Source organism: Pleurodeles waltl, chromosome 11 (assembly GCF_031143425.1).
Source record: "Pleurodeles waltl isolate 20211129_DDA chromosome 11, aPleWal1.hap1.20221129, whole genome shotgun sequence".
In the NCBI taxonomy this organism is placed as follows: Eukaryota; Metazoa; Chordata; class Amphibia; order Caudata; family Salamandridae; genus Pleurodeles; species Pleurodeles waltl.
Window position 1 is genome coordinate 538,376,674 of NC_090450.1, and position 243,793 is coordinate 538,620,466.

At 45.0% G+C, this 243,793-nt stretch overlaps 1 protein-coding gene and 1 pseudogene across 1 annotated transcript; both read left to right on the forward strand.

The window, feature by feature from the left end:
• Nucleotides 1-95,498: 95,498 nt before the first annotated feature.
• LOC138265856 (outer mitochondrial transmembrane helix translocase-like) lies at nucleotides 95,499-209,507 on the forward strand. Its single transcript, XM_069213953.1, has 10 exons — nucleotides 95,499-95,668; nucleotides 135,831-136,041; nucleotides 148,364-148,462; nucleotides 148,863-148,983; nucleotides 157,153-157,353; nucleotides 169,607-169,713; nucleotides 187,732-187,821; nucleotides 189,560-189,610; nucleotides 208,132-208,307; nucleotides 208,912-209,507. Exons 2-10 carry the CDS (start codon nucleotides 135,868-135,870, stop codon nucleotides 209,027-209,029), a joined length of 1,137 nt encoding a protein of 378 aa, XP_069070054.1. The 5' UTR covers nucleotides 95,499-95,668; nucleotides 135,831-135,867; the 3' UTR covers nucleotides 209,030-209,507.
• Nucleotides 209,508-233,397: 23,890 nt separating this feature from the next.
• LOC138265117 (profilin-1 pseudogene) lies at nucleotides 233,398-233,823 on the forward strand (annotated as a pseudogene).
• The last annotated feature ends 9,970 nt before the right edge of the window (nucleotides 233,824-243,793 follow it).

The window sequence follows — 243,793 nt, forward strand, 5'->3', positions numbered from 1 at the left end:
TAAAATCGTAAAGAAAAGCTGGGTGTGGGCTAAGCCTCCTGCAGCAGAATTGTGTTAAACTGTTGAACAAACAAAATCCATACTGTTGACCACTTTACAGGATGATCTGGCAGTTTTCATTGACAAAATCTCAACTCCCTGGTACAAATTGCGTCCTTAGGATCAGACGGACTATCTTTAGCAAGAGTCAGTCTACTTGCAAGAATGCATAATTGTATAGGAAAGAGAATTAGCACAAAGCTTTAAATCATTGTTATCCAGCGAATTCAAATTGCAAATTTGTTTGAAGTAGAGTTTGAAGATACGTTAGTACGAGCCGTTGGAAGTTTCATGAAAGGCCAAGTTGGATTTGGAAAGCAACCAAAAGTGTGGTTTGTTAAAAAAAAAAAAAAAAAAAGACTTTGGGCCGGGGCAACTCAGGAAACATGCCTAACCATGATGAATGTCATTTTAAACCAGACATTGCCCTTCCCCCACCTGAATGCAGTATTAGGGCCTGATTATGATCTTGGCGGATGGAATATTCCTGTCCGCTGTATTACGATTTCAATAAGATATAATGGAATCGTAACACAGAGGATGAGATATCCGTCATGTTTGTGACTGAGTAACCCTGTCCGCCAAGATCATAATCAGGCCCTTAATTTTTAACTGAACATCATATTCCTTTTTATAAGAATCTAACAGTGGTATGTCTTCTAAGACCAATACAAAAGGTGTAGACTCCGGAGGTAAGAGGAGGTAACAAAGTAACTGGATGTAAGAAAGATCCATATTTACGATCATAAACTTGAGCAATAGAGTTATCATAAGTGGGCTTTAAAAAGGCAAAGCCTGACAGAGCAGTAACAGGTGAAACTTTAGTGGATGCTGTTTTACCATTACATTGGACAATGCAGAAAGACAGAAAGAGTGACAAATGCTTGGAGTAGCTAATGTCTTAATGAAAAGTCTTGGTAGAAGTTCCTCAAATAACTAAAAACTGCTTAGGTTCCTTAGGTTGATAGAGGGTTCTCGAAATAGTGGCTTCTAATGCTGTGAATCTTGAAAGAATTTTATTAGCACCGGAATTAACATGGATTCAGAGCTGGCAAAAGATTTCCATCAAGGGCTAGTGAAGAGGTAGTTTTGAAATTTTAGAAGTTTTAGTACAACAGTTAGAATTTGTATTAGTTTATAATTGTTCATTAACTTTAGACAAGTTTCTCTTTACCTTGCCAGGTGGTGGGTGCCCCATAATCAAGCGATCAAAAGGCATCTGCTCTAGTGTGAACAGCAGCTTCATCTGATAATAGTTTAAGAAGAACAGGAGGGTTATTAACAGCCTTCGTGTTCGGAGAACCATTGATAATGACAGGGGTAGGGCCGCACTTGCTTTCCATGGGCGTCAATGATCCTTGAAAAGCACCTGAGTGTTTCTTACTTGAAGCAATTTCATCATTAATGGTGCCCAAACAGCTTGATAAGAAGCTAACAATGGAGGTGGAGGAAGGTCATTCCTTATCAGAGGTGATTGAAGCTGGTGTCGTTCTTTTGCCCATGTCAGGTTGAAATCAAGGATCCAAGAGGTGGGCCATGCCTCTTTCAGCTGGTGGTCCGCCATTGGGCAAGGAGAGGCCTGCCCATGTCCACCCAGCAAGTACGGCTGGCCAGTGCCTCTAATTTGTTTCCTCTGTGTGCAAAAGTGCAAGATTTATGTGTGCTGCAGACAAGGCTCTGTGCATCAAGGAACTGATCATGCACATGAGCGCTGTGCTCATTTATATAAATGTTGGCAATCACCACTCCAAACTTTTGCTTGTCCAGCGAACGCAGGTGCATTTCACACATAGAGCTACATTTAATAGGGGGTTGAGACAGGTTTGCAATGTAGATATACTCCAGCATTAAAAAAGGACACGATTCAGAAGGTTGGGCCATAATAGGATTTTATTGAAGGTAAAGTGGTGTCCTGGTGACAGTGACTTGAAAGGATCAGATGTGGTTAATGCAGCCTGTATGGTCGTGGAAGAGGGGGATGGGGAGGGGGTAGATTGTATTAGCTTCTACAGCATGCCATAAGAAACTATCCCTCAAAGTGATCCTAATGGCTAACAAGTCATAAGGCACGAATGAAGAGGCTGGTGGTAATCTTACCTGGAAGACCGTGAGCCTTTTTCCCGTGGAGTTATGGATCATCAGGGTGATCATGGCCAGGCAGGAGTACAGGGTCCTGCCATGGCATTTGTTTTTTTCTTCTGCTTTACTTTCTCCTTTTGTCCTTGGCCCCCACAAGCTTCGTCCCCTTCGGCTCCTGAGACCCCTCTTCCAGGCTATCCTCGTTCATGGAATCCAGGACCTTCATGGGTGCTAGGTCTGTGGATCTTGAACTCCACATTATCTACATTCCTGTTAAAGCTGTCCAGAAACACCACCAGTGCCCCCTCACACCTGGACACACGTGCTATACCACTCTCCTCCGTGACGTTGCTATCTGCTGATCCGCCATGAAGCTGAGACCGCAGGGGAAAGTATATTTCTCATCACACATTTGAGTCCCAAATAAGGCAAACTGTGTCTATGATTGCTGAGCAATGTTTTCTAACAAGTATGATTTCTCCTTTCGGTGACAGGACGCTTGAGACATCATAAAATAGACTGATGAGCAGACACTCTCTACCAAGAAAGGGGAGGGAGCACAAATTAACTACTGAAAGACTACAGCAAAGTGGAGAGTGAGTAAAGGTGATAATGGAGAGCTGAGCCACGGGTCGGTTCTGGTTCTAACAGTCCATTTATGAGCTGAGCGCTGAAAATATTTGACATCTAAATCGTGCAATAAAATATAATGTTAAATACGAGAAGTTTTTTTTTTATTTTTTTTTATGAACGGAGAAACATTCCTGCCTGGTCTTATTGACAATGCTATGAGTAAAGAAAGAGGCACGTCATTTATCATGCCTATAGAATATGTGACCTAGATTTTTTATTGTAGATAGAGCTACTTTATAAGCTATGAAATAAAATACAAGAGAAGTGTTTTGTACAGTGTACATCCTGCACTCAAGTATTTGAAAGTGCTCTCATATTTGATAATGAACAAAAAGGAAGCTCGGTGAAATAATGTATTTGCCTAGAATGACACAATTTGGCAATCAGAGACTGATAACAGATTTTCAAGTTTCACTCTGTACAATTCAGCCCCTAGATTGGTGTCTGTTTCTGCCATCAAGTGCTAATGCCTGGGCTAAACCTCTTAAAGGATGTGATTAGATTTAGATAACAGGAAGAATCCACATAATATTTTGCGCAATTTTACATGGATAGAAATTTGGGCAGTTTTATCCAGCGCTTTACAACAGATAACATATATTTAGTTTTATCGGTGCCACAGCCAACAATACGTACATTTCCTGAATCATCTCCCCGATGCTTCTGCTGCTGCTGAATCATGGCAGGACCCCCACCCAATACTAATAGAGCAAGCAGCATAAGTAACATTGAGACAAAACGTGCAGACAAGAGGAAGACTCTGCCTTTCACATTCATTCTGCTCCTCCACCCAGCCTGGTAAACTCACTGCCACTGAACTTCACCTCCAAGAAAGTTTACGCTTACGAATGATCTCATGGTCTTGCATGGAACAGTGAAGTGCGCGCTTTGTGAGAATGTATGCGTGCTGGGGAAGGCTGTGTATGTGTCTACGTGCATGCTCCAGGGAACAATGATTGGCTCCATATGTAACTGTAGCCCTTGGACAGTTACACAGCACCTGTAACTACGGATGTTGGCATTACTCTTGCATCGCCATACAGCAACAGCTCCCCACTGCAGCCCAGTCAGTATTTTCTACTCAGCTGAAAGGACTGGCTTCACTTGCAGCTGTGGTCCTTGAGAGGGGCTGTTAGAAATTGGGTCTCTAGGTGGCAGAGGTATGCACGCTGTCTAGTATGAACCACAATCCTAGTCAGGGTAAGTCACCACACACCCTAAATTACCCTGTGCTCTCGCTCTGGTAGCTTGGCACTGAGCAGTCAGGCTTAACCTAAGAAGCAATGTGTAAAGTATTTGTGCAACAAAGAAGCAATAACACAGTGAATACACCACAAAAACACTCCACACTAGGTTAGAAAATTGAAGTATATTTTTAGGAACATAACAAGACCAAAATAACAAAAATCCAATAAGTAGAAGTCGAGATATGAATTTTTAAAGAATAACTGAAACTGTAGTGCTTAGAAGCAGCAGAAAACGCCAACTGGGGTTATCTGGTTGTACTAGACTGCGTAAAAGTCAAATGTCAGGCCAACCAAGATGGAGCGTAGGCAGACTACAAGACCCACGCATTGCCAGCTGAGCAAAAGTACGTTGGTCCTTGAGATGCGTGTGTTACGATCGATCAGTCTGCGCAACAGTGTTGATGTGTCGGTTCTGGGTCCATGCTGAAGAAAGCAGTGAAACATTGGGTTGAGATTGATACGCAGAATGAAGGCGATGCATCGATTCTGGAACACACAGAGGGGGGCGATGCAACTTGCAGTCTGCGATGCGGTGCTCCAAGTCTCGCAGCTGCAGCACTCTGTCGTCAACAGCAATGCAGTTTCCTTGATCGTCGCAGCAGCTGCGATGCGGTAGTGAAGCGTCGACGGTGAAAGTGATGCATTGGTTCTGATTGGCACAAAGAGGTTGATGTGTGGTGCTTGGCAGGAGCAACCAGGCAAACCCACTTCGAAAGCACTACTTCACAGGGCAGGACTCACAGTTGGCAGAGTCCACAGGCTGTAGCAGGATTGTTGGAAGTGTTTTGTGGCCCTGAGACTTCAAAAAACAGGAGGCAAGCCAGCAAACTTTTGGAGACACTCTGGGGTCAATTAATGCAGGTCTAGTCCTTCTTGCCCAGGTAGGGGAACACGAGGCAGCAGGGCAGCTTAGCAAGGCAAGAGCACAGCAAGGCAGAGTTCAGCAAAGCAGCAGTCCGGCAGAGCAGCAATTCTTTCAGGGCAGAGTCGTCACATGCCCAGATGTGAACTGATTTTGTGGGGTCAGAGACCCAGTACTTGTACCTAATTGTCCCTTTGAAGTGAAGGAGACCTTAAAGAATGGTCTTTGAAGTGCAGAGAGGCCCTCCCTCCCTTCCCTGACTCCAGACTCACTCCAGGAGGGTATACAGCTTTGTGTGCGGACAGTCTCAGCCCTTTCAGGTGCAAGTGTCAGTTCCTCCCTCCCATCAGCCTGGTGATGTGCCATCAGGAAGTGAATGGCCAACCATGCACACCTAAGCTTCTTTTCTGTGTGGCTGTCTGGAGAGAATGCACAAAGCCCAGTTGTCACCCACCCCTAACATGTATTGGAAACAGGCAGAAGGCCCAGATGATTTAGGTAAGGAAAATGCCCAAGTTCTAAAAGTGGCATTTTCAGAACTGCAACTTAAAATTCAACTTCACCATAAGTTATGATTTTAAATTGTAAGTTCAGAGACACCAAACCCGACAAACTTATCTCATCCAGATTTCGAATTACACTTATAAGATGTAATAAGATAATTCTAATGTTATCCTATGGGAGATATAAGACTTGCAGTAGTGAAAAGTGAATTTGGGAGTTTTTCAAGCAGGGCATGTAACATTTAGAAGTGCATGTCTTGCCTTATAAATACATCGCACCCTGCCCTGTGGGTCATATAGGGCATACCTTAGGGGTGGCGTATATGTATAAAAAGGGGGGGTTTTGGCCTAGCAAGAGGCTTATCTTTTCAGGTCGACATGGAAGTGCAGGACCACACACACAGGCTCTGCAATGGCAGTCCTGGGACATGGTTACAGAGCTACTTAGGTGGGTGGCACAATCAGTGCTGCAGGTCCACAAGTAGCATTTAATTTACGGGCCTGGGTACAGGTAGTGCACTTTACTAGGGATTTAGTAGTAAATTAAATATGCCAGTTGTGGTTAAGCCAGTGTTCCGATGATTTAGGGGAGAAAGCACAAGCACCTTAGCACCGGTTAGCAGTGGTAAAGTGCACAACATCCTAAAACCAGCAAAAACAAGGTCAGAAAATGGAGGGGGCAGGCAAAAAGTTGGGGGAAGACCACCCTAAGGCTGTCAAGTCTAACGGGGCCCATGCCACACCAGGGACTGTGTATGGTGGAGTGCTCCTGGGACCAGCTACTGCATCCCAGTGCAAGAAGAATCAACACATCCACTCATTTTGTCTCCACATAATGCACTACATAGATCATACATGTTGTTAAGCACAGCCCTACTTCACACTCCTCATGTCTCTTTTTCAAACTCATAAGTTAGCCTGGACAATCAGTTGTCAGATTCTTCCCACCAGGAACGCATTCTACATTATAATTGTACTCCAACAGCTTGCAGGAAAACCATGCTAATCTTGGTGTCAATCTAGTAATCTCTCAGGCGTGTAAAGTTCCATAGCACAGGGCCCATGGCATATTATTTGCAGCCAAGGACATCAAAGGTTTCATGTTTATTTTGTCTACTGAAGAAGTAGGCAAAACCCTCTGCAGCATAAATCATTTTAATGCCAGGTACAGTACTATATTATGGATCTTTGTAAGCGGCTTGTTTGCCACTAGGGCAAGATTGTATCCTTATGTATGTTGTTCAAACTTTTATGTATGATTCATGAATCCAAAGCTTTTACTACTAGGGTGGTAATTGAAAGTAAATGCAGTGGGCTTTGATCTCGGCTTGCATCACTGACAGCAGGTCCATTATGCATCTATTTTGAAGTAGCAACTCAGGGCTATTTATAATGCTTCCAGAAAGCTCCATGATTGTATGCAAAGACATGTGGAAGCATGAAAGAAAGATTGGTGTTTGTTTTTGCTTTCAAAATAAAATGTCTACAAACAATCTACAACTTAAACTAGAGTATACTGCTCTGTTCTACCTATCCAGGTTAGATACTAGAGACCTGGTAGAGGTCCCTGAGAGCATCTGCTCTTAGAAGCAAGTGCCCTCACCCACCCAAAGGTGGCATGCTTAATCATCGGGCCTCCATGCAGTTTATAGACACAATGGGGGTCATTACGACCCCGGCGGTAGGAGTAATAGTGGCGACAGTACCACCAACAGACTGTAGGTACATACCGCCACTATTATGACATTGGCAGTTTGGCCAAAGCCAAACCGCCAAGTTAACACACCGACACCACAGCGGTAACAACTGCTGGGCTGGAGACTACAGTCTCCAGCCCGGCGGCCGTCACTAGGCATTTTGACCCCTCCCACTGCCATGCTTTCCATGGTTTCTGTACCGCCACGAAAACCATGGCGGTAGGCACAATCAGAATTCCTTCCCTGACACTGATAGGGGTCTCCCCCGCCCCCCTCCCCAGAGTCCTCCCCCTCCCTCCCCCTCCCAACCCCCACGACATACACACACATACAGGCACACACATACACACCCATACACAGACGCAATCACACACGCATGCATACATTCATACACACAGCAACACTCACTAACATACATCTAGGCACACACGACAACATGCACGTACACACGCACCCATTCATGCACACACGCATGCACACATTCAAACACAGTCATCCCCCCCCCACAAATGCACACAAACCCTCCACCCCCCTCTCCTGTCGGAGAACCTGACTTACCTGCTTGCAGGGGGTCCTCCGGCAGGAGATGAGTCGCGGCACTGCTGCAAGCAGCAGCGTCCACCAGCAAAACACTGCCAGACCGTATCATGGCTCGTGATACGGTCAGCGGCATTCAACTGGCGTGGCGCTGCTGCTGGCAGGAGCACCACCTTACCGCCATCCGCCACCATGACCGTAGCGGGAATTCTGCCAGCCTTCTGGCGGAATTCTGGCTATGGTCATAATTCTGTGGACGGTCGGTATGTTGACGGTATGTTGGCGGTAGGTGGCATTTGCCGCCAATCTTATAATGAGGGCCTATGTGTCTATCAACTGTATAAATAAACAACTTACACTCCTGTGTGTATGTTCAGTATATCAGTGGCCTAAATGTTAAACAAGAAGCATAAGACAAACATTTAAGGAATAACAAAACATCACATCATACAAATGTTGAGCTTTAAAACAGCATATTGACAGAACTGTGATCAGTGGTAAACTGCACTGCAAACCATGGACCACTCAATTCTATGTCAAGACCGAAGGCTCCGATAATAATTCTCTTTCCATGCTTTAATTTTTTAGCAGCCAGTAGAAAGACAAAAACAAAGGCATCATTTCCTGTGACAGAGACCACATGAGCACCATAGAGTCCAGCCCTACATAAACCCCCTCAGTCAAACACGCCTGCTCTTTCTTTGCTGCTTCACAGCCAGTTAAGTGCCATTGTTTATTTCTCTTGAATGTTATTTACGATTGCAGAGCGCACACAGCGGTATGGGCGTATTTAAATCTATTGGCCGTGTGCTCTGCGCGCTCCACTGATTCTATTGCTGATTACTTTTATTGTGCGCTTCATTTTGGGGGCGTTATACTCCCTAAAAGGATTTTTTCTAGACCCTCACATTTCGATTCGTGGAGTGGGAGTCTGGAGAGCGAGGACAGCACGTTATGTCTAACGTGCTGTCATCTTTCTATTTTTGGTGTTTTTTCCTCGCACGCTTGCACGTCTCAGTTGACTCAGTTCAGCCTTTTTCCCCACGGGCTCAGAACACGTGTGAGACGCGTGTTCTTGTCTCAGAAGGATTTGCACCTACTCTCCGTTATACACCCACTCATTTATTCTGTTTGGGCTGTAATAATTACAACTGGATAGATTTATTTCCTGTGTTTGTCCTGTAATATTAGCAGGCATCCCTCCACACTTTAATCCTGGCTTTCGGGGTTTTCCCTGAGCACTGAGCCTGCTTTAAGGACTGTCAGCATTTCCTCCCCACTTCTTTGGAAATCGTTATTGGCAGATTGTCTGCCTCTTTATATTCTCACTTGTGAGACCTGATATTGTTCATTATGGCTGGCTATAGAGGAGACTCTGGGTAAGGCACCTTTTATGATGATCCTGATGGGTCCCTTGAGCAAGACCTTGTCTATGCCCTCGATGCTGGTATTAGACACACTGTTAATGTGGTCTTGGCCCAGGCCATTCAGCCAATTAATCATCACTTATTGGGTTTGCAGGGCTGGGTGCCCCGTTCTCGCAGCCAGGAAGAGCTGCCCTTTTCACAAGATCCCAATTCAGCCTCCGATGCAAATCCTCATCAAGCTGACTGTGAGCAACTTTTGCAAAACTCTGTCTACGGATCACGATTATTGTTCGTCATCATCCGTTCATCCAAGAGATGTGAGTAAGGAGGATTCTGATTCCTGGCTTCTTCACAGGCTTCGGAAAAGGACCCTGATTCTCCTCCACGTAAACGTAATCCTGGTGCCTTCTTAACCCCTGAAAGCCCTGAAATATCATCCATCCTAGATCTTCCTCCTGGACTCCTGCTTCTGAGATGGCTGAAAACGTTCAGGCATATATTCGCCATAGCTTTGCCAGAAATGTCCGATCTCATCTGAGGTCAGAATATCCCAGACCAGGTCACTGAGACACTGAAGATTGACCCCACCTTGGCGAGATTGCCAGGATAAACACCAGGATGTCTCTGGCCCTCTTACCAAAATCCTGGAATTGGGTTTTCAGGTGAAAGAATCTGGATCCGGTTAACCCTGAAGTTCTGGTTGGTTGGGCCCAGAGGGCCTTATGTTTTTTGGTGAACGCAAACTGCGCCATCTCTTGTGAGAGGCGGTGCTCTATTTTATTCAAGATGGATCCAAAGCTGACGGATCTAGCCTCGTCTGAATCAGGCCTATTGGCTCAGGGTCTGATTTTTAGATCTCCTTTCCTCAAGGAACTTTCAAAGTTCGCATCCACAGATGCCCACCTGGACAAGTCACAGGGATCCATAAAAAAGGGTCTTCGCCCCTTTTTAACAGGGCTGGACGCTACAGAGGGCAAGCCTTTGGCCGCAGTTACTATTGAGGCCCTTCACGTGGTTCCTACCAACATCCCAGAGGAAGCTACAGGACTCCACCTCCACTTTCTACCCCACAAGCTCCCGTTGAGGTTGCAGTCGATTCCAGAGAGGGAAATCTAAGGGAACCTACACCTCCTATCACGAGTCCAACCCTTCAGGTGAGACTTATTTCGATTTCAGAGGTGGTTCCGGGGGGCAGGACAGCTTTATTTGTTCACAATTGGCAAAAGGTCACCCAGGACCCCTGGGTCCTAGATGCTATCCAGGGCTTCAACTGGAATTTTACGATTCCCCAGTTCAGTGGGTTCCTCCTCTGGAAATGTTTTTTTTCCCTACAAGATCGGGAGTTAATCTCCTTGGAAGTCACAGCCCTCCTGGCCAAAGGGGCCATAGTAGAATTCTCCCCTCACCCTCACAGTTTCCTCAGCCCCATTGTTCTGGTAGAAAAGAAGGGTGGCAGTTCCCGGCTGGTTCTAAATCCAAAGGATTTCAATGGCTGGATTATTTACTGCCATTTCAAGATGAGGTCGTTAATTTGCTAAGAGACATCTTAAGAGAATACAATTGGATGGTCTGCATAGATTTAAAGGACGCTTATCTGACCATTCCTATTTTTCCTCCTCAACAGAAATTTCTTCACTGTCTATGGCAGGGCCATTGTTTCCAATACAAGGTCCTTCCTTTCGGTCTGTCCTCAGCGCCTTGGGGCTTCATGAAGGTGATGTCTGATCATATATCTCGATGACCTTATCATCATGTCTCAGTGCCCTCTTCTCGTATTGACCCATCTGGAATAGGTGATATTTCTCCTTCAGGACTTGGGTTTCATCATCAACAGTCAGAAGTCCTTCCTGGTTCCTTCCCAGAGGTTGGAGTTTCTGGACTTTCATGTGGACTCTGTCCTAGCACAATTGATTTTTCCTCCTGCCAAGGTACGCATTATAAAGAAGGAGTTACGGGTGCTGTTGTCCAAACAGATGGTATCTTTGAGATGCCTAGCACGAATGGTGGGTCTTCTCTCATCGACCAATCAGGAAATATTTCCAGGCCCTCTCAATTACCGAGCCCTTTAGCATCTGAAGATTTCTCATCTTCAAAAGGGTCTCAGTTATTCTGCCCTGGTTCCCCTCTCATCCAAGGCTAGGACCGAGATCCAGTGGTGGCTCAGTCATATGGATGCTTGGAGTGGGAGAGCGATCTTTGGCTCGTCTCCGGAGATCGTGATCGAATCCGATGCCAGCCGCTGGGCCTGGGGAGCCCGTTTTGGCTCGGTGGTCACAGGGGAAGTTAGTCATGGGCGGAGCTAGTTCTTCATATCAATTGCTTGGAACTCTTGGTGGGTTCTTTTGCGATTCGTAATTTCTCTCCAGAGAGGTCAAATTGTTGCATCCTTCTCCGGATGGACAACATTTCGGCAGTCCGTTACGTCAACAGGCTGGGTGGGATGAGATCTTGCCTCTTGGTGGAAATTGCCAAGGACTTTTGGCACTTTTGCCTTCAACATCGGATTTCAGTGGTAGCAGAGTATCTCCCGGGTCAGAGCAATACAGTAGCCAATTGGCAGTCTTGTTATCTTCCCGACTTCAGCGATTGGAGACTTCATCCGAGAATGTTTCACTCTCTCCAACACCTGTGGGGCCTTTTCTGGATAGACCTCTTTGCATCTCGCCTCTTCTGGCATTTGGATGGGTTTTACAGTTGGCGCCTGTATCCAGAAGCCCAGGGGACCGATACATTCCTGCAGGACTGGTCTCAGTGCCTGGGATATGGTTTTTCTCCCTTCATGATGATTCCCAGAGTACTGACTCAAGCGCGTCATCAAAGGGCGGAACTGGTGCTTGTGACCCCCCCTCTGGAGGGCTCAAGCCTGTTTTCCTGTAGTTCTAGAGATGTCTTGCGCTCCGCTGGTCATTCATCCACATCGTTGGAACTGGTTACTAGACCCGATGAGCCTTTCTCATCCTCTAGTGCAATCGCATTCCCTAACCCTGGTGGCCTGGAGAATTTCCGGGAACAGTGGTCTCTCCCAGCTCCCAGGACTTTCGTGCAAATCTCAGGATTTCATCTTAAAATCCTGGGCACCTAACACCCACAAGTGTTATGCTTCCACTTGGAAATGTTGGTGCTCTTGGTGCGGTGTGCTGATCCATTCTCATCGGATTATTCCATGATTCTAAATCTTTTGTCCCATTTGGCAGCTTCATGTATGACCTACAGGTCTGTTGATAATTACAGCAGGTCATTTTCCCATCTAGGGTAAACCTATTGGTGAACTTCCGATTGTGTGTAAAGTTCTTCGGGGAATTAGGTTTTCGAACCCTCCTCAACCATGTTATTCTACCCTTTGGTATGTAAATATTGTCCTACGTTTTCTAGATTCCTGGCTGGCTAATAGGTACCTTTCTAGAAAGCAACTCTCTGCTAAACTTACTATGCTTCTGTGTTTGGTATCTTGTAAATGGGATTCTGATATAAAGGCATTAGATCTCTCGGGTAAAGTTTTTTCTCCTGAAGGAGTATCCTTTACTATTTCTTGCCGTACCAAGTGTAATACTAAATCTGTTTTTTACCCTAGTTTCCTGGATAATTTTAAGTTATGTGTTGTACAATGTTTGAAAGCTTATGAGGTGAGTACAGCCGAATTTCGCTCTGACATGGGTGTCCAATTGTTAATTTCCTTAATGAACCCTTTCGGCCCACTGTCTTCAGCCACTTTGGCTAGATGGATGCGGTGGCTTATGAGCGAGGCGGGCATTGATACCACTCAGTTTGGGGCTCACTCTGCACAAGGCTCCATGGCATCTAAAGCTTTTTCTTTGAGTTCTTGCCTAGAGCACATTTTGAGAGCGGCTGACTGGTCGTCTGAATCTACCTTTAAGGCTTTTTACTACAAGCCCATTTTAGATGTTGCAACGATTGCTCTAGATCAGCTTTAAACTAGCATAATCAGAGTCTCCGGTCCTGACATAGAATAGAACAATTTCTAGCTTTCGCGTCAAGAGTTTTTCAGTTCTATTAAGGGCATGGAGGCAAGGATTATCCTTCTCAGTCTCGGCCTGTTGGCCCCTTCGCTGGTTGGATTCAGTAGTTCTGTTGAAGCTCCTGTATGGTTCGTTTTTTTCCTCCGTTTGGGATTTGTTCTTGAGACTTTTACTGTTATTTGGACTCACGCAAAGAAAGAGGAGGCGAGTTTGAATGAGGGGGTTTATGTAGGGCTGGACTCTATGGTGGTCATGTGGTCCCTGTCACAGGAAGTGATGTCTTTGCTTTTGCCTTTCTATTGGCTGCTAAAAAATTAAAGCATTGAAATATTTCTAAGTATTCCTTAATAGAATTGGAAAAAAATCTTGACACGAAAGCTAGAATATGTTTTAGTGTCTGCAAAACTGTTGCAAAAGGTGATAGGAGGAAACTATCTCAGGGAGGCACCCACATGACAGTAGGAACACGAAAATATATTTCTCACCCTCCTACTAGTGGCGTAACAAGGGCCCCGCAGCCCCTGCAGGGTGGGGGTGAGCACCAGGGGGCCCCCTTAGCACAGTACACTGTGCAGCGGTGCCGGCCCCTGACTGGGTCCAGGGGAAGTGGGGCCATTCCAGGTAGTTTGTGGGGGGGGATGGTGTTTCAAGTTTCGTTTTGCCTCTTACACTTTGGAATGGGCCCCTTGGACATCGAGGGCGTACTTTGATCAATGGCCCTAAAATATGTTAAATAATATGAAAAAAACAAACGAAGGCAAATGCTCCCATCCAACTGAAAAGTCGTGAGTTTTGAAAGAGTGCTGGATGTAGTCACCCGACAAGCCACTTACTTGTGCAGAGTGTATTGATGGTTAATTCACTCACCTAACCTATTCCCCCTCCCCCTCCGTACTCGATTCTGGAAGTGGAACCCCTTTCATGAGCCCGGTTTTTAAAGATTGTGTCAAGGGGGTGAGTGGCTCTCAGAGTGCAGGGGTTACTGATGATTCGGAAGAACCCATTTTACTTGCCCGTCAAGAGAGACCACCCCAATTAGCCCTCAGGCATACTTTAAAGCCATTGAGCGAGTCACATGCTCGCTGTCCAAGGAGCCCATCCAAAGTGTAGGAGGGTGAGAAATATATTTACATGTTCCAACCAGGGGCGTAGCTTGGAGGAAGGGGGGAGTTGTGTGGTTACACCTCCCTAATAAAGGTATTTTCTGTTCAGTAGTTGGGTATAGCTGCTCTTAGTCGGTCTACTGAGGTGTCTGGTTTCACAAGCCATTTTTCCATACACACAGACAAACACACATACACAATCACTCCCTCTCTCTGATTTGAAAGTCTTTAAAAATTTTGGTAATTTTACCAAATATTGTATTTTCTCTCACTTAGTCCCCACACCAGTCCGTATTTTTCTCCCTTTCCACTGCCTCTAAAGCCCCTCTCATGCACTCTGCTTGTCTATAATGTATGTTAACAAAACATCCCAAAGTGATTGAAATCCAAAGCTCACTCCCCCAGTCTTAGTAACCAAGCTATGCCCCTAGTTCCTACTAGGATGTGGGTGTCTGCCTGAGATAGTTTCCTCCTATCACCATTTGCAGTACTTTCGCAGATACCTGAGTGCTCCATGGTTTGCAGTGCGGTTTACCACTGATTACAGGTCTGCGAATATGCTGTTTTAAAGCTCAACATTTATGGGATGTGATTTTTTATTATTTTTATATGTTTGTCTTATGTTTCTTGTTTAAAACCTAGGATGATATATTGAGCATACACACAGGAGGGTAAGTTGTTTACTAATACAGTAGGTAGACACATTGGCCACAAAGGTGGGGATACACATGCATACAGAAGCCTCCCTCCCCCTTTTTGGCAGAATATTAGGTATATATAGTTAAAGGTCCTGAAGAAAAGCCACTTAATCATTTTTGGACATACCAGGCGTGAAACATGTTGACGGAAAACCAGCTTAACACTTAATTCCATTAAACTCCATACCTGGATCTCTATTAAAACTAAAGTTATTCAAAATCTTTAGTCAATTTTAATTCAAATTTTTTTACGTTCCCGCCTCCTGGCTGGGACAAACCAGCTTTTCCAGCCAACTCAAGGTGATCTTTAAAATAGATCTCTGGCAAAGTGCCCCCTCGTGAGACCCGTTGGGCATTGCAGCGCCAGCCTAACAAGGAGCAGGCTCAGTGAGTAAGCATACCACCTTTGGGTGGGTGAGGGCACTTGCTTCTATGAGCAGATGCTCTCAGTGACCCCTACCTGGTCTCTTGTAGGTAACCTCGATTGGTATAACAGAACAGGATACTTCAGTTTATTTTGTATAAAGATAGAGGAGACTGTATACCGGACCGTAAATCTCCTCGCCTTTTTACGTTTACAACAATGTGCATCTTGAAATAATGTTTTGTTCAATTTTAAATATAATTTTTCACATGCATCATTTTGTAAAATGTGTTTGAACTATTCCATTATTCAAAATGGAATGGAAATTCAGAGTAAACCATTGTAGGTAACATGAAAATAAATCAGGGGTGTGATTATTAAAGCCTGAAAATTGCACCTTCTGGTCCTTGTAGTTTAGTAGATTTATGACTTTCAGGAATTCACAAGAGGTTACAGACTGAGGCGTGGAAACCACACAAACAATTTTGAATTTCATTTTCATATGAGCAAATATACGTGCATATATCTGTGAAGCAAAAATCCACAGAGCAGTTGCAAATTAACTTCCCCTATAATCTCTTTTTCCACACCCTGAAAAATGTTTTGCTCTTTCCTCTTTTGAGGAGTAAATGTTCAATCTTCTCCAGTGCTGTAGAGATTGGAGAGGAGTTGGTGAATACTCATGGACATGTAGGCTTGTGTGTGTGTAATTACTCGGAAACCATCTCAACACTAGAACTAATGCTTCCCACCTACTTCCAGTTATATATGTAGATTTGTGTAAAAGTGGCACAATGGATAGGTAGAATCTTGTTAGAATCCAGGCGGTTATATAAGATGAACCTTGCCATAATCATAAGAGTTTATTATCAGAGCTCTGGTATATTGGGAATGCTACTGTATAGTTTTCACCTCACTTCATTGCAACAAAAATGACAAGTGTTTTTTACAGGATGAAGAGGTTTCTAAAGCATCCCATTTTCTGGATAAGTAGATACTGTATAAAATTCCACAGTGCTCTAATTCCTGCCCATAATGTGTCCAAGGGGTTTGTGAATAATCTTATCAAAATAAATAGACAGCCCCAAAAATACTTTTAGAACTGCATTACATCCTCCATCGACTCCTTTTTGGTAACTAAAGATCTTTCTGTGTCTTTCAGTGAGCAAGAGGCAAACCCAGTGGTAAATTGATACCCACTCTCCCTTTGTGTGAGGACTGCCACAAGATATTATACACTGGCGTGAAGTGTTAATATATTTTCTGTGGTAGAGAAAAACAATTGTAGCACAAGTGCTTTCCCCAGTTGAGTTTTTATATTTTTAGATTATTGTTGACACTTCTCAGTGATACTTTTCATTGAAGGTCTAAACACTCGCACCATTTTCTGTGCACCAAGAATTACATGTGCACAATTACAAACTTGGCGATAATAGCTGTTCCTTGAATACCTGCCATTAAATTCAGTTTGGACCTAACCCCTTTACTTAAAGCAATATACCAGTGGCGTAACAAGGCTCAAGGGGGCCCCCTGCAAAATACCTGTAGGGGCCCCCTTCCCCCTGGACCCTGTCACTGGCCTGCCACCCGTGCACTGTGTACTGTGCTGAGGGGGGCCACCTGTAGTTCTAGGCCCCCTCCCACACCGCGAGGGCTGTGGTGGCCGCTGCAATATACCCCAAGTACTTGAAATCCTCACCAAAAACATACATCTTTCCTTAAAGTCTTTCCAGCCTCAATTATTTTCTAATTAGTCTAATTATTTTCTAATTATTCCACCATATTCATCCTTCCCCACACAAGAATGTCATTTTGAAATATCACCTTGAAATGCCATAACATAACTGAGTCCCCTGGATAAATGGGTCCATTACATGCCGAAACGTCGATACTGCAGAGGTATGACCAAGCAGCCTCCTCTTAAATTCAAATATACCATCATGTGTGTAGGAAGTTGGCTCTGTATATACTATTTCAAAGTAAGAAATAGTGTGCACAGAGTCCAAGGGTTCCCCTTAGAGGTAAGATAGTGGCAAAAAGAGATAATTCTAATGCTCTATTTTGTGGTAGTGTGGTTGAGCAGTAGGCTTATCAAAGGGTAGTGTTAAGCATTTGTTGTACACACACAGGCAATAAATGAGGAACACACCCTCAAAGACTTATTTCAGGCCAAAAGGTTTTTATATTTTAGTTTATTTTAAGAACCACAGGTTCAAGATTTACAAGTAATACTTCAAATGAAAGGTATTTCACTTAGGTACTTTAGGAACTTTGAATAATCACAATAGCATGTACAGTTTTGGCAAAAATGGCAATAAGCTATTTTAAAAGTGGACACTGCAAAAATCAACAGTTCCTGGGGGAGGTAAGTAATTGTTAAGTTCACAGGTAAGTAAAACACTTACAGGGTTCAAAGTTGGGTCCAAGGTAGCCCACCGTTGGGGGTTCAAGGCAACCCCAAAGTTACCACACCAGCAGCTCAGGGCCAGTCAGGTGCAGAGGTCAAAGAGGTGCCCAAAACACATAGGCTTCAATGGAGAACAGGGGTGCCCCGGTTCCAGTCTGCCAGCAGATAAGTACACGCGTCCTCGGGGGCAGACCAGGGGGGTTTTGTAGGGCACTGGGGGGGACACAAGCAGGCACAGAAAGTACACCCTCAGTGGCACAGGGGCGGCCGGGTGCAGAGTTCAAACAGGAGTCGGGTTCTGTATAGAAAGCAATGGGGAGACCCGGGGGTCTCTTCAACGAACAGGGGGGGCTCCTCGGGGTAGCCACCACCTGGGCTAGGCAGAGGGTCGCATGGGGGTCGCTCCTGCACTGGAGTTCAGTTCCTTCAGGTCCTGGGGGCTGCGGGTGCAGTGTTGGTTCCAGGCGTCGGGTCCCTTGTTACAGGCAGTCGCGGTCAGGGGGAGCCCCTGGATTTCCTCTGCAGGCGTCGCTGTGGGGACTCAGGGGGGTCGTCTCTGGCTACTCACAGGCTTGCAGTCGCCGTGGAGTCCTCCCTGTAGTGTTGGTTTTCCGCAGGTCGAGCTGGGGGTGTCTGGTGCAGAGTGCTAAGTCTCAAGCTTCCGGCGGGGAATGTGAAGTCCTTGTTGTTGTTTGTATGTTGCAAGAAAGTCGCAGATTGTTGAACAGGGCCGCTGTTCACTGGAGACTCTTGGTCCTTGGTTGCAGGGCAGTCCTCTAAGGCTTCAGAGGTCGCTGGTCCCTGTTGGATGCGTCGCTGTTGCAGTTTTCTTCGAAGTTGGGAGACAGGCCGGTAGGGCTGAGGCCAAAGCAGTTGTCGTCTCCGTCTTCACTGCAGGGCTTCAGGTCAGCAGTCCTTCTTCTTGTTGAGGTTGCAGGAATCTAGTTTCCTAGGTTCTGGGGCCCCTAAATACTGAATTTAGGGGGGTGTTTAGGTCTGGGAGGGCAGTAGCCAATGGCTACTGTCCTTGAGGGTGGCTACACCCTCTTTGTGCCTCCTCCCTGTGGGGAGGGGGGCACATCCCTAATCCTTTTGGGGGAATCCTCCATCCACAAGATGGAGGATTTCTAAAAGTAAGGGTCACCTCAGCTCAGGACACCTTAGGGGCTGTCCTGACTGGTGGGTGACTCCTCCTTGTTTTCCTAATTATCTCCTCCAGCCTTGCCGCCAAAAGTGGTGGCAGTGGCCGGAGGGGTGGACATCTCCACTAGCTTGGGATGCCCTGTGGTGTTGTAACAAAGGGGGTGAGCCTTTGAGGCTCACCGCCAGGTGTTACAGTTCCTGCAGGGGAAGGTGAGAAGCACCTCCACCCAGTACAGGCTTTGTTCCTGGCCACAGAGTGACAAAGGCACTCTCCCCATGTGGCCAGCAACATGTCTGGTGTGTGGCAGGCTGGCAAAAACTAGTCAGCCTACACTGGAAGTCGGGTATTTTTTCAGGGGGCATCTGTAAGATGCCCTCTGGGTGTGTTTTACAATAAATTGCACACTGGCATCAGTGTGCATTTATTGTGCTGAGAAGTTTGATACCAAACTTCCCAGTTTTCAGTGTAGCCATTATGGAACTGTGGAGTTCGTGTTTGACAAACTCCCAGACCATATACTCTTATGGCTACCCTGTACTTACAATGTCTAAGGTTTTGCTTAGACACTGTAGGGGCATAATGCTCATGCACATATGCCCTCACCTGTGGTATAGTGCACCCTGCCTTAGGGCTGTAAGGCCTGCTAGAGGGGTGACTTACCTATGCCACAGGCAGTGTGAGGTTGGCATGGCACTCTGAGGGGAGTGCCATGTCGACTTAGTCATTTTCTCCCCACCAGCACACACAAGCGGTGAAGCAGTGTGCATGTGCTGAGTGAGGGGTCTCTAGGGTGGCATAAGACATGCTGCAGCATTTAGAGACCTTCCCTGGCATCAGGGCCCTTGGTACCAGGGGTACCAGTTACAAAGGACTTACCTGGGTGCCAGGGTTGTGCCAATTGTGGAGACAAAGGTTCAGTTTAGGGAAAGAACACTGGTGCTGGGGCCTGGTTAGCAGGGTCCCAGGACACTTTCAAATCATAACTTAGCATCAGCAAAGGCAAAAAGTCAGGGGGTAACCATGCCAAGGAGGCATGGCCTTACACAACCCACCCAAACGAAAGAGGATGAGACTAACCTTTCCCAAGAGAGTCTTCATTTTCCAAGTGTAAGAACCTGGAAAGGCCATCACCATTGGCATGGGCAGTCCCAGGTCTGTGTTCCACTATAAAGTCCATTCCCTGTAGGGATATGGACCACCTCAACAGTTTAGGATTTTCTCCTTTCATTTGCATGAGCCATCTGAGAGGTCTGTGGTCAGTCTGAATTACAAAATGAGTACCAAAGAGGTATGGTCTCAACTTCTTCAGGGACCAGACCACAACAAAGGCCTCCCTCTCAATGGCACTCCAACGGTATGATTGTACCTAGCTCTTCCTACACACTTTATGGTTTGTTAGTCAGTCTTTGTTCTGTAGGTGTTACTACCTCCTTCAGTTTTATTCTACATTCCACAACTTTTATCTCACCTAACCCTTCCTCGAAAAGTCTTTTATACCCCCAAACCCATTTATCTATATCTCACTTAATTGATGGCACTGCGTCTTTTTTCTGGATATAATGATCATTTTAAACTCTGCTTGTTGTATTAATCCCAGAATATTCATTCCCTTTTTGGCTACCTATACCTTCCCTTCTATCAGTCTGTAGGAAACTGGACATCTTTGCGGATGACCTCCCTCCCAACACACACACTTTCTGCCCCATTTTAGAGCTACTAAATTCAGATTTGTTACTCTGACAGTGCACTGAAGCCTGCTAAACAGACCTCAGTGCCAATGCTCTTTCCTTAAAGCAAAGTATGTCTGATTTTTCCAGAATTGACACAGGACTTTAGCATCCCTGTATGTCCCTAGGAAATGGTACCCCTGGTACCTAGGGCATTGGTACTAAAGAGGGGCCCTAAAGTATCCTGTGCTACCCTAAGGAACCCACACACAAATTGCGCATAGTCTGCCATCACAGGCTGCGTGTCAAGGTGCAAGCCATGAGTGAAAACATGATATGGCACATGTATTGTATGCCTGTGATGCTATTAATGGTGTTTGACCAATGACTTTGTGTTTCACCACTGCGCATATTAGTTGCTCAATGTTCACCAGTAGCACATTATATGTTTTGTTCAGTTTAGCCGCCTATTGGCTTTGACATGGCATTAGCCATTACTTTCTGTATTCAGTTTAGCCGCCTATTGGCTTTGACATTGCATTAGCCATTACATTCTGTATTCTGCCTATTGGCTTTGACATGCTGTATTCAGCTTAGCTGCCTATTGGCTTTGACATGATATTATACATTGCATTTTGTATTCAGCTCAGCTGTCTATTGGCTTTGACATGATATTAGACCTTACATTTTGTATTCAGTTCAACTGCCTATTGGCTTTGACATGACATTAGACAGTACATTTGATATGTAGGTTAGCTGCCTATTGCCTTTAACGTGGAGTTAGACATTGCAGTTGAGAATCCAAGCTGTATTTTTCCAAGCTATGTTTTTCCACAAGATGAACCAAGATGTTTTCTTCACACCAGACTATTCCTGATAAGAGAGAGTACATTTGGTGTTTTCCTTTCTGCTCAGGCTTGGGAAGAGGAGAAGTCTAGGAGATCTGGCCAGTCTCCAAAGGCTTGCGTAGTTTTCCCGAGTCTGAGAGGAGGGGGCACGCTTTTGTAAGGATGACTCGGGGCTTCAGAGATTTAGATTCAAATCTGCTTGACTTCGGGCTGGAACTTGGTGCCAATTGCCAGTCTCCCGTGTGGGTAGATAATCTCTTTATCGCAGTTGACCGGAGTCATCAACTTGCAGACCCCAGAAAGATGAAGCTGTAAATAGTTTCTCACACGGTGAAGTATTTGTTTTGCTTTGCATTATATATATAACCTGCTGTGTACATTGCAACTGAGAAGTACTGTGATATATTTTGTTTTCATTGCTGCAATACTTTTACTCATTTGAATGTGTGCTTGAAATCTATTAATTCGTCTCTCACGAACTTGTGGGTGGGGAAGAATTAACAACAATAAAGGTCTTCTTTGAACTCAGAAGTGCATTCCAGATATGTTCTGTAAGCTCTGATACGAGATAAGTAGGAAAGCAGAACAATGCCATACCAAAGTCACTGCAGGTATTATATGTAAGTCACCCCTACAGCAGCCTTAAGAGCCCCAAGGCAGGGTGCATTATATTACATGTGAGGACATATCTCCATGAGCAGATAGGCCCCTGTGAGTCTAGTTCAAGTCCTAGATATTGCAAGTGACTGGGCGGCCATCTTAGAGCATGTACCGGACACTGGTTATCATGAGCGACCCAGCTACATGATGGGTGCACGGTAAATAGTGGTGCTTAGAATCAAACACCTCATCTTAATAAATCCATACTGATACCAGTATTAGATTTATTATGATATGCAACCAGAGGGCACCTCCGAGGTCTCCCCGAAACCCAATAGTCCTCTAGTGTGCTGGCTGACTTATATCCACCAGCCTGCCACCACAGACAGACCCTAGAGGTGAGAGCCCCTGCTCTCCGAAGACAGAAACAATACCTGCTCTGGCAGAAGGTGTTATCACCTCCACCAACAGGATGGCTAGTAAATCTGCATTCCAATGCCAGGGACTTCAAATTCCCTGGCACCTTTGATATGCGACCCCAGTTTCCTGGCTTACTGGCTCTGTATTTAAAATAAATGCTTAACACGATTCTCTGATAAACCTAACTGCGTGCCCACACTGCCACAAAAGAGAGCTTTAAGGGTTATTATTTTAACCCAAATCAGCCAACAAGGGTCGCTCTGGACTATCTGCATAGTGTCCTCTTATATTGGAACACTACATAGACAGGCAGCTTCCTACACTATTTATTAAATTACCCACAAAACATCCCATTAACTCGATAGTACCCCGTCCATATCCAAATATTGTGATATCAGGTGGCTGTAAAAACTTTCTTCCCCATAATGTCTCCATAAAGTCTTCAGAGAGGATAATTACTCTGGTCTCCGAATCTACCATTAAGTTAATAATTTTTCCGTACATAATAAACTTCACATACATATCTTTCACTGGTCTGTCTCAACCTTGCTCTCTCAACCAACACAATGTTTAGTTTTTACCAACAAAACCAGATTGTCTACTCTCATCTCCACATTGCTTTCACTTTTCTCCTTAGTATAATCTTTCACCTGTCTCCCCATGGTCTTCTCCCTCCACTACGTCTCACTGAACTCACCCAGTCTTCTGCGTTTTTTTACAAACCTTTTCAATGATAGGCAATCCTTCCATACATAAATATCACACCACAGCCCACACTTGATACATGTAGAATGTTAATTTCATTTATATAGCGGTTAGTACCCCTTATGAATCATTAAAGTGCTTTATAGTGAGCAGCAAACTACTCCGTAGCCCAAAGTTAGTAATTAATAAAGTGATTATTAATTATTATAGTAGATTAGTTGGTTATTTGTTTAGTGTTGTGCTCTACGGAATAATTTCTCCATTTTCAAGTGGTGATGTGTTACATTAATAGAAGTTAGGTGTAATAACTAGAGTGAGTTAATGTGACCGGATATGTGGTTTGAGGGAATTAAATGAGGGTGATTAAATTTTGTGAAAGAGGAAGTAGATGTTAAACAGAATGAAACATTGTGAATTATGGACTCGGGATGAGTATGTAAATTAAATAGGTTTTGGTGTTGCAGGAACGTTTTTTCTGAAGGTAATGTTATGCTTTGTAAGGAGGGGCGTGGTCATTGTACCCAAAATTAGCGGAGAGTAAGGTGGCAGGCATCTGAAAGCGGAGGGTAAACTCAGAGGCACTAAGGCATGCGTAATATCGAGTGTAAGGAGAGGATCATTTAAATAAGAAGGCACGAGAGAATAATCCCTAACTATAAAATGGGTTATTTTCATGTAGATGGTTGAGATAGGAAGCAACCCGAGGAAGTGTTAGCAGCTGAAAGAAAGGCTGACTGTTGAATACCAATGGGCAGTTGATATACATTATTCCATTTTCCTTTGCTCCATCGGAACCCCAGGTACACTGAGACTGCAATTTCTCCTCCACATAGCTATTGAACATCTCTGACTGTGTGCTTTTTATATTAGGCATGTCTGAATAGTGGGTTGTTGGGATAGTCTTTTGAGATTCGGAGGCGTGAGCAATCAGTAGGGTTTGCATTGATCCTACTGTTTTGTATGAGAAAGATGCATGGGTTTTAAGTATCTAGGTAATGTGGTTCTCCCTGATATCAGTGGTTGTTTGTTAAAGGACTATTCTAGTTTAGCACTTCTTTTGTCTTAAAGGGTTCTGGGGGTATCTGTCTGTGAGCAGAAAATGGGAATGTGTTGATTCTTTCTTGGATTACATTGGAAATAAGCAGGTCTGAACTACCCTTCTGAATTCTAAGTTATTCTCCGTGGCTCTAATCTTTGCAGGTATGGAATTCCAATGTTTTGATGCTTGCAAAGAGAAAGTAGTGCCACAAAAGGTTTTCTTCCTTTAAGTAGGCATTATTAAGCTCAGTGCCAGCCTGGAACATAAGTTCCTGGCTTGAGAATATTTTGTGATTTTTGCTGGAATGAATTTAGTTTATTCGCATTAATTGTAAGGATTTTGCCCTTACCTCTCACCACTCAGTCTGAAGTCAGCAACATAGGCTTTCCCATGGGTTCCTTTCTTGTGCCTTAGTTAGATGCAGGCTATGAGGACTCTATAGTGCTTTTGTTAAGATGGCGGCTCCTGCCATGTCTCTCCAATTCTCTGCTATAGGACCCAGCGGTGGCAGCGTCCTCCAGGAGCTATATTATTTGCATTTGCACGTCTTTCGCTGGCATTCTGGGGTGATTTTCCTTCTGCATGCAGACATGTCAGAATGCCTTATACAGGAGGACTTTAGAACTATTACAACTGCTCTAAACATAGCTTAGCCATCACTACCTTACTACTTCATGGATTCACCGCCTTCTTCAGTTACTGCTTGTTATTGCTTGCTATTTTCCTTACTGCATGGCCTAGTCTCCTGGAAGATTTTTCTTGCTCCATTTTGTTTCTTCCAGGTGGATATTATTTTCTTCAACAATAGTAGACACCAATTACCAGTCTTGCCTCTCGAGATAGTAGACCATTCCTATGTACGAAGAAGACACTCCAAGTATCGTCAAGAAGACCTGCTCTTGACATTTATATCTCTCTGAATGATGCACACCAGTTTGAAAGAGGATCCTCTTGCTGTTGGGAGCCAGTGTAGCGTTTTCAGGAACAGAGAAATGGGGTTTCATATGTATGCATTTAGAAGTAGTATTGCTACTAAGTTTTGGATTCTTTGCAGCTTTCTGATAGTTGAGAGATGTGTCTGTTTGGCTTGGGGGTCCTAGTTGGGCTTCTTTAGTAATGGGCATATGTATGCCTTCTTTAATATCGCTGGGAAAGTTTCTGTTTTTAAGAAGTTGACTGAATGATCTTCTTGAAAATGTGTGGAGAGTATGGGTTTGGAAGGCAGCTAGTTGGTCTGCTAATTTTTTGTAGGTCTTCAAATTCTGAAGTTGTAATTTCTTGGAAAGGTAACAAAGACAGAGGATGAGTATCTTCTGTCCTTCTTGTTGGCTGTATATGATAGTAGTAGTTTCTTTTGGTTGTTAAATAAGAATCCAGTGTGCCTGCTTTGCTTAGATGATGCATTGCTAGTTTATTGCACAAGTCTTGTCAAAATGGGGTGGAGGTATGACAGCTCTTTGGATTGCAAACATCTAATCAAATTATATGGAGTTCCTTGGCTGTGCAATTGGCATTGTCAATCCTGCTTGACTAGTGTTTTTTAGCTTTGATGTATTATGTGTACATTCTCTGGTGTTGGTATAGCGTCTTATTGGCTTGTGGACTTCAGTCATCTGCGTGTGTTTTTTCATTTTTTCAGCTCTTCATTCACCCAACAGGCTGTCTTCTTCCTTTTGCCTTGCTTTGATGTTATCTTTGGGATTAATATGTCAAATGCTGTGGACATACATTGATATAGCTTTCCACTAAGTTGATTGTTTCCAGGTTGAGTACTTATTGTTAAAGTTGATTCAAACTCCTGAATGTTTAGTTTGTTCTACCATCCATAGGTTATGTATGTGGTTGGTGGGCTTTAGCTGATATTTTATTTGGGATCCTGAATGCAAAGATGATTATGTGATGATCCGTCTAAGTAACAGGTGAGCTTTGTTGAATAGTATTTATTTCCATAACCTGGGAGGAGAGACACAGGGGTAGTAGGGGTGAAAGGCGCCGCACTTCTAGGCAGTAAACAAATGATTTCTTATTAAGTACAAAGGTACAAAGCAAAGTCTGGTGCAAACTGACCCACTGCCTTACTACCCGATAGGCACCAAACGGGTACTAGGAGTACCCCAGGACAAAATTGGGACAAGAAGGCCACAGCACACAGAATGTAATGTCCAACAGTATAGCAAGAATACGTATTCCTGGTGTCGTATTGCAGGTAACAGGAAATATGAAGTTGAAGAGAGTCTCAAGTCTTTTTTGCAGATGATGTCTTTATTAGTAGGTGTTTAGAGATGATTGTGTCATCATGGAGATACAGCCAACACGTGTTTCGTCACACAGGTGACTTCATCAAGGCTGCAAAACAGTAATGAAATCTAAATTGGGCATATCTGTGTGTATGGAATCTAGTGTGCGCTAGTCAGGTGACCGTGTGAGGAAGATTCCAAATCCAGACACCAGTGACCAGTAGTAAGAACTCGTGTGAGTGAGCATGGAGTGAACACGGCATACAAGATAGGTGTAAAGTGATCGGGACCCAAACTATAAAACATGAAGGTAACCAGTGAAGCACCGTGGTCATGTAATTTATACTGCGAACAGAAAACTCAGAAAGATTGAGTATAGAGTACTGTGTAGCTAGAGACCGCGTTGTCTCACGCCTTGTATATAGAGAAGGTGAAGTGAAATAGGCTGGATGAGAGAGTAGTGCAGGACTGAGAGAGGCCAGGGAGAGAAAGTGAGTAGCAAATATAGAAACAAGTGAGAGAGGACGGACTAGAGCAAAATTGTGAGACTAAAGTAGACTGTGAAGGCAGAAGTAGATCGATTAGTACATACCTATTAGAAAGTAGTAAATCTGCAAGTAGTATGGCTGCCCAAGCAGCTGCAGGTGCGTGTAGTAAGAGAGTAAGTCTAGTAAAACCGGTATAGCGGGCCCTGATAAGCCCGTAGTCGTATCCTAAGAGGGTATTAGATAAAATGGGGTAAGAGAAGTGTGTTCGAAATGGACGAGAAGAACAGAAAAGCAGTAAAAGATATTTTTTGGGTGATGAGGAAAACCCCAGTTACGGGTGGTATGGTGAAGTTAATGTGATAAAGGCCAAAGTTAAGTAATACTGTGAGGTGGTGTTAGGCAGTAAAATCGAGGCAAGTCAAAGGTGCAAAGGTATCGAAGCGTATGGCAATTACATAATATATGCGTGGCTTCCAAAAGTAGCGATCAATAAGGTTAGAAACATCAAACCGCACAAGCGTATTGCAGTTTGTAGGAAAGTGCAGTGAACAAGGTATATGGGAAGATGATATGGACAGTTATAAAAAAAGGCGCGGTCGGAAAACGAGTGTAGCAATAACCATGCCGGTCGTGTAATGAGCGCTGGCTATGAGGTGCTGTAACTAAAATAAATCCGAGATAGGTCTAAAAAATGAAAATGAAAAAGATTCGAGGCGCATGGCAGTTGCAAAATACGATCGCGGTTTGCTACAGATAGCGTGCGTCATAGGGCAGTGGAAAGAGAGTAAAGAGAGCTACAACAACAAGGTGGCAATATCGGCAAAGTAGAAGCTAAAGCGTGAGTAGAGTAGGCGAGTCGGTGACATACCTGGAGATAGGAGCAGCGTCGGGCTTCCTGTGATCTCAAGAGCGTATAACGGTCTGTGGAGACCTGCGCTCTCTCGTTGAAATAGAGGGTGGGAGTGTAACAGAAAGAGAAGAGGGACTTGAAACAGTGGTATAGTAGCTAAAACGGCGGCCATCTTAGGTGTACAAAGGAAAGAGCGGAAAAGCTATTCAATGGTAGATACGAACAAAGACTAATCAAGTGCTGGTTAGGAAGTGGCCATATTTGGATAGATGCTAGGCAGAGGATAAGTGCCTAAAGTAAGGTAAAAGCAAAAACACACATAGAGGAACCCAGTCCAGTTATCGAGCAGTGGAGAATGTGAGATGAACCATGGATGAGTGTGAAATGGGGTGAGCATTGAGGTATTGTGAATAGCTAAGGGACAACAACAGTTATGTGAGTTGTACAAAGAGTGTGAAGAAACATCGTTGTGTCATGGACGCCAGTAGACAATAACTGGAACATGTGAGCCAAAGCCATGAAGTGCAATACTTGGGTGCAACAGTCTGAACGTTAAATAGATGTATAGGTACAATAGTGGAATACACAGTAGGCCACAACATTGTGAGAATCAGGATAGCGTGTTGTGTACAATGTAGAGCTAAGGCATAGTTATGTACATGAATATTCAACAAAAAGGATGCAAAATGGGAAATACAGACATAAGGCAAAGGAACAATACAATCATGTAAGAAAAAAATGTAGTTCACTATCTGTGTTCAGGCCTAATTCAACTGCGCGGAGTTTTATGATCCATTTGGACTCGCATCTACACAGGTCCCTGGTTCTGTCTCCCCATCTCGGTGAGTTGGAGATCTGAGTGGTGCCATGGAATCTAATGTCCAAGAGGTCTTTTTCCCGGTGTACGGTGTTGAAATGAACAGCAAGAGGACAGTTAGTGTTGACATTTCTGATGGCTCTGACATGTTCCTGAATACGTTCTTTCATTGGGCGTATGGAACTTCCAACGTAAATCAGACCACATACACAAATCAGGCAATAGACAGTATACTTGGTGTTGCAATTCATAAAGGTCTTGATGTGGTGCGTGGTCGCGGTATTGTAAGAAAAGGAAGTAGTTTTGTTGAGGGCTAGTTGGCTGGATATGCAGCAGCCACATTTGTAAAAACCATTCGGTCTCTCTGGCATCCACCCTGAGGGTCGTGACTGAAGGGAGGGACAGAGAAAACTGGGACACAGAATGTTCCTAAGGGTTTGACCTCTGCTGTGTACAATAGGGGGTGACCCGCCCAGTGAGTCTTTGAGACAAGTGTCCAACATTAACAGGTGCCAGTGTTTCTTGAGAATGTGTAGCACAGCGTTGCTTTTCGGGCTGTATTGTGTAATGAAAGAGACCGGTCTTCTGTTAGAGGGACCCTTGGCAACAGGTTTTTTGGAGCTCTTGATCAATAAGTCGTGTTGGTCTTTGTTCAGGATGCGTTTGCTAGCCGCCGAGATGAGTTTGTTGGCATAGCCCCTAGCTCGGAAGCGATGAGTCAGGTTCTTAAGTTCCTGTTTGAACACCTGAGTATCAGTGCAGTTGCGTCGAATTCTGACCATTTCTCCGTATGGGATGGCCCTAATCTGTGAGAAGGGGTGAGCGCTGCGCGCATGCAGAACAGCATTGCAGGCAGTAGGTTTCCTGTACAGTCTTGACATGATCTTGTTGTTAGTGATGTACAAGAGTAAGTCCAGGAACTCAATACGATTAGTGTCCACCTTGTGAATGAACACTAAGTTGAACTCACTAGTGTTGAGGTATTCAATAAGTATATTGAGATCCGAGATATTGCCAGTCCAAATAGCAAGAATATCATCAATATACGTCCCCCAATACAAGATATGTTCGGTGAGATGTGTCGGGCAGTTGGACCACAAGAGTATTTTCTCAAATTGGCCCATGTAAAGATTGGCATATGAAGGAGAGAACTTAGCTCCCATGGCTACACCCTGACACTGTCGAAACCACCTGCCGTCATGTAGGAATACATTGTTCTCCAGTACTAGTCGTGTGAAGTCAAGAAGCATCTGTGTGTGTTCATACAGTGTGGCATCACGGGCACTGAGCGTGAGTTGGAGCATTTCAAGACCCCTTTCCAGGGGAATAGCCGTGTAGAGAGGTTGTGTGTTTGTCTGTCTCGACGTGAGCTCTCTCTACACGGCTATTCCCCTGGAAAGGGGTCTTGAAATGCTACATGTACATCACTAACAACAAGATCATGTCAAGACTGTACAGGAAACCTACTGCCTGCAATGCTGTTCTGCATGCGTGCAGCGCTCACCCCTTCTCACAGATTAGGGCCATCCCATACGGAGAAATGGTCAGAATTCGACGCAACTGCACTGATACTCAGGTGTTCAAACAGGAACTTAAGAACCTGACTCATCGCTTCCGAGCTAGGGGCTATACCAACAAACTCATCTCGGCGGCTAGCAAACGCATCCTGAACAAAGACCAACACGACTTATTGATCAAGAGCTCCAAAAAACCTGTTGCCAAGGGTCCCTCTAACAGAAGACCGGTCTCTTTCATTACACAATACAGCCCTGCAAGCAACGCTGTGCTACACATTCTCAAGAAACACTGGCACCTGTTAATGTTGGACACTTGTCTCAAAGACTCACTGGGCGGGTCACCCTCTATTGTACACAGCAGAGGTCGGACCCTTAGGAACATTCTGTGTCCCAGTTTTCTCTGTCCCTCCCTTCAGTCACGACCCTCAGGGTGGATGCCAGAGAGACCGAATGGTTTTTACAAATGTGGCTGCTGCATATCCAGCCAACTAGCCCTCAACAAAACTACTTCCTTTTCTTACAATACCGCGACCACGTACCACATCAAGACCTTTATGAATTGCAACACCAAGTATACTGTCTATTGCCTGATTTGTGTATGTGGTCTGATTTACGTTGGAAGTTCCATACGCCCAATGAAAGAACGTATTCAGGAACATGTCAGAGCCATCAGAAATGTCAACACTAACTATCCTCTTGCTGTTCATTTCAACACCGTACACCGGGAAAAAGACCTCTTGGGCATTAGATTCCATGGCATCACTCAGATCTCCAACTCACCGAGATGGGGAGACAGAACCAGGGACCTGTGTAGATGCGAGTCCAAATGGATCATAAAACTCCGCGCAGTTGAATTAGGCCTGAACACGGATAGTGAACTACATTTTTTTCTTACATGATTGTATTGTTCCTTTGCCTTATGTCTGTATTTCCCATGTTGCATCCTTTTTGTTGAATATTCATGTACATAACTATGCCTTAGCTCTACATTGTACACAACACGCTATCCTGATTCTCACAATGTTGTGGCCTACTGTGTATTCCACTATTGTACCTATACATCTATTTAACGTTCAGACTGTTGCACCCAAGTATTGCACTTCATGGCTTTGGCTCACATGTTCCAGTTATTGTCTACTGGCGTCCATGACACAACGATGTTTCTTCACACTCTTTGTACAACTCACATAACTGTTGTTGTCCCTTAGCTATTCACAATACCTCAATGCTCACCCCATTTCACACTCATCCATGGTTCATCTCACATTCTCCACTGCTCGATAACTGGACTGGGTTCCTCTATGTGTGTTTTTGCTTTTACCTTACTTTAGGCACTTATCCTCTGCCTAGCATCTATCCAAATATGGCCACTTCCTAACCAGCACTTGATTAGTCTTTGTTCGTATCTACCATTGAATAGCTTTTCCGCTCTTTCCTTTGTACACCTAAGATGGCTGCCGTTTTAGCTACTATACCACTGTTTCAAGTCCCTCTTCTCTTTCTGTTACACTCCCACCCTCTATTTCAACGAGAGAGCGCAGGTCTCCACAGACCGTTATACGCTCTTGAGATCACAGGAAGCCCGACGCTGCTCCTATCTCCAGGTATGTCACTGACTCGCCTACTCTACTCACGCTTTAGCTTCTACTTTGCCGATATTGCCACCTTGTTGTTGTAGCTCTCTTTACTCTCTTTCCACTGCCCTATGACGCACGCTATCTGTAGCAAACCGCGATCGTATTTTGCAACTGCCATGCGCCTCGACTCTTTTTCATTTTCATTTTTTAGACCTATCACGGATTTATTTTAGTTACAGCACCTCATAGCCAGCGCTCATTACACGACCGGCATGGTTATTGCTACACTAGTTTTCCGACCGCGCCTTTTTTTATAACTGTCCATATCTTCTTCCCATATACCTTGTTCACTGCACTTTCCTACAAACTGCACCACGCTTGTGCGGTTTGATGTTTCTAACCTTATTGATCGCTACTTTTGGAAGCCACGCATATATTATGTAATTGCCATACGCTTCGATACCTTTGCACCTTTGACTTGCCTCGATTTTACTGCCTAACACCACCTCACAGTATTACTTAACTTTGGCCTTTATCACATTAACTTCACTATACCACCCGTAACTGGGGTTTGCCCCATCACCCAAAAAATATCTTTTACTGCTTTTCTGTTCTTCTCGTCCATTTCGAACACACTTCTCTTACCCCATTTTATCTAATACCCTCTTAGGATACGACTACGGGCTTATCAGGGCCCGCTATACCGGTTTTACTAGACTTACTCTCTTACTACACGCACCTGCAGCTGCTTGTGCAGCCATACTACTTGCAGATTTACTACTTTCTAATAGGTATGTACTAATCGATCTACTTCTGCCTTCACAGTCTACTTTAGTCTCACAATTTTGCTCTAGTCCGTCCTCTCTCACTTGTTTCTATATTTGCTACTCACTTTCTCTCCCTGGCCTCTCTCAGTCCTGCACTACTCTCTCATCCAGCCTATTTCACTTCACCTTCTCTATATACCAGGCGTGAGTCAACGCGGTCTCTAGCTACACAGTACTCTATACTCAATCTTTCTGAGTTTTCTGTTCGCAGTATAAATTACATGACCACGGTGCTTCACTGGTTACCTTCATGTTTTATAGTTTGGGTCCCGATCACTTTACACCTATCTTGTATGCCGTGTTCACTCCATGCTCACTCACACGAGTTCTTACTACTGGTCACTGGTCTCTGGATTTGGAAACTTCCTCACACGGTCACCTGACTAGCGCACACTAGATTCCATACGCACAGATATGCCCAATTTTGCTTTCATTACTGTTTTGCAGCCTTGATGAAGTCACCTGTGTGACGAAACACGTGTTGGCTCTATCTCCATGAGGACACAATCATCTCTAAACACCTACTAATAAAGACATCATCTGCAAAAAAGACTTGAGACTCTCTTCAACTTCATATTTCCTGTTACCTGCAATACGACACCAGGAATACGTATTCTTGCTATACTGTTGGACATTACATTCTGTGTGCTGTGGCCTTCTTGTCCCAGTATTTATTTCCAGCTTGACAAAAATTACATCCAATATATGACCTACTTCTTGGGTGGGTCCAGAGATGATTTGTTGTAAGATGTATGCATTTACACCTGAGATGATAACATTTGGTTGAAGCATATTTGGTTTATCAAAATCAAACTAGATGTTTAGGTATAGATGTAGAGGATAGTTTTGTTGATAGCTCCAAGACTGTGTCCAAGAAAGCATCAGTAAACTCTCCATTCTTGGGTGAAAGTTTGTAGGGCAAGAGGAAGCGGCAGGTGAATGTGAGGCTGGGGTGGTAGCTGGCAAGAAGGGCTTCACAACCTTATATAGTTACTTCTTCCAACTTGGTGATGGTGTCCTTGAAGAGAATCGCTAGTCTGTCTCCTCTGTTTTCATTCACAATTATGTGTAATGGCTTTGGTACACCGGGCGAATATGTTCATGCAGTACTGGGGCCATGCTTTTCCCATACCAGTTTCAATGATGACTGGTTCTGTATCTGTCAATAGGGCAAAGATGTTGTATTTATTTTTGCTCACTCAACGAGCATCATAAGCAAACAATTTTGATGGGATTTTGTTTTGCGGAAGAGAGGGTATACGTTTTGGTTATTGTTAATCGTATGCCTTCTGCTGTTTGTGGATATGTGGTTACTATTGGTTATGTGATGTTTTGTGTGTATGGGAAGGTGAGGATGTAGGAAATTCTACTAGAGTGGTGGTATAGGGATTGTGCCATTCCTTACCCTTGCTTTCTTGCTCAAGGAGGCTTTTTCAAGATTTAATTGGTGCTTTATAGGAGGGTGTAGGATTTTGTTTTGGTGATGTTGAGTTTCGTTGTGTATAATATGGGTGATGCAAAGTCTGTGGGATTGGTGGTGTTCTTTTTAGTTTGCTGAAAGTGGATGTGGTATGAATAAGGGGCTGTGGTGGGGAGTTTTGGTCTAGTTTAGTGCTCTAAAATCAGCAGTTCATGGCAGTCATTGATGGATGGATAGGATATTTGAGAATCTGTTGGTGTGTCCAGTTGAGTAGTGCTGAATGGTGCTATGTGATTAAGCTGTAAGATGAAGAGGTTAGTTATGAGGGTGGGGTTGTGAGAGGTGGGGATGGGGAGGTCTGGGATCTTTTCTGATGGTAAAGTTGGCTATGCTATTATATGAGGTTTGTTGGTGCATGGCAGTACATGTGAAATGTGCCAGAATGGGAGACTGTATGGAGTGAGGAGATGTTAAGAGTTGAGGTAGTATTGGATATCCGATTTGTTATAGTAGGTTTTAGTGTTAAGTGGGGGAGGGGTTAAATGAGTTAGGATAGGGAGTTGTGAGATGAAGTATGTAAAGACAGGAAAGATAGATCTGGGTCAAGTGTGGGTGTCATCGGGAGGGATTGGCAGGCTGTTTTGGGATTAAGCTGGTGGACTGAGGTAGATAGAAGGGATTGGGGTATAATGTGGTTGCTTTATTGGGAGGATGAAAAGGAGAGGCAGTGATGTATCAGTTGTTGAAATGCAGTTTAGGGGTGTAAAAAGTGAGTGAGGTCCATAGTGGTTACAGTAGTTAGTATTAGTTGCAGTTTGAGAGGACGTAGTGCATGGATATGAAGTTGTGAATGAAGGAGAAAGTGTAAAGATAGAAAGAGCATGTAGATAGAATGTGAGTATGGATTCATACCTGTTTGAAATGTGGTGATATGTGATATGTTGAAAGGTATGTAGTGGTTATGAGAGTGGAACAGGGAGTGGGATTCACTGTAGGAGTAGTTTGAGTTTATTTAATGATTTGGTACTCCTAGGAGGTCCACATAAAGCACAACAAAGTATATCAAAACAGCAAAGGCTTCTGTGAGAAACTGGGGCTGATTGCAGAGGCCCCCTAACTTTTTGCCCCCATTTTCCACTTTATGCTGGTGTTTTCCTGACTCTGATGGTGCCCTGGGTACTGCTAACCAGTCCCAGGGCCTGTGCTCTGTGTAAAATGGATATGCAAATTAGGCTAATTATAATTGGCTAAGTTAACCTACCTATAAGTCCCTAGTATATGGTAGGGCATGTAGGTTTAGGGACCACAGCATAGGTGGTGCACACCTAGGTGCATTGCTGAGGTGCCCAGTGTCATTTTAAAAGCAAGCCTGCCTTGCTGGCTGCTTTTAAATTAAAGTTATATGCAAATTCGACTTTGGAATTAAAGGTACTTCCAAAGTCTTAAACTACCTTATTTTTACATATAAGTCACCCCTAAGGTGTGCCCTATGTGCCCCTAGGGCTGGGTGCCATGTAACTATAAGCAGGGACTTTATAAAAATAGATTTATAAGCCCTGGTGAGGTAAAAACAGCCAAATTCGTTTTTCCCTCATTGAAGTAAATGGCCTTCATAGGCTAGAATGGGCAGACTTTATTTTAAATTTTAAAGTCTCCTTAAATGTTACATACCAAGAATTTGGTATCAAATTGATTGTTATAATAAATCCCACAACTTCCAGTTGTTGGATTTAATATAACTAGTGCAGGTAAAAAGTTTAGACTTTACCTAAAAAGTTGCCAATTTCAGCTCTGCATTGTTTTTGCTGCTGTGCTCTGATTGGCCAGCCTGCAGCAGCTTCTGCCAGGCTACTTTAATGAGGTGTGAAGTGGCCTGACTTCACACAAAGGAATGTGCTTGGGGGAGAGAATCTCCCCTCAGCAGATGGGGAAGCAGGAAGGGGGAGGGCTGCCAAACTGGTCTTCAAAGGCAGAGAAGGACATCTGGAGCACCCAGCAACACCCCCACATCCTGCAACCCCAGACAGCTAGGTGCCCCCTTGATTAGATTAGGAGAGGGCAGGAGAGGGGTGTGTTTATGATTTTTAGCCACACCAGTGGGTGGGTTCAGCCAGATCTCTCCTCCAAAAATCAGATTCATCCATTTTGGATTTTTAGAGACTATTGCCTTCTGGGATGGATTTTTGCCACACTTCCCAGGAAGTGGTCATCACAGGGGGACGACCCTGTCCCTGATTGGAGGACCAGGGCCCCCCTGCTTTTCACCCAGGAGCAAGGATAAAACTGGCAGACCTGCACCCACGCCTCAGATCCCCACCAAATTTCAAGAAGAAGGAACTACAAGGAGAAGAAGGACTGCCCTGCTGGACCCCTGGCCTGCACCTGGACCCTGCACTCAGAAAGACTGCACCAGCTGCACACTTGGGCTTCACCACAAGAAGGACTTTGCCTGGCTTCCACTGGTTCAAGGAGGGACTCCCTGTTTGCTACAGGTGAAAAATTGCTAACCAGAGTCCCCTGCACCAACTCCTGAAAAAGTGACCAGCTGACCACTGCCCAGTGGCCAAAAAGGAGTTTGCGCCAGGTGCACTCTGGGAGTTGAAGTCCGCACTTCCCAGGGACCATCACAGAACTTCTGGACCCTTGGGGTGAGCTGTGGACCCCAAAAGAACCTTAAAAGAACATCTGGGTGAAGCCCCAGAAGTTTGGAAAAGATTGGAGAAATTTTAGAAAAAAGCTCCATAAAGTGACCGACTCGACGCGGAAATTCTAGCCGGCTTGCCTCAACCGCGACCCGGCCTGACTTCGTGGTTCGTCCCGGTCAAGAAAAACATCAGAAAAAAAGACTAAGTCCGAACGTAAAAAGTTGACCGGGACCTTCCAGCCATCGTATCCGAGAAGGGCTCCACGGACGTCGGATCAAGATCCAGGTTTACCCCGGTCGAAGGATTTTCATCTCGAAAAAACGACTAAGTCCGAAGGTAGAAATCACCACCGAGGAAACCGACTTCGCGTATCCGGACAAGGGCTCCAGGAGGTCGGATCCAACTGGCAGGTTCGTCCCGGTGAAGAAAAACTTCAAAATAAAGACTAAGTCAGAAGGTAACTTTTTAACCGAGGCTTCCCGCGACCTGTAGCCGAGCAGGGCTCCATCGCGGTCGGCCTGAAAGTTTGACTTTGTCCCGGTCCTGGTGCAACCAGATGACCCGATTGGCGCTTTTTGTTTCTATGCGCTAGAAAATAATAATACTTTAAAAATTCATATCTCCGGTTCCCCTGTACCGATTTTAATCGTTTTTGTGTCATTTTAAAGATAAAAATATAAGCTATTTTTATAAATTGGTTTTGGATTTTTAAACTGTTTCCTGTGTTTTATTTAATTACTGTTTTGTGATATTTGAATGCTTTACACTTTCTCTCCTAAGTTAAGCCTTGACGCTCGATGCTAAGCTACCAAGGGTAGAGCTGGGATTAATTTACTGAGACCTAACTGTACTTTTGTGGAGGTTTGTGGCTTGTTGCTAGGTGTAGGTACCTACCTGCCCTATCAATAACCCATTTTCCAACAGCTTCAAAAACATAGTGCTAAAATTTCAATAATACAAGTAAAGTGCATCAATATACAATGTATCAGACTAATTTGATTATGAATAAAGTGTGTCGCACCCTCTTACTTTATAAACCATAAATATAAAATTAAAAATGCCTTAAACAATGTAAAAATCTGAAACTAAAAGATTTCATTTGTGGGATTAAACAATAAATCAAGAGCTTCTTTTGATGAACGTACCACAAGTTTCATAAAAATGGGTGTGAAAAAATGGGTGTGAACCATTTTTTCCTCAGTGCCAGCAAACTGGGACAAGCAATTAAAACATACTATAGACCTCACACATCAGTTTGACACCAGTCACAAACCTTTGACGTGCAATATCATTTGTGAGTTAGATCCTTTAACAGCAGTATGCCCAATCTTAATAAAATACACAAGCGCCTCACCCCATGGGGTAGATTCCAAGTTAAATAAGGTTGTGGTTTTCTTAAAGTAACAGAATTTATTAAAATATCAAATCTCCTCTTTCGGCTGCAAAGCTCTAAATCTAACTAATAACTTTACACCATGTAATATCCTTTAAACACATTTCCAACTGTAGGGGTGATAGAGCATAAATTTTGAAAAATTTCTCTATCTTTAAATCAAATGACTGCATTTACCATGATGCATAGGGGCTATTTTATGCTGGAGTGTGAGGCAGTGTGCTCCCTTTTTTTGTGTGTCTAATTGACGGCTCCCGTGAGCCTACGAGCTGACGAGCTCTGGTGATGCACCTGTTCGCCTACTGAGTGGTACAAAAACCTGTGAAGACATTCGGCGGCACTTCAAGCAACCCCTTCAGATATATTTTCTCTCTGCTGATGACGGCCGAAAGCCAGAAACACGTGTCCAGAGATACAGCACTTGCTGCACCTACTTAAGGTGAAAGACTTTTTGAAAAATTTCTCTATCTTTAAATCAAATGACTGCATTTACCATGATGCATAGGGGCTATTTTATGCTGGAGTGTGAGGCAGTGTGCTCCCTTTTTTTGTGTGTCTAATTGACGGCTCCCGTGAGCCTACGAGCTGACGAGCTCTGGTGATGCACCTGTTCGCCTACTGAGTGGTACAAAAACCTGTGAAGACATTCGGCGGCACTTCAAGCAACCCCTTCAGATATATTTTCTCTCTGCTGATGACGGCCGAAAGCCAGAAACACGTGTCCAGAGATACAGCACTTGCTGCACCTACTTAAGGTGAAAGACTTTTTGAAAAAATTCTCTATCTTTAAATCAAATGACTGCATTTACCATGATGCATAGGGGCTATTTTATGCTGGAGTGTGAGGCAGTGTGCTCCCTTTTTTTGTGTGTCTAATTGACGGCTCCCGTGAGCCTACGAGCTGACGAGCTCTGGTGATGCACCTGTTCGCCTACTGAGTGGTACAAAAACCTGTGAAGACATTCGGCGGCACTTCAAGCAACCCCTTCAGATATATTTTCTCTCTGCTGATGACGGCCGAAAGCCAGAAACACATGTCCAGAGATACAGCACTTGCTGCACCTACTTAAGGTGAAAGACTTTTTGAAAAATTTCTCTATCTTTAAATCAAATGACTGCATTTACCATGATGCATAGGGGCTATTTTATGCTGGAGTGTGAGGCAGTGTGCTCCCTTTTTTTGTGTGTCTAATTGACGGCTCCCGTGAGCCTACGAGCTGACGAGCTCTGGTGATGCACCTGTTCGCCTACTGAGTGGTACAAAAACCTGTGAAGACATTCGGCGGCACTTCAAGCAACCCCTTCAGATATATTTTCTCTCTGCTGATGACGGCCGAAAGCCAGAAACACGTGTCCAGAGATACAGCACTTGCTGCACCTACTTAAGGTGAAAGACTTTTTGAAAAATGTCTCTATCTTTAAATCAAATGACTGCATTTACCATGATGCATAGGGGCTATTTTATGCTGGAGTGTGAGGCAGTGTGCTCCCTTTTTTTGTGTGTCTAATTGACGGCTCCCGTGAGCCTACGAGCTGACGAGCTCTGGTGATGCACCTGTTCGCCTACTGAGTGGTACAAAAACCTGTGAAGACATTCGGCGGCACTTCAAGCAACCCCTTCAGATATATTTTCTCTCTGCTGATGACGGCCGAAAGCCAGAAACACGTGTCCAGAGATACAGCACTTGCTGCACCTACTTAAGGTGAAAGACTTTTTGAAAAATTTCTCTATCTTTAAATCAAATGACTGCATTTACCATGATGCATAGGGGCTATTTTATGCTGGAGTGTGAGGCAGTGTGCTCCCTTTTTTTGTGTGTCTAATTGACGGCTCCCGTGAGCCTACGAGCTGACGAGCTCTGGTGATGCACCTGTTCGCCTACTGAGTGGTACAAAAACCTGTGAAGACATTCGGCGGCACTTCAAGCAACCCCTTCAGATATATTTTGTCTCTGCTGATGACGGGCGAAAGCCAGAAACACGTGTCCAGAGATACAGCACTTGCTGCACCTACTTAAGGTGAAAGACTTTTTGAAAAATTTCTCTATCTTTAAATCAAATGACTGCATTTACCATGATGCATAGGTGCTATTTTATGCTGGAGTGTGAGGCAGTGTGCTCCCTTTTTTTGTGTGTCTAATTGACGGCTCCCGTGAGCCTACGAGCTGACGAGCTCTGGTGATGCACCTGTTCGCCTACTGAGTGGTACAAAAACCTGTGAAGACATTCGGCGGCACTTCAAGCAACCCCTTCAGATATATTTTGTCTCTGCTGATGACGGCCGAAAGCCAGAAACACGTGTCCAGAGATACAGCACTTGCTGCACCTACTTAAGGTGAAAGACTTTTTGAAAAATTTCTCTATCTTTAAATCAAATGACTGCATTTACCATGATGCATAGGGGCTATTTTATGCTGGAGTGTGAGGCAGTGTGCTCCCTTTTTTTGTGTGTCTAATTGACGGCTCCCGTGAGCCTACGAGCTGACGAGCTCTGGTGATGCACCTGTTCGCCTACTGAGTGGTACAAAAACCTGTGAAGACATTCGGCGGCACTTCAAGCAACCCCTTCAGATATATTTTCTCTCTGCTGATGACGGCCGAAAGCCAGAAACACATGTCCAGAGATACAGCACTTGCTGCACCTACTTAAGGTGAAAGACTTTTTGAAAAATGTCTCTATCTTTAAATCAAATGACTGCATTTACCATGATGCATAGGGGCTATTTTATGCTGGAGTGTGAGGCAGTGTGCTCCCTTTTTTTGTGTGTCTAATTGACGGCTCCCGTGAGCCTACGAGCTGACGAGCTCTGGTGATGCACCTGTTCGCCTACTGAGTGGTACAAAAACCTGTGAAGACATTCGGCGGCACTTCAAGCAACCCCTTCAGATATATTTTCTCTCTGCTGATGACGGCCGAAAGCCAGAAACACGTGTCCAGAGATACAGCACTTGCTGCACCTACTTAAGGTGAAAGACTTTTTGAAAAATGTCTCTATCTTTAAATCAAATGACTGCATTTACCATGATGCATAGGGGCTATTTTATGCTGGAGTGTGAGGCAGCGTGCTCCCTTTTTTTGTGTGTCTAATTGACGGCTCCCGTGAGCCTACGAGCTGACGAGCTCTGGTGATGCACCTGTTCGCCTACTGAGTGGTACAAAAACCTGTGAAGACATTCGGCGGCACTTCAAGCAACCCCTTCAGATATATTTTCTCTCTGCTGATGACGGCCGAAAGCCAGAAACACGTGTCCAGAGATACAGCACTTGCTGCACCTACTTAAGGTGAAAGACTTTTTGAAAAATTTCTCTATCTTTAAATCAAATGACTGCATTTACCATGATGCATAGGGGCTATTTTATGCTGGAGTGTGAGGCAGTGTGCTCCCTTTTTTTGTGTGTCTAATTGACGGCTCCCGTGAGCCTACGAGCTGACGAGCTCTGGTGATGCACCTGTTCGCCTACTGAGTGGTACAAAAACCTGTGAAGACATTCGGCGGCACTTCAAGCAACCCCTTCAGATATATTTTCTCTCTGCTGATGACGGCCGAAAGCCAGAAACACGTGTCCAGAGATACAGCACTTGCTGCACCTACTTAAGGTGAAAGACTTTTTGAAAAATGTCTCTATCTTTAAATCAAATGACTGCATTTACCATGATGCATAGGGGCTATTTTATGCTGGAGTGTGAGGCAGTGTGCTCCCTTTTTTTGTGTGTCTAATTGACGGCTCCCGTGAGCCTACGAGCTGACGAGCTCTGGTGATGCACCTGTTCGCCTACTGAGTGGTACAAAAACCTGTGAAGACATTCGGCGGCACTTCAAGCAACCCCTTCAGATATATTTTCTCTCTGCTGATGACGGCCGAAAGCCAGAAACACGTGTCCAGAGATACAGCACTTGCTGCACCTACTTAAGGTGAAAGACTTTTTGAAAAATTTCTCTATCTTTAAATCAAATGACTGCATTTACCATGATGCATAGGGGCTATTTTATGCTGGAGTGTTAGGCAGTGTGCTCCCTTTTTTTGTGTGTCTAATTGACGGCTCCCGTGAGCCTACGAGCTGACGAGCTCTGGTGATGCACCTGTTCGCCTACTGAGTGGTACAAAAACCTGTGAAGACATTCGGCGGCACTTCAAGCAACCCCTTCAGATATATTTTGTCTCTGCTGATGACGGGCGAAAGCCAGAAACACGTGTCCAGAGATACAGCACTTGCTGCACCTACTTAAGGTGAAAGACTTTTTGAAAAATTTCTCTATCTTTAAATCAAATGACTGCATTTACCATGATGCATAGGTGCTATTTTATGCTGGAGTGTGAGGCAGTGTGCTCCCTTTTTTTGTGTGTCTAATTGACGGCTCCCGTGAGCCTACGAGCTGACGAGCTCTGGTGATGCACCTGTTCGCCTACTGAGTGGTACAAAAACCTGTGAAGACATTCGGCGGCACTTCAAGCAACCCCTTCAGATATATTTTGTCTCTGCTGATGACGGCCGAAAGCCAGAAACACGTGTCCAGAGATACAGCACTTGCTGCACCTACTTAAGGTGAAAGACTTTTTGAAAAATTTCTCTATCTTTAAATCAAATGACTGCATTTACCATGATGCATAGGGGCTATTTTATGCTGGAGTGTGAGGCAGTGTGCTCCCTTTTTTTGTGTGTCTAATTGACGGCTCCCGTGAGCCTACGAGCTGACGAGCTCTGGTGATGCACCTGTTCGCCTACTGAGTGGTACAAAAACCTGTGAAGACATTCGGCGGCACTTCAAGCAACCCCTTCAGATATATTTTCTCTCTGCTGATGACGGCCGAAAGCCAGAAACACATGTCCAGAGATACAGCACTTGCTGCACCTACTTAAGGTGAAAGACTTTTTGAAAAATGTCTCTATCTTTAAATCAAATGACTGCATTTACCATGATGCATAGGGGCTATTTTATGCTGGAGTGTGAGGCAGTGTGCTCCCTTTTTTTGTGTGTCTAATTGACGGCTCCCGTGAGCCTACGAGCTGACGAGCTCTGGTGATGCACCTGTTCGCCTACTGAGTGGTACAAAAACCTGTGAAGACATTCGGCGGCACTTCAAGCAACCCCTTCAGATATATTTTCTCTCTGCTGATGACGGCCGAAAGCCAGAAACACGTGTCCAGAGATACAGCACTTGCTGCACCTACTTAAGGTGAAAGACTTTTTGAAAAATGTCTCTATCTTTAAATCAAATGACTGCATTTACCATGATGCATAGGGGCTATTTTATGCTGGAGTGTGAGGCAGCGTGCTCCCTTTTTTTGTGTGTCTAATTGACGGCTCCCGTGAGCCTACGAGCTGACGAGCTCTGGTGATGCACCTGTTCGCCTACTGAGTGGTACAAAAACCTGTGAAGACATTCGGCGGCACTTCAAGCAACCCCTTCAGATATATTTTCTCTCTGCTGATGACGGCCGAAAGCCAGAAACACGTGTCCAGAGATACAGCACTTGCTGCACCTACTTAAGGTGAAAGACTTTTTGAAAAATGTCTCTATCTTTAAATCAAATGACTGCATTTACCATGATGCATAGGGGCTATTTTATGCTGGAGTGTGAGGCAGTGTGCTCCCTTTTTTTGTGTGTCTAATTGACGGCTCCCGTGAGCCTACGAGCTGACGAGCTCTGGTGATGCACCTGTTCGCCTACTGAGTGGTACAAAAACCTGTGAAGACATTCGGCGGCACTTCAAGCAACCCCTTCAGATATATTTTCTCTCTGCTGATGACGGCCGAAAGCCAGAAACACGTGTCCAGAGATACAGCACTTGCTGCACCTACTTAAGGTGAAAGACTTTTTGAAAAATGTCTCTATCTTTAAATCAAATGACTGCATTTACCATGATGCATAGGGTCTATTTTATGCTGGAGTGTGAGGCAGTGTGCTCCCTTTTTTTGTGTGTCTAATTGACGGCTCCCGTGAGCCTACGAGCTGACGAGCTCTGGTGATGCACCTGTTCGCGTACTGAGTGGTACAAAAACCTGTGAAGACATTAGGCGGCACTTCAAGCAACCCGCTTCAGATATATTTTCTCTCTGCTGATGACGGCCGAAAGCCAGAAACACGTGTCCAGAGATACAGCACTTGCTGCACCTACTTAAGGTGAAAGACTTTTTGAAAAATTTCTCTATCTTTAAATCAAATGACTGCATTTACCATGATGCATAGGGGCTATTTTATGCTGGAGTGTGAGGCAGTGTGCTCCCTTTTTTGTGTGTCTAATTGACGGCTCCCGTGAGCCTACGAGCTGACGAGCTCTGGTGATGCACCTGTTCGCCTACTGAGTGGTACAAAAACCTGTGAAGACATTCGGCGGCACTTCAAGCAACCCCTTCAGATATATTTTCTCTCTGCTGATGACGGCCGAAAGCCAGAAACACGTGTCCAGAGATACAGCACTTGCTGCACCTACTTAAGGTTAAAGACTTTTTGAAAAATGTCTCTATCTTTAAATCAAAAGACTGCATTTACCATGATGCATAGGGGCTATTTTATGCTGGAGTGTGAGGCAGTGTGCTCCCTTTTTTTGTGTGTCTAATTGACGGCTCCCGTGAGCCTACGAGCTGACGAGCTCTGGTGATGCACCTGTTCGCCTACTGAGTGGTACAAAAACCTGTGAAGACATTCGGCGGCACTTCAAGCAACCCCTTCAGATATATTTTCTCTCTGCTGATGACGGCCGAAAGCCAGAAACACGTGTCCAGAGATACAGCACTTGCTGCACCTACTTAAGGTGAAAGACTTTTTGAAAAATTTCTCTATCTTTAAATCAAATGACTGCATTTACCATGATGCATAGGGGCTATTTTATGCTGGAATGTGAGGCAGTGTGCTCCCTTTTTTTGTGTGTCTAATTGACGTCTCCCGTGAGCCTACGAGCTGACGGGCTCTGGTGATGCACCTGTTCGCCTACTGAGTGGTACAAAAACCTGTGAAGACATTCGGCGGCACTTCAAGCAACCCCTTCAGATATATTTTCTCTCTGCTGGTGACGGCCGAAAGCCAGAAACACGTGTCCAGAGATACAGCACTTGCTGCACCTACTTAAGGTGAAAGACTTTTTGAAAAATGTCTCTATCTTTAAATCAAATGACTGCATTTACCATGATGCATAGGGGCTATTTTATGCTGGAGTGTGAGGCAGTGTGCTCCCTTTTTTTGTGTGTATAATTGACGGCTCCCGTGAGCCTACGAGCTGACGAGCTCTGGTGATGCACCTGTTCGCCTACTGAGTGGTACAAAAACCTGTGAAGACATTCGGCGGCACTTCAAGCAACCCCTTCAGATATATTTTCTCTCTGCTGATGACGGCCGAAAGCCAGAAACACGTGTCCAGAGATACAGCACTTGCTGCACCTACTTAAGGTGAAAGACTTTTTGAAAAATGTCTCTATCTTTAAATCAAATGACTGCATTTACCATGATGCATAGGGGCTATTTTATGCTGGAGTGTGAGGCAGTGTGCTCCCTTTTTTTGTGTGTCTAATTGACGGCTCCCGTGAGCCTACGAGCTGAAGAGCTCTGGTGATGCACCTGTTCGCCTACTGAGTGGTACAAAAGCCTGTGAAGACATTCGGCGGCACTTCAAGCAACCCCTTCAGATATATTTTCTCTCTGCTGATGACGGCCGAAAGCCAGAAACACGTGTCCAGAGATACAGCACTTGCTGCACCTACTTAAGGTGAAAGACTTTTTGAAAAATTTCTCTATCTTTAAATCAAATGACTGCAGTTACCATGATGCATAGGGGCTATTTTATGCTGGAGTGTGAGGCAGTGTGCTCCCTTTTTTTGTGTGTCTAATTGACGGCTCCCGTGAGCCTACGAGCTGACGAGCTCTGGTGATGCACCTGTTCGCCTACTGAGTGGTACAAAAACCTGTGAAGACATTCGGCGGCACTTCAAGCAACCCCTTCAGATATATTTTGTCTCTGCTGATGACGGCCGAAAGCCAGAAACACGTGTCCAGAGATACAGCACTTGCTGCACCTACTTAAGGTGAAAGACTTTTTGAAAAATGTCTCTTTCTTTAAATCAAATGACTGCATTTACCATGATGCATAGGGGCTATTTTATGCTGGAGTGTGAGGCAGTGTGCTCCCTTTTTTTGTATGGATTCATACCTGTTTATAATATGGTGATATGTGATATGTTGAAAGGTATGTAGTGGTTATGAGAGTGGAACAGGGAGTGGGATTCACTGTAGGAGTAGTTTGAGTTTATTTAATGATTTGGTACTCCTAGGAGGTCCACATAAAGCACAACAAAGTATATCAAAACAGCAAAAGCTTCAAAAACATAGTGCTAAAATTTCAATAATACAAGTAAAGTGCATCAATATACAATGTATCAGACTAATTTGATTATGAATAAAGTGTGTCGTACCCTCTTACTTTATAAACCATAAATATAAAATTAAAAATGCCTTAAACAATGTAAAAATCTGAAACTAAAAGATTTCATTTGTGGGATTAAACAATAAATCAAGAGCTTCTTTTGATGAACGTACCACAAGTTTCATAAAAATGGGTGTGAACCATTTTTTCCTCAGTGCCAGCAAACTGGGACAAGCAATTAAAACATACTATAGACCTCGCACATCAGTTTGACACCAGTCACAAACCTTTGATGTGCAATATCATTTGTGAGTTAGATCCTTTAACAGCAGTATGCCCAATCTTAATAAAATACACAAGCGCCTCACCCCATGGGGTAGATTCCAAGTTAAATAAGGTTGTGGTTTTCTTAAAGGAACAGAATTTATTAAAATATCAAATCTCCTCTTTCGGCTGCAAAGCTCTAAATCTAACTAATAACTTTACACCATGTAATATCCTTTAAACACATTTCCAACTGTAGGGGTGCTAGAGCAAAAATGTTTGCAACAATTCTAAAGCATATTCCTTTCCTTTGAAAACATGATAAACTGTAACCTTGTCAATCTGTTAATTTCCTTATTCGGGGGCAACACTGAGGGACACATCTTCTTATGAGGTGGCCTGGGGTGTTCTAACTGATCTCCCTTTGATAGCTTACCCATAACCTCAGAAAAACAATAAAGAATGTCCCTACTCCAATCGTCGAGAAACAGAAAAGCCAATTCAAGACATGTTTTTTTATGTATCATTTTTGATGGAAACCAACAAGTTCTTTCTCTTTACTTGTTAAAGTTAGTTTATTGGCCGACAAAGTTCAGGTCTCTGCAGCCGACAAACTCAGCTTTAGTGAACGGGCCAGGAACTTATGATCACTGAACGATGAGTTGAACATTATCAAATCCTCAATAGACTGTGCTATAGCATAAGAAGCAACAAAGTAGTCAATGACAGAGCCACCCCTCCATGATGTATGAGTAAATTGGGCTGGTAAATCCAAATTGAATCTCCCATTTAGAATCAAGTACTTCATATTCTCCCTCATTCTTCTCAGTTAATGAGATGCAATTAAACACCTCAGTCAAAATGTTATTATAACTCTTGTCCGGGGGATATATAAATTCACCACTAATGAAGGAATTCTTCTGCCATCTTCTAAATTGGGATTAATGTTCGGTATCTGAAAAATGGGGCCTTTAGATTTGTATATTCCCATTGTAACAAATTACTCAAAAGAATGGCAATTCCCCCTTTTGTGTGTCCTTTCTTAGAGGGCTGCACATTGCAGCATAAGACAGTATAACCCTGGCACAAAAAATCAACTGTACACCAGGTCTCCTGGATGCAGATTAAATCAGCATGTAAAGTTCTAAAAAAATCTAACTTTTCAGTTGAGTTCACAATTCCTGCTGACTTCCAAGAAACCCCTGTAAACTTATTACTAGTGACCACAGTGTGGGGCATGCCCTGATGCCCAAGTACCATTTAGTGAACCTGCTAACCAGCTCAATTTTTCCCCATTCATCTTCCATCGGGAGGGCGAAGAGAGCTATATCATTTGGCCCCACGTAATTTACTAACCTCTCACTGTTTGAAATAGAAATATTCCAGTTTTTGAGATTAGAGGAAGATAGCTCATAGATAGGGCTCAACCGACCCTCCCATGTTGGCTAAACTGGAATGGCCACTGGGGGAAGAATTTACATTCCATGCAGTAATTAAATCTATGCCTCTATATTGCAGCTGATCACAGCTTTGTAGAATTAAATTCACAACAATTTTAGAATGAAACCAAACTGTTGTTTTTAATACTCCTGGGCCATGTGCTAAATGTACAAGAGAAATGTCTTTACTTTGAATCAGTTTTACAGTATCAATATCTGTGAAACAAGATATTAGAAATTAGTGGTTCATAATTAAATTAGAGTCAAATAATGCAATAAAATCAAGTCAGTTAGTGTCCACAGGAGCAAGAATGAAGCCAACAGCCCCGGAGGAAGGCTTCCCATTCTGCTGGATACATAAATGTAGGTTAGATGACTCAACATTTGACTTAGCAATAATAGGGGCAGAAACAAAAGCATCCATACTAGGATTCAATAGTGAAGTTATCACCCTCTGTAACAGGAGGCTTATCCCGGGGGGGGGACGTGACTCACTTTTTCCTCATGTTGAGGTCTGTTCACTCATCCCTTTTGGTGGCGAAGTTTCTGAGGTTCCTAGTTCCTGGAACCTGATTTTCCTTGGCTTCTTTTTCAATATCCTCCTCTTATTTTTTGCACACAGTTTTGTACCCTTTTTGTTCCCATATTACCATTATTTCCATCATTGCTATTATTAACCAGAACAGCAGAGCCTGATGTTTGCTGGGCTGTTGGTCTGAAAATAGATAAGGATACCACCTCAGGGTCCACATCTTTCAATGGAATATCAACTACAGTAGGGGAAGGAGGGGTTGTAAAAAGACTTTTTAAAGAGTAAACAGAACTGTCTTGGCAAGAAAGATTCATATTTTGAACAGCCATGTGGAATACTTGAGGTTTACCAGCCTGAGTTCCCTGTTCACAAGATTAGGATTGTTTTGGAGAAACTTCAACTGGATTTCTTTCTGTAGCCACAAATGTTGGACTAATAACTGAACTGCCCAGTTTCCTGCAGGCCTCATGTGTAGCAAATAAAATATTCTTGCCCAAGGCTAACTCCTTTTCCCTTGAGTCCAACAAAACTTTCAATATTACTAATAAAATATTTAGCATGTGGTCAGAATTGTTCTCTGATTTTTCTAATAAAGACCTAAAGAGGATAAAACTCTCCCCAAGCATTTGAAAGAATTGGAAAGTACCACATATTGACTGGGAAGATCACAAGACACATTCTCAGGAATTTCAAAATCGGGGGTAGCAGATGTCTGTAGAACTGAGGGTACTCGATCCGAAGGAGTGCTACTAAAATGCCTTAGCCCAGAAGTCTGTGTCAAGCCAGCCGAAGTCTTAGCTGCACTACAATTGGGAGAGCTCCTTAAACTTGTGACCACGTTGACATCAAAGTTCGGCAGAGTAAAGTCCTCTAAAATAGGATCACCTGCGGCCTTACAACTGATGAATGAGCTATTCTTCTTTATATTTTCCTTTAAAACGCCCAAAGATGAGAACTTGACACCTGGTGAGACTGAAGACACACAATTTCTACCTTGTTCAATGACCCTATGTGGGTCAAGGGATCAAAGCAGCTCCTTCTGCCATTAAAGTGCAATCAACTTGCTTTTCTTTCTGTATAGGGAAGGATAGCATTTTTTACCTGAAGCCTATTTACCCCCTTATTTATCAGTGGGCTTGATTTTGTTTGTTTTTTACATGCTCTCGTAGGAACTACCCTCCCCAAGCGTAAACGTCGGGCAGTCATACCAGTACCAACAAACTACCTTGAGGTCTTCAAGCGTTTTGGCAACACTTTCTGGCAGTGATTTAAAGACAGGATTATAAGGGGTTTAAAAGCTCAGCCAAAGAGTAACAACTGAAGAGTAACAGCCACTTAATGTTTATAACTTGTCTGCTGCACTTTTCCGCTTGCCTCACTATCACAGGGCCTTTCACGCTGGTGCACAAAACACTTACTGCTCACACACCGCACAAATCAACACAAATGTAGAATTGGTGGCTGATGGTAATCCTGAATCCTGAAAAAATCAAGTCCTTGGGCCAAAGACCACAGTGCCCTGCTTGGTACAGTGCTGTAAGACAGCACTTTACACGCCATTCACAGAGTTCTCCACACGGCCCTCGCCGCCCCTCACGACCTCACAGCCTGACCAACTCACCTTCACTTCACTCCAACTTCCGTACCCTTCCATTTTAAGTCTCAAGCATCCACTGCTCCACAACCGCAATCTTAAGACTCGGCATGGAGCAAGTCCTCTGAAGTGGCGGGGCAGTGGCTTGCCAGGTCACGTTTTGGAGGCCTGCCACGTGGGTAAAACCTGTGATACACGACGTCCAGATGGGGGAGGTTGCTTTAGGGGCTTCCACAGGAACCAAATTGCCTAAGGGGGGAGGGCGCAAGCGATCAATGCAACCGCACCCCTGCAGCTCCTAGAACCCCAACCCTTAGAACCTCCTTACCGGGTTGTGGTCTCTCCTCCATGTGCCTGGCACGACTCCAACTCCGACTCTAAAATCCCAATGTGGGACCCCCCTCTCCTCACTGGAGGGCCACAAACACTCCAACAGCACTCTGACAGCACAAAGGCTCCCCCAATTGCCCAACTCTCGTCACTGGTTCGCATCACTACTTGCGGCGTCCCGACCTGCGGCCCGTGGACCTGCGGCACCTCTTCCTCTCACATTGTACAACATAGCAGCAGGAGTAAGTGAATATCTTATATTGTGTGTGGAAGAGATGAATCTGCTTATCTGTTGTGGATGGGTTTTTGGGTTAAGTTTCTGGCCCTAGGTGCTATCCATGTCCTTACAGGTCCAAATAGATAACACCCTTTGCTTGGCTGCCCATGCTAGATACCCTAAGCCCTCGATTTAAAAAACCCTAGAAATCAGGTGACCTGGACCAATGGAAACGCTAGCCCTAGGACAAAGTATGAGGCCAAGCCCAAGCCTTAAAAACAATGGAACTCAAAGCCCTGAGGACCAATAGGAGGCCAAGCCCTAAACCATACAACCAAAGGAAACTGTAACTCTGTAGATCAGGTGACCTTAAACTTAAAGGCCTGTGCAAGGCAGGACAGGACAAAAGAGGCCTGTTCAGATGACTCTGATCCCAGCCCAATAGCTTAGCCAGCAGCTGGTGTGCTGAGGGGGAAAGGAGATGCTGCTCTGCTCACAGACCCATTATTGGCACTATGGCCCAAATACACATACATTTGGTTTAAGTAAGGCTTCAGATATAAAGCAACTTGAGACTGCTATTGCATACTTTAAATTCCTTCACTAACCATACAGACATGGTAAGCAGACTTTCAGACACAATTGGACACAAACAAAACAGATTAAATAGCCTTTAAACACGTATACGTGGATTTGGAAAAAGTTGGATTGATATGTAATACCTGGGTTTGACATCTTCTAAGCAATTGGTATTGCTCTAGACACCGATAGACCATTCTGTCCCTATCCATCTCTTCTCCCTTTCACACTTGCTTCTACCCTCGAACGTTCTCACACTGTTAGCTCCCTTAATCCCTCTTGAGATTATGCCACATTATTTGCTCTTTAAATCACTTCCTCCAAAGTAGGATTCTTACAAGCTAGTGATCATTCATGGTCTTTTTATAATTGACCCTTGTCACTAACTGATCCTTATTTTTAAGACTGTCAAATTTACAGTCACTGACTAAGTCCTTCATTGTGTACCTCTACAATAAATAATAAATAATTAAAATCCTTTTTCTTTCTGAATTGAATTAATTCCTTCAATTGTTCCTAAAGAGGCATTAAAAGCTGTTAACCATATTGCCCACTTCATTGATGGAGTCCTAGGGACCTAAAAGAATAAAGGTGGTGGTGTCATGTCCTGTCCTATATACTGAATCTTAAGTGTTCACAAGAAAATGAATGCAGATGAACACCTAGTCTTTTACTCACATTTCCTATGGTGTGGGTATCACTGTCAAATGCTTAAATGAAAGTGTTTGTCTAATACTCCTTGATTACATTTGCATTCTTAAACATCAGGTGTGTGTATAACATGATTTAGTGCAGGAAATAGACCCAGAACACCATTTTATTGTTCTTGAGGCCAGGTTGGATGGCATGCTCCCACTCCTGAGCAAAGTCTTTTGGCCCATTCAGCCTGCTGGGCCAACTTACAATGGGTCTTGGGAGCGATTTCAACTGTGTCCTGAACCCATCCTTGGAGATCGATCTCATTCTCTGCTTCCATCGTCCCTTGTTATGACCACTGCTGTGACTATGGCCACCTGGCTCCCCCATTGGTCACTATGTGATGCTTGGCATCATCTCAATCCAGGCATTCAACTTTATTCATATTATTCTCTGGTTCATGGTCTTTACATCTGCCTGGACTGCATTGTATGTTCAAACTCCATTGGCTCTTTGGTAACATCCCTGGACAATCTGGGTAGAAACATATCAGACCAAAACCCCTTATTGATGGGTTTGCGATGGGGGAACCCCCTCCCCAGTCTCCACATGGAAATTACAACCCTTAGCCCTCGAAGACCCAATCGTCAAAACCACAATCTCAGATCAGAAAATAGAATAGTTTGACCAAAATGAAGAATCAACCACCTCCTTGGCCACAGAGTGGGAAGCATTTGAAGTTGTTCTTGGAGGCGCCTGCATTTGTACTGCCTGTAGTAAGCGCTGCACCTTAATGAAAACTTTGGACCAGGTGGAGCAGGTGTATATAACCACAGAGTAATTGATTGTCAGTGGCCTGGAGCGCTGCCGGAAACGAGTGACCCAGCTATTTGAACATTTAGGACGCCTAGGTTACCAAGCATATGTTGCCAAATCCCACTCTGAAGGAGACAGGTTGGGCTCATTACTAGTCTGGCTGGTCAGAAAGGAGTCACAACAGTCCCCAATACCACATGATGGTGCAAACCTCTACTCCCAGGGAGACCTCCATGAGGCATTTGTCTCTATCTATGCCTCGCTATACTCTCCACTTCAAAGGCTCTCGAAGTGGTGGGCCGGTGATTACTGATTGTGCCCCCCGTCCCACCAGTCCTTTCTGGGACTGTAAAGCTAGAACTCAATACACCTATAGCGTTGGCGGAGGTTCGGGTGGTGAAGACCCCTAGACTTGTCCCCCTACTGCCCCATCACCATCTTAAACACTGACTATAAAATCCTAACGAAAATCTTGGCCTCCATAATCCAACAGATTTTGCCACATCTAGTTCTTAGCAATTAGAGTGGCTTTGTCCCGGATAGCAATACAGTACTTAAAATAATAAAATTCTTTCATGTTCAGGAGGCGGATGACATGGCTGCCCTAGGGTGGCCGCCCTGATTTTTAATCTCAAGAAGGCCTTTGACTCGCTGGAATGGGATTATTTATTCACAGTGCTGCACTGATTTGGGTTTGGGGACTGAACCCTTAAGTTTATCTGGTTGCTAAATAAGGCGCCAACAGTCTGGATCTGTACAGAAGGCCTTATATCTCCGGCCATCCCAGTAAGGAGGGGCATCCGTAAGTAGTGCCCCATATCTCCACAGCTGTTCTCCCTCTCTGTGGAGCCATTGGCTGCATATGCCCACTGTATTGTGAATGCATGGGGTATTCCCTTGCCGGATCGTACCCATATTCTTTTCTACATCAAAGACCTTACTATGGACCTCTTTATTTTAGCTGGCCTCTTGTCCACCTTCAGGGCTCCGTGTGAGCTGGGAGAAATATTGTGTCTACCCCCTAACACCTGAGACACCCTACATTCCATTGATTCTGGCTAAAATGCCCCAACGATGGGAGGACCGCTCCTTCAGATATTTAGATGTCAACTTTTACCATACTGATCCTAACTTGCTGGATGGTAGTCTGACCAGGACAGTGTCCTCCCTTTGGACCCATTTTGCCTCTTGGAAAGCTCTCCCGCTCCTTGTAGCCTGGCATATTGTCCTGGCAAAAATGGTGATGCTTCCTCACCTACTCTACCACTTCACCACTCTCCCAGTATTTCCACTCCAACCACTATTCCAAGGCTTACGCCAATTTTTAGGTGATCTTATTTGGCATTGTAGAAGACACAGGGTAGCCATTGCTAAGTTACAACTCCTGAGGGAGGCGGAAGGCCTTGGAGCCCCTAATTGTGAATATTTCCTAGCTGCCCAGCTACAGTGACTGGTGGGCCATGGCATGCCAGATACAGGTGCTGCACACGCTCTATGACCATGGGACAACTCCTCGCCCTTTCGGTCCGCAGGGTACAGCCTCCCCGAGCCCTCCTGTGTTTGGTATGAGTGGTGCTCTCTCGAGAAGTTACTAGCTCACACACAGGACATCCCCCTTTGCCCCCTCTACCCCATTGCTTGGAACTCCCTGGGGCAGTGGCGCTGTCATTAACAGGGAACTGGCTTGTCAGTGTTTGGCCACTTATTTGCGAGTGGTAAATATCTCTTGTTTGAGGGGTTGGTTGAGCAATACAGACTCTACCAGGGAAAATTCCTGACATATAGCCTTCTTCATACTCTCCTGAGAGAGTAGCGGCAGGTGGAATACTCAGACCCATCCACCAACAGTCTAATGGATAACTGGTCAACACTGGAAAATGGATGATGGTTGGTGGCCTGGGTTACACTATGTGATATATAGGAAACTGAATTTAGTCGGACTCCGCATGACAAGGAGTGGCAGAGAACATTGGCACATCCACATAAGATCTCCTGCAATGCCAGGCTGAAAATAATTCAATTTTATATCCTACACAGAGCATATCTCTCCTCACACTTGGGAGGTGAACACACTGGGCATCTACAAATGGCAGAAAAAATATAAAATGGAGGCTCATTTCGCCAACTTAGTTCTCATCCTGGTGAAGCGCACTGTGACAATGTGGTGGAATGATGTGACCCCTTTCCCTAGTAGTGGGACGTGGAGAGTGGTGGTGGTGCACTGGGTGGAGAATAAGGCAACAGTGCTGCTTAGAGAAGAGTCCAGGGACCTATGTTGTTGCTCTGTTGCCTTGCTGTGAGACCAGTTTCTGTCACACTTTGTGGATAGTGATTGCAAGACTCCCTCTGTTCCCCCTCCGTGGTGAGCCTCCTCCCTCTGGTGCACCTATCCTGGAGGACAATTATAAAAAAGAAAAAAAACACTAGACTTCATTTTTTAACCCGTTATCAGACAAAACACTATACCCATATGTAATTAGGGCCCCTACTCCACCCCCCTATTGATGCCATATACCCAGGGTCTGGACCCAACCTTCCCGCAAGATTTCTACCACTGAGCCCTTCTCTCCTCCCCATGCGTTAAGACGAAAACTAGTAGGATTTTGATCCTTGTTGTCTGTCAAGGCACAATCCGGCTTACTTTGCTGTTGGTACATACGGAGTGTCACTAGATTGATTTAAGCAATGTCATTTAATTGACAGCATGAGTCTTATTAATTTGGCAGCCATGCTGGACCCTTAACACAGTGATGTACTTTGTTCAATACCATTGCAAGACAGCTAGCTAGTGGTATGTTTCACTTTATTTTGCATATGTTCTTCACTTTGTGTGTGTGTGTGTGTGTTTTATTCTGGTTGTGTTAGTGGTGAATACAACAATGATTCACCAGATAGATGAATGGATGCATGAATGTGAGGATGAGTAACAGTGTATTTGTGATGACGTAATGTGTGCTTGAACTCATCACTAATTAAAGGGTCACTTTCATTGGTCAGTCATAAACCGTGCCTTTTGGCAGATATTAGTGTTCTTTGATTGGCCCTGGGTACTTATCTGACATATTAGGAACAGTGATTGCAAACTCAAGGTCTTATTAGCTACACGATCTTCACCCATTGGAAGGATGGGAGAATGTGAATGGATGTTTTCTAGTCATCCATGTGGTAGGTGCTTGGGAGCATAGGTTTGCAAGGATTGGTTTTGCTTAAGTATAAATAAGGTTGGGGATGATATGACTGGTGATGCTTGATCTTTTCACTTGGTACCAGTCAGGTAATTTTGGTTGTTGGAAGGAAGAGAGGTGTTTGGGTTATTCTAACAGGGAATCTAAGTGCTTATATGTTTTTTTGTTTAGATTATAACTGGGTAAGTTACTATTTCTCCTATGTATTATATTGCAGGGAATCTATCTGACAGGAAGAATACAAGCATTCTAAATATATGATACACTGAGTAAGTATAATATGGCTGTAGTCCAAGTTGGTTCATAATTTTGGTACTCAGTGTAACTATGAAGAATATATTAGGACAGAAATACTGCAACACAATTGTTTTTGATTCTCTTTTTGGATAAATAAATTGGGTTGAATAATTACCACTTTAATTTTTATATAATTCATTAATTAAATGATGCAAATTTATGCTTCTGGCACCAGATGCTAAATGAGTTGGGGTTGTTATGGGTGATATATAGGGGAGCCATGTTTTTAAGGGATAGTATGTATATATGTATATAATGGTGTGTATGTAATGTATGAAAACTGTTATTTCATATATTTTATTGTGTACGATTTTGATGTCTGTTTTTAAATTTACTCCCCTGATGAAGTCCTTCTTTGGATGAAACGCTTTGGCTGGGCTGATGTATGTTACAAAGAGAATTTAATAAAATGTGAGTGTGACATTACAACATGGATCCTCGCTGACACTTGGCTGATGAATTTGATGAACTGGATAAGAAGAAATGTTCCTTATGTAAGTGGATTTTCTTTCTCGATTTGTAATACCTCTACCCATTGGGGAAGCATTTCTGTGTAATTGAGCACTTCTCTTCAACTCGTCGTTTTATGTCTAGGACTGGTGATTCTTAAGCAGTGGATCTTCAGGGGTTAAGCGCTGAGGATCTGACTTGGATTTAATTTACACCTTTGAGAGCAAAATTGACCCACATTGCTTTGGTATTGGTTGTATTACCATTGGCCTAGTCCAGCGCTGCTCTGATTTACGTGCTTCTGATTGGCCAGAACGCTGTCTGCAAGTCGTCCTGCTTCACTTCTTGTTGTCTTCTTTGGCATTCTTGACATCGGGTTGCCTCTGGACCAAGTACTCCTTCTGGTCACTTCCCATTGGACACTGGCTAGTGTCATTCCTCTCTGGGTACAACGCTGAAGGTACTTCTTTTTTCTTTCTGCATGCTGTCTTCTTTCTTCTCTGACATCTTTCTTCTGCCAGTCTTCTTTCTTCATCGAAAGTGTGCGTGTGCTTCTGTAATAAACAACGTGTCTGCATGTGTAATACACATAATAAACTCTATTATCATGCATATGTTTACGCTCATATGCTTGTGTGATAAAAAACAATATTGCAGAATGTTACAGGATCATGAATATGTCTGTAACATACACAAATTTACAATATCACACTGTTGCAGCAGTCCGGAATCTACAGGTGTAACTACTAAGCAGTATCACTGTTTCCTACATGTATGTTTTATAAAAAATATAAAAAAAAGAACCCTACTTCAGGCCCCTCTATATATTTAATGCATCCATATACCGAGCGGTGCTACCGACCTTTTGAAGCATTTAGCAATATTAACAATGCTGACGACATTGAAGGCTGCGCCAGGTGTGTGATATTTAAAAACGTCCACAGTGACCTATACGTCTGAGATTAGGCGAACAATGAATGAATATCATAGCATTCTATATGAGCGATCGATAAACTAACAGTATGGCAGCCCCTGCATAGTCTCCTTCAAAAACATTGCTCTGAGATGGTTCTCTTTGTCACAGCACAGGCTCAAACTTTAGAGACCTTCGAGCATAGCTTTCAAAACACACGAGTAATAAATGCAGACACAACGGGCAGCTTGGGAGTGGATACATTAATCCCATTAATAAAGTCTGCATTGCAGGGCAATAAATAAAAAACAAATATGTGAAAAAAATCCTGTTGTTGGGAATTAACCTGCCCATCACCACATCACTGCCCACTTCTGTTCTGCCCAGCTGTTTTATTTTTTTATTTTTATAAATCAAAGAATGCTGATTAAATCAATGGTTTAGCTCAGCCTTTGTGCAAGTCATCTGTCCAAGTTTTTTTAAACAGCGTAAATAAACATAGACATTTTCATAGTAGGAAATAGAAACAGAATTGATCGTATTGGAAAGCCTGCATTTGTATAACTGTTAGCTTCCCCTCAGAGAACTTCAAGTGAAAATCTCCACAATCACACTTGAACTTGACCAGTTTAAAACAAGCATTGGCAAAGGAAATAGGGTTCGCCTTTTTGTTTTTTTACATTCATTCTTACTATCTAACAGGGTCATAAATATCAGAACATTTTTATAATAATGTTTTTTGAAATTCGATAAACCTCTACCCCCTCATAACTTTTTGTCCACATAAGCTATCTAAGCCAAATTTGTATCCTTTTTTTCCAACATCCTAGGGATTCTAAAGTTACCTAGAGTTTGTGGGTTCCCCTGGAGGTGACCAAGAAATTAGCCAAAATTCAGCAAAAAAATAGTTTGGGTTTGTTCCCTGAAAATGGCATCAGCAAAGGGTTGCAGTGCTAAAATTACCATCTTCCCAGCTTTCAGGAACAGGCAGGCTTAAATCAAACCCCATTTTTACTATTTTTTGTGCTTTCAGCCTCCTTCCAGTTAGTTGGGTGTGAAACCAATGCTGGATCCCAGAAAGCTAAACATTTCTGAAGAGTAGACAAAATTCCGAATTCAGCAAGGGGCCATTTGTGTAGATCCTACAAGGTTTTCCTGCAGAAAATAACAGCTGTAATAATAACAAATATTAAAATATTGGGTCCCTTGCTCACTGTGCCACTGGATTCAAGCTAGCCTGGCTGATGAAGGGTGAAACCCTGAAACCGGTCGCAGGATGCTTGTTTCCAGTCGAGGGAGGACCTGGCTTGGCAGTTCGGGCTGGACTGTTCCCAGGAGGAACAGGGTCAAGACTGATTTGCATATGGCTGGGTCCAAACTGGGGTGGCATGGTGAGCAAAAGAACGATGGCTTAAACCCAGATCTGTGACTGGGGGTGAGTGTTTGCATTGTTCAGCACTCCGTCCATCATCCTTTTGTGTTGCTAAAGTTGTCTTACAAAAGCAGGCAGTTTTGTGGTAGGTAATTTTAATGTCTCCACAATCCGTTTTGGGCATTTCCCTGTTGCAGTCACTTGCCCACCCACACAAGTGAGGCAACATTTTTCTCTGGAGACTTAGTGGAACACTGGGTGGTAGAAAATGTGTGGCTGCCTGCAGATTCCAGGACTTTCTCTCACTGAAATGCAAGGCAAATGTGTTTTTTAAGCAACGTTTGTGATTTCAAGCGGATTCTGGGCAAAGGAAAACTTGTGAGAGCCACGCAAATCCTGGACCTTTGGACTCCCCTGGTACTAATATGTTAAAGTTAATCCACCACTGACACTGGCTGGTTTTAGGACCTCCAGAAATTATGGTTTCAAAGCATGAATACTTATCAAAGTATCTGAATATTGAAATTAAGCCTTCTGAATGTGAGCCATAAAGCCACTTCAAGGCACCAACTGCTTTATGGTCCATTCACATGGTGTTCACGCACAACACACAACACTTTCATACCGCTGGCCACGGGCCCAAACCAACCAATAACTGCACTCACATCAACTTACAGCTGCATGACAAGGGCCCATCACATTCATACACCACAGGACAGAATAAGTTTGACTACATTTTACCACCTGTCAAGTAACCGTCTCCTTATTCCAGAAGGCATGCGTAGGAACCTTAACTAATGGCTCCTATGACAGCCACATGTCAGGAAGAAATGTTTTTCATGCCCCATTAGCACACTCATTGTGCTAAATCCAATTCCTTCCAGTTTGTGGATGCAAGTTGAGGGTATCCGACTATGCCTCAGGAGGCCTATTCCTCAAACTGAGTGAAACTAAGGGAGATATGTTGGGGAATTTTTGCGAAGTTCCCTAAAGAGAATGCCATAAACTCTAAAGAAGGGTTGTGTTTGGCACACAGGGTAGTCCGTGAGAACGAAGTACATGTCCCAGCCATGATTATGTGCAGTGCTGTGACTGTAATGCACTTATCATTCAGCAAATTGAAGTCTACTAAGTTCTGATGGAGGATGAACATGGCAAGCAGGTCAAACACTAACCCATACATGCCATTGTCCTTCAGTGCCAGGGTGGCACCAGTGGGTTTGAATCCATAGGTGTAGATGATGTGCATCTTTACTACCTTTAATATCTACCTTCTACCTGTGCAATATCCCTGTGAAAGCTCACCTACCATAAGCTTTTCTTACCTGTTCATGTTGCTGTCCTCATCAGAGTCATGACTAATCCTGTATATTTGCCAAGTGAACCTATACTAATGCCTTCTGCCATTAGCTACTTAAAGCTCAAGAAAACCTGTCTTTCATGCACCATCAGTGCACTTACTGTGCTAAATCTAACTCCTTCCAGTTTGTGGATGCAAGTTGGGAGTGGTTGAGTATACCTTGAGAGGCCTATTCCTCAAACTGAGTCAGCATATCTACCATTGAAACTAAGGCAGACTTGATGGTGAATACATCCTAAGGTCTCTAAAGTAAAAAGTCAAATATCCTGTGGGACTCTTTCACTAACACTTCTTTTGCTTTCAAAGTGAAGCTACAAATTGAGTTTGCACACTTTCAAACAAGTAGAAATGTTGGTGAATATGTCCCACAGGCCATTTGTTTGACTTATTACACTTACTCTGATTCTCGTTGGCAATTATGGTGGTCCTTGTGTAGCATACATAAGTTCCCTAACAAGCACTTCAAAATTCAGTCATACCTTTATCGTTTTGCCATACAGGGTACTCTGTGACAATGCTGCATATATACTGTCCAATAGTATGTGCAGTATGGGGACTATAAGGCACATTAATCGAATTGAACACCTACCACGTTCTGAAGGTGGCTAAAGGTGTTGAGCAGGCCATAAGGAAGTCCATGATTTCCTGAAATAGATAAAGTTAAATTCTATGGCTGCTTGCCTAACGAAGCAGTGCCCAATGAGCATTCAGTATCTATGCACAGTCACTGAAAGGTTTACCAAATGGCAGCTCCACCTCAGTCGATTTCCCTGAACTTTGCTTTAGTATGATACAGCGTAAAGCAAGTAGGGAGACAGGCACTGAGGACAATAGTAATGATTCTCCTGCCGCTTTCCATGCTTCAAGCACACTTTACAGCAACAACATGGAAATCCTTTTTGGGTGTTTTAGGAATGCGATCAGCAAAGTGTCAGTCCTGCAGCCTGGCCACATCCTCCAGAACATATGAATTGGAGGCTGATGCTTCTATAACTGCAGTGAGGCTTTCATTCACAGACAACTGGAAGTCAAGGAATGACGTGAGTCTTCCTGTGGTTGTCTGACGATAAGCAACATACGCATTGTATGTTGCCATGTGGATCAGGTGGGCAAACCGTTTCTTGTACCAAGTTTGAGTTTTTCAACACGCATTGTATGGTTGAAGAACCTGGTCATTCTTGTCCACGCCGCCCATGTACTTTTTGTAATCAAGTATACAGGTGGGCTTGCGGACCTCAGCCATCTGACACCAAACCGTGATGAGGAAGTGCTCTCATCATGAATTGTAGTGAGCACATATACATCACGCCTATTCAAGAACTTGACTACAAGCAGTTCGCTGGAACGCAACGCAGTACTCTGGGATTTTTGGAGCTTCTTGCAAACAAGCTCCTACAGGAATCCTTTGTGGTTACAACGAACTGTACCGCCGGCCATAGAGCCAGCTTTGTAGAGCTCACTGAACAGCTCTACTCCTGTATAGAAATTGTCTAGAGAGGAGTGGCTGGACAAGCTCTCATACAATCTTTCTTGTGACCCCTAACGTGGGAGGGCAACCTACAGGGTTTAGGGTGGAGTCCTTCCCTGTATACACTTTCAAGCTGTAAACATAGCCTGAAAATCTCTCACACAGCATGTACAGATTGATGCCGTAGCGAGCTCTTTTGCTTGCAATGCACCGGCTGAACAGCAACCGCCATTTGTACAGGATTAAGGCCTCATTGACTGCTATATTCTTTCCAGGAGTATATATCTCTGGAAACCTGGCAGATAGATGTTCCATGACAGGCCAAATTTTGAACAACCTGTCATGGTCTGCATGGTCCCGGAGACAATGCAGCAGAATTGTCATTTAATTGCAGAATGTTCTGCATTAGCAAAAAGACTGCAAGGTGGCTTTCTGCACTAACCCCATTTTGAGCATAAGGCCCAAATATATCTTCAGCTCTGCCAGCGAAGTGGGAGTCTACTTGTGTGCGCTAGAACGGGGTCCTAGAATGCCTCTATGCTCCCTCAGAAATTGTTTTGCACACATATTTGTTTGCTGCACAGTTTGCTGAAGGAAATCAACATCCAAAAAGAGATGGACGTAGTTGACTGGCAAAAAGTTGGCCATATCGACTTTACATCCAGCATAACCAGTAAAAGGTGGAATTTGGGGCTGTACTAAATTGGGAAGCTGCTAAGAGAGCACCCTCTCTGTGCTTGCCACCGCAAGGACCTGCTCTCTGGGTTGGGCTAACCCGCTGTTGTCCTGCTGCACAGACTGTGCTTGCGAAGGGACAGCACGATTGTCCTCTTCATCTCCCTCAGAATCACTGGGAGAGATGTTGTTTGATGGGACTCCGCCGACTGAAAAATGACTCCCATATTCTGCCCCATTGTCCTCTCCCTCAGATGCTGTCTCAGTATCTGCAATCTCAGTCTCTGATTGTCTTCAGAGCAGTCCGCCATAACCCAGGTTATGGCTTCAGCAGCAGTCATTTCACAAGACGCCATCTGTGCTACTGGCTAAACTGTCCCTCTAAAGCACTAGCCTATGTAGAAGGCAGATAGGGTCACAGAATTGCTTGTGGGTGGGTGTGTGCAACAGTAAATGTGAGTCAACTTACCTTCGCTTCTTCTCCAAATCAGTAAATTCTCTAACGACACTGAAAAAATTAAAAAAAGACACACTATTACTTCACCCTACCACATACCCATCATCACAGCCTTTAGCGCTGGTGGCACCCAATGCGACAATCATTTTTGGTGCTCCCCCTCCCATGACCACCTCAGGGATTTCCCTCACTACCACCCAGCACAAGTGGCCCTAATCTCTCCATAGCCCCAGTCGCACATACATTTAATTTGTTTTAAAGCATAGGTAACGCCTGGCTTTGCTTATCCACTCAGCTAAATTCATATCTATTCTTTGTAACAGGCATATAAACCATCTGCACTACTTTATGACGTCAAAACTGCCACTAAACAAAAGTCAAATCTCTTTCTATATAGAGAGAATCTATTTATAGAAAAATATATATATATGTATCTTTGTATCACTTTTATTTTTTATATATGTGTGGTTTCCCTGAGGGCTGATCGTGGCTCCCCGAAAACAACACACACACACATAGTGCCTCTCTCTATATCACTTTTTATATTTTTATACATGTGTGCTTTCCCTGGGGCCGATCGCGACCTTAAGGCAAACCACACATGTATAAAAAAAAAAAAAAATGCCCCTTAGGGTATCGGCCAGTGTCAGGAGGGGCGACTCCAACATTTTCAATTTTTTACAACATTTATTAAATATCCCCCGGGGGGCGACTGCCACCCCCCAGGGTAAACCATTCTTTGTTTAATGAAATTATGCCCCCCTAGGGTGTGGCCCATGTCAGGAGAGCCAACCCACCCTTTTCATTTTTTTTGGGGTATACAAAAATATATTTTTAATATAGTTTTATTCCCGGGGGGCCGCGATTGATCCCCAGGGGAAGACCAGTCTTTTTTTTTAAATAAATAATGGCTCCCCAGGGGGATGGCCCACTTACACTGGGGCTACTCCCCCCCAAACAAGCTCCCTGGTGCCTAGGGTCGTTTGTTGCCCACAGATTGCAGCTGTGCTGCGGTCAATGGCCAGGAAATCGTGCCAGGAAGGCATCGATGGAAGGGGGGAGACTCACCCCTTTCCGTAGATGCCTCCCTGGCATCTGGGGAGGCTGTTTTGACCTTTTTTCCCCCGCCAGAGAAGGGAGAGGACACTTCCCTCATACGCTCCAGTGCTCCGGTGGAGAAAGTGTGATATCAGCGTGCCCCGTGGCGCGCTGAGGTCACAGATGAGCAGGAGGGGACACAATGGGGAGAAGAAGTTCTTCTGCGTCTCCCAAGGGGATAAAAAAAAATCCCTCCCTGGTGTCGGCCAGTGATCTTGGTCCGCACCACGGAGAGTGTGCGTGTGTTGGCCATTGGCTGACACACGCACTGATAGGTTAATTCAATATACATCACAACAACTATTAACAGTTTATCAAATTTAAAACAAACATTATTATTACATTTTTCTAATATTTATAATCCAATTAAATAGTAGGATATAATGCAATAGGAAAAACAAAGGCAAAACCTACTGGCTTTGCCAGTGCTTTTTTCACATAGCAAACACTGGTGCATGCTGAGCAGCTCCAGTTGGCCAAGGGTGCTCCATGGTTTGTGCCGGCACCACTGCACTCAAATCACCTTTCCTCTCTCCAACATCTCTGGAAAGATCATGGCACTCCAAACGTAGCTTCAACCTTTTAATGTACAAAGTAGTGCAGAGGTAGAGGTTCACAGTGTCAATGTGTTTTGGTACGAGTTGCCTTGCTCACGACATTGACTGCCATGTTGTGATTCAATGAATACGAAATGCTCAGTTTGGAAACATAACCAACACTTGCCCTTGCATGGCATAAACATAGCCATCTTAAAAATTGCAAAGTCTTAATAAGAATGCATGGATTATAATTCTAATCAGATTGCAAACATTTCTTAAATTACCCCACGGAATTCCATCTCTAAAATTACATCGAATTATCACCTTGATCAATATATCATATGATACATTTATAATTTAGGGGAACAAAACAAATTTAATGTGATAGCTTTTTTTTTTTTCATAAAATCAGAATCCATTGTTCAGACGTTTGGATACGTTAGTCAATACTAAAGCAATTACTTTCTCTTTCATAGATCATAATCTCACATAGAACTTTAAACCAAAGATGTTATACCATTATCCATTCGTGAAATCAACAGTAAGCCCCAGTGGGACCTTACTCGCATAAAAAAATCACCATGTTATCTCATATTGCCTCATTGTGATGTCAATTCTGTGCAATATTATTATTATCAAACTCATCAGACATCAATTTGAAAATGTTTAGTCCAAGTACTTAAATCCTAGTTTGTCATAAATCCATCTTGCTATCCGCCTAGGCCGCAGTTCTGAAAGACACATAATTCTTTTTTTTTTTAAACACAGCAGTCCAAATACTAAAACCAGCTACTGACAAAAAGCAGTCGTATAAACATATGGAGCATTCTTCATCAGTATTCAGTAGCAGACATGCTGTTTACAGAAGGAGGCTTGGGGAGTTAGATAAACAAAGAAGGAGGTGTTGGCAATGGTAAGGGGCTGGACAACAATATGCAATCATTACTGTGAAAATTGGAACATTTATCAAAATTGGTGACAAATGATATCCCTTAAGAAATATATAGAGGTAGGTAGGATACCCAGAGGATTAAAGACTATGATTACGCCCAGTTACAAGAATCAACATCCTGATCTACTTAAAGAACGGATGGCTGTGAATGCACAAAGCTCATTTTATATGATGAGGGTTTTGTTAAAATATGCAGAAATTGAGAGAGGGTTGATTTTGAGGAGATCAGTGTGAATTAGCTTATGGATAAGGAAGAAAACAAGGAATGAGTGGGCCAAAGCAAGCTAGAAATGGAGTATAGACTCAATAAACATGAAAAAGCAATTAATGGCCTGATTTAGATTTTGGGAGAATGATTACTCTGTCACAAACTTGACCGATATCTTGTCTGCCATATTATGATGGCCATAAGCTATAATGGAATCGTAATACGGCAGAAAGGATATCTGTCATGTTTGTGACAGAGTAACCCCATCTACCAACTCTAAATCAGGCCCTAAGTCTAAAAAGGCACAGAAGTTTTACCAAAATAAACTGGATTATAAAAGAGGTCAAATCTACACTTTTGTGAAACAGTTCGACATTCTAAGGTGGCAAAGAATGGTAGAGTTGAATAAATTGAAGCAGGATGTTTCAGTAAGTGATCCAAGTGCAGAAAATGGATCTAATATGTAAGTAGGGTACAGAAGCAACAACTCGTTGGAAGCAACACATCCAACGGTAACAGTAGACTTATTTTTTTCACACCTAGACAAGCAGACCAATCACAGGCCAAGAAGGGACCAAAGAAAGCAAAAAGGAGTAGTAGACCAAGGAGAGGGGGGCAAGGCAAAAGGAGAAAGAGAGGAACGTCAGGGCAGATTGACACAAAATGGCAAGAAATATTAATAGAAAAAGAACATGTTAATTAAATTGACTATTGAAATATTAACTGAGGAGGAGACTGAGATTTTGCACTTAGGTTTGTCATTTTGCCCAGAGGCAAACTTTGATTATGCACAATCTAGAACCAACCTTTTTAAATTTGTGAGTAAATTGAAATTAATGATATTCTTTAAGGACAAGTTTCTCTTAGTTGGATATGAGAATGAGAATGGGACACAGCCCCAGAGTAATCTCCTGGTATCTGATGTTGATTTTATGAAGAAAATTATGGCATTAGAAATGGGAGTTTATTTAGGACACATAATAAGAGCATGGGCAAAGATAAAGAATGTAGACGCATAACCTCTTATCATAATCACCATCCAGATGCAGGATGCATTATCAATAACCACTGGTACTTTGTTAAGAATGATCCCGTTATAGGGAAAGAGAGGAAAATGAGCCCCTTGTTTTCCTTTAGAAGGGTAGGGTCCATGACAGATGAGCTAGTAAAAGTGAGGTAACTGTTAAGAACCAGTAATGGCTAAACCCTAAGGAATGTTTTAAGAAATGTTACAAATGTAAAGCCAGCTTGAATGGAGATAATATTACTGAGATAGTTCCTATTTTTAATACGAAAATTAGAACGAAAACTGCCTTGAATTGCAGAACTGAGTATGCAGTATATGTGCTTCATTGTCCTTGCCCCAAAGCGTACATAGGCAGCACTGTTATGCCAGCACATAAGCAAGTATTCCAGCACCTTAGAGTGACCAACAACCAGGATACTAATTATCCAGTTGCTCAACATTTCCTGAGATTCCATGAAGAAAATGCTAAATTGTTAAAGTACAGTGTGATTGATTGTGTACCAAGAAGTATGAGGGGGAAGGACATAGGAAAGAATTGAGGAAGTTGGAATCCAGATATATTCTTGAAATTAATGTGAAGGAACCCTAAGGGTTAAATATTGATGAAGTGATCTCCATACATGTATAAGACTGTCTTTTGTCTGTAGCTGGTTTGATTATTTGGACTGCTGTGGTTTTATTTGTTTCTTTCAGAATTACAGCCTAGGTGAATAGGAAAATGGATTCATGCCAATATAGAATTTAAGAACTTGGACTAAATATTTTAAAATTGATTTATGAGGAGTTTGATAATAATATTGCACGGAATCCACATCATGGTGAGGTGATATGAGATAACATGGTGTCTTTTTTATTATAGGAGTAAGGGCCTTCTGAGGCTTAATGTTGATTTTGTGAGTAGATAATGGTACTGTAACTATGGGGTAGTGAAACGTTTAACTGAGATTATGATCTATATGAGAGAAAGTAATTGTTTCTGTCCAGTCTAACGTATCCAAATGTTTTTAAACAATGGATTGTGATTTCCTAAAAAGAAAAACTGTTATGTTAACTTTATCTTGTTCCCCTAATCTATGAAAGTATTATATGACATATTGATCAAGGTGATCATTTGATGTCTTTATAGAGATGAGATTATATGGGGTAGCTTAAGAAATGCTCAGTTTGTTTAGTATTATAATCCATGCATTTTTTGTAACATTTTTCACTTTCCAAGATGGCAATGTCTATGCCTAGACAGGGTGAGTGCGTTGTTTATATTTTCATACTGAGCAGTTTGTATTTATTGAACCACAATATGGCGGTTGGCATGTGAGCAAGGCGATTCTTGCCAAAACACGTTGACACTGTGATTCTGTACCTCTACACTACTTTGTACATTAAAAGATTTAAGTTACGTTTGGCGTGCTGTGCTCTTTTTAGAGTTGTTGGGAAGAGGCCATTTTTTTACATATATATCTATTTGCGAGCAACATGCCTTACATCCATTCAAAGGGCGTCCAGAAAGTAGAAGTGCTTGATCTGGTGACCTCTGGAGAAAGGAAGTGCAATATATAAGACTCTTACAATAGACAATAACTCAACAACCTGAAAGCACTTTAGACTTGCAAGAGGAGTGGAAAGCACTTTATAAATAGCCATACCATAGAACATCCCTAAAAGTCAAAGCCTAAAATAGAGGTTCTTGGCAATCCAGTGAGATCTCCATGATGTCTAGTTCATATGACTTCAGGGAAAATGGCATCACTTGGCACAAGGGTTATCTAGTCCCATAGGCTGTGGAGGACTGACCTCACACAAGACATGGCAATAACGTATGTCATCCAAGTGTACATAGTGTGCAATACATTGAAAGTTGTGACACTACCTGAATATACATGGTATGTGTTACGCTCCTGGGATCCACATTACTTGAACATAGATGATACCAGTTACATAGCAAAGATCAAGTCACCATAATTCACAGGATGTCCACTGCATGCCAAGACTGATTTCAGTCCTGCTGTTATAATTTAGCTGTGATTAGATTAAGCATTAGCAGAAGACATCTTGTATTTAGTAACTATTGTGAACATTTTGCGGAATCCATTTTGTATTCATGGCAGCCATTTTCTCTGCTACATGCTGCCATGTGCTCCCCATGTGCTCTGTCCTACCTTTCTGTTAACTGCTCTTGAAATCTGCCTAGTGACAAGTTATATTTAGCATCTCTTACTTTTGCACATGCTCAGTAAGGTCTGCAGCTGTTAGTCCTTGGAAACTGTTGGCTCCTCCTACCTGTCGACTGTGCATTTTCCACATGACCTTACATGTATACAAGTCTTGTTTCCATAATTGTACCATCTCCTTTTAGCCCCTGTGTGGGTATAAAAGGACCATGCTCTCTCAGTTCAGTGTGCTACTTCAGACATTACCCTAGGGTGCTGTTTGAACTGTAGTACCACCTCATGAGGTTAATAAACTTTTGTCTTTTATTCCAGTTTCTGTGCCAACTTCTTCCTACATGGTCTGAGGACTTTGTGCAGAGAAAGGTGAACCCCTTGCACTAGTAGGCCTTGCTGAGGCTTACTTCAACAAATTGGCGCCCGAACAGGGACTCATCGGCGACTCGGATGCCCAACGGATTGGTCGCGACGAAGGATTGGAATCTTGCTGCGGACGATCAATGCCTGAGGAGACCCGAGTCTTGGCAACCACGGCGTTTTTCCCTTCTTTCTGATTTGACCATCCAGGTGGCGCCGGTCCTCTACTGAGATCCTTTTTGTTCATTCGTCATGCAGTGACCATTTGGTCGATTTTAGAACTTGGCAGTTGGAACCTGGACACCCTGTGATTAGTAAGAGCCGTTTTACGGCACTTGCTGTGGGTTTTGATGCCTGTGTTTGGTAATGTAGTTTAGCACTACTTACTGTGGCTCTCGTGATTTGGGTGACTAGTCAATTTGTATTCTTTGGATTTGATATATAAATTGCAATTTATATAGGCAGGTAATGAGGAGAATTTTCTCCAATTTAATTTTGATTTGAACGGCATCTTAAGTGCTACTTTGATTATAATATTGCATATTCTGCACTATTTTTGGCATGCCTGTTTTTAGCGCACTTCGTAGGATGTGTTGCTTTTGTAATGGTACCAATTTGAGATTGGAAGAATCGCAACCGGCACCCCCAGAGGGGACGCCAAATAGAGATATGTATGTTAAACATGGTCTTTCTTCTATAATGTACAGCACATTATGGAATAAATACACCCGTGCGGATCCTGAGTTACGTTGGCCTATGCATGGGTCATTTGATTTGCGAAAGATTGAGTATGTGGAACAATGTATGTGTAAGCGAAAGTCTAGGCAAGATATGTTTGACTGTGTACGAATGTGGGAGAAAGAAGCGCATGGACAAGTGAAGCGTGAGCAAGCCTTGCTTGAGAAAGAGCAGCGGAAGAATGTATATGTGAAAGCATTGGAAATGAGAAAGAAAGAAATAAATGACTTAAAGGAGCTAGAAGAGAAAGAACGTAAGCTACAGGTAACTGGCCAATACACTGTTAGGCAACCTCTCTATCCTATCCTTAATAAACCACATGATGATTTATTCTTACTAGATCGCCCTCCACCTCCGTATGTCGTCCCTTCTGCCCCTCATGAGTTACCTAAAGTCTCCAGTTCGGAGCAACAGAAGATGCGGGACAGTCGCTCTATGCTGCCTGCTGACCGTGCGTCTGAGCTTAGATCTATTGCTCGTAAAACAATTCGTAGCGTTGTTTCTGCTTCTGAACTTTTAGACAACATGAAAGGGTGGACGGAAAAGGAGCAGCTCATATTTTACCGAGGCATTTGGCTCAGAAGTTATTGAACTATATCGGAAATATTCTGATGAGTTAGAGCCCGATGATGTAGCAGCTGATCATAAGCAAATGCGTGATGGTCTATTTGTTTTCTCCCAGGTGGCTGATGCAATCAGGTGTTTAATGAAATTACGTATTGTGGCAGTCCGTTTGCAAGAAGAGAAAAGGGCTGCGGACGCAGTTGCATGAGCATCTCAGACCGAAGGGGCGCAAGCTTCCATCTTTGAAACAGATAAGACTATGATAGTTCACTCAAAACCAATGCGGGAGGCCGCGCCTTTGTATGTTCCTCCTAAAGGATTGGGTACAAATGATGGTAAAACTTCTGTTGATGCTAAGGGTTATTTTATTTATAATTGGGTGTATACTCCTTGGAATAGGGCAGATGTAATGGCACTTAAAACAGCATTACCTGACCCGCGGAAAAATCCAGCCGCCTTTTATGAGGAAGTTGAGGGAGCAATTAGTTCTTGTACTATGACTTTGGCTGACATTGATTTATTTTTCGGATTGATATTACCGCCAGATATGTGGAGAACTGTTCGTAAAATTGATGATCGTACAGTTTTTGGGGCACCATGAAAGAAATAGAACAGATGGACAGGGATAGGGAACCTGCGAAAAAGCCATATCAGTTGATTCTAGATCTTCCTGCAGCCATATTAGTTAAGTTGAAAACGATTATTCCCCCTAAAAAGATAGATTGGACTGTTTTAGCGTCTTGTAAACAAAAGGCAGATGAATCGGTCTCTGATTTCTTCACACGCTTTGAAGAAGCATTTCATGATTTTAGCGGTCAGTCATTGTCAGATGATACGGGCAGACATTTGTTCGTCGATAAATATGTTGCAAATCTGTTACCAGGAATAGCTAGTCGTCTAAAAGCTAGTGAAAGTTCATGGACTACCTCTACTCCGGTTTCTCTTTTGACTATGGCTCAGTATTATGAACGACAGGAATTAGAAGCAAAAGGTAGCGAGGAGAAAAAGATTAAAGATTTAAAGACGAAGGTTATGTTGGCTCAAGCTTATGGTCCGCCTTTTAGAGGTAGTGATAGAGGTGGACGTGGATCTTAGGGTTCTTCTTACACTCGTTCGAATTTGTCTGATGATCAGTGTGCGTATTGTAAGAAATTTGGGCACTGGGCTGCCGATTGTCCAGCACTACGTGTTCAGCAGTGTTCACGTGGTCGGGGACAAATGAGAAATTGCTCAGGATATTCAGGACCTAGAAGAAGCACAAATGATCATGCTAGGGTTGATGCTAATACACGAGGGCAGGATGGGTTTAACACTTTTGATAGACGGAACCAATACCAGATGTCTGATCATGTGCAGCCTGATTTCCAAGATTCTGCTTATGCATAGGATTGCCTAGGATGGGGTCAGGAATCAGTTGAAGTTCCAGTAGATCAGAGGGGTCCCTATGTTACAGCACATGTTTTGGGTCTTACTGATCAGTTTCTGGTTGATACAGGAGCTATTCGTAGCGCCTTGACTAAACAATTGATTCCAAGGGCTCCCCTGTCTGGCTTAACCATTACATCGATAGGTTTCGATGGAACACCTTCCCCTAGCCCATTGTCACAACCACTTGCATTCCATGTTGATAAATTTACTGCTCCATGTCCATTTTTGCTTTCTCCAAATACACCAGACAATATTGTGGGTCTTGATATGCTCAAGTATTTCAGGGCTACAATACGATGCTCTCCTGAAGGGGTGCGTGTTATTTTAAATGATAATCATCCTGTGATGGAAAGAGTTTGTCTTGTTAAAGAGGATGTTGCATTAGCTTCACTCCCTAGTACTTTGTGGGCTACTTCAGATACTGATGTGGGACAAATGATTATTCCACCGGTACATATTAGTGTCAAGGAGGGAGCTGTATTGCCACGTTTGCCTCAATACAAAATTTCACAGGAGGGCGAAGAAGCACTCACACGAATTGTGCATGATCTTATTGCAGTTGGAGTTGTCGAGGAAGTTCTGTATAATGTTTGTAACAGTCCGATTCTTCCTATTCTGAAAAAGGATACTGATACTAGGATTTACCGATTCATTATTGATTTACGAGAAGTCAATAAGATTGTGATACCACAATATCCTGTGGTATCTGACATCACGACACTCCTTACTTTGGTTCCCCCGACAGCAACTACGTTTTCTGTGATAGACTTGAAGAATGCTTTCTTTTCGATCCCTATTCATCCTGACAGCCGATATTTGTTTGGTTTTACTTTGAATAAACGATCATATAGATTTTGCAGAGTTCCTCAAGGCTATACGGAGTCCAAGTATTTATAGTCAGGCATTAAAACGACAACTTGATTCTTTTGTTTTGCCTGAAGGTGTGGCTCTCATACAATATGTTGATGATATTTTGTTGGCAGCTGATACCCCGGAGCAATGTGAAAAGTGCACTTTGTCCTTACTTTCTTTTCTTGCTTCACACCATCATAAAGTGTCACGAAAGAAATTGCAATATTGTAGACCAAAGGTAACCTATTTAGGTCACCTTTTGTCTAAGGAGGGCCGTGCACTTACATCAGATCGTATTCAAGCAATTTTAGACACACCAGTACCCAATACTCAGAAAGATGTTCGTGCATTCCTTGGTCTTACTTCTTTTTGTAGGCAATGGATATTAGGGTTTTCACACATTGCCAAACCTTTGCTAGCACTTTTGACTAAAGATACTCCAATGCCCCTCCCATGGACAGATGAATGTGAGACTGCTTTCCGGCAGCTGCGACAAGCCCTTTGTTCTGCACCAGTGTTAGGTACTCCAGATTACATGAAGCCTTTTGCACTTTACGTACACGAGAAAGATGGATGTGCATTGTCAGTTTTAGTACAGACACATGGCGATAAGCAGCGTCCCTGTGCATATTTTTCAGCAGTACTTGATCCTGTCGCTCGAGCGTTGCCCGGGTGTTTTCGTTCAGTTGCCGCAACAGCTGTCTCAATACGTCAGAGTGAAGGGATAGTTTTGTCACATAAGCTGTTGGTGCTAGTACCCCATGTGGTTGATGCTCTTTTAAATCAAACAAAGACACAACATTTAACTACGACAGGTTATGAGTTGACATTGTTGGCTCCTCACATTACACTGAAGAGATGTGCGACACTAAATCCAGCTACTTTGTTGCCATATCCGGTGACTCAGCCTCAGTCACAAGAAACACATGATTGTATATTCCTTACCGAAGAACAGACAAAGGGTCGGGTTGATTTACAAGATACGCCTCTTTTAGATGTAGACGGGGAACTGTGGGTTGATGGGTCTTGTTTGAAGTTGCCAGATGGTACGACCTCAGCTGCATATGCAATCACCACAATACACACGGTAGTGGAGACAGCTCGTATATCACAGAAGTCAGCTCAAGCAGCTGAACTAATAGCTTTGACACGAGCATGTGAGCTTAGTACTGATTTAAGTGTGAACATTTACACAGACAGCCGCTATGCTTTTGGAGTGGCTCATGATTTTGGTTTGCTTTGGAAGGAAAGAGGTTTTCTCACATCCCACGGGATGCAGATAATGCACAGAGAATTAGTGCATAACCTCTTGACTGCATTGACATATCCAAATAAACTAGCTATTGTGAAATGTAGTGCACATAAGAAAGTGACCGATAAGATAGGGCAAGGTAATGCTCTTGCAGACCGTGTAGCACGTGAGACTGCGATGCAGCGAAGTACTACTTCTATGTATGTAGTGAAGTCACAAGCTGAACGTTGGCATAATGCTAGACAAGACGTATTAGATATACAGAAATCTGCTTCTGTGAAAGAACGTGATCAATGGTCTAAAGATGGAGAATTGGATGATGAGAGCTGTTGGCGGAATAAGCAGATGGATAAATGGAAATTGCCTATAGCTTTTGTACAACCTATGGTTCAGATGGCACATGGGCTGGCACATGTTGGAGCTTCAACAATAACGAAGTTGCTTACGCAAGTTTGGGAGCATCCAGAAATTTCCAGTACAGCTAAGAGAGTAGTACAGTCTTGTTTGATCTGCTTACAATACAATCCTGGAAAAGGGACACGTACTCCTGCAGGAGGGTTTGCTACACCAACTGCACCTTTTGAAGTTCTACAAATGGATTATATTCAGTTTGAACGCTGCAACAATTTAAAGTATGTCTTGGTGGTGGTTTGTGCCTTCAGTAAATGGATAGAGGCGTACCCCACAAAGGATAATACTGCCATTACCACAGCGAAGGTGCTTTTGAAATAATTTTTCCCTAGGTTTGGTGTTTGCAGACTTTTATGGAGTGATAACGGACCTCATTTTGTTGGGGAAGTTATTAAGTATGTCCTGAAAGGATTAGGGATCAAACAGAAGTTCCATGCAGTTTTCCACCCACAATCAGCAGGGTTGGTGGAAAGGTATAATGCTACATTAAAGCTGAAATTAGCAAAGATACAGGCTTCCATATCCTTAACTTGGCCGGATGCATTACCATTGGCATTATTGTCTATTAGGTCAGTGCCACACTCCCGACTTGGCCTTAGCCCCTATGAAGTAGTATTTGGGAGACCAATGAATATTTGGGGAGTTCCTAAACCAAAATCTGTAGATGATGTACCTTGTGTTCTGATGAATGATTATTTGGCACAGTTAACTGACAATTTGGTTTCTATTCATCAACAGGTTCGAGAAGCACTTCCTGACAGATCTACAGGTGAAGGCCATGAACTCTGACCAGGTGATGATTAAGTCTTTTGAAAGATCAAGCAGCTTGGAACCAAGGTGGTGAGGCCCAGAACAGGTGCTCCTTGCGACAAGGACAGCAGTTCGAGTGACGAACCGAAAGAATTGGGTCCATAGTACTCACTGCAAGAGAGTGCTACCTACCTTGGTGGAACCTGCTGTGCTGACCGATCATCGAGAGATTTTGACTACGGAGAAAGGCCGTGCTATATCACCTGACGAATCTGCAGAGGTCTTCCCGGACCATACGACTTCTGGAGTGTCGCGATATAATTTGAGACCAAGGAAAGAATCTGAAAATTATTTTGAAAAGACTGGTTGAGCTACCGCCCTGGGTTAGTGAAACGGAGAGCCAATGTGGCAAGGGGGGTGGATCAGCCGTGCTTAGAGTAGTGACACCTGTCTTGGCCCGTGGTGAAGAAATCAGCGGCTGCCCAGGGATAAGAGCTCCAACGATTGTTTTTAATTAATTTCTGAAAGGGTCGATTATCACTGTTGCTAAAATGAATAACAAATTGATCATTAGTATTATGGGGTTTGTTGTTGTTTTGGTGGTTACAGCAACAATCACCTGGTTTATTGAAAAGAAGTCTCCTGCTCGTGAGTTTTTTGTTGCCACTACTCCAGTACCAGAGGATCACTATTACTTTACGCTTCCCTATCAGGAGCAGAAGCACCGTCAATCGTACTTCAATAATACTTTCATTCAGATGTTGCATCATACTCATAATGCTACAAATACTACTAACTGTTGGGTATGTGGAATGATACCTGCGCATCAAAAGAAAGGAGGAACACCTTTCATTCCTCTTCCTTTTTCACACAATGGTTCTTGTCAAGCTTGGTACATGCTTTTGTTTGCATCTGGAAAACGTACAGAGGGTGGACTTCTTTTTCGCCTTAATAAAGTGTGCTACCAAGACAAAGATGGGTATCCCTAAGCTAAAGGAACCAAATGGGAATCGGAAGAGTATCAACCAGACAATGTTTCAATACCATATGTCTTCACAAATATACAAGACTCGGACAAGAAAGAACAATTTGTGAAACTAAAACTAAAGCAGATTTATGTATACGAAGCATTGGACGAATTCCAGTAGGGATAAGCGATTGTACCTTGATTTTAACTATTGAGGGTGTAAATAATAGTAGTTTTACAGCTTCACATAATACATATTTTGTTTGTGGTAACTATGGATATTACCAACTACCTGTTGGGTGGTCAGGTGTGTGTTATGTATCTTTTCCATTACCTCCTGTGTTTTTGGCTCCTGCATCATATCACCGAGATTTAAAATTGTTCAATGACATCATTAACAATAGATATAAAAGGGAAATAAGTACAAATGAGGTAGACCAAACGGATACTAGCCTGCAACAATATGTTGATTTTAATTTAGAATTGTTCCCCTTTGTAGGTGCTGCGTTAAACAGTAGGAAAGTGAGACAATTGACTAGGGTTGTGGAAGCTGTTACCAATCAGGCAGCTCTGGCACTTGGGAATATTACTGAGGAGCTCCAAGTTGCGAGGACTGTAGCGCTCCAAAATCGTATGGTACTAGATGTGATATTAGCTGATCGAGGTGGTGCATGTCGAATCATCGGTAGTAGTTGTTGTGTTTTTATCCCAGATCACTCACCTTCAGTATATGATGCAATATCTAAATTGCATAAAATTGCTGCAGAAATCCATACAGAGACTGGTACTTGGACTTTTTCTGGATGGTTTTGGGCTCTTGTTTCCGCCTGGGGATGGAAACTACTGACTATCCTGTGTGTAATAATTGCAATATTTTTTACATGCTGTATCTGTATTCAGTGTGGTCCAATGTTCTGCTCCATGTGTATTACTGCTTGTATGCCTACCAAAAGAAATATTACAGAAATGAAGGCACAACATATGTTAGATAAGGAAATAGCTGAAATGATGAGCATAAATATACAAGATGAATATTTAGATTATCCCAGAAAGACGAATGTCTTCAGCTAATGCTGAAAGGGTCGTCTGTTGTAATTTAGCAGTGATTAGATTAAGCATTAGCAGAAGACATCTTGTATTTAGTAACTATTGTGAACATTTTGCGGAATCCATTTTGTATTCATGGCAGCCATTTTCTCTGCTACATGCTGCCATGTGCTCACCATGTGCTCTGTCCTACCTTTCTGTTAACTGCTCTTGAAACCTGCCTAGTGACAAGTTATATTTAGCATCTCTTACTTTCGCACATGCTCAGTAAGGTCTGCAGCTGTTAGTCCTTGGAAACTGTTAGCTCCTCCTACCTGTCGACTGTGCATTTTCCACATGACCTTACATGTATACATGTCTTGTTTCCATAATTGTACCATCTCCTTTTAGCCCCTGTGTGGGTATAAAAGGACCATGCTCTCTCAGTTCAGTGTGCTACTTCAGACATTACCCTAGGGTGCTATTTGAACTGTAGTACCACCTCATGAGGTTAATAAACTTTTGTCTTTTATTCCAGTTTCTGTGCCAACTTCTTCCTACATGGTCTGAGGACTTTGTGCAGAGAAAGGTGAACCCCTTGCACTAGTAGGCCTTGCTGAGGCTTACTTCAACACTGCATATACTTTCCCTGTTACATTCCATGAATCAACATCCATCGCAACATGCATACTACAGACAACAAGCATTGGCAAAGCAAATAGGTCTCCTCTTTGTGAGTGCTATTGGTTTTGCCAGTGGCTTTTAGGCATGTTGTGCAGCAGCATTCAGCATGGTTAAAAGTTGGAGGCATGGCGCAGATTAGAGTGTAGTGGTTTACAGTGGAGTGGCATAGAGTAGAGTAGCTTAAAGTGAAGTGAAGTGGCATAGAATCGTGTAGAGTGGAGTGGCATAGAGTAGACTGGTATAGAGTGGAGTGGCATAACGAAGAGTAGCATAGAGTGGAGTGGCTTGGAGTGAAATGGTATAGAGTGGCATTGTGTGAAGTGGTGGAGAGGAGAGGTGTAAAGCAGAAAGGCATAGAGTGGAGTATCATAGACGAGAGTGGCATAGAGTAGATTGGTGTAGGATGGAGTGGGGCCACATATAGTGCAACAGAGTACAGTGGCTTAGAGGGGAATTGTGTGGAATGGTGTGGCGTGGAGTGGTGTAGAATAGATTGGCATAGATTGAGGTGGAAAAGAGTGGGTAGAGTGATATGAAGTAGAGTGGTCTGGAGTGGCATAGAATGGAGTGGTGTAAAATAGAGTGGGTGGAGGTGTTGAGTGGCATAGAGTAGAATGGCATGGAGTGAAGTGGCATAGAGTGGAGTGACAGAGTAGAGTGGCGTAAAGTAGAATGGTGTCCAGTACAGTGATGTAGAATGGCATGGCGTTGCGTACAGCAGTGTGGCGTGGTGCAGAGTGGCATTGTGTGGAATGGAGTAGAGTGGCGTAAAGTGGAGTGGAATAGAAAGTGGGCTAGAGTAGAGTGGCATAGAGTGGCGTGACATACAGTAGAGTTTTGCAGAGTGGAGTGGTGTAGAGTGGCATAGAGGGGAGTGAAGTGGCATAGAGTGGAATAGAGTTGAGTGTTGTAGAGTAGTACATTTGTGGGTGTTAGTAATGGAGGTGCAAATAGAAACATCAAATAGGGTGAAAGCAACTTAAATAAGAAGCCTGATGCCTTTGTTTAAAATAGAAAAGCACAGGGCATGTCCAGTAATAATAATAAAATGCTTACAAATTTAAAAACAAAGTAGTGTGTTACAAAAATACTAAGAAGTACAACGACAAGAAACAATACTTGTACTGGGTCCATGCTCCAGGGAGGAGCTAACAGAAGAAAGGAAGGCAAGCCTAGCGCAGCTAAGCAATTGAAAGATTGCAAATGAGATTGATAAAAACAACTAATGCTATGCTGGGAGTGGATTGTAAGCAAACTGAATTGTAAACAATATGTCTCGCAGCACAGCACATATGGTGTGTAAGGAAGATCTAAAAAAGAAAAACGTCAGCTAAACATAAGAGATATGCATTAAACAGCAAGGAATAATGTAAACTAACCAGACATGATAGCCACTATATGCAAAAAACTGCCTCACTTGGTGATACATTACACAATAAAGAGTCACTCTCTTTAACATACAATGTGTGAATTTGGGTGTACTATATGATATGGCTGAGAGGCTTTATAGTGCAGAACACTCACAAATACCACCTTGGGTCCAGTCAGGTATGTTCAATTAACATTAGGTTCAACCCTGGGTAGCTGTGGTTGCAAGCAGTAAGGCTTAGCAAATGAACAATGTGAAAAGCAGTTAACAGTACCAAATTATAGAATAAGAAAGTCACAGGACACGAAAGAAATGAGACACCAATTTATAAAAATGGATTTTATTTGTATGTATTTTTAGAGACCTTAAGCATCAAAATCCACCAGAGGGTTACGGAGATACAGATTTTAGAAGCAATAAAAAACTTTTCAACCACAAACAACCATTGGCCAACAAAAAGTTTGGAAACTTTTGAAACGTTTGTAAAAGTTAGTTCGGCAACTCCGGACCGAGTTGGGTGACCAAGTCTGACAGGACAGAGGCCTCGGGCAGAAAGGAACTCCGGACAGTTACCTGGCCACTAGAGCATTTTAAGGCAAGATCCAAACTTTACAGGATGACTGTCAAAGACATTAATGGAGTGGTCCTGATGCTAAGGGATGCAGATAAAAGGATGCTCAAAGGATGCTCCGGTTGTGGTGCAGTTGGAGGGTGCATTTGTGGGTGTTTCTCAGTCCATGGGTGAATTGGGGTGAACTTGGCCACAGAGGTCAGGGTCCCGCAAAGGACTCTACATTTCAGTCACAGGCCATCCGATGCTGGGCTACTGGTCCTTGTCAGCCTGCACCACAGTTTGGGCAAAATCCGTTGGTGGGGGCTAGTGTCCCTTAGGTACAACAAATTCACTCCTGGATAGTATTCCCAGGTTCAGCAGACACTGGTGCAGGTTTTGGCCTTCTTGGATTTGTCCTCTTGGGTTTCTGGCCTGCTGGTCCCAGGAGAGCAGCTAACTGATCTTTGGGGTCACTGCTTTTGTTGGATGTCAGGAATCAACTTTTCCCCAAGCCAGGAGCTGTAGGCACAGTCCAGACTTTTCTAGCGCAAATTGTATTAGGGGAAGTCCTTCTGAGTGTGCTGTCCAAGCGTGGCTGGGCAGTCCTCCTTTGGTCCACTGTCTGATTCCAGCATGATCTGAGGATCAAGGTGCCAGGGGTGCTATACCAGGAAAATGCCCTCAGTGGACCACACAATCACTGGTTAATGGGCTACCTGGTCCCCACCTACCTAGTGACAAAGTTCCTGTGATGTGTGGCATCTGGCTACCCCAGAATGCCACATTCTTGCTACTTTCAATATGCCACGACCCCCTCTCTGTCATCAGGAGCTTGGTAGCCCACCGTAAAGGTGTGACTACCTGAGGGCTACATGCCCATGGTAAAACTGGTTTGGGGGGAGGGGGGAGTTTCCCCTCTCTGGTTCTGTCTCCATGCTGTCTACAGAAACAAAAGGCATCCTGCTCAGGGGTGTTGGGCTAAGTGGCCCATCAATGGTGGCTTACCTTTTGAAGCTTGCCTCTGGGCTAACCCCCGAGTGGGCTTCCTGGCAGAGGAGGTGGCACCTCGCAGCTTTGGCTTTGGCTTTGTTCCTGAGCCTAGGAGTCATTCACACATCTCCCCAGGAGGTCAGAAGGCTGTATGCGTGTGTGTCTCTTTGTGAGGCTACTGGAAAAGCAGAGCACAGAGAGGGAACTTTGTAAGCCTGTCTACCTTTAATAGTGATGTTAATTTTGAACGGGCCATCATGTTGCATTTAATGCCATGATTAATTTGATACCTTTCATGACCCAGTTTGGTAGTCCCAATCAAAAGGTTAGCCAGGGTGGTATGCCAGTTAGTAGCTCTGTGTTAGCCAGTGAAGCTACCAACTTTACCCACAGCAAAATTTCAATTGGCAAGTGTTGCTGTTAAGACATATCGAAAAACATATGTCTTAACAGAATACTCCTCTCTGCCATAGGACTTCATAGGCCTTCCTTAGGGGAAACTTAAATATAATGTTAAGGGATAGGGTGGCTTTGTCATTGGTTTACATGCCAAAGTCGAACTGGCAGTGAACACTCTGTCCTTCCAGTCTGCAGTGGCAGGCTGGAAGCCATTTTGTACCTTGTTACCCGAAGGATGGCCAAAGCAGTGCTGCAGCCTTGAGTGGACTCTCTGTTTTATATGCGCTGGATACCATATACTATGGACTTTTTTGAGTAAATCATTGTTTGCCAATTGGATGTATCCATTTCGCACTGTAATTTGTATGAGGTGATAACAGTGGCACTGAGGTCTGGTCAGCAGCCCTCAGTGCACTCTCAGAGGTGAAAAACCAGCAGCATCAGTCCAGAAATGTATGAGTGAACATGCGAAGGAGCTGCAGCTGTTAAACTCTCTGGATTGAAGGGCGGAGATAGTCATAGTGCAGCAGGTGAAGTGACACTAGGGAATAGATATCCAAGGGGCTCACTGGAACCCAATTATAGTTTTATCACTTCCAAACTAGGGAATTGTGCCATTTTCCAATGTTGCATTAGGGTCCACAGCTGTTGTGCAACATGTAAAATACATTGACCAAGAAATTGGATTTTGCATAGGCAGAACCTATCGGCTTTGCAAATGCTTGTTGTTACATGCCAGGGATGAAGATTACCTGAATATATGTGATACCTATTACTTGTTTTTTTTTATTTGGATCATCGTTAGTTGATCATGCATGACAGCATGTAAAACAGTGACTATCATCCTGTACGTTTCTTGTTTAATACTTGTATTGTAATTGCATTTACATAGCGCTTACTACCCCTGATAAGACATTCAAGCGCTTTACGCCAGGCAGCATGCTGCACCGGAACCCAAGTTTAGTGGTCAGTCTGGTGTGATTGGTTGTTGGTATTAGTCTTGTGCACTCAAGCAAACTTGTCCATATATTCATGCCAATTTTCTTTTTGGTAGAATGAGGGCTCCCGGGGGTGGCATCCCTCGGGTGTCCACCCCCAAGCAGCTTCGTGTGAGTGGTGAAGCCCAGGCCCGTGTGGTAATTTGATTGGTTGTTCGCAACAGTGTGGCGGGTGCATGGTAACGGTTGATTTAACCGTTAATAACGAAGTGCGTGATTCCGACGCTGTGCCCAAGGAGCATAGGGAGAGTAAAAATGTTGGCCTTCTTATTTAATTAATTTGTTATGACTGAAAAGGCAGCAGCGGTTGGGGAAGCTCTCAGGGTGATATGTGAGGCAGGAAGGGATGACCTTATCCAACAAGGCGTATTATCTCAAGCCTGGGTTGGATTAGAATGCCTTAGACGTGCTGCGGCTGGTGTTGTGGTGGTGGCTGATCTTGCCTGCTCGCTGCGGCAACAACTTGTAAGTAAAATCGTGAATGCTCGTTGTCTAGGAGGACAAAAACGCAAAATGAAGAAGAAAACAACACTGTGTTGGGAAGCATTCGCAGTGAAGCCTCGCTTGATGTTGAACCATCGCGAGGCTGCGCGTGCACACCATATCTGTCAGAGGTGAGGTCAGCAAATGAGGGGCGGGCCTCAGAGGAGCACCTGGCTGAAAGAGCCGGCGATTCCTGGCGTGTTGTGGCAGCCCCGCCCGCTGACATAGAATGGATTGAAGTCAGACACGGAAGTGTGCCTGATAAAGAACGGTTGCTCGGCAACATGTCAAAACATTCAACGCAAGGAAAAATACCTATTTTTAGGAGTTTATTTCAACGCTCGGATTAAATGAAGGCTGATGCATGTTTGGAAAGGGAGCTGCTTCCTATGAGGCCTGTATGGGGGGAAGGCGAGCTGCAAAAAAGTAAAAGAGTTGCAGTTGAAGTAAAAGAGGGGGAACTTGAGGGGGGGCAATTAAAAGTGGGTATCCCAAAACAGAGAAAAAGACGGACATGATTTCAGAGATTTTAAAAGAGGGGCTAGATGAAAGCCCTAAGGTAGCTACCTCACAGTCTGTTGGGGTAAGCAGCTTTGGGTGCCTGTGTGTAGAGATGGGTGTAAGGAGAGCTTAGAGCTAGGCAAAACAAAGGCCACAGTTCCTGTAGGTTGTAAAAACTTACAGGGCGTCGGAGGGAGAATGCTGCATAACGAAAGCAGATGTAGCAAGGAACAGCCGGCCAAGCTTGGGGTGACTTGGGAGAACTGGCAGGAAGTGAGGGAGAGGTTCAAAGCAACCGTCCTGACAGCGAGGGAGCATCAAATGCCTTAATCTGCGGTAAAAAAGTATTTTGATGGGGGACTGGGGGATGGGGAATGTCCAGGAACGAGTTTTGTGGGGCATGATGATGTTGAGGTGTGTGAATTGGACTATGACGAAGAAAGTGAGGATTTGGAAGAAGGGGAGATACCAAATTGCCATAAAGATGGGGAGAGAAGAGAATTTTTGAATAAAAAGGGGTGTGGGGGGATACTAAATCGTCCAAAGGTTATCTTTTACAGGTTACTAATAAGGCTGAACAATCAGAAAAGAGTCGGGGTGTTTAGAGAGTACGAGGGATGAATGAAGGGCGCAGTTTGGTGATGGACACAAGAACTGAATTGAATAAAGGTGGTGCAGTTGGGGGGAGAGTGAATTACGGGATGAGGTTGGGGGTCGGCATAAAAACAGTTCCAAGCGTTCTATAGATAAGAGTGCTGGAACCGAACTGGGAGTCGAAGTGGAAACAACGGGCACGCAGGTGTCAGATATAGAAACTAAAGAAGTATCCAAAGGTAAAAGTGGGGAGAAGACTGGGGATCAAGATGGAGAGCATAAGAAAGAAAAAAACCGAGGAAGAAGGAACAAAGCAGAACAGAAGGTTTGAAAAGGTTACCGTACATGGGGCTGTCCATGCTTTTGGGAGCACATTTGAATGTACAAAAGAAAAGATTTGGAAAGGCGATTTTATGGATGTCTACAAACTTTTGCATTGAGAAATACAATCGAAAGAGGGATCTAGGGAAGAGGCTTGGGAGTTAGCAAGGAGACCTAGAGTTCCAACTACAATTGACACATAGACGTCAGCATTTTTTATATTTGCAAGTGTTTACTGCGAAAAATTTCCTGAGAGGGCGGTAGCTTTATTTAATTACATTGACATGATCAGGAAAGCTAGCATAGAGTTTGGAGGTTTTGCATGGATGCATTATGATGAGGAGTTTAGAGCGAGAATGGTCCTATTACTTAAAAAACCATGGGGAGAAGTTGATAACGAACTATGGGTTCAGTGGATGTATCCACAGAGGCCACCACCTATGATGCATACTGCTAGTGGGCTGGCTGTGCAGTCTCTGCCTTTTCTCAGGAAACACACCTGGGAGGGGTGGTTGCATGGGGACGTAGCCAGAATGTCAATTTAGCAGCATGCTGGGGTTTTAATAGGGGATACTGTCCAAGAAATCCAAGCAGATACAAACATGAATGCTGAAAGTGCAGTGAGAAACATGCAGTTTTGCAATGTTTTTGGGAGCAAGGAGGTTTTTTTATGCAGGTTGGCAAGGCAGAGGGAGGGCAGGTTCCGTTCAAGGGCTTTCACTCCTATTAAATTGGACATTTTGAGCTACTGGTTAAAATTTTACCCCAACAGAGAAGACGCAGTGAAGCTGGAATGGGGGTTTAGAGAGGGTTTTCGGTTAGGTTACCAGGGCCCAAGAACTAGGAGGTTTGCGGATAACTTGAAATCAGCAAAAGAGCAGTATTACATCATAAAAGAAAAACTGAGCAAGGAAGTCACGGAGGACAGAATTGCACGTCCTTTTCCTTATTGGCCTTTAATGAATTTGATTAGATCTCCTTTAGGTGTTCTACCAAAAAAGAACAAGGGTGAATTCAGGATGATTCATCATCTTTCCTGGCCAGAAGGTTCATCTATTTATGATTATATAGCGAGGGAAGATGCTGCTGTTCAATTCACATCAGTAGACGTGGCCATGGCACTTGTGCAAACAGTAGGCCCTGGGGCTGAGTTGGTGTTAAATTGCTTTTTGTTTACTGCCAGTACATCATTTGATTTTCGATTGTTGGGGATTCAGTTTGAGAATCAGATTTATGTGGATAAAGTGCTACCAATGAGTTGTGCTATTTCTTGTAGTCTTTGAATCTTTCAGTACTTTTTTACAGTAGTGTTTTACTTATTTGACTGAAAGAGAGCTGATTACACACTATTTGGATGATTTTTTGTTGGTTGGCGCAAGTGGGGAGTGTGCAATAGCATTGAAACAATTTCAAGACATGGCAGGAGAATTTGGAGTTCCTTTAGCTCAAGAGAAAACTGAAGGCCCGAGTACTTGTTTGGTTTACCTTGGGATTGAATTGGATACAGTAAGAATGGAAGCAAGGCTTCCGCGTGGCAAGGTTCAGGAGATTATGGAGGTTTTGGAAGAAGTAGTCTAGGCTAACAAGTTGCACTTGCATCAAATACAACTTTTGCTAGGTCTACTTAATTTTGTCTGTAAAGTGGTAAGAGCGGGTAGGTCTTTCTGCAGAAGGTTGGGCTTTTCGATGCCAGGAGTTACCACATCACAGAATAAGAATCACCGCCGGCTTAAGAGCAGACTTTGGTGTATGGTTAACCTTTTTGAGAGGTTTTAATGGAAGAACCATGTGGTTGCCTGATACAGACTTTGTGTGGGCAGTCCCAATTTTTTCAGACGCAGCAGCTGCTAAAGGCTTTGGGGTGTTTTGGGACGGAAGATGGTGTGGGGAGGAGTGGCCCGAAACATGGTTAAAAGAAAAAAGAAGCATTGCTTTCTTTAAGTTTTTCCCTTTGTTGGTAGCTTTAGCAGTGTGGTGGAAGGATCTAGAGAATAAGACAGTTACTTTCAATGTAGATAAGACAGTTGTAGATTTGGTTAATGGTCAGAAGGTCAAGGATAGGATACTCTTAAAAATGCTGCAAAGATTTATGCTGGTTTGTTTGATGTTTAAGATTGTATTCAGAGCTAAACATGTGCCACGTGTGAACAATAATATAGTAGATGCATTATCTTGTTCACAGTAGCTGAGATTCCGTGGTTTGTCGCCCGGAGCAGATTTAATGAAAACACAGGTTCCAAAGGAGGTATGGGATCTTGCAAAATGAGGATGCTAAGATTGGTTGAGAAGTCACTAGCTGAAAACACTAAAAGGGCTTATAGGAGAGCATGGGAGGAGTTCTTGAGATCAGGTGCAGCGTTTGGGCCTAATAATAAGCAAGGCTGGCTAGAAAGAAGAGATGATGTGCTTTCCTTCAGAATGAGTAATATTGACAAACATATTACGGCCACAACTATTGCTGGAAAATTGGCCAGTTTGAGTTTTTATGGCAAGTTTTTTCTGGGGATATGAGCCTTCTGCTGGGGAAATGGGTAGGAGATTACTGCATGGATGGGCAAAAGAGAAGCAGACTACTTGCACAAGCTGGGATCCTATATCCATGGAGGTGTTAGTAAGTTTGTTAAGAATTTGGTGGCGGGTATGTTTTTTCAGAATATCTGAGCTGTTGGGGAAGAATCGGGAGGCTGGGCTGAGGGAGGAACATGCCACAGTGTCAGGTGAGTATGTACGACTATTTCTTGAACAGTTTAAAACAGATCAAGAGAAGAAAGGTGCAACTGTGTCATTGAAGAGGATTGGATGTATAGTATGCCCAGTAGATAGTTGGCTACGTTTTAAGGCACTTAGGAGTAGTGAGTTTGTATTTAGTCATCAAGACGGTACGAGGCTAACAGCTGTGCAAGTTTTGGGGGTCTTGAGGAAAGCGCTTTGCCATGCAGGTTTGGACCCTTTGCGTTTTGGCATGCAGTCTTTCCGTATAGGCGCAGTATCTGAAACGGCAAGATTGGGGTTTTCAATCAGAGATTTGAAGAAACTGGGTAGATGGTCATCTGATTGCTGTCTTCGCTATATTAGGGATCTTGAGGAGGCTTAGTTTGTCCAGTATGTCTAACAATTTTTTCTCATTTCAGGTTGTGTGGCCGGCCCGGCTATTACATCCATGTCAATTTGGATAGTGGGACATTCATTCATCAAATGGGCGGCTAAGCAAGCGGACATCAGACCGCTCGGAAGGAATCTAGGTTTCAGAAGTGATGAAGTAAAAATTGAATGGTGAGGTAGAGGAGGCATGATATAGGGAAAGTTGCTTCCTTACCTATCAAATTTGATATCTGTTAGAGTTTGTCCTGATGTTCTTCTTTTACATTTAGGTGAAAATGATTCAGTGCAATTGTCTGGTTTAGGCTTGATCAAAGAGATGAAAAAGGATCTGGACATCATTGAGAGGTCTTGGCTGGGGCATAAGTGGTAGTAACGGCGCTAGTGCCCAGGAGGGTCTGGAGAGGGGCAATGAAATACACAGCGGTGGAGAGGGCAAGAGGAAAGTGAACAGAGAAATGTCACACTTTTGTAAAGGAAGGGGGTTGGGTTGGTTGGTGCACAATGACATTAAAAAAGATTTTCAGTTTTATAGACAAGATAAGGTGCATCTTTCATTTATGGGGACGGAATTATATCTTCTTGAAATGAGAGAAAAATTGGCATCCACATTGGGTATTCAAAGATAGTATGGGTAAAAGAAAGGTTGATTCTGTTTATTAATTTTGAAGTACCAGCAAGGCATTTTGGCGATGCTTCAGCTGCTCTCTCTGCAGTCTTTTTTTCCTTTTTCAAATTGATGGGGGGGGTCAGGAAATAACTCCTTGTCAGGGTTTTTCCTGGTAGCTAAGTAAAAAGGAAGGATTGGGGTCATTACAGAGTACGGATTGGCAAAGGGGACACCGGGGAGTGATGGGAGATTCACGGGGAAGGTCAGGGGAAGAAAGAAAAGGAATGGGAAGATTGAAGCCTGGAAGACGACTCTGAAGTTTTGGGTTGTTTGGGGGGGAAGGTTTAAGGGTGGGGTGTTAGTATTATTTGTGTATTGGTAAGGCCATGGTTTATAATTTGTAAAATGTGTTAAAGGTTTTCTGAACTGCTTGCCTGTCCAATAAAGTGGCCTTTTACTCTTTTGGATTGCAGTCTGGTTAATTTACCAACTTGCCCGGTGAGGGCTCCCGGGGTGGCATCCCTTGGGTGTCCACCCCTGGGCAGCTTCGGGCGAGTGGTGAAGCCCAGGCCTGTGGGACAATTTGATTGGTTTCTCGCAACAGGGTGGCGGGTGCATGGTAATGGTTGATTTAACTGTTAATAACAAAGTGCGCCATTCCGATGCTGTGGCCAAGAAGTGTAGGGAGGGTAAAAATGTTGTCCCCGCCCTCCCTCGCTAGCAATTTTTTGTTCTTTGGCTTGTTTTGTGGTTCAGGTCTGCAGTTCGGAAGCACTAGTTTGTCGCTGGACAGGTGGCAGTCAAGAGGTGTGCGGTAAACAGGAAGGATTGGGGTCATTACAGAGTAGGGGTTGGCAGAGGGGACACCGGGGAGCGATGGGGGAGTCACGGGGAAGGTCAGGGGAAGATAGAAAAGGAAAGGGAAGATTGAAGCCTGGAAGACTGCTCTGAAGTTTTGGGTTGTTTTGGGGGGGGAGGTTTAAGGGTGGGGTTTTGGTATTGTTTATGTATAAGTGAGGCCATGGTTTATAATTTGTCAAATGTGTTAAAGGTTTTCTGAACTGCTTGCCTGTCCAATAAAGCGGCCTTTTAGTCTCTTGGATTTCAGTCTGGTTAATTTACCATCTCGCCCGATAAATGTATATAGTTCACTATGTGATTAGTGCTCAGAATAGACACACATTCTGGAACATGCTGCCCTCCAGTGGCAGGATACAGGACCATCATGTGATAAATTACATCTTAAAGAGTGCTGCGCCACGTATCTACATCCTATGTAGTGCACGTCTGTATGCTGTGTCTGCTATTAAAACAGACTATACGATGCTATTGTGTTTTTTTCTGTTTTTCTAGGCTGAGAGTCCATTGCTTTTTCAGGGTACTGTAATTGCGGGAGTGTTCACTTTCCGTGCCATGTACTTTCCTGATGTTTATTTAGCCTTGGATTCGCGTATACTGCTTCAGTCTTGATTCTAAAGTTGCTGTACTAACAAGCATTATATTTTTCTCTGTAACAGATCGCTACGAGTGATCTGTTGCTTATGTATGTGTGTTCATTCTCGCAGCGCCTTTCGTGTACTTTAACGTGTTGCCTGTCAACATATGTTCATTCGCGATGGGCTATGCGAAGTTTAACGTGTTGTCTGTGTTTTTATGTTAATTCTCGCTGCACCTCTTTAGAAGGTTGGCGGGTTGCCTCTGCATGTGTGTTCATTCTTGCTACATTTGTTGTGAGGCTTAACATGTTGATGTGTACAGTGGCGTAACGAAACTGGAGAGGGTCCCCCTGCGAAGAACATGAAAGGGGGCCTCCGGACTCACTCAGGTCAGGTTATGTGCTGAGGTATCCCCCCTCCCATAACCCCCCCCCCCCCCCCCCCCAACACACACACACACACCCCCCACAGGGGCTTCGGGTGCCTTTGTTACGCCAGTGCCTGTGTATTTGTTCATGCTTGCTGCACTTCTCATGAAGTATGCTGTGTTGCGTGTTCATGTATGGTCATTCTTAATGCTAGAGATGGGCGAGCCACTGAAAGCTGGAGCCTGAAGCCTGGCTCTGGTTCAGCTTGATCCTCGAGCTCACAACGAGCCACGCTTTCAAGTGGCTTGTGCCTGCTTCCTGTATCCTGGATGTGGCCGTGGGGCCAGAGCTATCGACTTTTGTATAGGGGAACCAGGTTCGAGTGGTGTCTTGGGCTCCCGTGATTCGGGGCAAATCATGTAATCTCCCAGGGCCTACAGACAATGAACAGTGTTGTTTTGTAATGTATCTGATGCTTTGCGTCCAATTTGTGCTATATATAAACTGCCGAAAAATGTACAAACAGGTTAAAAAAAAAGGCCTTACATGAGTGTGGCCACTGGAATTATGCGATTCCGTAGCCACCGCTTTTTTCTCAGCATTAGCCACATAACTCATTTGCTGCATAATCTATAGATTTTAACAAAAAATGTTTCTAACACATGCAGATTAAACCTAAGCAGCGTTTTCACACACTGGAAGACCTTCCACAAAGGTTAACTGGTCATGTTTCAGTTTCCTATTTCTGTATATGGAGTGTTAAACTGGTACAAATGATGAGAAATCTTTGCCCAGGCAGTATTATCATGTGTGGAAACTATAAAATAGCAAAGTAATACTATCAAAAAATGTGCTGCAGTGTTCCTCATAACTTGACTACTGTATTCTCACGCAGAGTTTAGTCATCCAGCACATAATTTAGTGCTCAGCTGCTGCATAATTCCAGTGGTCCTGAACCTAAGGAAAGACAAATAAATACCTATTTAGTGGCTCATTTGTACTAAGTGCAACCAGAAAAACTTGGATAAACAACGACTTCCCCATCTTAAACTATGGGATCTTAAGCAAATATTTTCTTTCATCAAAACTCTTTTTTTCTTCATTATTAAGTGATTTTTTGTATTTTGAAAAAAATATCATATTTTAGGTGATGTTTGCTGTATAATTTACATGGGAAACTTTTTCAGGGCTTGGCTTGTGCACAGGACATGGATCCGAGACATACTCTTGGCTATCCCTGTTAATTTGTTGGCTCGCCCGCCTCTACTGTGTTGCCTGTTTATGTATGCTCCTTCTTGCCGCACTTCTCGTGAAGTTTAATGTGTTGCCTGCGCATGTATGGTCCATCTCACTGGACCTCTCCTGAAGTGTGTGAGTTGCCTGTGCTTATTCTCGCTGCACCTCTTCTGAAGTTTGATGTGTTGCATGCGTATAAATGTTCATGTTCCCTGCACCGAATGCTACGTTTTACCGTGTTGCCTGTTTATGCATGTTTAATCTTGCTGCACCGCTTGTGAAGTGTAATGTGTTGTCTGTGTATGTATGTTCTTTCTCGTTGCACCTCTTGAAAAGTGTAATGTATTGCTTGTGAATGTGTGTTTTATTCTTGCTGCCCTCTCCGGACATATGCAGGGTGTATCCTTCATTTATACTAAACTCAGTAGCAAGAAAAAGAAAGGTAATTCTTTTGACCCCGCTAAGTTATTATCATAAAAGTTCTCCTTCAAAAGCAAAAATTCAAAGGTTAAAAAACAATGAAAAAAAATGTAGAAATGCTAGATGGTGTTCTCTGCATTTGCAAGAAAAGACGTGTGTACCTTTTGAAATATGATTGATGGGGTGATCAAGAACCCTCAGATGTTAGCTCTATCCAGTAAAGTGCTTTTAAACACGTGGGACTTCTATGTCTAGTGAGTTAATCCCTCCAAAATGTGGGAAATCAACGATCATCTTTTTTGACTCCCCTGCACAAATTGTAATTCTAAACAATACATGAAAAGTCATAAACGTTTTGTGCTGCCTTGCTTGCACCAATTGGAAGCAGCTTTGAATGGCACTTTTGAGTAAGTTTACTACTTTGCGGTATTTGCACAATGTACGTTTGTAGTAACTTACACTTTTGTAGTAAGTCCAGCACTACACATGGCCAACTATTAATATTGCAACTTCCATCATTTTTTTACAGGAAGGTGTTGCAGGAAAAATGGTTGGCCATGTGTAGTGCTGGACTTACTACTATTTTTCTTGTACACTGTTGAAATCTAAAACTTGCCCTGTGCGCTACACATTGATACCCCTAGCAAAAGCATTAGCAACAGAGTCCATTTGCCCATATGTGGTGGAAGTTTGGCCTTTGTTCTTATCTAGAAGTGGCAAAGCCAAGAGAAGGGGGTGTAAAATCAAATCCGTACTGTGCAAGGCAGCTGGAGATCAAGATCTTTGCCAGGAATTTCCACTAATGTGTTTACGATATTTGCTGTTTCATTTTTTATGTGTACATAGGCTGGAGTTCAAAGTGCCAAAGATGAATCTTTAGTATTTATTCAGAATTAGTAAATCACAGAGACACATGTCCTAAACATGTGATCATCAGAATGTTTTGCAAAGGTCACCTATTTTGTTTTAAGGTGTATCATGTGCATGCTGTGAGTGTATCTGAGAACAAGTTGCACATGTTAATGAAGTACAACGATTTCCAAGTACGTTATCTAAAAAATGTACATTACCCAGGATGTATATTAAAATGTATATGGATCTCGAAAAAAACACATCCCTTGTGCAGGTGGGCGCCCAACTTTCATAGATCTCACCTGGAACTTACCAAAATGGCAAAGATTTGGCCATTACATTGTTTTAAAATGCTCTTTCGGGTAAACATATTTTTTAGGGACAAATGGCACATTGTTGAATACAAAAGCCATTTATAAACATTTTTCGTTGATTGCACCTCACAAAAGACAGAGGCAGTTATGGATAGAAGAGAAATTGTGGTTAATCACCGTTATCATGTGCAAATGAGAACATCCCCACTTGATACTGGACCCCATGTGGTTGTACATCTCGACTGATCTGTCTCTGATCAATTCTTGAAAACTAGTATAAAGAAATTGTGATTTTCATGTTCCACCTACTCACTTTCTTGCGGCCACTCTTGGCATATGTTAGAAATTTGTGCTGTGATTTTCTGCAAGCACACTTTACTGGTAGTTTAATATGTGAAGAATGTGCATTTTATGTTAGTAAATGCACGGAAATGCTCAAATCATAATTGATATAGAGCTTAAAGAGACATATGCGAAATGTCAATCACAAACAAAGTAATTGATTAGGAGACCATTATTTCCAGTGGTGGTCATCTTCCTTTCACCTTGCCCCAACCCCTGTCACTGCTGCCACCTGGGAGATTGCATTATTATAATGACATTTCAGTGAAAAGCACTCACTTTTGATAATTTGTACATTATGGGATAGCTAGATAGGTCAAATAACAGAATGCTGGCAAAGTTGACTTAACTTTTCATCCATCAGAGGTCGATATAATAGGCACAAATAACAAAGCTGATTAGCTACTTTAGTTTTCTGGTGAATATATCACAGTTACATGGACAGTTGCAGGTATTTCTACCCCACATATTTAAAGGTCCACCAACTACCAATGGGCAATGGCAGTACAATGGTTAATTTCTGGGTGGTAACTGAACTATATTTTATCCGTTTCCGAACATTCTTTTGATAATCTTCCACTTATTGCATTTTGTTTTTAAGATGTCAGTATTTCACTTCCTCTGATGGCTTAAGAGCTAATGGTCTTGTGACATCACTTTGTGAAAGTCATCATGAGACGTCACTAACTCTGTTGTCATCTGGATTATATTGTGTGTTGTCACTTCTGCTACCCCTGTGATTTTGGTGAAATTATGTCAACAGCACTATCCCCAAAAAGTATTTTCCAGAATAGCACTCTGCTGGTTAACTTTTTCCTCCAGGTCATGGCTTGCTGCTTCACCCTGCCTTGAAGTCATGAGACTCTTCTGACCAATGGTAGGATGCAAAGGCTTCTGGCCAGAAGGACAAAAAGCTAGGCCCAGGTGAGCTTCTTACGAGTTGACTCGAGCAAGCGAGCTGCTGGAAAGACATGAGCACCTTCCAGCTCTGCTGACTTCTGCGGTAGAAGCATCTGCGTGACCAAGGGTCAAGGACATGCAGAGAAGCATTTCTGTATTGTGAGTGTGATCATCCAGCAATGCCCTTCTCTGACATTACAGATCATTTTAAACTGATGTTGGAATGGGTAAGCCTGAAAAGTCCGGGACAAAACTGAGGCAGAGTTGAAAAGCAGACGATTGATTGGCTTGCCTCCAGGAGACGAGTCAAGTTAGTGACGCAAGACAGTTTAAACAGCTAAAAGAATCTTCAAATATGAAAGAAATGCAACCTGTAAATCAAGGATAACATTGTTTTATTATTTTATTTTAGAAAATATTTTGGATGCACATATCTTTTTGAATTACATTCAGACATTAGGACGCGTGATAGGCACTCTCTTGCTTGCATAAAATCTTTTGAGGGGGCAACCAAAGCTACTGCCCTGCGCTCCCTAAAAGGGATAAAACAGAACAGTGCTATGATGGTGAAGATATGGCACTTATATGGTGCTTTTTTTTCTCTCCCTTTGCTGGCTGCCAAAATGCACAGGTGTGTCGATCAAGTCAAACAAGTTTTATACTGAAAGGGTACTCTTCTAGTGCAAAATACTGTGCTTTGACATAGTTTAACATGTATATAGCGTTGTATATGTGCTATACAGTACATTTCTCTAACGTTATACCTGCCTTGAGGAAGTATATATTTTGGTGCAAAGCCCCATCCAAATATGTCGTAAATAGGAATTTGTGCCCATATGACTGGTTGCTTACAAATCCTGAAATGTAAATATAAAAGTGTAAGTACTCTATGATACAGAGTATTTATATGCTATCGAGTAGTACCAGTAATCTCCCATTACAAGTAGTGCACCAGTGCTGGGAAGTGCAGGTACTCTCCCTTTCAAATTTTAGATGTGCGGGCACTCAGTACCAGACAGCACCTGCCCATTTAAAGCACTGGTTGCATAGAAATGCCCATGCCCCCTTGAGGCAAAGTAGCGCAAAGAGCAAGTTGTTCTTAACACTGTCTCCAAAAGAATATTCCGGATTACAAACTGTAGAAAACAAATGAAGATGCATCTGGTTTTGTAACAGAAAATAATAAGGGTGTGTAACTCTCTCCTTTTTACTGCTTTGCAGGCAGGAGACACTTCAATGGAATTAGGAACGTTTTAACGTCTTAAAAGTTAACATAATGGCGAGTGGAAGAGAGAAGCACAAAGTGTGATTCGTGCTGGCCCTCTCAATCTCGAGAAGCGTTAGCTATTGGAATTGCATCATGAAAGAGGCAGCTCTGAAAATCCTAAAGTACTGGTAGCTGCCAGGAGCTCTTTGGAAATGATCATGTAATGCCAACTGCTGATAAAATGTCTGGAATGTATTTCAAAATCAAGGAGGCCAGGAGGTGTTGTATTCCATCATTACTACCCACTTGACCTCACGATTCCAGGACACGGTGCTAACATTATTTACATTGTGTTACCCTCTGCAGGAGTGATCAAATTCATAAAGGGTACTTTTCAGGAATTTTCTGGTAAATCAAGTAGAAGACGGAAATGACCTCCCATTTGAATGATAAATACATTAAAAAAAAAAAATGCATTCAATCATAATTTAGTCTCGGTTATATACTAGTATATACATTTGCAGATTGATACATAAACTAAACCACACTTGGGGCTTTCATTCCCTCATCAAATTACTCGTTTTTACAGTATCTGCCTCCCGAGTTAGGCATTAATACCAAATCACATGCTGCACAGATTAAATGTTCTGGACTCATTTTTCCCATTGAGCAGTCGGCATGAAACATTGCCTCTGCCCATATTTAGATTTACGTGTAACCCTTTTCAGCAAAGCGCTAGGCAGAAACATCTTTCGGCCTCCTCTTTTGATGTTTTAATATCGTGACATAATCAGCCGTCCCCGTCTCACGGAGGTGCCGTGTGACGAGAAGGCGCTGCGCACGCCTGCTGTCCTCCCCTCTAGAAGCTGCGTTAGGGGTCGCAGGGATGGTGAGAGTGTCAGAGCGCAGCGACGCAGAGTGCTCAGGTGACGGTCGCATTGTTCGGGTGCTCGAGGCGAGTCCGGGGATAGAGAGCGAGATCCCGCCCTGTCAGGCTCCAATACAGGTAAGGATGTCACTGAGAGATCGCGGGGTGTACTGAGGCTCCTCAAATGCAGCAGCCACCCTAAAGATGCAGCGCTACCCCGCAGCTCCCACCCCCTCTCCCGTGCAGCTCATAGAAAGCATCAGTGCTCTCGCAGCATCTTAATCACTCGCAAGTTGCAGGTGCAGCCCCCGGACCCTGAATACAAGCCCCCGCCACCTCCCACCTTTTTAGCGACCTGGATGCAGAACCCAGCCTTCGCTTCCGGTTCTACAGCTTTCCAGTGTAGACGGCTATCTTTCCCGTCCCTATTCAGCCCCCCATACCCATACTGGCGTCATTGCTGAATCGAGGAGCGAGCCCCTCCTCCAAACCGTGTGACAAAGCTGCATTATTAGCAGGTGCGCGGTCGCACCATACCCGTAGATATGCGCCATCTCTGGGCGCTGCACCCCAGCACACGGCGGGGAGAGGAGGGGAGCTGCATCAGGCACAGCGCGGGGCCCACCGGAGGGAGGGGACAGCCTGCATCAAGGGGCGGGAGAGAAAGATCAAAGTAGGCAGTCTGCCCATCTGTGAGAACGAATAGGTCTGCCCTATGGACAGGGGCGTCGTGAACCCCCTGCTTTAGCAGCTGCAGCCGGGATGTGTTTCTTTATGGGGCTCCTTTGGCTGCAACTCCAGACAAAGCTGGAAATTAATGCAACGTCAAAAGAAGGGCAAGCAGGAACAAGAAAGAACCTAAGATGGGTAGATAGAGAAGTAACAAAAGGAAGGAATATTGAATGGAAAGATTGATGTATAAGTGGGTGGATGATCAAGTGGGTCAATGAATGAGTGGGTGAAAGGATCAGTGAATGGATACGTGGATGGACAGGTGAACAGATTGCAGAGTAATAATGGAAGGCTGCATGGATGAATGAGCGAATGAATGGATGAGTGGCTGGGCTGATGAAAAGATTGCAGAGTAAAGGGGTGGCTGGATAGGGGGTGGACAGGTGCATGGATGGTAGAGTTAAGGGATGGATAGATGGATTAGTGGGTGACAGGATGAGTGGATGGATGGCAGACTGGATGGATGGATAGTGGACGGATGACAGATTGGCTGGATAGATGGATGAGTGGATGGAAGGGTGAGTGAATGAATGGAAGAGTGGATGGATGATGGATGATTGGCAGGGTGGATGCATGGGTGGCAGAGTGCACAAAGGATGGATGAGAGAGTAGATGGATGGTTATTTGGATGGATGAGTAGATGAATGGATGGCATAGACACATTGTGAATGTTGAATGAAAGAATGAATAGATTACAGAATGTAAAGGTGAAATAGATATCTGCAGGCGAATGGAACGGTGAAAGGATTAATCGATAGATGCTTGGATGGTAGAAACATTGGAGATCTTCTGGGAAAGGTAGGGCTCACTTGTCTCGCTTGTTTGCTGACATCAGAGCTTTAGTTCAAAGAGGGGGTATTTTAACTTTCTGGCTACTCCCTTTCCTAGGGAGACCAGGAAACCTGCCGGGTAAGGAGAGAGGAGAGTCGAGCCTGGATAAGAGAATGAAGGAAGATGGGAAGGGAGAAATGATGGCCCGGTTACTGATCAGTAATCTCCATTACTCATAGTTCTTGTTCCTCATCACATTCTTTACTTACTGAGAAGTTTATCCAAATTAAACACAAACGTTTCCATCCTGAAGATGGCTTCCATTTCCTGCCCCTCCCCTGATTATCCCCAAAGCGTGGAATACCTAGTTTCCTGCTTCCTGTTGTTCCAAACCTTTCACCAGTTTTGAAGCCAAAGTCGAATTCCACAACCCAAAGGATAGGTGGGGCGGGAAGCGTGGCCTTGACAAGGAAGAAACCGGACCATTATTGGGCTGTTACCTCCTCGTCCGTCTTCCTTGTCCTAGTCCCTATTTACTAGGCTTATACCCAAGCCAGGATCTCGGCTTCAACCCAGTTGATAACATATTCGTCTGATCTGATTGTGAACCATACTGAAGTTTATTTACTCCATTTCCCCTCCACAATGTTGCCCAGCACCATGGAACCAAAATACGCTGACAGATTTAACCCCTTCTGCAGCCTTTAATGTTTCATTAAGGTGTAGGGATAGCTGAAGAGGTTGCATTGTATATGTCCATCATTAAAGCTCATCTGAAGGCCGCCCAGGAAGCTGAAATTGCCCTTGTTGATTTCCACTGAACCTGTGCTGAAAGGTGTTCCCCTTGTTTCTTATGCACCAGAATAAGGGCTTGATTCAGCCACCACCCTAGCACCGCTTTGGTAGGCCTAAGGCCCTGATCAGAAGAACCATATGTCACAAGCCAAAAATCCACCTTCCTAAAGGGGTTTGTTCTTAACAAATACATTTCCAGCGCCCTATGGATGCTAAATGTTTGGAACAATTCCGTTTTCCTGGGAGAAAGGAACCTGATAACACGCTAGCAACTCTAAATCAGAAGCCCAATGAAAAACTGAAGAGAGTTTTGGCACAAAATCAGGGTTCGGTCGTAACACCATCTTGTCTGGTTAGAATGTCAAAAAGACCCTGAACTCAAAAGTGATCCTAGCTCCTGTCCTCCCGCCTGAGTATATTGCAACAAAAAAACTTCAAATGTAAAGGCTCAGTAAAGCTTTCTGAAGTGTTTGAAGCACTATCAGCAGATTCCATGTTGGGACTGGGCAGTGGATCACTGCCCTCTTTAGAATAAAGCGCCTTGTCACAAAGGAAACTAATGACTAATTGTGGGCTTCTAAACGACTTAACAGCTGCCCACTGGGCCCACAGAGTAGACACTGATAGTTCCAGCAGGAAACCATCCTTTAGAAAATCAAGCACAGTCAAATCATCAGCCAAAGCAGGGTCCACATTTTTAGCTTTGTATCAGCTTTCAAACCTCTTCCAATGGCTGGAGTACTCCATCAACATCAAACGAACAACTGCTGTATGAAAATTGCCACTTCCCCAGAACAGCCCATCGCCTGCGTGTTCACCCTTTGAAAATCCGTACCTTAATTGCTGGTGAACAAGCAAACCCTAAGAAAAGTGGGGGCGGGGGTATGGAAACAGTAGCAAGGTCCATTGATCCTTCAATGCCAGCTGGAAGTGAAGAGGAAACCATGGGTATTGCCAAGTTAGGACTACCAAACTCACAGGTGTGCGATCCTCCTGGATCTTTTGCAAGACACTCAGAATTAGTGGGGTTGGAGGAAAAGGATACATCAACCCCTACGGCCATTGAAAGGAAACATAATCCACTCTCCAGGCCTCTGTGCAGAGGTTACAACAACAAAACAGAGAAAGAATAGTACTCTGCCCGGATGCAAACAAGTCAACCTCTGGCATCCCACATACCTGAGTCTTCTGTAAAAACCCTCCTGATTATGTGCCAGCGCCAGCGATTCCAGAAAGGGGACGATCCTACTCAGGTGGCAGGCCCATTCTTTCTTGCCTACTACTCTAATCTATGAGAGTCCATGTTGGATGAAGCACTACATATAGAGACGGACGATTGTCCTCCATTCTGTGCCCACATCAAATCTCTTTGGCCAGCAAGAACCAGTCAGTAACCTTGATTGTCCTTAATGGTTTATATAGGCAAGTGCCATTCCATTATGCACTCCTAGCTGAACATTGTGACACTTTGTAGCTGGAGCAAAATGCAAGAAAATACAAATTGCAAGTGCAAAAAAGTCATGCCATGTGCACCGCCTTCTCCCCACTTTCAGCTCCCATTCCATCCCACTTGCATCTGTTATGATAAAAGAAGGTGGTTAATCAATGGATACAGATGCGGTCTGGCCCAAGGATGGATCACCACAGTCGAAGTCACAAACTCCTGCACTCTCATCCACTTACATGTCATTGGCACCTCAAAGGTTGGGAGAGTTGAGGAGAGATTAGAGTAGCTTCTCTTTTCTTGTTTTCCACAGAAAGGTCCCGAAGTGTGTCTCTCTCAATATCAAAGCTTGTGATAGCACCAACTATGACTTCTCGTGGTTTATCACAAATCTGTGCTCTCCCAGCAGCTCATATACTTCTTTTACATGCTGGCCAGCCTTAAAATAAGAGGAGCAAGAAATCAGCCAGCGCATCCAAATAAGCAAAGTCTTGAAAACACCTTGCATGAATTACCCCTGCCAAAGGTGGCAATATCCTGTTGAAAACTCTAAGCAAGATAGTCAATCCAAAGGGGAGAACTTGGGACTAGTAGTGTTTGTCCGCAAAGTAGAATCTCAGGAACCTCTGAAAAGTTCTGTGAATTGTGACACACAAATATGCATCTACGGGCTACCACAGTGCACAAAAATCTCCAGCCTTTATGTATTGTAAAATTATCTGCACGGACGTCATCTTGAATGTCATATTCAGGATGTGTGCGTTCACTTCTTTTAGGTCTAACACTATTCTGTATACATCCAACAACATCTGCATCAGTAATAAAATAAAACAGAAACCTTTTCTTCTCTGGTACGTCTGGGCCTATGTATCCCTTCCAACAATTCCTAGCCTCCTGAGGGTCTGTGGAAAGAGGGGTAGAGCGGAAAGAGTAACCTGGAATTATTTGAAATTCTATGCAGTAACCTTGACAAACAAACTCCACCATCCGCTGGTCTCCAGGAACTAGATCAATCTTACTCCCACTGGTAAGAGATGCTGCTGCTCAACATAGTCATGCCTTTGGAAGATCCGAAACCGGATTGGAAATTTTGCAGACTGAGACCGGCGCTTCCCTTTTGAAGGTACTCCCTGACCTTGTCCTCTCCCATGAAATGACTGGTTCTCAAGTCTCGGTTGAAAAAATGAACCAAAAGCCCTTCAACCTGAAAATTACCTCCCTCTGGACAGGTGTCTAAATGGAGCCATCAGCTTGTGCCTTCGTATGATTTTTTCACCAGTCTCATCTGAAATCCAGAAAGGCTCAAAACTTTGAATGGGTGGTGCATAGGTAAAGTTTTTGGGAAGTGTCTGCCTCCCAGCCTTTCATCCAAATCTGCCTTCTGGCGGCTATCACTGACCCTGCTCCGCGGCCCCAGTGAGTAGAACAATATGTCCAACAAAATTCAGACTGGTTGCTCCATCACTGAGAGTGCAGCAGTAAAGTCTAACCCTTGATCAGTTTGGTCTACCAACTTCTGAAAATCCTTTAATTGGAATTGAATAATATTACTGTAGGTCAGTGCCTGCCCTGGCGAAAGACCTTTTGAAAGCCAAATTCACCCGCTTTTGCAGTAAGTCCATTGCTGCATCCTTCTCTGAAATTATTTTACCATATCATGAGAATCCAGTCATAAAGTAGTCAACCTTCACCACCAGTGGAAATTCCTCTGTGAATTCCTAGAGCAGATATCTTTTTGCCAGAAAACAAAGAAATGTGTTTAACCCCCTCCTTGCATACATTAGACAGAATTTTTCCTGGCAGCCCCATGCAAAAGCAAAGTCTCCTGCTCCCTCCTCTGATATTGGAGAAATAAATCCTCCTCCACCTCCACAGAAACTCCTCAAAAACAAGTTCTATCTGAGGTGCTGCAGGACGTCTTTTAGTTCACTCCCCAGCACAAGTCTGTCCTTGACCTCTTCGTCTTCCAGACCCTTGTTTAAGTCAAGAGAATGTGCTCTAGGATGCTTGGGTGACAAGGAACCTCTACCCCTCATCCCATTCTGCATGGGAGCCCCACATCATTTTGCCATACGCAACTGCAGGGAGAATAACATGGATCTTGCAGTGTTGAGAGCAGGAGGGCTGTAGTAGCGAGAGGATGGAGCATCCACGCTCTGAAGCAGTCCCTACATGTCAGGCAACCTGCACAAGAGAGAGGAAGTAGTCTGCGCCGAGGAGAACCTGAAACAGCCTGTCTACAACAGAAACAGATAGTGAGGCATCCAGAGAGGGTGGAATTACTCTGCGCCGGGGAGATCATTGAGCTTGTTAGACCCATCAGAAAAGGAGACCAGAGAGGCTACTAATATCCTGGTCCTGCGCTTTTGGGTGTCAAATGGTATTGCTGCAACATTTTTTTTACAGTTTTTTAAGCAAATCTGCCCTGTTTATTACAACTCAGCTGGCAGGGCTAATGGCACTAAGTGGCAGCAGATGCTTTCTCTGCTGTGTTTCTCTTTCCAGGTAGGACAATTGCTGGGCCTGACTGGATTTACTTTATGTGTTCAATAGAAAACAGCATTCAAAGGCTCTGCTCAGAGAGGGGCTTTGACTCTTCACGTTGGTTTCCTTGAGTTCAAATAATACATTTGTTTAAACATAAGTTGTGTGCTTTCGCTGAAAAACAGTACACGTATTACACTTTTTGGAAGCTTATGCCTAATACAGCAGCACTGAAATGTTTGATGCCAATTCAGTGATCAAACATATGGGCCGAATCAGTTTATTATTTACATTTACAAAAAAGCAGTAGGCCTGGGGTATTTATTGTGAAAAACATGTTATAGCCAATAGGCATTTTGGGTGGATTTTCTTCACACTGTATAACAGTATGTTACATGGACTTTCATAGATTATCGTAGTAGGCAAAGAGTTGGGTATTCCTTACTCAGATAACCCTCAGGGTACAGAATTTAAACTATGAGAACCCTTTTAGGACCTTTTAGGGGGATTGTATTTTTTTCAACTGTAATTTAGTAAATATATGTGTATTTTATGACTGATGGTTGTCTTTTTGGAAAGGTTTTGGTCCGTATAGAAGGCCTAAGTTGGTTATGGTGACCAACCAGTGATAAAGGCCATTGGCCCGATTGGTTCCCTGGCAAAAGGTACGTCCAGTGTCATAGGTACAATCAGTTTATTGTGAAATGTTATGACAAGGGCTGTATGCCTTAAATATTTATTTTAAAAAGCATTTAACGTCAGTATGCTTTTAAGGGTGGGTTATTACTCTGTATCAAAGCCAGTAAAGAGGTATGTTTCCTATTGAGTCTCACAGATTAGCAAGACAGGCAGGTGTTTTGGTGTTGGTCATTCACGTGAACAAGCCCTGGGAGTAGAAGATTTGCAGTTTGATCACCCTTGTTAGGGAATCTTTGGAGAGTAGTATTTTGTTTTGCGAACCTTATTTTCTATATAGTTGTAATTGTATGACTGCCTGATAGTTGCCTTGTGGTAGAGCTAATGTTCAATACAGTAGGTCTAAGGTGGGTATGTTGACAAGTCTTTTACAAGCCTATGATAGACTATAGGCCTTATTGGTTAAGTAGGAAAGTTATGTGTCTGATCCGTGTATTGAGAAAAGTTATGACAGAAGCGCTAGGCCTGGCATATTCCTTTTGAAAAGCATTTGTTAAAACCAATAGATCTGTTGGAGTGGATGATTATTACATTATGTTAAATGGTGTAGACAGGTATTTTGGTACTTGGAATCTCACAGATGAACAAGTGTTTTGATGTTAGCAACCCACTTCTGAAAAACGCTAGGGATAGATGATTTGCACTGTGATAATCCTTGTTGATCACTTTTAGGAGGAGTTGTACTTTGGTTTGTCCACTGTAATTATATATACTTCTAATTTTATAATTGTATGCCTTATTGCTGCCTTGAGGGAAAGCTTATGGTCAATACATTGGGCCTAAGCTGTTTATGACAAGTCAATGCTACAGGCAGTACACCTCATTGCTTCACTGTGAAACGTTATCTTAGATTCTGTAGACTGATCTGTGTATTATGGAAAGTTATAAAAATGTGGTAGTCCTGGTTCATTTGTTGTGAAAAGTATTTGTTTATTTGTTTATTTGTTACATTGTTACTTTAAGTGGTATTTATCATCGCACCGTGTTAAAGGCTGTAGATTGGTATTCTGATACATGCAAAGTGACATATTGCCATAGTAGGTAAGTGTTTTGGTGTTGGCAACCCCCACTGACAAGCCTTGAAGATACGTGATCTTCACTATAATTCTGTTAACCTCCTCAGGAAGGGTTTTACTTTGTTTTGTCAACTGCAATTTTGTATATTTGTAATTTTGTGACTCTTTGCCTGACGGGTGCCTTTTCTTAAAGTTTTTGCTCAATACAGCGGGCCAAAGTTGTTTATGGCAACAAGCCAGTTTCAAAAGATATATGGATGATTGGTTTATTGGGGAAAGTTAGGTAAGATGCCGTAGGTCGATCTGTTATGAAACAGTAAAACAAAAGCAGTAAGCTTGACTTATTTATTATGAAAAGCATATGTTAAAGCCAATACGACCTAGCAGAGGATTCTTACTCGACCTTGTTAAAACCTGTGGAAAGGTATTTTGTTACATGGAATCTTACTAATAACCCTGTTCAGCAAGGGTTTTGGTGTAGAAGATTTGCACTGCAATAAATATTGCTAGACCCTCTTGGGAGAACCTACAAGGTTTAGTTGTCTGCCTGTCTCGTGTAATACAAACAAATCAATAAAAAATACCGACTTAGATATAAACACGTGGGTATATGTACATATGGGTCTTCTCCAATAGCCAAGGTATCACACCAGCCTTTGTACTTGAGGTCTGCTATACGATGCCTGAGGTATTGAATTCGTTGGTACAACCCTCAGTTGTGGAAGGGTGTGAGGTAACTGCATTAATCTTCTGAATAATTTTATTCCAAATATGTGTGCACATCTTCACACTTTTTTTTTGCAAAAAGATGACCCATGAGTCTGAGTTCTTCCTTAATTCATCCTGAGCAAATACCTGTAGTTCACGCTCATTAAATTTGCATTTTCTAAGTATATCATTAGTCCTGCTGTCCAATAACACTGATAGTTTTTCTAGATGGCCGCTAGTTGGTGAGGATAGCAGTAGATTGTGTTTCACAAAATTACTGCCATAAAAAAAACATTTTCTGTTAAAGAAAGTACCAAACATGCTAAAAGTGTTGACATGGGGAATAATGTCAGATTAGATGTTTATCGACAAATGCCCAGGCCATATTTATATGCATTGATCAAAATTGAGTTATTTCCTACTAATATAAATGGTATTTTTGCTTGTATTTAGAACATGTGCAATATCAAACAGTAATACTACACCCAGATATACTCTGAGTCAATACCGCACATGTACAAAGAAGCATTTCTACAGGAGTTGAAATAAAATCAGAAAATTTGTAATTTTTGAATGAAAGCTCAATATCGGTGCTAAGAACAAAACATCGGAAACCCACCAGGGTATTTATAACAATTTTCACATCTTTAATATCCTGATTGGATGAAATCTGACTATTGAAGAATAACCAGTGAATGCTGTCTTGGATATCGCAGTCTATTTCAGTCCTCAGACCATGACAACCATACCGCACACCTAACCAACACCATTTGATAGTATGCCCTCTAAACACATGAGGAAGGGGAAGTTCAGTGACTGTGAACTTAAGGTGCTTTCTGAAGAGCTAGTGAAAGAGAAGCCTTGGGCTAATGGGATACCTCAGACAGAAAGCAAGTGGAAATATCATACTACAGCTCTGGCATGGTATAACATTTAGGGGTAGATTTATGAAAAGCGCCACTTTTCTAGTGCCCCCTTACGCCACCATATGTGCGCCATATCTAAGATAATTTGTGTTGCGAGTTCGGAGCTTTGCAGGATTAGCACCTAAAATTAGGCCCATTGTAGACAATGGTGTGTCACCTTTTAACGCCTGCTCTGAGCAAGCGTTCAAAGTGCTGAAAAAAATGACACAAAGAAATCTCTTAAATTTCTTTGGCCTATTTTTTCATTCCCCCCTAACTGGGGAACGTCCCCTTTGCATACATTATGCCTGGACTAGGCATAATGTAACTGCGAGGGTTACAGAATGGCGCAATGCACCACTTTGTAAATCTGGCACAGCGTTTTTGGCTAATGATGCTAATGTGGCGCAAGGATGTGCAAGGGGCTTTTAAATCTGCCCCGTAGTCTGTCCAGTTTCTTCTCAACTTTGTAGCAGTATAATGCCGCCCTAGTATTTCTAATGGAAAGTGGACTGATAGAACGGTTTTATGTGCCTTAAAGGCACAAGCTGTTCCATCACTCCTATATACTAATTTCAGTGATATGCACAGCAACAAGTTTGTTCATGATTTAGCAATGAGACCATTGTTTGAAATATGAAAGTCTAATCAAAAGAGAGGGCCCCCTCACACCAAGGGGTCAATACACCACTATGCAGTAAATTCAGCAATATTCCCCTTACGATAAACACTGAAGTTCCACACGATACTTAAAACTTGTCACACATACATGCTGCATACCAAACCACTTACTATAAACGGGGACCACAAGGAATGCAAGAGATACATATGACTTTAATAATACATAAATGAACAGTTATAAAAATATATATATATCTTCCATTGTGCTCTACTCCCAAAAATTTCACAAATAAACATATGCCCCACAATAAATAATAATGATGCAATAATCCAAATCATAAAACATAAACCCCCTTCTTTTAAAAAACAAAACAATAACTCACAGGAGAACAATTAAGACACGTCAGCTAGTCTATTGGAAATCTGCAAATCTGCTGTTGGTATCAGCTGAGAGCCATGATCCTGTCAATCAGTTTCTCATGTAGGGTCTCCCAGTCTACAGCAGATTATGTATATATGTGTATTATTATATATATATATATATATAATAATATATGTACGTCAACGTGTTTAGTTGGAAATGTTAAAAACCACCTTCTTTAGGACAACACAAATGGTTTTATGTCCCACAGATTAAAAAAAACATCTATGAGAGTACAATGACACCATGTTAACAACATAAAATAACATATATAATACACAACACATATCATTAAAAAAAAAACAATAAACACCTTATTAAAACTACATGCACCACCCAACCACTGTGGCACTCCTATACACTCACAGTAAAACTGAACATTTCATCCGTCAGATCCATATCCGACATTCACCATTTTACAGTTAAGCGCCCTAAATGGTTAAACAGGTGAATTGATCTCAATTGGACAGTAACTCAAACGTATGAACTCACCCAATGGTGATATCTCCAGGGCAATAGAGCTCTTATTGCTCTATTTTTTCGAAACAATTAGGCAGTTCTTGTCACAATGCAAATGAACACAAGGAGCATGCAATACATTCATACCCTGTAGGGAGCGGAGAACCCAGTCAAACAAACCCTTTCTAACCACCCTAGACCTATGTGGACCTATATATTAAGAGAGGCTTCACCTGATTAAAACATCGCTAAATCTGTTTGTTTATTAAAATCCTTTATTTTAAGATCAGAACTGCCCCCAACGCAGGCTCTCAAATTCTTATTTAGCTCAGGAGTCCTTTCCGACGAGTCTTGCTAGTTACAAATTAATCATACATCATATTAATACCACTACCCCATTTTTTAAAATAACTTTCAATCAAACCGAAACCCTCCATGTGTCTTTCTCATAGATCTTACCTATATGTCCCCCATTTGATTTTCTGGGTTTTGAAGGTCGAAATATTCCCAAACAACCAAATCGCCACTGCTTACAATATAAGGATTTGCTTTAAGCATCTCAGAGTCAGCCTTCAATTGTAAAACCAAAGCGATCCAATCTGCCTAAATTCAGTCCATAAACCAATCTGCGAGCAGCAAATCCCCTCAAGTCGTATCTCACCTTCACTCAAATAATATCATTTCTTAACTAAAAATGAAAAGTTAAATACGTCCCCCCCAAAAAAAACAATAATAAACCAGAAGCCATGTAGATGGATCGATGATTAAAGTATGGCCCCCAGCATGTCCCTCCCCAAAACAACACATGGCCTCCTCTAGAGTTTTGTTTTTGAAAATAATGAGGTTTATGTTTTTGATTATTGCATCAATATTATTTATTTTTGGGTATGTGTTTTTAATATATCTATGATATTTGGACGCAGAGCACAAAAGAAGATACATATTTTCATAATTTTTCATACATATATTATTAAAATCATATGTATTTTCCTTAATCCTTGTGGTACCCATTTATGATGAACAAGTGGTTTAGTGTGTAACTTGTATGTGTGGCAAGCTTTGAGTATTGTGTGACACGTTGGTGTTTATCCTAAGGGGAATTTTGATAAATTTACTGAAATATGAAGGCCCACGTTAGTGTTACTGTTAAAATATTTATTGAAGTTGAGCACCATCCCATAACTCATGAAGACACCACCTGCTCCTCAACTAACTCCAGGAACAAACATCTATTTTGGTAAGCAACTAGGCCCTCTTTAGGGTCGAGCGCAAAGCGCTCTGTCTCTGGTGTCATCTCTCTATGGGCTTTAACCACGCCCATCAGTTTGGTTGGTTTGTGGGCTTGCCTTTTAAAATTTGCTTCATTTCATTAGTGAAAGGCATGCATACGTCATGCCTTTTCCGGTGTTTAGCCCTCCTCGAGTGCATTGGCCAACTACTGAAAAAATACGAGGCTCCATGGTTTCTGGACTACTTTTTCTCTTTATTTCGCAGGCAGCGCAATTTCTCTGGGCAGTAGTCGAACGCTTTGCATGACATCGACCCTGTTACATGGCTAATTGCACTTTTGCCGGTTACAAGGATAATTGCACTTTTGCCGATGCGTTTCACTGCGAGCGAGCTTCTGTTTCCTTTTGTGTGTTTCCTTCACACTTCTTTGTGGCCGTGGGCTTGCTTATGTGAAACTGTTTTACTTTTCAGTTTATGTGGTAAGAAAGGTCCAGTTAGGAGTTTAAAACGCAAATAGCTCTAACTCGAGCAAACGCAAGACCCGTTGCATTGTAAATGCTTGTTATTACATCCTGCCACTACCCACTCCTAAACTAACCTCTATCTGTTAGCAGTGAACCCCACAACACCCTGCACATTGTTTAAGAGTGTTTTTGAATGGCTTTGGTTTGCATTTGTTTGCTGTCCAGGACGTTTCAATCTCCGATAAGGTCTGATAAGGGTGACTTGCAACAGGAGTGTAATGTGGAGGAAATGAAAGCTGGTATTAGTGCTACCTGCGGGCACCCAGAAACCAGTTTGTTGCAATTTTACCAGCACTAAGTAATTGTCTGAACTTCCATCGTCAACATCATTGCAATCTAGATCTGTGCCACATGCCTGGTGAAGTTAGTGATAGCATGGGTGAGGTGCCAAATGACTCCATTTTCCCCAAACCACGACATAATGCCTTTCAGACACAATGCAGAGGGCTACTGGGCCATGCCATAGTGTTTTGGGCTGTTTCCCTCTGGTGTCCCGACGTCTGTCTCACTGTGGCTCTGCAAAATGGGCCATGTATGCCTAACTGCGCTTTACTCTCAGGGTTGCCAGGGCAAGCATTTAAAAGGCTTTTCAGGGTAATGTTGTGGAGAGCAGAGGTCAGATGTCAACAATCAACCAATAGACACACTATAATATTTTGTCCTGCCCAGTGATTATCTTTTACTTTAAAATAAAGTACTTTAATCTCACAGCAAAGGGAAATGCCACACACATTAATGGGGTTACAATGTTTCAATCTCCCCTGTAGGTTTTAGTGAATATTGGGGTGAATTAGTAGGTCCTGCCTTCCGCTACTGTGTCTCGCCCCACACTAGGAAGTGCATTCATGTCTGTCGTAACTTACACAAAGGTTCTGGTATGGACCTTGATTAGGTACAGGTGAGGATCACCAGAGATTATCTCATTGAATAGTTCGTAGATAGGGCGTCCGGTTATCGGTTTCTGATTTCAGACGTTAGAAACCCTCTGAGTTGACATCTTCCTTACTCGGATTAAACTGTAAGCCACTGATTTCCACACTAGATGGCAGCATTGCCATATCTATATTTCAAGTGCTTTCTCTGTGAGATTATAACCATTATTTATTAAGGTTTTTCCCATGGTCTCAGGCTAGTTGTCTCTGGAGGGCATGGTAGTACATTGGCTACTGACTACATTTAGCTACTGTAGTGTAACATGCTGGTTTAGGGCCTTTGGCCATTGGCATCTCTGAAGGTGTGCCCCCAAAAGCTACATTTAGCAACATATTTGCTCTGCTACACCTGCTCGTTTCAATCTGTCTGATTATAATCAACATGATCCACTATATACATCAAAGCATGTTCTCCCAATTGTGTTTTGCTGTTCCATCCACCGGGGCACTTGCTTGGTTGGTGCCACTCTTTGTCGATTGTGGCCTCTGGGCCTGGTGCAGACAGGTGCTCATCTTCAGCAGTTGCATCTTCGGGCCAGGTGCAGATGGTGCTCGTCACCTGCATTTGCAGCTTTAGGACGTTTGGAGATCGATGCTCATCTTCGACAGTGGTGATGGCTCTGCACGGTGGTATGCCATGGGCTACGGCAGCTACGGTTCTTCCGGGGTGCTGTCGTGGTGTCAGACAGCATCATGACATTCTGGCTAATAGCTTCTTTTATGCAGTTGATTACAGGAACTTCACTGCGAGATGTGGGGCAACTTCTCTCTCTCTCTCTCTGGTAGTCCACTATATCAGGGCGTTCCACATGCCAGGAACACTCTGGGCGTCTCCTCCTGGACACGTGTCTCCTGCAGTGCTCAATAGTCTTCTACCCTCTCTGAGCAGGTAGGTGGGTTTATTGGCTCTAACGACCCGCCCCTTCTCATGCAAATTGTGCATACTTCAGGTGAGGCCCTCTGATTTCTATGGGACTGGTTGTCTGGGGAACGGCAGCCCTTTTCATGCAGTAGCTCTTAGAATACTCTGCAGAGCGCCACCTTCCCTGGTCAAGAAGAACTTGGAACCAGAACAAAGCGAGGTGGTTTGTGTCCCACTTTTATTCTCATTTTCCAGAAAGTGGATGTGGATCGATTGTCTAAAGCCCTTGATCCAGTTTGGGATGTTTCCCTTTCAAATGTAATTTTCTGGATGTAGTGTACACATACCCTTTGTGCAAGATGATGACGCTCAAGCAGGCAGTTATGTTACTAGTTGCAAGGAAGGGTATCCAAAACATGCGCGCAGTGAAGTGCAAAGACTCTGCACCTAGCTGTCATCAACCTTCCTGAAGTGGCAATCCTGGACAGACAAAATGGTAAGTCCTGCCTAGAAACTGCTCACCTTTAACAGCCTCTTCCCACTCTCCCCTTCTACCCACCAAATGGTGCTGCTCAAGAAAATCTATCATCAATCCCTTGCTAGAAGTCGTCATAGAATTTCTTAAGGTAGCCCTAGCTCCATCCTCCCTCACGTCAGTGTCTGAATCTCTACCCTCCTACAATACATTTCTACTGTCGGGGCAAGCCCTATCCATCCTCCATTTTTGCCATACTATACCCGGGGTCTTCTAAAATGAATACTACTGGTCCCAGCAAAAATATCTACATTGTAGGTACATACACAAATTAGACACTTATGCAACATGCACACAGAGTGCCTGTGCAAGGCTTTGGTCCCACACTGCAGCGGAATTTTTAACAAAGTGGGGCCAGTAGGCCTTGCTCCTCTCTGACACAGAAGAAAAGATTTGTTCAGGACTATTAATTTGCACACATCGGTGTGCTGCCACCATAGCTTTCAGACACAATATAGGGATTTTGACAGTAGAACCATATCAGCAAAAAAAGGACACAGTACACACTTTATGAGCCTTTCCCAATTTACAGAACTAGGCAATACAGTTTCAGTATCGGTATATGATAGTTAACACATGTACAATCTCTACTGATATTACAGTGCAGACCGTCGATATTACAAGTGTAATCCAAACTGTCATTGTGTCTGTATAGTGCCCAATGGCATTTGCAATGCAGTTATAGGTGTTCAACCATTAATCAGTAGAACAATAAACAATGAAGTATACACATCGTAAGGTGTATGATCTTCTTATTCGCCTGAGAAGGAAGTGCCATGGGGGCGGGAGCGCGGCCAAGGAGGGGAGGGAGGTGACAACACTCCTCTCCGTGTAGTTGAAGGGGACCACCAGCATTAGCATTTAGACACGGAGTGACTTCAGGTGAGCTATTGTTAGCTGCGCGCGACTTCTATTTTCTATAAGGAGAAGGGAGTGTTGGAAGAGGAAGGAAGGAAGCACACATTCGCAGTGCCCCACTCACAAAAGTATCCAAGCAGGTGATCAGGGTGTCCTGTCATCAGTTTTGGACTCTACTGTCTCTAAGTATCTCTGCTAATTTGGGGGGGTTAGATGGCGTTCGGGGCCCTGTTCCAGCACTTCGCAATGCCTCTTGCTCAGCTAGTAAGCCAGAGCGCAGATCTTTTAGCCGCTGTCGAACGAGTGGGGCCATAGCCGATTTCCAGCTCATGGCTATCCTGTGCCTAGCTAAAACTAAAGGTAGGTCAATACATTTGTTGATGGGTTTATGCTCTGCAGAACAGTAAGTAACGCCTGGTAGTCAGGGCAGGGCATCCTCTCGGAGTGGAGAGCCCAAGGCCTCTGATAGAATCTCCATTATCCCATGCTAGTATGACTCTAGCTGGGTACAGGTCCAGCCCATGTGCATGAAGTTTGCTTTATCTGTCCAGCAGCGCTGGTAGGCGTCCGGGACCCCTAGATACATTTTCACCAATCTCTCGGGGGCAAGGTAAGTGTGATGGAGGTGATTAAATAGTGTGTATTTGAGTCTAGCGTTCGCTGAAAAGAGCCTCTGTGCCCATTATTTGTACATGAACGTGGTGACCAGTGTCTCGTCCCAATAATCTGGAAGAGAATGGAGTGACTTCCACCTAACTGCGCATAGAGAGCTATATAAGTGCGTGACTGCCCGGCGACCACTCCCGTGTGTCAATAGTGTTCGTAAAACTAATGTGGTGTCTGGGATCATCGTAGGTTCTGTGCCAGACCCTATGCAGGTGTCTCATGAGTGTGGCATATATAAGGAAGGAGTTAGGCAGTATGCCATAGTCATCCACCAAGCTATCAAATGTACAGAGAATTTTGTCATTAAAGAAGTTGCCCCAGGTCGTAAGACCAGCTTCCGACCATTAGGTTGCATCAGGTCTGGAGCCTAGTCCAGTGCAGCCAGGCATCGCCCAAAGAGGTAGTTCTGGGGTGTATGGAGGTTTGGGGTGTCTCCTAATCATATAAGTGTTCCAGCATTTCTGACCCATTCGCAGGAGAATGTTCCCTTACCCTCTGGGGACCACAGCATCAGACCCCAGCAGCCATTCTAGGACAAGAGGCAGCTGAGACCCGTCAAAACATCGCCCCAGTTCGGACATATTGTGTCTCCCTAGCCAACAGGTAACTGTGCAGTGGCATAATAATATTCATAGTTCGGGCACCCAAGCTGCCACCTTCCAACGGGGCATATACTTTGGAAAGTGCAACACGCCTCCTAGCCTTGCCCAGGATCAAAGCTGTCAAGAGTGAGTGCATTTCCCAGAATATTTTTTGGGTTAGCAGAACAGGGATAGCGGAAAAAGTACAACAACCTGAGGAGGATCAGCATTTTAGATATGGCGATGCGAACCATAGGAGAAAGCAGCAAGAATGTCCAGAATGGGAGAGAGGATCTCAACACTGTAAGAGCCCTGCCCAAGTTACTGGCCACCAAGTCCTTATCTGAGCAGTAGACTCGGATCCCCAAGTATTTAAACAAGTCACAGGCCCATGGGAGCTGAGTGTTTTGTAGCAGTTGCCACTGGTCTGCAAAAAGAGCCATCAGAGGGAACAGATGGAACTTGTCCCAGTTTACCTTCAATCAGGAGGTTACTCCAAAATGGCACACCAGTTCCATAAGCTGTGGAATTACTGTACTATCACCCCATAGGTGCACTAAGGCTACGTTTGTGTACAGTGAGATTATATGCCTGCGATTTTCAGTGTAAATACCCCAGCTTGAGGCCTGCTTCCGGAGCGCATGTGTGTGACTCCATAGCCAATGCAAAAATGATTGGAGACATGTATAACCTTGGCGGGTGCCACGACCAATGCGGAATAGGTCAGAGACTATGTTGTCAGTTTTCACCCGAGCAAGAGGCGAGTTGTACAGTAGCACCATCCATTTGAGAAATCTGGGGCCTACCCCGAACCTCGGTAGGACTTCCATCAAGTAATCCCGCCCTACGGTGTCAAACACCTTTACTGTGTCAAGTGACCTGACCCAGGGTTGGGCACCCGATGCTCGTGCCCTGTTCATCAACATAAAAAGGCAGTGCCGATTAAGGAACGTGTTCATACCAGGTACAAACCCATTTTGATTGTGGTGTATCATGTGCTGTGTGATGGCAATGAACCGGTTGGCCAGCACATCTCTGAGGATTTTATAGTCTGAGTTCGACCAGGAGGGAGGGTGGTATGACATCAAGAGCAGAGGGTCCATGTCTGGCTCAGGTAGCATCACCAGTACCCCTTTCCTGAGGGATGAGAGGAGGATGTCCTTAGTGTAAGCTGAATTGAAGACTTTGAGCAGATGCGAGGGAAGTTAAGACTTAAAAGTGGAATAGAACTCCTCTGGCCAGCCATCCACACTGGGGGTCCTGCTGCATGCCATTTGTTTAATTGCATCAGAAATTTCTGCTTTCGAGAGGGGGGGCCTCTAGGTTCACTTTCTGGGATGCCTGTAGTTGCGTGAGACGTATGTTGTCCAGGAAGGGTGCAATCAGAGGTGGACCTACCATCTGCGGAGCTGCATTTAATTTGGTGTAGTAGGAGTGGAAAGTGGAGTTTATAGCATCCTGAGTGTTGAGAAAGAAACCCACTTCCTCACAGATGGCAGTGATAGAGGTCCTGGGAGAGGAAGAGCGAAGGAGCCAAGCCAGGAGCCTGCTTGCCCTGTCGCCCTCAACGTGTTTCATAGCTAAGTATTCTCTGTAGTCTATTTTGCCTGGCTTCGCCTGTGCCAGCAGAGCATCACTGACCAGTCCATTGGGGATAACTGCTCGTTGTGCCTGATGTCTGCTTCAAGTGTGTGGAGTTCCCTGCGCAATGTTAATTTAACCCTGTATCCTGCTTTGATTGTGTGGCCACGGAGAACGACCTAGAACGTCTCCCCCTCTATATCACTGTTTGAGACTATGCCCTTGTTATCCATAAAATATTATGTGATTAGGTCTGAGAGATTAGCGTGAAACGCTGTAACCTGCAGGCCATTCGAGGGGAGGCGCCTGGTAGGTATACCCGTGCGCCTTTGTCCCCAGCATAGCTGAAGTTGCAGGGGGCAATGATCTGATGAGGTGCGCCTGAAGTACTCAGCGCAGAAGACCCAAGCAAGTGCATCAGGGCTACAATAAAAAAGATGTATTCTAGTATGTAGGTCATTTAGACCAGAGTAGCAGGAGTACTCTCTAGTCATGCGTTGCAGGCTACGCCAGGCGTCCAGCACCTAGATGGTAGAGGCCCATTTTTTAAAGTGTTGGTTGATGTAGTGGATTGTGTCCCCGGTATCAGTGGGTGGGAGCGGTCTTGGCCTGTGTCCACACCCAGTAGCAGAGGGCCATCACACCTTGCAGCAGTGCCGGAGTAAGGGAGTGTAGAAAAAGTGCTTGGTTGGTACTGGGTGCGTAAAGGGAAATTATGGACAGGGGGAGTCCATTTAATAGTCCCTCGAGGACCACATATCTTCGTTTTGTATCAATTTTGGTGTGTAACACCACAAGTGGTACCCTTGCAGCCACCCATATGAGGACGCCTCTAGCATATCAGGAATAAGTGGTCCCTACCAGCGTGCTTCTCAATCGTTGGCACATAGCCTCCAAGTCAGGGGCTGTAGGATGGGTCTCCTGGAGGAGTGCCACCTAGATCTCACGTCTGTGGAGGTATGAGTATACACAATATCTTTTCACATAAGTGGCCAGCCTTCTTACATTCAAGGTCTTAAGTAGGATGTGCGTTCCTTCTAGATTGACTCCAACACCCATCTTGTCTTGAGTGAGCAGCAAAAATTAGCGCCGAAGCTCCGAGGCATCCCCCCACCCCAGCCCACCTGCACCCCATCCCCTACCACACCTCATGCAACAATCTAAAGAAAAGCAACTCAAAAGCAGAACAGCTAAACGATAAACGCCCAACTCCCTTTCCCAGACCAGTACACCAACAGGTGGCTGGCCATTAGCACTGCAATGCAAGAAAAACAAACTAGATTATATACCATGCAATGTTTATGTCACTGTTCATATGTGGGGTTGTGGCAATATATGAAGAGTGACAGCTCTAGATGGATGTGCTTGCGACCCCCGGCAACTGCCCTAGCATAATGCTTGCAAAACCCATAAGCGATCTTTACCAGTTCTTCTACTGATTGAGGTGTGACAACTGGGCCCCCTCCTGGCAATGTGTCCGCAAGTGACTGAGCAGCATCCAGTATTCCGCAGGTGAGACTTTCAGTGTCCTATCCCATTGAGGAAGGAGTTGCCACTTGCGGTTCCACTTCTACGACTGTCTGAACCCTTTCCCTGGCTGCCTGTTTTTTTGATGGGCCAATCACATTGCGCCAGCTGTGAGACTTGCAACGTCTCTACACTTTACATTCCAAGGAGGTGTCGTTCGTAGTTCGTAGGGGGTAGTGATGCCTCTGTGTTCTAGTCAAGACCAGGCATCTTCAGATGTTGTGCAAAAAGTGGTAATGTCCTCATGTATGATCCTGAGCATGGCAGGAAATTACAAAGCATATTTAAAGCCGTGTTCGTGGAGGCATCTCTTCAGAGCTAAGAAGGAGGATCTATGCCGCTGCACCTCATTAGTGTAGTCAATGTTAATGTTTACTTGGGAACGGTCAACAATCCACAGGCACCTTAGCTTGTGTCACCTGCAAAATGTGATCCCTGTCTCTGTAATTAAAAAGGCAGATGACCACTGGCTGCAGAGGGGCCCCAGGTGGGAGGGTCTGCCCTGGACCATGTAGGCATGCTCCACTGAGAAGAAGGTCGAGTGTTTGCCTTTTAGAATCGTATTTGCAAACCACTCCTCAAGGTACAGCTCCATGCTGGGGCCTTCAACTAGCCCTGGAAGGCCCATGAGCCTTACATAGTTATGCCTGGACCTTCCTTCCTGATCATCCGCACATCTTCTGAGATAGGCAACCTAATCCTGCAGGGCCTTAAGGCACGTACAGTTTTTGGTATGTTTGGCCCGAGGGAGGCCAAAGTTATTTCCGAAGTTTTGACTAGCTCTTTTTATTTCTTGTGATCCTCCATCATGAGGCCCATATTGATTTTCAGAGCATCAGTTTTCAGTTATAGAGAGGATTTGATGTATAGCACAGCAGTCAGGAATTCATCAAACCTGCAGGAGTGTTCTTAGTTGCCAGAGACATATCTGCAGCGCTCTTGTCATCTTCTACCCCGCCACTGGCCCAGACACGGTTCGTCGCTGCTGCTGCCCTGTCATATTTTGAGTGGACCATGAGGAGTGTGATGCTTGGCAGGGCCCAGAGCCTGTGAAAAAAGGCCAGGATGGTCTTTGCTGGTGAGGGCTACAGAAGACAGCAGAGTAATGGGGTCAGAGGGGGAGGTACGGAGTCTCCCACAACTGTCCCGATGCCCTCTGCGCGTTCTCCCTTCTCCCGACTCCACGTCTGCAGGCCAACCATTCAATCCAGTGAGCATTTAAGTCAGTGATCTTCAAACTTTTACATTTCACTCCCCCCAAGTGAAAAAATAGCACTGGGGCCCAACTATGAATTGGCAATGTTTAAATATGTCTAGACTTATTTAAATATTGCATTAAGGTTCTGATACAGTTTTAAAAATGCAATCAAATAAATGATGTCAAACATAATATTTGGTCAGGCAGGCCTTACTAACATGAATAAAGTATCCACAGTGATTATTAGAAGTGAGAGTGGGGTTTTGATGAGTATTTGGAGTCCCTTCCCTTTAGATACATACTCCCAGCTTGGATATAAAAGACAAAACATGTTATTGATGGCCCATTAAAGAGCGATTTACTGCTGCTCGTCTTTTTCAGGTTAAAACAAAGCCCTGTTAGCAGCATAATGCTTCTGTGGGCAAGAGCCTTGCCCCCCTCTCCCTGTGATCACTTGAGGCCCCACTAGGGGTGGCTCACCCCCCAGTTTGAAGACCCCTGATGTAAGTTGAAAGGAAGGGCAATAAAGGGGGGGCCACTATTTAGTCCTCTTCACTGCCTCACCACAGGAGGCTGCAGACGCAGGTCAGTGAAATAAAAAGCTCTTGAGGCAGCGGCGCCACCAGCAGGGAAGATATGTCGTCTTGTCTCAGGAGCTGGGACGTACTTGTCTTGGAGTGGTCTAAATCAGAGACCCCGTGGTCTTAGGCCATCTCATGCCCCTCGATTCCCCTGTGGGGAAAGATTGGCCTATGAAATGCCAACAGTTACTTGGTGTCTCCCCTGTCCTCCTGGGAGGGGTGGTGATCAGGCAGGTGGGCAGACTGCAGGCCTGTGCAGTCTCAGCGGTCTAATTATGGTTACAGGCAAGGGCAAGAACAAAGGCAGCGCGGTCCTCGGGTGCTATGCACCAACCAGTAGATGTACAGGTTGCCCGCCCCTGCAGCCGCTGCTCTGTGTAAAAATCCCTAGTTGCAGTAGTACGCACTCTGTGACTCCTTGTTCGGAGCACTCTGGGCTCCCCTCTATTCCGCCTGGTAGGGCTGCGAGTGCTGCAGCACATCACAGCCTCGCAGAGAACTTCCGGTCGAAATATCTGTTGTGCCTATCAGGAGGCTGCAGGGATGCTGACGGGCAGGACACAGGCTAGACCTCCTCTCTGACTTGTCGTGGGCAGGGGAGGGTAAGTAGTGCAAGCCCCCTCAGCCGCCACTCGACAATGTGCAGCGGGTTTGTATGGCCCTGGCGCATCACAATGCTGTCTAGGAGCGGCATGGGTTCACCTGTGTGCCGCGGGTCTGCAGAGAGATGGAGGTCCGCCATATTGACTGCGCCGTCAGAATCGTACTCAGTCCTGTGCAAGCGAAAGAGGGCTCATCCGTTTTGTCTGTGACCTCCGTTACTGGTAAGCAGAGGTCTGGCCATGTAGAGCACTTACCGATGGTGCAGGATAATTGTCTGCTGTGTAGGAAAGTACCCTCTTTCTTGGCATGGTTACCCCCTTTTTCTGTCTGATGTCAGTGTGTTTGACTGTGTTCACTGGGATCCTGCTAACCAGGACCCCAGTGTTTATTCTGTCGCTCCAAAAACTCTGTATTCATCCCACAATTGGCATACTGTTGCCCCCATGTACGCCCCTAGTTTACCGTACACAGGGCATTGGGGTTCCAGGGGATCCCTATGGGCTACAGCAGTTATTCTGCCACCCATTGGGAGCCCATGCAGAGGGTTCTGCAGGCCTGCCATTGCAGTCTGCATGAACCGGGTGCATGCACTCGTTTTCAATATAGGTCACTGCACCAGGTCACTATAAGTCACCCCTATGGTAGGCCCTCTCAGCCCAGAGGGTAGGGTGCATGTACCTGTGTGTGAGGGCACCTCTGCACTAGCAGAGGTACCCCCACAATCTCCAGTTCATTTTCCTGGACTTTGTGAGTGCAGGGACGCCATTTTACGCATGTACTGGACATAGGTCACTACCTATGTCCAGCTACATAATGGTAACTCCGAACCTAGGCATGTTTGGTATCAAACATGTTGGAATCATACCCCAATACTTTTGCAAGTATTGGTTGAATGATTCCATGCACTCTGGGGGCTCCTTAGAGGACCCCCAGCATTGCTTCCACAGCCTTCTGAGGATTTCCAGGCAGCTACAGCTGCTGCCACCTCACAAACTGGTTTCCCCCTTCTTGTTGCTTGAGCAGCTCAAGCCAAGGAAGGCAGAACAAAGGACTTCCTTTGGGACAGGGATGTTACACCATCTCCCTTGGGAAATAGGTGTTACATGCCTTGGAAGGGGTATGCTTTGAAGGGCACATTTGGTGCCCTCTGTGCATAAACCAGTCTACACCGGTTGAGAGGCCTCCAGTCCCTGCTCTGGCCCGAAACTGGACAATGGAAAGGGGAGTGACCACTCCCCTGTCCATCACCACCACTGGGGTGGTGCCCAGAGTTCTTCCAGAGGGCCTGTGGGTTTTGGATCTTGGATCCAAGGTTGGCAGGGAACTCTGGGAGCATCTGAGTGGTCAGGTCAGGCAGGTGACATCAGAGCCCCTTTCTGATAGGTGGTCACCCAGCTAGGTGACCAATCCCCCTTTCAGGGCTATTTAGGGTCTCTCCTGTGGGTGGTTCCTCTGATCTGGCTTGCAAGATTCCAGCAGGATTCCTCTGCATCCCTTACTTCAACTTCTGACCAAAGAAACTGCATCTGGACTCTCCTGGACCTGACAATCTGCAACAAAGACGAAGACTTTGTCTGCAACATAGTTTCTCCGGCTCCTTCCAGTTTCTGCAACGTTTCCCCAGTCGTGCATCCTCTGAGGACAGCCCGTCTTCAGTCTGCATAGGAAAAAAGAGGGAATCTCCCTTGGAGTGAAGGAGTCACTCCCCTGCATCTGCAGGCACCAACAGCAATGACGACCGGCTGCGGGGATCACCTCTCTGCTGAGCTGCGTGGCTCCTGCAACACTGGTGGTGGTCGGAAGTGGCCCAGACATCCTCTCTACCAGCTGTCCAGCTTGGGTGGAGGGAAGCCCTTGCCTTCCCACACAGGGCAGTACCCCCAAGTACCGCGTCCTTTGCAACTGCCAAAGCTTGTTGGCACTTCTTCCAAGGGGTCTTCAGTCTTCGGGTAGCTTCAGCCCCCAGTACTCCTTCCTGTGACACCCAGCTCCCTGAGTGACTCTCCTGCGGCGTGGGACTTCTTTTTGTAGTGCTGCATGGGCTCCTTTTGCACCTTCTGTGTCTCCATCCTCTATGACTCAAGTGCATTCTGCTTGTGCTTCTGTGGGCTCTCTGTGATGCTCCCTCTGACTCCCCCTCCTGGTTGAGTCCTCCTGGGCCTTGCTGGTCCCCGGCAGCACCACTTTCTGCCAACTGCGGGTTTTGCCTGTGCCAAGGCATGTTGGTAGAATCCTGACACACAAACCCAACTGCAATCTTCCTTCTGGGGTGGGACATCACCTGCATGTTCCAGGAACTAGACTTCAACTCCAGGGCTGCAGTGCTGACTCTTCTTCCTCACCGTCGACCAACTCTTGCTATCCTCAGCTTGGTGGGTAGGGACTGCTGCCCCCACTGGACTCTGCTGTGTCTTCTGGACTTGGTCCCCTCTTTACCACAAGTCTTTCTGTTCGGGAATCCACCGCTGGTTTCTTGCAGTCACCTCTGGGTTTTGTAATTCTCTTCTTTTCTTCCAAGTGGGTGTTCTGGGGAAATTCTAGTAATTTACTCCTTCTTTCCTGGTTGCTGGGGGGTGTTGTGGTATTTACCTTTGTGCTTTACTGGTACCCCCAGCTACCCTCTACACACTCCACTTACCTGGGTGGGGGTGACACTCTTGCATTCCATTTTTTTAGTATATGGTTTATGCTCCCCTCTAACTAGCACAGTTAAGCTTGCAGTTGACCAAGGGAAACAAGTTGCACTACTGCTTTTACATCTGTCAGTGACATTTAATACTGTATCTCACTCCAATCTCCTGCAATGGCTGGAAACCACTGGGATAGGTGGGATCGCTCTGGCACGGATACAGTCCTTCTCTGACAGATAGCAGTCGGTCTGGAAGCCACCTTTTACATATGCCCCCAGGTAGCTAAAGTTTGATGTTCCTCAGGGCTCTGCCCTGAGTCTAACGCTGTTCAATGTCTATATGACTTCTTTGGCAGTTTTGGTAGAATCTTTTGGTTCAGGTGGTGTCCTATGCCGATGACACGCAGATCCTTCTTACATGGGGCAGCAACATCCCTAATACCGAGAGTAGATTTAAGGCTTGGCTGTCAGTGGTATTTCATTGGATGCATATGAGCAGCTTACAGTGCAATACAAGCAAAACTGAAATGATAGTTTTTGGTACTTCCTCTCCCTCCTGGGCTGGAGAATACTGGCCCTGTTCTGCTCTGCCCCTCCTACTCCTGCCAACGTTTTATATAACATTGGGAGGAAGTTTGATAATAAACTGTTCTTCGGCCCTAAGTTAACGGTGTGGTAGGTGCTTGTTTCAGTCTTCTAAGATCCTTAAAGAAGCTTTTCTTCTTGCTACCCATGCAGTTATAGAAGATAGTAATACATTCTCCTATTACCTTGCAGCTGGACTATGCTAATGCTCTCTATTGGCACGTACCAGTCTACCAACTTAGAAGACTCCAGCTACTGCAGAATGCCGCAGCTCGGTTCTTACTGAATCTTCCAAAAAGTGATCATATCAGTCAACACGTTAGAGAGCTGCATTGGCTGCCAGTCCACAAGAGAGTTCAGTTCAAGGGGCTGTTAGCCCACAGAGCTTTTCATCAGACTGGGCCACAGTACTTGGTCAGTAGGCTTACACCTTACCTTCCAGCAAGATCCTTGCGTTCATCAGATGCTAGGTTGGCAGCTGTCCCTAAAATCAAAAACAAAAAATGGAGCGGTTCCTCCTTTTCGTCTCTTGCTGCATTGGGATCGAATTTGTTCCCCTTTTATTTACGGGACATAAGGGACAATGGCTTCTTTAAACACAGTGTAAAAACCTGGTTGTTTGGTCTTTTATATCTGTATTTTTCTGCTTAGGTGGTCAACTAGCCTTAGCACTGGGACACTTGTTTGAGTAGCCATGCACTCTATAAATACTGTGATTGATTGAACGATTGATATAGCTCTGCCAGAAGGCACCTGTGTGCAAGCAACTGACCCACTAGGAGATACATTTTTCTCCGTCAGTAGGTCAAACAGGATAATTGTTTCACCTTGGAAAAGATCCCCCAGTGTGCTTACACACTCAGCCTCCCAAAGTTCTGCTCCTGCTCGCCTCACTACGGTCTGAAAGACACGCACTGAGTCAAGAAGTGCCTCTGGGGCGTATATCCGAGTAACCCGAGCCCAAGCCGCAGTGCTCTGTGGTGGCTGGAGTGCACCACCCGAAGTAGGATGTTTGAGGACCCGAGCACGCCATCCTTCTGGGTCTGCGCTTCAGCCTCATCTCCACACCAACCTCCACTAGGTTGTGCCCTGTGAGCCACTGGGCCAGTGACTGGTGTTGAGCTGCCAGATAGTATTGCTCAAACACCGGGCCCCCAACCCTCTGCACTCAGACATCAGTTGCAGTGTGGAGAGGGCCACCCTGCACCTCCCTTTTTTCCAGAGGAATCCACCCAGGATCGCATTCAAAACTCAAAAGGTGCCATGGGGGACATGGAGTGGCAGATTTGAGAAGAAATAGAGAATCCTGGGCAACATCATGATTTTTGCAAGCGCCACCTGGTCTTGCACTGTGAGGGGAAGGAAAAATCAGAAAGCAATCTGGGGCCGCAGGGAGAATATCACTGTGACCGGGCCGCCCCGGGCAACAGCGGGGAACCGGCAGAAACGGAACCGCTACGGCCGCGTTCCCAGGTTCCCCTGGAAACGCGTCCGCAACGAGGCCAGCGTCCTGACGTTGCCTCGGCAACCTCCGGTGACGAGGAGGCTCCGGATTGGCCACCAGGCGGCCAAAAGACGGAAGCTCCGGTCGAGAGGGAGAGAGCCGGGAAGGGAGAGAGGAAGGAGAACGGCGGCGGCGGCGGCGAACCGAAGGAGGAAGAGAGAGACGGCGACAAGGACATCGGAGGAGGACCCCAGTGGCCTGGAAGCGGCGGAACCCGAACCCAGAGGAACAGCGCCCGACCGGAAGCAGGGGAGACCAGCCCAGACCGACGAGAGGACCTCCACAGAGCCAGCCACGACCCTGGAGGGTCGTGGCTCTACAAGGTACGGTCCTTCTGGACAAACCGAGGGGCACAATAAAAGGGGAGAAACGCTGGGGAAGGGAGGAAGGCAGGGTGAGGGGAGGGAGGAGAGAAGGGCACTTTAGAGAGCACCGGGAGAGCACAAAAGGGTAAAGTACGGAATATACACAAGCCCTGAAGTCCTCACTGGCACCTATATCACACATAAAACCCCCCCCCCTCCTTAAACCTTTTCCCAGCAAAACATATAAGTAGAAGACGTGGTATAAGGCGTCCGTTCCACTCACCAGCGGTATGTGTTCCCTTTTTCTTATATGTCACATCCGGGACCTGACGAGGACGATCCGGTACGCCACCTAGAGAAAAGGAAGAAAAGGGACACAGATTAGAAGGAAGATATTCACCACTCCAGAGAAGAAACTGGCGCTAAACGTCGTACTGACTTTTCATCAATTCTTATTTCAAATTACTAATAAATACTTACCTCAAAAACCCAAATTTACCTCTCCTGAGTGTCTATACTGTGGGGACTGTCTACAGTGGTGTCAGAAGTGGGATCTTGTTTTCTAATCCCTCTCCATAAAACAGTCCAGACAGTATACACAATGAGTGAGAGTCCATCGTTAGAGACCGTGATTAAGCAACTAGCGGAAGGGCAAAGACACTTACAACTAGTATGGGAGGCCCAACAGAGAGAGGCCAAAGAAGACCGAGAAACCTTACAATCTGCACTGAAGAGCCAGGCGACCATACTGGCGAACAACCAGTTAGTCCATGAAAGTGCGATGAAAAAACTAACGGAGACTATCGCCGCTAGTAAGGTACATCCGAATGTACCTAGTTCCGTATTACAGAAGTATCAGGAGGGAGAGGATCCGGAATCCTTTTTCACCAACTTTGAACGGGTAGCCTCCTCCGCCCTATGGCCAGAAGATAAATGGGGACAATATGTGGCCCCCCTGCTCACCGGTCTCTTACAATCAGCATATCAAGCCGCTAACCCAGGTGGTGTCAACCCCTATCAAGACATAAAAACAAGTATACTAGAAAGGGTGGGTCACGACACAGAATATTACAGGATGAGATTTCGTAAAGCCAAATGGGGCACCAACGAAGACCCTAGAACCTTTTATTTTCGTGTGAAGGATCTAGCATTAAAATGGTTAGGCCATATTGGAGATAGTCGGGAGGAAGTCATCAAAACCATTATACTGGAACAATATCTCGATGGTCTACATCCATCCACAAAACACTGGATAAGACAACACCCAAAAGTGGATACTGAGACTGCCATCGATCTGGCCTGTGCTTTTCATCGATCCACCGATGTCAGAAACTGTCCCACGCGAAGTATCATTAAACCAGTTCTACCGTCCCCAAAGACATTTGTAAAAAGTCCACCCAACTATCTAGTACCACGTAGGATTCCTGAAGGCCCGCCTACCATGGGACCCCAATGTTATAGTTGTGGTGAATGGGGACACATCGCACGTATGTGTCCCCAGAAACAAGAAATGGGAGAACCCATGGAGATAGGGATGACAAGGCGAAGGGTGTTATGTACTGGGAAGGGCGCCCTAAAATTTAAAATGATGATACAAGTGGACGGGAAAAGTGTATATGCCCTGGTTGACTCCGGCTGCAGCCAGTCAGTAATTAGGAAAGACTTGATAAATAATGATATAGAAGAGAAACAATGGGTATCTATATGTTGCATACACGGGGACAAGGCCCAGTATCCTATACAGGTACTCCAGATCAGGTGGGGACCCTATCAGGACTTCCTCCCAGTGGGGATAATGCCCCGGTTAATCGAGGAATGCATCATTGGGACAGACTACATCCACTTCCAAGAACTATTAGACTACGTCAGAGATAGCAAACAAACTAAGGATTGGTGGGGAGAGGCACCTTTTTCAGAGAGTGATATTGAGTGTCCGCTATATCGTAGAAAGTTGTCACGAAGAGAGAAACGACAGGGAAAAGGGGACTATCGGAAGACGAAAGGTGACAACACCTATGGAGAGATAGTGGCAGAAATTCATGAAGTTCCTAGTACTTTTTCCCAACAACAGAGAGAGGACCCCTCCCTTAACAATGCCTGGAGGTCGGCAGTAACAGAGGAGACAGAAGAGGGGGGTCCCTACTTTATAGTGCAAAAAAACTTATTATATCGGGTTACTACCACCCGACGGGGAGAACGTAAACGCCAACTTCTGGTACCTACCCACTATCGGGAACATGTTCTTACACTAGCTCATAATCACCCAGGGGGAGGACACTTTGGGAGAGAAAACACCGAGGAATATTTACTCAGAAGGTTTTATTGGCCTGGAGTGTACGCCCACATACGTAGGTATTGCGCCCAATGTCCCCGTTGTCAGTTAACCGAACCTAGTCGGCCTAGGAAGGCGCCTCTCCTACCCCTTCCCATCATCGATATCCCGTTCAAAAGAATAGGGATGGATCTAGTGGGACCTTTGATTCCTTCGTCAAAAGGACACACCTACATCTTAGTCATTGTAGATTATGCTACACGATACCCAGAGGCCATTCCCCTGACTAGTATGACAACCAAGACAGTGGCCCAAGCTATGATTAACGTATTTTCTCGTCTTGGGTTTCCACATGAAATCCTCACGGACCAGGGGACCCCTTTTATGTCCACCTTAATGAAACAAGTGTGTAAAACATTGGGGATAGCTCAGATCAGAACCTCCGTTTACCATCCTCAAACGGACGGATTAGTCGAAAGATATAATCGAACCATTAAAACCCTGCTGAGAAAGACTATCAATGAGACAGGGAAGGATTGGGATCAAAAGTTACCCCTAGTGTTGTACGCCATACGGACACATGAGCAAGCATCCACGGGGCATAGCCCCTTTGAGTTGGTCTTCGGACGCCAACCTCGGTCCCTTTTAGACATGGCGGTAGAATCCTGGGAGGCCGAGGCTGAGGAAGCAGGGACTCCTTTGTTAGAATATGCGGAAAAATTGAGGAACCACCTACACAGCTTATGGACCGACGTACACGCAAACCTGGAACAGGCCCAACAAACACAAAAGTCCTATTATGACAAAGGAAGTAAACTACGGGTTTTACAACCCGAGGACCAGGTCCTAATAATGAGACCCACCTCCGACCATAAACTCCTGGCCAAATGGCAGGGCCCATATCGAGTAATCAAAGCAGTTTCCCCTGTCACCTACCTTATCGAAATATCCTCCCGTCCAATAAAAACACAAATATATCATGTAAACCTGCTAAAAAAATGGGAGACCCCCGCACAACCTGAACGTTCCGTAGAAATGGGTCAGTTTGTGTGTCCCGACAAGACCCTAGATATCGAGTTCTACCCTACCAACCCCGATACTGAAAGTACCCTACCCATAGTAGACGATATTTTACCTGAAGGGCAAAAGCAACAAGCCCTTAAGGTTTTAAAGCAATGGCAACCACTCTTTTCAGAGAAACCAGGAAAGACGTTTTTAATTCACCATAATATACGCACAAGCTCAGGGCAGATCACCAGAGAACGCCCGTATCGTATTCCAGAAGCTAGAAAACACATAATCGAAGAAGAAATCAAAACAATGTTATCCCTAGGGGTCATCGAACCGTCCACTAGTCCCTGGTGTTCACCGGTTGTCCTAGTACCGAAGCCTGATGGTAGCGTCAGGTTTTGCATAGATTTCCGCAAACTGAACTCAAACTCCCTATTCGACACCTATCCCATCCCTAGGGTGGACGATGTTCTCGAAAAACTAGGGAAAGCGAAATACATGTCTACTATCGACCTAACTAAAGGGTATTGGCAGATTCCCTTAGCTCCTCCAGATAGAGAAAAAACAGCTTTTTCTACCCAGTCCGGGTTATATCAATTTACAGTACTGCCTTTTGGGCTTCATGGAGCCCCTGCAACCTTTCAGAGGTTGATGGATAGGATTCTAAAACCCTATCCTGCATTCTCCGCTGCGTATCTAGATGATGTAGTCGTATTTAGTGAAACATGGGAGGACCACTTAATACACCTACAGAGAATATTCCAAGCCCTTCAAACTGCTGGTTTGACGGCCAATCCCAAGAAATGTGTGATAGGTAAAACCGACATCTCCTATTTGGGATATCGGATTAATCAGGGTACACTACAACCTCAAAATGGGAAGGTGGATGCCATTTTACATGCCCCTCTTCCACACACGAAAAAGGAATTACGCTCCTTTTTAGGATTAGTGGGCTATTATCGGCGCTTCATTCCACATTACTCCACCTTAGCAGCACCTCTTACGGACCTACTCACTAAACGATATCCCAATCGACTTTTGCCTTTTTCGGAGACGCAAAACGCGAGTTTTGAACAGTTGAGAGTTTCCTTAACCTCCGATCCCATCCTGCACTGCCCAGATTTTACGAAGCCGTTTCACCTCTACACTGACGCATCGGATGTTGGGCTTGGAGGGGTTCTGACTCAGCCAGATAGCGAGGGGCTTGACCATCCGGTGGTCTACATCAGTAGAAAACTGGTTTCCCGGGAACGTAACTATCCAATTATAGAGAGAGAGTGCTTGGCTATCAAGTGGGCCATTGACTGTTTGCAGTACTATCTCCTAGGGCGGCCGTTTATACTATTCACGGATCACGCTCCTCTTACATGGCTGGCTGCGCATAAAGATTCTAACTCCAGGATACTGCGATGGTTCCTTGAACTGCAACCATTCTCCTTTCAGGTTCGGCACGTCCCTGGATCTCACCAGGCCCCCGCTGATTATCTGTCCCGATTTCCTCTGTCTTCGCCTGTCCTGGAACAGGACAGTTCTTGGGGAAGGGTGTGTGACCGGGCCGCCCCGGGCAACAGCGGGGAACCGGCAGAAACGGAACCGCTACGGCCGCGTTCCCAGGTTCCCCTGGAAACGCGTCCGCAACGAGGCCAGCGTCCTGACGTTGCCTCGGCAACCTCCGGTGACGAGGAGGCTCCGGATTGGCCACCAGGCGGCCAAAAGACGGAAGCTCCGGTCGAGAGGGAGAGAGCCGGGAAGGGAGAGAGGAAGGAGAACGGCGGCGGCGGCGGCGAACCGAAGGAGGAAGAGAGAGACGGCGACAAGGACATCGGAGGAGGACCCCAGTGGCCTGGAAGCGGCGGAACCCGAACCCAGAGGAACAGCGCCCGACCGGAAGCAGGGGAGACCAGCCCAGACCGACGAGAGGACCTCCACAGAGCCAGCCACGACCCTGGAGGGTCGTGGCTCTACAAGGTACGGTCCTTCTGGACAAACCGAGGGGCACAATAAAAGGGGAGAAACGCTGGGGAAGGGAGGAAGGCAGGGTGAGGGGAGGGAGGAGAGAAGGGCACTTTAGAGAGCACCGGGAGAGCACAAAAGGGTAAAGTACGGAATATACACAAGCCCTGAAGTCCTCACTGGCACCTATATCACACATAAAACCCCCCCCCCTCCTTAAACCTTTTCCCAGCAAAACATATAAGTAGAAGACGTGGTATAAGGCGTCCGTTCCACTCACCAGCGGTATGTGTTCCCTTTTTCTTATATGTCACATCCGGGACCTGACGAGGACGATCCGGTACGCCACCTAGAGAAAAGGAAGAAAAGGGACACAGATTAGAAGGAAGATATTCACCACTCCAGAGAAGAAACTGGCGCTAAACGTCGTACTGACTTTTCATCAATTCTTATTTCAAATTACTAATAAATACTTACCTCAAAAACCCAAATTTACCTCTCCTGAGTGTCTATACTGTGGGGACTGTCTACAATCACCTTTATGAGATTACCATCTATCTGGTCCCATGCCGAAAGAAGGTGTTAATGCCCAGATACTGGAAGGTGTGCACACCCCAACAAAGAACATGAGCCCCAATCTTGACAACCTGCACAGGGCGACCAGGATGCAGCAGGAATAAACAGGGCATAGCCAAGTTGGTACCCAGTCCTAAGGCTGCTTTGAAGTGGTCTAGAATGACCAGCAATGCCAGTGTGCACGGCACATCCCTAATGTACACAAGAATGTCATCTGCATATGGAGAAACAACATTAAACTGGCCACCAACAGATATGCCACAGGTGTGTCCAAACTGCTGTAGCCACTGTGCTAGTGGCTACATCACCCAGACAAAGAACAAGGGTGAGAGGGAGCAGCACTGACTCGTTCTTCTACTTATCAGGAACAACTGCAAGATCAATCACCCTATCTTGACACTTGCTGTCAGCTCTGTGTAAAGGAGTTTAATGAGATGTAGTAACCAGCCTCGGATACCCATTCCTGAAGCACCTCAAACAGGTTGTCCAAGTCCAGGATGTCGAACGCATTCTCGACATCCAGGACCAGGCATACCGAGTAGGACCAGTACAATGGAGCTTCCTGCATCATGCTGTGCAATCGCTAGATATTTAGCATTGTAGACCTGCCTGGTATGAAACTGTTCTGATCTTGGTGTAGCATTGTGGGCATGTGCTCCAAGAGGCATGCTGCAATTACCTTTCTGAGGAATTTATTATCACTGCTCATCATGGACTGAGGTCTGTATGAAGCAGCCGGGTCATGCCCCAGCTTCAGAAGCGACACCAGGAGCTCTTTCCTCATACCCTTCTGCCAGGGAGGTCAAGTAGGTTCCGACAACTTGGTGGCAAGGGAGATCTCATATGTTTTGTAGAACTCGATAGGTAGGCCATCAAGGCCTGGGGTTTTGCAGGTAGGGGAGGCATAGATGACACCCTGTATCTTCTGCTCCATTATTGGACTCTCTAAGGCTTTGCTGTGTTCTGCAGATATCCTCGACTGTGCAACCATGGGTTGAAATTCCTGAACTGCAGGTCACTTCTGAACAGGTGCGGGCTGTAAAGGGCCCAGCAGTGTCCATAGATGTGCCATAGATCATCTCCTGAGAGGTGGCAAGCGAAACAGGAGAAATCTGGACACATGTGATTGGGTTGAAGTCCGAGGCACATTGTAGCAGCCACACCAATAGCCTGCCCGCTTTGTTCCCCTCCACAAATATCTTAGTTTGGTATGCCTTATAGTCTAGGCAGTGCAGCAACTCAAGCAGTTGTGCATGGTTGCACCTGACAAGGCAGCTCTCGTGGTGTCATCTGACAGCTTTGCCCTATCAAGGCCCACCAGAAAAGTCTCCACCTGTGTGAGTTCCTGACTGATATAGTTCCATGCTGCAATAACTGTGTGAATGCAGTGACTGCAGATCATGGTTTTCAACGCCTCCCACTCCACCAGGCATGTGTTGGCTGTGTTACTATTTATAGTTTTGTAATTAGCTAGTGTCTGACAGACTGTGTCGCTAGGTGGGCACCAGCGGGGTGGGGTCTCCCATGCAATGTGTAGTAAAAGTGGATTGTGGTCTGACAGGGTCTTGCCTAGGTATTCCGCCCCTGTTACCTTAAGTGGTATGATACTCTGACAAAGGATGTGGTCGAGCTGGACATAAAGATCATGGTGTGGGGATAAAAGGAATATTCTCTGGAGATCGGCTTTAGGGTCCTCCAACTATTCACCAGTGACCAATGTGTAATCCATTGTGTAAGGTGTGTTGCTGTGCTTTGGAAAGGTAATGATGGGCATATCCAAATTAGTGCCACCCTGGGCAAACCCCGAGTAAGTTGTGCCATTACCCTCCAATGCTTCTGCAGTCGCTGAACCCTGACCCCCCGAGCTACATGTGTTTCTTACAAGAAGGCTTTGTGGGCCCTTCGTCGCCTGATACATTGGTGAAGGCATGACGCCTCCTGGCAGTGCCCATGCCTTGGACATTCTAGGTTAGAAACTGTGCTGTACTCATCTTGATTCTCTTGGTAAGAGAAGGGGCACACGCTGGATCTCTGACCATCAATAACTGTGGCCTGGAGGGTGGTCACAAAGTATGATACTGTATGGGGAGGCTCAAATCTAACAATAAAACAATTTTCCCAGGTACAGGGTGCCAGAGCAACATCTGGCTGCCCATACATTTAAGGTAGTGCATCAATCTTATGGGCCCTGTGCAATGGCATCTCCAAGACCACAGAGTTCATAGTGTGGGGGGTGTAAGCATGGTCTCAGTGGTCTTGTGCAAGTGTGGCAATGTCTGGAGGGGGCCCGACTGTAAAGGAGAACTGTCCTGCCCTTCTACCTGGACTGTGGTGGGGCGGGCCTAGGAAAGTAAGACAAGGAATCAAAAGAAGAGGGCGGTGGCTTTCCGTATGGAGGAGTCACCAGTACATGACATACTAATTTGTGAGTCACTCTCCTCACACTGGCTTCAGTTAGAGTATATCATCAGTCGTTTGGGGAGTGAAGGCAGGGAGCGAGATGGACAATGTGCTGTGCTGAGTGATCACTGACTCATCCTTGAATGATGTGTCCTCTGACCCCCCAGAGAAACCAGCGGTATCTGGATCTTGGAAGTGGACTGCCATCGCAAGCACCAATTTCCTCTCTTGTTGTGCCCGTGAGGGGGCCCGGGAGACATTGTCATCATCTAGATGGGTCGATTCATGGCATCACCAGCATCTTGGCCTGGGGAGGATCTCCTCAGGCGAGGTGTACTGCCACTGCTCAACCCAGTCTCATGCATCACTTGGTTCCCTACAAAAGTAGGTTTTTCCTTCTGGCAGTACTTTCAGTTTTTTCCAGAAACATGTGCAAGTACCCCAGACTAGCCTCTCTCAGCTTGCACTTTACTCCAAGGAAGGATGCTCTCCTTTGCTGAACCATGAGAGTGTAGTTCGGGAACAAAAGCATGTTAACATTTCCAAAGGTGATGTGCCCCAGGTGCCTAACGGCTTGCAGCACTGTTTTTCCTGTCCTTAAAGTTCAGTATCCTGGCCACGATCACCCTTGGCGGGGCACTTGGCATGGGGCATTTTGCCGGAGCTCTGTGTGCACACTTGATGGCAAAGTAAGGGGACAGACACTCGGGTGTGCAACCTGTGCAGCAAGCCAAGATTCCATGAAACCTGTGGGGTCCACTCACTCCTGAAAACCAACCAGTCTGATATTGTTTCGCCAGGAGTGGCCCTCCAGGTTGTCCAGTTTACTCTTTGTCTGCCGGACCCTGCCAGTAAGGGTACCGATCTGTTGGGCCTTGGCCTGTGCTGGGGGTTTTAGCACCATGATGGTCACCTGCTCATTCTTCACTCTCAGAAAGTTTTCTTTGTCCTCTCAGAGGAGTACCAATTCTATTGTCATGGTGTTGACCCTACCCCCTCAGGCCTAACCAGGTCGTCGAAATGGCACTGAGGACTTCATCTAGTTTCAGGGACATTGGGCCTTGTGTAATTTGCGATAACACTCTGATATCAATAGAATCCAGCACCATGTCCGTGGGTTGGTTCTTAGTGTGCAACTTGCCCGGAGTTGACTTCTCCAGCTTTGTTTGTACCATCCTTGTACGCCTGCCCGGGATGACAGCAGCCACTCCAACTCGTGTGAAGAAGGGTAAAGATGTCCCAACTACTCAGGGAGGTAGATGTGAAGGAGCTCAAGTATGTCCACCCAGCTATGTGCATCTGTCACAGAGGCGCTAGGGAGGCATGAGCAGCCTCATATCTGGTCGTGTTGACCCTACAGGCCCCAGTCCTATAGCTTCACCGAGGCAAATCTGACTGCCAGTAGCAGCAGGCGATACTGGTGTCTAATTAAGGTTTGGCTGGTGCTTTCTCTCTCAGTCTCTGACCCAGGCCATGTCTGTGCCAGAGATCTACTACCACAATGGGATGGAGTAACTGTGGTGTGGTGGGTTGGTCCCTTTGTCCCGTCAACTCCAAAGTTGAGCTCCCCCAGCCATCCTATAGCAGTGGCTGTCCCCAGTGACCTCTGCTGTCCGGAATCCTCTGACGCTGTCACCCCATGCGTCCCACCACCACCCCCTGACTCGCAACTCACCACCGCTGGAGAAGAAGAAGAAGGCTCATGATGTCGGATGCTGCTTGCGGCTCCTACAGCTCCTGTTTTGGCCCATGGCCACTGAGGCCCACGTGCCCCAGCTTGGTGGTGGGTGCAACATGTGGCTCCCCAATGCAGCCCCAGTGCGCCAAAAGTCCCAGAGTGCTCATCTTCGCTGTTGTTGGCCTCACGCTGTCATTGGGCTTGACAATGCCGTCAGATTTGTGGGCCCCTCGCTCCGGAGCCTCACTGGTTCGCATTCGCTATCTTGCGGCTCTTGGCCACATCCCCACTGGCTTCCCACTTTACATACAACCTTCACTGCCAGCATAGGCAGCTGCTTCTCATCAAATTTCACTTTATGCAGTCACTCGGAGGCCTTGGCGTATTATGCTGTTGACTTCAAACGGGTTGGCTTTCTGCTGGTGATGATGGTAATGTATTAAAAAAGCATAAATAGCTGATTCAGATGGCATTTGGTTGCAGATATCATGCAATCGTCCTCTCTTTGCTCACTGTGGTATTGTAAAGTATGAGCTATGTAGAGTGGCATTGGTGCTATGTTGTTTTTGATCCTTCCTGTCTCTTATAATGTAATTTCTTGTATTTTTGCAATTACTCGAGTGGGCAAATTTAACAGTCATTCATACTGAGGATAAAAATCACACCCGATAATACTACCTGGTAAATCGGGCTTCTGAAATACCAGGTACACTATTGCACACAGTAAATCTGATCCCGCAATACTCAGTTAAAACTCGGAGTTACAGATCCTGCTTCTGAAGTTACTTTAGAATTTTATAATACCTGGTGCACTGTTGCTACAGAAAGATACTGTGTAACTAGTAATGGAGGCCTCAATAGCTTCAGCAGTTCTGCGTGCTTCTTACACACAACATATAGGAACTCAGTAGCAGTGCAAGCTTAAGTCACATCGAAAAGGTACAACATGAGCATTTGTTGTGCTAAGAATAAACATATTACCACGCTCATGCTCCTCCACTGCCATCGATGTACAAAGCAAGTAGTGCATGATTGCACTACTGAATATCAACCACCACAATCTCGTGGTACAAGAACATCGAGCGACAAAATATGAGACAGTAAGTGCACACAGGGAAGTATAGATGTAATATTCCTAACTCCACATTTATCTTCCTTGAAGATATATGTACTGCGTAAGAACATATATGTGGATTTAGGTATGGAAAATCTAGAATTAGCTTTCGATATTGTTTTCAATATTTTGCCCTGATAATATTCTGAGGTCGATATTCAGCGTGAACACACTATACATGTAGCCTTCTTTTACACACATAACAGGCACAGCACAGACAGCAGCACTGCAAATATTAGATGCACAACAACGGGTGCTCACCTGGCTGCCAACACATGCACAACTGTCCCACTGATCCTCGTATGCACAATGGGAAAAGTCTTACAATATCTGGATCGTTTAGAGGCTGTTGGTAGCGCACGAGGTGCAGTGGCACCGGAACTGTATTCCAATTATGGGTGCCTTGCACAATACAACCAGGAGACTGCATCGTCTGGAACAAAAGTAACACTGACTCGTCCCATTCATAGGATTATATAAGGAGTCCATTTAAGGACAGAGGTGAGTCGGTTTGTGGTGGAAAAGGAGCAGCAGTGGGATGATCTCTTGGAGTGATCCACGCTGATCTGCCCTTTTGTCGCCCGTTCGCTTCCGACCCGCGCCCCTGTGCAGGATGCGCACCGGAAGCTTGGGGTCGGCTCCTCACGTTTTACTTGCTCCTGATATCGTGACATAAATGGGATATCAGGCATGATGGTGCAAATTAATCAAGCAAATTAATCAAACCTGTTCATAAAGATAAATTCAATCATAAGCTTACATTTACGGCCAAAGGTAACTTTTTACACTTGCCAGGTGTTCACAACTGGCAGACGGCCGCCCTTATCTCTGGGGACTAGTGTTTAGCTAAGCTCCATCCCCCGCAGGGCATCATAAGTAACAAGGGTCCGTCTGCAGTCTCAATTCACTTCACAAGCAGACAAAAGGCAATGAGTGCGTAGCTGTAAACTTGCCCACGTCTCTAGAGTGTTTTGCAACCAGTCCTGGATTTTCAGCCAATAACACCCCACGCACAGACAAACATCAGGTACAGAATAACAGGCAGCAGTGAACGCTTCCATCACGCACAAACAACAAGAACAGATCAGGACCAGACATACACATTTCCCTCACACAAACCGTGTACGGAACAGGCATCTTCCATGTAATCTATCCTTGCCCATAGTAGAGGTACAACACACGCAGCAGCTGTACAACCACTTCTCCAACACAAAACAGGAACAGCAATGAAAGCAGCTCGGACGCAACAATGTGCCATACAGGCAGCAAATCGCAAGCAGAGGTCCCACAAGCACGCAGTAGCAGTGCAAGTCACCATTTCACATCTATAGTAGTTACACGGTAGACCGCACCAGTGCAAGCTTCCTCGGATAAAATATAGCCGCAGCAAAGGCAGAAGTAGAGTACACAGAGTTAGCCCAGATTTGGTGCATCATTGCAGTCTCCTCTGCTCTTCCTTCACAGCTCTAGGATGCTCCAGGATGATTTAATCTCTGCAGCTACAACCGCAGACAAAATGATCTGATAATGTTTTTGTCTCCAGTCCTTAGGCTCTTACCCTTGAGCAGGTGGTGGACAACATGATTCTAGGAGAGACCCCTCAAGACCTCCTGCTCCGGCCCCTGACAAGAAGCCAGGCCATTGGGATGCTGCTTCGCCTGTCCGTCTTTGGAGCTGTCACCTACTTCAGCATCAAGTGGGTGTGTGATGCTCTGGACCCATCACGGGAGGAAAGACAACGCCTGAAGAAGAAGGTATGGACTCTCTGGCAGAGGGGCAAGTGGGAGGATTTGGGGGGTATTTTAAGACTAGCAGGAGGTAGGGCAAGGGAGAGCGAGGTGAGAACGCGAGTAAGCAATATACCGAGGGTCTTTTCCATGTTGTCCTTGGTCCTCCTGCTCAGTCTGTCATTCACAATCAGACCTCAAGCTCATCACCCTTCGAGCACATCCTGCTGACATCTCCTCCCTTAGGTCTCCTTGTCAACCTACAGTTAACCGTTCCACTCACACAATTGAACTCACTCCACCTGGGTCCCCTCGTGAGCCAGCCATTCATTGGTTGAAGTATGTTTATTACAAGCAGCAGGCACAATACAGCATTGCTGTCAAAGGAAAACAACTAGTCATCAGAAAATGAATAGCAACTGTGATAGCAATACTGCAATTACATCAACTGAACTCCATATATTCTATGATGAGCTATCTGAAGTAGTTTACTCAGTTGCATATCACGTTGACAATTAACAAGCTCAATGGCCTAAGAAACTGGGCTCTGTGTGTGGGGAGTCAGTAGACCTCTAGTGGGAATACACCTTAGGAGTGGTAATTCTACTCAAAAGTACGTATCTCAACAGTTAAAGGCACTTCATTTAACTTCCTATGAAACAGAGGGAAGTATTCATATTTGGCTGACAAGCCCCAAATAGAAATTATCAGACCAATGAAGTAAAAAAAGTAACTTCAGGTCCTTTCCTCTCACATTAGTGGTAATGCAGTGATGTGACCTTATTAACTCTCTGGCAGCCTCATGGTTAGTAAAGCTGTAGCTTATCCTTTCATATTGTTCCCCTAATCTGTAGGGGAACCACAGTGATACTGCTGAAAATCCTTAGGTATGAGTTACTTTTTTAATTTGCATTTATTACTTCTTCCGCATAGTTGTCTTACTCAGGTCTGGAAACACTTGTCTACCCACCCACCAAAAGAAGCAAAAAATATTTTTTTCGGCTGCCACTTTAGCCTTTAACTCTCTTTGATCTGCGTTATCCTGTTGCACCATTAGTGTTCCAGGTCTGGTATCTACTGACCAGTCCCTTTGTAGGGAGCCTAATGACAGTGATCACTTTCCCCGGTATGAGGCACAAGAACCCACAGCCTTCTCCTGCAGAAAACCCCGAACAAGAGCTTACATGTCTTCATTGTGGCTTGGGAAACTGGGCAACCCCACTGTGACGAAGTAAGCTCTTAGAGCTATATCTTACAGGGACGTAGCTTCCAAGATGTGTGATCAAAGCTATAGCGCACTCCTCAAATTAGTCTCGATGGTCAGACTCTATTTTGACCTCTGAACTCCTTGCTTGCAGCATGAAAATTCAGTGAGCCAGGTGAACAACCTCTTGCTCAATTTTAGTAATGCAGCCTTTAAATTGCCTCTAACATAGATATCGTCCTCGCCTTGATTCACTGAGGCGAATTTACAGGTTGCCATCATTTCATTAAATTGCTTTTTATCAGGCTTATTCTATATGTTGTAAATTGACCTCTTTTTAGGTGGTCACCCCTAAGTTCTTTAGGGACTCACCTGCTTGTAGTCTTGAACTCTAACCCTGTGACACTGATGTCCAGTACTAGTGTAAGTGCTCTTGTCCCTAAACATGTCAAGATTGACTTAAAACCTGACTGGCATATTTAACTTTCCTATAAAGCCATAGTATGTACTGCAGACATACACCTATAGCATGGAAAGTTAAATGCCACTTGTGGGATGCACAATGAATATGCTATCCGGTAGTGTGATGAGAACATGGCTTCAGGCTTACCCTGTGCAGCCTGACAGCAGTAGCTAGAGCCGTGCTGCACAGCCTTGTCAAAGTCACCCCTTTGACACATAGGAAAATCTTATTTAAAGTATCAAATGTCACCCTAAACACATCTTGCAGCCCACAAAGTAGTGTGTATAATATTTAAGAATGCAACTTGTGTGACATTAGAAATGGCATGTTCCCAAGTGACTAAGCCCACAACACCATTGTAAATGGTAAGTTTGTAACAGACAGGAAAAGTTGAAGTATAGATTATATAAGCTAATCTATAATGTTTGACCTGTGCCAGATACAGGCTTCATTTACAGATTTATTTTTATATTTAATAAAAATCAATCTAATGGTGAAGTCAGATTTTTATTAACTTTGTGGGAAATGTAACTTTAAAAAAGATCAATTTTCCCTGCCTCAAAGGAAGGGACTGCTCATTACCCTGGCCAAACCTCCTAGTGCCCACACAGGCTCAGCACAAGGGCAGTATGGTTTCCCCATCTTGGATTTTGAGAGTCAGGGGCACTGTGGGATTGTTTGTTGTAGGGCCAACAGGAACTGCTGCAAAAGTGTATAGGGTTGTCACCGAAAACCTTTACCCCATTGTTTAGGGAGTGGCCCAGATTCACCCCCACCCACTAGCTGGTGCCAGGCATAAATTTGGCTTCCCCAGGCATCATCCTTAGAAGACCTACCTGAGCTGTGGAAGATCAGAAGAGGACTTGACTTGCTGTCTGTGACCTGAGAGGAACCCTGAAGTACTGGACCTGCTCCCTCTTAAACCCAGGACAAAGAAGTAGACTTCATGAGTCAGTTGGCTCACTTTGTGTGGACACAGGGAGAGAAAAGCTGCAAGAGGTCTTTCCCCTCAGGTGCCAAGCTGATCAGTGGCAACTGGACTTTGCATTGGACTTTACTGTTGGCTTCTGCGAGACACCGCAAGAGTCCTGCAGCCTTAGAGGTGTATTTATGTGGTTTTAAAACTTTTTTCCTTTTAGACTTTTACTGAGACCAATCCACTTGGTTTAACCAACCAGGGCTCTATCATGGTAAGCCTCTTTGTTGGCTCTATTTTTACTTAAATCTTTAACAGTTCACAACTCAGGTTGTTCTTATTAGATTTTTTTTGTCATTTGATCTTATTTTGCTTATAAAAGGTTACTCTTTATTTTAATATCGGTTGTGGAGTTTTATTGTGTTTTGTGAGACTTTTCCTACTGTGTATACTTTACACATTGCCTTTGATTTAATCCTGACTGCTTTGTGTCATGGTAGCAGAGTCTGAGCACAGATTTTTTTTGTTTAATATGTGCCCTTATTCTTTGGGACTGGACACTTGTCCCCTCCAAATGATAATCCAATATCCATAAAGGCATACAGCAATTCAGTTGCACTTATTAACAATGCGGCAAAAATCTGGGTTAAGCCTGTGGCAGCTGACGGATTGGACAGACACTATCATGGGAACGAGCCAATATGATGGAGCTTGTGTAAAAGTGCGAATAGATGCACATGGTGGTGGATGCTGGCATGAATCCCTATGAGGGTTGTATGGGTGGTGTTATACAAAGTTGACCAGCGTGCCAATATATGTGCTAGAGTCCTAATGGCCTCTATGGTGGCTTGTCATGAGACTTGGGGGAAGATGCCAGAAGAATGGTGTCCCAGCCCACAGTTACACCGGGTTTCCCACCTCTCCATCTCAAAAGCCTAATGGCAATGTCTTGTGCCAGAGCCCACTTTTAAGGTTCCAGTTTCCAGACCTCAAGTGATGACGGATCCGGTACCTTCAGCAAACTGCATTGGTTGGTTTTGCAAGGCCCATTACAAGGCTCATGAACGCGCTGTTGGTTTTGGGCCTGTCCAACAAACCTAAAAGGCATGTCTGTAAGTCAGTTTCGTCACCACAGTGCACACATCTCTCCAGAAAGTCTGGATTGCATTGCACGCCCGGTCATCTACCTCATCTGCACCATATCTAGCACATCTATGGTGTACATTAATAAATATCTGGTGGAAACTGACCAGTGTGAGTTACGCACTGTGCACGTAGTTGAATTGCAGCAATTTGAGACCTGCATTCCTGGATACCCTAGATAAATGGCAGAGGACTGCCAGCCAGTCACAGTAATCAGAAAGTTCAATTTCAAGGTCCACTTGGTTGTAAGGTTTGATAAGCTCACTGTCTACCACCATTTGATTGCCCTACGTATATTTGTAACTTTTGTAGAGATGAGTTCTTTACGTTAGTAGTGTGTGTAAAATGGTATCCATTTCCTTCTCGTGATCTGATTTATCCCATGTGACGTCATCAGCTTTGCAGAGGGTATGTGTGTTAGGAACTGCCCATCAGGTAGGTCATAGATTGCTCTAAATTCAGCGAATCCCATGAGTGTTCCCAAGTCGAATAATTGTCCTTTATGGGTAATGGTGGCCGCTGACTAGTGCGCCCTGCTGACTGTCTGCCCTGCCTTCCTTAATCTAGGCAGCGCTGCCGTCAGCATTGTCTCATCCTCTATAAAATATAGCTCACCACTCTCATGTTTCACAGCGTGCTTTCCCTTCGAAGCGGCTGCTTTGTTTGTGAATAAGCCACGCTACTCCGTAAAACTCCACTGTTTATATTCTTTTTTGGGGATAATGGTCCCCATTGAAACATGTATGTATACAGTATTTGTGTAGTGTAAAATTAGCTGAAAAGGGGTGTGGTACAGCACAGGGTCAAGGGAAAAGATACAATCAACAGTTGATTGAAAGGGTAGCTGGTTTCAGAGAGTAGAAGTGGACTGTTATTTCACCATGAGGTAGAGTTATTTAGAAAGTATTTCTTCAGCTCAATGCTAAATTAGAGCAGAGTTTGGTGGCCCTGATGGATACAGGAGTGTTGTTTCAAATCCTGGTGAATAGCTGAAGACCTGTTGCTGTTTTCCTTTCTTGCACTTCTTCAGTATGATCGGGTCATGGTTTGCACGTGTCGAGAGCAAGGGGAGATGGTGGGCTTATCTGCCAGGTAGGGAGAAGTGCCTGTCTTGAAAGCTCTGTAACTGATAAAGCTGGTTTTGAGAGATCTGGCAAAAATGGTATGGTCAAATAACAGGGCTCGATGACCCAGTCCTTGTGTCCCAAATTAGTTTTAAAAAACATATTTGGGGGCAGGTTAGGGATACCCTGACCCACAGCACTTGTGCGGGAGAGTGTCAAGAGCGACACTCTCCCCCACGGAATTCATGGATTTTTTTTCATGCCACAGGACCCAGCCCAGCCTTCCTGTGAGGTACAGATGTAGTCTGCGGGAAGTACCATGGTACTCTGCGAGATGTACCACAAGACTGTGCAAGGTTTAGTAGTTGGAAGCTTGTACGGCCCCGGGTACCATGGATGTGATTCTTAGAGTGGTAGTACTGCAGGATTACTGTGGTACGGTGAACATTTAAAAAAGTAATACGTTTGTCAAATGTTGGGAGATGGTCAGCAGGGGGGATTAGCATCCGCAGAGGGCTGGCCTCTGGCCAGGCACTGCACCCAACCTCTGCTGCACAGCAGGGTACTGGCTGCTGGTTGGGGGTTGAGCACAGGTCCTGGCCAGGCCCTGCACCCAACACCCCCCGCTGTACACAGCCAAAGGCTGTGTGCAGCGGAGGGTTGGCTGCATGCAGGAGGGTGGCCAACCCCACCCTGTACATGTCCATAGGGTGTTGGTCACCTCCGAGCGGTTGGTTGCCTGTGGGGGTTGGGTACAGAGCCTGGCCTTGCTGATGGGGCAGCTGGTGGTTTGGTCACATACATGAGATTGGCTGCAGAGCCTGGCCAGCTGCCACGCACTTCATCCAAACCCACGCTGTGCAAGGCTAAAGGTGATTGGCTGTAAACGCCAGGGGGTTGGGTGCAGAGCCCAACTGGAGGCCAGACCCTGCTTCCAAACACCTGCTGTGCACAGCTGAAAGCCATGCTCAGCAGAGCAGGTGGCTGAATGTGATTAAAAAAACATAAATTCACTGAAAAGACACAAACATTGAAGTGACGTTTTTGTTCGGTATGGTAATAAGATCTTACTTTTAATTAAAAAAAACCTCAGAAATTCACTGAAGATACCAAACGTTAATGTGACGTATATTTAGGTATGGTATTAAGATCTTAAATTGCATTTATAAAAAAATCCTAGAAATTAAATGAAATAACAAAGGTTAAAGTGATGTTAGTGTGAAGTGTTGAAATAACACAAAAACTAACGTTTAAAAAGAAAACACTAAATTTCACTAGCTGTAGTGTAGGGAACTAATCATAACATGCTCGCCTGCCTTGCACTGCTTATGACTCCACATATTTAATCACTTATGACATGTTAAATTACATTATTGTTGACATCACTGTTGACATCGCAAATGACATCATTCATGGCAGCACTGATGGCATCATACAGTGAATATGACAGGTTCTATAATCCTTGTATACTAGAAGATATTCTAGTATACAATTACTTGAAATAACTCTAACTATAACTGCTGAATTTCTTTGGTTTTGTGCAAGTAAATTCAGAACCTAACTATAATGTCCCTGTAACCTTTGTTTTTTCAAGTGAATATATATATATATATATATATATATATATATGTATATATATATATATATAAACAAACAAACTGGTCCTCCTTACGGCGCGCTCTTTCATGCTGGTGCAGGTGTGAGGAATGGATCATTTCCTCTCATAAATCCAAGAACAAACAGTTGCAAGCAACTTTACCACCGCACTCCAGGAGGAAGTTCTTTCTCTCTTTTTCTTTTATTGCAGTCAGAAATAAGTCACCATCCTTCACCACCGACGCGTTTCGACCTACTGGTCTTGATCACAGTAAATTAGTCCTATCTCCATGCCCCCTATTTATAGTGTCTCTCCCATTACCCATATTAGTGCATTAGTCGGATTCTAGTCTGTCCAGGTGTGTCTCTTGTAATAGGGCAATGTCGGCCTGTTTGGAGTTACGGTAGTATAGAATTTTGTTTCGCTTAATGAAATAGGTGAGGCCATTTACATTCCATGATATGATTCGTAGGGGTGCTGCCGGTGCCTTGTTGGTGTTGGGCATCCCCGCTTCTTATGGAAACCCACCCGAGGGTGTGGGCACTAAGCGTAGGGCAGGAGAGGGAGGGAAGGGGTTAGGAAGGGAGGGAGGGGGAGTAGGGACTGAGCTCGGACTCTAGAGGCGGGGAAGGGGGGTGGGGGGAGGAGAAGACAATAAGCATGAGCAGAGAAAGGGAACCAGTAGGCAAGTCTGGAGGAGAGAAGAAAGATTAGAAGAAAAAGAAGGAGATCGGGACTAAAGCCCCGGCGTTCGCGAACTTTAACCTGCGGGTCTAAAACCTAGGCCGATTCAGCTCCGACGCCTGGCCGGCGGACCCCGCGCCGAGGGAGGCGGCTCACACGCAGCACCCAGGTCGCCCCTATACAGACACTTGCATCTGCGCGTGGATCTGGGCTACACGGGAAGGAAGTGAGGGGCCCGAGGGGGGGGGGTTGTGTAGAGGGCATGTACTGCTCTTATGACATCTTAGATCTAGAGGTGGGATGGTGCTGTCTCTTTGGAAGGGGAGGGGGAAGTGGGATGAGGAAAGGGAGCGGAAAGCAGGAGAAAAGCGCAGCGTGGATCTGCAGGTTTTTTGGGGGAAACAGGGTCAGTACCTTGGTCGTATCTAGAGGGATTTAGCCGCAAGGACCATGAACCATAATTTTATCTAAAGTGCTATGATGCTCCTATACGCTAGGCAGTTGTACCTATAATCTACTTTACTCTACTCTACCGCCCACAGTGGGCCCTCCACAGCACTCATTGGAAAACAAACCCAACCAGGACGAATTAGCAGTAAATGAAAACAGTATAACAGTTCTAACAGTTCCTAGAGGGTGCTCAAAATCGTTTTTCCAGATGAAACAGATGAAATAGGGGTGGTGTTACTGAAAAAGAAGGGGGGGAATTTCTGAGCCTCCAAGGGAAGAGAGAGCAAGGAAGGATATACGGAAACAGATGGGAATAAGCAAGGACAATCAAGAACAATAAAAAAAAGTCGAGGCCGATCAAAGGCAATGGCTCTCAGTGTTATTATGTCTTAGGGGTGCACAAAAACAAGTACTCATCTCTCCATCTGGTCTTCTCCGCCGTAGGATCCCTTTGGCGCATCCGCAACAGTCCATGGTTTACAATAGCGAAGGCCCCGAAGGGCACTGTGCCCGTTTGGCCTCATGTGGGGGGCACTGTGGGTTTCAAAGGGGATTGGGAATTGTCTCTATCTGACTGCTGTGTGTACATCACCACTGCCTGGAGTACTTGGCCCCTGTCGTCACAGCTTTTTGTTAGTCTGTCTAGGTCTCTTCCCCTGGTTTGGGGATCCATGGTCGTTCTTCCGTCAGGATCAAGTGCAGTTTCTGGATGGCCGGCTCCCGAGGGTAGGCCCGTGTGTCCTGGGGGGTCTGGGCTGTTGTTTCCATGGATTGTGTCTGGTCATGGAGTCCCTCTAGGAATGTTCTCAGGTCCTCCGGGTCGTAGAAGGTCCGTGATTCCCCGTTCTTGGTGATCCACATCCTGGCCGGCTCGAATAGGCCGAATTTCACATCCAAGTGGCGAAGACGAGGGCGAAAGGAAAGGAAAGCTCTCCTTCGTTCTGCAGTCTCTTTGGAAAAGTCAGCTGAAAGTCGGATTTCCAGGGTGCCCAACCGAAGTGGACCTTGCATTCGGGCTGTCTGTAGCAGTTGGCGAGCCTGCCCATGGCGCAGCATGCAGGCTATGATTAGGCGAGGGCGGCCCTTTCCGTCTTGTCTCTTGGGACCAAGTCTGTGCACCCTTTGAAATTCCAAAGGAGGATCAAATGTTGTATCCGTTAGCTTGGGGAGTGTGTCTCGTAAGTAGGAGAGTATGTCCGCGCCTTCAATGCCTTCCGGAAATCCGAGAAGGCGAATATTGTTTCTGCAGCTTCTGTCCTCCAAGTCAGTTAGTATACTACGAAGGTGCAGGAGTTCCTGGTCTCTCTCGGTCCAGGAGGCTACATGGGTTTCCTCTGTCGTCACTCGGTGGTCTAGCCCGGAGATTTGCGACTAGAAGGCCGCTATCTCCAGGTGCATAGATCTTGTCTCTGCCGTCAGCGCCACCATGGCGTTGTCCATACCCTCCAATTTGCGACCCACCACCGATATCTCCTGTAATATACGGTCCATTGACGCACCTTGCGTGTCATCTGTCATGTTGGTACGGGGGTCCTCTACGGGGGGTGTTTCTGTTGATGCAGGGCTTAGGAGAAGAGTAGTTGGCGGGCTGGTTTACCCGATGTTTTGCCCGTCGTCTTGCCCCTGGGCATTGCAGGTTCCCCCATGCATGCAGAGGTCCAGAGGATACCTGTCCTTGTCACAGCAAATGCAGAGAGCGTAGAAAATGAAGAAAGAGGGGGTAGGTAGGTAGGGAGGGGGCACCGACAACCTCAGAGAGCAGACATCCAGATGCTTGGGCAGAGTGTGAGTCCGGGTACAGGTGCAATCTCAGGCAATCTCTCACTGTTCCAGGGGAGGGGGGAGGTCAGTATGGGGATGAGACCCCTGCCGCTCACCGGCCCCTGCGTTGGCGAGGAAGACCGCAAACAAGGAGAATTAGTAGGAGTGAGGATGAGGTGCGCCTCCTAGATTGGGCCTCCTGGGTCCTCGAGGGCACAACTGTTGTTGTTGTCCCTGATCTTATTTCTTTCTTTCTTCCCCTCTTTCTTTCTTTCTGTCTTTCCCCCTTTTTTTTTTCTTTCTTCCTCTTCTTTTCTGCTACTTAGTTCTTCTTTGTTCTTTGTTCGTTTTTATTTTTCGTTTTTTCGTTTTTTTCATAGTTTTGTTTCCCCCTGAGTGCCTCCGTTATGGCACAGGATAGAGGTGGAGGGGTAAGTGTTGCGAGGGCCGCGAGTGTAGGGCTCTCCAGGTCCCCAGCTGAGTTGGGTAGATTGCTGGGGCAGACGGGGGAGCTCTTTGGTGTCCGCCCCCCCTAGATTCACAAAGGAGGGAGGCGCGCCTCCAGGGCCGGGCCTCCCTTCTATTCAAGGCTGCGGCTTTCCACACCGCGGGCCTCTGGCTCGTCCTCCGCTCCCCCCAGGCTCGGGGGAGAGCGGTTGTCTCCCGCTCGGGTCGGCGAGGGTGGGCGGGTGGATTCCCGGTCATCCGCCGTCTCCAGCGTCCACAATAAAGGGAGGTGCGCCTCCTACCTCAGGCCGCTCTCCGGAAGGCGTGTCTCCTATTTCGGGCCACTCTTCTACTCGCGGCCGCGGCTTTCCATCCCGCCGCGGGCCTCGATCTCGTCCTCCGCTCTCCCCCCAGTCTCTCATGGGAGAGCACACATCTCCCGCTCGAGCCGACGGCTCCCCTGTGGCTCCGACCCTCCGCGCGCACTCCAGCAATGGTTGGGGGGCCTTCGCCGTGCCCCTGGCCCCGCGCCCTCGACTCGCAGCGCGCCGCCTTACGGAGCTCGGCTCCTAGGTGGCCATCATAGATCGTGGCCAGACCACGCCCCCATACCACCTACATTTTAAATTGAGTGCTGACATGATAGGAACGCTACACCTTTTTTCATTACCTGAAAAATTATGCCTCACTTGGAAGAGGAGACTATAGTGCTAAAATCACACACAAAATAACACTGGGATGCAAAGTTACTTGTATTACTAACCCTCATGACTTAATGGTTTCCTTAACATAGACTACAAGCATAAACTATACTGGTAAATCAAAGAAAGACAAACACATAGAATTAAAACACAATATTGCTTATGTCCATGTGTATGACTTCATGTAAACCATATACTGAATGTGAACTACGTTATTATCTTAAATTATTCTTTCGGATTGTTAATATATATTTGATTATCATCACTTGTAAGGATTTATCACTTCTTGAAGCAAAGAAGAAAATATTTTTTCAAACATATAATTTTCCATGTGTTCACAATATCAATGAAAACCAGCAACATCTCGTTTAAAAAATGTGTATTTTTTAATTTCATTGTTTATTTTATTCAGGATAGTATACATGACACTACAATATTTATTTGTTTCACAGAACTAAGTATTTGGTGCCTCGGGTTACTGGCGGAGCTGCAGTACACATCACATCAATGTTTACCTTCTGTTCTTTGCGTTGCCTCTTCCACCATAAAGGGCAGGTATAACAAAGGCAGTGCCTGGAACTGGATTGAACAAGCCACGGGTCGCAACCAATACATTAATTTCCGAAAACCTTGGTGTTAGATTTAATTGGATGCAATTATTATCACATCTGACAGGGGCACTTGTAATAAATACGTTAATAGTGTAACATTTAGCTATCAGTTAGGTGACATTTATAATGTGAAGTATATGAGATAGAAATATCGCGGTTAAGAACACGGCGACTGCAGGCCTTTCACACATAGGCAATCAGAAAATGTGGAAGTTCTGATTAGGATCCTGTGACATATGTCACATTACATTCCCAGTAGTCCATTTGGAAATCTCCACCTGACACAGCTTTCGAGACACACTTTGAAATGTTTGTGAATTGAAAAAAACTGTAAAGGTATGTTCAGGCGGCAATGTCCACCTATATCGTTACTTCTTTATGTTTAGAATGAACCGATTTGTGTTCTGTCACATCTTAGTTTTGCACTGTAGAAATGTAGCATCATATGTGCTATACAATATATAATGACAAGGTAATTGGTCATTAAACTAGGCAGTTTTGATTAAAAGATAAAGTGCACTCAAAGACATACATTTGTTGGTGCATGTTTGCACAACAGCATATCAAGTTGCTTTTTGGTTTTATTAATGTTATTAATAGCTGTTACAATAAAATGCATAGGTGTGAATTCGTAATGACTACTACAAAATATTCATTTTTACTACTGCCTTTTTCAACTCCTTCTCTTACTTCTTATCGTGTATGTCTTTTTACTTCCATGGCTGTCCTTGCCCTGTGTCTATGGCCCTCTGACCTCTCTAGTTGAGACTGTCCTACCATCTGTTTTGTTGCACCATCCCCTTCTCATGACCAACGTGTATGCTTTAAGTGGACTTAAGAGGATTCACTTATATGGTTAATTTCGAAGTAACAAAATAGGCAAACATGCTAGGCAAATTTTGAGTTCTAGGCAAATGGAAAACAGTTCCGTACGATCTCTTTGTACTGTCTGCAAAAGCAGTATCAACATTCTGCAACCATGTGATACAATGGCCTCAACATATTTCCCCCCTGCTGTCCAGCCCAATTTACCTTTATACAACTGCAAATGTATTTCTCAGCAGTTAGGTTATATTTTACCTCACACAACTATAACATCTACTAGAAGACTGGCTCCATGAGTATCAGTAGTTCTGGAACCTTTTGGCACGACACTGGGCAGGATTGTCAGCGTTTAAGGAAGTTTAACTCTGTATATTGACACATTGCTGATCATGGTTGCCTCTGTGGCTGGAATGCTTTTATTCTTTGTTGTACAGTACTTGACATGTCAAGGGTGTGTATGATGCTCTATGTCTGTGTTCCCAGGCTCAACGCTTGATGAAGAAGATAGGCGTTGAAGGTCTTATACTAACAGAGCATGAGATGAGCATTGCAGCCCATCTAGTGAACCCCAGAGACATCAAGGTAAGAGACGAGGGGCGAAGAAAAAATCAGTAGTCCTAAGTCAAGCAAGTACAGTGGTAACATTAGCTTTTAGGAAGTCAGAGGATGGGGATAACTGGCACTGAAGTAGAGGGTGGCGAAGGAACTGGCAGTCAGAGAGCAGGGGCGTGTTGTGACTGTTAGGATTAGCGCATCCCTAGAGGCAGATCATAAAAATATGTAATACCTAAGAATGTTACAGAGCTCTCTGACCGCACTGTTTGTTCGTGGGTGGAAAACAGTTCTTCACTTTTGGGCACCCTATAATGAACATGGCAGTAGCACCTCAGGACTAACTCCACCTCTGACTTCTGCTCTTTGGACCGGATTCTCCCTGACTTTCATAGCCAATTCCTATGTTTAAACTCCATCTCTTTTTCAGGTGACTTGGAATGACATTGCAGGGCTCGATGATGTCATCGCTGATCTTCAAGACACAGTTATCCTTCCTTTCCAGAAGAGACACCTGTTCAAGCACTCGAAGCTCTGCCAGCCCCCAAAAGGTAACCAAGCCACTGGCGTACCTTAACGGAACTGTATGGAATGACAAAATACAGAAAGAAAAACATGGATTCTTAAATGCTTGAAAAGGTAACCTACGGCTTCTAATCACTTAAAAGGGAAACCTAGAGTCTTCCCTTCCTCCTTGAAAGGACTCCTCCAGCCTCCTAAATTCTAGAAAGTTATCCCAGTCCCTTCTGAACCTGAAAGGAAACCTAGGGCACCATAAACCTCATAAGGTAACCTACTGGCAACCAATCTGGAAATGTCAGGTAACCCCGGGATAGAAAATGTGTGGCCACGGAATTCCTGAAAAGATCATTTACAGCCTCACTGCCAAAAAATAACCCTCTGGATTGATTGTATATTCCATGCTATGACATTCCAGAGAGTACGTCCATTGTCACCATTATGTATTACAATCTTCCCTACCCCACCTCCCATTTCCTCCCATCCTCTTGTTCTACTTATTTTACTATTTTGGCACTATGGATGTGCTACCTCTGGCTACTGAAGAACTTTGCATTAATTATACTTCTTTTTGTTATTTAGGTATGTATCATGTATGCATTCATTGCATAGATTCTTTCCAAAGCTTAAGTAATTAAGAAACCTACTGTTTTCTGCACCCTAAATAGTCACCCTAACCCAGAGGACAGCCTACTAAGAGGAAAAATGTAAACTATTACCCCTTGACCTCCTAAAATGTTTTACACCGCATCTGCCTCCAAAATACAGCCTTACGGAAAAGGTTTATTTTACAAATTAGGGCTCTAAACAGTGCGTTTAAGGGCACTTTTTGGCCCCATAATTCCTAGAAGGAATCTTATTTCTTCCTAACCCGAAGCTGTAATCTCTGGCCTTTCTACCTCTAAAGAGAACCCCACAGGCTTATATATTCTGTAAACTAATCTAAGGCCTCTTATCCCTGGAAGTTAGTTTATATCCTCCTAATCTCTGATAAAAAAACATAAAATCCTTATCCCTGAAAATAAACCTATGGTGCTTTATGGTTTAGTAACCACAACATGAAATCCATGGCCTCCTAAACCCATTAAAATTCCTTTCTCCTACACCCTGACAGCAATCTTCCTGCATCCTACACCGGAAAAAAAACCTAAGCCCTCATCCAGTCTGAGCAAAACCTACGGCCCTTATTATCCTGCCAAATAGTAACTTGTGTTCTCCCAAAGCAAAACCTGGAGACTTCTAAACCATGAAGAATCCAGTGTCCTCACATTTCCAAAATAAACCTATAGCCTTCTTACTCCTGTGTCTAAAACATACAGCCTCCCACACTCTAATTGTAAATCTATGGCTTCAAACACAAAAGACATTTCTCAAATATTTTCTTTCATAGATTCACATGCTTGAATCATTCCCCGTCATCGAAGTGGGGGTCCCACGGTACCATAGAAAGCAGTAGAGAAAAATCTACATAGGATTTACTGTTAGAGATATTAACTTCAGTAGCTTATTGGTGTCCTTAAAAATGACCCAAAGTCCAGCCAGTCTGGTGACAGCACCCTTTAGACCCCTCATCACAGAGGCTCTAGTCTCTCAGATATTCTACTGCACATCGTGTGACTGGGGTCTCCCTGAGCTCTGCTCAGTTTTCTGCCTTTGTTCTCAGATATTGAGAAGATTTCTCTTCAGGACAACCTTTGTTCTTTATATTTCCACATATTTTGACTAAATAAACATGTCATTACCAATTGAAAAAGGATTATTTAGCCCCTGTTTTGCTCTGAAAAAAATCTCTGGAATGCGCTCCTTAGTCTAAAGAAGACATTTATTAATTCACTTTGCAAGGTTCGTAAAGGAGATTAGCATGCTGAAAGTACATGTTTCAAAATGGTCACACTAATTAAATATAAACATGTACAACTGATTCTCCACTGCAGTATACACAGCAAATGTATGTATCTATAATACAATGCAAAGCAAATAATGAATTAAAAATGCATCACCATGAGGCAAGGGCAAATTTGCTTCATCTCCCTCCTATTCAGCATCAGATCGCCAGATCCCAGAATCTATCGCGGAGAGAGAGATCAATTATCCTCACGGGAAGGATGACATACCTCAGTGTCCTGAGCATGTCCGAGATCTGAGTCACTCCCCGGTCTATCTGGTCTCGGCCTCTTAAACTTTGAGCAAACAAGAGAGGAGGATTCTAGAAACTCCCTCCCACTGCATAAGTTTATTATTTAAAAAATGCTGGTTACATTAGGCCAGCTTAGAAAAGAACACGTCCGAATTGGCCAAAATCCCAAGGTGCCCTCTATCAAAACAAAACCGTTCCCTGCCGTCCTAGTACATTCTTATCAGCCTAAGGCCTCGGTGAGAAAGAACACACAAACATGCAGAATAAAAACATGAGCCCATTGTATAACGTGGAAAATTACTTGCAACTTTTAACGTGGCGGTGACTAATGCTAAAATAAAGTCAATAGGAAAAATGATGTTGGTGGTCACTAATGTGACGGTGTGTTGCTAGGCTAAGTGTAACGTGGAGTCAGTGGTCAAAACAGAAATATCATTACAGCCCCTGAGGCACCTGTGGGAAAATGATTCTCCACTCAGATGACCCACATAGGGATTGCATCTACTGCCTTCATCCGGAGCACAAGGTGAGAGACTGCAAAATGTGCTGCACTTTTTCCCCAAAGACTTTGAAGGATAGAGAGGTTAGGCTACTGTTGTGGCTCCCGAATCTCAGATCTTAGGAATGCCCCCTGTCTGAAGAGGATAGTGATGGGTCCTCAAAGACTGCAACATCCTGCAAAAGGGAAAGACGAAGCAAAAGAGGGTCTCCAGGATCATCTCATAAGGCAATGAAAATGTCCCACCATAGCTCTGCTGGACATTCTAAGAGAGGAGAGCGCCCTTCTTCCTCAAAAAAGGAAAAACATTTTAGCAGAAAAGGTTAATTCTGAATCCTTCACTCCTTCCATCAAAGAAGCTCATACAAGGAAAACATCAAAATGCTTGCCATCTTCTATGAAATCTCTGGGGCAGTCTCTACTTCACAATTGACATTCTCGTCAACAGCACCACTGTCAATGGTCGCTTCGTCGACAGCAGCTTCTACTGTGACTGTGACAACAGTAACGTTGATGTTAACTACCGCATTCGTGCCCGTGATTATCTCGCCGTCACCTCTATCATCAACAATCATAATAAACAGGGTACTTTCCAAACAGAAGGCTCTATCAATGGCATCATCACCATACACAGCGGCCATATCTACAGCAATGAAAATGAAACTGTTAATGAAAACGTCCACGAGAGACCCATCAGCAAAGGAAATTCTGTCAATGCAAGATCTGTTGACGGGAATATTACCGTTGACGACGGCACCATCGACAAGGGAACCGTCGCCTTTTATAATGACACCATCAACGAGGAAACTGTCATCGTCAAAGAGAGAACCATTGACGAGGAAATTGACGATGACAACATCATTGGAACCCATCTCGTTGGTAAAAACATAATTTGTTCCATTATCCTTGATAACAGTAAAGAGCAAATCTCCAAGAGAGACAATTGTACCATCTCACATCTCACCCCGTAAGGTTTCGCTTGTTCCTTGGCATATCTCCTGGATGATGGTGACTCTGAAGAGGAAGGCCCTTTTGGTTTGGCTCGTAGTCCATCTGAACTCCATGTGAAATGCCAATACGACAACGAAGAGGAGCAACAGTATTATGATGAACATTACGCTGCAGAAAAGTCTGGACACGACCAAGAGCACTACTCCATTTATGACGAGCATTAACAGCATGAACCTGCAATCCAGATGCCAATGTCTCTGGTAACCAACTTGCAAAACATGCTCCAAGACTACTACCACAGATTTCCAGATGCAGTGGCCGCAACTTTGTTACCGCAAATGCCAACGCCAAGACCATCTCCTCCAGCGAGCTTACTGGTAGTGCGTTCTTCACTGCTTTTTACTGCACTTGCAACACCACTGCCAACACTGACTGATACTTCAGCTGATCCCTCAGTGGATGACGCACCTTCCACTGATGACAACAGGGAGGAAGATGAAATTAGAGACGCCATCTCAGTCACACAACGAATGGGATGACTATCTCATCCAAACACCATCCCCTTCAGGATGTACTGCACCTTGTCAACCGAGGAGATCATATGACAGCCTTACATCTCCGCGATGCCTGCTTCAATGTTCCAATCCACCCAAAGCACCACAAAAGTCTATGATTCAGGGTAGCCAGCTCCCACTACTAGTTCAGGGTGCTACTGTTCAGAGTGAAGTCAGCACCACACATTTTCATCAAAATGCTAGCTCCAGGGGCAGCCTATCTCAGACAGAGAGGAGTGCAGATATGCCCTTACCTGGACAACTGGCTTATAAATGCACGCACATATCAGCAAGCAGCAAAGAATACAACAACATGTCTATCTTAATTCCACAGTTTACGTCTCACAGTCAATGACCAGAAATCACACCTGATCCCCAAAACAACGATAACCTTCTTGGGAGCATTGCTGGATACAATCCAAACCTAAGCTTTCGCCTCACAGGACAGGCAAACAAAAATTCAACAGCTGGCACAGAAATTAACCACAAAAAAGTATGTTTCTGTTTCACTGTACAAATCAGTCCTAGGAATGCTCTCCTCATGCATTCCCTCCATACCAAATTGCCACTTTCACATGAGACAGGTACCAGAGGAGCTAGGCAAACCATAGCTACAAATTCACGGATCATTCAACGACTTCATACAAATTACCCCAAACATGATCCAGGCAATGCTTTGGTGGTCGTGTAGGTCAAACCTGTACAAAGATCTATCATTTCTGGTACAGATCCCTGAATATGTAATAACAACAAACGCGTCCCTGGAGGGGTGGGGCACTCATCTCAAAGACCTGACAATCAGAAGAAAAGGGAATCTCTCACAGACAGACCTGCACATAAACTTATTACAGCCGAACGCCATCGCCTTGACACTGAAATCCTTTCTGCCCAAGATAGCACATTCATCAGTGCTCATTTGCACAGACAATGCCTCCAGCATGCAGTACATAGACAAGCATGGAGGAACATGCTTACCAGCGCTATCTCAACAAGCTCAGGAAAATGAGGTGACCCTCCGACACCAAATATTTCTGAGAGCAGAACGTGTGCCAGGAACATCCAGTGCCATAGCAGACTCATTGAGCAGTAGTAATACCACCTGCCATGAATGGGAGCTCAGTCGATTAACTCTGGGCACCCTTTTCCATTTTTGGGGCAAACCAAACATTGACCTGGTTTTGCAACAAGAGAGAACTGGAAATGCCCATTCTTCACAAGCAGGAAAATCCCAGTAGGGATCTCTTTCCCCCGATCCAGTTATTTGCAAGGTTCCTCAGGAAATTGAAGAGAGAACCTTGACAGATTATCCTCATTGCTCCCAGGTGGCCCTGACAATTGTGGTTCACAGAACTCTTGCTCCTCTCAGAGCAGCCCGGCGTTCAGCTGAAACCAACATCAAAGTTGCTGACAATGAATTAAGGCCAGGTCTGTCATCCCAATCCAACATTGCTTCACTTGTTGGCTTGGCTCCTGAGTTCAATTAGTTTGCAATGCTAGATATTTCACCTGACTGTAGAGAAATCCTTGCAAATGTTAGGACAGAGAGAGCTAACAAAACATACAAACTTAAATGGAAACACTTTTGTTTCTGGTGCATGGACTCCAAAGTTCATCCTTTCACATCACCACTTGAGCAGATTCTTCTATATCTACCTCAGCTAGCAAGATTCGGCCTCTCCCATTCTTCCATCAGAGTTCATCTTACAGGGATTTCAAGACTTGGAGGATTCTTTAATACACCTTCATTATGGTCTTCCAGGTTCATAAAACACCCCCCTAAAGGGCTATTCAGGACCTCTCCTCCTGTGAAACTACCTCATCCTTCTTGACAGCTTAATGTTGTGCTTTCGCAAATTATGAGGCATCCATATGAGCCCATTCACAGGGCGGGATTGAAATATCTCACTTGGAAAACAGCACTACTGGTGGCACTCACCTCAGGCAAAAAAGTGAGCGACATCCGAGTATTCACAATAAAACAACCTTTCCTCCAATTCAAGTCATACAGTGTTACTACTTCAAACCCATCCTAAGTTTATACCTAAGGTCCCTTCGGACTTTCATCTAAATGAACCAGTAATACTGAGAACATTCTTCCCAAATCCTCAAACAGTTGCTGAGAAGTCTTTACATACTTTAGATGTCAAAAGATGCCTAAAATTCTATTTACACTGGCTCATCTTATCAGCAAAGCGGATCAATTATTTGTGGCCTAAGTAGATTTAAGAAAATGGTTTCCTGTTTTTAAACAGAGCATAGCCAGATGGATTGCATTAGCCATCCAAATTAGTCACTGGCAAGCAGGAAAACCATTTATCAACCAGGTAAAGGCCCACTCCACCAGAGCTGTCTCCACCTCCTCAGCCCTCTTTGTTGGGGTGCCCATTCAACAGATATGCCGGACAGCAAAATTGTCCAGAAGGCACACCTTTACCTAGCATTACTGTCTGGATTCCGTCGAAAGAAGTGATGCAGCAGTAGGAGAAGTAGTTCTACGACATCTGTTTCAATAAGGCTAGCCAATACAGTTTCCCACCTTTTGCTATATAAGTATAATGTTTTGGAGAGTAAAGGGTTAACTGATTCAAGCATGTGAATCTATGAAATATCCAATACTGGAGAAGTAAATAAGTTACTTACCTGTAACTGTAGTTCCCAGTGTTAGTATCTTTCATAGATTCACATGTGACCCACACTCCTCCCTATAGAGGCTCACATTCTTTGCATGATGTATACAAATCTCTTGTGCTAGGAAATCCGAGAGACTGGAGCCTCTGTGGTGAGGGTTCTAGAGGGTGCTGTTGCCTGATTGGTTGGACCTTGGGTCTTTTTGTAAGCCACTTATAAGATATTGAAGTGAATGTTTCTAACATTAACTCCCATGTAGATTTTTCTCTGCTGCTTTCTATGGTACCATAGGACTCCAACTTTGACGACAGGGAATGATTCAAGCATGTGAATCTATGAAAGATACCAATACTGGTGAATGACACTTACAGGTAAGTATCGTTTTTTTCTTCTACACCTTAAAAGATAATCTATTGCCTCCTGATCCGCAAAAGTAAACCTGCATCTCCCCTAACTCCACAAGAAACCTTTCACCTCCCATTTGCTGAAAGGAAATCTACAGCACCCTGACATCAAAATGTATCCTACTTTGTATCTGCCCCCAGAGAAAAGTATCAAGACCAAATTGCTTGCAAAGTAAATGAGGCTAGGAGAACACGCTGTGGGCTAGCGTATTTGCATTAAATCGAATGATTGATCGACTAGGTATCCTAAATATATTAGTCATCAAAGTTGCATATTAAAAGCTTTATATGAGCTCCAAATTTCTTTTGCACCCTGCACATTAAAATTAAGACAGAGATATGGCATGCAATGGAGGTTCTCTTGCAGCTTCTCTTCTCCCTTAATGGAGGGTGATGGGTATTCTCCCCTAAAACATTTAGATGTGATGGTAGTTTGGCACCTTCTTTGGTGGGTGTAGAGAAGGTCGATGGAGATCTTCTGGGGTTTATGTTTTGCAGATGTTGCCCAGGGGTGATCAGCAGAGTTGAAGGGGGATGTTTTTATGGAAACCAGAAAAAAGGATTATATTAGTGAAGCCTGCTGTAACTAATATTAGCGTCTGAAGTACTACCACATCTCTCCACAGTGAGGTTATTAATTCTTCTGATGGAACTTGTAATTTGTCTTCCTAAAAAGCCAATAAAAATATCTTTACAAAACAAAATTACAACCCATCTGCATCGTCTTGGACTTAAAAGTAGTTAACACACCTTTCACCTTCATGCTCACTCATCCGCCACAAATAACAAAGTGCAATGATATGATCCTCAGCCATCTGTTAACAAAAATACCCACGTGTGATTGGTTCTGGTCCAGTATCACAAACCAGTTCTGGTCCAGTATCGCACATAATGGTAGCTCAAAATACAAATCAGTAATTGAACATCTTTGAAATTGATTATCTATGGATTTGAGATAGAGATACATGTTGCCCTCTGTGAATTTATGTAATGACTCAATGCATGCTCTACTATCTGTTCTCCTTCAGGAGTATTGTTGCATGGACCTCCGGGCTGTGGAAAGACCCTTCTGGCCAAGGCGATCGCACGGGCATCTGGATGCCAGTTCATTAACCTGCAGCCTGCAGCTCTCACAGACAAGTGGTATGGAGAGTCGCAAAAGCTCACCGCCTCTGTCTTCTCACTAGCAACCAAGTTGCAGCCCTGCATTATCTTCATCGATGAGATAGGTACGAGGAAGGGGAGGGAGTATACACTTCGGTGGGCCACTGGGTGGTGCTAGAGGGACAGTATAATCCAACATTCTACTAAGAGGAATAAAGGATACAGACCAAGTAGAGATCTTGTATCCTTCTAGTTCATAAGTAGAACAAGGCATCAAGGGCTTATTATAAAAGTACAGTACGCTACAGAGCATGTGTTGTATCAACAGCAGTTCTCACAGGGATAAATACCTCCTTTCCTCTCATCACATCTGCGGGACGAAGAGCGCACAGACTAGACAGGATGCGGCCTGATGAGTTAATGCCATTGTTTCCCTTAGTACAAAAATATCGTATTCATCCAACAGTCCTATGCCTCATGAGTGCATACTTCTGCAGTCCTTTCCCCATCTCTTTCAGCCATCTCAGTGGGGAGTGACGCATATAGAAATCATCACCACATATTGAATATGAACTGTATCCAATCTGCCCTTTTTGTTATCACTGTTAATTTAACTGACGACCCCATACAGTGTTTTGGAACCTAAACTCACATTCTGGAGCTAGGTTCCAAAATGAGTATTTGAAAAGACATCTCTTACCGAATACAAGTGCCAAAGCTAAGTATTTGCTTGTTTGTGTGTCCTGTGTATGTGGCGCTAACCTTTGCAAGCATATTTTAAATGTGTTCAAGATCTAACACGTGTGTACCCCATCAAGAATGTTGTACCCTTAGTATGAACAAACTGAATAGTAGAAGGTATCCAGAACTTCAGACGAAAGTTGGATTACATCCGTGTCTTGGACAGTTTGCAGCTCTGTCTGTGTCTAATATACGTTTCCTAAAGAGTGTTGAATACATTTGTCAGTACCACAGAGTAAATGGGTTTGAAGCACTAATTAGAAAAAACCTCTTATGAGTTGACCTTCTGCTTTTGTTGCTGCATCAAAGTAATGTCCCAGTGCTTAACCCATCTAGATCTCACATCTTGCACAGTCGGTTGGGGAGGAGCAAACCACAGAGTTATACACAATGGTGACCTATCTCCTGAATCCTTGTGAGCTCATCAAAGAATAAGGAAGTGGAGATACTAATGTCCCTCGCTGTAGAACATTCAAACACGTCCGCAGTGCCATCCATATCTTTATAGTGACCATTAATTGGCTCAGCCTGAAACCATAGAGCTTTCACAGTTTTCACCATTCCTTCATACTTTCTCAAATTAAATTCTGACAAACGGAAGTTCTTTGCTGTGATTCCTGCGACCTACCACCTCTTAGTCTTTGGTGGCCTGAGGAAATTATTCCACACCCGACCCATGCTGGGAATAGTACTTGACTCAAGCCTCTTCTTCTCCACCCAAATTAAACAAGTGTTATCAATCTGCTTTGCCAAACTCAAATCGTTTTTGCATTTGATCCCTGAGGTCACACATAAGATAGTGGTCAACTTGCTGGTAACTTCCCACTTGGACTGTGCAAATAGTCTATATGTGGGATTTCCTGCCTACTTAATTCAAGGACATCAAATGGTCCAAAATGCAGCAGCTGGGCTGATCCGAAGAGTTCTGTACTGGCAGGCTATATCACCTCATCTGAAACAACATCATTGGCTGCCTGTCAAAAAGCTCATTCAAATCAAAGTCCTTACTGTTAGATCTATATATAATAATTCACATGATGTTAGAATACATTTAGGCATATTCTAACCTCTATATCCTGACATGCTGGTCAGGATCTCCAAGCAAGTTAGCTAAGTAGTTCTCACTTCTCTGTGGAAGTACATACATCCAGCCAGTTTACTACCTGATGTACAAGGAACACATGGTAGCAATGTTTAAAATCTGACGCCTCTAACACCCACCTATCATATGAAAACTTGACCTCCAGTTGTCATCTAAGTTGCTTGTGACCTCTACACCAGCGGATTGACCTAGAATTCAACTGGGAGGGACCTCTTAAATATTCTATAATTACTTATCTAGGTATTATTTCACATGCTGTGGGTTGTTAGTAACCACGTCTCCAGGTATTGATTCACTTGTGGTGTTGTTGTTAAACCTGCCTCTGAGTAAATATTCCAACCATGTGAGTGTGTTGTGTACCCATTGATATTCACTTCCACCATGTGGCTTGTTTGCCACTACGTTTTAAAGTATTAATTCACACTTTAAAGCAGGTGTCTCCAACCCATTGATCACTAGCTACTAGTGGCTCCCAGACCCCTTCAGAGTAGCTCACAGCCTTAAGTTCATTTTTTAAATAAGCACAGGGTCACATTTTTTGTAAAGTTAAAAAGAGAAATCTGTGTTTACTTTACATTATTATCATCAGGCTGCAGATAGCAGAGCCTGATAATGAGCAGTGCTCACTCAAATATATGGGCCAGACTAGGGCACAGAGGTGAAGAACTGAAGCACCGAAGTATTTAACTCTTAAATAAAAGCCCTTGTCGACTCAGTATTGGAGCGTGATAACAAAATGATGTTTCTGAATGTTTGTAAATGGGAGAAAAATAAAATGAAAAGTTACCTTAATGATTAACTCTTCATTTTAAGTTTCTCCCATTTCCAAGTGCAGCATTTACAAGCAGCTGGTCTTTTACTCCCAGTGGCCAGTAGACACTGTGCCATATTTATAACTGAGAAATAGTCATTTGCTTTAAATGGGAGAAATTTAAAGTGAAGAAAATGTTTTCTATGAAATACTAAGGGGGTCATTACAACCCTGGCGGTCGGTGTTAAAGTGGCGTTAAAACCACCAACAGGCCGGCGGTAAAAAAAATGGAATCATGACCATGGCGGAAACTGCCAACATAGACAGCCACTTTAACACTCCGACCGCCACGGCGGTACAAACAAACAGCATGGCGGTCACCGCCAACAGACAGGCGGAGGACAGTGTACCGCCCACTGTATCATGAGAGGCCAATCCGCCACCTTTTCCGGGGCGGACTCACCGCGAACAAAAACACGGCGAAAACAGGACTTGGAAGGGAAAACGCTCACCTCTACACACCCCATGAGGAACCAGGATGCCATGGAGCCGGAACTCCAAATACTCCCTGCGATAGTCTTCCTGCTCCTCTACCAGGAGGACGAACGCCGGCGGCGAAGACCTCGGTGAGTACTGCACCTACGACACAGGGGAGGGGGGAGGGAAAATAGAGTGACACACACACGCAACACGCAAAACCCCCACCCTCACCCACTACAACACACACACAAATACATGTTGATACATTACGTATACACCCCCCAACCCCCCCGGAAGAATGCAAGGACAAAAGGAAATGATTGTAAACATTGTAATAATGAAAAATCCAGTACTCAAAAATATATATACACTATTAACAAATATATAGACCAAGAATTCAAGTCCATGTACTGCACATACAAAGTCCGTGGACCACTGGGCCCAAAATGCATGGGCAAGGCCCACACATGATACCCGATCAAAACGGAGAGAACACTGCAGGGGCATCAGATTGAAATAAAACAGGCACCTCAGGGGGAAGAGAAGGGGAAGCACCTCAGCCTGATGAGTGCACGACGCCACTGCTCCACAAGGGGGCTCCATGCCCACTGCTTTATCCTGGGGAGTGCAAAGCCACAGTCTCACAAGTCTTTACAGTGAGTGGTTTGCCTACTGCTTTATCCTGGGGAGTGCAAAGCCACAGTCTCACAAGTCTTTACATTTGGTGGTATGCCCACTGCTGCATCCTGGGGAGTGCAAAGCCACAGTCTCACAAGTGAATAACAGTCTCCACTGGTTCTGGAGGGGGCTTTGTGCCCAGATTGCTTCATCCTGCAAAGGACTGTGGTAGTGGATGTCATTATCCACTGGTTCTGGAGGGGGCTTTGTGCCTAGATTGCTTCATCCTGCCAAAGACTGAGGTAGTGGATGTCATTCTCCACTGGTTCTGGAGGGGGCTTTGTGCCCAGATTGCTTCATCCTGCCAAGGACTGAGGTAGTGGATGTCATTCTCCACTGGTTCTGGAGGGGGCTTTGTGCCCAGATTGCTTCACCCTGCCAAGGACTGAGGTAGTGGATGGGAATCTCCACGGTGGGCCTACATGGAAGCTGTCCAGGCCCCTGAAAATGACGACCAGCTTCGTACGACTGACCACTGGGGATGGCAGCCATGTCTGCGGTGGTGCCACTGGATGTGGCGTGGCCACTGGCGGTGCTTGTGGCGGTCTCAGTAGCGGCGGTGCTTGCGGCGCTCATTGGCCTGCAGTGCTGGTGGGTGGCTGAGTGAGCATGCTGGTGGCGGCGGTGTCCTTGGCAGCGGTGCTGGTGGCAGCGGTGTCGTGGGAAGCCTTGCTGGTGGCGGCGGTGTCCTTGGCAGCGGTGCTGGTGGCGGGGGTGTCCTGGGAAGCCTTGCTGGTGGCGGCGGTGTCCTTGGCAGCGGTGCTGGTGGCGGCGGTGTCCTGGGAAGCCGTGCTGGTGGCGGCGGTGTCCTTGGCAGCAGTGCTGGTGTCGGTCTTGTCCGCCGTGCATGTTGGCGGCGACTTCCCTTTCTTTCTGTGCCCCTTCCCCACCTTGGATGGTGGCGCAGCTGTCTTGCCACTCCCAACTGTAGTCCTGGGTGTGCCCTTGCTGGCCGGTGTTTTGCCCTTCTCCTTCCGGCCTGTGGCCAACTTCTTGTGTTTCTGAGGTGGGGGACTGTCCGTGGTCTGGCTCCTTGGCACACTGGCTGCCCTGCTGCTTGGCGCACTCCAGGAGCCAGTTACTGCTGGCACCACTGTTCCCGGTGATGTGGTGGCTGAGGTGCTGGGTTGGGACCTCGAAAGGCTGGCCCTAGGGGACGGAAGGGGAGGGGGAGGTGTAGGGAAGAGGTCAACATTTAAGAGGAAAAGTTTTTTAGACACACTGGGATGGGTAGATGGAGTGGGTTTGGGAGTGGAGGAAGAGGTAGTGGTTGTAGGAGGTGTTCGTTTGCTGAGTTTGGGTGAAGGTGCATGGGCTGGAGGCTGTCGTGAGGTGGGTGGCTGTTGGGTGAGTGTGTGACTGCGTTTGTGTAGTTTGGGAGTGGGCTCACAGACACACTGGGAGAGGACAAGGGATGTGTGAATGGTAGTGAATGGTAGTGGGGGTGGTGATTGCACGTGATGGGCGTGCTGGTGATGGACGTAGTACATGCAGGTGTGAGTGGAGATGTGATAGGGAGGGAGGAGGGAGACGAGGAGGACGGGGAGACAGTGGAGGCAGTGGATGTTGGTATGTGTGCATGGGTATGATGCTTGTGTGAGTGCCTGTGGGATGTGTGGTGCTTATGTTTGCCAGAGCTACTCTTGTGTGTTGATGTGTGTGCATGCTGGTCTGATGGTGTGCTTGGGATAGGCAGAGGTACAGGGGTTTGGGTCTGGGTGGAGGAGGTTGGAGGGGGAGGCTGGACACAGGGACAATGGCTGCCATCAGTGCTGAGGCCAGAGTCTGAAAAGCTCTCTGTTGGGCTGCCTGACCAGAATGAATGCCCTCCAGGTATGCATTTGTCTGTTGCAACTGCCTCTCTACACCCTGGATGGCATTCAGAATGATAGACTGCTCAACAGTGAGGGATCTGAGGAGGTCAATGGCCTCCTCACTGAGGGCAGCAGGGCTGACAGGGGCAGTGGCTGAGGTGCCTGAGGCGAAGGAGATGCCCACCCTCCTGGGTGAGCGGCCACGGGGCACACGCTGAGGGGTTGCTGGGATGGCGGTGCTGGTAGGGGGGGTGGCGGCTGTACTTGTTGATGCGGGGGCACAGAGGGGCCCGCCACCGCAAGGGAGCTCCCATCAGAGGAGGAGTCTGTGTCGCTGCTGTCACCTCCTGTCCCTGCCGTGGAGCTCCTCTCGCCCTCCGTCCCACTGGTGGCTTCAGACTCCGTTGTCTCGCCCTCCAGGGCCATGTGGGATGCAGTTCCCTCCTGCTCCGGTGCCACTGCACCTCCACCTGATGATGCTATTGCACACAAGAACAGGGAGACCACAAAAAGAGGGGGGGAAGACAGAAGAAAGACATGTTCAGTGCATGCAATACCGCTACCGTTGGCAGACACAGCAGCCCTCTGCACTACGCCATGCACTTAGAGTTCCCTCATTAATCACAGGGCCATGGGGTACAAGGCCTATGCCCGATTGCTGCACACATGGAAGTCACAGGAGCCTGACTAGGTGTAGTTGGCTCTTAACACTGGTGGGGTGGGGTGCCACGTGGCCTGCCTTACAAAGGGACCTTGCCTACAAAACTCACCCTGGCCTGGGGTACCTCCAGCCCACCTCCCCCACCCTGACACCTCCAATTCGCGCAGATTCAGCTGAATGAAAGTGTACTCATCCCCTTCCACCGCCAGGATCTGGAACATCAGGGGGGTCATGGTGCGACGGGCACCCCTACCACGTTGGGAGGCCATCCCCAGCTGGGCCTCCGCCGTCTTCTTGCTCCAGAGGCGAATGTCCTCCCATCTTTTCTGGCAGTGGGTGCTCCGTCTGTGGTGGACCCCCAGGGTCCGGACGTCCTTGGCGATGGCACGCCAAATGTCCTTCTTCTGGTGGGCGCTGACCTAGAGGAATAGTACAGGGGACAAGGAGAAGATATAACCGCCTGGAACGTCACAGTCGTTGTCCCACGTTCCCACCCTTGCCATGACGCACATACACTCACCATCGTTTCATGCACGCCTCATTCTCCCCCCGTATCTTCCATCCACACCACTCGACACAGGCATTGCCTATACAGCATGCTCACAGTGTACTTACATGTTTGTCTGGAGGACCGTAGAGTAGCGTGTACTAGGGGAGGACCCCATCCACAAGTTTCTCCAGCTCCTCCGTGGTGAAGGCAGGGGCCCTTTCCCCAGACACATGAGCCATTGTCGCTTCCAGACTGAGGTCACAGCAGCACTTGCAGTGTAGGTCCTCTCCTGTCGAAGATCAGGTATCAAGTGAGTGAAAATATAGAATATGGCGGTCACGTCCACGGCGGTGCGTACCGTCACCGCCGGCGTACATCGTCATTGGCTCCTCCGACCCATAGGGCCCAATGTTAACCAAGGCAGGATTGCGCCGCAGTCTTCGACCACCTATTGCGACGGTGTATTACGCCAGCGCAGTTACCTCATATCCCCTTGTCCCACCTTACAGGTCAGGCAGCCGCCTTTTCGGGGGCCACATGGCATTAATTTTAAATGCGTCACACATATCTAGGCCTTGCATACACACTAAGACAGGCACATAGCGGATTGAAAAATATGTGCAATAAAGTTGTGTTTTTGTACCTCGGAGTTGGCTGACTCTCTGCTTGCTGTTTTCCTCCATAGAGCACGTCCGCTGGGGCAGGTGAGGAGATGGCGGCATCCTCCGGTGTACAAACCGCTGGTGGACCTGTTGACAATGGAAGAGAGACATGTAATTGTGACCTACAGACTGGACCGTGCCACAATCCATGAACTGTGTGCCCAGTTGGAGCCGGACCTGATGTTAGCTATCCGCCATCCCACAGGGATCCCCCCTCTAGTGCAGGTGCTGTCAGTACTCCATTTCCTGGCAAGTGGGTCTTTTCAGACGACAGTGGCCATAGCATCAGGGATGTCCCAGCGTGTTGTCCAGAGTGTTGTCTGCCCTGCTGAAACACATTTACCTACAGTGAAAGGTGACTTCTATGCTTTGGGACATATCCCCAACATCATAGGTGCCACTGATGGGACACATGTGGCCTTGGTCCCCCCGCAGGAGTGAACAGGTGTACAGAAACCGGAAGAGTTACCATTCAATGAATGTGCAGATGGTGTGTTTGTTCGATAGTACATCTCCCATGTGAACGCCAAGTTTCCTGGCTCAGTGCATGACGCTTGCATTCTGAGGAATAGCAGCATCCCTTATGTGATGGGGCAACTCCAGAGGCACCGTGTGTGGCTATTAGATGAGGACATGGACCCTATACAGTGTGAATAGTTGTCTGGGTCTGGGGTTGTCCTAAGGGTTAGTGTGTGTCTAACAGTTGTCCCTCGGCATTTGCAGGTGACTCTGGTTACCCTAACCTGTCATGGCTACTGGCCCCAGTGAGGAATCCCAGGACAAGGGCAGAGGAACGCTACAATGAGGCACATGGGTGAACTAGGACGGTTATAGAGAGGACCTTCGGCCTCCTTGAAGGCCAGGTTCAGGTGCCTCCATATGACGCGTGGTTCCCTATTCTATTCACCAAAGAAGGTGTGCCAGATCATCGTGGCCTGCTGTATGCTGCACAGCCTGGCTTTGCGACGCCAGGTGCCTTTTCTGCAGGAGGATGGTCCAGAAGGAGGTCTTGTGGCAGCTGTGGAGCCTGTGGACAGTGAAGAAGAGGAAGCAGAAGAAGAGGACATCAACAACAGAAACACCGGTATCCAGCAATAGTTCCAGTGAGACACAGGTAAGAAGACATCACTGCCTGCTACATCTGATACACTTGTTCTACCTCTCATCTGTCTGTCACTTACACTCAGTGTATGGACCCTGATTTGTCACTTTCCCTTTCGGTTTCACAGATGTGGGTCCCACTGTGTGACCTCTGCTATGTTTCCTCATGGACTAGAGCTATGTGACATAGGTATGTTGACAATACAGTGGATATTGCATTTTTCATCAGTTATTGCAAATACACTTTTGTGAAAACACAGACTGACTCCAGATAGTTTTGTGATTTAAGGGTGTTTATTGAAGCGCAAAATAGTGGAGGGGGTTGTAATATGGTCAGGGGTGATGGTGGAGGAATGTCCATGGCAGAGTCCAGTCTATTTGTTTCACAGGTGCAGTGTTCAAAGGGGCATAGAAAGTGGAGCAATGGCAGTTTAAGGATGGACAGGGTAACAAAGTGGGATAGAAGGATGACAATCAGGGTGGTCTCATTTCTTGGCGGGGGTCATGGCATTGTTCTCTGTCTTTATCCTGGATCTCAGGGACTGCTTGTGGGGTGGTTCTCCATCTGCAGGGGGTGGGGTGCTGGTGTCGTGGTCCTGTGGCAGTGCCTCCTGTCTACTAGCGCCGGCAGAGGTGGTGGGCAGTTCATCGTCCAGGCTAGTGTCAGGGGCCCCTTGTTGTGCCACAGTGTCCCTCCTGGTGTTCACGAGTACCTTCAGCACCCATACAATGGTGCCCAGGGTGGTATTGATGGATTTGAGTTCCTCCCTGAACCCCAAATACTGTTCCTCCTGCAGTCGCTGGGTCTCCTGAAACTTGGCCAGTACCGTTGCCATCGTCTCCTGGGAATGGTGGTAGGCTTCTATGATGTTGGAGAGGGCCTCATGGAGAGTGGGTTCCCTAGGCCTGTCCTTCCCCTGTCGCACAGCAGCCCTCCAGTTCTCCTGTGTTCCTGGGCCTCTATCCCCTGAACCGTGTGCCCACTACCACTGCCCCCAGGCCCCTGCTGTTCTTGGGGTGGTGGGTTAGCCTGGGTTGCCTGTAGTGGTGGACACACTGCTGCTTGACGTGTCCTGGGGACAGAGGCATGGGCCCGCTCGGTGGGTGCTGTGCTGGTGTTTCCAGAGGGGGGAGGCTCTGTTGTGGCCTGTGCCAGTGTGAGGGGAACCGACTGTCCCGAGGACCCAGATGGGCCGGGCTGGTCATCTAGATCCAGTTGGACAGAGCTGCTGTCATCACTGTGGGCCTCTTCTGTGGGGGGGAGTGGACATGTCTGGAACCTCCTGTCCGGTGACGTTGGGTAGGGGCCCTGCAGGGGTGTAAAGGCATAGTTTTAGTATCTGTGTGTGCCATGGTGTGCAATGGGTGGGTGACCCTGTACCCCAGTGCTTGCATTCCTGTGTAGGACCTTGTGTGCTAATTGTTTAGGGGTCTGTGTGGGTATGTGCAGTGGACATGCATTGGTGATGGGTGTCCATACTTTGTTGTTGCATGCAGGGCCTGGTGTTGGGATGTGTGGTTTGTGATAGTGTGACATGCGTGAGGAGTTGGAGTGATGGGGGTGAGGGTGGGGTATGTGATAGTATGCAGGTAGGGTGGGGGATGAAGTTGTGAAAGCTTTGACTTACCAGAGTCCATTCCTCCAGCTACTCCAGCGAGGCCCTCAGGATGCAGTATAGCCAAGACCTGCTCCTCTCATGTTGTTAGTTGTGGGGGAGGAGGTGGGGGACTACCGCCAGTCCTCTGAACTGCGATGTGGTGTCTTGAGACCACGGAACGCACCTTCCCCCGTAGGTCGTTCCACCTCTTCCTGATGTCATCCCGTGTTCTTGGGTGCTGTCCCACTGCGTTGACCCTGTCCACGATTCTGTGCCATAGCTACATCTTCCTAGCTATGGTGGTGTGCTGCACCTGTGATCCGAATAGCTGTGGCTCTACCCGGATGATTTCCTCCACCATGACCCTGAGCTCCTCCTCAGAAAACCTGGGGTGTCTTTGCGGTGCCATGGGGTGGTGTGGGTGATGTGTGAGGTGGTGTGTGTTGTGATGTGTGGGGTGATGTTTAGGGGTGTGTAGTGTTTTGTGCGTGGATGTGGATGTGTTATGGTGTTGTGTGCCTCTGTATGGTGGTGTTGTCTTTGCTGTGCTGTCTCTCTGGCCTTCGTCAATATTTTAGGTCGTAAGGGTTTGTGGGTGATGTGGGTGGGTGTTTTATATTGTATTGGGTGTGTGGGAGTGGTGTGTGTATGTGTATCAGGTGTGTGTATTTGGAATTGTCCAATGTTGTTGTGTTTTGTAAATGTGTGTGTATTTTGAGCACGGCGGTGTGTACCGCCAATGGAATACCGCGGTTGAAAGACCCCCGCGTGGATTCGTGGGTCATGATACTGTGGGCGTATTCCTGTTGGCGAGACGGTGTCGGTTTTGTTATCGCCAGTTTATCACTGACCTTTGGTGTGGCGGACTTGTGTGGGTGTCTGTATTGTGGCGGATTCCGAGCTGTGGGTCGTGATAGCTTTAGCGGAATTCCGCGGCCGCGGCGGTGTGTTGGCGGTTTTCTGCACGGCGGTAAGCGGCATTTACCGCCAATGTTGTAATGAGGGCCTAAGTCTTACTTTCTTTCTCCACTTTCAGTTAAGCCACTTATCTCTTTATGTTTTATGAAGCATGTTTCTTAACTTAAAATTCCTGCCACTTAAACAAATGTATTTTTTTTTAGGAATATGGCACCATGTCCGCAGGCCACTGGGAGTAAGATGCCTGGTGTGACACTTAGAAATGGGAGAACATTTAAATGAAGAATTTTATGGAATCCATATAAACAAAGTTAACTCTTCAGTTTAATTTTCTCAACACAGTACCATATTTGTAAGTGCAAAATACAGCCATTATTTTAAGTGTGGAAAAATTTGAAGTGCAGAAAAATGTTCTGTATTCTAAACATTTTTGCATAACTTTTTTCTGCACTTCAAATCTCTCCCATTGAAAAAAATTGATTTATGCTTGTGTTAGACATGTAACGGTGCCACATATGACGAAAGGTATTGCTGTGCCACAAGTACATACAACACAGTCTCTCAGTCACCTCTTCACACACATCCCATTCATACGCACACATGTTGATACATCCCCACAGACCACACTCTCACGGACGCACATGGCAGCCCTGTCATAATGCCCCTAGTCAAAGTATTTTGTTCAAACAATAGATCTGGCTCTGTGGACATTAGGCTTAAGATCAATTAAGTTGGGTGTGGGGGCATCTGGTAACGACGTGCAAGTTGCTTAGCGTTCAACAGATCACAATGATTTTCATTGCTCATAAGTAGCTCTCACTACAGAAAAGGTTGGAGACCCCCTCCTCTAAAGGTTTGTTGAACCAATGTTTTAGGTATGAATTTACACTGGGGTTGTTGGTAATCAGGAGCTGGATGTGCAAAGGGAATTTGATTGTGCAAAGCCTGTGCAAGATTGTCTATCAAAAAGTAAATGCAATTCTGAAATGCCTTTCCAAATTGTAGTTCCAATATTGCCAGTACTTGCAAGGCTCAAAAAGCAAGGGGTTGAAAGGGTGCTTTCCCCTTCTTGGGACTTACAAAAGGAAACATGTCAATGCACTGTGACTGTTTCTGTGGTTGCAAAGTTACGATTGGTTACCGACTGCTGAGCACAGACAGTAGTCAACTGCCATTTTGGACAGCATACACTGTGCAGGGAACAGCTGGTGACCTCAATGGGAGAGGACAGTAGTCCTTGGGACCATGCTGCTCCCTGTATGCCTCAGTGTGCTACTTTCTATGGCAATAAGTATTATTACACAACCTGTAGGTGTGTTGGCATCCACACTGAGTATTATCTCCAGATAAAGTATTGGTAATATTTCTTTTGATTTGTGCAGATTCCTTCCTGCGAAATCGTTCCGCTCTGGACCACGAGGCAACTGCCATGATGAAAGCTCAATTCATGAGCCTCTGGGACGGGTTGGATACTTTACCAGATTGTCAGGTACCTATGTGAATATGGGCTCTGTCAGTTTGTCATACACCTCTGATTACATTGGCATGTGTCTGCACACTCTGTTAAACTGTTTGGTACTTCTTAGTAGGTTTTGTAAGAATGGTTTGTTTTTTGTCAGACGATGAGGTACCTCTGGGCATCGTGTGTTTGGCTGTGTGTGTGATTTGTGTTTAGGTCCACATGTGAGTGTGTCTGCACATGTACTGCCTCCAACTGTCAAGTACATCTGAGAATAGAACTTGGAATGGGTGAACTCTGTTTGAAACTGTAAGGTGCCAGTGGGTATGAAGGGGGTCATTATGACGGGGTCATGGTGACGGTTGAACCGCCACAGTTGTGATGATCCGAGTGCCACATTATGACAGTGGCAGAGCCGCCACGGTCCAACCACAGACACCACCAGGCTGCCGCCAGCTTGCAGCCTGGTGGTCCCGGGGGTTGTAATCTGCAAGCAGGGCTGCCCTGGGGATTACGAGTCTCCATCCGCCAGCCTGTGAGTGGCGGTAAACACTGCCATGGAAGGGCTGGCGAAATGGGGGACTCCGGGGGTCCCTGGGGGACCCTGCACTGCCCATGCACTTGGCATGGGCAGTTCAGGGGCCCCCATGCACAGCCCAATCACGCATTCCACTGCCCGAATTACGGGCAGTGGGGTGCACGACAGGTGCCACTGCACCCGCTGCACGCCCACATTGCAGCCGGGTCCATTTGGAGCCGGCTGCAAAGTTAAGGCCCTGTTCCCCGCTGGACCGGGGGGCAGAAACAGTATTTCTGCCCACCGGCCGAGCGGGGAAACCATAATAGGGCCAGAGGGTTCAGGCCACACAGGCGGCCTGATGGCAGTATGGCATCGGCGGGCAGCCTCCGCCGCCCCCCCAATGTCATAATGAGGGCCATAGTCTGTGAGGGCTTTATCACTGGACATCATTTATGTGAATGATCAACACTGCAACAGACTGTCTGCTACCTCTTCATATAGTGTGTGGTGAGTATGAAACCGGTAGGTTTCATACTCTTATACAGTGTGTGAGTGTGCAGCCTGCCCATCTGTCAGGTGCCCCATAGCATACAGTGGTTAAAGCCTAGACACTATTAGAGCACCAGGTATAAATATGTACACACAGTGCAAGGTTTAAACACTGTATCAGATTGTTAGGTATCCCTTAACACAGGGTTTGTGAGGGCTTGTTCCTGTATCAAACCATCATATAGCACAGAATGTGAGAGAGTTGGGGACACTGTGGCAGTTAAACACTACTTCAGGGGTCAGGCACTTGTCAGCTGATAGTTTATGGGGGTTAGACACTGTGCCTGACTGTAGGGTACCCCTGAGCAGAAAGCATGGGATGGCAGGACACTGAGAACATCAAGTATCCCTAAACACATAGGTCCACTTCATGAAAGTAAATGGAAAAGTCTGGACAGAGATTTACGTCTCCAACGGAATATACTTTTCTGATTATTTCCTATTAATTAACTTCCCTTGTAATATGCCTGGAAAGATGCATCAGGTGCTTATTTCCAGCACACTTCTGGAAATATCATGTGACATTTTAAAAAGTCTCCTATTCATTCTCAGTAGAGTTCTCCATAGGGGAATAATCTTTTCATGGGACATCGAGCCCTGAAAAAAAGTAGTTTTTTTTTCTCTGCAGGAAAAATATATTTCACTGTCGAGAACGTAATTCCTTTACACCCCACCAGATCTGGGGGTAATCTGTTGCCCGTCCTATCCTGGAAGGAAAATGTTACTTACCCAGCAGACATCTGTTCGTGGCATGTAGTGCTGTAGATTCACATGCTTTGCATAAGTCTGGAATCTAGTGTTGGGCTTGGAGTGTTGCTAGTTGTTTTAGCTCAAATAATCTTTTGGAGTCACGAGATCGAGTGACTACTCCTCTCGGTGATACTGTGCATGGGCATCGAGTCCTTTGTTAGATTGTTTTCCCGCAGGCGGGTGAAGTAAGAAGTATATATGTAGATAGATAGGAATGAGAACAAAAAGGATGTCCATGCTGCGTATATACATATGTACAATATTTGGTAAATAATGCCACTACAATGACCACAGGCTTCCGGGGAGGAGGGAGAGCGCATGTGAATCTACATCACTACATGCCACAAATAGAGGTCTATGGGTAAGTAACATTTTCAGTTCGATGGCATATGTGCATGTAGATACACATGCTTTGCATAGACTGTAAAGCAGTCCCTCCAAGAAAGTGGTTGCTAGCCTATAGAAGTTGGAGTAGCTTCAAAAAGTGACCTGAGCACCGCTTGGCCAACATTAGCTTGTTGCCATGCTGAAACATCTACACTATAGTGCTTAGTAAATGTATGTGGTGTAGATCACATAGCAGCTTCGCAACTTTATGCTATTGGAATGTTTCCTAAAAAAGCCATAGAAGCACCTTTTTCTGGTAGAATGTGCTCTGGGAGCTATAGGTAATTGTCTTTTGGTTTTAGGATAGCAAGTTTGAATACACTTGACTATCCATCTCGCTATACCACTTTTTGAAATTGGATTGCCTTTATGAGGCATTGAAAATGCTACAAAAAGCTGTTTAGATTTTCTAAAACGTTTAGTCCTATCAATGTAACTCATAAGATCCCTTTTAACATCTAATGTGTGAAGAGCTCTTTCAGCGACTGAGTCTGGTTGTGGGAAATAAAAATATAACTCAATTGATTGGTTAATGTGAAATGGTGAAAATACTTTTGGAAGGAATTTAGGGTTTGTCCCAAGAAATACCCTATCATTGTGTACCTGGAAGAAAGGTTATTCTAAACTTTTGGTGGAGTGGAGATGAGTTGTAGGCAGTAACCATGTTGGATAATTGATAGAACCCATTGATCTGTGGTGATATTGGACCATTGGGGATAGAAACGTGTGTGTCTTCCCACTACTGGAGAGGTGTGTACTGGTGGAAGGTGGAAGCAGTCACTGGTGTATATTTGAGGCAGAACCCATAGAGGTGGACACCTTACTTCTCCCTTTATTATTTGCACCTCTGTAGGAACCTCTATTGTAGAAGTATGTTACTTGTTTGGTTTGGGAGATGGAATGCTCACTAGATGATGTTTTGAAGCCTCCCCTAAATTGTGACCGGCACAAATTACTTATATTTGGTGTGAGTAGGGCCCCCATAGCTTTTGCTGTTTCCGAATCCTTTTTGAGCTTGTCTATGGTGATGTCAACCTCTGGGCCAAACAAGTGTTCTCTATCGAAAGGCATGTTAAGAACTGCCTGCTGTATTTCTGGCTTGAAGCCTGAGCATCTGAGCCAAGCATGCCTTCTTATAATAACACTGGTATTTATACTGCGGGCTGCGGTATCCGCTGCATCAGTGGCACACCTAATGGAGTTGTTTGAGATGGCTTGCCCTTCTGAAACTATCTCCTGTCACCTTTTCCGATGTTCCTCTGAGAGGTACTGGAGAAGATCTTTAATCTCATCCCAGTGTGCTCTGTCATATCATGCCAGAAGTGCCTGTGAATTGGCAATCCACCAATGATTAGCAGCTTCTGCAGCCACTCTTTTTCCTCCTGCATCAAGTTTTTTGCTCTCTTTATTAGGAGGAGGAGCATCACCTGTCAATTGACTATTAGCATGTTTCCGTGCTGTGCTACCAACTATAGAGTCAGGAGGTATCTGTGATCTAATAAATATAGCGTCTGAGGGTGCTCACCCTTGGGGTAATAACTCTCTAACTAACAGGTTCTTTAAAGATGTCTGTGGCGTGTCTAAGCATACCTGGCAACATGGGCAGGAACTGACTTTCTTTGTGGGTGGTAGATAGTGTATCAAAGGGAAATCCTCTTCCATAGGGTCAGTGTGCATGTTTATGTTCTGGTATGCAGCTGCTGTTGCAATAACCTGTTGGTAAGATGTTGCATCTTCAGGAGGTGAAGGGCGTGCCGGCTAAAAATTAGGGACATTGGGGAGTATGAGATCTGAATCATATGAATCCCATGGGTCGAAATCCTGTCAACTTTCACCCAAAATTATCTCTGTGAGGTGGTGGTGAAACTTCTAGAGAAACTTGTGGCTGTATTATATATGTAGGAGATTGGGGAGGAGTAATAGGAAGTATAGGAGAGTGAGGTGGAGAAGGTTGAGGTAGAACTGAGGCCTTGTCTTTGTCCTCAGAGACATTTTTAGGAGGAGGAGCAGTGTCCAATGTCTCTTGAAAATTAAGTCTCCTCTTGATTGGGACAGGGAGAGAAGCAATTATTTTCCCTTTTCCCAGTGTATGTGGAGCTGGCGCTGACGAGCGTCCATTACTTCAAGAATTGGTTCTACTGGTGAAGCTTCCTCAGAGAAAATAGTGGAGTGGAAACCTTGCGTTGAGCGGATGGTGTTGGCTCTGAAGCTGATGTAGAAGGCATCTTTCTCGGAGCCAAAATGCTTGGATCCAAGAGTTGACTCAATCCTGAGACTGTGTGGGATGCTGTAGAATCAGAAGTTGATGCCGAAGACATCTTAACCTTGGCAATTTTCGGTGCCGAGCTGGAGGGCGGGGCACCTGAATGTAATTTTCAGATCCGACTATGGCCTGAAGGCAGTGGTGGACCGACAACCAGTTTAGATGTTTTTTTCGGAGTCTTTGTGTGGGAGATCGGGGCTGGTGTACTCACATGTTGTGCTGAGGTGAGCGGCTGAATTTCAATGTCAGTTTTGACGTCCCACTAGGAATCTCGAATAGAGAGGGCTGCCTGATGTCTGATCTCCTCCTGTGCATGCTCCTCTCTGGAAAATATCAGGAGTGTCATTCGGTGTCTTTGACGCCATCTTCAAGCGATGTGCTCTTCGATCCCGGAGGATTTTTTCAGATCGAGAAGACCGACCGGCGTCGCAGTTCTCTTCTTTATGTTCCGAATACAAGCACAAGTAATACACCAAGTGTTGATCAGTTTGTGGGAATTTGAAATAGCATTGAGGACAGAACCTAAATGAAGTCTGTTCCATCAGCCCTGCATATTTCAGCATCACACGGAGGAGTAGGCCAGAGAAGGTCATTGACACCCGAAGGGCGGTAAACTGTCTCCCGATGCAGAAATTCAGTTTGAGTGAGTTAGGTTTTGGATGCGCGATCGAAATACTATATGGTCTTCGAAAGAAAGAATGATGGAAGGGAAGAGTTCGGGATAGACTGAGCTGAGGAATACCGGAGCGAGAGGACACACGTCCGAACCCGACAGTGGAGAGAAAGCAATCTAACAAACGACTTGATGCCCATACGCAGTATCACTGAGAGGAGGAGTCACTCGATCTCGTGGCTCAAAAAGATTCTTCAAACAAAAACAACTCGCTACACTCCAAACCCAAAACTAGATGGCGAACTTATGCAAAGCATGTGTATCTAGAGCTTCACATGCCATCAAATGAGGAGTTACTCAAGTCCCTTTCTTAAGTAAATCTCTGACTATTTCCAGAGTGGAGAGGCGGTGGAAATGAGTTTGGGCATGCCAACAAACTGCACCCTGGGACACCCTCTTCCCCTACATTAGTGGTACTGTGCTTATGGCAGAGAAATGTGCACTTGTAAAATTATGTACGCTTGCAAGGAATACATTTGTGAATTCCTGCCAGATGTAAAAATAGAGTTTGCAGTAGATTAACCTTTACAACCACATTACATTGATCAAAAAAAGAAGGGAATCACTCAAGATCAAGTGTAATCCTTAATCCTCTTGTCACATATTAAATCACCAAAGTTGCTACTGGATCGAATCGCAAGTTGTACAGCTGCGTGCATTTTTTTGCAGAGATTTTGTCATTTAACATGGATTATTGAGAATTATTAAGAATTGTCCTGATGACAAAGCGTACAAATTAATACCTATAATTTTTACCTGAAGAAGTCCCATTTAGGGATGAAATGCATTGGTTAGGGCGACACAGTGTTTTTCTTGAGTCATAAAGAAGCTGATTGAATACATATTGTCTATACTTTTTTACAATCAACTGTGTTTGGATCCTGTTGGTGGGCTGAATAAAAAAAGATGTTACCTCAGCATCACAGAAATTTGAAATTTCATATTGTGATTATGTTTTGTGTGATTTAGGGGGTTGAATGGCAGTTCAACCTTAGGGTTTAAGCACCAAACTTGATTCAACATAGTATTATGTACTAGTGCAGTGGGGTATAACTATTTCTGCCAAATGTGTAGTTTCACATTTACCTTTATGTATAGGCCCTATAGTGAGAGGCAGTCTGCCACTGGCAGACTGCCCTCAGCACAGTGTGTGAGCATCTGAAGTAGCCTATCACTCTGTCACATAACAACCTGAGCACATAGCTTGTGCGGTCTAAACTGTACGCACAATTAAATTCCGCACTCACTCCTTTGCTGTTTCATGAGACATGCATGTGGGATAGAAGTGGGCCCTGTATCATCTAAATGGGTCCTGTGGGATGTGCCTATGCTTTTTGCCATTTACACTATTGGGCGGGCTCTGGTGCTCTGCCTATAGGCAACGCATGCTGGGTCCCATCGGTTTATTGCTTGTCCACCTGGCTGAGAAGAAGAAACCCAATTACCTGCTCCACGTTAATTGGCGTAGGAAATTGACTGAGACGAAAGAGTATCACAATCACTTAGCCACTGGACTGGCTAGGTGGGCCTAGACTGTGGAAACGTATGCCCATGCCAGAGAGGTGCATTAACTTGGTCCTGCCCTAGGGGTCTCAGTTGATCTTGCAGAGCGACAAAAACTGGCAACTAGGTATTACAGAAGAAAGTGCACTGACAGTTGATAATCTGCTGGCTTCCTTTAAACACCAGATCTGACCAAAAGCATGTGACAGTTTCCATTTTTTAACAGTATAACCCTGACCTGGCTTCTGTATTACTGACTTACTTTAAAAGGCCACAATATACAGTGTAACTCCCTTTCAATAATTGTATACAATGCATATGAATCACAGTATTCAGTTAAACATCATCACTCAAGATATCACATTGTGGTAAACGTTTCAGGAGTTGTGCCTTTCCCCACTCAGATCTACATCATCCTCATTATTGCTACCTACAGCTACTTCATTTGTGTCAACCACACATTTTACTTCTTGCCCGCCTGACAAACTTTCAGGATATAACTTTTTTCTTACACTTGGCACACTATATATCAAACACAGGACACATCTTAGAATTCACCAAATGATTCAAACTGCCACGTATCTAACATCAACCTTTCTTGTTTTCCCAAGGCTGTGAACTGCCATGAGAGTTCATGTTTTCTTCCTATCATTAGTGTAAGTCTTTGATATGTCATTGAAATTCCCACTGTCTTCAGCATCCTTTTTTCCTGAAAATAGCTTTTGGATAGCTCAGTCCTCCTAGTTACATCAATGGTTGCCTGAAAAGTGGTTTATGTGCCCACCCACAGCTTCTCCTGTACTTTTTTTTCGATTTAGTTTTCATTAAAATTTGATGTCTTAAAACCTATTCATATGTAATAAACTCTAAGTTGCAGGTCACTGCCATTGCTGTCAGAGCTAACACATATTGATCTATGCTAACGAGTCCCGCCCTAGGTAATTTGCTTACTCTGGGACTCGTTTTAGGCCAATAAATATTTTGACTCTGATTGGAGACACCTTAAGACGAGATAACTATTTAGCATTTCAATCAATAGATCAGTAACCTCATCAATATTCAATATGACTGAAAGTTCATGGTGATCTTTGATTCTTATTAATGTCATAAACTAATTTAATTAATTAAATTAGTTAATGACATTAATAAGAATCAAAGCTCACCATGACCTTTCAGTCATGAATAACCACACTCGATTTAGTAAGGTTTATAAGATTTATTCCCTATTGATTACAATCTACTAGCAAGTTTTAGTCTCAACACCAGGAAGCACATCAATAATGTCACAATATGGTAACTTGAGTAAGATTTAAGCAAAGCAAAGATTATAAACATCAGGACAAAACACGGCGTTAACATGAATCAACTTTAGCAGAGTGGCATTAATACGTTATCCAACAAAGCAAAGATCCAGTCATTTGTCTATTTGCACCCTATATTAGTGGACTCCTTGTCTAACCTCTAATTAGCATCAGCATGTTGGGCTTCATGTAAAACAATTTAGTAACACAAATTTTGAAAACATCTAGCTATGGTCTCTGTCAAAAGCAGTTGGTACCTAGAAAGGAAAGGCAAACAGACAATTATAATTTCATTATCATATAGTTACCCTCCGCAATGGGTCAGCACACAGAGTCAGTCTTTGTCCTCAGCACAGTAGTCGATCCGCCATCAGCCAGGACAGAACAGCAAAGTCTCAGCAAACAGGGCAGAAAGTTCTTCCCTCTTAAGGGAGTGAAGTAAATGTTGGGTAAAGAAGGATGGTTCAAAGTAAGGAAAAGTCTCTCAAAGTAAGGATAAGGTAATGGCTGCAAGGAACAGCAAAGGATGGCAAAAGAGTGGACGATTTCTCCTTGTGGCATGTCATATTAAATTAATCGAACAAACCCTTAATTTCCAGTTGGGCAAAATCTGGTGCACCACTATCTCTGTCCAATTGTTGAGTGGTCACCTTACTAGAATTTTCACCTAAGACAGTTCTCAAGCAGTTCATTGGCTCCTGTGATATACGTCTTCATCAGGTGAGATGGCAGGTAAGAAAAGTTACACGCACAGCTTCAGTTAGTAGCTCCATTGTCTTTACCAGTTTAGGCGACTTGTACCTGTTGCGAATTACACTATTGCATTCGGCAAGAATGTCTCCTTGAACAAGTCGTGTCTCATGAGAAAGAATTTACTACGGTTACACACACACATCTTCTAGCTTCTGGAAAAGTACAGCTTTATGTCCTTCAGGAAGACAGCACACTACACGTTAGAAAAAACACATTTAATATGAGACCGGGCAGCTAGGCCCAGACCCTTGCTAACTAAGGCCTAGTGAGTAATTTAGCAAAACTTAACATATAATTCTTAGTGCTAATACAAAATCACCCATTAGTACATTATTGATTCATCATTAGTCAATTTCATTAATCATCGTATACATTGGTGGCCACTCCCCGTGGGCACATTTCAAACGCATATGTTAATATTAGTCTGTCACGTTTTCTATGCAGCTTCATTAACATTATTTTGCAAGCAGTTCATGTTAATTTTGATTATAAAAGCTACACTCCAACATCTATTGATCTACTTCCCCTTTGTGCTCATGAGTAAAGATTACATCTATCTAACCTTGTTAATCTTCTTTCCGTATCGAATCTGTTTAAATGCAGTTAAGTATAATCAGGTCTCACTGTATTACTTAAGGGTGGAATATTTTTAAATGCCTTTAACTCTACTGCCCCAAGACAATGTTTTAGCAATGCAGATTGTTTTTGAGTACTGCATTTACCTTTCTCAAGAACCTCAACATATGCTTGAAACAGGTCTAACCACATTCCTGTTCAATAGGTGGCTCGTCTGGTTCAGCTAAAAATGGTGGTGTTGGCTGTATGCTGGACATTTTGGTAAAAGCACAATACAAGTAGTCACTGATGTCCCATAAATGGATGCACTACATAGCTTCACAATTTCAAGTATCCCAAGTATGTGTGTTAGATCTTAACAAATTGGAGGACATGCGCTTCTCAGAATCAGAGTTACCATGCTTCTGGAAACAAGGAAGGTAGGCAGGTCACAACCCAACTGAAAATCGAAGTAATTAACAGTGAGAATGAATAAGAGTCTGTGAAATAAAACACAAAGAGGGTAAAGTGCTGGGACACCTTTTTGGTAGCTGTAAGCTAGGCTAGGAGACAGAATGATAGCTGAATCAGTTCGAACTTTTCACCAAATGCATCTGACAAGTATCTTGTGGACAATAGCATAACCAAGCCATATTTTAGTGCTTACTTGAGCGAAACATCAGAGGTTTAGGCGATAGCCCTGGACAACTTAAATACTGTTGAAGAAGTTATATGGGGTAAATGTAGGTTAGAACTAGGTGAATAGGTCCATAAAGCTTATGTAGGAACTTGGTTATACTGATGGATAGACTTTTTAACTGTTTTAGTGAAACTGGCAACCCAGCGGCCTTGAGGGTGACTCTGAAACTGGGCAAGCACCACACTCTGCAGTCCTATAAACCAAAATCCCCTCTCAATCTAGACTATTAACATCTTAATGCAAATATTGGCTGTGCTCTTGGATCCTTTGATGCCAGATCTGAGAGATTCAGACAAATCAGCCTTTATTCCTGGATGACAATGTGGAGACAATAGGAAAAAAGTCTATACATTGTAGATAGTGCCCAGAGAATTTACAGAAATGTCCTGCTTCTCTTGCTGGATGCCGAAAAGGTGTTTTTCAGAGTGAGTTGGATGTGTACATCAAGTTTGATAAATGTCATGGAGTTTGGCCCTCTTTTTGTGAAATGCCTACTCACTAGCTATTAATCCCTAAGAGTGTATATCATAGTCAATGGTGGAATTGCTCCAAATATAGCCATTGTGTGAAAAGTGCAGTAGAGGTGTGTCAACTGTTCGCTCTTACCTTTCTCTAATTGCAGTGGACCTAATAAGAGCATCAAGGGAATGAGACTCAGAAGCACAATTTTTAAACTATGTTTGTGGATGTCACCATTCTCTCACTTTCCGATCTGCTCTACTTCATGACTCTGAGGAACTCGATTGTTTCCAAGCAATATCTATGCTCAAGATTAACATCACTAAATCTGAAGCATTGCTCTTCAATTTGTCTCCTAACCAAAGGGGGATCCTCTATGCATTTGGCTTTGGAAGCACATAGAAGTTGGTGTCTATATGCCAGCTATAACAAGAGCTGCTCCGAGTATTTGGGACAAGGCGAGCATACAGAAAATGTTACCCCTTACCCCTCTCTGTTCACTTCCATTTGTAATAGCCCCAATATCACTCCGAGAATTGATGAGAGATACTTCAGGCTTGGACGTGGCTGGATGCTTGATTTTTGGGTGGCTATTTATCAAGGGGAGGGTTAAATGCTTTGAAGAAGTCAAGAACAATTAAGCTCTGCCAGAAGCTGAATGGTTCTGGTATCTTCAGTTGAGACACTGGGTGTTGCAGCCCTCGATCACTGTCTTGGAGTCTCCACTGACTTGAACTGTAAATGAAAGATGGTGCCCACAATAGGGGTATACTCTCTGCACTGTTTAAAAAGATACTTATAGCATTTCTTCCTGACTCTTGTTCAGGAAGCAATGCTCCTGGCCATAGGTGTTCAGAGTGAGCACTTGGCAGACAGCTCAAGGGCAAAGAGTGGGTGAGGGTCAGTGACAAAGTTCAGACGAAAATACTAAACCTGAAAGAAACCTAATGAAAATTGATTCTGTACTGATATCTACCTAAAAAAAAATGTCACCCTGGGTAAATATTAGACCGAGTACTTGCTGGATTGGATGTGGGTCAATGGGAACTCTTACTCAACGTCTTCACCACTGCCTGAACTGGGCAGGTACTGGGATGATGTGTTACGAGTGATAAATACCATGTTTGGAATTCAAGTCACTCACTGTTCAGAAGTGGTCCTTCTGGGCCTGCCCTAGGAAGGAAAATGCTCTTTCAAATCATAACTGGGCAAGCAATTAGCACTGTCATTGGAGATGGTGGCTTAGGGCCTGATTACGACCTTGACGGAGGGGATTACTCTGTCACTAACGTGACAGATATCCCGCCTGCCATATTACAAGTTCCATTATATCCTTTGGAACTTGTAATACGGTGGATGGGATATCCATCACGTTTATGATGGACTAATCCCCTCTGTCAAGGTCGTAATCAGACCCTTAATGTTTTCTTGCCCTTTGGGGGAGGCCGGTGGGCCTGAAGCTAAGAGACTGGCTCTCTCATCTTTTGGATGTCCTGGTTCTGAAAGACATCATCTCGTTCAAACACAAGCTCAAATTGTGTTAAAGCTAAATGGTCCCCCTTTCAACTTTTCTATTAAGGGAATTTAGAGAGCGTCTGTGCGCCAGATATATATAGGTGTCATGCATAATCTCCACATATGTGGATCCTGGGAAGTAGGGAGTAGGGAATATTGTTATACTTTAATATCATAGCCAAAATATGAACAGTTAGGTATCTATAGATTTTCTATTCCTAACTCTACATATATGGAGCTTGACAATGTGTATATCTTCAAGTTACGTAAATGTGGAGTTAAGAATTGTACATCTATACTTCCCTGTATGCACATACCTTTCTATATTTTGGACCTCTTTATTTTACTACAATTTTAAGGTATCACAATATTCCAGTACTCAATATTGCAAACTCCAACTTCCCCATGGAACTCCCTCAGGTATTTTTGGATAGTCGAAGCTAAAGTGACATGATAACTCCAATCCTCCTATGTGGACTTTGAGGGTTAATCTGTTTCTGCAGGTTGGTTTTATACTATGCATCTTGGTGTGTGCAGGGGGACTGGGATTTTTTTTCTGCCACATGAGAAACCTGACTTCTCAGTTTCTTGCCGACCATCGGTTGTATGCAACGGTATGTGCAAATATAAAACCAAATAAAAACTATTAATTGTAAAAGTAAAGATAAAATTATTTGGTAACATCAATCCATGATTTTCACTGTGTAGTTGTAGATTCTGGTGCCAAATTGTGAACAGGGTGTATGGAGAATATAAGAATCCCATCAATAAAGTCCACCTCCTGTTCTGGTAACAGATGCTACACATGTGCATGAAATGCCTTCTCCAAACGCAAAGAGCAAGTACTGGGTAGATCTTTTTACCTGACAATGGGTAAAAACTCCTCTATACATTTTGGGATGAAGCAAGAACAGTGACCCAAAATAGGGTTACAAGATGCCTCCATGTCGTTGAGACACAGCATTTCCAGTTCTTAGCTTCCTCATACAAATCTTATTTTTAGGTATATTGTTTCAATTGTTTCACTTTAACTGATCCAAAACTACATCTCCCAGAACACTTTGATTAGTTATGTGAATGCACAGAACTAGAAACTATTTGCCCTAGGGCTATTGAGCTATCCTATCCAGATATATCCTCTCTTAGACCTGTAAGCCTTAAGTCTTCTCCCAAACGTTTTGCTATCACCCTCCTATGTTCCTGAATTTGTTTTTTGTTGGCCTCAGGACTTTGTGCTCATTACCGCTGATAACCAGTGCTAAAGTGCTTGTGCTCACTCCTTACAACAGGGTAAGATTGGCTTACACCTGATTGGCATATCTAATGTACTTTTAAGTCCGTAGGAAAGTGATACACCTTATACCCAAGGCTGGTAAATTAAATGCTACTAGTGGGACCTCAGCACTTATTGTGCTACTCACTTAAGTAGACCCTTAAAACATGTGTCAGGCCTGCCATTGCAGCTTGCTGGCAACTATAAGGTACCACTTCGACTTTCCAAATAACCCACTTGCCAAGCATTAAAGTCTTCATTGACTACATAAAAGTCACCCCTAAGATAGGCCCTAGACAGCCCATAGGGCTGGATGCATTATAATTAGAAGGGGGGCATGTATTTTTATGTCCTACATGCCCTATTAGTGAAAAACTCACAAATGAGCTTTTCACTGCTGGGAGGCCCACCTCTCACATAGTTTAACATTGGGTTGCTTTATTACATTCTATAATTGCTAACATTCCATTAGGAGCAGGTTGGTGTCTGAGAAATTGTAATTTAAAATCCTCTTCAATGTTAAAGTTGGATTTAAAGTCGCAGTTTTGAAAATACCACTTTTAGAAGTTTGCCATTTTCCTGCCCTAACTATTTAGGTGCCTGCAGCCTTTTCCTGGGTCACATGACAGGGTGTTGTTGACAGGCCGCTTCATAGAGGGGTTAGGTGTGCCTGGATGGGCCATCACTGGCAAGATGGGGAGGGGCAGAGCTGGGCAAGGCCCCACTTACAAGAATATAGGCTGTGCCCTGCCTTCACACAAAGGACTGCACACTAGCCCATTGCGCCAGTGGCCAGGCTGGAGCCTAGGAAGGAGAGGCAGGAAATTCCAAGCACAATAAAGGGGATCTTTTGAAACTCCTGCTTCAAATAAAGCACCAGGTATAAAAATAGGACCCTCAGACCTGTTGTTCAGTACTCTTCTGGACCTGTTGAAGAGTCAGAAGGACTGTAGTGTTGTTCTGCTTTAAGAAGGATGGCTACTCTTATACCCTGTTGCCTGAGTGAGAAGGACTGGACCTGCGTCTTGAACCCAGGACTACCAGAGTGATTTCAAAGGCTAGTTGACTGGCTTCCCGATCAGAGCCTCAGGGACAGAAAAAGCTCCAACCACCTTGAACCCTGCACCTGGACTTGGCCTTTTGTGAGTCCTGTCTCCACACATGGTGTTATCCCAGTCCTGGACCCTTGGGATTGGGCCTGTGCTCTGTCAGCCCAGCTGTGGTCCTAGCAGAAATGAATCAGCCTGACTCATCATCCTGCAGCTCATCTGAACCACCGCTGCATGGTGGATCTCGATACAGGATCTCGCATCACAGACTCACAGCTCCTCGGAACCACTGCTGCACTTCCCATCCTCAACGCAGGTCCTTGCATCGCATTCCTGCAGCTCCTCCCAACCACCCCTGCATAGTGCGTCATCAACGTGGGACCGAGCAGTGCTACACAACGAGGATTGAGGATAATTTGTTCTGTGGGCCTAACTTGGTCCCGGTATCCAGGCCATGCTCCATCACATTCGGCCTGAACTTGTGACTGTCAAAGTCCTGTGCAACCAGACAACCACAGTTGGTGCTTGTGGTTTTAAGCACAATTTTTATCTAAACGTTTACAATTACATATCTCCAGTTCTACCATTAGGATTTTTGTCATTTTGGTGTCAAATAGTTTACTAAAATGTACTCAATGTTTCCAAATTAGTGTCAGATTTTTCTTGTTTTGTGTTTTATCTGTATTACTGTTTGTGTGCTGCATAAATACTTACACAAGTTGAGCCTGATTGCTTTGTGCCAGGATACCAGAGGGTTAAGCACAGGTTAATTTAGTGACCTTAGTGGTTCATCTTGACAGGGATTGTGGCTGTTTCTTGAGCAGATCTTACACCCCAGTTAGCCAAAACCCTTTTTCGTACACCCCCCCATCAACCGGCACGAAAACAGTCAAACTTTTTGAACAATCATAGAGGTCTTGTATCAAAATTATACAATTCCAGTAGCACCAGCTATCTGAATCACAGCATGGCAAACCAGAGGCAGAATGAGGTAGTGTTAAGGAATGTAAACTGGGTCTGAAAGGATCATCACACCACGTACTTGAGCAAATCTGCTGCAAACTCATCAAGTAGAATGCTCCAAAATACTCTTGAACGGACCTCAGCACTTGCAGAATATATCCCAGTGCTAGGGATCGTAAACCACAGGCAAAAGCTAACTACACAGAAGTTAATTGACAACAGATTGGAATTTGGCACTGACTGCCATTTATCAAGCCCAGAAACCTAAGGAGGCCAGAATATTATAAACAGGCAATATTTTTGCCTCTGTTTATGAGTGTCATCACCCGGTCTTACTGTAAATAAACATGTGGCTCTGCAGAACAACAGTGAGGCAGCCAATGTGGTTGCCAATTACATTTTTTTAAATTAGCTCTCTAGAAAGAAAAAAAGAAATACAATGGGAAAAAGTGCAAATGGAATGTTTTTACCGGGCAGACAACTACCTCCCATTAAATTTGTCACTTATAAGCGATTATTACCTCTGCCTATTTTATACAGTGATATGCAAATAGTAGTAACTCTATTTTAGGTACTTCCCTGTTTCCGATATATCTGGGGATATTTTGAGGCTGATTTAGTGTTGAGCGGAGAGGGAGGCCCACCCAAAAAAAATAGAAGTCCTCCCGCTCGGCAAACTTGTGGTTCCTATACTCAGTTTTGAGTCAGGGGAAGCACCAGATTTACTCTGGTTGAGCCTCTCCTGGCGCTGCCAGTGTTAACTTTCAACTGTGCAGTCCGACCACCTCTGCCTCACCAGATCTCACTGACAGTCATCCCACCCTGTTTAGAGTGGGATGACTGTCACTCTTTTCCCTTCCATATTTGCCCGGTGAGGCGTGGTGGACACAGGCAGAGAAAATGTTGAATGGTACTCACACACAGGGAGAACCCTCAGTGTGTGTCACTCTATTTATTTTTTTATATTGATAACACAAACTCCTTTCGGAGTTTGGCAGATTTCTTCACAGCACAGAGATTTTCGCTAGGCAGGCTGGGATCTCTCAGTACAGAAGATGATCCTCCGTCGGGATCTAAAGGTTTTTTTTTTAGTATGAATCACTTGTGTGCTTTTTTTTTAAGACAGCTCTGTAGTACATGTTAACTTTTATTTGGAAAGCCTTCAGTTTTCAAAAAGTTAGAAGATCCAGTGTGCTTATGTTGTTGCCTATATGAGCTAATAAAACAGTTAACGTGAAGGTAATGGAGAAGGGGGTGGATCAAATGCACTCATTTTACATTGAATCTAGGTGAAATAAATTAAAGCATGTTTTGCTCTTTTGGTATGGTGGTGCAACTCTAGAGCCAATATCCTAATACCCCACTCCAATCATCACCTCAGATTATGTTGACGCAGACGATATTGGTAGCAAAGATTACAAGGATAAAGACCTCCGCAGCACTTGACCTTATGGTTTGTTATTCAGTGCCTTGAAGCATATATTGACTGATGGGATCCCACTCTGGTAATTCTGGTCAGGACAATATTTGAATATGGTAATATACCTGTGATTTAGAAGGTAACCGTACTTGTGCCTGTGGACCTGAAATATTAAATCAGATTGCCTGATGCTTACCAGTTACTATAAATGTTCTGCCTTTGGATCAAGGTACTCTATAAAGTGCTGAGGAACAACTTACATAGATGGGTAGAGAATAAACCACAAGGTGTAGACAGGATTCTGTGGTGGGACTTCAACGATGCACCATGCATTGACACTTGCACTGCTGTGCAAGACATTGGACAAATGGACAGTTAAATTATGCAGCATGGATTTTTCCTTAGCATTTGACAGCATAAACAGGAACATCATGTGGACAATAATGACTGACTGCCAAGCTAGCTAGTACATAATATTAGGGAAATATATGGAGACATCGGGGAAATACTGAAGTTCACTGCTGGGCCATATCCATTCTTAAAGCCCCAGGGATTATGTTTTGGCATGAGGTAGGCCTGTGTGCCTGCCTCATCCTTTCTAATATGTAGGTAAGTGATATGGCTAAGGAGTATGGTTGTTCATGTTGCCTGCTGAAGCTTAGGGATGACTTTGAACTTGTAGCATTAATGTTCTACACCAGCAATATAGTGCTCATGAATAAGATTCCAGTGGGCCTGCATTGAAGGGGACATTTTCATTCTGAAAGTTATCTAGAAAAAGCTAAGATCCTTTGTTGTGGGCACAGAAACATTATACATCAGTGGACTCTGGGATCAGTAAAATTGGGTATTTTCAACTGTAAATAAATGGGTCTGGTAGTTGGCCATGAATTAGGCTGGGTTTCCATGTTTAATGCTAAGAGTTGTTCAGTTATAGTCTTAGCTGGAAGGCTTCCTAGATTTAGCGTTGAGCATGGAGGTGTATACAAATCTGGCTTGTAGAAAGCCCCGTTTGGTCAACATTGACCTATGCATAAAAATGTGGTTTCCAGGCTGTAAGGTTAAGCTTGATGCAATGGAAGCATGGGTTCGCTTGTAATGTGGTGAGAGGAAAAGCTGTTCTGAGGCATGCTAATAGAAGCAGAATGATACTAAGTGGTGTGGAAGAGTGGCAGTTTGTATAAATAAATGCAGAGCAATAGCAGAGTATGCAGAGTGATGCTGAGCAGTGTAGAGGGATGCTTGGTGTTGGCAAGATGGGGGGGATCTATGTAGAGAGCTGTAAATCAGGGTGGAATGATGCAGAATGACAGCTAGCGATAATGAGTGCAATGCAATTGTAGGCCTTCTTAGCAGTGCTGGGAGATACTCTGTGATGCAGTTGGTAAATGGCAATTTGATATCTTGTGTCTTAGGTGATGATTCTTGGAGCCAGCAACAGACCACAGGATGTGGACTCTGCCATCTTACGAAGAATGCCCTTAACCTTCCAGATCTGCCAACCTGTAAGGTCTTTGATTGTTTTTTTTTTATCTCAGCTATCTTAAATATGCAGTGGGAATGGGTATTTGGAAAGAGAGCTAACTAGGCCTTTGTCAGGAAAATAAATTAACTCTGTAAGAAGCAGTAGGCAGATGCCATTTCAAACTTGGCACCTTTGTTTAGGTCTCACCTACAGACAGACCTATTGTGTAAAAGACCAATACTTACAGTGTGCTTTCAGTAAGCCTGTTGCTTTCTATTGGCTTCCCTTCTTGTCAATTTGATTTGCTTACTGCTTATATGATGGCTTTGCTTCCTCTCGCTGTGTTGTCCCTCTCTGTAGCATTGCCTCTTCACTATCCATTTAATTGGCTGACTTGTGTTCTTCCACTGCTTATATTCACATTCAGGAAGATATATATTTTTTTATTTCGACACTTCATAGGAGTGCATATGTTTTCATGAATTTCCTTGTGTGGTGCTTTCCCTCTCAAAGTCCTGCCGCACTGAGTTTTTGATTTGCTCCCCCTCAAATTCCTGCCCCGCAGAGCTGTCCGTGTTGCTCCAGCCCCCCATCAGCCTATCTGTTACTCCCCCCACTGCTGCCCATCTTTTATTTTTAAATATTTTGGGCCCTCCTGCTGAGCTGGTCCATTGCTGTTCACCCTCCTGCTCCAGGATGGGCTGTTGACTTCCCCTCCAGCCTCGCACCAACCCCTTGATTGCTCTGCCCATTGTCGCTGCTGCCAAATGGAGCCATTGACTTTTTAACCCCTCACCCCTACCTGTTCTACCATTGCTTGCCCATCACTCTACATCACATGTCTTTTAACTTTTATAGTTAGGAGGGCACAGTAGCTGAAATCTGCTGCCCGGTTACTCCTTTGTGGAAGAAATGCGCTTAAGTGCACTTCTTGATTTACTGCTCCAAGATGGGCGTCCACCTACATATGCATGCTTGGTGATGCATACACACTTTTATGGCATCATTCTCGGCCACCTTAACGGGATGACCCATATGTGCGCATACGCAATGATGTATCTGTCATTCTGCTGGGTCTTCCTTTTTTCTCTTTAGCATCACCAAAAAAAAAGGTTTTCTTTGCTAATACTTATCATCATTTGCAAAGCCAAAAGGCAAGAACTTTTAGGTTTTGCTAGTGCTTTTTTTCAAACAAGGACCCATGCATTCCTTGAAACATAAACAAACAGGTCATGTCTTCACTTCTGAGAGCCGCTTGGCTTAAGGTATTCCCTCCGCTTCTCTTTCCTCTTATGTTGCACAAAGTCCAAGTGATTAGAGGTAATCGATTAACTGTTTTCTCTCTGACCCTTAAGAATATCAGAAGGGAACCAACAATTTAATTCCCATCCTCCATGCATTTCGTTGACATACACTTTGTAGGATAATTTACCCTAAGCTCAACTTCTAGAGCAAGTACTCCTTCAGGCTTGTTTTCTATTCTCCATCAGCACCTCCAGCTGGCAGTGTTGTAGAGTCAGCTCCCCAAGGTCCTTTAGTCCTTGTGGATTTTACTTTTTCTCTCTCACGCCCCCTTGATTTTTCAAGTTTTTGTGTTGCTGAAGTTGCATCATCTCGTTTCCCTGTGGTTGCCTCATCCCTAGGTCTCTGTTGCTCCTCATAATGAAAGCTCATATTCTTACACCCTGCTTCCAGATTTGAATGTCTTGCCGGCTTATCCAGTCTATTCCTTACATCCTTGTTAATCTGTGCCCCTTTTACATTGTTTTTTTTCTCAGACCCAACAGCAACGACAAGAGATCCTACAGCTTATCCTCACCGGAGAAAACGTAAGTGTTAATCAGTCCTGTGAATGTCAAGAGACCATACGCTTGAAATAAAGTCACCATACTAAATGTCAGTATGGCGATAGACATGAATGCCAAGCTGACGAGCTGTGAAAGCATGATGAATTCAGAAACGTGTGTGTCACTGTCCACTAAAAACGACGATTTTCAGACACCAAATGTGTGACTCTAGACAAATAATAACCACAATCTCTGTAGAAATGGAGAGAGAAGAAATTATAACTCAATCTCTTACATTTTGAAAGTGCCTTCTGGTGAATAACAACAAAAGGAACCATTTGTGGATAGCTACAGAACCATAACTCCATAATCCTTTGCACTACTTATGACCTCCAGCATGACATCACATATGATATCAGCAAAAGCATAATTGATGGACTCAGTGAGGATATCACTAGCCACATCACCAATGATTTTATCAATGGCTCAGGCATTGGACTGGCTGTATGACCAGTAGCCGTGCCTACTACCCAGTTGTGTCCATAGTACACAAAGGCATTGCATGTTCTCTGCGCACTGCCGCTGCCAACTATATATTTTTTTAGGTGTGCAGATACTAATTTATTGTATGATATTTACTACTGACACAAACGCTGCAGTATAGGTAAGATTACTCTACATTGTGCATAGGGAATTTAGAAATTGTGTCCAGTCAAAATTTGGGCTAGCCTCTTGGACATCACATATCTTACTTGTGTGGAGTTTGGTGCACACCCTTTATGATTTAATAGTTTACAAATATGTAATCCTCAACTCATAAAATGTTAACTGCCACATCCAACCATCATCCAATTTCTCTAACTCTGACCCACACATAGAACATTAGGGTTTCAGCTGGTCTGGCAGGTATTTTTGTGTTAAGACTAGAAGCAAAGTTAAGAAAATCAGCTAAAACTAGTGTATTTTCGCCTTAAAATATAAACAAAAGCCAGCAAATACAAAAAGAGGTTAGTTTGAATGTTTTAACCCCTTCGCTGCCTGGCCTTTTCCCCCTCAGGTGCCGAGCCTTTTTTTGCTATTTGGAGCAGTTCGTGCTTATGCGCTCATAACTTTTTGTCCACATAAGCTACCCACGCCAAATTTGCGTCCTTTTTTTCCAACATCCTAGGGATTCTAGAGGTACCCAGACTTTGTGTGATTCCCTGATAGAGACCAATAAATTAGCCAAAATACAGCAACAGTTTAGTTTTATTTTAAACAAATGTGAAAAAAGGGCTGCAGAAGAAGGCTTATGTGTTTTTTCCCTGAAAATGGCATCAACAAAGGGTTTGCGGTGGTAAAATCACCATCTTCCCAGCTTTCAGGAACAGGCAGACTTGAATAAAAAAATTTAAAAAAATTCAACTCAATTTTGGCAATTTACTGGGACATACCCCATTTTTACTATTTGTGGCCGTTCATCCTCCTTCCAGTTAGTGCCAGAAATGGTTGTGAAACCAATGCTGGATCCCAGAAAGCTAAACATTTCTGAAATGTAGACACAATTCTGAATTCAGCAAGGGGTAATTTGTGTGGATCCTACAAGGGTTTCCTACCGAAAATAACAGCTGAAATAAAGAAATATTGAAATTGAGGTGAAAAAAACTGTCATTTTTCTCCATGTTTTACTTTGAAACTTTTTCCTGCGATGTCAGATTTTTGAAAGCAATATACCATTACGTCTTCTGGACTCTTCTGGTTGCAGGGATATATAGGGCTTGTAGGTTTTTCAAGATCCCTAGGTACCGAGAGGCAATAAATGAGCATTCTATACCGGGTATACAGCAATTCACTTACAGAAATATAAAGAGTGAAAAATAGGTATCAAGAAAAACTTTGTATTTCCAAAATGGGCACAAGATAAGGTGTTGAGAACCAGTGGTTATTTGCACATCTCTGAATTCCGGGGTTCCCATACTAGCATGTGAATTACAGGGCATTTCTCAAATAGATGTCTTTTTTACACTTTGTCTTATGTTTAGAAGGAGAAAATGTAGAGAAAGACAAGGGGCAATAACACTTGTTTTGCTGTTCTGCGTTCCCCCACTTGTTTTGCTATTCTGTGTTCCCGATAAAAATGGTACCTCACTTGCGTGGGTAGGCCTTATGCTCGCGACAGGAAACGCAACATGGACACATCACATTTTTACATTGAAATCTGACGTGTTTTTGCAAAGTGCTTAGCTTTAGATTTTGGCTTCTAGCTCAGCCGGCACCTAGGGAAACCTACCAACCCTGCGCATTTTTAAAAACTAGACCCCTATGGAAATCCAAGATGGGGTGACTTGTGGGGCTCTCACCAGGTTCTGTTACCCAGAATCCTTTGCAAACCTCAAAATTTGGCCCAAAAACACTTTTTACGCACATTTCGGTGACAGAAAGTTCTGGAATCTGAGAGAAGCCACAAATTTCCTTCTACTCAGCGCTCCCCCAAGTCTCCCTATAAAAATGGTACCTCACTTGTGTGGGTAGGCCTAGCGCCCGCGAAGGGAATTGGCCCAAAACACAACGTAGACACATAACATTTTCCCAAAGAAAACAGAGCTGTTTTTTCCAAAGTGCTTCTCTGTGGATTTTGGCCTCTAGCACAGCTGGCACCTAGGGAACCCTACCAAACCTGCACATTTTTGCAAACTAGACACCTAGGGGAATCCAAGATGGGGTGACTTGTGGGGCTCTCACCAAGTTTTGTTACCCAGAATCCTTTGCATACCTCAAAATGTGGCCAAAAAAACACTTTTTCCTCACATTTAGGTGACAGAAAGTTCTGGAATCTGAGAGGAGCCACGAATTTCCTTCGACCTAGAGTTCCCCCCAAGTCTCCCGATAAAAATGGTACCTCACTTGTGTGGGTAGGTCTAGCGCCTGCAACAGGAAATTCCCCAAAACACAACGTGGACACATCACATTTTCCCAAAGAAAACAGAGCTGTTTTTTGCAAAGTGCCTAGCTGTGGATTTTGCCTCTAGCTCAGCCGGCACCTAGGGGAAACTACCAAACCTGCACTTTTTTGAAAACTAGACACCTAGGGGAATCCTAGATGGGGTAACTTGTGGGGCTCTCACCAGGTTCTGTTATCCAGAATTCTTTGCAAACCTCAAAATGTGGCCAAAAACACACTTTTTCCTCACATTTCGGTGACAGAAAGTTCTGAAATCTGAGAGGAACAACAAATTATCTTCCACCCAGCGTTCACCCAAGTCTCCTGATAAAAATGATACCTCACTTGTGTAGGTAGGCCTAGCTCCCACGACAGGAAATCCTCCAAAACACAACATGGACACATCACATTTTCCGAAAGAAAACAGAGCTGTTTTTTGCAAAGTGCCCAGCTGTGGATTTTGGCCTCTAGCTCAGCTGGCACCTAGCATTTCTCCTCCGATCGCGGAGGGGCAGGCCTCTGATGAAGTCAACGCCCTATCACGCGCTGACGTCATCAGATGCCAGGGGGGGCAGGGGCGGGGGTGGAAGGGGAAGCGATTCCCCTTCCATCCCTGCTGTGGGGGAGCTGAGGCGAGGCTGATGGGAGGAGCGCTAGTGCTTCCCCCATGAACTGGTACCAGGATGTAACAGTTACGTCCTTGGCGCCTCAGTGCCGCATCCAAGGTCGTAACCCTTATGTCCTTGGCTGCCAAGGAGCAGTCTAAACTATTTTGATTATCAAAACAAGCAGATTCAGAATCCCCATTTTAAAAGAGACTGCTTAGGATTTCATCCAAAGCGTTATTCAAATAGTTGTATTTTTCTTTGATGAACATAATAAACTTTGGAACATAAATGGTCCAGCATAGTGAAAATATGATCGACCTGGTGAGGTGAAAGAGAGAGTTTAAGCATGGTCCGGATGCACTCATAATTTGTCAGTGAACATTAGTTGCTGACTTAACATCCTTTCTAACCTTATGCTTGATTGAAAGATGGTAAGGGTAGCTCTCCTATGTTGCCATTGTGTCCTGTCTTGGTGTAAACTTGACAGTGAAGAGGGACACAGGTTAAGGTGCCAAAAGAAACCAAACAGTGACCAGGTTACAGGAGAAGGTCTTGGCTCAATGAAAGGAAAAAGTCTGAACATTCCAAAACAGACTCTCACAAAATAAAGCAAGAAACTATGCTAAGACATGAAAATGAACAGAACTACAATAATGAGGCAAAGCATTGTAAATACAGAGTGAACAATGAAGGTTAAATATCACCAAACATTGCAACCCAAAGAGGATACAAAATACTCACCTTAAATAGGATCTGTGGAATGTTCTTCCTGTTCTAACCTGGAAGTAGTTAGGCACCATATTGAACTGTGAAAAAGTAATTCAGTATTGATCTCGGAAAAAGTAAATCAACTTAAAGGAACCTTTGGAAACACATGCATGGAAACCTCCTGCAAGTTTGTGTCACTAGCTTCAAGTGAGGCCAAGACCGTATACAGAACTAGGAACTATTTTTCCATATGTCCTGTTTACTACAGCCTACAAAAAAGGAACTCCTCCTATCTCAATACAGTTCCCAAAGGGTACATGGGTGGAATAGGTGTGATGTGCTTCTGGACCAGCCAGTATAGCCCAGTGCAGTTTGTAGCATAGGGGCCATCCCCCAACCTCCAATATGGTGGTGAACATCGCCCATGCAATGCAAGAAGTGCCTGTGCGCTGGTGCCATGAACAATTGGACCTGCTGCAGCTTGAGTGTCACTCTATTGGACCTGCTGCAGCTTGAGTGTCACTCTAGTGCCAGGAGCTCCAGGCTTCTTGGGCAGCATGCATATGCAAGCACTCTCAGCATAAAAGAGGAGCAGGAGCCGTCATACTTGAAGACATGCTCCACTGCTGGTGAATCATGGTTCCCCAGGCCAGAGCAGTTCCCTAAAAACAAATTCATATTCAGAAAGAATAACAAAAGCAGTACTCCACTACGTCATTAGAAATGTATGATAATGTGAACTGGTCATTCAGTCAGGCACCCATATAAGTTAATAAAGTTAGTTCAAATTGTGAACTGTCCCAACCTCTTGGGAAGTGAGCCCAAACAATTGTACATTTGGACTAATAAATGTACATTTGCACTGACAAATTAACATTTTGACTTAAAGATATGTATTTAGAACTATGAATATATATTCATCAGCACAATTTTACATTTACCACAATATATATATATATTTATGTTCCAAATAAAATAAATTTGAACAGCCACCAGACACCTTTACTTTGACGGGCATCAAGAAACACGTATTGTTAAAAAATAAAACACATTAATTGAAAAAGGACACATTTTTACTGGAGGTTAGTCTAAATGAGTGCTGACTAAAAGAAGTGAAAAAAGAAGATGGGCATCATTTAGAGTCTGGCGAAGTAGTAGCCCTAATATAAACCCGAGTGAGATGGGGGGGGGAGGGGGTTCAATTTCACCAAACCCTAGGTTCCCACACCTCATTTAGAAATGAGGGAAACACCAAGTTAACGCTGGCAGTCTCAGCTGGCTCAGCCCTGTTCTACACCACTACTACTGTCCTCCACTGGGCTACCAGCTCATAGTGATGGTCACCCCACCCCATAGTCATTAGATTGTCCAGGCCCTTATTATTTCTTGCCTTGATTATGGCAATGTACTTTATCTCGGCTCCCCGTGATATGTGACAAATAGGTTACAAATCATACAAAATGCTGCCGCCAGACTATTGATGAACCTCCCACAGCACCATTCTGCAGAAAGGGCGATGAAGGTCCTTTATTGGCTTCCCATTAAACAACATATTCAATTTAAGGTCTTTTTGCATAAATCGCTCCACAATAGAGGCCCTTCCTTGTTAAGAGCTTTGGCCACTCCATATATCCCAAAAAGACCTCTCACGTCTTCCTACACACATTTGTTTCAAATTTCCGAATCCAAGAAATCTCAATAGGGTGGCCGCTCCTTTTATCACCTAGCCCTGAAATTGTGGAACACTCTTCCTCTAGAGTAGCATCTACTACCTTTCCTTTCGTAAAGCCTTAACACCTGGTTATATACAACCTAAATCACACAACAAGGTATGTAGTTACTTTTATAGAAAATATGAAAATAAAAAAACTATATATAGGTACGGTTAAGGGCTGAGGTACCTTGAAACGTCTGATACCTCAGGAGCAAGAGCACTCACACACCCAGAAGGGTCATGGTTCATCATAGGGCATGCTTCCCATCTGGCCGCCACTGCAGTGCCTGAAGGCACCCACAAGGGAGCTTTGCCAGAGATCGTTTATATAAAATGTCGTATGTGAAGTGTGGGTCTAATGACGTAGATTGGTGTAAAAGTTGTGCATGTGGAGAAAAGTGCTGGCTAAAATAGATTAAGTGGTCCCCAGAGAGATTTTTATTAAACAAGTCCACCTGTCTAGTTAAAAAGATGGTCGCTATTAGAAGAAACAATGATCTACAATAGCTCAGTTCGGACTGGACTGTTCCTATGGGGAACAGGGTCAAGACTGATTGGCATATGGCTGGGTCCAAACTGCGGTGGCGTGGTGGGCAAAAAAAAAGATGGATTAAACCCAGATCTTTGTGACTGGGGGTAAATGTCTGCATTGTTCAGCCTTCCGTCCATCATCTCCTCTTTTTGCTTTTGTTGCCCTAAGTGGGAAGGGTATGCTCTCACATGGGTCCTGTGCTCACTGTGCCACTGGAATCAAACTAGCCTGGCTGATGAGGGGGCGATACCACAAAACTGGACCCAGGATGCTTGATTCTGGTCCTGAGAGGGCCTGGCCTGGCCTGGCAGTTCGGGCTGGACTGTTCCCATGGGGAACAGGGTCAAGACGGATTTGCATATGGCTGGGTCCAAACTGGGGTGGCGTGGAGGGCAAAAAATGATGGATTCAACTCAGATCTTTGTGACCGGGGTGAATGTTTGCAATGTTCAATATTCCATTCATCATCTGTTCTTTTTGCTTATGTCGCCTTAAGTGGGAACGGTATGCCCAGACGTGGATCCCGTGCTCACTGCACCACTGGAATCAAGCTAGCCTGGCGGATGAGGGGTGATACCCAGAAACCAGTCCCAAGATGCTCGATTCTTGTCCAGGGAGGACCTGGCCTGACAGTTTGGGCTGGACTGTTCTCATGGGGTACAGTGTCAAGACTGTTTTGCATATGAAGTCACTAATGATCTATGGCAATTCTTCAGGACTGATTATTGTAATCTACACAGTGGTTGGAATCTTAACTTATGTATTTTCAACGATTACCAAACACATATCACCAAGAGTTTCTTGTTTGATACCTTAATATTATGAAAAACAACATGAACAACGCAACTTGCATAGTCACAACTAGGTGTCACACTTATAAAAAGAAGTATAGCACTGCGCTTGCATGTCACAGATAGTGTGCATGCAACAAACAATGTGAGTCTTTAAGAAATAATTGCCCCACATAACAAAACACGTGACAATATTGTGGAAAACATATGGCATAGATGACATACACTGTGTTCAGTGCAGTTAACTCACCTTTATTGGATATCCGTAGTCCCTCCTCAAGTCAAGGCAGAGGATACGCTAATTAGCGTACTATGGAAGGTAAATGAATAACAGTTAATCATAGGAACACGCTCCCCAAGGTCGGAGCGCCAAGACTGGCTCATATGACTCCAATGACAAAAATAAAGCAGAGTGATACTCACATGAACCCAGTGTGGCATCCAGCAGCAAACCTACCCCAACTCTGCCTCCTTGGAAGTGAAGGAGCAGGCAGGCAGCGTATCAGTCTCAAAAGACCGATTGCTTTCACATGCGGTGTACCTGACAGATCAAAGTGGAGACTAGGGCGTGTCTCCAGTCAGGGTACGTGAACTTTCTTAGTGTCATATTGGAATAGCACAGCAGGCACGTTGTTGTTAAAGTATCAGTCTCAAAAGGGTGATTGCTTTCACGTGCGACTGCTGCAACAGATCAAAGCGGAGACTAGGTCGTGTCTCTAGTCAGGGCATGTGGACTTCATTAGCACCATATTGGAATGGGGCAGCGGCCACCCAATTGTGGAAACAGTGTTTGTTGGAACATTGTTAGGGGATGAGGACTTTCTTAGTGCCATATTGGAATAGTGTGGCGACTACTCAGTTTGGGAAGCAATGTTAGAACAATGTAAGTCGGCACAGAAAAATACTCCACAACAGTGATAAACATGGCAAAGTACCATGCCGAGTTGCACTTAATATCTCAAAAGAGGTGCAGAATCGCTCTTTAACAAAAGGAAACCGGACAGTAACAATGGAAGGAATAGGGGTTGCATTTGGAATGGCACTCCTTACACAAAACTGGTAGCAGATAGCAAACCAAGGTGCATCCAATTGCCAAGTTAGAAAGTAGTTTAACAGTTAACTTAGAGTCTTATGCTGTAACATGAGCTGAATAGCTGTCAAAGAAGGGGGAGGAAGGCAACAATGAAGGGAGCAGGGGTCGCCATCTAAAATGGCACTCCTAACCCAAAAATCTGGCAAAAGGTAGCGAATAAGAAGGTATCCACTTGCCAAGCCAGAAAGTAGTCTACCAATTAACTGAAGAAGTGTTATGCTGTAACAGCAACCCCAAGAAACTTAAGCCCTCATTACAACTTTGTCGGTAACTGCCACGGCGATGGCCGCCAACATACCATTGCCGCATTATGACCCTCAATGGAATTCTGCCACAAGGCTGGCGGAAAACCATCGACAGTCATGGCGGCGGCCGGCAGTAAGGTGGCGCTGCTGTCAGCAGCAGCGCCACACAAGCAAAACACCGCCTACCGTGTCATGAGCAATGATACGGCCTGGTGGTGTTTTTCTGGCGGACGCTGCTGCTGACAGCAGCGCTGCGTCCCGTCCCTGCCGGAGGACCCCCTGCAAGCAGGTAAGTCAGGTTCTCCAACAGGAGAGGGGGGTGAGGGGTGGTGTGTGCGTGTGTAATGGTGTTGTGTGTGTGGGGGTGTGTGTCTGTTTTTGTATGCGTGCATGCAGGTGTGAGTCACGCTGAATACATGTGTGAATGACTGAATGTGAGTGTACATGTATGTTTGTTGTGAATGCGTGTGTGCGACAGTGTATGTTGGTGTGTGTTGCGGTGTGTGTATGAGTGCATGTGTGGGTGGATGTGGGTATGCGTGTGTGTATGATTGTGTATGTATGCGCGTGTAGGTGTGTAAATGTGGGGGGGCAGGAGAGGGGGGGGACTCTGGTGAGGGGAGGAGGGTGGGTGAGACCCCTATCATTGCCAGGGAAGGAATTCCCTGGTACTAATAGTGCCTACCGTCATGGTTTTCATGGCTGTACGCTTGCTTCGAAAACCATGGCGGTAGGCGGGATCATAATCCCAAGGGTGGAATTGTGACGGACGCTGGGCTGGAGACCATAGTCTCCAGCCCAGCGGCCGGAGTGGTACATTGAATGTCATAATCTGGGAAAAGGTACTGCCAGCCTGTTGGCAGTACCTTTCCCCAAATTTCTGCCGACCGCCAGGGTCGTAATGATGGCCTTGGTACAGTTATGTAGGAAGCTGGCCTGGTCTGTGGTGGGTACCTAAGGTACTTACACCTTATACCAGGTCCAGGTATCCCCGTTAGTGAAGTGTAGGCAGTGTCTAGAAGCCAGGCTCTCTAGCGGTAGCTGTGGATGAGCAGCCAAGGCTTATCTAGGTAACATGCAAAGCTCATGCAAGACCACACAGCACAGCACTTACACACATGAAAGAAAACACTCAGTTGTACAAAAATAAAAAATAAAAGTACTTTCTTTTTGGAACAAATCACCACAAAATACTAGAAGGATAACCCACCATTAACACTTAAGTAATACACTACATATATATACTAGAGATCAGAAGTAGGCATAGAAAAGGTTAGAAAACAGTGCAAATAGCAATAACCAATATTGTCCCTAGGGGCAGCACAAACCATATACTAAAAAAATAGAATGCGAATAAGGTATCCACACCTAGGTAAGTAAAACGTGTAGAGGGGAGCTGGGAGTACTAGAAAACCACAGAGGTAAGTAACACAGTACCTCTCCTCCCCTAAAGACCTGTAATGCAGGAGTAAATCACTGGATTTTCCCCAAACCACCCAAAAGGAGGCAAAGGAGGCAAAGAAGAAAAAGAGACACCCAGATAAGGCTGCAAGAAAACCATCGGTTGATTCCTGAAGAAAGAAGACCTGCGGAGAGAGGGGACCAAGTACAAGAGTAACAGTGGAGTCCATGAGGAGTAGGAGCTACTACCCACCCAGCTGTAGTTGCAGGAGTTGGTCAACGGTGATGAAGAACAGGTCAGCACTGCAGCCCTGGAGCCGGAGAAGAGTTCCTGATAGATGCAGATGATGTCCCATGTTGGAAGAAAGATTGCAGATGGGTGTCGGTGCAGGACTTCCACCAACAAGCCTTGTCAAAGACAAACTTGTAGTTAGGGGAAAAGTGGCGCTGCCAGAGACAAGCAAGGGCCAGGAGGACTCAACCCAGGAGGGGGAGTGACAGGGGACCCTCAGCATTGCAGAAAGTCCAGAGGTCAGAGGCAGCACCCACAGGAGTCCCACAGGATGGGGACACAAGAGTCGCAGAAGAAGCCCACACAGGACTACAAAAGAGGATCCCTTTGCTGCAGGAGAACCAGGCAGGAGGCTGTGCTTTGCAGGATGTAGTGCTGGGGGCTGGAGCTACACGTCACCTGAAGATCCCTTGGAGGAGATGCAAACAAGCCTTGGCAGCGGCAAGAGACACTGTGCACGGGGGTACTGTCCTGTGTGGGATGGCAAAGGCTTACTTCCACCAAAGTTGGACAGCTGGCAGAGAGGACCAAGAGGACTACTCCGGACCACCAGCCTTGATGCAGGATCCACGCAGCTCAGGATAAGGGGAGATCCATGCAGCCGGTCGTAGCTTGTTGTAGGTATATGCGGTTGCAGGGGAGTGACTCCTTCACTCCAAGAGAGGTTCCTTCTTTTTCTTGTGCAGTCTGAAGTGTTGCAGTCATCTGAAGATGCACAGCTGGGGAAATGTTGCAAAGCTGGCAGGAGACGTGGAAACAAAGTTGCAAAAGAGTCTTCGTTGTAGCAGCGTTTGTCGGTTCCTGGAGGGTCCAGTCGTGGTTCCAGTGGCCAGAAATCGAAGTGGGGTTTGCAGAGGAGTCCTGCTGGAATCTTGCAAGCCAAATCTGAGGACCCACCCTAGAGAGAGACCCTAAATAGCCCTGAAAGGGGGATGGATCACCTAACCAGGTAAGTACCTATCAGGTGGGGGCTCGCAGGCCTGGCCTGGCCAGGCAGATGCCCCCAGAGTTCCCTGCTAACGTTGGAAACAAGATGGCAGAACCCAGGGACCCTCTGGAGGACCTCTGGGCACCACCCCAGGGGTGGTGGTCGACAGGGTAGTGGTCAATCCCCTTTCCATTGTCCAGTTTCACGCCAGAGCAGGGACTGGGGGTCCTTGAACCGGTGTGGACTGGTTTATGCACAGAGGTCACCAAATGTGCCCTTTGAAGCAAACCAGTGGTTTGGGGAGGCTACTCCTCCCACGTCAGTTACACCTATTTCCAAAGGGAGAGGGTGTTACATCCCTCTCCCAAAGGAAATCCTTTGCTTTGCCTTCCTGGCTTGATCAGATAAAGCAGCAGGAGGTCAGAAACCTGTCTGAGGGGTGGCAGCAGCTGGGCTGCCCGGAAAACCCTGTGGTAGCAATGCTTGGGGTCCTCTAAGGAGCCCCCAGAGGCATTGAATCATACTTCCAATACTTGCAACAGTATTGGGGTATGATACCGACATGTTTGATACCAAACATGCCGGGGTTCGGAGTTACCATTATGTAGCTGGACATAGGTAGTGACTTATGTCCAGTACACTTGTAAAATGGAGTCCTTTCACTCACAAAGTCCAGGAAAATGGATCTGGAGTTTGTGGAGGCACCTCTGCTAGTGCTCTCACACACAGGTACTTGCACCCTGCCCTCTGGGCTGAGAGGTCCTACCATAGGGGTGCCTTATAGTGACCTGGTGCAGTGACCTGTAGTAAAAACGGGTGCATGCACCCGTTTGACACAGGCTGCAATGGCAGGCCTGCAGAACCCTTTGCATGGGCTCCCTATGGGTGGCAGAATAACTGCTGCAGCCCATAGGGATCCCCTGGAACCCCAATGCCCTGGGTACCTAGGTACCGTCTACTAGGGACTTACATGTATCCCAATTGTGGTAAGAAAAAGGTACAATTTAGAGGAGAGAGCAAAACCACTGGGGTCCTAGTTAGCAGGATCCCAGTAGACACAGTCAAACATACTGACAACAAGCAGTAAATGGTGGTAACCATGCTAAGAAATAGGGTACTTTCCTACAATAACTTTTTAGAGACGTGGCAGATTTTTTTTACTTAAGACAGAACTCATAATAATGTTAATTGAGTTAATAATGCAGAGAGTCAGAGACCAGCTTAGAAAACAGTTAGTGGACCATTTTACTCCGTGGGATGTTGTCATTCAGGCCGTCAATGTGAGTAGACAGTAGGAATATCTACTGTTGTTCCCTTCTAAATAGAGTATTTTTGCTCATGTGTTGGTGTGCCTCCAGTATTATCCAGCATAAATCACTGGATGACCTTCGATCAGACAGTGTGTGCTCATTTTTGTACTGGCTTTTTTACAGCGTATTTTACTGCGTTGTTCCATAATTCGCACTTTTACTCATCTTGTGGTCATGTCTATGTATCTTTTGCCGCAGGGACATGTGGCCATGTAGATACAATTTCTGGAATTGCAGTTAGTGTGAGTATTCTGTTTCCAGGTTTCAGGTCTTAGTAGTATCCAGTCTGATTTATTTTGTGGTCTCAGTGAAGTCACAGACAGAGCATGACCCACATGTGAAATGTCCCCTTCTTTCCCCAACTGATGGAGTTATCCAATAGATTTCAGGTTTTGGGTTATACAATTGAGAAAGACAGACCAGGGGATAGGAGGCCTAATGGTCTGAGAAGTGATGACTTTAGCCCTAGGAGTCCAAGGGTGAAAGGCGGTGGGAGGCTCAGTTGTACTGTCTGCTGAAGCATGAGAAGGGTAGGGCAAAAATCCAACAGTGGGAAGTCCATAGCCAAGAGTACTGTTGTTAGTTCTAACTTGAGCAGCCACTCAAATAGTGGAACTTGTATGAATGGTAATTTGGATAAATTGGCTGGATATTTTACATTTTGAACTTGGAACGTGGGAGGTCTGAACAAAAAAAGAGAGGCAACTGAATGGGTTAATGTCACTTTGGGCTTGGACATCATTTGTATTCAGGAAATCTGGTATGTAAATTCTCTTCATGTGGAGAGTTTCTCATTTCACTTCCTGGGGGCTACACCTTCGCAAAGGAGGAAGGTATAGGTGGTCTCCAGGTCCTCATTTCTAACAACCTGTGCCCGTAAAAAGAAATGGTCTACTGTGGGCTCCTATGCCCATCTGTTGTGGTGAACAAAAAAAGGAGAGCGTGATTTGGTACTAATTAACTATTTTAATAAAGTTTTCATTCAACACGTAGCAGGGTGGCCAAGGCTCTGGAGTGCAGTTTGGAAAGTTTTGTTCGCCCCACTAGCTCAGATTTTGCTTTGGTGTAGGCAGGTGACTAACATCCAATCATGTCTTTTGCCGACAGCAAGTGTATGTGGGTATACCAACCAGGGCGGGATGGGATATGCGCATTTCCGCCAAACTGAGTATGGAGATGCAGTGAACTCTCTTATCACAACCCATTATCTATTCTCATTGGAATGTGAACATGATAGCGACTGGGGCAAATTCCAACCTTCATTGGAAGAAATGCTTCCACAGTTATTGACCATGTATTGGTGTCGGCCAGTGTAGGTGGTTTGTGTAGTGCACCACAAATAATCCAGTCGCCACTCAGGGACCATAACCCTATCCTTCTATCCTTTTCTTTTTGGGGTGGAAAACGTAAGGATTTTTCTATTTTCAAGGATATAGCCCCTGTCAGGACAAATGGTGTATACATCAAATGGCCTGGTATAGACCAAAATAGCATACTGGAGAAGGTTGTTATAATGTACTTACAGGAAGTTAACTATTGCCTGCAAGCAGATGTGGCCCGTCCAAATTGTTGGAGAGCTTTGCTAACATTATCCATACCATTAAAACCCTTTTGACATGCCAGCTAAACGTTACCCAAAGATTAAAAAAGACTGGTTCAATCACGATTGTACTGAGGCCCTTCGGTGTCTGAAACTTGCTTTAAGTAGTTTACCTAGAAACAAGAACTTAATTGCGCAGTTGCGCACAAAGTATGGGCAGGTCTTAGCAAATAGGATAAATGTATTAAGGGAAGAGGCATGGTCAAAATTGACCTTGGCAGTGTAAAAGGGGGACAACAAGCTATTCTGGGATACTGTAAATGCCCCCTTTCTGAAAAAAGATGCACTCCCCAAATTCAAGCCCACCGCCCCATGTGACGAGTGGGTAGTACATTTTTCTGATATATTTAAGCCATGTCCCAAAGTCAGCAATTCAAATAGAGGACATATTTTGTATGGCTGGGATCCCCTTTTACTGGGTATTTCTTTGGATGAGGTGGCCCAAGGCCTGTACGATAGTGCTTGGGGGTAAGGCACTTGGCCTGATTGGGTTCTAGTAGGTGCTTTTAAAGTGGTAATAGATCTATTGGGGCCTATCCTTACCAGGGTATTTAACGTAGCAGCGGTTGGTCCAATTCCATCTACCTGGGCTATTTTCAAAAAGGGTGATAGGTCTTGCCCTAAAAATTATAGGCCAATCTCTCTTTTGGACTCATTGGTGAAGGTTATGAGTCGGGTTCTCACAAGGAGGCTGGAGGAATGGGCTGACATACACTCTATCCTTTCGTCAGCACAGTATGAGTTCAGAAAAGGGTTGGCGACATTAGAGCAATGTGTTAATTATGACTTCCTAATTGGTAAATACACTATAGCTAAGTGTGATTCCCTTTATCTGGGTTGCGCTTTCGATTTAGTGGATCATTCTCTGCTCTGGCCCTCACTACTCTCTTTGGGTGCCCAAGGGAAATCATATGTTTCTTAGCTCGCTTGTAAGAGAATTTATCATGTAAAGTCCGTTCTGGCATGCAGGATGAATATACTCCCAGTTTTAGAGTGGGGAGGGGTATCCAGCAGGGCTGTTTGCTAGCCCCGTTACTTTTCTCACTTTTAATTAATGGAGTGGATAGCTTCTTACTACCTGTCCAGGCTGACGTCCCCTGTGTGTCAGGAAGACTTATCCCGTTATTGTTATATGCAGAAGATGCCATCTTGCTCTCTAGGACCCCGGTAGGCCTTCAGAAACTGATGAGTGCATTTGGGGACTACATGTTGTCCAAGCGACTATTGATCAATAAGGCAAAAACATTCACTATGGTTTGTGGTCCCAAATCCAAAAAATGCAAAACATTTTATATCGATATTATTCCAATTACTAGCAGAAATTCCTTTTGTTACTTAGGGGTTTGTGGGTACAGCAGGTCTTGACTGCTAGGATGAAAATCAGGTAAAATACTGATGGAAATTTACAAGGCAATAAGGGTGTCTACAGGTACTTATGGAACCGGTCTCTGGGGCTACGCCCCTAGTACATCTTTGCAGTTGAGGAAAACTTTTTTTTTAAAGCGATTACTTTGCCTCCCGGTCTCAGCATCAACTATGATTATCCATCATGAGGTGGGCTTACAATATATAGAGGATATTCTTATGGTCAAACATCTGTTAATATGGCACTCAATATGGGCAAAAGAAGAGACAGGCTTCACTAAATCAATTATCTTAGACTGCCTTAGCCTAGATAAGGGCCGCTGTATGCTGTGGACAGCATATTTTAATTCTGTTTTTAATACTTTGTATGACATTCAAGTTTGGTTTACACCCTCACTGACATTGTCTCTTACCGCAAAGGGTATTAGTGAGTCCTTTTAGATATCAAGAGAAGAAGGATGTATGGGCCCCAAAATGCTGAAACCTTCGGTTGCCTATTATGTGCCCCTCCCGGTTTAGGTGGGTTGTAAGAGCTATCTGTCTTGGGTCACTAATATGCAACATAAGTTTGTTTTAACAAAGTTTGTTTTAACAAGGTTGCGACTTGGTATACTGCATCACTTGATGGCCTTCCCCCATAGAAGGTTCCGCCCCCCGATACGATTTAGTGTCCATGCGATGGTGGGAGCAGACAAAGCACTTTTCCCTTTATATTTTCTGTACGTTTTACCTGCCATTTAGACAATATTATCGTAAACCTATTCTGGTTGCCAAGAATTGTAGGTGTTATAAAGCAGCCTTGGCTTATTTGATTGCCCTAAAAGATCCGTTTGTATGATATAATGTTGCACTTTATATACTGACGGCAATCAGTATGAGGAATAGCATAATGTAGTATTTTGTATCTGGCAAATAGATCTTGGTATTGTAGATATTTGAACATGAATTTTATGTTAAGTAATTTTTTTTATGAATGTATTGCTTAATTACCTTTTTGGAATTGTATTTTAAATTTGATTTGGTTTTTTTAATATACTTTTATGGTTATTTTGAATATGCCGAATTAAGTTTTGAATCGAATGGACCACTTATGGGAGGTAAGTCCCATAGCGGCCGTTGTACCGATACGGCAGATTTCCGTGGTCTTGCATGTATTAACATGTCTTTTAGATTAGTTGTGCATTTGAAGGCAAAACAGGGTTGTGGAAATGTAAGGTTCCTTGTCTGTAAGATGTCTCAATGTTTTCTAATCATTTTACGTAAGGTGTTGGGAGTTTGGTGTAAAAGTAGTGACACATATAAGTACATCAGCATTGGATCTAGGATGTGATTCTATTAAAACTTCCCTGTTGTTGTTCCTGGTATATTTGGGTGCTGTTCTCACATAGTGTGGTGGGTATTTTTGTGCCTCTAAGTTTGCTGTCAGGTGCTGTGCTTGTGTGTCAAAGTCTATATTTGCAGCATAGTTGTAAAAACCCTTGTGGTTCAGCAGTGGATACAATAGATGTACTCAGTGTACTAAGGCACCCAGTAGGGTCCTGGCTAACGGGGTGTAGTATTTATGATCCACCATCTGGCTGAGACATTTTGCATCACAGTCAGAAGTTGGCATGATCACTGTCGGCCCCTCCTTTGTCTGCCTTTTTGATTGTGATGTTGGTAACTGTTGCCAGGGATCTAATGGCTTCCAGTTCAATGTTGGACATATTATGGAAACTGGCTGCACTGGTGGCCCTTTCCACATCCTTAAGAACTGCCTGTTCAAACGTCAACAGTTCATTTGGTACCATATTGATTGGTGGTGTAAATCTTGATGGGCTACATAGGCAAGAACCGTTTTGTTCTGGGATTGGTTTATCATGAAAGAAAGCCTTCAGCTGTATTTTACAGAAGAAATTGTGTAACTCACAATTTGTCCTAAACTTGTCATTTTTTGAGTGGGTATAAAGCCACAACCCTTTTGTAGTCTCTGTCTCAGTCAGTTCTCTTGTAGATAGATTCACAATGAATTTTAATTCTTCCCTGAATGGCTCCTGAGTTGCATTGGTGGCGGTTCATGTGTTTTTATGGTAGGGGCAAATATTTCTCAAAACACTCACATTGTTTTTGCGTGAACACTATCTGTGACATCCGTGTGCATTGCTATACTTCTTTTTATAAGTGTGCCACCTAGTTGTGAAAATGCAGGTTGCTTTGTTCCTCTTGTTTTCTCTCTATTTTAGGTCGGTTTTCATAATATTAGGGTATCAAACCAAGCCCTGGCTCTGTCTCAGTTCTCTTTTTTCTTCCTTTTACGATGGCTCCCTCTTGCTGTCATTCTCTCTTTCTGCCACCTTATTTCTCTCTCATATTTCACTTTCATTAATCTTTCTGAATTGGTCTGCTTTAATTCCCTCATTTGTGTTTGATCTTGCTCTGTGAACTTCCACTTTGTATCTATCTTGAAATTCCTCATTACCTGTTCCATTACGTTTTTCCATCTTATCTTAGCTCTACGGATCTTCTTTTTATTAGATCTCTTTTGATTCCTTTCACAAACTCGGTCTCCATTTCTTTCCAGCTGCAATGAAACCCTGTTTGTAGACGGACTGGATAGGCCATCAATATGCTGTCCTGAGCTCACCTTTCCTTTGCCTTGACTCAAGGAGCTGGAAATAATGTTGATGTAAAAAGCTAAGGGAAGCATATGGAATAGCTCCTTAATCTTGTGGATGTGATGTGTGTTGACCGTCATTTTTGTTAAAGAGAACTAACAATGTTTTTTTTCCCATAAACCAGGACTTATGACTTGCAACATGAACCATAAGGCGGGACTACAGTCTCCCTGCCGAAACACATACATGATACATTTAGTTAAGGCAAACGAATGGCCGTTGCCTAGATTCCCAGAGTACATATACAGTAAGGTACCTGCCTGGAAGTGATGCAGGGTATTGGATGTAATTCACTGTTAGTTACTGCCAAATAAAATTAATCTACAACTTTATCCACTTTTGGCTTTATGCACCATTGTGACTTCTGTTTACTTGTCTTGCCCTCCCACCACCCCATAACAGATGAGCCACGTGGTGAACCTAAATGAACTTGCAGTGAGGACAGAAGGGTATTCGGGCAGTGACCTGCGTGAGTTATGTCGTGATGCCGCCATGTACCGTGTGCGGGACTATGTACGGAAGCAGCAAATGTGGCTCGTCATGCGGCCCTTAAAGGTGGCTGATGACAAAGAGGACAAGTAAGCCTTTAAGGGATAACTGGAGAATGCTAGTCTGGAAATATCCTCAAGAAATATTGTCTTATTGGAAAAAAATTAGCATTGGTACGGACTGAATGACTGCTAACAGCAAGTTCTTGACCCTGAAAGTGGCAGTCTACAAGTTGAAAATGTATCCTTATTTTACCCATTTGTTTGATAAATTTTTCATATGTAATTAATCATGACATTTTTGCCAGTTTCGACTTCATGGAGCACAGATGTAGCAAACAAATGTCAAGTTTGTGCTAAGGTTTTCTTGTTATCATATAACAATAATCATCTTTACATTAAGGCCCTTATACTTTATTAGCGCCGCATTTGCGTAATTTTTTTACGCAAAAGCAGCGCAAACTTCAAAAATACAATTGTATTTTGTACGTTTTCGCCGATTTTGCGTCAAAAAACGACGCAAATGCTGTGCTAAAAAAGTATAAATAAGGGCCTAAGTGTTGTTACCCACTCCTGGAACCAGGAACTTGTGTGAGTTGGTTTGCTAGTTGGCTGACTGTTTTTGTTGTGTACTGGTGATGATGTTCGGAGTTGATGAGAATTTGAATCAAACCATCTGCTTTTCCTGCTCCAGGCCCACTGACAGACTGCGACCTATGACCCAGCTGGATCTTCTGCTTGCACTGGACAAGATGAACGAGTCGAAGGGAGTAACAGCAGCGGCAACCCTACAGCATCCTTCCCTGGACTGAGCAAATGATCACCTTCAGCCACTGATGCCAACCCATATCCCTTGAACAATATCCAAGTCATGGAAGCAAAGAAATCCGAGACACACCAGCATCAACCCTGAATGTTAAAATGGCCTGGATCCCGGCATCTGGAGAGGCAAGAAGAGACTGGTGTGCATCAGGTGGGGCAACATCTCCAGCGTTGTGCTGGGTGTAGAAAAACCATAGTTGAGGCATGGAGGCAGAGACATCTTTCTAAATCCTGTTGAGGTACTGATCACATTTTGGGATCTTTGATTGGAAAGTAGGGTATACGTGAGGTACAAATTACAGAATTTGGGAGGATCGTTTAGGCTGTTTCCAAACAAGGATGAATACCCAGGTGAGTTATTATGCACTGCGTCAAGCTGTTGCATTCTCCTACAGTATGTAATTCCTCAGAGAGGCAATGTGAATGTTTAGCACTTTGGACACTACATACCAATAAAGTGGTCACAGTAACCTCTCTGATTTCTTGTTTGTTCCAGTAGCACTGCTCTTAAATTTCTGGCTGCTCCGTGTGATAAATATGTGGAGATGTGAGCAGACAATTGAATTTAATGAAGTGCTGGCAGTAAGGAGGTCCATACTCTTGTGCTCCTTGTTTTCTCCTGCACATGGGTAGGTATGTGGCAGTGTCTCAACTTTGGGTACTTAAGTGGTACAATGATTAATCAACAAAGTATTGTAAAGATTCAAAGAAAAACATTAGCACTGATTAGAAGAGAGGAGCAAAGGGCCCGTGAAGGAATATTGTATGAGCAGACACAGTAGAAGAGGAAAGTTTATTGTCTTTCTTCAGGATAGAACATCTGAGCCTGGATCCTTATACAAGATTCATGGGCAAATCAAAGGGACAAATCCGTTATGGGAAAGGCTATGAATGCACAGACTGGCCTCTGGGCAAGAATGCTTGAGGCAAAAATGTAAAAGCTACTTGCCTGCAATATCCACATGCTTGAGTATATTACATATTCATGGGATTCTCATGATAATATATGAGAAGACAGACCCAAATAGGATCCTCCAAACTGAAATATTAATGTTGCTGGTAACTCGGCCAGAAATCTAGAGTAAATATTGTAAATAAAAGGGAAGCTTAGCACAAAGGACACTGAGGTTTCTACTGGTAACATTTCCCACTTCCGGGAGCAGACTATCAAGCAGAGACCAGTTTCTGCCCACCAGAAGATTAAATCAGCTAGAATGTCCCCCCCGCTATAGTGGTCTGTGAGGAAGTGTGTGGCAACCATCCCTAACTGGACCTTGGCCTGCTAATTCCATTATGGAGGAATTGAATTAGCCTTCCTACCTACCAAATTCTCCATAGTAGTGACATGACCGAGCTTACATATTCTACCTGTCCCCCTGGGTCGATCAAGCTCTTGACTTGCTGCCTACCTTACATACACAGGGGCAACACACAATGGATCTGATTCACAAATTGTATTTTGGAATGTGTAAAACAGTTTAGAGTAGTACTCCATGTAGGAGGCTGGCCTGGCTTATAGTGGGTCCCTTGTGGTACTTACACCCTGTGCCAGGTCCAGTTATCCCTTATTAGTAGAATAAAGGTGTTTCTAGCAGCTTAGGCTGTTAGAGGTAGCTATGGCAAAGCAGCTTAGGCTGAACTAGGAGACATGCAAAGCTCCTACTATACCACGTATATCATATAGCACAATATCATAAGAAAAATACAATACTCAGAGTAACTAAAAATAAAGGTACTTTATTTTGTTGACAATTTGCCACAAGTATCACAGTGAATACCCTCAGTTAGAAGGTAAGTAATATACACAAGTCATATGTACACAAACCCAAAACAGGTAAGTAATAGTAAGAAAAGTAATGCAAACAGTGTAGAATTACAATAGGATGCAATAGGTGAACATAGGTCTAGGGGCAACACAAACCATATACTCTAAAAGTGGAATGAGAATCACCAATGGACCCCAGACCTATGGGAGCTTGTAGAGGGTCAGTGGGACTGTAAGAAAACAGTCAGGGTGTCCAAGATACCCCACCCCAAGACCTGAAAAGTAGGAGTAAAGTTCCCCTACAACCCCAAAAGGACACAAAAGTCCAAGAGTCCCAATAGTGTCCTGGGGGGAGGTGGGGGAAGGAGCCCAGGAAACCCCGGATGAAGGTGCAAAGAGGCTGCCTCCAGGTGGAAGAAGCCAAAGATTCTGCAACAACGAAAAGGGCTAGCAACTTCTCCTTTGAATGGAAGATGTCCCATGGCGTGCTGGATGTTGCAGAAATGTTTCCATGCAGAAATACCGCAAACAAGCCTTGCTAGCTGCAAGGGTCGCAGTAGAGTTTTTTTGGGTGCTGCTGGGGACCAGGAAGGACCAGGATGTTGCCCCTTGGAGGAGGAGACAGAGGGGGCGCTCAGCAACTCAGAGAGCCCCCACAGAAGCAGGAAGAACCCGCAGAAGTACTGGAGCAGGCACTTGGAAGATCTGAGGACAGCGGTCGACTCTGAGTCACAAAGGAGGGTCCCACGACGTCGGAGTCCAACTCAGCGAGTTGGGCAATGCAGGACGGAGTGCTGGGGACCCAGGCTAGACTGTGCACAAAGGATGTCCTGGAAAAGTGCACAGAAGCTGGAGCAGCTGCAAATCACGCATAACACAGGTTTGCTGTCTGGTGTGGGGAGGGAAGGACTTACCTCCACCAAACTTGGACTGAAGGACCACTGGACTGTGGGGGTCACTTGGATCCAGCTCCTGTGTTCCAGGGACCACGCTCGTCGGGATGAGAGGGGACCCAGAGGACTGGTGATGCAGAAGTTTGGTGCCTGCGTTAGCAGGGGGAAGACTCCGTCAACCCACGGGAGATTTCTTCGGGATTTCCAGTGCAGGGTGAAGGCAGACAGCACTCAGAGCATGCACCACCAGGAAGCAGTCGAGAAAGCCGGCAGGATTAGGCGCTACAATGTTGCTGGTAGTCATCTTGCTACTTTGTTGCAGTTTTGCAGGCGTCCTGGAGCAGTCAGCGGTCGATCCTTGGCAGAAGTCAAAGTGGGATGTGCACAGGAACTCTGGTGAGCTCTTGCATTTGTTATCTGAAGAATACTCCAGAGGAGAGACCCTAAATAGCCAGAAAGGAGGTTTGGTTACCAAGAAAGGAGGATTGGCTACCAAGAGAGGTAAGAGCCTATCAGAGGGGGTCTCTGACGTCACCTGTTGGCACTGGCCACTCTGAGCAGGCCAGTGTGCCCCCAACACCTCTGAATCCAAGATGGCAGAGGTCTGGGACACACTGGAGGAGCTCTGGGCACCTCCCCTGGGAGGTACTGGTCAGGGGAGTGGTCACTCCCCTTTCCTTTGTCCAGTTTCACGCCAGAGCAGGGCTGGGGGATCCCTGAACCGGTGTAGACTGGCTTATGCAGAGATGGGCACCATCTATGCCCATCAAAGCATTTCCAGAGGCTGGGGGAGGCTACTCCTCACCAGCCCTTCACACCTATTTCCAAAAGGAGAGGGTGTAACACCCTCTTTCAGAGGAAATCCTTTGTTCTGCCTTCCTGGGCCGGGGCTGCCCAGACCCCAGGAGGGCAGAATCCTGTCTGAGGGGTTGGCAGCAGCAGTAGCTGCAGTGGAAACCCCGGAAAGGCAGTTTGGCAGTACCCGGGTTCTGTGCTAGAGACCCGGGGGATCATGGAATTGTCCCCCCAATACCGGAGTGGTATTGGGGTGACAATTCCATGATCTTAGACATGTTACATGGCCATGTTCGGAGTTACCATTGTGAAGCTACACATAGGTAGTGACCTATGTGCAGTGCACGCGTGTAATGGTGTCCCCGCACTCACAAAGTTCGGGGAAATTGCCCTGAGCGATGTGGGGGCACCTTGGCTAGTGCCAGGGTGCCCACACACTAAGTAACTTGGCACCTAACATTCACCAAGTGAGGGTTAGACATATAGGTGACTTATAAGTTACTTATGTGCAGTGAAAAATGGCTGTGAAATAACGTGGACGTTATTTAACTCAGGCTGTAGTGGCAGTCCTGTGTAAGAATTGTCTGGGCTCCCTATGGGTGGCAAAAGAAATGTTGCAGCCCATAGGGATCTCCTGGAACCCCAATACCCTGGGTACCTAGGTACCATATACAAGGGAATTATAAGGGTGTTCCAGTGTGCCAATGAGAATTGGTAAAATTAGTCACTAGCCTGCAGTGACAATTTTAGAAAGCAGATAGAGCATAAACACTGAGGTTCTGGTTAGCAGAGCCTCAGTGATACAGTTAGGCACCACACAGGGAACACATACAGGGCATACACTATGAGCACTGGGGTCCTGCCTAGCAAAGGGCAAAAACAAACATACATACAGTGAAAATGGGGGTAACATGCCAGGCAAGATGGTACTTTCCTACACTCCATACTACAAAATGCAATTCATAAACCTACAAGCGGAAATCTCCACTTCCCCTAAAGTTTCCATATAGATATCCTTGCACATGAAAGTTAACTACTAAGGAGTAAATATTGGAGGGCCAGGGGGTGGCCTATTTATGGAGGATACTTACAGCTAAATAGGAGGGGTGCCAGGAGGGCTAAGGTGGAGTTTAGCGAGGGACCGACACCCTCCCACAAAAGAGCAAGCCTATTGCTATTCACAGACTGCACTTGTAAAGTTACCACTGCTAAAAGGACATATTCACCAGTAGACAACCAAAAACTAAAGAGTCCTCCAACTAGCAAAACAACTCATACAAGTTCCTAGTTCCAGGAATGGGTAACTATACTTAATGTAAGCATGATTATCTCTATACTATAACACGAAAAACTTAGCACCAACTTGAAATTTGTTTGCTATGTCTGTCCTTGGTTAACCCAAAGCAGTTGTAAATGTACTCCACTGCAGACATGGAGTAAGTCAAGGACAACACATGGTGATCCAATGGTACTGCTGCACCCTCCCATAGAAAATAACAGAGGAGGGACTTATAATAGGACATCATAGGAAATAATGTTGAAATAAACTAGTGTGTCTTCGACTTTCAAAAATATATTTACATTTAATTTAATGTAACAAAAATTATATATAAGAAAATATTATTTTCTGGTAAAATATTGTAATTACCATTTTAATTTACAAATAAATATATTTTTAAATAATGTAATATTAGTTTATTCTAAATATTAGTTAATTCTATGTAAATCGTCTTTGTATAACCTATTTTCATTAGATGATAAGTAAATGTGAACATTTTATTTAAGTGGGATCTTTCTTATAAATACAGCTTGAAAAATAGTTTTAATGCAATATTTTTTCATTATTTAAATATCTAATTTAATTTAATTAATCACCGATTCTTTTTTAACAGATTTTATTGAGATAACATTTATGCTTTAAAAACACACAAATTAAAAATGGGGAAGAAAATGAAAAAGGTAGAAACATAAATAAGCACCTGCACATTCAGCCCCATCCCACCCCCAATCCATCCTCTAGCAGAATAATACAGGACAGTTTTTAGAGACCACATCACAAGGTTTACTCCCTCCTACCTAGCTACGTCCCATTCTGCCAGGGTCAGACCCAGAAATAATAAAGACAGCTTGTACCTGTTACCGCTCAGTACGTTGGTGATTTGGAGAAGAGGAAGCTTCGGATCCAACGGAAGTGTTCATATCAAGACCCCACCCAGGCAGGATGTCATCCTACGCCAGAACCGGTCAAGTGCAGGTCCGCCCACAACATGTGTATGAATGTTCCATCAGCCGCATTGCAGTGAAGACATTTTGGGGGAAGCAATCACCCCGTTCCACCATAAACGCTGGCGTGTGAAATATACCCTATGGAGGTATTTAAATTGGATCAGTCTAAGTTTGGCCATGATGGCTGCCATCTGAGGGCCTCCAGAGCTCCAATCCAATCCTTGTTGTGGACTGAATACATTTACTTAGAGCAATACGAGGGGTTCCGTCCTCCCAGAGGAAGCCAATAAGGATAGAGTTCAGTTTGCAGAACCAGTGTCCTGGAATATCGAGCAGAAAGTTCTGCAACTGGTATAGAAACTGGGGCAATGACACCTTTTTAAAAATTGCAGACCAATCAGTTAGGGACAAGGGCGAACCTGACTACATCCGCACATCCTCCTTCAAGCGTGCTAACACTGGCTCCAGGCTCCATTGCCTTTCCAGTGCCGCATCTGGGGACACAAAGACTCTCAAGTACTTAAACCCATTTAAAGCAATCCGTCCCGTTGCCCAGCTGAAGTCCTGAGGGCAGCCACCTGCCGAAAACGCAGTAGACTTTGATATGTTAACATAAAGGCCTGAGGTCTCACAAAAAATATGCATAATTTGTAAATAAAATGGGGCCCGTGTGTTAGTGAGCGGTGAGGAAGAAGACAACATCATCAGCATATAAAGCTATCCTGTCACAGAACCTCTTTCCATTCACCTGTGCGTCCATTCTCCCCCACACTTACAGGGGCTCAATAACCAGAACAAATAGCAGGGGAGACAGGGTGCACCCCTGCCTCGTGCTCTGCTGAATCCAGAACAAGTCCGATGTAGCACAAGCCACCCGCACCATCGCTGTCAGGTGTATATATATCAGCCTGGGATAGGACAGAAAGCGATGGCTGAAATTTAAATGAAGGCCAACTAACAAGTACTCCCAAATTACAGAGTCAAATGCTATGTTGATGCTGACAAGGAGGACCGCAGCGGGGCCCTTCCAATTTGTCGGCCAGCGACAATGCGCTATACAGAAGCCTAATGTTGTGTCAGGTCACACGGCGAGGCATGAATCCGGCCTTGTCAGGATGTATTAAGTTGGGGATTATCTGTATCAGCCTATTTGTGAGCGCTTTCGCTAGAATCTTCACTTCCAGGGGTAAGAGGAATGTTCGCCTGCTGGCTGGCCAGGCTTAGGAAAGACCACAGTCGCCACGTGTTGCCAATCAGGCGGAAAGACGGTACAATCTGCTGCGGATTGGATCACGCCCAACATATGGTCACTAGGTTTAGGCATATACATCTTGAAGAGATCAAATGGAAAGCCATTAGGCCCTGGGGCCCTCCAAGGGCGCAACGCCGCGGGCCGACAACTGCTCCGCTCTGGAAAGCGCAGCCCCATAAATCACGGTCTACAGACGGGACGGTTTTTAAGGGGAAGGGCATGTACAAAATCAACTATCTGCTCCTGTGAACAGACCTCCCTCCTAATGTACACGCCTTAGGAGTGGGCAACTAAACTGCAAGCCACTTCTCTGGGGTCGGTGAGCAGGGCGCCATTCGGGCCCCGATGAAGAGGAATGGAGGAAGAATGATGAGAACTATGACACAGTCTGTGAAGCATTTTTCTCGATTTAACCCTCCCCCATTGATATGTGCAACTCTGGGTCGCTCTTCAGGACAGTTTGGCCTCACCCAGCAGAGTTTGCTTGTATTTTTGCTGCACCAAACCCAAAGGTCTAGGTGCTGTTTGCTCATCAGCCCTGCAACTCTGTGCATCCAGAGCCACCGTCTGGGACTCTAAATTCATCAAGTCCTGCACATTGCGACATTGCTCCCCGTAGCACAGCTAATATCTTCCCCCATCCCCGTGTGGGGTTCATGGCCTCCCACAGTCACCTGGGATGTTACTGAGCCAACATTATGCAAAAGCTTTATGGAACACTCTATATGAAGTCTATAGTCAGAGTTTTGTGAATGCCAGGGCAAGGGGTGCCAACGCAGTGTGCTGACAACCACACGGAGACAAATAGCCAATGAGGAATGATCAGAACGTCCCAGCACCAGGAATTAGGCATCAGAAACTCTGTGTCAGTATGAATGTGGGAGAAGAAAATAATGAAGACGTGAAAAGGAGCCATGCGCGGGGGAAATAAAGGTGTATCCCTCTCTAGATGGATGGTGTGTTCTCCAAACGTCGACTAGACCCAAAGCTGTAACAAAAGAAGGGAGGTAGGCTTCCCCAACCTCCAACGGCAGTCCACATGAACTCTACCTGTCCACTAAATGGTCCTTGACACCGTTCCAATCACGCCAACACCGTCAGTCCCTCATGGAGTTCACCCTCACAATCCAGTCATCAAGTCCACAAATGATTGGCAAAGGGGAGAAGGGGCATAGCCACAGAGAAATGTGAGAGGTTCCCCAAACAGTGTGTCCATTACAGCAGTGTATCTACCCTGATGGACTATCAATGTTTTAACAGGCTGGATGCAACATGATTCTTGATCAAGATACTTATACTTCATGAACGCCTTGTAAACCCACAGTGGAAAACCTGTGTGTAGCCAGACTGGACCAGATGTGGGATCTGCTTATCCAGAAGATGGGTCTCCTGAATCAGCAGAACATCTGCCCCCACCCTCTTCTCATGTTTGATAACCGCCCCATGATTAATCTTAACAAGTAAAACATTCACATTCCATGACACCACACGAAGCTGGTACATTGGGTCTCCTGTCCTAGTGCCACTCATGATGGGTTAAGGTGGAATCATTGGTAGGTAGAGTGAACATTGGGAGAGGCACTCGGCAGGTAAACATAACAAAAACAATAATAATACTAAAAAACATAAATACCAAACTCCCCCCCACCCCATACTTTGGTAACAGGAATCTATTGTGGTGCAGACCATTGCTAGGCTCCAATGCAAGACACCACTACGCCCCTCCCAATGGATCCCCACACCCAACAGTGTCAATCAACCAGGGAGGCTGAACGTACCCACATGAAGTTGTGCAGTCGCGAATGTCTTGGATCACATTGAAAGTTGTATTGAGCACCACAAAGATCAAATTTCCATCACAACATCAAGTGAAAGGCAAGCGGCCAAGGCCCCGGTGGCCCCTCAGCCCCCATCATGCAGAGAGCTCTTCCACAAGGAGTGAGATCGGCTGTGTTTCTTTACTGGTGTTTTTACAGGGCTGCTTCGTCCATCCCCTTGAGACAAGTCGGAGTCCATAAGTGAGGGAGTGTGCGGTTTTAGTTGGAATTGCTCATCGGTCCACTGAAAGCCCTCCTCTGGTGTTACAAAGAAATGTGTTTGGGAACAATAGGTGATCTTCCACTTAGCCAGATAAATTAACATATATTAGATATTGAGGTCACAGAGGTGCTTTTGGCTGCTAGGAAGGACTGCCATTGTTGCTTTCCCATCCTAGTATAATCTGGAAAGATCATGATGGTTTGTGATTGATAAGTAATCTTATCCTGGAGCGCGTCATATTTAAGGATAGCATCTCTGCTCATGGAATTTAAGAGCTTCACAGTGACTGGTCGGACCTGAGACCCAGGAGGAGGGCGTCGTACTAAAGCTCTGTGAGCCCGCTTAATTATGATGCAGGAAGATATGTCTTCCAAGGGCAACAGGGAACGAGGCCATTGGTCTAACAGGCACTTCATCGAGAGACCTTCACAACTCTCTGGGAAGCCTACCCGCCTCAGATTATTAAGGCAATCCCTACCCTCTGCATTTTCCACCCTCGCCACCAACCTTCTGGTTAGAACAGTAATTTTAGTCACCGTCTATTGTAAGGCACTAAATGAGTCCTCCATCGATGAGACTCTGGTTTCAGCCGCCATAATCTGCTCAACAGCTTTCCGAAGGTCTTGGCAGAACAACGTAACATCAGCACCCACCACTCCGAATTTAACATCTAGCATGTCTTGTGATTGAGTAATGGCTGCCAGGAGGGCAGCACTATCCAGGTTTTGAGCATCCTGTCCACATGCTCCCACATGTCCCCAGAGGGGGGTAGGCTTTTCCGGGCTGGGCATTTTTGTCCAAAGTACTCTGTTTGGTGCTAGGGCAGACTTTATCCTCCGCTCCAAGACCTACCTTGGCCACCTCTGCATCTTGTACATCTTACCCCAGCTAGCTTCCTAATGTGATAATCCGGTAATTCAATGGAGAGGCAAGTCCAAAACTCCAAAGGAGCAGGTGTAGCTTTGGTAGGGGAAATAAGGGGACATAAGCTACCACACCACCACCAGCTGCAAATCCTCAGGTCCTCTGCACCTTCGTTATCGCCACAAGTCGCCCCGGGGCCCACTTTTTCTACAGCTGTATGTTATTGTACAAATCACCCTGGGGCCCGCTGCCTGGGCACCTTTGTTGTCTCCACAGATCACCCAGGGCACACCGCCTCCACACCAGAATGGTATCACTGCAAATCACCCTGGGGCCCTGCTCCCTTCTCACCAGTGTTCCGCCACCTTTATTCACCCTGGGGCCCACTGCCTCCACACAAGGAGATATCACATCCGTCACATGAAATATAGCCGGCCGGCACTGGGGCTCCTTCTTTCTCTCTGGTGTAGGAATTAGGGCCGCAACAGGTCTCCTGCCATGTCTCTGGCCCAGATGCAGTATTTACCAGTGGGCGAACCCAGGATGCCCTTCGAAGCTGTGGGGGGGAGCAGGAGAGGCAGAAGGGAGAGGATAGGGCACCTAGCGGCACCTTCAGCGACCTCACCGCCAGTCACAGTACTCCTGAGGGAAGGTCAGCCGCACCACCAACCCAGTCATCTGTTTTAGACTGCGCTTCGGCTGTATCATCAGCCAGCGTGGACTGCTGTCCTCCACAAATAGCCGGGGGGGCTGCCAACAATACCGATAAGTGCTCCCACCACCTCAGAATCACTGTGGGTTGATCCCACAACACCTCCACTGCAATGTGGCAAAGAATACTGTCATATTAACAGCGACCACACAGAGCGGGTTTAAGTGGCGGCCACCATGTTCGGCATACAGGCCACGCACCCTGAAACATTGATTCTGACATGACATTCCACTTTAACTTGTAATCAGCAGTAATTCTTACCCTCATCCCTTTAAAAACCCAACATCAGTGTTATCAGCCATTCCAGAAGGTATGGGAATAATGGGATGTAAAAGGCACTTAGTAGTAAAGAAATATCATGTCACCACATATATCACCTCAACAAAGGAACACTCTTGAAACAGGTTGTCACAGTAGTCATCAACTTTTTTCCCCTTCTGTTGATTAATGTCATAAAAGGACATAGTTTTAGCACCACTGAAAGATCATTCTTAGATCAAACCAAAGCCAATACCACTTCTGCCCAGGGTTCTCAAAAAGATCAGGAACAACTGTTTCTCTGGATTGGGTATGGAGAGTCTGGTATCCCGAGCGGTTGTGAATGACCATCGGTCCTCTGGTCTGGCTGCCTCTTCGAGAGGATCTTCTGTCACAGCAGCAAAGGAGGGTCCTGCACCCAAACCTGCGCACCCTCCAACTTCATGCGTGGAGATTGAGTGACGCCAGTTGATAGCTTTCGACCTTCCTCCCCAAGCCTGTAATATTATTCTGGCAGCCAGGTCCCCCTCCATCAAGTCATTATATGCCTACTGTTGGGATACGTTTGTGTCATGGTGTGCTTCTCACACTGTTGACCCCGTTTCTGCATCATTCTCCAAGATCCTCTTGTTTGCTTTATCTTTGACCCTGCAGGGCTCTGCTCTGGGGCCATCTTGGCATTTTTGTGTGCCAGACCAACCTTCTCTTTTTAAGTCACCTGTTGTGGCTAAGTTCCTTAAAGGCCTACAGTATGTGTTTCCCGCGACGCCATTCACCATGACTCAGTGGGTCCTCAACCTAGTCCTCACATTTCTCATGGCTGCACCATTTGAGCCTTTGCACAATTACCCTCTTAGGCCTTTTTAGTGGCCATAACATCGGCCAAGAGGGTCCGCAAATTGCAGGCACTCGCAGTGCACTCTTCTTACACAAACTTCTACCTGGACAAGCTGGTTCTCCGGACATGTACCTCTTTTTCTTCTGAAGGTTGTGACTCCCTTCCATCTAGGCCAGAACATCACCCTGCCTACCTTCTTTGCTTCGCCTCATCCCTCCAAAGAGGAAGAGAAACTCGACTGTCTGGACCAAACAAGAGCATTGTTCTGTCTTGACTGCACATAACATTTCTGGGTGGACAATCAACTCTTCGTGGGCTATGTTGGAGCTAAAAAAGGGAATGTGGCGCAGAAACGGACTATCTCAAGATAGATCGTTCTATGCATTAAGATCTGCTATGCAATAGCCAAGAAGAAACCCCCATGAGGGCTTGCGGGCTCACTCCACCAGAGTTAAAGCTGCTACCATTGTGGTATGTGGTGTCCCAGTCCTGGACATCTGTCAAGGGGCAATGTGGGCCTCACTGCATACGTTCACCAAGCACTACTGCCTGGACAATCAGGTCCATCAGGATGGGCACTTTACCCTTTTGGTCCTGCAGGACTTTCTAATTCAATTGGCTTTGCTGTCCCACCTCTGGGGATGTATTCTGTGGATAGCTATACCTATATATAGGAATCTGCAGCTTGAAGTCTCTATCAGATTAACAAGTTACTTGCCTTCAGTAACTCCTTATCTGGTAGAGACTATCCAACTGCAGATTCCTTACCGACACTCCCAAGCGATTATGGTGTAAGGGACACTCTTCTCTGGGCCTTATCTTGTCACACTAGTGGTCAGTTCTTACTGTGGCTCTGTGCTCCTGGCGTGGAAAGTCGCAAAAGTAACTGATATCTGCACGTCTGTATAGGCAACGAGCATGTCACTTCTGGCGTGGATGACGCTGACACAGAGCCAAATGACACTGCCTACCAGCGATCAGGGGTACTGCTCGAAAATCTTACGGATCCAGTCTGATGCCTGAGGAATATTCTAAGGCAGTGGTTCCCAATCTTCTGACTCCTGAAGACCCCCACTGAATCACTACTGGAAGCCGGGGACCCCCAAGCAATTTGTACGATTTAAATTTGAAACATTAAAACAGTAATGCACAAAAAATGCAAAAGCAAGTACACACCAAACAAATACTCAAATTACTAAAAACTTATTATTTTGTATTGAAAAAAAATTGCAAAAATCTAAACATTTTAATGGGAAGGTTGGTGATGGCGACTAACTTTTCAATGTTTGATTTTATTTCAGAAAGTTGAATCCTTAGGACAAATTCTACATTTCCCAAGTGATTTCTGTATTTATTTTTTATGTACAGAACATCTGATAAAGCTTTTTCACATAAATATGTGGTGCAGAAAGGAATTATAATCTTAAATGTCTCTCGTTTCTCAATAGCCCCTCTGTCACATGTATTTCATTAGTTGTATAGCACCTCTCATACCAGTGTATGGTGCCAGAGGTCTTTACATCAGACACATACAGAGACAATGAATCATACATGTGAAAATCAGTATATAGAAAATGTTACATAAGGCGAGGGGGACTACAAGATGTAGGATTTACATGTCATCGGTGCTGGTAGGCATTTTCTAAGAGGGACTCGTGTGGAGAAGCACAGACTCAGGATTCAGAACATAATACAGTGGTTATCGTTGATTTTAGTAATAAGAATTTACTTCTTCACAAACAACCCTTTTTTAGCAAGATCAGGATAATGAAAGATTGTGAAAAAACATAACTTTCTAACTTGTATCATGCTGAATGCTTTCAGCTGTTTCATGGCAGGTCACAGCTCACTGTGCTAAGTTACAAACGTATGAACTGCACAGTAACAAAAGAATCTCCGTGACAAATGCAGTAACCCACTGTACTATGCACATGAAATACTGTTCTTTAATATGCATGATACACATTCTTAGCAGCAGCCATATTAACCATGTGTGATACCATAGATGTGTCAAAACTGCCACTAGACAAAACTCCCATCTCTCTCCAGCAGGTACATCAATCACCAGTTATCTTGACCCTTATTTTTGCCCCAAAACTGCTAGCTATACAAGGAACTTTGCAGTGCTTTTAAAGCTGCTGGACAAATGAAGTACAATTATGAAGACAGTCATGTGTTTCTGTTGAGAGGCCCCATGTGGAGAAGTGCCTTCCTGCCGGCCCAAGCCTTGAGATGCCTGCGAACCCCCTAGGAATGTGTCACGGACCTCTGAGGGTCCACGTACCACAGGCTGGGAACTGCTTATCTGGAATGCACAGCGCCACTTGAAGCCAGCAGATTCATTCAAGTAGCTTACGGAGGCCACAAAATGAAACTTGAAGGAATATTTAAGGCAGATATGGCATTCAAACAGAAAAATATTTGTAAATTTTTTTTGTGGTGGATTGCAATGTGAACTCTTTAGGATAACTAGAAATGAAAAGTGGAGAATGATGATAAACTTGTTCTAACCACCTTATTTGTTTGGTATCCAAGAGAAGAGTCTGGATACCATCCTTGATGAGTACAATGAAGTGTTTAGTGAGACGCTAGGATGCTTAAGGGATTTCAAGTACAAAATAATTATAAAAGCAAACTTCCATCCAGTCAAGCAACATGTTAGGAACATCCCTTTATTGTCCCACACTGAAGTAAAGGCTATGTTCAAGGATTGCTGTGCCAATGGAGTGATACAACCAATCTGTGCATCAGATTGGCCTTTACCTGTAGTCATTATGATTAAAAAGAATGTCTGAGTTTGCTTCTGCATTGATCTTCACCAACATACCCGCTATGTAGAGGCAAACTGCTACCTTTGATAACTTACCTTTGGTAAACGAAATGGTGATGACATTGAACCAAGCTACAATATTCAGGCCTTTGGATTTCAGCGCAGCTTACCACCAAATTCAGTTGGACATAAAATTGAAAGGTTACACTGCATTCATCACATCTAAAGGGGCGTTCCAGTTTTGTAGATCACCTTTTGGGCTTTGTTTTGCATCTGCTGTATTCCAGTGTGTCAATAACTAGCTTTTTGCAGGCATGCATGTTGTGAGGACATTTCAGGATGACATAATAATTTACAGTAGAACAACCGAGGAACACATATCTGTACTAAAAGAAGTGCTACAGAAAATTCAAGAAGTGGTCTGACTGTACAGAACAATAAGTGCACATTTTTCAGAAGGACCTGTGGAGTACCTTAGGCACCTAACTGACGAGCATGGTGGTTGTTCGAAATAGTCTTTAATAATAGCTATCATGAAATCCCCTACTCCATGTAACAAAAATGAACTGTCATACTTTTTTGGGCATGTGTGACTTCAAGTCTAAATTAACACATAACTATGTTGTTAAAGTGGAACCAATGTGTAAATTGATAAAGAAAGATGAAAAGTTTGTGTGGAATGATGAGTGTGAAAAAAAGTATTAGAGAGTTCAAAAGAGAACTTGAACTTGCACCATTTGATGATAAAATTACAAAACATTGTAACAACTGATGCAAGCCCAATGAGATTATGGGTTGTACTCAGTCAGAAATCTGAAGATGACAAGAATACCATTGCCTTTGCACCACCAAAAACTAAGGGGGACCAGAGACCAAATATTCAGTAATTGAATGAGAGATAGTAGCTTGTGTTTGAGCAGTTACAAGATTCAAAAGTTTTCTTTGGGGTAAAGAATGTGTTACTTGTACAGATCACAAACCCCTCATTAGCATTCTAGAAGAAGGTGGGCCAGGTAGGACATCACTGAGAGTAGCTAAATTAGCATGTAAGTTACAAGAACACCAAATCAAAAAAGCACATATATCCGGAAAGGAAGAATATTTCTGCTGAACATTTGTCAAAAGGCCCCATGTGATGATCAATCGGACTGTTAGGATGTTGAAGAGGACAATGATTTGCTGGTTGCATGTTTGTTTGACTGGTGATAACTTAAATGGTGTCATCACAAAAACGAATGGGTGATGGCTGCGAATAGTGACAACACCTTAATGGAAGTGAAAAGATGTATTGTTAAGGAGTGGCCCTGTGAATAAATGTTGAATGATGCCATCAGACCATTTTAGTAAATAAGAGACAATCTCACAATAGTTGATAAAATCATCATGCATTGAGACTGCTTAATTGTGCCCTCATCATTAAGGGGAAGGCTGATAGCCTTGGCTTACGGGGGCCATGTAGGCATGGCTGGAACAGAAAAGAAATGAAGGGAAAGGTATTGGTGGCCTTCAATGGACTGCAACGTAGATATATACATCAGTTGAAGTACCGTTTGTAACAACGCAGACAAAACTATAGTTAACCATAAATACCCCATGATCTATGTTGAGTTACCTGAAGGCCCTAGAGTAAAAGTCAGAATCAACTTCAGAGAACCCATGAATGCTTTATCCCTTGACTTAAGTCATGCTATTGTTATAAATTACTCTAGAAAATGGATTGAATTCAAAATTGTGCCCCAACCAACTACATTCTGGGTAATTGAATTCCTTAAGGAGTTATCCTATAGGGAAGAGTGTCCACACCAATTGGTCAGTTACAATAGGGAGCAATGTGTATCTCAGGAATTGGTTAGCTTGTAGAAGGTTAATGGAATAGAACATATTAAGATGTCTATACCATCACCAGGGCAATGGCAAGGTCGAACGAGCTAATCGTTTAATCAAGGAAACCATTCAAATGGCAAATCCCACAACTACTCCCCTCAGTACCACAGCCAGGACCCTGTTTGAATTGCTTATGGGCAGATTAGCTATCACACAAGTGCGGCCTTACTGGTCATTAGCATGGAACAAATGGGAGAACACAGTGGATAATGATATCAAAATGCAAAACTTGGGTACCAACGGACAAAGGCGTATGTGTAGTAAATATGATGCTAGAGATGCAGTGAGGAGAATGTCTGCAAGTGTTGGTGATAAGTAAGAGTAAGATACCCAAAAAACTAGTGAATATGACCAAGTACAGTGAGCCTAGATGTGTGATCAAAACTAAAGGCACAGCCGTCCTACAAGGCAATGGACATTGGTGGAACGATTTGAACATTATCATCATTAAAACCCCAGAGCATTCAAACAATTGTGAAACCATTAAAGATGGTGTGCCAGAGTTGATGAAGTTGATGGTGGAGAGCACGGTGATGTTCGGCATGCAGGAATGAATGCTGAAGGTTCCATCAATGCTTCCTCATCCAATGGAGAAACCAATCTTGCTGACAGTGTTCTAGCCAGGAGAACCATTGCTCAACCTATTTGGTTGGAAGACGTGTAATGAACTAATTGTTGATTAAAGGGAAACGATGTAATTTGCTGCAGTGCTTTGTATTTTGTATTTATCCCCATTCTCTTGCCCTCCCTTACTTGTCCTTTCTTCCTTTTGTGTATTTGTGCTGAGAGCCGCATGCTGTTGTTCTAGAATGTTAAGGTTTCATGGAGAGTCAGTGGTCATTCGTTTGTAAAAAGAAAAGACATGAGGTTTATCTCATATCCTCATCATTACATCTGCTTTCTCCAACTGACACTAATTTAAGATCCTACTTCTACAAATACAGTCTAAACTATTTGACATATTAACTACTTACATGAACAAATGGAGTGTGGCACAGAGGAGGATGAAACAAGATGAGAATGGAACACCACACATCCCCCTTCCTTATATAGAAATCCGAATGCAAATAAATACAAAAGAAAGGTTAAAAACACAATACCAAAAAACAATAACACATACCAAGGACAACCTGCAAGGGACAAAGTCTTCCATTTAAGATGGCCATTTAATTGTACGCGCTGACTTTGATTAACCAAATCATTCATCTCAATGTTATTGTATTTCTCTTCCTGATTCTGACTTCCCTCCACCTCTCATTACCCATGTGAGCTTCAGACTCCACTCCTTCATCATCCAACCAAACATATTTCTCCTTACCCACCTCTCGCCTTTCTCTTAAAACATCCCTGCATTTAGCAATCCCTCTCATGTGCCAACTGCTTCCGCCATCTGTCACTATTCGAAGAACCTATTCAGACAAATACATTATGTATGGCTCTCATAGAAAGCCTCTATCGTTTATTTCAGTTTCTGAATCTCGTATCCCACAGCTATGACATAGCAACAGTTGATAAAAAATCTGTTTAGCCCCTGGTGCTACATAATAATGGCTTTCCATGCCAGGCTGATGGGGCTCTCTGAGAGCCTGTCAGTGCAGCACTGCTTGTCTGCTTTTATTGAAAGCAGAAAGCACAGCTGCAGGGGATGGGAAGGAAGGCAGCAAAGGCAGTATGGTTAGGTTAAGGATGTCAGGTAAATTATATTTTGTACACATTAGGGTCAGGCAAGAGAAGCCATCCTATGTATGGCTCCTACATTGCTCGCCCGTCTCCTGCAAAGCAGGTGAAAGCAGGGGCAGGTGATTGTAGGGGACATACATAACATAAATGGGTAAAAAATGAATTACGAGGATGTTTTTCATATCAGGTATCTCGGTGACATCATAGACAACTTAAGCTTTGCTCTTGTCCAATTGGTGTCACTCAGTAACTCCTGGTGAAAATTATCCTCAGAATTCACTGCTATCAAGCTATGATTCTATATGTAACCTACATGACATAATTACTTATATGAACAAATGGGCTGAGACACAGAAGAGGAAGGAACAAGAGGAGAATGGAATAATGGAACAAAACAATATGTGTGACACAGTCAGTCAGAATCACCTGCTTCAGTACTCCTGCCTCTGTGGGAATGTGCTCTGTGTGTATTGCTTGTGGTGCCTCCTTGCCATGTCATGACTGCATGGATTAATAGTTTAGACTGCTACATGTGTCTCCTCATAACTCTTTAAGGTGATGATCACCGTTGGCCATGTTGGCAGACAGAGACACGGGCAAGGTTTCACATGTTATTCCAAGAGGAAACAAAAATCATTAGAAAACACTGTTACAGAGGTATCTGTCAATTTTAAGTGTCACCAGGACTGCTGCAGGTATTTGTTGTATATGGCTTTTGTCAGCCTGATGTGAAGAGAAGACCAGATGTATAATGGCAAGACCGTAGTCAAGTACTGCTAGGACTATTTTCGGACCGCGTTTGTAACATTATGTAGGATGAACATCTGAGAAGGAGCAGTTGGAAGTTGATGCTGCTGGTTTTGTTGATGTGTCTGTGGAGCTAGATCGGGCTGTGAAGAGTAAGTCACTGCACCTTACATCCCCATGTTCACCTGGTGCCTATCCGTCATCAGAAGGTTTTGATGGTGCAGGATGAGATTGCATGCTCAGTAATGTCGCAACCAGTGGCCCCAACCGTATGCACGTTTTGGGCTCAGTGAAGGTGGCTCAAATCCAGCTACGGAAGTTTATGTTATGAGAGACTAAGATATGGAGACAGATCCCATTCAATAATAAATTATAATAAACAGTGGTACAGTGTTCTAATATGTAGTACTATGGTTGTTTATCTAAAAGCACTGATTTATTTAAGAAGTCGTTTTGCAACATAGTAAACATATTGCCTCAAGTCTGTAGACTCGTGACACGTCATGGGGTCTACATTCTTGTCATATCTTAAAGGTTTAATATAATTTTACCAATCGGGTTTTGGATGGTTCTTGCTTCGCTCTCCAAATAATTTTTTACCCAAATAAATCAAAACTGTGCATTTGTAAAACATCTAATTTGGAAACATCAAGTACAAATTCCCAAAATACCTTGATGAAAAAAACAGAACAAATTATTAAGCACATACGTGTATATTTTTTAAAGACAACTTTCGGTCAAATAAGACAACATAATGGAAACAATAGTGGAGGGAAGGCGAGGATCGTGGCTATTCCCCCAAATACTTTTTGTTAAGAAAAAAGAATGCTACAGTGGGCACTTTTGAACAATGTCTGGAGTAGAGTGTGTATGTGGCACATTTTCATGCTTAGTGAACTCATGTTAGCATCACGATGAGAACATTATTAACACATGTATGTACTCGATTACTATATTTGTAGGAACTAAAATCAGGGTCCAGTCCAGTATGGTACTTCCTTGTGTTAGATATTCTTCGATTGAGACTCTTGATCAGCCTTGAGTTTAGTTAAAAGCTAATCAGAATAGTTCAGTCTTCAGATGTTTCCTGGACCTCTTCTACTTGGGTTCAGTTCTCAAGTTTATGGCTAAAGGTATTCCAGAGTTTCTGCTCTCATACTCCGCTGAGCTGCCTCTGTGTTTGGCCCTCTTAAAGGATTGTAGTGTAAGCAGATGGATGGACGTTGAACGAACGTCCATGGGTGGGAGCTAGTGATATGTCAGTTTCTGTGGGTGTTCTGGTACTTAGGTGCAGTATCCTTTGTGGACAATGTAGAGGGGACCTGACCATTACTCCTGGCATATCCAGGAACCCAATGGCTGAAGATTAAGACACAGTTGCCTAGTTCCGGAGTCTTTGAAGGCAGCAATGAGTTTCTTAGGAAAATCAGATTAAATGTTCTTACAGTAGTTGTGGCATGCCAAGACAGGTACCCTCGTCATCTATGGCATGTGGGTTAGTTGTATGATGGAAGAACGCATGCCTAAAGCACACATACCAGAATAATGCGGTCTTAAGAACAGCTGCATCTTTACCACGCATGCCTTTACAATGAATTCTGTTGTAAAAGCATGTATGGCAAAGGAAGATGCAAGGTAAATACCTCCCCGCCCTTGGCCTTAACACCCCACCCCAGCCCTTAAAACTGCCCCTTCCCCCCCGCCATTAGCCCTAAACACCCCCAGCCCTGAGCCCTAAAAAGAATCTCACTCTGCCCCTGAAACTACCCTGACCCCCCTCATAATGCCTAAATTCTTGCCCCCAACTTAAAGCTACTGTGACCCCAGCCCCCTCTCCCTGAGCCCTAAAACTGCCCCTAGCCCTGCAAACTGCCCCTTCCCTCCAGCCCTGAACCCTAAAACCCTACCCCAACCCTTAAACTACCCCAAGCCCTGCCCACCCTGAGTCATAAAACCCTACCCCCCAAAAAATGACTAGCCCACCCGGTCAAAAAAAATAAAAAATAACCCGACTCCCCTCTGCCCTGAGCCCAAAGTAACATTACTTCCCCCATAAAAAATAAATAAATAAATAACCCGACTACCCCCCGAGCCCTAAAACTGCCTCCACCCCTCAAAAGTACCCCCCAAACCCTACCTGCCTAAAAAAATAACGCATCTGCCCTCCTGTGAAAAAAATAAAAATACAAAGATAACCTGACTCCCTGCCGCCCTGAGCCCTAAAACTGCCACGCCACCCCTCAAAAGTACCCCCAAACCGGGTCCCAGTACCTAAAAACCTGCTACCTGCCTAAAAAAAAGTAACACGACTACCTCCGTGTAAAAAAAAAAAAAATACTAATCCGGCCCTAAAACTACCGCCACCCCCAAAAAACCTAGCCTCATCCCTACTTAACATTCCCATTGCTTTCTCTTCCTGCTCCTGGAACAACTAGAGCACGCTGTCTGCCTTAGCCACGCACATGCGTTGTTAAGGCACATGCATGGTTAAAGCAGACACCACGCTAATGTGTGGTTCAGGTTAAGCTTGCGGGGAAACGGCACACGTGGCTCAGCCCGCATTGTTAAGACCGTTTCCCATGGTCTATGTGGAGGAGTGGAGTAATGTTCCAAGAAGGGAAACATTCTACCCTATAGAATACGGCATCAACAAGATTACCCTACTTTTGCTGAGTTGAAAGGAGGGGTACCAAGACCTTGGTGCCAGTGACAAGGTTGTAAATTGGCATTTGACTATACGATTACAAGGATCTCAGTATTGGCACTGTTCATTTAATGGGACACACTCCTTCATCCAGTGGAACACACATAGTCCAATCATAGATAAGTTGATGGATTCTCTAGACTGTTTCCAGGTGGAAGTAGGTTTTTGTGTTGTTCGCATACATTTGAAAGCTCAGCCGGTGCTGCTCAAAATGCTGTGCCAAAGGGCGTTCAGATGGGAGCAGATGAAAGTTAAGGACATAGAGGCTTTGAAAGAATGAACCTAAATAGGACATCATGGGACATGAGAAGATACAAGCTCACAGATCTGCATTGTTCTGTTGTGACACACAAGGAAAAAAAACATAAAACCGTGTAAAGAAGAAATAGGATACTGTTATTTTTTGTGAAGCCATTTTATGAATTTGTGTTTCCATTTAAAAATATGAGGAAGTCGAGGTCCTGCCCGACTCTGACCCATTGTCAAGAGGCCTGATTTGTGGGAGGACTGGGGTTGACCAATCTCTACTTATATTAGCTTGCCCCCCAATTGCTTGTGTTCAAAGACTGGTTCTCTTTGGGGTGGTCTGACCCCACCTACCATTTGGAAGTGACAGGTTTGGGGTTTAGCTCATGGTCCTGCTCTTGCTCTATGGTTCCCTTATTGCTGCTGCCATTCCGGGAGTGTCCAAAGAGGTCTTTCTCTCAAGGAGGGCTTTGCCGCACCATAGCCGTGGTGACAGACGCCCAACAGACCCTCCCCCTGGCATGGTGGCTGGCTCCAAGAGGTGCCGGTGCTGGAGGTCTTCAGGAGATGGGACCTCATCGGTATAACATTGCTCGGAGACGTATGGTCTGGGACCCACATGCGATCCTTCCAAGGTGTTAAAAACACATACACACACATCTACAAAATTTTACAAATGCCTACAGCTACGATACGCACTCCAGGAGCATATGCCCCAAGATGCCCCTCTCCAGGAATTCAGTCAGTTGAAGGCTAAACTGCTTATGGGTGCCCTGTGAAAGGGGGAATTTCCCAAATCTACAGCACACTGATCGTCAATTCCCGGGGGTCGCTGGATCATCTCTGGACTCGCTGGGAGGGGTAGCTGGGTCCAATGGAAGGACCGGACTGGCAAGACGCACTGATGGCCCTCGGGTCCTTGCTATCTCCTCTAGACTACATCTGATCCAGACTTACTACCTCCATTGTGCACACCTAGCCCCGACCCAGCAGTACCGAGCAGGAGCCCTACCTACACCTGCCTACCCCCGTTGTACACACACCCCGCCGATTTCCTTCATATGGTGTGGTCCTGCCCCAGGTTCCAGGTTTACTTGGCTGCCGTGGTAACAGATCTGACCAATGTTCTAGGCTGGGAGGTGGATCTCTTTTCATTAATGATCACACTTTGGGGTGATGGAGGGCTCTGGGAGCTCAAGGGAAGACAAGTCCTTCCTGGAGACCGCACTCCTGGAGGCCAAGTGTGATATTGCCACAAGCTATAAACAAAATCCACACCCTCGCCCCCCAAAATCTGTTGTGATGGAGGCAAGATGTGGACTCATGCGTTAAGCAGGAGCGGCGTGGCTGCCCTAAGAAACACGGCCAAGTGTGGGGGAAATGGTTGGGACAATTGGACTAAAAAGCATGTGCTCTGCTGTGTGTGCCTGCAGTGTACCTGTCACAAGCTGATGCCCCTTTTCTGTGGCCAGTACATTACTGTCCTGTGATGCCCAAAGTGGTTGTACTATCAGCGTATCCTGTGGTGCATTGTTATTGCTTCGAAAAACGCAATAAAATTGTTCATCCAATAAAATATGATTGAAAAAATGACATGGATGCAACTCAGGCAAGAGACTGAGGCCCATATTTATGCTTTTTTAGCGCCGCATTTGCGTAATTTTTTGACGCAAAAGCAGCGCAAACTTACAAAATACAATTGTATTTTGTAAGTTTGCACCGATTTTGCGTCAAAAAAAGACGCAAATGTGGTGCAAAAAAGTATAAATATGGGCCTGAGTTATTCTGTATAGAGTAGTTGTAAAATCTGAACATGCTATTTCCAATTACTGTCTTTTATGCCCCTCCAAACAGACCCCATCCAGCTTTATAAATTGACCTTTAAGACTTGGCAGACGATGAGCAACATGTAATTCAGGGTGGCCAAACCGAAAAAGTAAGTCAATGCCCTATTATCAGTATGTTTGCGAGTCAAGTAGACTCGTGTTTTGGTGGAATTCAACTTTAGCAAAAATATCCAGTGATCACAAGCCTGTAAACACGGCGAAGATGCCTGCATTTTAAACCTCAGCATAGTGTTTGTATACATTAGCATGTAAGCAGTGGGTGGCCAAAACTGAAATAATGAATGCTGGGCCACATCACACGAAACCATGTAAGGGCCACAAATAATGGATTTCAAGTTGTATGTGCTCTGCTCACCAGGAGGGCAGTCTGGTATCAAGTCTCTAAATCAGCCAGTCTTTAGCCCATCCAAAATAATGGGCCCTTTGAGGGTAGCGAGACAGGACTCAAGGGCAGTCAGCCACTGTGACGTCATAGGAAGAGTATGACATAATTCTTCTAGCTTGAACAGCTGGAGAGGCTGTGTACAGGCAGACACGAGGGACTGCTGAAACACCTGCAGCTTCAGTCTCCTGGTTTCAACCTAAACCTCCCCTCGTCACCAAGCCTGGAATCAAGGCCATCTTTCCATGGATACAACTATTTCACTCGACTGGGCACGTGAAGGCCATGTTTGAGTCAACAGTGGGTAGATCATGCAGGCTGGAACGGGTTGAAGATACAGAGAGTATAAATCCCTGTGGCAAACACTGGGGATATGGAAATACTACCTTATGATCCCCTACGAGGAACTTTCGCGGCTACATATTGTGTAATAAAGGCACCCAATCTACTGACAAATGGCAAAATGGCAAAACTACATCCGTTTGTTGATGGAAGATGATCTGTGCCAGGATGCTGCAATCTTCTGCGCCTGCGACTGTGAGCTTCTCGCAGCACACCCCAGAGGGCTTCTAGAGAACCTCACCTATTGTGAGATGTGTAATGTGGTAGATTGTAACAGGAGCTGCCTTCACGCTGTAGGACTAATGCTTGGCGGCCAGCGTTGCATGGTGATTAGAGACCATCTGTACCAGCCTGGCTTCAACTGCATGGACCTTCGGACCATGCCAGAAAAGACTGGCAAAGAGACACAGAGCGTTGCCATCATAAGAATCAACCACGTGTGCCTGATCCTCATCGGCAAGAAAGGTGTTGCGGGTGGCACACTGAACTTCAAGGCCTTCAAAATGGCGTGCCATATTCAGGAGAATGAATGCAAATAAAACCCTCGTGTGTCAGAGTACCGTGCCAGAGATTTTTTTTAAATATCTGAATCCATGCAGCCTACACCCAAAATGTTCATGTTTGAACATTCTGGAAGGCCAAGAGATGGTACTTTAAAACGAAAAACGATTCAGTGTAAATTGCTCAGTATTCTATTTGTAAGACGGCAACGCAGCCTCAGTTTGCTTTGTTGTGATTTCTTCTTGTACTTGCTGTTTAAATTAACATTTGATAGAGTAAATAATGACTTTTGCCGATTTTCATCAGTCATGTTGGTAAAATACTGAGCAGGTGGCACTGGCAACTTGAAATGTTCTAGAGTCCCTCTGTCTGCTTCACACATCGCCCCCTTAGTGCTGTGTTTCCCCACTCAAATCCCAGCACACCGCACTCTGCCAACCCCCCTTCCTTCTAGAATCCCCACTCCCTTCTTGTGTACCATGTTCTCCATCAGGTCAGCTGCACCGCCCCTCCTATCCATCACGCCTAGTCTAAGGCACCATGCTCTTCTTAGGCTCTCTCCCTTCTTCCACTTTTTTGTTTCTTGTCCCCGAATGAGATCTTTCACACTTATTACCCTAACTCCCACTCTTCCAGTTCATCTTTTCTACACTCCCCAGGGGGCATCAGTGAATGGCTATCAGAAGACATATGCTGAAGTCATCTAGAACAGAACTCTAGTTTTCCGCCACCTCTGCACCTGTGCCCCTTCCCTATCATATTTACTTTCACTTAGAAAAAGTAATCCATACATTTCCTTCCACAAAAACGAGGTCATTCATACCCTCACTTGCCCAGACAGTAAAGTCGCAATCAGCCTGTGGGTAAAGATAGCTAGGCATACATACAGTTTATACATGCAGACATTCATAGAAAATGCTTATTGCCCCTCTCAAGTATTGAGAGGGGTCTATACAAGGATGCCTCCATCGCTGCCTTCCCTGGCTTCGTGATAGAGACAAAAAGTGCCTCCTTAGTGGTGTCCAGGAGCACTCCCCTATGCATCCCTTCTTTATAGAGGTCCTCCAAGTTGATGCGAGTTCCACTGCATACTTAGGGTAGAACTTGGCTGGGAGTCCATCAGTATTTGGGATTTTGTTCCTTGCCAGGTCTTTGATAGTGCTGCAGCTCAGCCATGCCCATGAACGCCGCAATCCCCTCCTCTGTTGCCTGGTCATGCAGTCAATACATGCTCTCGTAATATTGTGTGAAATCTTCAAATATGTTGAGTTGTGTATGCACCTCCACCCCTGCTCTGCTCCTGATGCATATAATAGGTGTATCTCTACCTTCAGAATGCAACAGCCATGCTAGTAGTTTGCTTGCCTTCCCCCTTTCTACTTGGTGGGAGAGCAAGTCCCACCACCTCTCCCCACACTGCTATTCAGCGTCTACTGCTCCCTTAGTCTCTTTTGCGCTGCTGCTGCACTGTTTCATGCCCACGTCACCTCCCCTTTGTGCTTCCTGCTCTTTTTGCTACCCCTCTTCAGGCCCCACTGTGTCCCGCCATTCTCCTGCACTCTGTAACCTCTCCCGCCCCCCAGCATCCCTCCTACTCAATGACCTACTTAATGGCACTCGCTGCACAACTGTGCAGCGGGTGCGCACGCCAAAGGTGCACTAAAAGCAAGCCCATCTGCACTTGGACAGTGCCCAGCACCAGGACCCCTGATCCTCCCACCATCCACCGCTACTCCACAGACTAGCTCCTGGTCCTTAACACCGGCTGCCAAGTCTCCTGTTGCTGCACGTCTTACTAGCGCTCCACCGAAATACCTTTTGCCTAGCACTGCTGCTGCATCTCCTACCTCACAGGACCACCTACCCACACAAGACCCAACACCACCACCTCCCAGAAGACCACCATCAACCCATAACCGCTACACTACATCCTGCTCAATGCCCACTCCCTCAGCATACATGCCATGGAAATCTGTAGCACCATCACCACCCTCACCCCAGACATTGCCTTCATCACTGAAACATGGCTCACGCCAACATAGTCACAATCACCGCTGATGGATGCAAGAGGATACACCGGGACCGCCCCCATAAGCACGGTGGAGGAATCGCCATAGTATTAAAGGAAACCATCCAATGCTCCGCCACAAACGACGACCCAAGGCCTGTCATGGAGCACCTTAACTTCCTACTACACATCAACGCCAAGACAACCATAAGAGGTACGTCCACATACAGACCACCAGGACCCCTGACAGCTTTCTGCGACACCCTCAGCAACATCATCACCTCCTCGCAATCAACTCCCTCCACTACATGCTACTCCGCGACCTCAACTTCCACAATGGGGACCCCTACTACACATCTCTACAGGAAAACCTCAACATTGGATTCACCCAACTAGTCTCATAACCCACCCACAGAGCCGGACACACCCTCGACACCATCCTCTCCTCCAGTGACAGAATCAAATTTACCCACACCACGGAACTTTCCTGGACCGACCACACAATCGTCCACTTCACCAGCTCCAAGACCCAGCACACCATCACCAAAGCGGCACCCACCACTTTCCTGGACCGACCACACAATCGTCCACTTCACCAGCTCCAAGACCCAGCACACCATCACCAAAGCGGCACCCACCACAGCTGGGGAAAAGAACCAATGGACACAGGCTCTCAGCACCACAGTACCTGACACATCAGCCAACCTCGACCAGCTCGTCCACAACTTCTCCACCAAGAACAGCCATCACGGATCGCATAGATGCCAGAGCCAACCACACCAAGGAACTCTTCAAGATCATCTAGGAATTCTCCAACCCGACTACCACAGAAAACACATCACATCCCTCCCAACAACTCTGCGACTCACTATCTGACTACTTCCACAGCAAGATTGTAACATCTACAAATTTAACCCTCAACCACTTCGTTCAGCCTCGACAACCTCATCCAACCAGCGAACCCCAGCCCAGCCATAACCACCTGGTCCCCACTCAATGTCCAGACCACCGCTACCATAATGTCCTTCATCCACTCCAGGGCATCCACTGACCCCTGCCCCCACCATCTCTTCAACCTTGGGTCTAACATAATCAGTACTGAACTCACCAACCTTCTCAACACTTCCATCTCCACACCATCCTTCCCGGACAGATGGAAGCACGCAAACATCAGACCTCCCTTAAAGAAGCCCTCAGCAGACCCCAGTGACCCCAAGAACTACCAGCTGATCTCCCTGCTCGCATACCCAGCCAAAGTACTCGAGAAGGCCATCAACGACAGCTTGCTGACCACCTAGAACTAAACCACCTACTCGATGCATCACAATCAGGTTTCTGGGCCAACCATAGCACTGAGACCACGCTCATCACCGCAACAGACGACATCAGAACCCTCATCGACAAAGGGGAAACAGTGGCTTTGATTCTCCTCGACCTGTCTGCAACATTCAACACCGTCACCCATCACATCCTTATCAACAGACTCCACAACATCAGCATTCAACAACACGCCCTCAAGTGAATCACCTCGATCCTCTCAGGTTGCAGCCAGACCATCTGCCTTCCTCCCTTCACCTCTGCTTCCAAGAACACCATATGCAGGGTGCCCCAAGGATCATCGCTCAGCCCCACGATGTTCAACATCTACCTGACCCCCCCCCCCCTCGCAACATCGTCAGATCCCACGGACTCAACATCATCTCCTATGCTGTCGACACTCAGCTCATCCTCTCGCTCACCAAAGACTCCTCTAACACCAAAACCAACCTCCGCAACACCATGACCGACATAGCCGACTGGATGAGAGACAGCGGCCTCAAACTGAACTCCGACAAAGTTGAGGCACTGATCTTTGGAAAGAACAACTCCGCTTGGGACCACAGCTAGTGGCCAGGAGAACTTAGACCCACTCCCATACCGACTGACTACACTTGCAACCTTGGCATAATCCTGGACAGCCAACAGACCATGAAACAAGAAGTGAACACAGTCGCCTTCTCCTGTTTCCACACCCTCTGCATGCTCCGCAAGATCTTCAGATGGATCCCAGTAAATACCAGAAAGATTGTCACACAAGCCCTCATCACCAGCCCCCTTAACTTTGGCAACGCGCTCTACACCGGTATCTCCTCCCAGATCCTCAGAGGACTCCAGACAATACAGAACACAGTAACCAGGTTCATCCTGGACCTCCCATAGCATACCCACATCACTCCTCACCTCAGGAAACTCCACGGGCCTCGTGTCCAGAAAAGATGCAAGTTCAAGACCTTCACACATGCCTCCAAAGCCCTCCACAAACTAGGACCGCCCTATATCAACCACCGGCTGAACTTTCATCTTCCCTCGAGACACTGGCACTCAAGTTCATTCACCCTCGCACATGTCCCCTGCATCCATCGCACACACAGCGGGGGCCGCACATTCTCCTACATCGCCGCTAAAGCTTAGAATGACCTCCCCCTCCACCTCTAAATGGCATCCTCCCTAGCAAACTTCAGAAAGCAACTCAAGACCTGGCTTTTCGATGCAGACGCAGCAACCTCAGAGCCCAGATACCCCTAGAGGTGATAGTGTTGCGCTTTACAAAAGGCTGATTGATTGATGGTCCTGTTCATGGGTATTCAGGGTGGGTGAGTGCATTCAGATGTGTCTGAGCCTATGTATGTTTGTCCCTGGCATCACAGAGGGCCACCCCATCTGGTTAGGTAGAGTGCAGCCCCTGTTCCAGAATACGGATAGAGCCCACCATTGTACGGAGTTTGTTTTCAAGACTCCCAGTTATCAATCCAGGATGTAAAATCGTGTGTAAACCTGAGTATGGGGTAGCACACCAGTAGTGCTGTGGAGTGGTCCAGATTCTCATCTGCTAAGCAGTTAAAATCCCTACCCACTATCCATGGCATGTGTGTTTCTGGGCAGTAAAGGCCCTCTTCTACCTCTTTCTCATCCCCGCCCCCCACTGTCTCAACTGAAGACTGTGCTTTAAGGGTAAACAGAGAGCAGTGGGTCGGCCATGGTAAATTTAGGATGAGCAAGCCGAAAATGAAAGTTTGTGTCCCCTAAGAGTAGGTTTGAAGTCCTTGAATATAATTCTGTTTTGGAGGGATTCCCAATTACATCTCAGAAACCCTACTCAAGTATCAAGTATACTATTTAGTGCTGCTTCTCACTCAGATTCATGTTCACATCTTCCACACAACTAACTCTCCCATTGTCTTGGGGAGGAGCCAAGATGGCGACCGGGAAGGACACTTAACAAAGCGCTCCATCTCGGGCTCGCCACCAAATAGCTGCAGGGCGCCCCTGGGACGCTGACATCCTGGTGTGAAGGAGGGACCCGCTCTGGGAGCTTCTCTCCCCTCGCTGGCGGCTCTGGAGGCGGTCGAGCGGCCGAGAAGAGAGGCTGTCGAAAAACAACGCTGCACTGAGAACCGCAGCCGCCATCTTCCCTCGCGGCGAGGATCGGAACTCCGTCCTGGAGCCCGGACGGTGAGGTGGGTGTGCGGCGGCAGGGGGACCCCACCTTGGGAGGGCAGCAAGCCCACATCTGGGCCCTGCACTACCCTGGGCTTCCCCTCTCTCCCCCCCTCTCTCGCTGGAGATCCCCCCCCCACCGCCGGCGTGGGGGGGAACAGAGCAGCAGAGGACTAACGGCCAGGGACCCCCGGGGTTGCCCCCTCTGATATACGGACCGGCAGAAAGACGCGCCCCCCTCGGTCTAGAGGGGCCGCGGGGGTAAATCCACGAGGCGCTCCCGGGGCGCCGGTGATTCGGAGACGGAGGGGAGATCCGCTCCCTGTGCCCCCCCGCCGGTTGTTGTTGGCGGCCCCAGAAATTTCCGTCCGGCCGAGGGCCACGGTGGAGGTGCCCTCTTCAGGAAGCTATGGCCGCCACCCCTCCCCTGACACTGGGATCTGAACCCCGCACGGTGACCCAGACAGTGAAACGGGTGTATGGCGGCTGACATTGAGAGGGCGGGGAGCCCTCACCCAGGCCCTGGGCTGCCCTAGCCAGCTGCAGAACTACTTGGGCCTGCGGGCCTTGCACCCCCGCCCTCCGCCTCCCTTCCGCCCATGCTGGTTGGGGGGCCTGGTGGTAGGTAGCCCCTGCCCGCCTGAGCAAGAACCCAACTTGAAGAATACCAGGAGGGCCAAAATCTAAAAAAATTGAAACGCGCACCGGCGCTGACCCGTGAGGATACACAGCCCCCCCTGCTCGACCAACCCAGGGAACGTGGGAGATCGCGTGGGTGCGAGAGGAACAAGCACACACCAGACAAGACAAAATGGCCGGGAGGTCCAAATCAGCGAGGAGTCAGGACCGGAACGCGCATGGACCAGCGCCTGGCGATCAACAACCCATACCCACTTTGCAGTCGCTGGAATCCACGCTTCTGGCCCACTCCTCACAATTCGAGAAAGTACTACAGGCAATCATGGACACTAAAATTTCATTGGAGAACAGGATAGACACAGTATCGCAAGATCTGAACATTCTTAGAGTAGGCCACCGCAAACAAATTCTCCGCCTGGATCTAGAGGTAAAAACACTGCTGAGAAGAGCAGAGGAGGCGGAGGGCAGGTCCCGCCGTAACAACATACGGTTTCTCGGATTCCCTGAAAAATCATTGGATCAAAACTCAGAGCTTTTGCTGGAACACTGGTTAATTAAAGAGGTCCTGAATGGAGCCCTATCGAAAAAAAATTCAGTGGAAAGAGCACACAGGATTCCTGGATGCCCCCCAGTGCCGGGCCAACCCCCAAGACCGTTGATAGCCAGGTTCCTGAACTTTAGAGACCGGGATGCGATACTGCAACAGTTTCGCAACAAAGGCCCATTCAAATACGAGGACTCAACTGTTCACGCTTATCCAGACTTCACTCAAGAAGTGCAAAGACAACACAACTCCTTTGCCCAAATAAAGCAACGTCTCCGTGAACATGATATAAAGTATGCACTATTATTCCCCGCCAAATTAAGAGTACTAACAGATGAACGCACCCACGTGTTCACCTCACCAGAGGACGCTTGGACATGGATGCACGCTAAGGGGATCGCCCACCCCGAGAAACAACCGGCACCGACGAGAACTGGTCAACGATATCGTCACGGAAACGCTCCAAGAGGCGCACTAGGGGTCAACCCACGGAGAAACAGGCTGCAGAAGAGAGAGCTAGGGCCTTGAAAGAAACTCCCCTGCTGACACAGAACTCCTTCGAGACTCTCAGGACCCACCAGGAGGAAGGCTCGGAGTCGGACTTGATAAGCTCGGATTCCACATTAACGGAGGAACTGAGGGGCCCGGAGCTCACCCCGGTCCACAGATACACTTTGAACGAGTGTCACCGACCCACCCCCCCCCAGCGGGCCACAGTTGGAGAGTAGAACTGAACATTGCGTGTCCCACTGGAAGTGGGTGGACACATCACCTGAACTTATGTATCCTTATTTCTCTGCTCTTGGAGATAACTCCTTTACTCAGATTGCGCGTAATTAGCGGCGGTGCGCGGCAGGGAGGGGGACGGATCGCCGCGCCCTGGGGGCGCCCCAAATCACCCACAGACCGCGTCTGCAGAAGGATGCGAGCCCCTACAATGAGCCGCACCCGGATAGTACTATTGCTCCCCCGCAGACATCCACATGGACACAGCCCAGGTCGCACCCCAACGGGGTGCGTAGCTTGTTGCTAGTTTACAGTTGGGGACGGGATCCAGCTGGGGAGGGAAAGAGGGTAATTACTAGTTTGTACACTACAGGTCTGCGCACAACACAGGATACATGGCCGGGAGCGGGGGGCCGGGCCGCTGCAGCGGCGAGGGCAGGAGAAACCAATCGGGTCCTATCGGGGGGCAGAGTGCCAGACACACTCACACAAAATGAACATGGCCCAACTTACAGCCCACAACACACACAAATATGACATAGTCACCTGGAATGTCAGGGGACTCGGGACCCAAAGCAAAAGGTCCAGGGTGCATGCACGACTTAAACGCCAGGGCACACATATCGCAATCCTACAAGAAACCCACCTGCGGGACCCAGACTTGCAAGAACTGTGGAGTAAATGGGGAGGACAGATTGTAGGCACATCTTACTCAACTTTTTCGAGGGGGGTCCTTATATGGATAGCAGGGAGTGTCCCCTTTCTCCAAACATCATATAGGATAGACCAGGAAGGCAGGTATGTGGTAGTGGAGGGTAAATTAGACGGCAAACAATTATCACTCATAGGGGTATATGCCCCCAACAATGCGCTGCCCGAGTTTCTGAGCACGCTCACCCCAGCATTATTAATGAACCCCGGAACACCCGCCATATGGGGTGGAGACTTCAACAGTACGCCGGACCCGGCACTGGACAGGTCTAACCCCCCACACACCTAGCAGCCAACAGATGTCCCAGGCGCCCATTGCCAACATGGGCCAGTGACATGGGCCTCCATGATATATGGCGCATGAAGCACCCACAACACAGGGAATACTCATTTTACTCAATACCACATAAGGTGCACACTAGGATAGATTTACTATGGGGTACTCAGGAAATTTGCACAGCAACCAGCGGGATTGAATACCTAGCTAAGACACTATCAGACCACTCACCGCTTAAAATAACTCTGGACTGGGGCAGGAAGCGTCAAGTGATCCCAACTTGGAGACTACAAGTGGAAGCCCTACAGGACCCAGCATTTACAGACACACTGAGAACAGCGCTAAAACAGTATTGGGAATTAAATACTGGCACCACAGATTTAAGAGCAGTGGAGTGGGACGCACACAAAGTAGTGATTCGTGGACACTGTATCTCTACTACATGGGGGTTGAGACGCACACTCCATGCAGAGGTTAGTAAGCTGGAGAAGAAACTAAGAGCACTAGAAAATGCAGTTGCCCGCAATGAAACGCCATACACGTCATTAAAAGATGCGCGTGCAGAATATGCAACCGCCGACGCCACACTACGCCTTCATGACTACAAATACCACCTGACTAGACTACAAGCGGAAGGCGATAGATCGGGTAGGCTACTCGCATGGCTCCTGCGGGAGGACCGGCAACGCCCTCCAATTGGGGCAATAGGGATAGGTGCAGGCGCACTAGCAACCATGCAGGAAAAAATAAACGATGTGTTCAGGGAATACTACACACAACTATACGCTACACGCACATCATGCACTCCCCAACAGCTCAGGTCTTTTCTAGCAGACTCCTCTCTGCCCCAACTTACTCACACTGACAGAGAGACATTAGAGGCCCCCATCACATCAGGAGAACTCAACAAGGCCCTTGAACAATTACCCAGGAATAAAGCCCCAGGGGCAGACGGCTTGCCATCAGAATACTATTCTACCTTTGCGAAACACCTTAACACACATCCTACTAAAAGTAATTGAAGAAGCAGGGGTTAATGGGACTCTGCCCCCCACAATGAGGGAGGCAATGATAGTGGTCCTCCCGAAGCAGGGGCGCGACCCCACTGACGTCAAGTCCTACAGACCCCTGTCCCTGCTAAACCTAGACTGCAAAATACTCGGTAAAATCCTGGCCAACAGGTTAGCTCCCTACATGCACACTCCGGTACACGAGGATCAGAATGAATTTATCCCAAAACGTAACACCTTCCTCAACATTCGTAGGCTGCTGAGTGTAATGGGCGACACCCCCGAGTGCATTTGAGGAAGCAGTGATCTCACTAGAGATCGAAAAAGCGTTCGATGCACTAGAATGGGACTTTCTGTTTGCCACCATGCAGCTAATGGGTATTGGCCCACAATTTACACGCTGGGTACGCATTCTGTACACTAACCCACAGGCCAGGGTGAAAACAGGGGGAGTCATATCAGAGAGCTTCTCGATCAGCAGGGGAACAAGACAGGGGTGCCCCCTATCTCCCCTTCTATTCGCCCTGGCGATGGAACCACTGGCCGCACGCGTACGCGCAAAAAAAGAAGAATGGGGGGTGGTAAGGAGCAGCACCTCCCACGCCATATCACTGTA

Excerpts from the sequence above, each read along its gene's own strand:
- LOC138265856 (XM_069213953.1), top strand. The coding sequence starts at position 135,868 with ATGATTCTAGGAGAGACCCCTCAAGACCTCCTGCTCCGGCCCCTGACA. Across the intron at positions 136,042-148,363 it reads GACAACGCCTGAAGAAGAAG|GCTCAACGCTTGATGAAGAA; the intron begins GTATGGACTCTC and ends CTGTGTTCCCAG. Across the intron at positions 187,822-189,559 it reads CCTTCCAGATCTGCCAACCT|ACCCAACAGCAACGACAAGA; the intron begins GTAAGGTCTTTG and ends TTTTTTTCTCAG.